Source organism: Heterodontus francisci, chromosome 1 (assembly GCF_036365525.1).
Source record: "Heterodontus francisci isolate sHetFra1 chromosome 1, sHetFra1.hap1, whole genome shotgun sequence".
NCBI lineage: Eukaryota > Metazoa > Chordata > Chondrichthyes > Heterodontiformes > Heterodontidae > Heterodontus > Heterodontus francisci.
This window is the reverse complement of record NC_090371.1, coordinates 281,723,559-281,948,069: the sequence shown is the minus strand read 5'-3', so window position 1 is coordinate 281,948,069 and position 224,511 is coordinate 281,723,559. Positions and strand designations below refer to the sequence as shown.

At 43.3% G+C, this 224,511-nt stretch overlaps 5 protein-coding genes across 8 annotated transcripts; 3 read left to right on the top strand and 2 right to left on the bottom strand.

Moving 5' to 3' along the window:
• Positions 1 to 37,304: 37,304 nt before the first annotated feature.
• trmt10a (tRNA methyltransferase 10A) lies at positions 37,305 to 54,061 on the top strand. The gene is made up of 8 exons (XM_068046348.1): positions 37,305 to 37,402; positions 45,602 to 45,884; positions 47,905 to 48,067; positions 49,025 to 49,096; positions 50,100 to 50,174; positions 51,208 to 51,357; positions 51,574 to 51,679; positions 53,006 to 54,061. The coding sequence occupies exons 2-8, from the start codon at positions 45,649 to 45,651 to the stop codon at positions 53,272 to 53,274; spliced, it is 1,071 nt and encodes a 356-aa protein (XP_067902449.1). The 5' UTR covers positions 37,305 to 37,402; positions 45,602 to 45,648; the 3' UTR covers positions 53,275 to 54,061.
• Positions 54,062 to 54,521: 460 nt separating this feature from the next.
• Positions 54,522 to 81,094, bottom strand: LOC137377070 (protein TBATA-like). 3 transcript variants are annotated; one of them, XM_068046317.1, is made up of 10 exons: positions 80,915 to 81,094; positions 76,384 to 76,456; positions 72,719 to 72,876; positions 70,966 to 71,178; positions 67,941 to 68,023; positions 65,366 to 65,527; positions 63,453 to 63,534; positions 62,180 to 62,354; positions 60,317 to 60,366; positions 54,522 to 57,445 (listed from the first exon to the last, which is right to left on the bottom strand). In XM_068046317.1, exons 2-10 carry the CDS (start codon positions 76,425 to 76,427, stop codon positions 57,255 to 57,257), a joined length of 1,158 nt encoding a protein of 385 aa, XP_067902418.1. In that variant the 5' UTR covers positions 76,428 to 76,456; positions 80,915 to 81,094; the 3' UTR covers positions 54,522 to 57,254. The 3 variants fall into 3 exon arrangements, with proteins under 3 accessions (XP_067902418.1, XP_067902425.1, XP_067902434.1); XM_068046324.1 differs by having other exon boundaries at positions 76,384 to 76,453; XM_068046333.1 differs by lacking the exon at positions 80,915 to 81,094 and having other exon boundaries at positions 72,793 to 72,957; positions 76,384 to 76,443.
• A 4,111-nt stretch (positions 81,095 to 85,205) lies between these two features.
• LOC137377065 (alcohol dehydrogenase class-3) lies at positions 85,206 to 117,952 on the top strand. The gene is made up of 9 exons (XM_068046303.1): positions 85,206 to 85,282; positions 92,217 to 92,318; positions 96,708 to 96,849; positions 98,706 to 98,793; positions 103,329 to 103,548; positions 108,637 to 108,897; positions 110,561 to 110,696; positions 114,781 to 114,919; positions 117,729 to 117,952. Exons 1-9 carry the CDS (start codon positions 85,235 to 85,237, stop codon positions 117,751 to 117,753), a joined length of 1,161 nt encoding a protein of 386 aa, XP_067902404.1. The 5' UTR covers positions 85,206 to 85,234; the 3' UTR covers positions 117,754 to 117,952.
• Positions 117,953 to 120,385: 2,433 nt separating this feature from the next.
• On the bottom strand, positions 120,386 to 147,531 carry metap1 (methionyl aminopeptidase 1). Of its 2 annotated transcripts, XR_010976354.1 has the most exons (12): positions 147,401 to 147,531; positions 142,834 to 142,885; positions 140,269 to 140,378; positions 138,576 to 138,636; positions 137,005 to 137,096; positions 135,466 to 135,549; positions 133,402 to 133,540; positions 130,382 to 130,513; positions 129,433 to 129,576; positions 124,669 to 124,734; positions 123,661 to 124,041; positions 120,386 to 122,630 (listed from the first exon to the last, which is right to left on the bottom strand). XR_010976354.1 is itself a non-coding variant. In XM_068046289.1 (11 exons), the coding sequence occupies exons 1-11, from the start codon at positions 147,521 to 147,523 to the stop codon at positions 123,875 to 123,877; spliced, it is 1,170 nt and encodes a 389-aa protein (XP_067902390.1). In that variant the 5' UTR covers positions 147,524 to 147,531; the 3' UTR covers positions 120,386 to 123,874. The 2 variants fall into 2 exon arrangements, 1 of the variants encoding a protein (XP_067902390.1); XM_068046289.1 differs by having other exon boundaries at positions 120,386 to 124,041.
• A 7,985-nt stretch (positions 147,532 to 155,516) lies between these two features.
• Positions 155,517 to 193,652, top strand: eif4eb (eukaryotic translation initiation factor 4eb). Its single transcript, XM_068046274.1, has 7 exons — positions 155,517 to 155,619; positions 163,936 to 164,042; positions 169,922 to 170,017; positions 181,450 to 181,513; positions 182,896 to 183,009; positions 190,637 to 190,776; positions 192,518 to 193,652. The coding sequence occupies exons 1-7, from the start codon at positions 155,602 to 155,604 to the stop codon at positions 192,630 to 192,632; spliced, it is 654 nt and encodes a 217-aa protein (XP_067902375.1). The 5' UTR covers positions 155,517 to 155,601; the 3' UTR covers positions 192,633 to 193,652.
• Positions 193,653 to 224,511: the final 30,859 nt, after the last annotated feature.

Sequence of the window (224,511 nt, the reverse complement as noted above, 5' to 3'; positions counted from 1 at the left end):
CACCTCCGGGTCAGCCTAGCTCTTACCGATCAACAGCCATAAGTCAGAACCATACCAATCATATGAGCTGCTTAAGTACCCGCCCCCACCCCCACCTCTCTCATAAGCCAACAATTCAGTTACAAAGTTCAACATTAAATCTAAACTGCTGACAAAATTTTTAATACATTTCTCACTGTTTATATCTAATAATAGTTATTTTATGACTGTGAGATATTTATTGCCATTCTCTCCCAACACTCCTCCACCATCACCCACCCACCCCAACCCTTGTGCTTCGGACTGACGTGAGCTGACTGATGTCTTTCAATATCAGCGCGCAGGCAGGGATAGAGGTTTCAATAAAGAGAGATCTCTGTCAATTGGAGATAGCGAGGGTGTGAATGTTGTAATGAATACAGCACTGCTTTTTCTGCAGCAGTGAAAGTGTTGCTCTGTTTAGTACAGCCTACTTGTGCAAAGCTGAACTTGAGCAATGACATCAATGAAAATAATGTACTGAGTCAGGATGAACATTGACCATAACATGTGCTTGTCGAAGATATCTCCATGTCTTAGCAGAATTGTTGTTCAGCACCAGCAACCAGTTTCACATTAAATAATTAAAAGAAAAAAATGTTTAATTGTATCACTAACATTTATACAGAAAGAAAATACTTGTGTTACAAAGAAGTCAATAGAATTTTTATAACACGGGAGCGGGATCTCAGAAGCAAAAAGGCTGAGGACCCCTGGGTTAACACATGCAACACATTTATCACCCTGCATGGCTCAATTGGTAAATGCTGAATTATTTTTATTTCAATTGTTTTTTTGAAAAGAAAATCACACAAGTCAGTGATAAAAGAATTCTGCCTCTTAAAAATAAACTCTAGTGATACGATCCCTCCTTGATGGTTGTTATCAGGGAGTTTGTGCTCATGGCTTCTCCTGGGCTGCTTGTTTGGGTCTGCATGCCCTTATGGAGGCTTTTGAATCAGTAAAGTCATGTATTTATTACTGCCAACTCCATGATGGATCACGTTCCATCTGTCATTATGTTTACAATTATAAGCTTGTCATTGTTATGTTCATATTGGTGAGCTTGCCTGGAGGAGCATCCTTTCAATGAAGGAGCAGTCACAAAAGATGCATGGGCCTGCTGGCAGACTGCGATTATTGGGGTTGCCAACTCTCAGCATTATCCTGGAGTTTCTAGGAATTAAAGATTAATTTCCAGGCAATTGTTTCCAGTAACCTGGGAGAAAAATGAGAGGGGCAGCAAAATGTTTTGCTTTTGATTTTCTATTGAATGCTTTAATTTATTAGTTAAAAAAATATTGGAATGGGTGCAGAAGAAAAAGAGCTGTTTGACTGACAGTCAAGAATCATCCAATCGACTAATGTGGGATCAACATAGACCCCGACAGTCACAGCGGGCTGAATTCCATCTGGTAACTTAGAACGGAATTTTATTCTTAATCCGCAGGAGTGATAAAAAGAATATTGCTTCCTTAAAAGGAAAGATAATGTCCAAATTCTGGTTATAAATACATGCAAAATGCTGTTTTGCAAACACCAAGCAAACTATGCAACAGAATTAAATAGAGACAGTTTCCTGAGCATTTATATTAAAATTATAGTAGTCATATATAGTTCCATAAACTACACTATTATCACGATTACACCCCTCAGCTGGTCATTTCTGGGATACCTATGGAAGAAAATAAGTAAAAACTCAGCTAGGTTTGTACAGTAGGCTTTTTCACAACTTTGAAAGAACTAAAACTATCTGTAATTCTTATAAGGATTCCCTTTTGGAATTACTGTACCACCAACATCAAAAACAGACCTGTCCTGTCATGAACACATGCTCTGCCGAATGATGATTTTTTTAAAAACTATCGGTTGGAAATCTGAATTAAACTTTTAAACTTTTAAAAAAAGAGAAAAAGAACTGATAAGCAGCTAGCAGCTAAAATGGCCGCTGCAATTTGCATCAAAATACCCTACATACCAAGGTATCAAAGTGGAGATACCTGTCTGAGTAGCCCTCATCCAGAACAATGGCTTGAGCAGCCTGAATGAGCCACCTGGTAACACCTTCATTAGGAATACATTCAAAGCCATCTTGGAACATTAACACTGGTGGAGACGAACATCTCAAGGGGTAAACACTGAAACAATGAGACCTGAGAGAGATTAGAATTCTTAGACTTGGATCTCATTAAAGTGCAAAAGAGAATAAACTGGGACAATCATGTGACAGTCTCTCAATCTGTGTGAAAACTTAATTTCTTTTGGCTACATCAGACAAGCATCTGAGTTTTAAGCAGTGCAGGACCCAAGTGGGGGTCTGTCTCTGTCTGTCTGTCTCTCTTTCCAGGCAACGCTGTAAGTTTGAACCCTTTATGCAGGCTGCAAAACATCTATCATTGCTGCAGACAGAGAGACTCTGGCGGACAAAACCATGTACATGACTGTCTCCAAGAAAATCCTGAACCAGGTGACCACCTCTACCAACCAGAAACTTCAGGACCACAAGTTCAGCCAGAAGATAACTGAATTACCAGACTCCACAGACTGTATATTATTTTATTTTGTTCTGGACCCTAATCCAACCAATCTATTCTTCTTCACTCTGCAACCTATGTGTGTGTGTGATTCTCAGGTGTGTGTGCGTGAAAGTTAGAGCATAGTTTATTGTTTTACTTAAATTGGGTTTTGGTTTTAAGTATAATAAACTAACCTCTTTCTTGTTTAAACTCAAGAAAACATGTCTGATTGGATCTCACTCACTGAATTGGTTCGCACATCTACTGTTCAAAATAAATAAATCCTGTTGCAGTCAAACAAGGGGAGGGACAAGAGAGGTGCCTTTTGACCGCTCCTCACCTGATTGTAACAGACCCCAAGTATTGGTGAGAGTTTCTCCTGACCTGTTGCTGTTACTTTGGAAGGAGATTGGGCAGAATGGGTAGGGAAAGGGTGTAGATGGTTGAAAGTAGCCATTGATCCCATTTCTCTAGAGCAGGAGATTGAGACTGTCCCACCAGAAATTCAGGATCATTTTTTTTACAAAGTAACAAAAGCTAGAACTTGTATTTCTATAGTGCCTTTAATGACCTTGGGGCAACCCAAAGTGCTTTACAGCCAATTAGGTGTAGTTACTGTTGAATGTAGGAAGCAAGGCAGCCAATTTGCATATAGCAAGCTCCCACAGACAGTAATGCGATAATGACTAGATAATCTGTTTTAGGTAATAGACACAGATAATGTTGGAAATACTTAGCAGGTCAGGTAGCATCTGTGCAGAGAGAAACAGAGTTAACGTTTCAGGTCGTGCTGGAAAGGGTGAGTTTGAGTGGTAATGTGCTAATAAGCACTCACAATTCCTGGATCATTATTCACTGATTCAGCTTCAGACTGGGCTAAGTGTAAGGAAGCCCACTAATGGTGGGAGTAGAAAACTGCATGCAAGGGAAAGTTAAAAGGATGGGAATAACTGGACTGGTCTTCTTCGCACAGAGGTTAAGGGGAATTTGCTAGAGGCATTCAAAACCTTGAAAAGTTTTGATAGAGTAAATAGGGAGAAAACTCTTTCCACTGACAAGCAGGTCGAATGCAGAAAACACAGATTTCAGATAATTGCCAAAGGAACCAGAGCAGAGACTTGGAGAAACTATTTTCACTCAGCGAGTTGTTGCAATGGAAGCAAATTCCATAGTAACTTTCAAAAGGGAATTGGATAAATACTTGAAAAGGAAAAATGTGCAGGACAATAGGGAAAGAGCAGGGGAGTGGGACTAATGGTTCTTTCAAAAAGCCAGCACAGGCACAATCGCTTCCTTCTGTAATTGTAGAGTGGGATAACAAAAAATCTGGAAGATTTTCAATCCTTTACCAGCCATTGCCAAGGCTGACTGGCAGACAAAAACACAAAGGGAAAAGAAACCCACAAGAGAAGGCTCGAGTCCATAGCTGACCAGTTCTGTCCCTGCCTTGTGATACCTGCTATCAGCAGGCATCCTAACTGCTCTACATCTGGCTCTTTGCTGATTCAGACCCTATGAAGACCCTGCCCACAGTCATTGGTACAAAAATGATTGGTGATAACTGGGTGTGGCCAATCAGATCATTCATGGCAACATTGGTGTGGCCAATCAAATTTCTGGCTAACCAATGATCACCTACAACAAGTCTTCTTTCATGCAGTATCACATGAAGCATTAAATGCTATGAATGGCAAGGCAGTTAAGCTGGACTTTCATACAGGGCTGTGCATCAAGCCCACTATCACAACCTACCTACGGGGCAGGTTCCAACTCTTCTGCAGACAGAGATAGCCAGGCCTCAATTTGACAGATGAGTGCGTGGGGGTACTGGCGCTCGGGTACTAAGTATGCAGCTTAACCTGCACGACATCTTTCCATCAGTCCCCCTAATCTCAGTTCCAATATGCTGGTGCTAATAATGGTGCTGCAAACAAATTAAAAAACAATTGGCACAAAGGCAATGTATCAAAAGAAAACAAAAAAGAAATTACAATAATAGGATCTTACCTGGCCTCAAAAATGCTGCAAGAATCTTTTTTGGCCCATTAAATATACTTAGGATTTCTACGTTCCTCCAACTCTGGCCTCTTGCGCATCCCCAAATTCCATTGCCCCACCACTTCAGCTACCTAGAACCTGTGCTCTGGAATTCCCGCCCCCCCCCAAACCTCTCCGCCTCCCTCTCCATATAACCCAAGCTTTTGGTCATCTGCCCTAATATCTCATTATGTGGCTTGGTGTCAAATTTTCTTTGATAACACTCCTGAAAAGCACCTTGGGAGGTTTTACTACATTAAAGGAGCTATTTAAATACAAGTAGCTGTTATCAATTGTGCTGTTCAGCACCTAGCAACCCTAGATGTCCATGCAGTGGTTTCATTTGCTTTATATAAAAAGGGGCAAAAAGTTGCACAGGGCATCATTTAAATACAATAAGGGAGTACCATAGATTAGCCCAGTTAGAACAGAGGGGGCCAGTCAGTCAGCCTCCTCACCCCCACCACCACTACTTCCCCACCGCCTCCAATAACTATCCAAAAATGTACCTTCAGCTAGCCTAATCCAATTTGAAACCCCTCCATCTCACGAGCATTCTCCTTCTTCTCATTTGATACCATCCTTAAAACCCACCTCTCTGACCAGGTTTTTGAACGCCTCTCCTAATAATTCCTCCTTTAGCTCCATGTCCGTCCTCATCGGGTCTGTAAAATGCCCTTGGGACCATCTTCTCCATTTAAAACGCTGTGTAAATCTGAGCTGCTGTTGTTACCTCAAGAAGTCAGGGCAGTCAGGAACATTTCTACCGTCATGGTAAGTCAGTGAATTTTCTCTTGTAGTTTACTGCTTTAAGGGGAAGACAAATGAAATGAGAATGGTGTTAATAGTCAGGAAGGATAAATGGTTGATATCAAGTTGGACCAGTTACACTACAGGGGCTATTCTGGACATTTAGGGCCATGCTGGGTAGTGACAGCTTCGGGCAGATAAGGGTAATTATAGCAGAGGGGATAGTGTGGACAGTGACAGGAGGAGGCCTGGTCAGAGTAATTATAACAGATTGCACAGGCAGGGTTGTTATAGTAAAGGGCTCAGTCATGGCAATTATAACAGAGGGGGTAGTCAGGGCAGTTATAGCAGAGGGGGTAGTCAGGGCAGTTATAACAGAGGGGGTAGTCAGGGCAATTATAGCAGAGGGGGTAGTCAGGGCAGTTATAACAGAGGGGGTAGTCAGGGCAATTATAACAGAGGGGGTAGCCAGGGCAGTTATAGCAGAGGGGGTAGTCAGGGCAGTTATAACAGAGGGGGTAGTCAGGGCAATTATAGCAGAGGGGGTAGTCAGGGCAGTTATAACAGAGGGGGTAGTCAGGGCAATTATAGCAGAGGGGGTAGTCAGGGCAGTTATAACAGAGGGGGTAGTCAGGGCAGTTATAGCAGAGGGGGTAGCCAGGGCAGTTATAGCAGAGGGGGTAGTCAGGGCAGTTATAACAGAGGGGGTAGTCAGGGCAGTTATAGCAGAGGGGGTAGTCAGGGCAGTTATAGCAGAGGGGGTAGTCAGGGCAGTTATAACAGAGGGGGTAGTCAGGGCAATTATAGCAGAGGGGGTAGTCAGGGCAGTTATAACAGAGGGGGTAGTCAGGGCAATTATAGCAGAGGGGGTAGTCAGGGCAGTTATAACAGAGGGGGTAGTCAGGGCAATTATAACAGAGGGGGTAGCCAGGGCAGTTATAGCAGAGGGGGTAGTCAGGGCAGTTATAACAGAGGGGGTAGTCAGGGCAGTTATAACAGAGGGGGTAGTCAGGGCAATGATAACAGAGGGGGTAGCCAGGGCAGTTATAGCAGAGGGGGTAGTCAGGGCAGTTATAACAGAGGGGGTAGTCAGGGCAATTATAGCAGAGGGGGTAGTCAGGGCAGTTATAACAGAGGGGGTAGTCAGGGCAATTATAGCAGAGGGGGTAGTCAGGCAGGGCAGTTATAACAGAGGGGGTAGTCAGGGCAGTTATAGCAGAGGGGGTAGCCAGGGCAGTTATAGCAGAGGGGGTAGTCAGGGCAGTTATAACAGAGGGGGTAGTCAGGGCAGTTATAGCAGAGGGGGTAGTCAGGGCAGTTATAGCAGAGGGGGTAGTCAGGGCAGTTATAACAGAGGGGGTAGTCAGGGCAATTATAGCAGAGGGGGTAGTCAGAGCAGTTATAACAGAGGGGGTAGTCAGGGCAGTTATAGCAGAGGGGGTAGTCAGGGCAGTTATAACAGAGGGGGTAGTCAGGGCAATTATAGCAGAGGGGGTAGTCAGGGCAGTTATAGCGGAGGGGCTAGTCAGGGCAGTTATAACAGAGGGGGTAGTCAGGGCAATTATAGCAGAGGGGGTAGTCAGGGCAGTTATAGCGGAGGGGCTAGTCAGGGCAGTTATAACTGAGGGGGTAGTCAGGGCAGTTATAGCAGAGGGGGTAGTCAGAGCAGTTATAACAGAGGGGGTAGTCAGGGCAGTTATAGCAGAGGGGGTAGTCAGGGCAGTTATAACAGAGGGGGTAGTCAGGGCAGTTATAACAGAGGGGGTAGTCAGGGCAGTTATAACAGAGGGGGCAGTCAGGGCAGTTATAACAGAGGGGGCAGTCAGGGCAATTATAACAGAGGGGGTAGTCAGGGCAGTTATAGCAGAGGGAGTAGTAGGGTCAGTTATAACAGAGGGCTCAGTCATGGCAATTATAACAGAGGGGGTAGTCAGGGCAGTTATAGCAGAGGGGGTAGTCAGGGCAGTTATAACAGAGGGGGTAGTCAGGGCAATTATAGCAGAGGGGGTAGTCAGGGCAGTTATAACAGAGGGGGTAGTCAGGGCAATTATAACAGAGGGGGTAGCCAGGGCAGTTATAGCAGAGGGGGTAGTCAGGGCAGTTATAACAGAGGGGGTAGTCAGGGCAATTATAGCAGAGGGGGTAGTCAGGGCAGTTATAACAGAGGGGGTAGTCAGGGCAATTATAGCAGAGGGGGTAGTCAGGGCAGTTATAACAGAGGGGGTAGTCAGGGCAGTTATAGCAGAGGGGGTAGCCAGGGCAGTTATAGCAGAGGGGGTAGTCAGGGCAGTTATAACAGAGGGGGTAGTCAGGGCAGTTATAGCAGAGGGGGTAGTCAGGGCAGTTATAGCAGAGGGGGTAGTCAGGGCAGTTATAACAGAGGGGGTAGTCAGGGCAATTATAGCAGAGGGGGTAGTCAGGGCAGTTATAACAGAGGGGGTAGTCAGGGCAATTATAGCAGAGGGGGTAGTCAGGGCAGTTATAACAGAGGGGGTAGTCAGGGCAATTATAACAGAGGGGGTAGCCAGGGCAGTTATAGCAGAGGGGGTAGTCAGGGCAGTTATAACAGAGGGGGTAGTCAGGGCAGTTATAACAGAGGGGGTAGTCAGGGCAGTTATAACAGAGGGGGTAGCCAGGGCAGTTATAGCAGAGGGGGTAGTCAGGGCAGTTATAACAGAGGGGGTAGTCAGGGCAATTATAGCAGAGGGGGTAGTCAGGGCAGTTATAACAGAGGGGGTAGTCAGGGCAATTATAGCAGAGGGGGTAGTCAGGGCAGTTATAACAGAGGGGGTAGTCAGGGCAGTTATAGCAGAGGGGGTAGCCAGGGCAGTTATAGCAGAGGGGGTAGTCAGGGCAGTTATAACAGAGGGGGTAGTCAGGGCAGTTATAGCAGAGGGGGTAGTCAGGGCAGTTATAGCAGAGGGGGTAGTCAGGGCAGTTATAACAGAGGGGGTAGTCAGGGCAATTATAGCAGAGGGGGTAGTCAGAGCAGTTATAACAGAGGGGGTAGTCAGGGCAGTTATAGCAGAGGGGGTAGTCAGGGCAGTTATAACAGAGGGGGTAGTCAGGGCAATTATAGCAGAGGGGGTAGTCAGGGCAGTTATAGCGGAGGGGCTAGTCAGGGCAGTTATAACAGAGGGGGTAGTCAGGGCAATTATAGCAGAGGGGGTAGTCAGGGCAGTTATAGCGGAGGGGCTAGTCAGGGCAGTTATAACTGAGGGGGTAGTCAGGGCAGTTATAGCAGAGGGGGTAGTCAGAGCAGTTATAACAGAGGGGGTAGTCAGGGCAGTTATAGCAGAGGGGGTAGTCAGGGCAGTTATAACAGAGGGGGTAGTCAGGGCAGTTATAACAGAGGGGGCAGTCAGGGCAATTATAACAGAGGGGGTAGTCAGGGCAGTTATAGCAGAGGGAGTAGTAGGGTCAGTTATAACAGAGGGGGTAGTCAGGGCAATTATAACAGAGGGGGTAGTCAGGGCAGTTATAACAGAGGGGGTAGTCAGGGCAGTTGTAACAGAGGGGGTAGTCAGGGCAGCTTTAACAGAGGGGGTAGTCAGGGCAGTTATAACAGAGGGGGTAGTCAGGGCAGTTATAGCAGAGGGGGTAGTCAGGGCAGTTATAACAGAGGGGGTAGTCAGGGCAGTTATAACAGAGGGGGTAGTCAGGGCAGTTATAGCAGAGGGGTTAGTCAGGGCAGTTATAACAGAGGGGGTAGTCAGGGCAGTTATAGCAGAGGGGGTAGTCAGGGCAGTTATAGCGGAGGGGGTAGTCAGGGCAGTTATAGCAGAGGTAGTAGTCAGGGCAGTTATAGCAGAGTGGGTAGTCTGGGCAATTATAGCAGAGGGGGTAGTCAGGGCAGTTATAGTGGAGGGGTTAGTCAGGGCAGTTATAGCGGAGGGGGTAGTCTGGGCAGTTATAACAGAGGGGGTAGTCAGGGCAATTATAACAGAGGGGGTAGTCTGGGCAATTATAGCAGAGGGGGTAGTCAGGGCAGTTATAGCGGAGGGGGTAGTCTGGGCAGTTATAACAGAGGGGGTAGTCAGGGCAATTATAACAGAGGGGGTAGTCAGGGCAATTATAACAGAGGGGGTAGTCTGGGCAGTTATAACAGAGGGGGTAGTCAGGGCAATTATAACAGAGGGGGTAGTCAGGGCAATTATAACAGAGGGGGTAGTCAGGGCAATTATAACAGAGGGGGTAGTCTGGGCAGTTATAACAGAGGGGGTAGTCAGGGCAATTATAACAGAGGGGGTAGTCAGGGCAATTATAACAGAGGGGGTAGTCTGGGCAATTATAGCAGAGGGGGTAGTCTGGGCAATTATAGCAGAGGGGGTAGTCAGGGCAGTTATAACAGAGTGGGTAGTCAGGGCAATTAAAGCGGAGGGGGTAGTCAGGGCAGTTATAACAGAGGGGGTAGTCAGGGCAATTAAAGCAGAGGGGTTAGTCAGGGCAGTTATAGTGGAGGGGGTAGTCAGGGCAGTTATAGCGGAGGGGGTAGTCAGGGCAATTATAGCGGAGGTGGTAGTCAGGGCAGTTATAGCAGAGGGGGTAGTCTGGGCAGTTATAACAGAGGGGGTAGTCAGGGCAATTATAACAGAGGGGGTAGTCTGGGCAATTATAGCAGAGGGGGTAGTCTGGGCAATTATAGCAGAGGGGGTAGTTAGGGCAGTTATAGCAGAGGGGGTAGTCTGGGCAATTATAGCAGAGGGGGTAGTCAGGGCAGTTATAACAGAGGGGGTAGTCAGGGCAGTTATAGCAGAGGGGGTAGTCAGGGCAGTTATAACAGAGGGGGTAGTCAGGGCAGTTATAACAGAGGGGGTAGTCAGGGCAGTTATAACAGAGGGGGTAGTCAGGGCAGTTATAGCAGAGGGGGTAGTCAGGGCAGTTATAACAGAGGGGGTAGTCAGGGCAGTTATAACAGAGGGGGTAGTCAGGGCAGTTATAGCAGAGGGGGTAGTCAGGGCAGTTATAACAGAGGGGGTAGTCAGGGCAGTTATAGCGGAGGGGATAGTCAGGGCAGTTATAGCGGAGGGGGTAGTCAGGGCAATTATAGCAGAGGGGGTAGTCAGGGCAATTATAGCAGAGGGGGTAGTCAGGGCAGTTATAGCAGAGGGGGTAGTCAGGGCAGTTATAGCAGAGGGGGTAGTCAGGGCAGTTATAGCGGAGGGGGTAGCCAGGGCAGTTATTGCAGAGGGGGTAGTCAGGGCAATTATAGCAGAGGGGGTAGTCAGGGCAGTTATAGCAGTGGGGGTAGTCAGGGCAATTATAGCGGAGGGGATAGTCAGGGCAATTATAGTGGAGGGGTTCATCAGGGCAGTTATAGCGGAGGGGGTAGTCAGGGCAGTTATAGCGGAGGGGGTAGTCAGGGCAGTTATAGCAGAGGGGGTAGTCAGGGCAATTATAGCAGAGGGGGTAGTCAGGGCAGTTATAACAGAGGGGGTAGTCAGGGCAGTTATAACAGAGGGGGTAGTCAGGGCAGTAATAGCAGAGGGGGTAGTCAGGGCAGTTATAGCAGAGGGAGTAGTCAGGGCAGTTATAACAGAGGGGGTAGTCAGGGCAGTTATAGTGGAGGGGGTAGTCAGGGCAGTTATAGCAGAGGGGGTAGTCAGGGCAGTTATAACAGAGGGGGTAGTCAGGGCAGTTATAGTGGAGGGGGTAGTCAGGGCAGTTATAGCAGAGGGGGTAGTCAGGGCAGTTATAACAGAGGGGGTAGTCAGAGCAGTTATAACAGAGGGGGTAGTCAGGGCAGTTATAGCGGAGGGGTTCGTCAGGGCAGTTATAGCGGAGGGGGTAGTCAGGGCAATTATAGCAGAGGGGGTAGTCAGGGCAGTTATAGTGGAGGGGGTAGTCAGGGCAGTTATAGCAGAGGGGGTAGTCAGGGCAGTTATAGCAGAGGGGGTAGTCAGGGCAATTATAGCAGAGGGGGTAGTCAGGGCAATTATAGCAGAGGGGGTAGTCAGGGCAGTTATAGCGGAGGGGGTAGTCAGGGCAGTTATAGCAGAGGGGGTAGTCAGGGCAGTTATAGCGGAGGGGGTAGTCAGGGCAGTTATAGCAGAGGGGGTAGTCAGGGCAGTTATAGCAGAGGGTGTAGTCAGGGCAGTTATAGCGGAGGGGGTAGTCAGGGCAATTATAACAGAGGGGGTAGTCAGGGCAGTTATAGCAGAGGGGGTAGTCAGGGCAATTATAGCAGAGGGGGTAGTCAGGGCAGTTATAGCAGAGGGGGTAGTCAGGGCAGTCACAGGGGAGAAGGGACTCAGGGCAGTTACAGGGGAAGGGGTTTTCAGTGCAATTACAGAAGGTGGGTATGTTAAGGCAGTGAGAGAACAGGGGCTAGGCAAAGCAGCTCTTGCAGAGGAGTTAGGCAAGGCAGTTACCAGGGAGTAGATAGTCAGAGACGTTGCACGAGGCAGGCTGGTCATGGTGATGATACAACAGGGAGCTGTCGGGGTACCTACAGCAGAGGAGTGAGTAATCGCAGTGTTGTGAGTCACGTTAGTCAGTGGACATTCTGTGGAAGAATCAGTAGATGGCGCCACAACGGACAAAGGGATTTGTTCCTGTAGATGATTTATTTTTTGGGTTTTCTTCATGAGCTTCACACGGCTGCAATGGGAAAAAATGAAAATAAAAGTTATAAAGTGATATTGACTTGTAATTCTTCATATTCAGATTGATAATCCAACCAGGAGCACAAGAAAACCACATCGCCTTTATTTTTTAGTTCATTAACTCTCAGGGTATGGGCATCAGTGGCAAGGCTGACAGTTATTGCCAGCCCATCCCCTAGTTACCTTGAGATGGTGGTCTTGGGCCCTCTTTCTCAACTGCTGATCCTTTGTAGCTGTTTGATAAAGCTAAGTGGCTTGCTCGGCCTCTTCAGAGGGCAGGTGAGTCAACCACATTAGTGTTGGACTGGAGTCCCATTTAGGACAGACCTCAGCAAGCAAGTTGCTGCAGTGCATCTTCTAGATGGTACACACTGCAGCCAGGGATGCACCAGTGGTAGAGGGGATGGATGGACGTTTAAGGAGACGGATGGGCTATCGATCAAGCGGGCTGCTTTGTCCTGGATGGCGTCCAGCCTCTCAAGTGTTCCTTCAGCCAAAGATGACCCTTCAAAACAAACAAGATGGCTTACATTCAGCAAGACCCATCGTAGACACGCTGATCTGAGGGCTTAGGCACATCTCGTGGGGTGCCTCAGTTTGGGTGTCCCATGGAGACACACTTTCAGCCTCGTTTATATGCTGTTCCTGGACCTGTGTCTGCTGCCGGTGAGGCCTAGTTATTCTGCAACCCCATCCCCACCCCCAGAAACCCAGAGGTTCGTTGATGAGGGGCCAATCAAACAGACTGCTTTGCCTTGGTTGGTGTCAAACGCCTTGAATGCTGTTGCAGCTGCACCCTTCCTGGCAGGTGTAGAGTATTGTGTCATACTCCAGACTTGTAGGTGCGGGAGTGGCTATGAGGTACAGATGAGTCACTCACCACAGAAAACATGCCTCTGGCCTGCTCCAGCCCTGGCATTTGTAGCTGGTCCAACTGAGGTTCTGGCTGATGGTTCTCCCCCAGGATGTTGATGGTGGGGGATTCAGAGATAATAATGTCAATGAATGTCAAAGGGATATGGTTAGACTTTCTCTTCTTGGAGACAGTCACTGCCTGGCACTTGTGTGGCACAAATATTACTTGCCACTTATCGGCCCAAACCTGGATGTTGTCCAGGTCTTGCTGCATGCGGGAATAGACTGCTTCAGTATCTGAGGAATTGCGATTGAACAGCCCTGCTTCTGACTTTGGATGGAATGTCATTGAAGAAGCAACTAAAGATGATTAATCTTTGACATCCAAGCAGCATTCATTCAAGGAGCTCTGGTAAAACTGAAGCTGTCCTGAGGAACTCCTGCAGTGATGTTTTGCAGTTGAGATGATTGTCCTCCAACAATCACAGGAATCTTCCTCTGTGTTAGGTATGACTCTAGTCAGTGGAAAGTTTTCCGCCTGATCACACTGACTTCGGTTTTACTCAGGTGTCTCAGTGCTACACTCAGTGGAATGCTGCTTTGATGTCAAAAGCAGCAACTCTCACCACAACTCTGCGAGCTTTCACAGACTCGGCAACATGCTGTGATTGTAGGCAGTCACTGGCGAGTTATATTTGTAACATTTTTTCGTGCAGTGCTATTCCTGGGAAGCCCATGAGCTCAAGTCCTAGGCTTCTCAAGAAAGTTACAGGCCTCCAAGATTCATTTGAAACACAAAAAATACTATTATAATTCATTAGTTGTGAAGTATTTTTAACTATCCTAAGGATGTGAGAAGGTGCTCTATACACATGTAAGTCAGAGCGTTCTTGTTTATTACTTAGATAAACTTAATAATTCTTTTAAATCTTGCAATTATTTACACTTTATTTCCAATTCTCAGCGTAATGCAGAATCCAAAATGGCAGACAAAACAATTTTCAAAACATATTTTGAGTTATCTGCTTTTTAAAAAAATAAAATTTGCAGCTATTGCTGAGTTGCTATATATGGTTTATAGCTTTTGGAATGTCACAACTGGTGACTTTCATTCTTGTTTGCTAATTGCTACGTATCCTACATTACAAAAGTGGCAACACTTGAAAAGGTACTTCATTGGGTGTAAAGCGCTTTGGGACATGCCAAAGTTGTAAGAAGTGCTATATAAATGCAAGTCCTTTCTTTCTTTACTTGATTGTTTGTGATTTGAGCCTATCAAGTGTGATAAAAAAAATATGCACTATGTAAAAGATGTGATGCCCAAGTTGTGATGTTGACTCCTGAAGTGTGATGAACCATGCATCATGCACAATGTTGTAAGATTCGTACCGAATCATTTCATTGATCTATTCCTTTGCAGTTTTGAATTGGATATAGGGAAAGCTTCCAAGTAAATGAGATTTGTTAAAGAAAGAAAAATACTTGCATTTGTATAGCGCTTTTCAGCCAATGAAGCATTTTTTTATAGTGTAGTTACTGTTGTGGGAAACACAGCAGCTAATGTGCACACAGCAAGCTCCCACAACAAGCAATTAGATAAATGACTGGATCATCTGTTTTTGTGATGTCGGTTAAGAGATAAATATTGGCCAGGACACTGGGATCATTAGCCTAGATTTATGTACTCAAGGCTCCGGAGCAGGACTTGAACCAATGAACTGCTGAGTGAAAGGTGAGAGCGTCACCCACTGCGCCAAGTCGGACATCTGAAATGACAATGACAAAAGTGTGCTCTTTAAACCATTTCGCAGATTCCAACTGCTGATGGGTTTATCCAGCACTGCAGAGACGACACCAGATGCACAGCAAACTTCCTGAATGTAGGTTAATACTTGTCACAGTATGTAAAGAAATTTAAGTTCAGAATACAATTTAAGGAATTAAAATTGTGTGTCATTTCCAATTCATTAGAGGGGAAATTTTAACCATGTAGTGTTCCTCTTGTAGAGCTCTGCATGATGAGAATGCATACCAGGAATTCAGGGACAGAGGTCAGTGCAGCCTGCATTAAAGGCCTGCTCGGGAATGAAATTGAAACCCGACCCGACCACATCCAACCCGAAAACGACCTGGGCCCGAATCCTTTGATTTTTTTCCTGCGCCCGACCCGACTACTGTAATAAAGTTAATTATATCAAACATACCTTGTCGAAATGTGATCCTCCATTCCGGCAGCAGGTTATTCCTGCAGAATTGTGCAGAAGTTCCCTCCCTGAGCAAGGCAGCACTGCATCCAGCCCGACCTGACCCGAGCCGAGCCCAAATGCCGGACCCAGAAGAGAGACCCGATCTGACCCGAACCCGACACATGTTGTCAGGTCCAGTTGGGTTTGGGTTGGGTAGCCATGCTTTAGCCTGCTTGACTTTCCATCCATTAAAACTAACAGACAGAAAATCACGCAGGGTAAGAATGAGTTGAATTCTCAATATGGGCTTACATCTCTGCACTGCAGAGTGTTCAATCATAATACTTTATTATATTTATTACTTAAAGGACAACATTTAGTATTTGTATTCATACTTTGTACATAAAATAATCTGCAAGGCAGACAGTCCTGCACTGGATGTACTGAGCTTCAAACAGGAAAAAACACTCAACTCTCAAAAATATTGCACTGATCACCATCAGTCTCCTAAACTTCACTGTACATTTATTACAGTGTTGAGCCTACACCATGTTTAAAATATAATATCCATTCAAATAATAAAAATCAATGAATAAAGCTGATTATCGCTAATTCGTACTTTACAAACAGAACTCACCTCGGTGACAGAGGACTGAGCAACATCAAACAGAAGTTCTTCAGACATCCTTGGCTAAAAGGGCTTGGCTTTGATTTGTACACACCAATATACTGTCAACAAACAGTCAAATTGCAGAGTCCTGTTAATCAAGCAGGATATGGTAGCAAAGTAGAAACTAAAAACTCAATTTCAGCACAAAAAAAAATCATAACTACAATTTGATAGCATGTCTAGATTAATAATGTTATCTGCCACTTTAAGGCAATAATGTTTTTTAAACGGTCCAGAAATTTTACTGCTGTTAACGCACAAGAAAGCCAGGCAGTGTTAACAAATAAATATGGTGCAATATGCGAAATCTCAAAAAACTGTGCCAAGCACATACCACAATCCTGAAAATTACTTATATATTATATTAAACTGAATTGAGATAAGTTTGTGCTGAGAGAGAGTTATGTTGCAATAAAAATGAATACAGTTATACAGGGCTGAATTATCGCACCCAAGAACGACAGGTCAAATTTTAAAATTTTAAAAAATCTGAAACCCAGGAGGTGGGCTGACTAAATATTTTTATGAGGCTGGCAGCCTCTGATTGAACCTATTTTGCCTCAGGAACTCCAGCAGCTGAAGGGAGGCGAGGACAGTTTCGGGGAGAAGGTGTGTCCCTTTACAGCACTGCTTATGGGTCAAGAGGAGCAGGAGTGTTTCCCACTAGCACCCCAAGATCCCCCAGCCCCAATCAGACCCGCCGTGCCCCACCCCCCCATCTCATACAAAGACCATCGGGTTCGGATCCTCTAACTCTTCCGAGTCATAGATCCGATCTACTTGCTCCTGCAGCCTGTTCCAGAATGCTCCCTGCCCAGCTGGTTAATGGACTGTTAATCATGCTGACTTCCAAGTGGGGAACCTAACAAGTACAGAGGAGGCACACTGTGGATTTAAAACTCCACCATATGCAGGGAAAATCGGACTTAAAACTCTGAAACTTGGCCACAAACCGCTTCCAGCCACGTCCAGCTAGATGGAGGTTGGGCAAGAGGCAGGCACCCAACATGCTCCCAGGAAGTGGGGTGGTAATTTTAAAAAGGCTGCGTTTGCTGACAACGCAATCATTAGATAGCGCAGTGCTGGCACTTGTGCAAATGCAGCCTCATTGACTGAAACGTCACTGTCTGCGACGTCACAGGCAGCCGCCAGTAATAAAGATGGCGAGGTGGGGAGCGAGAGGCTGAGCGAAGGCAACAAGGAGCGAGTAGCTGAGGGGGAGGTGGCGTCGAGGCGGGGAGCGAGGGGCCGAGCGGAGGCAGTGGGAAGCAAGTGGTCGAGGGGGGAAGCGGCGAGGCCAGGATCGAGGGCCCGAGGGGAAGCAGAGGGGAGCGAGTGGCCGAGGGGAAAAGGTGGCGAGGCCAGGAGCGAGCAGCCGAGGGGAAGTGGACGGGAGCGAGTGGCCGAGGGGGGGGGGGGGGGGGGGTGGGCAAGTGGCTGAAGCGGGATACTTTTCGGGGGAATGGAGCTTGCGATTGTGGCCATTGAGGGGGTGAGACAACACTCAGACATTACGTGATTCATACTGGCAAACTGGCAAATGTTCAGATGCACCGATGATGTCGGCAATCGCTCTAGGCATGCTCTGCATTGTCAGGAGACACTCTGTTTAAATAATTTAATGATTCTGCCCTACCACATATGGAAACCACCTCTGTTAATATACAGACCGTGGAGTACATTCAAGTAGCATATCCTTCTATTTCTTTCTCTCTCATGTGTTTATCTAGCTTTCTTTTAGAAACATAGAAAAATAGGAGCAGGAGTAGGCCATTCGGCCCTTCAAGCCTGCTCTGCCATTCAATATGATCATGGCTGATCATCCAAACTCAGTAACCTGTTCCCACTTTCACCCCTTATCCCTTTAGCCTTAAGAACTATATCTAACTCTTTCCTGAATATATTTAATGATTTGGCCTCAACTGCTTTCTGTGGTTGGGAATTCCACAGGTTCACCGCTCCCTGGGTGAAGACATCCATCCTCGTCTCAGTCCTAAGTGGCTTACTCCTTATCCTTAGACTGTGACTCCTGGTCCTGGACTCCCCTGCCATCAGGAACGTCCTTCCTGCATCTAGTCTGTCCAGTCCTGTTAGACTTTTGTAGGTTTCTATGAGATCCCCTCTCATTCTTCCAAACTCTAGTGAATACAAGCCTAATCGACCCAATCTCTCTTCATAAGTTTTTAAATGCATCTATGCTATTCGCCTTCACTACAGCTTGTAGTAGTGAGTTCCACATTCGCACCAGTCTCTGCGTAAAGAAATTTCCTCCAACAAAATTTTGGGAAAACTGTCCCCACACAAATTCTGCATCGCCACCGAAACTATCCCTCTCTCTGGCAATTGTCTCAGGCTGAATCATACTATTCGCAACCTTGGTGACCCCAAGATGAGATACCAACCACATATCAGCACCATCACCAAGACTGCCTATTTCCAACTCCAGAATATCACTCAACTCCAACGCTGCCTCAGCTCATCTGCTGATAAAACTCATTCACTACTTAGTTACCTCTAAACATGACTGTTCCTATACACTCCTGGTCAGCCTCCCACATTCTACCTTCCATAAACTTGAGGGCATCCAAATCTCTACTGCTCGTGTCCTTACTAGCGCCAAGTCCTGCTCACCTATCACCCTGTGCTCGCTGACAGTGGCTTCTGGTAAAGCAATGCCTCAATTTTAAAATCCTGATCCTTAATTTAAAATCCCTCCATGGTCTCCCTATAATCTCCTCCAGCCTTACAAATCTCCAAGATATCTGCACTCCTTCAATTCGTGCCTCTTGGGCGACCCCAATTTTAATCCCTCCATCACTAGTGGTCAGGCCTCGAGCTGCCTGAGCTTAAGCTCTGGAATTCTCTCCCCAAGCCTCTCCTCTCTCGACACTCTTTAAAACCTATATCTTTAAACAAGCTTTTGTCCCAATATCTCCTTATGCAGTTCAGTGTCAAATTTTGTTTGATGGTCATACAGCATAGAAACAGGCCCTTCGGCCCATCGTGTCTGTGCCGGCCATCAAGCACCTATCTATTCTAATCCCATTTTCCAGCACTTGGCCCGTAACCTTGTATGCTATGGCGTTTCAAGTGCTCATCTAAATACTTCTTAAATGTTGTGAGGGTTCCTTGCTTTACCACCCCTTCAGGCAGTGTGTTCCAGATTCCAAATACCCACTGGATGAAAAATTTTTTCCTCAACTCCCCTCTAGACCTCCTGCCCCTTACCTTAAATCTGTGCCCCCTGGTTATTGATCTCTCCGCTAAGGGAAAAAGTTTCTTCCTATCTATCCGATCAATGCCCCTCATAATTTTGTATACCTCAATCATGTCCCCCCTCAGCCTTCTCTGCTCTAAGGAAAACAACCCTAGCCTTTTTAGTCTCTCTTCATTTTTTTTTTATTTCCAAAATATACTTTATTCATAAAAATCTGTAAAAATTACATTCCCATACAGTTTAAAACAGCATCAAGTCAAAAGATACAAACAGTGCAAAGATGATCAGTTTCATTCAATACAATCATGAGTTGCCTCACAACCCTTCCATTTCATTGTCATGCCATATACATTTTTATATTTACAGCACATAAAATTTTGCCAATACAGTTCGATGAGTTTCCCATGGATCCAGCCCCTCAGTTCAACTTGGTGGGGGGACCTTACACTGTGGTCTTTCCCCATTGAGCCTTTGCTGCGGCTGCCCCAAGCTTTAGTGCGTCCCTCAGCACGTAGTCCTGGACCTTGGAATGTGCCAGTCTGCAACATTCGGTGGTGGACAAATCTTTGCGCTGGAAGACCAGCAAGTTTCGGGCAGACCAAAGGGAGTCTTTCACCGAATTGATAGTCCTCCAGCAGCAGTTGATGTTTGTCTCGGTGTGCGTCCCTGGGAACAGCCCGTAGAGCACAGACCCCTGTGTTACAGAGCTGCATGGGATAAACCTCAACAAAAACCACTGCATCTCTTTCCACACCTGCTTTGCAAAGACACATTCCAGGAGGAGGTGGGCAACTGTCTCTTCCCCACCACAGCCACCGCGGGGGCATTGCGCAGAGGGGGCGAGACTTCGGGTGTGCATGAAGGATCTGACGAGGAGGGCCCTTCTCACCACCAGCCAAGCTACGTCTTGGTGCTTGTTTGAAAGTTCTGGTGATGAGGCATTCCGCCAAATGACTTTGACGGTCTGCTCGGGCAACCATCCGACAGGATCCACCGTCTCCTTTTCCCGTAGGGCCTTGAGGACATTCCGTGCAGACCACTGCCTGATGGACCGGTGGTCAAAGGTGTTTTCCCGCAAAAACTGCTCCTCTCTTCATAGCTGAAATGCTCCAGCCCAGGCAACATCCTGGTGAATCTCCTCTGCACCATCTCCAGTGCAGTCACATCCTTCCCATAGTGTGGTGACCAGAACTGTACACAGTTTTCCAGCTGTGGCCTAACTAGAGTTTTCTACAGCTCCATCATAACCTCCCTGCTCTTATATTCTTTGCCTCAGCTAATAAAGGCAAATATCCCATATGCCTTCCTAACTACCTTATCTATCTAGTCACTCCAGTGAAGCACCTTGGGATATTTTAGTAGGTTAAAGGTGCTTTATAAAGGAAAGTTGTTGTTGTATGCAATTTTACATCTGCACATTACTTCTAGTCACATGTCTATTGTTTGCTTTTACCTGCTCGTAGGTGGTTTTTCCTGATGCCACGAGGCAACAGTGAAAAATAAAAAAATAAATAACAGGAAAGGAGATAATTCCAGACAAACCAACAAGAATAAGGCTACAAAAAGGTATTAAGGAAAACTGATGTTTTTTTTCTAGTCTCCACCAAAATAGTCAAATGCATCATTAACAGGAAAACAGGCTTCAGGGTCCCTTACAGTCTTATAACAGGTATTTATAAACCAATAATGCAGGGATCAAAAACTAATACCAAAATGGTTGGAAATAGAATCAACAGAAAACTCTTAACCCTCGTCATTAAAAAACAAGGGTTAAAAGTCTCTGTTTTATACTTTGATATATTTTTAACTCAACTGTGCCATTTCTAAGGCCACAGTGGACCATAGCGCCAGGAGCCACAGAGTGTATCACCAGCAGCCCTCAGGGGTAAACATCTACAGGCTGCATTTTCTTTCTGCCTTAACTTCCGAAGACTGGGGAGGAGCATTTCTGTCCTCTGTGCGTGGGTTAGGGGGGTTAGGGGGGTTGGGGGGTGGGGTAGATGGGATTGGTGAGAAATCGGCTGCAATTCCTGTTGAAGATGGCCAACATCTATTTTTGATTGATTTTGTTAACATTCCTGCATTTCCTAGTGCAATCGATCGCAGTGTTGTCAATTCCACCAAGCAACGCAACCCTTTAAAATCTAAATACCGCCCGCCACCACACTGCAGCCCATCGCAACATTAAATTTCAGGAACACATCAGGCTTCCTCACGATCAAGATTACTAAGGTGCACATGATGTTACAATGCACTGCAGTGTCCCATCAATCATGCCTAGTATGATATGCCAGCCTTTACTTGGGTGATGCCACTTCTGCTGGGTGTCAGGAAGCCAGCGGTTCAGCTGCCTGGCTAATATCACTTCCCTTACACTTGCCCAGGTTTGCCGCCTTACTTTAGCGAAATCAGCCCCACGGAAGGTTTGAAAGTGATGTTTCCGTTAATTTGCAATCATTTCAAGCTGCTGGCACTAGAAGACCTTGAGGCTCTGATTTTAGCAGCAGACCTTTCCAATCCTCTGGGCCGATGATAAACAGGAAAAAAACAGTGAATAGGAAATATAATCACAACTAGGATCGAGTTAGCTCGGCTTCTACCTCCAGACTGTCAGGGCTCAGGGAAAACGGATGAAACATTCCTGGTGTAAATGATTTGTGTTTAGAATGTTGGCCTTTATCTCAAGGGGGCTGGAATACAAAGCGGCGGGACAGTTATATAAAACTTTGGTTAGACCCCATCTGGACCAGTGCATTCAGTTTTGGACACCATACCCCAGGAGGATATATTGGCCTTGGAAGCGGTGCAGATTCACCAGAATGACATTGGGGACTAAACTGGTTAAATTATGAGGACAGGTTGCACAGACTATGCTTGTATTCCCTTGAATATTGAAGATTAAGGGGTGATCTAATTGAGGTGTTTAAAATTATTAATGGAATTGATAGGCAACATAAACGTAAAATTAGAGCTAGGGAATTCAGGGTTATGTCAGAAAGCATTTCTTTACACAAAGGATATTGGAAATCTGGAACACTCTCCCTGACAAACTGCTGATGCTGGAGGTCAATTGAAAATTTCAATTCTGGGGATAGATTTTTTGTTAGACAAGGGTATTAAGGATTACTGAACCAAGGCTGATTATTGTAGTCAAGATACAGATCGGCCTTGATCTAACTGAACAAGGGAACAGGCTCAAGGGGCTGAATGGCCTCCTCTCAGTCCTATGTTCCTAAGAATGGATTGGGATGCAGTTTTACACTATTCGATGTCCCACTGACTAATCAAGTGGTCCAACTGGCTGGTGAAGAATTATTCTAATACCTGTGGCTACAGGATAGTCTGGCAATGGGAGGCAACAATGATGCAAAAAAGTGTCTGTGGTGGGGGAAGTGGAGAAAGGCCACAGGATATAAAATTTTGTCAACAGAATTATTAATTTTCCATTTAACCCCACAAATGTATCCAAGTGTTGTATTACAATTTTATTTAATTCACAGCTAGACAGCCTTATGTTTCTTGTACAATATTGTAAATGGATATAGAAGCACTGGAGAAAGATGTATAAGGACAATAGCAGCACTAAGAGGTTATAACTATCAGGAAAGATTGAACAGTCTGGGGCTCTTTCCTCTAGAAAAGAGGAGACTGAGAGGTAATATAATAGAGGTCTTTAAAATTATGAAGGTGTTTGATATGGTAGATGTGGAAAAGATGTTTCCCCTTGTGGGACATTCCAGAACTAGGGGTCATCAATATAAGATGGTCACGAATAAATCCAATAGGGAATTCAGGAAAAACCTCTTTATCCAAAGAGTGGGTAGAATGTGGAACTTGTTGCCGCACAGCATGATTGCGATAAATAGCATGGATGCATTTAAGGGGAAACTAGATAAGTACATGAGGCAGAAAGGAATGGAACGATATGTTGATAGGTGAGATGAAGTAAAGTGGAAGGAGGTTCATAAGGAGCATAAACACCAGATTAGACCTTTTGGGCTGAATGGCCTATTTCTTTGAAATTTTATGTAATTATAAACAAATAACTCAATAATCGTGCAACAGTGCATCGGAAAGTACTGCAACAAGACACTTGGAATTGCTTCTGGCTCCCATGTAACTTTCTTCAGAGTTCTAATAAAAGGATACGTGCAGATCTTTTCGATTGTATAACGCTCGTGAGTGTTCAAAAACACGTATGCCAAGCAGAATCCAAGTACCAACAGGATAAAGAGCATCAAGGAAAGTAGTAAAAAGAAGAAGAAGCGGTAATTTCGTTTTCCAATGCACGTGTTCATCAGAGTGCAGTGATGATCAAGATTCTGTTGACAGTGAATATTTAAACATTTCATCACACATATCCCTCAGGGCTGTAATTTTCTTACCTTAATTCATTTTTAATGAATTATCTTCTACGTGTATAAAACAACTTTCTCCATTACAATTTATTTTATTCTCACTTTGTCATTTCATTCAACTTCAGTTATACTTTTCCTGTTATCAGGGTGACAGACCATACTAGTACCATGACATAGTACAGAATGAAACCAAAAGACCACTTGGCTGCAACCTAGGCATCTGGTTAGGGCAAGACACAGACACACCCAGCCCAATTCACTCTCTGGCATCTGGGGGCTTGTGCCAACGTTGGAAAAGCTGTCCCACAGACTAGAGAAGCAACAGCTTAACATAGTTATCATACCCATCAGCCAAAGTCACAGCCTGCGCCAATCCTTGGGTATATTCTGTCCCGACAGAAGAACAGACACACCGGTGGTGGGGTTGCAGTGGTAGACAGTCAGGAGGGAGTGGCCTGGGAGTCTTCAACATTGGCTCCAGACCCAGTGAAGTCTCATGGCATCAGGTCAAACCTGGGCCAGGAAACCTCCTGCTGATTACCACCAACCACCTTCCTTCAGCTGATTTTTTAAAAATTCATTCATGGGATGTGGACATCACTGGCCAGGCCAGCATTTATTGCCCATCCCTAATTGCCCTGGAGAAGGTGGTGGTGAGCTGCCTTCTTGAACCGCTGCAGTCCATTTGGTAGGTATACCCACAGTGCTGTTAGGAAGGGAGTTCCAGGATTTTGACCCAGCAACAGTGAAGGAACGGCGATATAGTTCCAAGTCAGGATGGTGTGTGACTTGGAGGGGAACTTGCAGGTGGTGGTGTTCCCATGTATGTCCTGCCCTTGTCCTTCTAGTTGGTAGAGGTCACGGTTTTGGAAGGTGCTGTCTGAGGAGCCTTGGTGCATTGCTGCAGTGCATCTTGTAGATGGTACACACTGCTGTCACAGTGTGGCAGAGGTGGAGGGAGTGAATGTTTGTAGATGGGGTGCCAATCAGTATCCCACCATGTTGAAGAGGCACTGAGAGTAGCAAGGGTAAATAATGCACTCGGGGTGGGGGGGGGGAGAACTTCAATATCCATTACTGAGAGGCTTGTTAGTACCAGCACTGACAGCGGTGGTGAAATCCTGAAAAACATCGTTGTCAGATTGAACTTGCAGCAGGTGATAAGAAAACCAGAATAAAGGAATAACTTACTTGACTACCTGTCACAAATGTGCCTGTCCAAGACAGCATTGGTAGGTGACTACTGCACTGTCCTTACACAGGCTAATACCTCCATCATGCCATGTGGCACTAACATTGTAATAAAATGAATAGATTAAGATCCAATCTTGCAGATCAAAACTGTGCATCATGAGATGCTATGGGCCTTCGGCAGCAGCAGGATTGTATTTAACCACAACCTGTAAAGTCATCGCCTGGCATATTCCACACTCTTCCATCACCATCATTCCAGATGGCCAACCCTAAATCAATGAGGGGTGTTGAAGAGTGTGCTGGGAGCAGCAACAGGGGTGCCTGAAAATGAGGTACCAGCCTGGTGAAGCTACAGGACAGGAACTCGTATTTGCGAAACAGAAGCAGCACCATACTTTATACAGAGCTAAGCATTCCTGAACCAACAAATCAGATCAAAGCTCCGCAGCCCTACCACATCCGGTCATAAATGGCGGTGGGTAATTAAGCAGCTAACAGGAGGTGGATGCTTTGTGAACATTTCAATTCTCAATGATGGCAGAACCCAGGACATGAGTGCAAAAGACAAGGCTGAAGTATTTGCAATCACCTTCAGTCAGAAATGCAAAGTGGCTGATCCTTCTTGGCTTCCACCTGAGGTTACCACCATCACAGATGCCAGTCTTCAGCCAGTTTGATTCATTCAAATACTGAGTGCATTGAACTCAGCAACAGCTAAGGGACCCAACAACAACCCAGCTCAAGTGTTGAAGATCTGTGCTCCAATACAGCACAATGTGGAAAACTGCCCAGGTATATCCCGATCACAAAAAAGCAGGACAAACCACACCCGGCCAATTACCATTTGATCAGGCTACTCCCGATCATTAGCAAAGTGATGGAAGGAGTTGTCAACAGTGCTATCAAGCGACACTTACTCACAATTCACCAATACACAGCTTAGGATTTACCAGGAACACTTGGCTCCAGACCTCATTACAGCCATGGACCAAACATGGACACAAGAGCTGAATTCTGTAGCGGAGGTTGTTCCAAAATCAAGGCAACATTTGATCGAGTGTGGCACCATGCAGCTCTATTAAAACTGAAGTCAATGGGGAACACTCCAATAACTGCAGTCATACCTAGAACAAAGGAAGATTGGTGACTCGGAGGCCAGTACATCACTGCAAGGAGTCCCTCAAGGCAGCCTCCTAGGCCCAACTATTTTTAACTGCCTCTTCCATGACCGTCCCTCCATCATCAGGTCAGAAGTGGGGCCATTTGCTGATAATTAGCTCCATTCAAATATCCTCAGATAATGAAGCAATCCATTCCCATGTGCAGCAAGACTTGCAAGTTATCCAGCCCTGGGCTGATGAGTTGCAAGTGAGTCGAAGAGACTTAGCAGTTGGCAGGAAAAAAGACAGAAGCGTAAGGGGAGAGCCAACTGCGAAACAGCCCTGTCAACCAATTTTATCTGCAGCACCTGTGGAAGAGTCTTCCACTCTAGTATTGGCCTTTATAGCCACTCCAGTCGCTGCTCCACAAACCACTGACCACCTCCCGAGACAAGGAGGCCAAGAAGAAGAAGATATACATGCTACAAAAGCACATTAACCCTCACCATTAAGAGGAAGTCTATCTACAATTCTTTGACCATTACCAATGACCATTGTCAAGTCTCCCACCATCGACATCCTGGAACTCACCATTGATCAGAAACCCGACTACATCAACCACATAAATGCCAAGGCTATTCGAGCTGGTCAGGGCCTCGGCTCGGTATTCTGCGGCAAGCGGATCATCTCCTGACTTCCCAAAGCCTCTTCATCACTTAACAATGCACGAGTCAGGAGTGTGATGGAATGCTCTCCATTTTCCTACAGCAGTGGAGGCTGGGTCATTGAATTTATTCAAGGCTGAGTTAGATAGATTTTTGACAAGGGAGTTAATGGTTATAGGGCTGACAGGAAAGTGGAGGTGAGACCACAACCAGATCAGCCCCACGATCTTATCAAATAGCAGAGTTGGCTCAAAGGGCTAAATGGCCTACTCCTGCTCCTATGTCCTATGTTCCTATTTGCTTGGATGAGTGCAGCTGCAACAACACAAGAAGCTCAACACTATCCAGGGCAAAGCAGTTTCTTTGACCAACTCCCTCATCAGCTAGCCCCTGGGTTTCTGGCATTCCAGAACAGGAATAACTAGGCCTTGCCTACAGCAGACACAGGCCCAGTGATAACATGTGAATGAAGCTGATGGGGTGTTCCGAAGGGCTGTCCAGAGAGGCACCTCACAAACTATGCCTAAGTTCTCTGCAGATCAGAGAGTCTTCAATGGATCTTGTTGATGGTCTTGTTTGTTTAGCAAGTCAATCTTTGGGCCTGAGGACCTTTTAGATACTGCTCTGTCCAGGAGCCCTGCACCGGAAAATGCAAATGACCCAGGGCAGGAAATAAGGACCCATTGAACGCTCAACAGTCACTCAAGGAAGCTGAGGGGAATTTTTTCTAATGAGTTGTTGCTTTGTGATTGGAGTGATCTCTTATAGCTTCAAGCAGCCCATGCAAGGTGAGCAGTGGCACATACCCGGAGCTCGTCTGCTCATTTAAAAGTGAACACAAAATAACAATGATACAAAAATATTGTACCAAGTTTTACCTCCACACAGACATTACATGTGTAACAATGTCGACAGCGTGGAGGCCGAAAAAATCTGCAGACTTGGCACCATTTCTTTGTAAATGTGATACCATTGATTGTCACTTCTTCTGCCTCGAATACACTGCTGGGGTCATCTGGATCTGCAACAAAGGAAAAGAAAATACTTTGAACTGTACAGCACAGAAGGAGGCCATTCGGCCCATTGTACCTCTGCTGGCTCTTTGAAACAACTATCCAGTTAGTCCCACTCCCCCTGCTCTTTCCCCATAGATATTCAATTTTTTCTTTTTCAAGTATTTATTCAATTCCCTTCTGAAAGTTACGACTGAATCTGCCTTTCGTGCAGTGCATTCCAGATCACAACAGCTTTCTGTGCAAAAAGAATTCTCATCCCCCTGCCCTCACTACTTTTGCCGAATCACCTTAAATCCATATCCTCTGGTTACTGGCCTTCCTGCCAATGGAAACCATTTTTCCTTATTTATTCTATCGAAACTCTACATAATTTTAAACACCCCTATTAAACCTCCCTTAACCTTTTCTGCTCTAAGGAAAACCCTGGTGCAATTCCAGTAAATTTCCTCTGCATCCTCTCCAAGTCCTGGACATCATCCCTGAAGTGTGGTGTCCAGAATTGAACACAATACTCCAGCTGTGGCCTAACCAGTGATTTAAAAAGACCTTTAAAGGTTTAGCATTTGTACTCTTTGCCTCCATTAATAAAGCTCAGAATCCTTTAATATTTTTTTAAAAAATTTTAGGCAGATACATAAAATAGAAATTAGATTCTTAATTTCCTTACACATACCTCCCCTCCCAGTACTGCTACTAACATATAGGAACAGCAACCCGCCCAAACACCACCCCTCCACCCCGAGCCTTATTAAATTGTCCTGCTCCCTTCAAAGATTTATGTATATAAATCTCTAGATCTTTCTGTTCATGTACTTTCTTTAAAATTCGAGAACACGATGATAGGGGAGGGTACAACATTAGAGCCTGTGGAATGTTTTAAAGAGCAGGTTTCTCAACAGATAATGAGTTTTCGCCAGTCATGTTCTTCAATCAAATCAGTGGTTAAGCTATTGTTACTCCATTCCAGTTTGGGACATCTTAAATACTCCAGGTGACTTTACCTCTGCAAAGAATTCCAGGATCTATAAAGATGCAAATTATGTAGTTAAGGCAGCAGCTTATCAAAAAGATTGCTTGAATGATAGGTACAGCCATTGATAAGTTGTCAATCAGCCACATACATCTGAAAAAGAAGCATAAAAGTTCAGAAATATGCTTTAGACAGATTCCGAAAATATATGCTAGATTCTTAATTTCCTTACAATTACCTCCCTCCCACCACTGCCACCAATACATAGGAACAGGAGGAGGCCATTCAGCCCCTTCAGCCTGTTCCACCATTCAATTAGGTCATGGCTGTTCTGTAATTTAGTTCCATTTACCTGCTATGGGTCCACAACCCTTAATACCCTTCCCCAACAAAATATCAATCCCAATTTTAAAATTTTCAATTGACTCCCCCCCCCCCCACCCACCCCACCCCACCCCCAGCCTCAACAGTTCTTTTGAGGGTACAGAGTTCCAGATTTCCACTAACTTGTGTGTGAAGAAGTGCTTCCGGACATCACCCCTGAACACACAGAGAACACCCACCCTTTCAATCAAGGAGCACCTTGCAGACCTGGAGAACACCCCTCTCTCACCAAGGTATTGTCAACACATGTAAATCATCATACATTTGCGAACTGCCCGATTTATATAAAATGCCTTAAAATTAAAGTTAAATTTTTTTTTAAGTTACAAACTAGAGAAAGTGTTTTTTTAAAAGATACTGCACTGTAAAATCATGCGTGAGAGGGTCCTGTTACTTTTATACTTTATTGTAAACCTCTGCAGATAAGCTGCTTATCTGCTCTTTTCCCTTTTCTCCCCACCCAACCATATCATGTCAGTCTTCTCTCCACTGTGCTACCCCCCCAGCACGGGAGCTTAACTTAGTATGGAAAGTGCCAAAGTGCTTCCTCCCACCACTATTGGAAATGTCTCTGCTAGAACAGATATCTACCAAGTTATTTTTGTGAGTGCCGCAAAAGGAGATGGAAAACATTTAAATAAAATGTAAATATATTAAAGTAAAAACGACCAGTAGCTGCAGTGATAGTTTGCTATTGGCCTCCATATTGCAAAAAGGATATAGGGGCACTGGAGAAGGTACAAAAATAATTTGCAAGGATGATACCAGAACTGAGCAGTGGCTGAAGCTTTTCTCTAGAAAAGAGAAGACTGAGAGCTGACCTTATAGAGGTCTTTAAAAATTATTAAAGGGTTTGATAGGGTAAGATAGAGAAAATGTTTCCACTTGTGGGGGAGATCGAAACTAAGGACCATAAATATAAGACAGTCACTAATAAATCCAATAGGAAGTTCAGGAGAAACTTCTTTACACAGAGAGTGGGGAGAATGTGGAATAGTTGAGGAGATTAGCATTGATGCATTTAAGAGGAAGCCAGATAAATACATGAGGGAGACAGGAATGGAAGAATATGCTAATAGGGATAGATGAATAGGGCGAGAGAAGGCTTGTGTTGAGCATGAACATCAGCCAGCATAGAGAGGTTAGACCGAATGGCCTGTTTCCATGTCATACATTCTACGTAATGATGAAGTATGAATCAGAATGTTATGACTGACTAAATTGGCTCTGTGATGTCACTGTTGTTATGGCATCATTCCTTGTTACAGTCACAGTAGCAATTTCCACAGATCAATGATAGAAGACATTTTTTGATTGCACCGTTTACACAGATTAATCAAAGTCTCATGAATGCCTTTGTTCCAATGCAAGTTCAATGATGATCAGATTAATGAAGCTACGACCTTCACTCACCAACATTTGGAAGAGTCATTATTACTGCCAGAAAGAAATGCTACCAATTATAATACTCACAGGGAGACTGCTTAAAAATAACACTGAGGATGTTTCATCAGTTAATTAAGTTGCTACAAATAGGTTTTTAAAATATGTTTGCACTTTAAATAATTGTCATTGTCATCTGCTGTTTAAAATGCACAATGAATAAATCAAAAGGCTCATCTTTTGTGTCCATGCTGCCAAGAAGACTCATCTGCTGAAAGTTCATATCAGGAAATTACCCCCATTAAGTGTCCCTGGTATTTTAACATGATAATGAAACGATTGGCTGTTTAAAGTTTAAACATGATTTCTAAAATAAATAAAATATATAAATGCAAGTTTTACAGCACCTCCCACAATCATAGGATGCCCCAAAGCACTTTATTAGCCAATGAAATACCTTTGAAGTGTAGTCACTGTTGTAATGTAGGAAATGCAGCAGCAAATTTGCACACAGCAAGATCCCACAAACAGCAATGTGATAATGACCAGATAATCTGGTTTTGTGATGTTGATTGAGGAATAAATGTTGGCCAGGACACTGGGCAGAACTCTCCTGCTCTTCTTCAAAATAGTGGCTGTGGGATCTTTTACATCCACCTGAGAGGGCAGATGGGATCACAGTTTAAAGTCTTATCTGACAGTGCAGCACTCCCTCAGTACTGCACTGCAATGTCAGCCTAGATTTTTGAGCTGGAGTTTCTGAGGTGAGACTTGAACCCACAACCTTCAGACTCAGAGAGAGCTACCCACTCAGCCACAGCTGATATTTCTAGAGTCATAGAATCATTTATGACACAAAAGGAAGATATTTGGACCATCAAATCCACGCTGGCTCTGCACGGAGCTGTGCAGTCAGTCCCACTCTCCAGCTCGATCCTCATAGCCGTGCAAGTCTATTTCTCTCAAGTGACCATCCAACCTCCTTTTAAAGTCATTGATCGGCTTTGCTTCCAACACCCTTGTGGGCAGCGAGTTCCAGGTCATTACCACCCGCTGCGTTAATAAAGTGCTTCTTCATATTCCCCCTGCATCTCTTGCCCAAAACTTTCAATCTGTCCCCTCGTCCTTGCACCATCTATTAATGGGAAATTTTTCCTTGTCTAACTTATCTAAGCCTGTCATAATCTTGTCCACTTCTATTAAATTTCAATCTCCTTTGTTCTAAGGAGAACAACCCCAGCTTTTCCAAACTAACCTTGTAACTGTCGTCCTCCATCCCTGGACCCATTCTGGTAAATCTCCTCTGCACCCTCTCAAGGACCCTCACATCCTTCCTGAAGTGTGGTGACCATTCCTTATCTATTCTTAAAAATGTATTGAAACGATACCAGACCTTGTGTAAAGAAAGTGCCTGACACCTACTCTTTAATTAAAATACTTACGGATAAAAGTAAAATAAGATTGTAATGGTGAGGAAGATAAATATCGGTACCAAGCTGGGCAGCATCCGCTCGCAGGCGAGCTTCAGTCGCTTTTCACACATTCTCTTTAGTTTTTGTTTGAATTAACAAACCGGTAGGTAAATGTCACAAATAAAACTTGTCACCTCCGCTCCCCTCTGCGCTCTACTCGCGGCCACGCCTTCCCACATCACCTTTATCCAACTCCCGCTATTATGCCGTCACAGGGATACACCTGCCGTCGCCGTGGAAACGCGTTCCCTTTGTAACAATCATTTTTAAATCCCGCCTCTTTCTACCCGCGAGCGCGGGTAAAGAAGATTCATGAATGGCAGCAGCTGATCTGAGAGCGCCAGGGAATGGTGGCTGGTGTAACTATCATGCCAGCCTTACAGGAATGCCCATATCCCCAAGAATGCACTTTAGAAAACATATTGATTCGTTTTTCTTTCCACTTTGTTGTAGAAAAGTCCATTTGATTATCCACGTGAAGACTCGAGTTCATTCTCCTTCCCTGGTGATGCCACTTATGCAGAACGCCCCAATGTCCTGGGGTAGTTTGCTCAGAAATAGTCGGGGTGGTGTCTGCAATCTCAGACTGTCCCTGGAGCTGCTCTGAACCCTGCAGTCAGACCTCTCCCCCCACCACCCTCCTCCTCCTCCTCCTCCCCTCCCCCCTCAACTGACTGCACAATCTGCACAGCCCATGTAAGAATTGGGTCAGGATTTAAATTTATGTTCAGGATTTTACACGTGGTACCATTTGGTGTCAGCGTTGCCCTATATAAACCAACTTGCTTAAAAGTAAATACCACAGTCCTGGTTAAAGTGGGTATAATGCAGTACTGCGATTAACTTTCACTACACTTGGAAAACTTCACAGACATGACACAAAACTCAAATGTATTACAAACAACCAAATTTATTTAATTTCATCTATAATACGATTATCACCATGGTAAGGTTCAGCATCAATTTCCACAATGTTACAGCATGCATTTGGCAGAGTTCAAAGTGCAACATAGTACTCTTCACACTGAAGTTTCTTTGATTTTTAACAACAAAAGATAAAAGCATTTTCATGTGGTAGCTGGTTGGCTAGGTGTCAAATAGTTTTGACAATGTTGTCTTGAGTTTCTTAGAGTCATCTTTTACTGGCATCTTTGTTTGGCAGTCTTCTTGCTTTTATCTTTTTCTTTCTCTGTCAAAATGTTTAGAAAGCCCTCTCATGTTCCAAATCTTTATCCCAAATCCTCCTGATTTTGATGCATGTTGTTGAGCTTTAAATACTGAATTAAAAAGCACGACACTTGAACGTTACCCCAGTGATTTGGACAAATTATGTAGGAAAGAAATGCACTCTCCAATCAATTTAAAAATGATGATTCAGCTAAACAAGTTTGTGGAGTTGTGGATGCCACATGAATTAGATTAACACTTCTGATTATTTTTCAAGAATTTTGCTGCACCATTTTACCATCCACAAGGAGAACGAATAGAAAGGATTTGCATTTCTATAGCACCTTTCACAACCTTGGGACATTCCGAAACACTTTACAGCCAATGAATTACTTTCAAGGTACAGTCACTGTTGTTCTGTAAGCAAACATGGCTGTGAATTTGCACACAGCAAGCTCCCACAAACAGCATTGACATAAATGACCAGCTAATTTGTCTTGGTGGTGTGTTAGTTGAGGGATAAATGTTGAGTAAGACACACTTTGTTTGCCTTTCATTGAGCTAGAAAAATGTACCAGAAATTATTTCTGTCAGATTCACTTTTATCCGTATAAACCTTAATGAAACTGACAACAAGCTAAATAGAATGGAACTTTGTCTTTTATTGAGTTATAATGTTCACTTCAGCTACATATCACATACGATTTTAGGTTATCAATCAGCCTTTAATTTGAACATCTCCTGCGAAAGTCATTCTGGTGTCCTGTAGCTCTCAGCCCAGTTATTTTAATCAAGATCCTCTAGGACAGACAAGGGTGCTTCATATTCAGTGCTGTCACTAATGTTGGCATCAGGAAAACTAGACTCAAATATCTCCATACAAAAATTATAACTTTTGTAAATAAATTCAACTAGAAAGTTTAGCCTTAATGATACAGTCTAACCGGTTTTACCTTTTTTGAGTGGACAGGAGTGTAAGGTGAGCAACTCATGCAATTTCTGGTGCAAAATATCACAATAAAAGGGTAATTGCTGCTCCTATTCACCGCAATTAAAAGTTACAAATTTCAGGTGGTATGATGCACAGGTTTGTCTTTTGCTGTGACTACAAATAAAGCAAATTGGGATACAGCCCAATTGTAACCGCTACTTTTTCAACAATACAGATTCCGATTGCAGGAGCAATGCTCTGTCACAGTTTACATTCAGGACAACATTCAAGGAAAAAAAAACATAGGCTAGTCCAGGATCATCTGGGAGAGCAAAGATAACCTTCGGTTTCCTAAATTTGTGAAGAACCTTGGTTAGATCACAATTGGAGTACTGTGCACAGTTCTGGCCTCCATATTACAAAAAGACTATAAAGGTACTGAAGAAGGTGCAAACAATGGTTTTACCAGGAGGATATCAAAACCAAGAGGTTATCACTTTCAGGAACAACTGGACAAGCTGGTGCTCATTTCTCTCGAAAACAGAAGGCTGGGGGTGACCCAATAGAGGCCTTTAAAATTATGCAATGGTTCGATAGGGTAGACCTAGAGAAGATGCTTTCACTTGTGGGGAATCAAAAACCAAGAAGCCCTAAATATAGGATTGTCACTAATAAATCCAATAAAAAATTCAGGTGAAACTTCTTCATTAAGATTAGATGAAGTCAGGTGGGAAGAGGCTTGTGTGGAACATGAGCACCGCCAGAGAAGTTGTGTGGAATTTCCTGTTTCTGTGCTTTAGTTTCTATATAATTATTTTCTTCACACCCATTTATTTTGTCTCTGTGAAGCTCCTCAGTATGGTTTTATGTTAAAGATACTTGTTAAATTAGGGTGACCATACGTCCCTGTTTTCTGGGCACAGTCCCTGGTACTGTGTTCCTGGGCAAAGAATGGGCTGCATTTTACTGGCCCCTTGACGCCGTGGGTTGTGGTGGGGGGGGGGGGGGGGGCGGTAATATTCTGCGGGGAGAGGCCTGCCTCGACCTGCAACGTCGAGAAGGGCCTGCCGCATATTACCGGCGGCGGGGGAACCTTGGTGCGACCACCACGCACCACCGCCCCCGCACCCCCCTCCCGCCTCCTGGTGGTGGGCCCTTCATCTGGATATTAAAATGAACCGAAATGAGATGCGGATAAACTCAGCTGCAGGCGGTGGCCATCCCACGCCAATTTTATGGCTGCCGTTCGTCCTTCGCGTGCCTGCGGTACTCCGTACAAAGTTCCGTGGAGAGAACCTGGTGGGGAGGGGAGGATGAATAATATTTTCAGGGCGGGAGGGGATGCTGGGAAGGGCTTAGAGGCCAAGTGTTAGAAGGTTTGGGGAGAAGGTTCAGGTGGGGGATAAAGTCAGTTTTGTCAATAAGGGCCAATGAAATGACCACTGGGGGTTGGGGAAGGGCCTCCATATCTTTATCATGTGTTATTAAAAAAATCCTTAACACTGTACCTTTAAAATGTAAAATGAGTTCTAAGGGCTTAAAGCCCTTTAAAAATGGCACGGGTGCCCACGCAGTGGCACCGGACGCTGTTACCGGGGACGCGGATGCCACTCCCTCTACGTCATCGGTGACGGCCGCTCCGCCCCCTCCATTTAAATGAGCCCCTGTGCGTAATATCGTGGGGACTCCTTGGCAGCACTTCCGCGTTGGAAGGCCGCCAAGTTCAAAGTGCACCGCCGCAGAGCGCTAATAAAATTCAGGCTCCCAGTTCCCAAAATTTCCAAAACTTGTCCCTAAATTAATACCCTAAATGTTAGTGGCTGTGTGGGTTCAAATCAGGAACCGTGTGCTCCCAAGCGGTCGGCCAATAAACGGAGATTCTAATTGGTGGGAGGGATGTTCGTCTCCTGTTTTCAACCAGTAGCAGGGGTGGATTCACTGAGAGACTATGAATTATGCAGAGATCACATGCTCTGGCTGCACTGTGCATGTTCCATATGCCCCCGCCACTGAATCCTCTGTTAGTTACCAGTTTATGAGAAAACAGTCCCGGAGCAAAAACATTCAAGAACCCGGGACCGCTGGTAACCAGACTAAGATGGTTGTTCTTCAGACTAGAGGATGGTAGATAGTGGTGTTCCCCAAGGGTCAGTGCTGGGACCACTGCATTTTTTGACTTATATAAATGACTTGGATCTTGGAATACAGAGTAAATCTCAAAATATGCTGACGACACCAAACTTGGAGGTGTGGCAACCAGTGAGGGGTGATATGAACCGCCTGCAACAGGACATAGATAGGCTAGCAGAAAGGGCAGACAAATGGCAGATGGAATTTAATACTGACAAATGTGAGGTGATGCATTTTGGCAGAAGAAATAGGGAGAGGCAATATATACTTAATATCACAGTTCTAAAGAGTGTGCAGGAACAGAGGGATCTAGGGGTGCATGTGCATTGATCTTTGAAGGTAACAAGACATATTGAGAGAGTGGTTAGTAAAGTATATGGAATCTTGGGCTTCATAAATAAAGGCACTGAGTACAAAGCAGGGATGTTATTCTGAATATAAAGCTCTGGTTAGGCCCCAACAGGAGTACTGTGTCCGGTTCTGGTTACAACATTTTAGGAAGGATGTGAGAGTCCTTGAGAGGTGCAGAGGACATTTACCACAATGTTCCAGGGATGGGGGATTTTAGTTACAAGGTTAGGTTGGAAAAGCTGGGTTTTTTCTTAGAACAAAAGAGATTGAGGGTAACACAGTGGCGCAGTGGTTAGCACCACAGCCTCACAGCTCCAGCGACCTGGGTTCAATTCTGGGTACTGCCTGTGCAAAGTTTGCAAGTTCTCCCTGTGACTGTATGGATTTTCGCTGGGTGCTCTGGTTTCCTCCACAGCCAAAGACTTGCAGGTTGATTGGTAAATTGGCCATTATAAATTGCCCCTGGTATTGGTAGGGGAATTGAGGAAAGGTGGGGATGTGGTAGGAATATGGGATTATTGTAGGATTAGTATAAATTGATGGTTGGCGCAGACTCAGTCGGCCGAAGGGCCTGTTTCAGTGCTGTACCTCTAATAATAATAATTTAACAGAAGTGTACAACATTATGACAGAATTAGACAAGGAAAAGCTGTTCCCATTAACACATGGTTCAAGGACTAGGGGATACAGATTGAAGGTTTTGGGCAAACGATGCAGGGGGAAATATGAGGAAGCATGTTTTTACGCAGCGGGTGGTAATGACCTGGAACTCCCTGCCCACAAGGGTGGTGAAAGTGGAGACGATCAATGACTTCACGAGGAAGTTAGATGGCCACCTGAGAAAAATGGACTTGCGGGGCTTCGGGGATCGAGCTGGGGCGTGGGACTGACTGCATAGCTCCGTGGAGAACCGGCATGGATTCGATTGGGCGAATGGCCTCCATCTGTGCTGTAAATGACTCGATGACTCCAAACAGCGGCAGCTGGAGCCGGGCCTTTTGGATGTCTTGGGAGCCAGATCAGAGCCCAGTGCGGCCCCAGTTGGTGTGGGCGAGCATTGGGCTGTGGGTGTCAGGATTTGGTTTGGAAAACACGGCCACCCTAAGGTAAATGCAAACTATTGCTGCAAAATGAGACGGTCACCAATAATTTGCCCCAGAAATCAGGTTGCAAATAAAAATAATGAATGAAAGTTCCAATATTATAAGCAAACGTTGAAAATAAAGGGTTTGCAATGTGTAGAACAGTTGCTGAGTTGGCACAAACTCACTCTGAGCATCTCCCTCACCTGTTGACATGTGTTTCCCTGGTCACCGCCCCACTGGGGGCGCGGGGTGATGACGTCAGTAAGCGGCGCCGCTTTCCTCCTCCAGCGGCGGCTCCGCTCCCGGTCGCTGCTCAGTCCCGGCTCGCCCGCTGGACACAGGGTGAGCCGCTAAAAACCCGCTGTCGGATTCCATAACAAACTGGGATATCCTTCCGATTGAACGGCGTCAAGAGGGCGCCGCGTGAGGCTCCGGGTTAACGGTCGGAGGGCGGGGCTCGCGGCGTGTTGCTATGGAAATGGAAAGGATGGGCAGGACAATCCCCCTCCCCCTCCCCCCTCCCTCCCCCTCCCCCCCCCCCCACTTAACTGTCCCCTCCTTCGTCTCTGCCCCCCCCACCCCACCAATGCCACCCTTGTCCCTTTCCTGCCATCCCCCCCTCCCTGCCACCCCCTCCCCTCCGTGCCACCCCTCCCCACCGTGCCACCCCCTCCCCTCCGTGCCACCCCTCCCCACCGTGCCACCCCCTCCCCTCTGTGCCACCCCCTCCACCCCCACCCCTCCCCACCGTGCCATCCCCCCCTCCCCTCTGTGCCCACCCCTCCAACCCCTCCCCTCCCCTCCCCACCGTGCCATCCCCCCCTCCCTGCCATCTCCCGCCATCCCCCCCCTCCCTGCCATCTCCTGCCATCCCCCCCCTCCCCTCCGTGCCACCCCCTCCAACCCCTCCCCTCCCCACCGTGCCATCCCCCCTCCCCTCAGCGCCACTCCCCCCTCAGCGCCACCCCCCTTCCCCCTCAGCGCCACCCCTGTCCGCTGACTCCCCTGTTACGTCCTCTTGATTTCTGGTTGCCAGTTGTTGGAAATAATTACACTTTAAACTGGAAAGGCTTGAGCTTTTCATTTATTTGCTCAGCCACCATGCTGCCTGCTGTCGGACTGGTGAAACTGGTTTTCTGTTGCGTATCACGTGACTCCAGTGCAGCCATGAATGTGGCCCTATGGAACACTTACCTATAACAACTAGTTCCTAGCTATTTAGTTCCTTGCACTTTACAGATAGTATAACAATATATAACATCCCTTTTTCTTTAAAACATAATGCCCTTGTTTCATTATAACTGTCAATATAACTAAAGAAGATTATCAACTGACTTTTGGAAATCATCTGAACCAGTTTTTAGAGTTATAGCATGTATTTTTTTCTAAAAAATATTATTCACGGTATCGCTTGGGTGGTAAGATGTTGTGCCATATCTTGTAGAATTGGTATTTGTTGCTCTCAGTGGTGAGTTGGCAATCTGTACAGTGATGTTGTGTCACTTGCTGGTGATGTTGTTAATGTTGTCTCGCTGGATAGTGATGTTTCTGATGTTGGTAATGGTCTTTTCTGTTCCAGCTCAGGTCTAGTTCGAATATGGATTCTGTTACTTCTCATTTGGTTACTGGTTTCGGTCTCAATGATTTGTCACCTTGGGGTCTCGGCTTCACCAACAACTTTTGCTGGGCTCCAGGTTTTCATGATTGGATCCTGTACATGTACAGTTTGTCCTTTCAACAGCTCGGGTCGGGATTTAGCATACTTGAAGTCAGTGAGTTGTTGTCTCATTTCCTCCTGGTCACTTGAAGGATGTATTTTGCTTGGCAGAGTAGTCTTATATTTTCTTCCATTCAATAGCTCTGCAGGTGATTTCATGTGAGCCTTGAAAGGTGTGGATCGGAGTGACAATAAGGCCAGGTTTGGGTCTTCCTTTGTCTCTTGCCATTTCCTAAGTGTTCTTTTGACAGTCTGGACATGTCTTTCTATTAATCCTTGTCCCTGTGGGTAGTGTGGTGATGAGGTGATGGTGTAGAGCTCATGCTGGTCAGGGAATTCCTTAAATTCTCTGGATGTAAATTGGATGCCATTGCCACATATTAACCTTTCAGGAATCCCTTGCTCAGCGAACAGAACTCGTACTGCTGAGATTATTGTTGTGGCTCTCAAGTCTTTCACCTTCCGGATAAAAGGGAACTTTGAGTAGTAGTCTGAGACTGAGATATCATTCTTGATTATGTGTGAATAAATTGACTCCTACAGTATGCCATGGTCTGGGTGGTACTTCAGTAGCTATCATCTTTTTTTGCTGTGTGTTTCTGTACTTCTGGTATACATTGCATGTAGACACCATATTTTCGATATCTTTGATTATGTCTATCCAATACACAGCTGATCTGGCTCTGAGCTTACACTTCTCCATTCCCATGTGGCCTACATGTATCCTTTGGAGAAGTTCTTCCTGCATTGTTTTGGGTATGATTATTCTGGATCCAGCCAGCAGAACACCATCTTCTAGTGAAAGGTCATCTCTGATAGACCAGTACTGCTGTATTGCTGGCTGTGTGTGCTGTATCTTATCAGGCCATCCCTGGATCACTTGCTGAGACAGCATCTGTAACTTCTCATCTTTGCTGGTCTCATCTCTAATTTGACTAAGTTTCGGTGGTGTTACATTCACTAGGTGATGAATCTTTATACCTAGATCTTCTGTCTTGTGTTTCTCCAGTGGTGACGGCCGAGATAGGGTGTCTTCCAGCACCATTTCTCTTCCTGCTTTGTATTTCAGAGTGCAATCGTAACTCTGAAGCCTCAAGAGTAACCTCTGCAGTCTTGCTGGTGCTTTACATAGATTTTTCTTGTAGATCTGCTCCATTGGACGATGATCACTCTCCACTGTAAACTTTCTCCCATAGAGATATGTATGGAACTTCTCACATCCATACATGACTGCCAAAAGCTCTCTTTCTATGTTGGCATATCTTGTCTCAGCTGATGTTAGGGCTTTGCATGCAGATGCTATTGGCTTTCCCTCTTGTACCAGGGCTGCTCTCAGTCCTTTTGTGGAAGCATCTACTTGCAGAGTGACAGGTTTCTTTCTGTCGTAATATGACAGGCTTGTCCCCTTGCATATTATCTTTTTGAGTTTGTTGAAACTCCTGTCATGTGACTCTGACCACTGGTACTCTACATCTTCTTTCATCAGCTCCCACAGGTTTGCCATGTGCGGCGCAGTGGTTAGCACTGCAGCCTTACAGCTCCAGCGACCCGGGTTCAGTTCTGGGTACTGCCTGTGCGGAGTTTGCAAGTTCTCCCTGTGACCGTGTGGTTTCTGCCGGGTGCTCCGGTTTCCTCCCACAGCCAAAGACTTGCAGGTTGATAGGTAAATTGGACATTGTAAATTGCCCCTAGTGTATTTAGGTGGTAGAAGAATGGTGGGAATGTGGTATGGAATATGGGATTAATGTAGGATTAGTATAAATGGGTGGTTGTTGGTCGGCACAGACTTGGTGGGTTGAAGGGCCTGTTTCAGTGCTGTATCTCTAAATAAATAAATAAAAATAAATGTGTTCCGACATGTGCGGAATAAAGGAGCTCAAGTATTGTATCAAACCAAGGAAACTTCTCAACTCTCTCTCATCTCTTGGGGCTTCCATCCCCGAGATGGCTGAGATTCTTTCAGGACTCAGCTTAACTCCGTCAGGTGTGTACACCATTCCGAAGAACTGGCATTCTGTCACTTTCACAATGCATTTGTCTGCATTTAGCTTAATCCCAGCTTTCCTGCTTCTCTCCATGGCTTCATGTAGATGGTTGTTATGATCTTTTCTATCTACACCATATATCTGGATATCATCTGCTGTGCTGACTGCTTCTTTGCATCCCCTGTACGTCTTGTCTACTTTCTGTTGGAACACATCCTGGCTCACTTTGAGGCCAAAAGGTAGACGCAGGAATCTGTACCATCCAAAGGGTGTGTTGAATGTTGTCAACAATGAAGATTCTGCGTCTAGCTTCACATTCCAGTAGCCATTTCTGGCATCAAGCTTGCTATAAACCTTTGCCCCTGGCAGTAGAGCATGGCTACCTGACCCGTACCCAACGGAACCCGATGACATGTATCGGGTTTAGGTCGGGTCGCTCTTCTGGGTCCGGCATTCGGGCTCGGGTCAGGTCGGGCTGTGTCAGACACAGTGGCACTGCTGCCTTTTGGTCAGGAAGGGAAAGGGAAGTAAGAGTAAGCATCATTAATTTCCGGTAGTCGGGTCGGGTCGGGCGCAGGAAAAAACCAAAGGACTCGGGCCTGGTCGGGTTCAGGTTAGATGTGACCGGGTCAGGCCTGGGTCTGGTTTAAATTATATACCCGAGCAGGCCTTTATTTGGCAGTGCTGGTGTGATTCCTTCCAGTGTGGGACTAGGGTAGTGATTCTTCTTTATTGCTTGGTTAAGATCTTTGGGATCTAGGTAAATTCTTAGCCGTCCATTTGGCTTCTCTCTCACCACGATAGAATTTACCCAGTCTGTAGGCTCTGTGACTCTGGCAATCACCTTTTTTTCCATTTCTTGGAGCTCTCTTTCAAGCTTTCCTTTTAGTTCTACAGGTACTTTACGTGGGGGATGAATCACTGGTTTCATTGCTGGGTCAATAGTGATGTGATACTCAAAATCTTCAAAGCATCCAACTGCCTCATCGAAACAAAAGCATAATAAAAGCAAAATACTGCGGATGCTGGAAATCTGAAATAAAAATAAGAAATGCTGGAAATACTCAGCAGGTCTAGCAGCATCTGTGGAGAGAGAAGCAGGGGTAACGTTTCAGGTCAATGACCCTTCTTCAAAATGAAGAAGGGTCACTGAGCTGAAACGTTAACTCTGCTTCTCTCTCCACAGATGCTGCCAGACCTGCTGAGTATTTCCAGCATTTCTTGTTTTTGTCTCATCAAAACACTCTGGGTACATTTGTACCAGATCTTCTTTGCTTCTGATCGGAGGGTGCTTTTCAATGTCTTCAACCCTCAGTGTCGTCTCCTTCACTTCATGGTTTACTGAGATAATCTGCAGCTCTTCGCAACTGCTCAACCCCAGGATAGCTGGACCATCTGTTGCTGTGACATAGAACATACAGTTAACATCTTTTCCTTTTATGTATCCCTCTGATTTGGGTTGTTCCTATCTGTTGAATCTCAGTTCCTCTGTATGCTGTTAGCATACGTTGTTTGGTTTGAGGCACCTGTCCTTGGATACCCATTTTCCTCCAAATTTTCAGGAAAGATCTTGTGGTATAGTCTGAGCGGGATAATGTTACTCTGCGCTCCAGTATCAATTTTCACCTTCAGATTTATCGTTGTGGGCTTGTTTCTCACCCTCTTCCTGATCTGAACAGTTGTATGAATTTCTAATCTCTTGCAACTGTCACATCCAGACATTTCATACAATTGTACGTTTCTTATGTCTATCATGTTCTCAAACCCATCGTCATCTTCCAGGGTATGGATGTTTTGGTTTCTTTCACTACTCATTCGCCCTGTTACTCTGACTCTGGTGACTCGTCTACCACATTCTTGCCTTGTTCTGCATCTTTTCCCAGTGATTGGTCTTTCCGCATGCTCTGCAGATTGATCCATCTGCAGAATATTTCCCTCTGTCAGTTCATGTGGTCGTCCACAGCTCATGCACGTCTTTCTCTCTGTCTGGTGTATATTCTTTTGTTGTTGTTTCACTGCATCAACCCTGCTGCCTTTCTCTTGGCTTAACTGAAGGCTAGCCGTTTGGGTAGTCAGTGTCTTCGTCTGTCTGCTCGTGGCTTCATGTGCTCTGGCAGTGTCTACAGCCTGCGATATTTTGAGCTTGTCCTTTCTGATTAGAGCTTTTTGTACTTCAGCATGTGCAGAAACCCAAATGAGCTGACCTATCAACCTTTCATCTGTGTCCTTAAATTTACATTTTCTGGCTGCATTTTTCAATCATGTTACAAAATTGTCAATAGGCTCACCTAGTTCCTGTCAGAGGCCTTGAAATACATATCTGTATATCCGATGATTTGATTTTGGCTGGAGATGGGTGCTGAATCTTTCAAAAATTTTGTCTGGGTTTCTGCTGTCCTCTTCCTTTAGGTCTCAACTGTTAAATAAATTTAGTCCTTTATCTCCAGCCCACAGAAGGATATAACTGACCCTCTCCACTTCACTAGTGCCTTTTAGGAAACTACTGAATGTCAGTCTGCACATCTGTTTAAACTTCTCAAATGCCTCTGTGACATCATGAGCTTCCCAATTCATCATGGGCTGTAGCAGTGCATTCATTCCTGTCCCAGCTGATTTTTTGTTTTTGCACGAGTCACTTAGTTTTTCTTTCTCTCTCTCTGGCATTATTTGGATACATTTTCCCTATCTAATTCTTTTAAAATGTCCTAGGTTTACTCACAGGCACTCACAACCACCATGTTACGTCGTCTTGTTGTTTTCTGGTTCCCATATGTTGGAAGTAATCACACTTTAAACTTGGAAAGGCTTGAGTTTTTCATTTATTTGGTCAGCCACCATACTGCCTGCTGTAGGACTGGTGAAACTGGTTTTCTGTTACATATCACATGACTTTCCAGTGCAGCCATGCATGTGGCCACACAGGAACAATTACCCATAACAACTAGTTCCTAGCACTTTACAGACAGTATAACAATATATAAATGTGGAAATGTGGACAATTGCTCGGACTCCTAGCCCTAACCCAGGAAAAACAATGAAAACAGGTTTTAGAGAAAGCAAGACTAAACTCCCGGCTGCATGATTTGCGAGGTCATGTCAACAGTAAAATGTTCCATCTGGTTTGTTCGGACAGGGAAGCTCAGCAGACAAAAATGACTCATTCACTAACTATTGCAAGTTCGTGATCTCGAGACTGAGTGTGCTAACGCTTTAGAAACAGTGATAACAGGATGCAGCTTATAGCTAATCTAACCACACTAATTGTCTCAAGGAGTAGACGGAACTCATGACAGATATGGGGATGTGAGCTAAGAATAATCTGCTGAACCTTCCGCTTCTGTAAATTGCCTAGGCAACCACACTAAATTTAGAATAACAAGTGATGTATGCTCTGAAATGTATAAATGCTACCTCGCATTGTTTAAACTTAACTCACTTGTGACACTGTCAGTGGGGCGTGTGGTTCTGCGCAGTAGAATCAACTGAGTTCAGCTTGCAAGCAATAAAAAGTAATTGATTTTAAATGGTGTCGAGACTTCTTTACCTATACAGGTCCGAACCGATTCTTACATAACATCCATGCCACCCCTGTCCCCTTCCTGCTGTCTTCTCCCCGCCCTCCCCTCTGTCCCCTCCACTCTCTGTTCTCTCCCCACTGTCTCCCCCTCTCTATTCTCTTTCCCTCCCACCACTTCCCCAGTTCCACTCTCTATTCCCTCCCCGGTCCCACTCTCTGTTTCCTCCCCACTGCCATCTCTGTCCCCCTCAGCATCGCCTCTGTTCCACCTCTGCAATGTGGTCCACTCACTTTCCCTGCTCGCACCGCTCTCTCTCTGTCCCCCCACAGCATCGCCTCTGTTCCACCTGTTCCCTTTGAAATAAAGTCCAACTTTCCATTCGCCTTTTAAATGATTGTTTCTCCCTGTCCACACTTTCTGGTGATTTTTGGTAATTACCTGTCATTTGGATTTTACACAGATCATTTTTCTTAGATCCCGAGTGAATGAGTTCACATTTCTCCACATTGAACTCCATCTCTGACAGTCTTCCCCACTTTATTTTATCAATGTCCCTTTGTAACCTTCTGTTCCCATCACACAATTAACCTAACCTGGTGTCAGAAAACTTGGATATATGGCTCCCTATTTTCATCCTCTAAGTCATTTATAAATATAATGGAAAGCTAAGAGCCCAATATGGATCCCTAGGGGACGGCACTAGGACATCCTGCCAATTCCTACTCTATCCTAACCAATTCCACACACTCTTATTTTTGTTAGCAATCTCTAAGTGGAACCTCATTGAATGCCTGTTCTCACATGTACTATTCAGGCAAAGTGGGGCAAGTGTGGTCTTTATGGAAATCTGAACTAAGCAGAAGATGCTAGAAATACAAGGTGAATCAGTTGACATCAAAAAGACAACAACAGTTCCTGTTTGGCCACTCTCCTGTGTATCATTTTCACTCTAAATCAAATCTTCTTGTATTTGTTGGAGAAAGAGCCTATAACTCTGTGTGGGTTGCTGAAGGGGACAACTGATGAGAATCTTAAAGTGAAGTCTATATGGCAAAAACTTGCTTGCTGCCTTGTTGATTTAGGGGCTGTATTAACATTGATTATGGAGAGGTTTGAGACTAAAACTGTACCCTTCCATCTGTTGAAAAGAGAGAATTAAAGGAAGGATTTTAAAAAGTTTTATTTTAGAAATTTACTGGCAAAACTGCAGATTACTTTTTATCAGTGACTCAACACAGTAGGAAATTTGAATTTGTTTTTAATAAAAAGCATGTAAAAAATCCATAGGTAAATTAATCCAGAAACTGATTTTTTTTTTCAGCTTTTGATGTGATGACGTAGTGTATTGTTTCAAAACCCCAGTTAACCATGGCATCTGAGGCGTATGGAGAAGGGACAGAACCTTCTGCGGCCTTTGCAAAAGATGGGGATTCAAGTAATGAAAGACTGGAACAGCGCAGAATCAGCAAGTCCAAACCCATGGAAGAGAAAGATCAACTGAAGGAAAATGATTGGAATATCGGGAGAACTGAGCTCATGTCAAAAAGACAGATGAAGAGGTTAATGAGGGAGAAACAGTGGCAGGACCAAAAAGAGCAACGCAAGTAATTGGGAGCATGTTATTGAATAAGTATCTCTCCACTTTAATTTCTCCTGGGCCCACTGACTTACAGTGAACGAATTTTGCAATCTCCGTCCATTTTTCAGTGAAAGCTGTAATCCGTGTCCTTAAAAGCCCAAGGTCTGGGCACCCTGCTCTCTGGAGGACCAGTAAGGAGGTAACTGCCTCTGTGGCTGCTGCCAGTACATCTCCAGCAATGATGTGGAACCCATCAGTCCACCACTGTGCGTAAACCACCAGTAATTGCAAATCCGTGTCCTGAATAGTGAAGCTATTCAAGTGCTAGGAGTTGTTGTAACCCTTAACCCTAAACTACAAAAAAACTAACATTTTTAAATTGCAACCAATTTTAAACAATTTTGCAGTCAGTGCTGAACAAACAATGCTCACCGTTCATTCCGCTTACATTTGCTCACAGTCTTTCTATGGACTATTGCATTGGAACTTGTGGTAATTAGAGAGTCTGAACCAGAAAGTATAAGCTAGAATAGTTAATTCAGTTCCAAATCATGCCCAGAAGGTGAAATAGAGAGCGAAAGATGGGATTAAAGACAGAGAGAAAAAGAGATAAAAGGGTTTGTTAAAAACGTATTCATTTTTTAAAAACTCTCTAAATGTATTTAAGGAGGAGGTAGGTAGATTTTTGAAATCTCATGAAGTCGAGGGTTATGCAGAGCAGGCCGGAAAGAGGAGTTGAGGCCTGGGGCATATCAGCCATGATCTTATTGAACGGCAGGGCAGGCTTGAGGGGCTGAATGGCCTACTCCTGCTCCTATGTTCTTATGAATGAGACTCCATATTTTCTAAAAGTTAATTTTCAGTTCCAGAGAGGTTTGGCAGTAGTAAGGCTTATTGCGCCATTAAAACTTCACTTGCACTCGTATGGACAAGCGCCAACCTTTTCTGGCATGTTTACTGCATATTTATCAGGTAAGTACAACAACTTCATGCTGTTGCAAGTGTTTGAATGCTGGTCTATCAGCGAGATGTCAGTGTAGTGAAGTTTGTAGAGGAACAGGGAAACTCAACAACTTCCTGATTTCCACGTTTGATTGCACATGAGTAGATGCTGGAAGTTGCTGCTCAATGTACTCCATAATAATGGTGAGCGCTGATGGCTTCTCAACACAAAATCCAGACCATTAATTCTGCTAATTAAATTTATCTTTCCCATCCCACAATCTTTCTGCTTTGCATTTTGGTAGCCCTTCATTATTGAGTATGCACATAACAATTTTTGAGACTGCAGTGCAGTGTTTCCGTAATATTCAGTTGGTAGCACAGTCACCTCTGAGTCACAAGGTTCAAGTTCCACTCCAGGACTTGAGCACAAAAAAAAATCATCTGACACTCTGATACTGAGGGAGTGTTGCACTGTTGGAGGTGCCGTCTTTCAGATGAGATGTTAAACCGAGGCCCTATCTGCTGCTAAGGTGGATATAAAGGATCTCACGGGACTATCTCAAAGAAGAGCAGGGGAGCTATCACCACTGTCCGGGCCAATATTTATCCCTCAATCAACATCACAAAAACAGATTATCCAGTCATGATCACATTGCTGTTTGTGGGTGTTTGCTTTGCGTTTCCTGAGTTACAGCAGTGACTACACTTCAAAAGTACTTCATTGGCTGTAAGGCACTTTGAGACGTTCGGTGGTCATGAATAGCATATATTATATATATACATACGTATATGTGCAAGTGTTTCTTTTTTTTCTTCTATATATTGACAGGTGAAAGTAACCATTCAAGACAAACCCCAAGAGTTTGAATTATCTGGAGGCACTGCCACACGTTAGGAACATGAGATCACACTAGCCTTGTGTGTTAGATGCTAAATTAAAATTGAGGCCAATTATTTATGATAGTACTCATATCGACATGAGTATATTAAATAACTAGAAATAGCCAAGCTAGTAACTTCTTTCCTTTCACTTATTGACAGTGCAATTAAAATTCTAAACTAACCACATTCCACTAATATTTTTCTTCCTTTGGGGTCAGGCAAAAGCGTAAAGAGAAGAAACTTAAAAGAAGACTAGAACGCCAAACTCAGAGTGAGGAAGGGCATGAAGAGTCTTCTAGGAAACGCTTTAAGAGAGATGTCACTCCAAGTAATCTTCGTGTAGCATTGGACTGCAGCTTTGATAGTTTAATGGTGTTGAAGGTGAGGAAGAGTGACGAAAGTTGTGCAGTAATTACATAGAACAGCACAGAAACAGGCCATTTGGCGTGACTGGTCTGTACCAGTGTTTGTGCTTCAGCGAGCCTCCTCCTACCCTACTTCATCTAACCCTATCAGGAAAAACCTTCTATTCCTCTCTTCCACATGTACTTATCTAGCCTCCCCTTAATGTATTTGTGCGATTCACCTTAACCATTCCCTGTGGGTAGTGAGTTCCACATTCTCACCACTCTGTACATAAAGAAGTTTCTCTTGAATTCCCTATTGGATTTATTAGTGACAATGTTATATTTATGACCTCTAGCTTTGGACTCACCCCCCGCCCCCCACAAGTGGAAACATCTTCTCTACGTCAACCCTATCAAATTCCTTCGTCATTTTGAAGACCTCTATCCGGTCCTCCATTAGCCTTCTCTTTACTGAAGAAAGGAGCCCCAGCCTGTTCAATTTATTCTGCTATCATCCTTGTAAAACATCTTTTGCACTTTCTCCAGTGTGTCGATCATTTTGTAATATTGACACCAGAACTGCACACAGGACAGTGCTGCTGATAGGCTGTCTTGCATTTCCTATTTTTGACTATCGAAGGAAATGGTAAGGTCGTGACATATTGTGGTAAAATGTAGTTTATGTCCATGATTCCAATTTTACTTCAGCTGGGATACAGTTGTGTATTTTCTGGTGGCTGTTTCCAGAATGATACTAATGAAAGCCTGGAAACGGGTCACTTGCTTTCTCCAGTAGCCCAGGATTAGTGCATGCATCAGGTGGATTTTCTTTTTGAAAACAGTGTGGGGGAAGGAAGAACTAAGTATATTGGGAAAGTGGAATGAGCTTGTACGTATTTTTATTTCACTGCTGAAGCCTTTGCAGTGTTAGATGCACAAAGCTAAAGTCTGTGTGTATAATGGTTAAAATTGTTTTTTTTTTCAAATTTAGGATGTCAAAAAGCTGCATAAACAGATTCAGAGGTGTTACGCAGAAAATCGAAAAGCAGCACATCCTGTAAAGGTGAGTTTTGATGTGCTTTTTAATTTGCGACTCTGGAGAACAGAAATACACAAAATCGAAAATGGTGCCATCCTCTTAAACATGACAATTCCAAGCTGTCCTTATCAAGGATCAGCCCAAGTTAAAAACTCTAATTCTTACAAACAGCTGATAAAATGTATTCAACGTGGCGAACTTTCTGATCTGAGTTTGCCTTTTCCTCATTGGGTTCTTATTTTCCTGGTAAATTTCTTGTTAATGGACTGAAGCATTGCGTTATGGTGGCTCTGTACTTAGCTGACCACTCTCACTGCACCTCTTGCCACCTGCCACATAAAATCGCTATGAGCATAAACCACTAAGAATTATGAATGCTTCAGTATTTATCACAGTAAGTAAACTAGTAACTTCTAACAAAATTGCTGAGACGAATCATCATGAAAAATGTTGTCAGTTGTGAAACCTTAAATGTGACTTGGTTGAGTTCGCAATAAAGTGCTGAATTCAACTCTGCAGATTAAATTTTTAAAAAACAAAATATATATTTCACTCTTCATCCATTTGTTTTGTGTAATCTGGACTCTTCAAGAATTAGTTCTGGGATCAGGATATTAATGCACCAAGAAATAATAGAGTCCATGGCACACCATACAAGTTCTCAATTACAGCTTTTCTGGGAGAGGGGAACGTGATTGCATGCAGACACGAAGATACAGTGGGTTTGTCCAGTGTATAATTCAAATCATACATTTGAGAGTAGATTGCCTCTTGGTCTGTGAGTGATATCATACAAAAGTGTTTATTTTTAAAACAAATGAGGCAGAGTGTTAAGTTGAATGTAAAAGAAACTAGTGTGAAGGTATAATGTGCTAACAATCTTGCCTTCACTGTACTTCAGAGTAATTCATGTGTGAAGGACCTTAAGGTGTTTCTGAGATTTGATGAGGTATTATATAAGCTCAGTCTTTTAATCCCGACGACAGACTTTGAGTAGGTATTAACTTTAGTTTTCGTTTCTCAATAGATGTATTTGACCAGCCATAGTGGACAGTTGAAGAAGAATATGGATGAAAATGACAAAGGATGGGTCAACTGGAAGGTACAAAGAAACTTCGCACAAAATAATTGCTAACCTGGAAATACCGACTTAAGTTTTTAATGTAGCAGTGATTGGCCAGGTGATCATGAGCTTTGTTTCCACAGGGCTGTGTGTTGAGACCCAACACCCTCTTGATTCTCATGGAGCAACCCTCAAACTTCATGCAGTGCTCTAGCATATAATGGTTTCAGTGTCATTTTTTTGCTAAACTGTTAGGTTTGAACTCCACGTTCTGCTCCACTAGCGGAGGTATATGCAGCCCACCTGCTGCCAGATGTCTACCTGTCCTGCTCTAAAACAAGCTGGTGCAAGATATATGGGAGTGACTATCATAAAGGAAATAATTCTGCAACTAAAATCAAAGCTTAAACTGTAAAGGGATGAGGAATGAGTATATTCAAAACTAATGCATGCAGTTCCTTTGTTTTAGAACATGTTAGAATTGCACTTGAATTCATCAGACAATGGAATTGTTACCTTTAGATTTGATTATTCCAGTGCTCTCCTAGCTGGTCTCCCATTTTCCACTCTCCATAAACTTGAGCTCATCCAAAACTCTGCTCCCCATATCCTGTCCTAACTCTCACCAAGTCCCGTGCACCCATCACTCCCCGTGCTCGCTGACCTTGTAGTATGGCAACACCTCGATTTTAAAATTCTCATCCTTGTTTTCAAATCCCTTCATGGCCTCACCCTTCCCCCTCTCTATAATCTCCTCCGGCCCTACAACCCTCCAGGATCTCTGCGCTCTTCCAGTTGTGGCCTCCTGTGCATCCTTGATCCGACAACGGCCATGCCTTCAGCTGCTTAGGCCCTCTGCTCTGGAATTCCCGCCCTAACCCTTATTGCCCCTCTTTCCTTTTAAGATGCTCCGTGAAACCTACCTCTCATCTGCCCGAATATCTCCTTATGTGACTCAGTTTAAGTTTTGTATGATAACAGTCCTGTGAGATGCCTTGGGACGTTTTACTGTGTTAAAAGTGCTATATAAATAACAGCAATGACATCTTTTATTATAACTTGACTTTATTAGGGAATCACTATTACCTCTCAGCATTTCAGTGAAGCAATGAAGAAGGAAGACTTGGTTTATCTCACCTCTGATTCTCCTAATGTGCTTAATGATCTGGATGCAACAAAAGCTTACATCATCGGTGGCTTGGTTGATCATAATCACCACAAGGTACTCTGCACATCTTCCCTGCTCTAAAGCTAGCATTCTGTGATGAGGTGTAACTGGGAGATTGCAGCCGTGTGCAATCCTTTCACGGCACAATATAAGTTCAAGTTGTTGAAGCTCCCTTAATTAAGCTGCAGTCCCACGCAAACAAAAATTAAGTACTTTGAGAAAACGGATTCAGCATCACTTATCTTGACTTTTCCATGGCTGCCATTTCAGGGTCTAACATACAATAAAGCACTGGAGTTGGGAATCGCACACGCCCAACTTCCCCTTGGAAACTATGTGAAAATGGATAGTCGCAAAGTGTTGACTGTAAATCATGGTAAGTACCATAATAAGCCAAGATTTCTTCTGTGATGAGACATATAGTTTAATTGCTATATTTAATGTACAGCTCGTATGTAATGTACAGATAATTGGAATAATTTGTTTAAATGACATGGTGTAAATAAATCAGCCTTTCTATAAATTGATTTTATTTGCAAAATGAAACCAATGCAACATTTGAAGTGCTCCAAAAGCTGTTGTGTGGAAGATTGGTGTTCAACACCGTATGTAGCTCATCATTTAACATTTTTTAATCAAAAGTATAATCTAGTGAAAATATTGATACAAATTTTCTTCTGAAAATGTAAATAGAGGTGTCGAGCACAAAAGCAAGGAAGTTATGCTGAACCTTTATGCATCATCAGTTAGACCTCAGCTGGAGTATTGAGGCCAGCTCGGGACACCACGCTTTAGGAAGGATGGAGAGGGTGCAGAGGGGATTTACGAGAATGGGACCGGGGTGAGAGACTTCAGTTAAGTAGATAAACTAGAGAAGCTGGGCTAGTTCTTAGAACAGGGAATGTTACAGGAATATTTAATAGAGACATTCAGAATCATGAAGAGTTTTGATAGAGTAAGAAAAATAGTTTCCACTTGCAGAAAGGTTGGTAACTAGAGGACCCAGAGAAGAGATAAGGATTTTTTTAATGCAGTGAGTTATTACGATCTGGAATGCACTGTCTGAAACGGTGATGGACGTAAAGTCAGTAGTAACGTTCAAAAGGGAATTGGGTATATACTTAAAGGGAAGAAAATTGCTATTATAATGGAGAAAGAGTCGGTCAGAGCAGTGGACCCATTGGATATCTCTTTCAAAGAACCAGCACAGGCACGATGAATCAAATTGCCTCTTTCTGTGCTGTAAGATTCTATGACTAAATAAAGTCAGGTATTGCATCGTAGCACCAAGGTAACATGGAGTGGTGCAATACAGGTGCAATCTGCTGATCTGTGATCTCATTGCATCCTTTTATTATACATAGATGCCTATCCACAAGGAAAGAAGTGTGAAAAATAAGCAGGGGTTGGGTGGGGGGGTTGCATTAGAGTAAAGGGAGAATAATTGTTGGGCCATGCAGTTGACTCAAGGAATTGTGGCACAGGTGGCCCTTAAGAGCTACATGGCTCAGTGAGATAACAAACAGGGTCTAATTAATGGATTATATACTTTCAAACATGAACAAACGTTATTTTTGGTATTTCTTGGTGCATTTCTAATCCATTCCACTAAGTGTCAACAACTTTACATTAGGACATAAATAAAATGCCAAATCCTTCCTGCTGTCTGATACCTAAATGAGGATTGTTTTCCTTCCCATAGTATTTGAGATAATCCTGGCCTATTTAGAGAAGCAGGACTGGCAGGAAGCATTTTTCACTGTCCTGCCGCAGCGCAAAGGAGCGGTTCCTGCCTGCCAGCCTCTCAGCACAGGACAAAACGAGCCTGATGGTGACTCGGACACTTGCGATTCTACAGAGAATGGGACAGCACCTTCAGAAGCTCTTGTACAAGAAGACAAACAGCCCAGTGAATTGCATTATGAAGAGCGGGGCACAAAAATAGGTGAAGAAATAGATGGTGAAACGTAGCACCCTCTCTCTATTTGATTAAACATTGTTTTGAGCCTTTGTGTGGCTAAAATCATCCAAAAGCTGGACTTTTGATTTGGCCTCAAATCCCTTTAAATTTCTCTCTTGTATTCTCATATGACACTTGAGCTGCTGTGAGTTCAGAGAAATATTTTGGAGAACATATTTTGATTCATTTTAAATATTTTAAGCAAGGTTGCTAGTTGTTTCTCTGTTAACAGCTGTACTGGACCTTGAAAATCATTGTGTTACAGTTATCAGAATTTAAAATTGCAATCATTGCCAACTTCCATTGGTATTTTAGTTGCTTTGGGTTAGCCTAATGAATTATGGCTGGATTGTTACAGATCTATACCTAATTGCTTTATAAAGTGACAGACTGGGTTGAAAATATTGTCACTTGATTCTCTCAGATTGAATGTCTTCTGTGAATGTGGCCTTTGTACCTAATATTATACGCACACAAATGCATCTGATTCAAAAACTAATTGTCTCTTGCAGTATTTCTGTTATTCTTGGTGCCCATATTTTTTGCAAAATGCTAACATGTTACAAAAAGAATTCTGTTTTTCACAGGAGCATACCAATGGTCATCAAATGACAGTATAGTTACGGTACTTCAATTTCAGCATGCTACACTGGAATCAATGACCATTCAACTTTCTTGGATCTTTATATTTCTAGATACTACATTTCAGTAATAATTATGATCATGTTTAGATGATTTACCCTTTAATTCTTTGTTTCACTTGGTTGATTCAAAAGCTGTGTAGATGCTGTGAAATGTGGTAAATATGATTCACTTAATTACTTGCTGTGCAGTTCGTGATTCATGAGGCCATTCAGCCTGTTCCGTGTTCAATTAGATCACGACTGATCTGAATCTTAACTCCACCTACCCAGCTTGATTGCGTAATCCATAATATTCTTGTCTAACAAAAATCCAAGTTTTGAAATTTTCAATTGATCCCACTCCCCCCGCCCCCCCAGCCCTTGCCTCCAGCATGGGCATCTTTTTGAGGGAGAGTTCCAGATTTCCACTACCTTTTGTTTAAAGAGAAACTTTTGTCACTCCAGCATGGTGGCTGCAGATGAACATCCATCACTTTTTAGCAAGTCCAGTGGAAACCATGAAACTATTGTGATAGGCAAGGCTGGATTCCTAAATTGCAGTTTCCTATCATGTTCTCTCCTGGGCGATTTGACACAGTCGCTAATAACAAATCTTGCACAAGGATTAGAGCAGTTAGCCAACAATGACTGAAGTAAACAACTGCAACCGTTAGATGTTCAATCATAACTTTTTATTTGTAGCTTCCAACATAAGCAGCCATGCAGCACACTATAATGAGCATCCACAATAATTCACTGCACGAAGACCAGTCTGAAAAATGGGCGTAAGTTCACTGTTGCCAGAACAACACCAGCTGCCTCATGTTGAAAAGTAGAAAAGATTTATTAACAGGCACAGTCAGGAAAAGGGTCTGAGTAAACAGATATTTGTCTTTCGCTGATACTTGTGAAAGAGAGAGAGTGCATTACTGTGGTCAGCACAGTAATGACAATATATCTAGCTAGTTGAGGTGAGTATAACAAGGAAGAGCACACGTGGAAGAAAAATTAGCCCTCTTGCAAATTAAATATTGGTAAAGACTAGAATTTATATAACACCTTTCACAACCACAAGATGTCCCAAAGTGTTTTAGAGCTAATGAAGGACTTTTGAAATGTAGTCACTGTTGTAGGCAACACAGCAGCTAATTTGCACACAGCAAGCTCCCATAAACAGCAATGTAATAATGACCAGATTAATCCGTTTTGTGATGTTGATTCAGGGATAAGTATTGACCAGAATACCAGGGATATCTCTAGCTCTTCAGAATTGTGCCATGGGATCTTTTATGTCCACAAGAGCAGGCAGACAGGGTCTCGGTCTAACCTCTCATCTAAAAGACAGCATCTCCCTCGGTATTGCACTGTGATGTCAGCCTAGCTTTTTCTGCTCAAGTCCTGGAGTGGGACTTGTACCCACAGCCTTCTGACTCAGTGGCAAGAGTGCTTCAACTGAGCGACAGTTGATATCTATGCAATCTGCTTCAATAGTTAATTCTGAACAGTGACTTCCAATTAGTAAAATATGTTTCAAAGTAGATGGTTCCCATTTACTAAGAGCAAGCCATTTATGACTCATATATAGGGTTATACACCAGATTTCCCCAGACTGCAGGATAACAATCAGCACCAAAAGTTCATTTGCTGTAATTTTTTTTACCAACCTCTTCCTCTCTGCAATTTAAGAGATGGTTGTTGACACGAGGTTTCTATGTGAATTTTTGTGATGTAATTGTGTCCATTTTACTAATCTGGGCTTTTCATTCTCTGAAATACTGGCATTAAAGCTGAATTTCTTCAATGAAAACCCCTTTTTTAATTTAAAAAAAAATGATGTTCCAGAGGCCTGGACTAATAATCTGGTGATATGTGTTCAAATCCCACCATGGCAACTGGGGAATTTAAATTCAATTAATTAAATAAATCTGGAATAAAAGAAGCTAGTGTTAGTAATGGTGAACATGTAACTACCAGATTGTCATAAAAACCCATCTCATTCAGCAGTGTTCTTTCAGGAAGGAAGTCTGCCATCCTGACCTGGTCTGGCCTGTATGTGATTCCAGACCCACGGCAATGTGGTTGACTCTTAATTGCCCTCTGAAATGGCCTATCGAGCCACTCAGTTGTCAAGCTGGATCACCACCACCTTCTCAAGGGCAGTTAAGAATGGGCAATAAATCCTGATCTTGTCAGCAACGCCCATATCCTGTGAATGAATTTTTTTTTTAAATGCTACCTTGCTAGTGCTCTTGTCCCAAGAACAAATTGCACCATAGGGGAGAATAACGAATATTGGTACCCTGGTCAGACTGGTATGAATTGTTCACTTTGGCAAATGGGAAACTGTAAGGTGGCCTAATTAAAGTTCTCGAGATTATGAAGGGACTCGCAAATTTCTCACTATGGTTTAGATTAGAGATACAGCACTGAAACAGGCCCTTTGGCCCACCGAGTCTGTGCCGACCATCAACCACCCATTTATACTAATCCTACACTAATTCCATATTCCTACCAAACATCCCCACCTGTCCCTATATTTCCCTACCACCTACCTATACTAGTGACAATTTATAATGGCCAATTTACCTATCAACCTGCAAGTCTTTTGGCTTGTGGGAGGAAACCGGAGCACCCGGAGAAAACCCACGCAGACACAGGGAGAACTTGCAAACTCCACACAGGCAGTACCCAGAATCGAACCCGGATCCCTGGAGCTGTGAGGCTGCGGTGCTAACCACTGCGCCACTGTGCCGCCCTAAAGTGTTCAAATGCATGGGGCCACAAAGGAGGAAGTTAAGAATAAAAAGGGAAATTGGGCAGAGCCTTTTTAAATAAAGGGTTTGAAAAGTCCATTGAAGCAGGTGGTATAATGGCTTCAAGAGGCAATGAGGTGTCTTTTTTTTTAATAGAGACTGGATTAAAGATTATGAGGTGCATCTAAGATGTAGCATGAGCATGTGATACATTCATACATGAATCTTTAATCCATTGCTAAGAACTCTTGCTAGGTGTGGTTAAGAAAGATGGTCTTAAATTAGGGCTTTCTCTATGAAAGATTGTTAAGTTTTTAGGTCTGTACTGAAGTGAATGAGAAGTGATTTAAATAATATTTTTAGGTGTATAGTCGTGGTACAAGTAGGTAGGGATAGTAACCATATTTCTATTTCAAAGATTCAGTGTTGTTACTCTGAAGTTCTCCTTTAAAACTGCTGCTTTTCCTCTCAGTGGTAGAATGTGTTTGGACAAATCTGTAATTCAGCTCAATGAAGATGTAAGTATAGTCTGACACATCAATGCTTAATTTACCTCCAAAAACATTTACTGATAACAATTCTGCATGCTCATTTGTTGCAAACTCTGCCTCTATTTTAAGGTTTAGATAAATCTGTCTTACTGTGGCACAACTTCCCACTCAATATGGGTGAAGAAGGCACGATGAGTACTTTCTTTGTGGATCCAAGAGTTTTCGACTTTTTGATAGTTTTAGTTTGTGGACTGTACTGGCGAGCACAGGAATTCGACGTGGTCATTTCCAGCATTTTGGCGTCTCCCTCTCTCTCTGAATTATTAGAAGTTATAATAACTGTGATAAATACATGATAATATTCTTCAAGTAACCCCATATTTCTAATGCATAAATCATATATAGCCTGTTCCGAAAGCATAGACTTACCAGGGTGCAATGCTGCAAGGGAAACTCACTACTTTTATTGACTTTTTATTAAACTTAATTTATTTTGGAGAGGGAAAATTGTATTGATGCTGCAATGATATCTCTGTCTGGTGTTTTCAGATCAGTAATTAGGTGATACACATATCAGGAATAACTGAACAGGCTAAGTTTCTTTCCTCTAGAAAAGACTGAGGGATGACTTGATAGAGGTCTTTAAAATTATGAAAGCGTTTGATAGGGTAGGCGTAGAGAAAATGGGATGAATTTTACATGTCTGCCACTGATAACTATGGTGGTCTGCCTGCCGTAAATGGCCGGGGCGGCCAGCCCCTTCCCACCCAACCCCACTATAGGGCCACCATGAGGCCTTGCTGCTGCTGGCAATATCAGGCTGGGTCTTCCTCTGGCGGGTCTCTGCTGGAGGCATTTTCCATCCCCAACCTCCCCCCCCCACTCCCCCCGTCAACTGCCATGACCCCCGACGTCTGGAGGCTGTAAAATCCAGCCCAATGTTCCCACTCGTGGGAGAGACCAAAGCTAGGGGTCACAAATATAAGATAGTCACTATAAATCCAATCAGCTGGGGCCAGACGACTAGTGGGGCGCCCAAAGCTCTGCTTCAGTGATGCTTGCAAGCGTGACATCAAGGCCCTAAATGTCGACTATCGCACCTGGGAGTCACTAGCTGGCAAAAGAGGGAAATGGCGACATATCCTGTGGACTGGTGCGTACTACCATGGCGACCAGCTGCCACAGCAGCTTGGCAACAGGCGCCAACATCAAAAACAACAACTCATATCGTCACTTGGCAGCTTCACGTGTGGCAGAACCTGCCTCTCAAGGATTGGCCTTCACAGCCATCAGCAAAGGTGCACCAAGAGAACACACCCCACCTAAATGGATTGTTTGCTGCATGTCCATCATCTTCCATAGATGGAACAATGCCAACCAATATCGTAGCAACATGTTCCAAGGTGTTTCACAGGAGCATTATCAAACAAAATTTGATACTGAGTCACATAGAGATATTAAAGCAGATGGAGATAGGTTTTATGGAGTGTCTCATAGGAGGAGAGAAATTTAGGGAGGGAATTCCAGAGCTTAGGAACTTGACAGTTGAAGGCACAGCTGCCAAAAGTGGAGCAATTACAAACAGCAATGCTCTAGAAGTTAAAATTGCAGGCATGCAAGTATCTAAGAGGGTTTTAGGGCTGAAGGAGTTTAGAGATAGGCAGGGGTGAGACCATAGAGAGATTCGAAAACGGATGACAATTTTAGAATCGAGGCATTGCTGGACTGGGAGCCAATGTAGGTTAGTGAGTATAGGGATGATGGATGAATGAACTTGGTGCGAGTTAGAACATGAGCAGCAGAGTTTTGGATGACTTCAAATTTACCGAGGGTTGAACGTGGAAGGACAACGAGGAGTGCATTCGAATAGTCATGCCCAGAGGTAACAAAGACATAGATGAGCGTTTCAGCAGCAGATGAGCTGAGGCAGGGGCAGAGTCAGGTGATGATACAGAGGTGGAAATAAGCAATCTTAGTGATGGTACAGATAAGTGTAGGAAGCTCATCTCGTGGTCAAATATGACACAGGTTGCGAACAGTCTGGTTCAGCCTCAAATAGTTGTCAGGGAGAGGGATGAAGTTGGTGGCTAGGGAACAGAGTTTATGGTGGGAAACGAAGACAATGACTTCATTCCTCCCAGTACTTAGTTGGAGGAAATTTCTGCTCGTCCAGTACTGGATGTCAATCTGACAATGTAGAGACAGTGGAGAGGTCGAGGGAGGTGGTGGTGAGGTAGAGGACCAAGAAATTGCATTTACATAGAGCCTTTGCTATGTTAAAAGTCCCAAGGTGCTTCATAAGAGCATTGTCAAACAAAATGTGGCACCGAATCATGTAAGGAGATACTAGGACAGATGAGCAATTTTAAGGAGGAGAGTCGGAGAGGTTTAGGGAGGCAATTCCAAAGCTTATTGCCTAGGCAGCTGAAGGCACTGTGCCAGTGGTGGAGTGATTAAAATTGAGAATGTGCAAGAAGCCAGAATGGAAGAATGCAGAGATATCGAAGGATTGTAGAGCTGAAATTCCCTCCACAGAGCTCTCCACGTCTCCCTCACTATCTCCCTCTCTCTTCCTTTAAGAGGGCCCTTAAAATCTACCTCTTTGACCAAGTTTTTGGCCACATGTCCTAATATGCCCTTATGTGCCTCATTGTGAAATTTTCGTTTGACAACACTCCTGTGAAGTGCTTTGGGCCATGAAAAAATGTTAAAGGCAATATATAAAGTTGTTGAGGTCCCACCCTACTGAAGAGGTACGTCAATGAGATGGAAGCCTAGTACCTGTTCTTCTTAATCACTCTTAATGGCCTATGAATCACAAATCTGTCCAAAAACACTCCAAAATCAGAAGATGGTTTCCTTATACCATTCTCGCATGCCGAGATAGAGCACGGGAAAATACGTAGAATCATAGCCCAGAGGGGGACTAGCTCTTTGAAAATGCTATTTGATAGTCCCATTCTCTTGTTCGTTCCTCATAGCCCTGCAAACTTCTTTTCTTGCCTGTTAGGTGATTATTACAACCCTATTACCCTACGTTTAGACCCTTTCATCCTTTAATACCTTATGTTGACTTACTGAGTTGTCTTGCATTATTTTAGCTGACCTTGGGTGTACCTCCTATTTGGATCAATTAATACAATAAAAGAAAATATTGTTAGACCCTCTGTTTCATAATCTGCGTACCTGGCTGTTTCTCCAAGATTGACTCCAGTCTTTGACATTGACATTGTGACCTGTGAAACAAAGAACCTCAGCTCTAATCAGTGAGAACTTATAATAAGTTGCCATCTCTTCTACTTATAATCCAATAAAGCTTGTAACATACAATGGGCCTATTCAGGGAAATGTGCTTGTAAGTTCGATTTACTGCTTTTATTCCAATTTTAAGCACTAGTAGAATATATTTATTTCCAACACATGCTTTTAAGTTTAAAATAGTGCAAGGTAACTCATAACAGTTCAATAAAGCTTCCCTAATAGGACAATCTCTAAATAGTACCATACTGGCAGATGGGTTGGTAACCAGAGGGCACAGATTTAAAGTAATTTGCAAAAGTGAGCGTAGGGCCATTTTTGAATTCCATTCTTTTCCCGTATTGTCCATCAGGAACGCAGACTGTTGACTTTTGGGTAGCATTTTATACTTGGAGGATGATTTAAGACGTGTGCTTAGTCCAGGGGCTTGTTTTTTAGCCCCCGCTAAAACTAGCGGAGCTGGCCGGGCACTAGAAATAGCACTGCCAGCCAGCGTGCCAGTTCCCTGGCTCCGTTCGCCCCTTGGCCATTTTCACAGAAACGGGATGAAGGTCAGCACGGCAGGGCTACCTGCCCTTATGCAGCAGTTAGCCAATCGGGCTTGTTCAGGGCCAATTAAAGGAGCCTAACTGGGATTTTCCCGTCAGCCTCCAGGTTCCTGCAGAGGGCGAGGGCCAGTTCAGCTGCCTGGAGGTGGCTTCTCGGTGGCAGACTGGGAGGCCAGTGCTCCAACCGGGCTTAGTGGCCCTCCCTGCCTGCCTCGGTGCAGCAGCAGCTGCAAGCTGCCCTATAGAGAGTCTGTTTTCAGTGTCCCCCCCTCCCTCTCCTCGCCCCAACCCAACTATAGTGGTGGCCTGGCTGCAAAGCTATTTTTATTTTTATTTTGAATTTTAGAAAGTTGGAGAGAGAGCACCTCCATTGTGAAGCACACTCTCCTTCACTTAACTGCCATGGCATCCTGCTGCTACTTTCAAGTTGGAGGACCTCTGATTGGCCCTCCAGCTTTGAGAGCCCACCCACTGTTCTTAATTGGACAGTGAGCCTGCCCTCTGGCCATTAATCGGCCAATCCAGGGAAGGTCACAATGAGCAATTTCCCACATGGTGTGGTCTTCTGGCCCACATTTGAGCCGGATGGCGAGGTTCAGAAGACCACTGGGAAAATTCTGCCCTGGTGTTCTATACATGGCAATAAATTAGAAAGTGCTTGTGTACATTGGAACTGGAATCAGAGTTATTTGGAGTCAACTATTTAGCATCTTTCACAACCTCAGGACATCCTTTATACTGAAGGAAATACTTTAGAAATGTAGAAAACATGGCAGCCAATTTATACGCACCAAGGTCCCACAAACAGCAATGAGACAATACCGAGATAATCTGTTTTTTAGTTATGTTGGTTGAGGCAGGATGTAGGGGAGAACTCCTCAGATCTTCTTCAAAACAGTGTAATGAGATCTTTTACATCTACCTAAGAGGGCAGCCAGGGCCTTGGTTTAATGTTTCATCTAAAAAAAACAGTAACCCCAACAGTGCAGCACTCCCTCCAGACTGCACTGGGAGTGTCAGCCTGGATTTTGTGCTGAAGTCTCTGGATTTGGGACTTGAACATAGAACTTTGTGAATGAGGAGCAACTGACACCTGATGATAGTGACCAACAGAAGGACTGCAAACAGTATCCACATACAATCTACAAAAACAGAAAAGTGCAGAAAACCTTTTTTTGTGCGAAAATTATAAAATATAAACTGTGTACCACTCAAGAGGTCAGAATTAAAGGGTGATACAGACCTGGCACGACGTCTCTCACATGCAGACTGTGCTCGGAACATCGTCGTGTCTGTATCTTCAGCTGACTGACGAGAACTTAAGCTTTCTTTCAAAGTGGTGCAGGTTGGAACGTTTGAACTACCGAACCTCATGTTGGCCACTGCTATTCGAATCAAATCCAGCATCATCTCTTTCTCTAAAGTAGGGTGAAACACAGAGTGAGGGGAAATGTAATTGGCAAAAGGTGATGCTCGATATTTAATTCAAATTTAATAACAGGCTGGCCTCAAAATCCTCTCGGGGTAAAAAAAAACAATCACGTTCTTTAAACCAGGTATGAAAGATTACAACAACTTGCATTGATATAGGGCCTTTAACAGTAAACCATGGCAAGGCACTTCACCAGGCGTAAAAAACAAAGTTAGGCACTGAACTACATAATAAAAGACGGGTGGCCAAAAGCTTAGTCAAAGAGGTAGATCTTAAGGAGTGTCTTAAAGGAAGATAGAGAGAGGTAGAGAAGACTGGGGAAGGAAATAGGGGCCAGACAGATGAATGCACGGCCGCAAATGGTGGGGCAAAGGTTTGCTTTAAAATAAAAGCAAAATACTGCAGATGCTGGAAATCTGAAATAAAAACAAGAAGTGCTGGAAATACTCAGCAGGTCTGGCAGCATCTGTGGAGGGAGAAGCAGAGTTAACGTTTCAGGTCAGTGACCGTTCTTCAGAACTGGTTTGCTTTAACCTGGGTGATGTCTAGCTTCTTGAGTGAGCTGCACCCATCCAGGCAAGTGGAAAGTATTTCATCAGACTTCTAGAAGAGCAGAAAATTGGGGAGCAGAGGGGGAGATTATTAAAGAAAGGAAAAGAGGCAGGAGACAAATGTTAAAGTTAGACAAACATTTCAAAACTGTGGACAGTGAGGTGTGTCTGCCAATTGTTTTATTTTGAAGAGCAATGCCCAGAGTTTCTGCATGCCGTTTCTCAAACTATCAACCCATCTTCCATCAAAGTTACCGCAGGAGATCAGAAAAACACCCTAAGAAATGTTACCCCCACTTGCCTTATATCTAAAAAGTGAAACTTAAAATATCCCATGTTCACATCATCCTGAACTTGTAACCTTGCTGAACACAGCTGGTAGTAAGGTCACCTGGGCAGTGAGCGTAAGAGTGTTTTTAGAAGTGAAGTCATTGCAGGAAATGCGGCGGCTAATGTACGAACAGGGAGATCCCATAAAAAGTAATGGGTTGAGAAGGTACCACTGCGTAATAATCTGGGGCTACCTCACTAACCTTTATGTCCTGTTGTGAGTAACCAATGCTGTACAGCTTGGAGTGAATCAGTTTGCAAAATCTGAGACAGCAGCTCCAGAACCTGAGTGAAGGGCAGCACATTGTACAGATTTAATTAAATAGAGTGGATCGTTGCTTCACTAACACTAACTGTGATAAGAAAGACATACATTTTACACACATAGTGCTCCTCCACAAACTCGACAACCAATTTGTTTGCTGGGTGGGGACAATGATAATAGTGAAGTGGAAAGGGGCGTATCTAAGTCTATTGCCATCATTGTTTCAGGTTGTCATGTGACCAGGCTAGATAAGTGAAAACGTTTTGTGCTTTGGTTCCAAGTTCTCTTTATGTTTCTCCTTTCCAATCCTAACCAGGCAATCAAAATAATTAATTTATTTTAAAATGGGCATGGTGATTCTCTTGAACTAGGAACGTTACGCTGCACCTTTATAGAGCTGTGGTTTGACCACAGGTAGAGTACTGCAACCAGTTGTGGTCACCACACTTAGGAAAGATGTGAAGGTCCTTGAGAGGGTGCAGAGGAGATTTACTAGAATGGTTCCAGGGATGAGGGAATTTAGCTACAACGTTAGGTTGGAGAAGCTGGGGTTGTTCTCTTTGGAGCAAAGGAAGTTGAGGGGAGATTTAATAGAGGTGTACAAGATTCTGACAGATTTAGATAAGGTAGACAAAGAAAAGCTGTTCCCATTTGCTGATGGTACAAGGACGAGTGCACACAGATTTAAGGTTTTGGGTTAAGTTTAAGAGATACAGGGGGGATGTGAAGACGATCATTTTTACACAGCGAGTGGGAATGACCTGGAAGTTGCTCCCTATGAGGGTAGTGGAAGCAAAGATGATCAACGATTTCAAAAGGAAATTGGTTGGGCCCTTGAGTAAAATAGATTTGCAGGGCTACTGAGATGGAGCAGAGGAATGGGACTGACTGGATTGCTCTATTGATGACAGGGACTCGATGGGTCAAATGACCTCCTTCTGTGCCGTAATTACTCTATGACCTAAACTCACATCATCTCCCATCGGATTGGGAGTTTACAGAATCCTCCAAAGGTCATTGCAGGACTGCTTTTGTTATTCCATATGTGAGCAGGAAAAAGGTTAGACAGTGACACAGTTGGTCAGTAGGATGTTTTACTGCCCATTGGAGTTTGGGAATCCTATTTACACATAATATTACGGTACTCGTGTGAATACAGGATTTATGTAGGATGAAGAAGATAAGTTTGATATGTGTCTGTTCCAAATATTGCATTTCACATGACACTGAAGGCGCAGGCTAAAACAAATGGTGGTACTCTGTTATCACAACAACTGGCATTTATATAGAGCTTCTTACATCCACCTGAGAGGGCAAGCGGGGCCTCGGATTAATGTCTCACTTGAAAGAAGTCAGTACAGTGCTCCTCCAGTACTGGCACTGAGCGTGTCAACCTGGATTATGTGCTGAAGTTTCAGGAGAGTTGGACTTGAACCTATGATCTTTCGATCCAGAGGTGAGAGCATGACCCACTTAGATATAATGTTCTAGAGCTGCAGAAACTCATGCCAAAGCCAAATAAGCAGGGACTTGTTTTTAATTCACAGTATTTAGACACCACTGCATTTACCGCCCATCCCTAATTGCCCTTGAGAAGGTGGTGGTGAACTGCTGCAGTCCATGTGATGCAGGTACACCCACAGTGCTGTTAGGAAAGGCGTTCCAAGATTTTGACCCAGTGACAATGAAGGAACGGCTGATATATTTCCAAGTCAGGATGATGTGTGATGTGGAGGGGAACTTGCCAGTGGTGGGGTTCCCATGCATCTGCTGCCCTTGTTGTAAGTTTGGGAGGTGCTGTGAAAGAAGCCTCAATGATTAAGAGATGCAACAATTTCTGGAACTACTCACAAGAACTTCACGTTCAGCCACTGTCAGGCCTGGTCTAGCACAGTCAGTGGCTCCAGCACGTGAGATTGGTCTGGAGGCAGTCCAGGATATGGGTCTTGTTGGAGAAGGGCATAGACGCCCTCTCTCACCAGAATATTGGTATCCCCATTTTAGATTCTCCTCCTATGTAAAAAAAAAACATTTTAAGAACAGTCTGATTTTTACATCCTCCAGAAGCATGACACAGAAGGTTGTGCAGGTTCATTCATGATCCAACAATACTAAAGTTTCAGGATGTTACTGAAATGTTAAATTTTCTATCAGTTGGCACAGAACCAATTAAAGATTTACCAATCCATGATGCTCCAAGTTGATAGATCTTTCCATTCATTAGTGATTAGTGCCCTCTTTAGTGCTATGATAAGGAACATTAGAACAATACCAGGTCAAACAGCCCCTTGAGCCTAGTTTCGCCATTCAATGAGATCATGGCTGATCTGTGACCTAACTCAATATTCCACCCTTTGCCCCATATACCCTTAATACCTTTGGTTAACAGAAATCTATCAATCTCAAGATTTGAAATTAACAACTGGCCCAGCAACAACTGTCCTTGATGGAACAGAGTTCCAAACTTCTACCACCCTTTGTGTGTAGAAGTGTTTCCTAACTTTGCTCCTGTAATATTTGCTTTAATTTTTAGGCTATATCCCCTAGTCCCAGACTCCCCAATAGTTTCTATCTGCCCTATCTGTTCCCCTTAATATCTTGAAAACTGTGATCAAATCACCCCTTAACCCTCTAAATCCCAGTGAATGCAACTCTAGTCGTTTATTTGACACCATTATCTAATGAAAATACATCAAATTCAGTCTTGAAAATTACAACTGACCCAGCATACACACCCTTTTGAGGGACAGAATTTCACTTTTCCACTATCCTTTGCGTGATATTGTGTTTCCTGATTTCTCTGTATGGTCTAGCTTTAAGGTTGTGCCCCCTTGTTCTGGATTTGCCTACCAGAGGAAATAGCTTTTCTACATCTATTACTTTCACCGTAAACACCTCAATTAGATCACCCTTCAATTTTCCAAACTCTTGGGTATACATTTCACATTTACGCAACTTGAACCTCATAATTTAACCCTTAGGCCCTGCTATCATGTTGGTATCATTACAGAGTCTTAATCGCACCCCATGTGGAGTATTGGAATGCCTTAAGGAAAATTGGTTCCTTGTCCCTATAAAGCGGATATCCTAGTTATGTGGCCTCTATTATATTAACTCTTTTCATTTCCACCTTTTGGTACTGAAGATACTTACTGAACAACTGGGAAGACTGGCCACTGTTGGTCAGTGGCAATTCCATTTCAATAGGATCTCCTTGATTTTCAAACAATGCAGCCATGGACCATGTGAACTCTAACATCAAAACCTAACTTGTTAAGAATGAAACTAGAAACTGCTGCATTAAATATAAAATGATAGTTTTCCTATTTTTCTATTATTTAAATGCACATTTTGGGGAGACAGATTTATTTGCACTCTGCAAAGTAAGGGATGTTCACTTACTGAGAATGCAACACTCCCACTTTGGACACTCGTTGTCAACTCTGGTTGGATGTATTCCTGGAGGTTTCATCACACGATCTCCCAATGCCCCACCCCCCTCCACCATTGGTCACTTGACACATCTGTCCGCATGAGGACCTGCCTTCCCACTCCCAATCAGACTGAAGAGACTCTTCATTATCCGATTGAATGATTCTCAACTTCAGTCAAACAGCCCTTTGTCCAACTCCAATTCTTTTTAACTAATGAGTGAGTGTCCAAAGCAATTCTTGAAAAAAAAACTTCATTTCTAATATGACCTTTTTTCTCCTGATTTATGCTCACAGCAGTGCTCTGCAGATCTAGGACAATCCCTGGAGGGTTGGCAACCCTTGTCTGGCAATCAATGGGTGAAATCCTACTCCCAATATTTTTTTCAAGATGGCTTTCATGAGGAATCTATTTTGTATTCATGCTAACTCTATTTTTTCAATCAGATTACTGACGGAAGGAATTTCTCCCCTATCCATCAACAGTCCCAGGGGAGGTATAGCACAGATAGGTGCAAACCAGTAGACTATTTTTCTCTTTCAGATCAACCTGCTTTATATTTCCAGCAATTCTTATGCTTAATCTCAGATTTCCAACATTCTAACAGTTTTCATCACACCTCAATTACTGTTGGACAATTCTTAGTGCTTTGGGTAAATCCACAAAGGAGCTTCACGCTCAACAGGTGGGACAAGCAAATTTGGGGAAATTATTCTTCATGGAATCACAAATCTTTCTCGACCGAAAGAAAGGAAAAGAAAGACTTGCATTTATATAGTGCCTTTCACAACCTCAGAATCAAAGCACTTTACAGCCAACAAGATACTTTTTTTGAAGTGTAGTCACTGATGTGATTTCGGATAGCTACAATAGAACATAACTGGGGCTTTGTAAAGATAGATGTTTACGTTACTGTGTGAATTTTATGGAGGCTTTAGATTTTTACAGGTTTACATTCTACAGATTAATGTCAGCCAAGATGAGAAACTGTCACCTCCTTTGCTTCTTTCATTGGTTCGGGAAAGAATTCCACCTTTGCCGTTAGGTCCCTCAGTTCTTCTCGCCAAGCTTGGGAGTCTGCACAAAACAGTAAAGGCAGTCACCGTCTCCAAAGGTCTCCAAGAAAGGAATTAGTTCAGACTAATTTGCACTTAAATTTGTTTCAGTCTAGAACTCGATGCTTTCTTGACCTTTAACATTATATACATTGAAACAAACCCATGTTAACCCGAGGCAATTTACTTTCCAGTTTTGCAGTAGTTTCCTTTCTGATTTCTTGCTGTATCTGATCCTTAGATGAATGAATTACTTCCCCTCTGTGTCCTAAATCTATGCTTAAACAGCTCCATTTTACCATGTTTCCGTCACATTAAAATTCAGTTAACAATTTCTCATTGATTAAAAAATTAACTTTACAAAGTTCAAAATTCTCATCAGAGTGACCATGAATTCTAAAGTAGTTTTCCAACACTGGCAAAAGCAACATGTTTAAAAATGTTTTCTGAAAAAGACAAGGTGGTGGGGTGGGGGGGGGGAGGCGCAAAGCTGAAGGTTGCCCAGTTATGACCTGTCCGTAATGAGCGTGACAAATCCACGCCAACAATTGCCATTCCTTTAGCCTACTTGCAATCATCAATAAAGCGATAGGTGGAGTCAATAACCGTGCCAACAAGCAGCACTTACTCGCCATTAACCTGTTCACTAGTGCCCAGTTTGAGCTCCACCAGGACCACTCAGCTCCTGACCTCATTACAGCCTTGGTCCAAACATGGACAAAAGAGCTGAACTCCAGACGTGACGTGAGAATGACTACCCTTGACATCAAGGCAGTATTCGACCAAGTGTGGCATCAAGGAGCCCTAGCAAAACTGAAGTCAATGAGAAAACTCTTCACTGGTTAGAGTCATACCTAGCACAAAGGAAGATGGTTGTGTTTGTTGGAGGCCAAACATCGGAGCTCCAGGACATCACTGCAGGAGGTCCTCAGGGTAGTGTCTAGGCCCCTAAGCCCAAGTATGTTCAGTTGTTTCATTAATGAACTTCCCTCCATCATAAGGTCAGAAATGGGGATGTTCAAAGATGTTTGCGTAGTATTCAGCTCCACTCACAATTCCTCAAATACTGAAACAGTCTATGCCCACATGTAGCAAGATCCATCCAGGCATAGGCTGAGAAGTGGCAAGTAACATTCTTGCCACAGAAGTGCCAGGCAATGACCATCTCCAACTCCCCTTGACATTCAATTACACTATGATTGCTGAAACCCCACTATAAACACAATGGTGATCATCATTGGCTGGAAAGTTAACTGGACCAGCCATATAAATATTGTGGCTGGAAGAGCAGATCAGAGGCTGGAAATTCAGTGGTGAGTGACTCCGCAAAGCCTCTCTACTACCTACAATACCCAAGTCAGGAGTGCTGTACTTATACCACATAGACTGCAGCGGTTCAAGAAGCAGCTCATCACCACCTTCTCAAGGGTAATTAGGGATGGGCAAAAAATGCTGGCCTTGTCAGCAACACCCACATCCCAAGAATAATTTTTTTTTTAAACACAAAACTCTACTAAAGTAATATCTCCACATTCAAATTCACTGACTTATGAAAAGTCCACCATCTGGTACAGTAAATAATGACTGCACTGATACATTCAAAAAGAATTTCATTCCCCCTTTGCCAATTGGAAGACAGTTATTCTGTCACTGTCCCAGCCCTCTGGAATTCTTTTCCAAAATCACTTTGCCTTGCTGCAATATTGCCTTCAAAAATCTCAAAGCCTTTTTCTTCAAATCTGCATTTGGCTTCCCAATCACTTCCTGCTTAGTGCTTTGACATCATCTTCCCCCAGATTCTGAGACATTCATCTTGTAAGGAGTGTAGTCTAAATGTTTAGATAAAATTACCTGGAATTTAATGGCACAGAAACAGGCCATTCAGCTGAACTGATCCGTGCCAGCGTCAATGCTCCACACAAGCCTCCTCCCACTCTCACCCTATCAACATATCCTTCTATTCCTTTCTCCCACATATGTTTTTCTAGCTTCCCCTTAAATGCATCCAAGCTTAATCACTCCTTGTGGTAGAGAGTTCCACATTCTCACCACTCTCTGGGTAAAGAATTATCTCCTGAACTCCCTATTGAATTTATTAGTGACTATCTTGTATTTTTTGTGGAAACATCTCTATGTCTATCCCATCAAATACCTTCATCATTTTAAAGACCTCTATCAGATCACCTCTAGCCTTCTCTTTTCAAGAGAAGATGCAACACAGGAAGAAGAATAGTTTCACTATGATACCTGGGTCAATAGAAAATGCAAGCTGTTGTTGGAGTTATGTCAATTCACTGAGTCCCTTCGATAGCTCGGCTGGTGCAGTGTTGAACTAGATCCTTGTTGCTTAATTTCTGGTATGAAGGTGTCTGTGCATTTAGGGAATGGGACCAAGTTAAAAAACCTTTTGCAAAGAGCCAGTAAAGGTGCAATGTGCCAAATGGCTTTTTGTAGGAACAAAAGGAGGCCATTCAACCCCTCAAGCCTATTCCGCTATTCAATGAACTACATCCTATCTCCATTCTCTTGCCTTGGTTCTGTACCTCATAATACATTTGGCTAGTAAAAACCTATTGATTTCAGATTTCAAATGATGAATTGAGCTCCTACTTTTTGTGGGAGGGAGCTCCACCCTCTACCACCCTTTGCATGAGAATGTTTTTTCTATCTTCTCCTGAATGGCCTGGCTCTGATTTTAAGGTTATGTCCCTTTATCCTAGACTACCCCACCAGGGTGATGTTAAAATATTATGATTCCATGGATTTTAGTTGGGGAAAAAACTTTAAAAATGGTTAGTCTGAACTCTGAAACTGGGCTCTAGGTCACTGAACTAGTCAATTAAAGGAGCTTTCTCCTTCCTTTGTTCTGTAAAATGAAGACCCTGCCCTTCCCTATAAGCCCTTTCCACTCCATGCATTAAACTGGAAATATACTCTCATGTCCATATATTCATTAATACTCACATAAAAAACCAATGTCAGGCTGTGCATCTTCTTTACATGGGGACTGTGATATTCCCGTGATGATATTGGCCGGTTGAGGAGGGGTTATGGGAATATTAGCACTGATTGGCCGCTTAGGTTTGTAGAAGTCTTGTTTTGGCTTTGGTGGTTTGATTGGTTCTTTGTGACAGACACCTTGATCATCCACCTTACAGATAAGTGTATTATTCAGACCTGCAACACAGTCAGTGGAGCCACCTGAGTACATCTCGGACTTGCATTTTAGTTGATAATAATAGTCTTGCTGAGGACTCTACTGTAACGCTAAGACAGAAGCTAGAGTGTAACGTACAAAATTTCCAGGCAGGGAAAGACCAGCTGGCCCATTGAACCTGCCACTCACCTCATTTATGATGGTCAGAGTAATGTGCCTAGACATCTCTACATAGAATTTCCAGCACTGAAGCAGGCCATTCTGCCCAACTGGTCTGTGCTGACATTCATGCTCTACATGACCCTCCTCCCACCCCTCTTCATCTCACCCCTATCAGCATATCCTTCTATTCTATTGTCCCTCATTTGTTTATCGAGCACCCCCTTAAATGTATCAATGCTATTCAACTCAACCACTCCCTGTGGTTGCGAGTTCCACATTCTCACCACTCTCTGGGTAAAGAGGTTTCTCCTGAATTATTAGCGACTATCTTATATTTATGGCCCCGAGTTTTGGTCTTCCCTCAAAAGTGGAAACATCTCTCCCTTTACCCTATCTGAATTTTATTTATCTATTTCACCTGTCATTCTCTCCCTTAAACTTGACCAAAGCTAATTATTAAAGAGTCTTAGATTCGGAGGTTCCAATTATAGTTACTGATCGGCATTACCACCAAACTAGAGATTATGGAGAATAAAGGTAGATGAGCATTCACAAACGGGAGGACACTGCAGAGATAATTAACTAACACCAAGAGTATGATCATTCTAACAGACAGTCAAGAATTACAGATGCATAGAATGGTTACAGCACAGAAGGAAACCATTCTGCCCGTCCTGTCCCTTTCGGCTCTCAGTAAGAGCAATTTAGCTAGTCCCCCTCCCCCACCTTTTCCCCATAGCCCTGCACACTTTGCTATTCAGATAATTATCCAATTCCTGTTTGAAAGCTACGATTGAATCTGCCTCCACCACACTCTCAGGTAGTACATTCCAGATCCTAACCATATGCTGCATGTCACCTCTGTTTTTTTTGCCATTCACCTTAAATTAGTGTCCTCCGGTTCTCGACCCTTCCCACCAATGGGGATAGTTTCTCCTTATCTACTCTGCCCAGTCCCCTCTATGAAATCTCCTCTCAACCTTCTGTTCACTAAGAATTAAAAGAATCCAATACATAGAAACATACCACACAGAAGGAGGCCACTCGGCCTACCATGCCTGTGCTGGCTCTTTTTAGAAACTAATCCCACTTCCCCCTGCACTTTCCCAACAATCTTGAACATTTTCTCCTGTCGAGTATTTATCCAATTCCCTTTTGAAAGTTACTATTGAATCTGCTTCCACTGCCCTTTCAGGCAGCGCGTTCCAGATCACAACTACTCCCTGCGTAAAATAATTCTCCCCATTTGCCTCTGGTTCTCTCAATTACCTTAAGTCTGTGTCTTCTGGTTACCGACCCTTCTGCCAGTGGAAACAATTTCTCCCTATCTACTTTATCAAAACCTTTTGATGATTTTGAATAGCTGTATTAAATCTGGTGTGGGTGTGCTCAGGTTACCTTTAATGTGGTACACCCTTTTGGGATGAGGGTTGTTCCGGGTGTAGAAGAACGGGTCAGTGGGAAGAGCATACTTGCAGGTGGTGTTATTTGCAGGTCTAGATGTATTATTGCCGAGAGAAGGTAGAGGTCTGCTTCGTGCCATCGATGGTTCGTTTCTAGACGCATTTTCAAAACGAATGGAAAATAAGCTTTATTACAAATCACTATTGAAGCGAAATATTGCGGCTGATGGAAATCTGGAATTTAAAAAAAAGGTCATGCTGTACTCAGCATGTCAGACATCATTTGTGGAGAGAGCAACAGAGTTAACATTTCAAGGCTGATGACCTTTTCTCTGAACATTTTGTCAAACTTTCACTTCTGCGTCATTGGCAAATTTTAAGATTGTGTTCCCGCAACAACAGCATCTTGCATTTATCTAGCACCCTTAATGTAGTAAAATGACCTAAAGCACTTCACAGGAGCGATTATCAAACAAAAGTTGACACCTAGCCACAGAAGGAGATATTAGGGCAACTGATCAAAAACTTGATCAAAGAGGTAGGTTTTAAGGAGTGACTTAAAAAAGTGAGAGACAGAGAGGATGAGGGAGGGAATTCCAGAGCTTAGGGCCCGGGCAGCTGAAGGCACAGCTACTTGAGGTGGAGTGATGAAAATCAGGGATGTGCAAGACCACACAATTAACGTGACCGTAATAATCAAAAAAGGAATGAAACAAGAAGCAGGGAATTGTAAACGAGCTTGTTTAACATCAGTAGCACTGAAATGCATGACAATATTGGACAGTGGGCTGTAAATGCTCATCTAAAGAATGTAGAACCTACGAGGGTTATTTCAATTTCCAAAGCAACACTTACAAGCCTCACGGGTTACTGGAATTCTTTGAGGAGGAAACATAAATTAGTGACTGATTTATATAGATTTTCAGGAGACACTTCACATAGATCTGCACATGGAGCTTTTCATGGCTCATTGAATTTATGCTAAGCTAGATTGCTGGAAGTGGCTTTGCAATAGAATTCAAATAGTGCCCAGAAGGCGGGTAAAGATTGGATTTGGGGCATCCTAAAGATGTCCGTCTTGGAGACTATTATGTTGCATTATTCAGAACTAACACAAAAACTGGTGATATCAGAGAGAACTTGGCATAACATTTTCAGTCACAAATCAGGTACGTCTGCACAGAACATTACCCGTGATGGAAATGGTGATTGGGAATTTGGACACGTCAACTCCCATCGTGATTTTTTTGTCCATTAACACAATTGGACTGAAAATCATGGAGGTTGACGTGATGAATTGTGCTGGATGTGCTGGAAATGCTAAGGGACATATGTAAAGGTAAATTTTCAACTTGGAGAATCTCAGTATGGAACCTTGCCTTCGGAAGCGCCAATCAAGAAATCGTGTTCAATGGTCCATGATTTTTCTTTTTTTTTAATAGATGGAAAATCGTGGCACGGACACATGTGCGATCTCCTGATGCATGCTTCCCGAGGGCCAGGCTTCGCACTGGGAGTGTACAAACAGCAAATTTACCCTATAGTTCCAATTCTGCTGGGATTATGGAAATGTTAGCTGTTATATCTAATCAGTCAGTTTAATTAAGAAATAAAAGAGAGAATTTGCATTCATAAAGCATCTTTCACAACTTCAGGCAGTCCTAATGTATTTTATTGCCAATGAATTGTAGTTACTGTTTTAATATAGTGTCATGCACACCGGATGTGCGATGATACAACTGCCATAGACTAACTCTGAAGAGTTATGAAAAACTGACTTTGACTTTAAAAGATGAACCTTTATTTTAAAAAAGTGAACAATGGTCCAAAATGAAGAAAAAGGAATTGGCCTTTTGTGTATTCAAACTGTCTGACAAAGACAAAGGATAAATCTCCAAAGCTAAGAGGTGTCAATTGAACCCATCCTACACCCATCCTAAAACATTCCAGAATTGAATGTCTTCTTCTGAAACAAAGAAGGTGTGAAGTAGCCACATCCTGGGCCATTGTGCGATCACCATGCGGAAGAGACCAGAGCGTCTCCTAACAGGAGGTGAGAGATAACAGCTTTACCTTAAAAAAAAGACAACCAGAGAGAGAGGGGGAGAGAGAAAGAAACAACATCCTAACAGCCTGTGTTCCAGCCAAGCCAGAAAGCACATGCCCTGCTGCAGAATCCTACATCTACAGTCTACAGCAGTGAGAGCTAGAAGTAACCCACTATCTTCACCTGAATCTTCAATCAAGAGAGAAATGTACAATAATCTCAGGCCTGCATCCATTGAGAACTTGATTTCCAAGAGAATTTAACAGGTTTATCATAACCTTCCGCCCTCCCCTCGACCCCCCCCCCCCCCTCACTAAAAGTCACCTTCCTTTTTCCCTTCTCTATCTGTTTCTTCTTTGTGTGTGTGTGCGAGCAAATGCGTGAGTGGATGCGGTTGTGACAATTTCGGGATATGGCACATTGATCAACAAACAACTGATTTTCTGATTTTTAAAACCTACAAGAAAACCTGTTACTGTCTGTTTATTGGAAAAATAAAACACCAAGGGGCTAAACTCTAATACAAATACACTTGCTGCGGTCAAGTGGGGAGTTGATCAGTGGGAACCACTCTCATTGCACCATGTGGTCGTAACAATAGGGAGACAATTTGTGCACAGCAAGCTCCCACAAACAGGAATGAGATAATGACCAGATAACAACTCATCTAAAAGACTGCACCTCTGACGGTGCAGCACTCCCTCAGTACTCCACTGGGAGTGCCAGCCTAGGTTATGTGCTCAAGTCTCTGAAGTGGGACTTGAACCCATTACCTTCCGACTCAGAGGGGAAAGTGCTGTCCACTGATGATATGTTGATATTCTGGAGAATTGTTTTATTACTTTTGAAGTAAGGGAGAAAATTCAAAATGTTGGAAACTGGTTATTCCCCTCTCTCTTCAGTTCAGAAAACATGCAGATTATATATGGCGATTGAAAGGACCAGGTTTAATGGGCAATTGGCCTTTTGACATTCCACTTCTTCTGTGTTTTAATGTGGTTATCATCCCACCCACTCCCAATGTCCCATTAGATTTTCCTTCTGGAATACACTTCTAAAAGAGATTTAACAGGTGATTTATTTTGGATTTTTAATGTATCGTGACATATAGTTACCCTCCAGAAACTTGTTCAGGCCAGAGATCATTGCCTAATACTGGGTTCCCAATATTTCATTCTCCTTAACAGAATAAGGGTTACTCAGATTAAAAAGCTGAGGTGCTTTTATCTAAGAAAAGAGAAAGCTGAGGCCTTTAAGATTATGAGATGTAGAGGTGTTTCCACTTGCGGTTGAGGCCAAAATTAGGGGCCATAAATACAAGATAGTCACTAATAAATCCAATAAGGAATTCAGGAGAAACTTCTTTACCCAGAGAGTGGTGAGAATGTGGAACCAACTACCACAGGGAGTAGGTGAGGCAAATAGTATAGATACATTTAAGGGAAAGCTGAATAAGCACATGAAGGAGAAAGGAATGGAAGGATATGTTAATGGGGAGAGACGGAGAGGGGTGGGAGAAGGCTTGTGTGGAGCATAAGCATTAGTCTGTTTCTATGTTTTAATTCTAGAATTTAATTCTATAAAAACTAGCTGTATAAAAAACTTGAACTTACGTATATCTGGGTGACCCCTCTTGGGGATCTGTTGGTGGCATCATCGCAGCCTCACATATGATTCACAACGCTGCTGAAGTAAAGGGCAAAAGGAAATATATGATGAACCCACAGCCTATTGTGATCAAGCAGCCAATCGACTATTCAGAAACCTGCTGTGTATTAAGCCAAACAATACTTCGTCTTAACCAACATACCATCGCCAGAATTCAAATTGCAAGGAGTGACCTAAATGTGCCCTACTTCAAGCTCTTCTGCTTCTGTCTTAAATGCTGAAAGCAAAACAGGGCTAGTTAATCGTCAAACATGAGGACAGTATCAGAGTAGCGTTTAGCACGAACACTCAAATGCTGTTTGTCACCATGGTCCTTATGTGATTGAACATTCTTATACTTTGCCTTTAGTTTAAATATTGACATCGGCTTCATAGAATAACAGCAACATTCTCTCTCTACAACAGTACCTTGTTATTTTCACTTTTATACCTGGGCTAAGAAAGACTTGCATTTATATAATACCTTTCACAACCTCAGGAGGTCCCAAAGTACTTTACAGCCAAAGCAGTACTTTTTACTGGTAGTCACTGTTGCAATGAGGCAGCCAATATGTACACAGCCAGCTTCCACAAACAGCAATGTGATAATGACCAGATAATCTGGGTTTAGTGAAACTGACTGAAGAGTAACTATTGGCCAGGACACATTGCTATGAGATCTTTTACATCCAGCTGAGAGGCCTTGGTTTAATGTCTCATCTAGCAGTACAGCACTCCCTCAATACTGTACTATGAATGTTGCCTAGGTATTTATGCTTAGGTTCTGAGGTGGGACTTGAACCCTTAACCTTCTGACTCAGAAGTGAGAGAGCTACCCACTGAGCTACAGCAGATACTGCAAATGTGCTGTCTGTGTCGTTAACATGTCCGTTTGCAAAATTAATTCATCCATAAAACTGTCCAGCTTAATTCAAAACACTGAAAATATACTGCAAACGTCAACCTGCAAATATTGACATATAGGTCAGTGATCCTTTGTATGAATTATTAATGAGCTTGCCACTCTAAGCTGACTCTGCATGCAATATAGCTGAGGCCCATTATGCAGAGCACGACCAAGGTTAATCAGAACAGGAGAGAAAACAAGGCACATTATGGAATAGTGGGTAGGTGACAACAAGTTTGGGTTGTGAAAAGCTGTAGATTGTAAGAGAAAGAAAAAAACTAAACTGTGAGTTCCACAGTTTTGAGTTCCCAGGAAAGAATCAGTCAAAGACTTTTCATCCTTTCATTCAATGGAACTCAATTAAAAATAATAATGAAGATCAGATTTAGATTCTGGAAATTTTTGACCTTGGAAGCTTTACTCAGCCTCTGACTGACACTATCTTTCCGTCCCTTTCTCACATGCACACACACTCACACACACTCACATACACTTACACACGTGCTTCTGTACTCACACACACACTTATAGGCACTCATACTCACACAAACACACGTGCACTGACACATAAGCATTGACACACAGGTCAGTGTACTCACACACATTTGGACACATACACTCACACATATGCATACACACATATGTTGTCATGTACACACATACACACACACACTCACACATATGTTGGCATGTGCACACACATACACTCCAACACACAAGTGTGTACACACACACTCACACACACACACTCATGCACATGTTGGTGCACACACACATATCCTGATATTGACTTTCTGTCCCTTAAATGCACAATCCGTTTTTTCCTCCCTGATAGATTATCACCAGGAATCCCAATTGGCCTTGGTGATTTTGACAGAAAATCGAGGGATGACCTGTTTATATTTGTATCCAGGATTTTTACCGTTCTTCCTCTGAAGTTACGACAGCCGATCAGGAAAATCCAAGGAAATTTCTAACATATGTTTCTCTCACACACATGCTAAGTGAAGAGAAAGAAAGACTTGCATTTTTCTAGCACCTTTCCGGATGTTCCAAAGCCAATGAAATACTTTTGAAGTGTAGTCACTGTTGTACTGTAGGAAACACGGCAGCCAATTTTCACACAGCAAGATCCCACAAACAGCAATGTGATAAAGATAACCTGTTTTTTGTGATGCTTTTTGAGGGATCAATATTGGCCAGGACACCAGGGAAAACTCTGCTACTCTTCCAAATAATACCTTTTATGTCCACTTGAGAGAGCAGAAGGTGTCACAGTTTAATGTCTCATCCAACAGACGGCACCTCCGACAGTGCAGCACTCCCTCCATACTGCACTGGCAGTGCCAGCCTAGATTCTTTGCTGAACACTTTGGATTGGGAAATGAACCCAAAACAGTCTGCCTCAGTAGCAAGAGTATAACCCACTGAGACACGGTAAGTGGAGTTAAGATACAAAAGCACTCTGCTTTTCGGGTTGTACTGACTAAAATTCTAAATATCTCTATCTGTGAATCTGTTGTGTTTTAATGTCAATAAAAATAATTATTTTGAAATGTATTCACCCTCAATAGGTCTTTAGTTCTCGGTACCCGAGAGGAGTGAAGAGAGAGTAAAAAAAAACCCAAGTGATGTTGCACATCTTCATTATTCTTTCACACAGGCCATTCCACCTGACATACACCCACAGGAGAACATTGAGAGAACAAAGTATCAATGTTTTTCTTTTGATAAAGTGAAGTTATTGATGTTAATCCGAGCCGTGAATTTGCTTTTTTCTGCAACCTTCAGATTGCACTAAATTTGAGCTGCAAATTGTTGTAAGTGTGAACTGATCTCAGCAAGACATGGCCAAAGGGACACCTGGGACCTTGGTGAATAATAGAACCAACAGTCTATCTCCTTATCCAAAATGTAAAGATTGAGAAAGAAACAGTGAAATGATGGAGGAGGGGAGTGAATTCAATTCGGATTAGAAACATAGGAACATGGGAGTAGTAGGCCATTCAGCCCATCCAACCAGCCCCGCCATTCAATACGATCATGGCTAATCATCCACTTCAATGCCTTTTTCTTACATTATCCTCATATCCCTTGATGTCATTTGTATTTAGAAATCTGTCAATTTCTGCTTTAAACATACTCAATGAATGAGCTTCCACAGCCCTCTGGGGTAGATACAGAATAGATGCAGTAGATATGGTAAAAGGAATAAAGAGAGGGAAAGAAAGATTGAATTAAGAGTGAAAAAAGATACAGAATGGAACTCAAAATTAAATTTAAAATGCTAAATTTTAAAACACTCTCCAAACAATTTACAACCTGCAGAAGTGAAACTCCACTAGTGTCAATTGTTCTTTTTCTGAGCCTCCGAGGTTTGATTTTCAAGTCAGGACCATATATCACGTCATTAAAAGAGCCCTAAATATCTGTGATGAAATTCATTCACATTTACGGAGTAAATTCAGCAATTTCCTGACACTCCTGGACAGTTTGAGGGAGAGCTCCTAATTTTCACCGTGCCAAAATTGTCCAGCAATTCAAGGTGATTCTCAACTCATCTCTTCCCCACTGTAAATTGCACCAATAAAAGTGTCGTTATTTACCCAGCTATTTCTGCGTCCTTAACGCTATGATTCAAAGCTCCCAACACACGTTGCTTCACTGGCAGGAGGGCAAATCAGGAATATGAGCAGCCCTCCTCACATCCATGAATGGCTGGTGACATTCCATACCCTAGAGTGCAAATTGGTCAATTTATCCCAATGTCAGACCATGTCATGGTTTATGATGTAATTGAAGCTGTCTGATAGATTTACTGACCCCTGCCTATTGGCCTGCCCTCAATATGTACCCTCACCACCCACCCTTCCCCCACTCCAATCCCCACTTTTGAGGGACAATGGATCACAATTAGATGTGTTGCCCACTTCACATCTGGGGAAGAGTAACCCTGGATCACGAATGGGAATTTAACATTTGAATCCACTATTAACCCCTAAGTCTAGCCAGGCTTCAACTTCAGAAAAACCTAAACTGTAAGGAAAAGAGTTGCGATTTTTCTACATTAGCAGGTGACAAAACAGGTTTAAATACTTGCCCAAAACACGATCCCTCCCATTCTGAACAGTCACAGGTGACTGGGGGTGGGATGAGGGAGATGAGTCAATGTACAGATCGCAGCGGGGGTGGGGGTGACACATCCCTCTAAGGCACAAAATAGATCAAGAAAGAGCGATTGTTACGAAATGAATTTTGTTTGAGGGAGGAGGGGGAGGGGAATCCCCTCAATATAAACACAGGAGCCATTTCGCATTGACTCAGCTGTAATAATTCAGAAAGGTCAGTGTTTTTGGGCCACTGTACGATTTTCTAATCTTATTTTAGAAAAAAAAACACAATTGCACACACACCAATCAATATTACTTAGTGTTTAGACAAAATACTATTCTACTAATACTTTTTCTCATAGATAAAACTGACTGGTTTAGTTTGGCACCTCCAGTAACTATTATTGTCAATATGTGGCAGACATATTTGACATATTCTCCACACTTGCACTGCCTTTTCCACACATTTGACCATCTTACCTGTTCTTTGTTCCCGCAGTGCTGGACCCACCGGGAGTCCCGTTCACTCCCTGTCTGTCTATCTGTGCTTTCTCTCTTCCTCTTTAGCACACCTCGATCTCAGAGCTCTGTGAGCTGAATTCAGCTTCGCCTGATGTTGAAGATCTCGCCGTTAAAACACACTCTTACATACAACGCACAAACTTAATTTTTCCTCCCCTACCCACCCGCCCCCAATCCTAGTCAGAAGACCAGACACACGAGAACAGATTGGGCTGGTACCAGAACGAACAAGCTCCTTCCAGACACAAAACACACAAACAACAGAATATCCCACGGGTTCAAGATGAAATTGGTTGAGAACCCAGGAGGTCAATCTCATCCACCGCGGGCAGTAATTAAAATCACTGTTCTCGACGTGTTACCAACCTCATAATGACACGGCCAGCATCTTAAAGTAACACTGGGCAGCAATAAACGCTCCTATTTCAGCCTTGAAAAATATTGTTCATTTAAACAGGTAAGTTTCAGCAGGGGCAAGAGTTCAGGCAAGATTTACTAGAATGATACCCAGGGATGAGGGACTTCAGTGACTTGGAGAGACTGGAGAGGAAGATGAGGTTAAGGGGAGGTTTAATAGAGATGTTCAAAATCAGGAAGGGTTTTAACAGCAAAATCTGCCCCAATCTTCGTGATGTCAGTTGAGGATAAATATTGGTCAGTACATTGGGGAGAATTACACTGTTCTTCTTTAAAATAGTGGCCATGGGATCTTTTACATCCACCTGAGAGGGCAGACGGGACCTCAGTTTAACATCTCACTTGAAGAGTGGCACCCCCAACAGTGCAGCACTTCCTCAGTTCTGCACTGAAGCATCAGCCAAGATTTGCTGCTCAAGTCTTTGCAGTGGGACTCTGAGAAGGCACTATATAAACGCAACTTGTTATTGTACATGGGCCATTTTATGATTCCACATTTCTATGAAAAATCTATTGTGTGCCTCTTATTCTATTAGATCCAGTTGAATTATGGAGTACCACCTCTCAACTCTTATCTGAAATGTATCACAACCTGTGTAGATTCTAATTTCCACATGCAAGTGGTGTGTGTTTACCAACTCAAGTGTCAGTTGGAGAATATTTGGTAGATAGTGATCAGATGATAAGGTTTAGATTGGCTATGAGAAAGGACAAAGAACAATCCAGAGTAAGAATAATTGACTGGTGGAAAGCCAATTTCAATGGGGTCAGAATGGATCTGGGGTGAATAAATTGGAATCAAAGGTTGGCAGGAAAAACTGTAACTGAACAATGGGCTACCTTTAAATAAGAGATAGTTTAGACACAGTCAAGGTATGTTCCCTAAAGGGGAAAGGTAGGGTAAACAAATCCAGAGCCCCCTGGATGACGAAAGACGTAGAGATTAAGATAAAGAATAAGAAATATGACAGATGTCAGGTGGATAATACAGGGGAGAACCAAGCTGAATATAAAAGTTTCAGAGGGGAAGTAAAAAAGTAAAAAAAGAGCATGAAAAGAGACTGGCAGCTAACATAAAAGGGAATCCCAAAGTCTTCTATAGGCATATAAATAATAAAAGGGTGGTAAAAGGGGGAGTGGGGCTGATTAGGGACCAAAAAGGGAATTTATGTATGGAGGTAGGAGGCATAGCTGTGGTATTAAATACATCTGTCTTTACCAAGGAAGAAGATGCCCCAGGTCATGGTGAAAGAGAAGTTAATTAATACACTAGAAGGATTTAAAATTGATAAGAAAGAGGTATTAGATACACTGTCTGTACTTAAAGTTGATAAGGCACCAGGACCAGTTGAGGTGCATCCAAAGATATTGAGGGAAGTGAGACTGAAAATTGCAGAGGCACTGGCCCTAATTTTCCAGTCTTCCTTAGACTTGGGGGTGGTGCCAGAGGACTGAAGAATTGCAAATGTTACACCCTTGTTCAGATGTTTTACAGACTGGAGTAAGGTTTGTATTGGAGTTCCTCAGGGGTCAATGTGGGACCCTTTTTATTTGTTTGGGGGATATGGGTATCGCTGGCTAGGCCAGCATTTATTGCCCATCCCTAATTGCCCTTGAGAAGGTAATGGTGAGCTGCCTTCTTGAACCGCTGAAGTCCTTGAGTTATAGCTACACCCACATTATCACTGTGCTAATCACATGGTGTAATCTACAGGAGAAAGTCACGTCTGGAGTCAACTCATGAGGCAAATCAAGGGAGGTCTATTTGGAGGAGTTATTAATTACTTCCCAGAATTGAAGTCTTGTATGCTTACACTGAATGCAGCATTGTGCAATGCTACATTCTCAGATAAGGCTCTAGCCTTTGGCCTCACTATATTCCAGAACTCACTGGATTCCAGGAGGTTCCCAGCAGGTTGGAAAACCGCTAATGTGATGCCCCTCCAAGAAGGGAGGGAGACAAAAAGCAGAAAACTATAGGCCAGTCAGCCTAACATCGGTCGTTGGGAAAATGCTAGAGTCCATTATTAAGGAAAAAATAGCAGGACATTTAGAAAAGCTTAATGCAATCAAACAGTCAGCATGGTTTTGTGAAAGGGAAATCATGTTTGACAAATTTGCTAGAGTTCTTTGAGGATATAACAAGCAGAGTTGATAAAGGGGAACCGGTAGATGTAGTGTATTTAGATTTCCAGAAGACATTCGATAAGGTGCCACATAAAAGATTATTGCACAAGATAGGAGCTCACGGTATTGGGGGTAATGTATTAGCATGGATTGAGGATTGGTTCATTCACAGAAGACAGAGAGTCGGAATTAATGGATCTTTTTCAGGTTGGAAAGACATAACTAGTGGAGTGCCACAAGGATCAGTCCTAGGGCCTCAATTATTTACTATCTATATTAATGACTTGGAGGAGGGGGCAGAGTGTAATATATCCAAATTTGCCAATGATACAAAAATAGGTGGGAGGGCATGTTGTGATGAGGACATAAGGAATCTGCAAGGGGATATAGATAGTTTGAGTGACTGGGCAAAACTTGGCAGATGGAGTTTAATGTAGGAAAGTGTGAGGTCATGCACTTTGGTAGGAAGAATCAAAAGGCTGACTATTATTTAAATGGAGAGAGACTTCAAAAAAGTGCAGCACAGAGGGATCTGGGTATTTTTGTGCATGAAACACAAAAAGTTAGCATGCAGGTGCAGCAAGTAATTAGGAAGGCAAATGGAATTTTGGCCTTTATTGCTAGGGAGTTAGAGTTTAAAAATAGGGAAGTCTTGTTACAACTGTACAGGGTGTTGGTGAGGCCACACCTGGCGCACTGTGTACAGTTTTGGTCCCCGTATTTAAGAAAGGATATACTGGCATTTGAGGCAGTTCAAAAGAGATTCACTAGGCTGATTCCTGGGGTGAAGGGGTTGACTTATCAAGAACGGCAAAACAGGTTAGGCCTTTATTCATTAGAGTTTAGAAGAATGAGGGGTGATCTTATTGAAACGTACAAGATTCTGAGGGGGCTTCACGGGGTAGATGTTGAGAAGATGTTTCCACTAGTGGGGGAATCTCGAACTAGGGGACGTAGTTACAGAATAAGGGGACACTCAGTTAAAACTGAGATATGAAGGAATTTCTTCTCTGAGGGTAGTGAATGTCTGGAATTCTCTACCCCGGAGAGTTGTGGAGGCTGGATCACTGAAAGTATTTAAAGAGGAGGTAGATAGATTTTTGAAATATTGGGGAGGTGAGGGCTATGAGGAGCTGGCACGAAAGAGGAGTTGAGGTCTGGGGCAGATCAGCCATGATCTTATTAAATGGCGGGGCAGGCTGAAGGGGCTGAATGGCCTACTCCTGCTCCTATTTCTTATGTTCTTATGTATAGATATGGCACTGTGAGATTCCGAAGTAATTCATATCTTCACTCAGCACTGGGCTAAAACAGGAGTGTGTGTTCAGCCTTCTTTGTGAAGTGCATGGCTGTGTAACAGTGTGTAACCTTTTCCCCATCTCCAATATCTTTATAACTAACAAACCAAAGTGCTCAAAGAAAATGAAATAAACACACTTTGTTTTAAAAGCCCCTGTGGTATTTTCCCCCTCCTGGATTGTTTTTATACAAATGACCAGGAGACTCCAGGTTAATCCGGGAGGGTTGGCAACACCCAATTGGAGTTGGGGGGGGGGGAAGAGGAGTGGGATCACGTGTTTGCCACCTCCCGTCGGAGCTCTTCCTCTGAAGACTGACGTCAGCACCCTGCCTGGATTAATCCAATCGTAGGACAAACAGCCATGATTGACGTCTAAACTGACCAATCCACATCGGCGCTAGCTCATTGCTGCTTTTTTCCGGCGCATTCTCTTTATGCAGCACCATTTCGGGACTGGAAGTATGTCGGGGACTGAGGGCAAGGTGAGAGTGCGAGTGGCTCAAATCCCAGCATCTCCGCTCAGAGGCATTGCGATTTTTAAGCTGCGCTATCTGTACTTTTCCATGTATACTTTAAATGCCTGTGAAGTGGTTTGGTTAGTTATTTCTGGGCGATTATTCCAGTCCTTTATGATGTTTGATCAGAAGCTGTTCAGATATGCTTGTGTGTGACATTAGAGAAGCACAGACCAGTTGGTGTTTCCCTCTTGCAGTGGGGCTGCTTGTTTAACATATAGTGGAAAATCAATAGCAACACCATGGTGAACTGCTTTACAACAGTGTGAGTATACTCAGCTGTACTTGTTGCAGTGAATGCCACTCCACTGAGCTCAGCAGAGATCTTGAGTTCACTCCCAGAACCGTGACAGGGTTCCCCTTGTCCTCACTTTTCATCCCACCAGCCTCCATATCCAAAGGATCATCCTCCGCCATTTTCGCCACCTCCAGCGTGATGCCACTACCAGTCGCATCTTCCCCTCCCTTCCCCTGTCAGCATTCCGAAGGGATCGTTCCCTCCGCGACACCCTGGTCCACTCCTCCATTACCCCCACCACCTCGTCCCCGTCCCAGGGCACCTTCCCTTGCAATCGCAGGAGGTGTAATACCTGTCCCTTTACCTCCTCTCTCCTCACTATCCCAGGCCCCAAACACTCCTTTCAGGTGAAGCAGCGATTTACTTGTACTTCTTTCAATGTAGTATACTGTATTCGCTGCTCACAGTGTGGTCTCCTCTACATTGGGGAGACCAAGCGCAGACTGGGTGACCGCTTTGCGGAACATCTCCGCTCAGTCCGCAAGCAGGACCCTGAGCTTCCGGTTGCTTGCCATTTCAACACTCCCCCCTGCTCTCATGCTCACATCTCTGTCCTGGGATTGCTGCAGTGTTCCAGTGAACATCAACGCAAGCTCGAGGAACAGCATCTCATCTACTGATTAGGCACACTACAGCCTGCCGGTCTGAACATTGAGTTCAATAATTTCAGAGCATGACAGCCCCCCACTTTACTTTCATTTTTAGTCAATTTTAGTTATTTTTTCTTCCTTTTTTTTGCATTCCTTTTTACATTTTTTACAATCTTTTTTTGCATTTATTTCATTTCATCTTAGTTTGTTCAGTTTGCTTACCCACTGTTTTTTTCAGGTTGTTTTTCTTCAGGTTTGCACTTGCTGATGTTCAATATTCAGTATATTCACACCTAATCTGTACTAATGCTTTGTCTTTCAACACACCATTAACATATTGTTTGCCTTTGCTCCGTGACCTTTTGGTCAGCTATGTGGCCTGGTCCAATCTGCACCTTCTCCTTTGTTATCTCTTGCCCAACCCCCACCTCACTTGTTTATAATCTGTGACTTTTCTAATATTTGTCAGTTCCGAAGAAGGGTCACTGACCCGAAACGTTAACTCTGCTTCTCTTTCCACAGATGCTGCCAGACCTGCTGAGTGAATCCAGCATTTCTTGTTTTTGTTTCAGATTTCCAGCATCCGCAGTATTTTGCTTTTATTCTTGAGTAGCAACCATGCTGCACGTCTTTGAACCATTTCCAGTTAGTTTACAAGCTTGGTAGGGGTCCCAATATACGGAAAATGGTCCGCATTTTCCAGGATCTCATCATTGATCTTGATTGACGGGATGGGGGAGGTGTTGTGCTGTGGGAGCTAGTTGGAAGAGGACCTTAGTTTTCCGAGTGTTTCGTGAACAACCCATTTTCTCGTGTTTCGGAGAAGGGATCAACAATGATCTGGAGCTGAGTTTCAGAGTGAGTGTACGTGCAAGCATTATCTGCATACTGAAGCTCGACGACTGAGGTTGGAGTGATTTTGGTTTTGGATTGAAGCAGTGTAGGTTGAACAGTCTCCCCTGTGTTCTGTAGATTATTTCCACGTCTGCAGGTAGTTTGATGGAGGTGAGATGTAGTGTTGCAGTGAGGAAAATGGAGAAGAGGGTTGATGCAATGACACAGCCTTGTTTGACCCCGTTCTTGACTGAGGTAGGGTCTGTGGTGGTTCCTTTGGTGAGGGTCACGGCTTGCATGTCATCGTGGAGTAGACAGAGGGTGACAAGGTTCTGGAGGGCAGCCAAATTTGAGCAGAATGCTCCATAAATCTCGCGGTTGACAGTCAAAGGCTTTTGTAAGGTTGAAAAAGGCCATGTAGAGTGGTTGACGTTGTTCTCTGCACTGTTCTTCAATTTGCTGTGCAGTGAAGATCATGTCTGTGGAGCCTTTCGATGGGTGAAAACCACATTGCAACTCTGGAAGGAGCTCCAGCCACTGGGAGGGAGTGATTGAGGAGGATCATTGCAAAAACCTTCCCTGTGGCAGACAGCAGGGAGATTCCTCTTGGCAAAGGCAGACATAGGCGATGAGGTTCATCATCGCCTCCAGTGTGCCAACTCAACCTTCACCGACTGAGGTAGAGTGTGTTTGAGAATCAGTATCTCAAACCCAAGACTAAGATCATGGTTTACCGGGCAGCAGTGATCCTTATGCTCTATATGCTTCAGAGACTTGTACAACCTACAGCTGGCACCTCAAAGCACTGAAGTACCACCAGAGGAGCCTCCACAAGATCCTCCAAATCCTGTGGCAAGAAAGGCAGTCCAACAGCAGCATCCTCTCCCAAGCCAACCTGCCCAGTATCGGGGCACTAATCACCCAAAACCAGCTCCACTTGGGACATATCGCTCACACCAGACTTCCGAAGCAGCTGTTGTACTCAGAACTTGGTCACGACAGGAGATTCCCAGGAGGACAGTGGAAATGCTTTAGAGATGTCCTGAAAGCATCCCTGGAGAGATCAGACATCACCGTTCACTCGTGGGAGTTCCTGGCTCGTGACCATCCTAGATGGAGAAAGCTCATTCGGGAAGGCATTGTACATCTTGAGGGACTTTGTTGGGAACATGTGGAGGCGAAGTCGAGACGTCAGAGGGAACACACAAACCTCCAAACTACTCATCTACCTGACCCTTCAAGCACCACCTGCCCCTCATGTGACAGAGTCTGCAGATCACCCATTGAACTTAACAGCCATCTTGGAACCCGTCGAACTGGAGTGGAGGCAAGTCATCCTTGATCCTGAAGGATTGCCCAAGGAGAAGGAAGGTAGGGTTTCCAGACTGTTGCTGCATACTCCAGTTTGGGACATAACAAAGATTCAGCAATCTTGAGTTTTTTGTCACATTTGGTTAGATTTCAGTTTTTGTGTCATTTACAGCATGGTTTATGTGGTGTATCCATGTCATATCACTTGATAGGACACCAAGATACAGGCTTTGCTTGACGGATGTAAAGTTAACTCCCATCATGCTATATGTGACGGTCCTAGGTTGTCTGCATCATGTTATATGCATGGTGTGGCATTTTGATGGGTTTTGATGGGTTGAAAGTGCGGCTGTTCCTAATTTGTATATTCGCATAAGACCATTCTCAATGCATCTAAGTCCTTCTGCAGCTGTGAGAAAAAATGCATTTATAAAGTGCTTTTCATGATCACCGGATGTCTCAAAGCATTTATACACAGCAGTCGGTATGCACACAGCAAGCTCCCACAAACAGCAACGTGGTAATGGCCAGATAATCCTGTTGTGATGTTGATTTAGGGATAAATATGAGCCAGGACACGAGGAATAATTGCTCTGCTCTTCTTCCTCGAAATATGGGACCTTTATATCCACCGGAGAAGGCAGATTGGATCTCTGTTTAACGTCTCATCCGAAAGACAGCACCTCTGACAGTGCAGCATTTCCTCTGTAGGGCCAGCCTTAATTTTTGTACTCAACGCCTGGAATGGGTCTTGAACCTGGAGACTCCAAACTGAGCCACAGCTGACACTATACTTGGTCTTCCAGCCCTCGAATGGGTCTGTACATGAGGCAGTTGTCTGCAAAGTGCAAATTGTGTTGGGGAGATAGAGCGTCTGAGAGTGCAGATTACTCTAACTTGTCCCGGGTAAGTGAGTGTAACCCTGCAGTGTAGCCATTAGGTGAGAGTAACAATTTAAGGTGCAACATTGTATCCTTGCAGAACCATTAGGAGAATTCCGCCTCCTCCAAGTGAAGGACAGTCAGTGAGTGAGTAGGTGCATTTAAGGGCTTTGAGGTGGGTGGCTGTTGTCACCCAGTCGGGGTTTAAAGGGGTACTGGGGGTTGGCTATTGTAAGTCAGGATTAAGCTCAGCCTATCTGACAGCACTCTTGCTGTGTGGGGCTGAGAGGTAAATCAAGGGTGAAACCAGAATTTTTTGCCAGTTTGATACCTCTCTTTAAAAGTAGAGCTTTATTTTTACAAGGCACAATTTAAGTGATGAAATATAGCAGAGAATGTCATTGGAAGAATTCCCAAGTTGGTTGAATATGTTCCGCACTTTTGTGCTCCATCTTCACAATGGGAGAGCATTACTGAAAGAACCTGCATTTATATAGCACCTTTCACCTCCTCAAGATGTCCCAAAGTGCTTCACAGCTGATGAATTGGTTTTGAAGTATAGTCACTTGTTGGATCCCATAAGTTGCACAAAGAGAGACGAAGTCCGACTGTAGCTTTAAGAAACTTTATTGCAGTACTTAAGTTTTCTGAAGATGTAACAATTAACAATAAACTGAACTAAACTGCACTAACCTAAAACTAAAAGCAACACACACACTGAACTAACCTAAAACTAACCCTGAACTAAGCCCCCTTTCGCGCCAAATCAAGCCTTATTATAGTTATTCATACAAATCAGTAACACCTACTCTTTGTTCCAAATTGGTCTACAAACTTTTGCAGTTTCTTGGTGTTGGGGTCTGATTGGGGTACTGCCTTGTCAATTTGTTTTAACTTCTTACCCCAGTTTCCCATCCCCTTATCTCCTTGTGAACCGTTAGGCTGATTATGGTACAATAGGCTACTATGAAGCAGTCTGCAGCTGTCCCGTTAGTTTCTGCTTGTTAGTCTACTTCTACTGATAAGCTGCCCCTGAAGCCCTGAGGTTAGTTTGTTAGTAGGCTATACTTAATTGATTAGTTCACTTTAAATGTCCCCAATAGTTCTGTTCCCACATCACTGTTAATGGGAGTAGACATGGCAGCCAGTTTGTAAACAGCAGAGTCCAAAAATAAGCAAATGAAGGCAGTTAATCAGTGACTATTGGATCTGGTATTAGTAATAGGTCACCTGGAGAACTCTCCCATCTGCTTTTGATTAATGCCATGGGATTTTTATATCTGAGCAACTAAAGCTGGCCTGCCTGAAGTCTAGTCTGAAAGATGGGATCCCTAACAATTTAGAGAGAGGCAGGAAAAGACCAGGGTTTTATTACCAGGGAGCAGTGCCATAAGTCTCTCTTCCTCTCTGTCTGTCTGATTATCTAAGTATAGGACAAACTACTTTCAATAGAACCTCTAAGTAATTATAAGAAAGTAGTTTTGAAAGTCTCCTAGTTTAAACCTGCAAAGTATGCTCTAATTACTCTTATCATTCCCACTGTCACGTGTGGAGCTCTCATTTTGGACTTTATAATTTGGCACATTGTCCATTCCGTTGCGTCAACAGCAGGAGAATTGTCTGTCAGAATGCCAGGAAATCTACAAGATTTAATCAAAATTAATCATTAAAAATTAGTATTTCCCCCCCCCCCCCCCCCCCAATAAGTAGGAGATTGCATCATGTTGAAAGTACTTAGGATCACAGGAGGCCATTTGGCCCACTGTGCCTGTGCTGGCTCTTCGAAAGAGCTGTCCAATTAGTCCCACTGACCTGTTTCCCCTTAGCCCTGTAAATTTTGCCTTTATACTGCGCAAGACTCATTTGGAGGTTGAATATCTTGGCATCTCTTGAATACTTTGATTTTCTTTAGGACAGAGCAAGCATTTAAGTATTAGCAAGGCTGAGGCCCCTTCAAAGCTCGTCAAATATTCAGAGTCCATCCTTGAGGGGATGAGAGGGCTGTCCTTTGAGGAGAGATTGTGTTAATGGGCCTCTATTCTTTGGACTTTAGAAGAATGAGGTGATCTAATTGAAAAATATAAAATTCTTCAAAGGGCTTGGCGGGGTAGATGCTGAGGGGCTGTCTCCCCCGGATAGATAACTAAGGTTGTATTCCCTGGAATTTGGTCGAAGTTTTCAAGATAATGAGGGGAACTGATAGAGATAGATGGAAATGGTAACTGCTGGTTAGAGACATAGACCTGGCTCTAATTTTTAGGCTTTCAGGATTGAAGTTGGGAAATGCTCCTACACGTGTAGAATTTTGGAATTCTCTTCCACAAACACCAAAGTTGAAGCTGGGTCAATTGCTAATTCCAAACCTGAGATAGATTGATAGATTTTTGTTAACCAAAGATATTGAAGGATATGGAGCAGACGTGGGTCAATGGAGTTGGGCCACAGATTAGTCATTGAACGGCAGAACAGGCTTAAGGTGTTGAATGGTCTCCTCCTGTCCTATGTTTCCTGTAACACTTGGTCCATGTGAGCTCCTGGACTGGTTTCGATTGGCAAAGGTTTTCCTTAATGCCCTTACCAAACAAAAAAAAAATCTATCAATCAGAGTTTTGAAATTTTCTCAGCAGGTCTGGCAGCATCTGTGGAAAGAGAAGCAGAGTTAACCCTTCTTTGGGTCACTGACCCGAAACGTTAACTCTGCTTCTCTTTCCACAGATGCTGCCAGACCTGCTGAGTGATTCCAGCATTTCTTGTTTTTGTTTCAGATTTCCAGCATCCGCAGTATTTTGCTTTTATTTTGAAATTTTCTATTCATTCCCAGCCTCAATAGCCTTTCTTGGAAACAGGAGTTCCAGATTTCCAGTCCCCTTTGTGTGAAGAAGTGCTTTCTGACATTACTGCTGAATGGCCTGGCTCTGATTTGAAGGTGATGTCCCCCTGCACCTTCAATAGCTGCTGTTGTTAACTGAAACTTTCTGTTTTAACAGGTTATCAAATGTAAAGCTGCTGTTGCTTGGGAGGCTGGAAAACCTCTTTGCATTGAGGAAGTGGAAGTTGCACCTCCAAAAGCCCATGAAGTTCGAATTAAGGTACAGAGTAAAATGTGACCATTGTCAACTTCATTTCAAACTTTTTGTAAAAGCAATTTTTGGCTAATCTGTATATTTTTTTGTAAGTTCCATTTCCAACTTTAGAGAACTAGAATAATACCCTCCGCTTTCATGCACTGACAGTATTATGGTAACTATAATTAGAGGCATTCTGATCGTTGCAAATACAAGGAGAATTTTCCACACATCATTGTTGCAAACTGGAATGTGTTGCCGAAGAGCATGCTGGAAGTGGCTTCAATAATTTTCAAAAGGGGAATTGATATATACACTGTAATTGGTACAAGACCAAAATACTGCACATGCAAGAAATCTGCAATTAAAAACAGAAAATGCTGGAAACACTTAGCCAGGTCTGGCAGCATCTGTGGAGAGAGAAACAGAGTTAATGTTTCAGGTCAGTGACCTTTCGTCAGTTCTGACTGACAAATCCTATAGGGAATTCAGGAGAACCTTCTTTGCTCAGAGAGTGTGGAACGTGCTACCACGTGGAGTGGTTCAGGCAAATAGAATGGATTCATTTAAAGGGAAGCCGGATAAACACGAGGGAGAAAGGACTGGACGATTATGTTGTGAGGGTGAGACGAAGTAGGGTGGGAGGAGGCTTATTTGGAGCATAAACGCTGGCATAGACCAGTTGGGTCGAATGGCCTGATTCTTTGCTGTAAATTCAAGGGGGGACGGTGGCGTAATGTCACTGGGTTAGTAATCAAGAGGCCCAGGCTAATGCCCTGGGGGCCACGGGTTCAAATCCCATCACGGGAGCTGGTGGAATTTAAATTCAATTAATTTTTTAAAAAATTTGAAATGAAAGCTCGTCTCAGTTTCATCAATTGTCATAAAAACCCATCTGGTTCACCAATCCTTTAGGGAAGGAAATCTGCAGTCCTGACCTGGTCTGATCTACATGTGACTCCAGACCCACAGCAATATTGTTGACTCTTAACTGCCCTCTGAAATGGCCTAACAAGCCACTGAGTTGTCAAGGGCAATTAGGGATAGGCAACAAATGCCGGGCTGCCAACGATGCCCACATCCCATGAAAGAATAAAATAAACAATGTAATATTATTTGTTTTCATTCTTCTAGTTAGAATGATACATTGGTTTTATGTGTGTAACTGAGGAAACAAATTGCTCAAATTGTCTTAGAATTAGAACATTACAGCGCAGTACAGGCCCTTCGGCCCTGGATGTTGCGCAGACCTGTGAAACCATCTGACCTACACTATTCCATTTTCATCCATATGTCTATCCAATGACCACTTAAATGCCCTTAAAGTTGGCGAGTCTACTACTGTTGCAGGCAGGGCGTTCCACGCCCCTACTACTCTCTGAGTAAAGAAACTACCTCTGTCATCTGTCCTATATCTATCACCCCTCAACTTAAAGCTATGTCCCCTCGTGTTTGCCATCACCATCCGAGGAAAAAGACTCTCACTATCCACCCTATCTAACCCTCTGATTATCTTATATGTCTCTATTAAGTCACCTCTCCTCCTCCTTCTCTCCAACGAAAACAACCTCAAGTCCCTCAGCCTTTCCTCGTAAGACCTTCCCTCCATACCAGGCAACATCCTAGTAAATCTCCTCTGCATCCTTTCCAAAGCTTCCACATCCTTCCTATAATGCGGTGACCAGAACTGCACGCAATACTCCAGGTGCGGTCTCACCAGAGTTTTGTACAGCTGCAGCATGACCTCGTGGCTCTGAAACTCGATCCCCCTACTAATAAAAGCTAACACACCATATGCCTTCTTAACAGCCCTATTAACCTGGGTAGCAACTTTCAGGGATTTATGCACCTGGACACCAAGATCTCTCTGTTCATCTACACTACCAAGAATCTTCCCATTAGCCCAGTACTCTGCATTCCTGTTACTCCTTCCAAAGTGAATCACCTCACACTTTTCCGCATTAAACTCCATTTGCCATCTCTCAGCCCAGCTCTGCAGCCTATCTATGTCCCTCTGTACCCTACAACATCCTTCGGCACTATCCACAACTCCACCGACCTTAGTGTCATCCGCAAATTTACTAACCCACCCTTCTACACCCTCTTCCAGGTCATTTATAAAAATGACAAACAGCAGTGGCCCCAAAACAGATCCTTGCGGTACACCACTAGTAACTAAACTCCAGGATGAACATTTGCCATCAACCACCACCCTCTGTCTTCTTTCAGCTAGCCAATTTCTGATCCAAAGCTCTAAATCACCTTCAACCCCATACTTCCGTATTTTCTGCAATAGCCTACCATGGGGAACCTTATCAAACGCCTTACTGAAATCCATATACACCACATCCACTGCTTTACCCTCATCCACCTGTTTGGTCACCTTCTCGAAAAACTCAATAAGGTTTGTGAGGCACGACCTACCCGTCACAAAACCGTGCTGACTATCGCTAATGAACTTATTCTTTTCAAGATGATTATAAATCCTGTCTCTTATAACCTTTTCCAACATTTTACCCACAACCGAAGTAAGGCTCACAGGTCTATAATTACCAGGGCTGTCTCTACTCCCCTTCTTGATCAAGGGGACAACATTTGCTATCCTCCAGTCTTCCGGCACTATTCCTGTCGACAATGACGACATAAAGATCAAGGACAAAGGCTCTGCAATCTCCTCCCTAGCTTCCCAGAGAATCCTAGGATAAATCCCATCTGGCCCAGGGGACTTATCTATTTTCACACTTTCCAAAATTGCTAACACCTCCTCCTTGTGAACCTCAATCCCATCTAGCCTAGTAGCCTGAATCTCAGTATTCTCCTCGACAACATTTTCTTTCTCTACTGTAAATACTGACGCAAAATATTCATTTAACACTTCCCCTACCTCCTCTGATTCCACACACAACTTCCCACTACTATCCTTGATTGGCCCTAATCTAACTCTAGTCATTCTTTTATTCCTGATATACCTATAGAAAGCCTTAGGGTTTTCCCTGATCCTATCCGCCAATGACTTCTTGTGTCCTCTCCTTGCTCTTCTTAGCTCTCCCTTTAGATCCTTCCTGGCTGGCTTGTAACTCTCAAGCGCCCTAACTGAGCCTTCACGTCTCATCCTAACATAAGCCGCCTTCTTTCTCTTGACAAGCGCTTCAACTTCTTTAGTAAACCACGGCTCCCTCGCTCGACAACTTCCTCCCTGCCTCACAGGTACATACTTATCAAGGACACGAAGTAGCTGCTCCTTGAATAAGCTGCACATTTCGATTGTTCCCATCTCCTGCAGTTTCCTTCCCCATCCTACGCATCCTAAATCTTGCCTAATCGCATCATAATTTCCTTTTCCCCAGCTATAATTCTTGCCCTGCGGTATATATCTGTCCCTGCCCATCGCTAAGGTAAACCTAACCGAATTGTGATCACTATCACCAAAGTGCTCACCTACATCTAAATCTAACACCTGGCCGGGTTCATTACCCAGTACCAAATCCAATGTAGCATCGCCCCTGGTTGGCCTGTCTACATACTGTGTCAGAAAACCCTCCTGCACACACTGGACAAAAACTGACCCATCTAAAGTACTCGAACTATAGTATTTCCAGTCGATATTTGGAAAGTTAAAGTCCCCCATAACAACTACCCTGTTACTCTCGCCCCTGTCGAGAATCATCTTCGCTATCCTTTCCTCTACATCTCTGGAACTATTTGGAGGTCTATAAAAGACTCCCAACAGGGTGACCTCACCTCTCCTGTTTCTAACCTCGGCCCATACTACCTCAGTAGACGAGTCCTCAAACGTCCTTTCTGTCGCTGGTATACTCTCCTTGATTAACAATGCCACACCCCCCCCTCTTTTACCATCTTCTCTGTTCTTACTGAAACATCTAAATCCCGGAACCTGCAACATCCATTCCTGCCCCTGCTCTACCCATGTCTCCGAAATGGCCACTACATCGAGATCCCAGGTACCAACCCATGCTGCAAGCTCACCCACCTTATTCCGGATGCTCCTGGCGTTGAAGTAGACTCACTTGTAAAATGTGAGCATTTCTTCTTATTCGTTCATGGGATGTGAGCGTCACTGACAAGACCAGCATTTATTACTCATCCCTAATTGCCCTTGAGAAGGTGGTGGTGAGCTGCCTTCTTGAATCGCAGCAGTCTATGTGGTGTAGGTACAACCACAATGCTGCTGTTAGGGAGATCCAGAATTTTGACCCAGTGATAGTGAAGGGACGGCGAGGAACGGCGATATAGTTCCAAGTCCGGATGGTGTGTGACTTGGAGGAGAACTTGCAGGTGGTGGTGTTCCCATGTGTCTGCTGCCCTTGTCCTTCTAGGTAGTGAAGGAAACATTGTGAAAGGTTAATGTGCTTTTTCTTTTGGTCTAACCAAGTTATGGTGTTTGCCTGCCAGATTATTGCCACTGGTGTCTGCCACACTGATGCCTACACTCTGAGTGGTTCAGATTCAGAGGGAGTGTTCCCGGTTATCCTTGGACATGAAGGAGCTGGCGTAGTGGAGAGTGTTGGCGAGGGAGTGACCTGTGTCAAACCAGGTAAAGGAATGATTGTAAATTAAGACTTCCCATAAAATGATCTACTCCCTAAAAACAGTGAGTATAAGTTCATAAATGCATTTAATTTCCTTCAGTCTGCTGTTGCAAACCTTGGAATACTGTGAGGGTGCTGTGGAGATGGAAATTATAACTTGAATTCTTCCGTTAGGAATTTTTCGCTCTTAATTAAGTAGCATTAGGCTAAATTGTTTGGAGAGAGCAGTTATGTGATGCCAAGGTCAACATTTCAGTTGATATTTCCATAACATCTTTCACAATCACCGGATGTCCCAAAGTGTTTTACAGCCAATGAAGTACTTGGAGTCACTGTTATAATGCAGGAAATACAACTGCCAATTTGCACACAGCAAGCTCCCACAAACAGCAATGTGATAATGAACCAGATAAATAATGTGGATTTTTTTTTTTGCGATGGTGGTTGAGGGATAAATATTGACCAGGACACTGGAATAATTCCCCTGCTCTTCTTTGAATTAGTGCCATGGGATCTTGCATCCACCTGAGCAGGCAGGTGGGGCCTAGGTTTAAGAGGTTTAGTCCAAAAGACAGCAACCTCTGACAATGCAGCACTCTCTCAGTACTGCACTGGAGTGTCAGCGTTGATTTTTGTGCTCAAGTCTCTGGAGTTTGACTTGAACCCAGAACCTTGTGATTCAGAGGTGAGAGTGCTATCAACTGAGCCACAGCTGACAATGATTGGTATTCAAATTTTGCTCCCAATAATGTACACAAAAAAAATCCAGCCCCACCCACGTCCTAGCCCTGCTTCATCCACGGATTTAGCCATATTCCAACAGGAAGGTGGATCCAACTGGATGGTGAGGTATAGAATCTGTCCATTATACCTGCGCCGACTCTTTGGAAGAGCTATCCAATTAGTCCCACTCCCCTGCTCGCTCTTCACAGCCTTTCAAATTATTTATTTCCAAGTATTTATCCAATTCTGTTTTCAAAGTAACTATTGAATTTGCTTCCACTGCCCTTTCAGGCAGCACATCCTAGATCACAACAACTCACTGCATAGTGTGGAGTTTGCAAGTTCTCCCTGTGACCGCGTGGGTTTCCGCCGGGTGCTCCGGTTTCCTCCCACAGCCAAAGACTTGCAGGTTGATAGGTAAATTGGCCATTGTAAATTGCCCCTAGTGTAGGTAGGTGGTAGGGAATATGGGATTATTGTAGGGTTAGTATAAATGGGTGGTTGTTGGTCGGCACAGTCTCGGTGGGCCGAAGGGCCTGTTTCAGTGCTGTATCTCTAAAATATAAAAAAAAAATAAAACATTGTCTCCCCAATTACCTTTAAGGCTGTGTCCTCTCATTGCCAACTCTCCTGCCAATGGAAAATATAATTACTTCGTCGAAAATCTTCATGGTTTTCAACACTGCCATTAAATCTCCCTTTAACCTTCTCTGCTCTAATGAGTCCCTCATACACCATCCAAGTATCCACTGAGTGCAGAGGCCTGGGATCAGGTAACCTGCCCAATGGATGAGGGATGTCAGGGTGGTGGGTCAAGGGCGGAAACCTCATTATTAGCTTGTCACATCTCGGGCACAAGTGGTTTGAAAACAGTTAGTTAGGGTAGGTCAGTTGAAAATTTTTAAACTGAGATTGATAGATTTTTATTAGGCAAATGTATAAAGTGTTACAGAACCAAAGTGGGTTGGTGAAGTTAAGATGCAGATCAGCCATGATCTAATTCAATGGTGGAATAGGCTCGAGGGGCTGAATGGCCTCCTGTTCCTATTTTCCTTACACTCCTGAGACATGATGGGGAATACAAAGTATTTGGGTTTGGGTTTGGGTTTGTCTAATTGAATGTTTTCCTGGTTAAAAGGGGATCGAGTGATTCCACTTTACATCCCGCAATGTGGGGAATGCAAGTTTTGCCTGAATCCCAAGACCAATCTCTGCCAGAAGATCAGGTAGCGTTTTATTGTTTTGTGCTCTTTTACTCGTAAGAATTAAATGCCTTTATGTTGTCTTGGTTTAATTAAGTGGTTTTCAAATGTTTCTGCAGAAGGAACAGCTTTTGGATATTGGCACATTCCCCCGAGGACACCCTGTAAATGTTGACACGTTTCTGGTATCCGCCCCTTCGCTTTTGAAAAAACCAGCTACCCAATAGAAAACCACAGAATTTACAGCACCGAAACGGGCCATTTGTCTAACTGGTCTATTCTAGTGTTTATGTTCCACATGAGCTGCCTCCAGTTTCCTTTACCTCATCCACCCTATCAGCTTATCCCTGTATTCCTTTCCACCTCATGTACCTATCTAGCTTTCCCTTGGATGTATCTTGGATATATCCATCTTAAATGGGAGACTCCTTATTTTTAAACTGTGCCCCCTAGTTCTAGATTCCCTCTGGGTTGTGGGGGGAATATCCTCTCAGCATCTACCCTGTCAAACCCCCTCAGAATCTGATATGTTTCAATAAGGTCAGCTCCCATTCTTCTAAACTCCAATGAGTATAGGCCCAACTTGCTCAGCATTTCCTCATAAGACAAACCCCTCATCCCAGGGATCAGCCTAGTGAGCCTTCTCTGAATTGCTTCTAATACAAGTATGCCCCTCCTAAGTAAGGTGACCAAAACTGTACACAGTACTCCAGGTGCGGTCTTACCAACACCCTGTACAGTCGTAGTAAGACTTCTCTACTTGTATACTCCATCCCCCTTGCAATAAAGGTCAACATTCCATTTGCCTTCCTAATCACTTGCTGTACCTGCATGCTGACTTTTTGTGATTCATGTACAAGGACACCCAGATCCCTCTGTACCACAGCATTCCACAGTCTCTCTCCATTTAAATAATATTCTGCTTTTCTGTTTTTTCTGCCAAAGTGGACAACCTCACATTTTCCCACATATTTCTCTATCTAGCAAATTTTTGCCCATTCACTTAACCTATTTATATCCATTTGCAGACACTTTGTATCCTCCTCACAACTTGCTTTCCATCCTATCTACGTATCATCAGCAAATTTGGCTACAATACAGTCAGTCCCTTCATCCAAGTTATTAATATAGATCGTAAATAGTTGAGGCCCCAGCACTGATCCCTGTGGCATTCCATTAATTACAGTTTGCCATCCTGAAAATGACCCATTTATCCCAACTCTCTGTTTCCTGTCAGTTAGCCAGTGCTCGATCCATGCTGATATGTTACCCCCAACACCATGAGCTCTTGGATTGTAACCTTTTATGTGGTGCCTTATCGAATGCCTTTTGGAAATCCAAATACACTACATCTTCCGGTACCCCTTTATCCACCCTGCTTGTTACATCCTCAAAGAACTCTAATTACTTTGTCAAACACGATTTCCCTTTCACAAAACCATGTTGACTACTGTGATTTTCTAAATGTCCTGCGACTACCTCTTTTTAATAATGGATTTTAGCATTTTCCCAACGACAGCCGTTAGGCTAACTGGCCTATAGTTTCCGGCTTTCTGTCTCCCTTCTTTCTTGAACAGAGGTGTTACATTTGAAGTTTTGCAATCTGCTGGGACCTTTCCAGAATCTAGGGAATTTTGGAAGATTACAACTGATGTATCCACAATCTCTGCAGCCACTTCCTTTTAAGACACTTGGATGCAGGCCGTCAGGTCTAGGGGACTTGTCAGCCTTTAATCCCATTAGTATTCCCATTATATTTTCTCTAGTGATGGGGAGGAACGTAAAACAATCACTTTCTTTAGCCTCCTGATTTTTACTATCCTTGGGATGCTTTTTGTGTTTTCTACTGTGAAGACCGATACAAAATACTTGTTCAAAGCCTCTGCCATTCCCTCATTTCCCAATTTTAATTCTGCAGTCTCACCTATGGGACTAATGCTCACTTTAGCTATTCTTTTCCTTTTTATATGTATGGAAAAGCTTTTACTGTCTGTTTATATATTTCTTGCTAGTTTGCGTCTGCTTGCAATGAATTTGGCCTAACCATCAGCCTCAAGAAAACGAACATCATGGGGCAGGACGTCAGAAATGCTCCATCCATCAATATTGGCGACCACGCTCTGGAAGTGGTTCAAGAGTTCACCTACCTAGGCTCAACTATCACCAGTAACCTGTCTCTAGATGCAGAAATCAACAAGCGCATGGGTAAGGCTTCCACTGCTATGTTCAGATTGGCCAAGAGAGTGTGGGAAAATGGCGCACTGACACGGAACACAAAAGTCCGAGTGTATCAGGCCTGTGTCCTCAGTACCTTGCTCTACGGCAGCGAGGCCTGGACAACGTATGCCAGCCAAGAGCGACGTCTCAATTCATTCCATCTTCGCTGCCTTCGGAGAATACTTGGCATCAGGTGGCAGGACTATATCTCCAACACAGAAGTCCTTGAAGCGGCCAACATCCCCAGCTTATACACACTACTGAGTCAGCGGCGCTTGAGATGGCTTGGCCATGTGAGCCGCATGGAAGATGGCAGGATCCCCAAAGACACATTGTACAGCGAGCTCGCCACTGGTATCAGACCCACCGGCCGTCCATGTCTCCGTTATAAAGACGTCTGCAAACGCGACATGAAATCGTGTGACATTGATCACAAGTCGTGGGAGTCAGTTGCCAGCATTCGCCAGAGCTGGCGGGCAGCCATAAAGACAGGGCTAAATTGTGGCGAGTCGAAGAGACTTAGTAGTTGGCAGGAAAAAAGACAGAGGCGCAAGGGGAGAGCCAACTGTGCAACAGCCCCAACAAACAAATTTCTCTGCAGCACCTGTGGAAGAGCCTGTCACTCCAGAATTGGCCTTTATAGCCACTCCAGGCGCTGCTTCACAAACCACTGACCACCTCCAGGCGCGTATCCATTGTCTCTCGAGATAAGGAGGCCCAAAAGAAGAAAAAAAGAACTCTCCTATTCCAATTTCTCCCTCTTTATTTATTTTTTACTTATCCTTTGCTGGTTTCTAAAATTTTCCCAATCTTATGGCCTAACACTAATCTCTGCAGCATTGTACACCTTTTCATTCAATTTGATACCATCCTTAACTTCCTTAGTTAGCCATGGATGGTGCATCTTCTCCTAGAGTTTCTCTTCATCTATGGAATATATCTTTGTTGAGATGCCTTCAGCTGCCAAGGTCCTGAATTCTGGAATTTCCTCCCTAAACCTCTCAATACAAAAGCAAAATACTGTGGATGCTGGAAATTTGAAACAAAAACAGAAAATGCTGGAAATACTCAGCAGGTCAGGCAGCATCTGTGGCTAGAGAAAAACAGAGCTAACGTCACAGACCTGAAATGTTGGCTGGAACTTTAGACCCCCGCAGAAGCAGGATGGGGAGGTACAACTGAATGGGGGGGGTGCCGTTCCCATTGCCTTCCCGCCCTGCTGCAATTTTACGAGCGGCGGTCGGGGTAACAAATGGCTCACTCGCTCCAGGTCACTTATACCCCTTAAGTGGCCAGCTAATTGCCACTTAAGGACCTCTTCCTGCTGCCGCTGGTATAATACCAGTGACGGATGTGCATTTCACCAGCTGAATAGGCCGCCTAGTAAAGTCTGGCAGCTTCCTTGTGGGCTGGGGTGAAGCCCACCTGAACGGGCACCCTGTGCCCCACAGAAGGCCCCCGCCCCTCCCCCACAGCACAAGCTGCCCCTGCTGGAGCACCTTTCCTCCTGCCCTCACCTGACTCCTCCCCCTCACCCCTGACACCGGGGCCCAGCTGATTGTCCCCGACGAGGCGCCCTGTGCTTACCTTTATTCCGGGGCCCTCTTCATTGTATCTTCTCTCGCTGGGTGCAGTCCCAGCAGTGGCCACCGCTCCCAATGGCATTGCTGGGACTGAAGAGCTGCCAGATCGCTGATTGGTTGGCAGCTCGTGGAGGCGGGACCTCGTGCCTCAGAAGGGTGGATTCCCGCCCGAGGCCAATTAAGGGCCTGGGCCACGACTGATCTCGCCTTCCTTCCAGGCTTGACGGAGACGGGCTTGCCTTGACGTTTTGGCCGGTGGGCGGGGCCTTCGCCCTGGCGTAAAATTCCAGCCGTTAACTCTGTTTTTCTCTCCATAGATGCTGTCTGACTGGTTGAGTATTTCCAGCATTTTCTGTTTTTGTCTCTCTTACGATGCTTATTAAAACCTCCCTCTTTGACCAAGCTTTTGTTCATCTGTCCTAATATCTCCTTGCGTAGCTCCACCTCATACTGTGTTTGATCAGTCCTGCGAAGTGCCCTGGGACGTTATACTACATTAAAGGTGGCATATAAATTCAGGTGATTGTTGTATAGATTCTCTAAGGGAAGGCTGTGCATTTGTAACGTGCCTGCCTGATCCTGGAGAAGTTTTTAAAAGGAAATTTAGATTTGAAAAAAGAAAAGCCAGTTTTGAAGAATAAGCAAGAGGGATTTCTCCAAACTTGCGAGTAACTTGCTTGCGTGGATTGTGAAAGTGACATGTTTGCTGAGAGGTCCAAGGCTTCGTAGTAGAGTTATTAATAATCTGTATCATCTTAGGGTGACTCAGGGCCAGGGTCTGATGCCTGATAAGAGCAGCAGATTCACCTGCAAAGGCCACCAGCTTTACCACTACATGGGGACCAGCACCTTCTCTGAATACACGGTTGTTGCAGACATTTCGCTGGCTAAAATCGATGACGCAGCTCCCCTGGATAAAGTGTGCCTACTGGGCTGTGGTATTTCCACTGGCTATGGTGCAGTTGTCAATACAGCCAAGGTAGGAAATAGGTTACTTTTCTCCTTTTTAAAAAAATTTAATGTTTTAAATCTTACCCATCCATGTTTTTCTCTGAAGAGGTGTTGTATAGAATTAGACCATTTGACCTCATTGTTCCATGCACTGTTTATGCTCTACACGTGTTCCCTCCCATCCTACATCATCTCACCCTATCAGCTTATCCTTCTATTCCTTTGTCCCTTACGATTATCTAGCTTCTCCTTAAAAAGATCTATGGTATTTCCTTCAACTGCTCCTTTTACGGTAGCAAATTCTACAGTCTAACCACTCTCTGGATAAAGATGTTTCTCCTGAAATTCTTACTGTATTTATTCTTGAACAGTGCTGAGGGAGTGCTGCACTGTCTGAGGTGTTGGCTTTCAGATGAGAAGTGGAACCGAGTTCGCTCTGCTCTCTCCCGTGGATGTAAATTATCTCATGCCACTATTTTGAAGAAGAGCAGGGGAGTTATCACGGTGTCCTGGCCAATCAACATTACTAAAAACAGATGATCTGGTCATTATCACATTGCTCTTTGTGGGAGCTTGCTGTGTGCAAATTGGCTGCTGTGTTTCCTACATTACAACAGTGACTACATTTCAAAAGGACTTCACTGGATGTAAAGTGCTTTGGGGGCGTCCTGAGGTCATGAAAGGTGCTATATAAATGCAGCTTTTTTTCTTTTTTGTGAGAACATTAAATTTACCTTTGCACAAGCTGCAGTAAAAGCACTTTCTCTGGCTCCAGATGATGGTTCCACCTGTTTGAGGGTAAATCAACATCTGACATGTGGGAGTCTTTCAAACGTCAGTTGATTAGAATCCAGGACCAGCATGTTCCTGTGAGGAAGAAGGATAAGTTTGGCAAGTTTCGGGAACCTTGGATAACATGGGATATTGTGAGCCTAGTCAAAAAGAAAACGGAAACATTCGTAAGGGCTGGAAGGCTAAGAACAGATGAATCCCTTGAGGAATATAAAGACAGTAGGAAGGAACTTGAGCAAGGAGACAGGAGGGATAAAAGGGGTCATGAAAAGTCATTAGCAAACAGGATTAAGGAAAATCCCAAGGCTTTTTACACGTATATAAAGAGCAAGAGGGTAACCAGGGAAAGGGTTGGCCCACTCAAGGACAGAGGAGGGAATCTATGTGTGGAGCCAGAGGAAATGGGCGAGGTACTAAATGAGTACTTTGCATCAGTATTCACCAAAGAGAAGGACTTGGTGGATGATGAGTTTAGGGAAGGGAGTGTAGATAGTCTGAGTCATGTCGTTATCAAAAAGGAGGAGGTGTTGGGCGTCTTGCAAAGCATTAAGGTAGATAAGTCCCCAGGGCCTGATGGGATCTCCACCAGAATACTGAGGGAGGCAAGGGTAGAAATTGCCAGGGCCTTGACAGAAATCTTTGTATCCTCATGGCTACAGATGAGGTCCCAGAGGACTGGAGAATAGCCAATGTTGTTCCTTTGTTTAAGAAGGGTAGCAAGGATAATCCAGGAAATTATAGGCCGGTGAGCCTTACGTCAGTGGTAGGGAAATTATTAGAGAGGATTCTTCGGGACAGGATTTACTCCCATTTGGAAACAAACAAACTTATTAGCGAGAGGCCGCATGGTTTTGTGAAGGGGAGGTCGTGTCTCACTAACTTGATTGAGTTTTTTGAGGAAGTGACGAAGATGATTGTTAAAGGAAGGGCAGTGGATGTTGTCTATATGGACTTCAGTAAAGCCTTTGACAAGGTCCCTCATGGCAGACTGGTACAAAAGGTGAAGTCACACAGGATCAGAGGTGAGATGGCAAGATGGATACAGAACTGGCTCAGTCATAGAAGACAGAGAGTATCAGTGGAAGGGTGTTTTTCTGAATGGAGGGCTGTGACTAGTGGTGTTCCGCAGGGATCAGTGCTTGGACGTTTGCTCTTTGTAGTATATATAAATGATTTGGAGGAAAATGTAGCTGGTATGATTAGTAAGTTTGCGGACGACACAAAGGTTGCTGGAGTTGCGGATAATGATGAGGATTGTCAGAGGATACAGCAGGATATAGATCGGTTGGAGACTTGGGCGGAGAAATGGCAGATGGAGTTTAATCCGGACAAATGTGAGGTAATGCATTTTGGAAGGTCTAATGCAGGTGGGAAGTATACAGTAAATGGCAGAACCCTTAGGAGTATTGACAGGCAGAGAGATCTGGGTGTACAGGTCCACAGGTCACTGAAAGTGGCAACGCAGGTGGATAAGGTAGTCAAGAAGGCATACGGCATGCTTGCCTTCATCGGTCGGGGCATAGAGTATAAAAATTGGCAAGTCCTGCTGCAGCTGTACAGAACTTTAGTGAGGCCACACTTAGAATATTGCGTGCAATTCTGGTCGCCACACTACCAGAAGGACATTAGCTATGAGGAGAGGTTGGATAAACTCGGATTGTTTTCACTGGAACGACGGAGGTGGAGGGGCGACATGATGGAGGTTTCCAAAGTTATGAGCGGCATGGACAGAGTGGATAGTCAGAAGCTTTTTCCCAGGGTGGAAGAGTCAGTTACTAGGGGACATAGATTTAAGGTGCGAGGGGCAAAGTTTAGAGGGGATGTGCGAGGCAAGTTCTTTACACAGAAGGTGGTGAGTGCCTGGAACTTGCTGCCGGGGGAGGTGGTGGAAGCAGGTACGATAGCGACGTTTAAGAGGCATCTTGACAAATATATGAATAGGATGGGAATAGAGGGATACGGACCCCGGAAGTGCAGAAGGTTTTAGTTTAGGCAGGCATCAAGATCAGCGCAGGCCTGGAAGGCCGAATGCCCTGTTCCTGTGCTGTACTGTTCTTTGTTCTTGTTGACAGACGTGGTGTGCATGAACTGATGGTCTAAAGTCCAAATTCATCTTTGTTTGCTCCAATTCCACTTGGGAGTGTAGATTTGTTTAGTAAAAAGGGCAGCTTTAACTGGAAACTCAGACTGCAGTACTGTAGTTTAATTCACATTCCTTTTCATAGCCTATTTACTTTGTGTAACAATCCAAGATTAGTTTTTTTCTTGATAAATTGAAAAGCTTCGATGAAAAGTCAGCTATAGCTCAGTGGGTAGCACTCTCTCACCTTTTGAGTCACCAAGCCATGGGTTTAAGTCCCACTCCAGACAATTAACCACAAAATCTAGGCAGACATTCCCAGTGCAGTACTGAGTGAGTGCTACATTGATTGAGCTGCTGTTTTTCAGATGCAAAATTAAACTGAGTCCCCACCTGCCCTCTCGCGTGGCACTATTTTAAAGACCAGGAGAGTTTTCCCTGGTGTCCTTACCGATATTTATCCCCCAACCAATGTCACCTTAACAAAAACACAAAAAAGCAGATTAGCTGGTCATTATCACTTTGCTGTTTGTGGAACCTTTGCTGTTGTTACGATCAAGGTGGGAGGGGTACACTGTTAATTCAGTCCCACCTTTCCACAGGTCACAGCATATCAATACATTTTCCCACTTACTGAAGCAGCCAATTCGATACTCTATTTGTTCCCAGAATAAAGCACACCAACCAGGTTTCTTTAATCAACAACAAAACTATCCGTTTGTTATCAAATCAAGTCTTAGCCAATAATGAAGTAAATATATATACGAATTGAGATATTAAAGCTCCTTATTTTTTTCCCTAGCCCTCATGCACACACACACATCCAAAAGCCAGTTAAGCGGGAAAAAAGGGATTTTTGTTTACAGCTGTTTCAAGTGAATAAAGGATTTTTTTTAAAATTAGACTGCAGTGATCTGAAAGGAACTTCTTTGGTTTGGTGAGGTGTCCCAAAGTCGAATAGTTGGATGCCACTCGAAGTCTTTTAGGCGAGGTTGATGAACAGTCTGTGTTGGGTTGGTGTTCAAAGACATTAAACTGCAGAAGGCTTCACATAGGTCTTCCATCAGGGGTTTAGCAACAGGTGTCAGTTCTCACATTCGATGCAAAAGTCCTTTTAAAGATGCAAGGTTTCTGCAAATTCAGGGTTTCGTCAGAAAATGCAGCAGGCAACAGTACCACTTCATACAAGCTTTTGCTTTTCAAGAACAAAGTTTTTTTTTACAGAGTGGCAATACTTGCCTGGTGTTCTTCTGATCTCCTGGCAGGTCCCAATCAAATTCCAATTGCCTGCTTTTGTCCAAACCTACTGGCTTTTTAAAGTTCAAAAATGAAACTAAAATTTCCCAGAAACAAGTCACATGCTAAGTCATACATTCTCTCTTGTCACACAAAGGGTAGCTCTTGGGCCAAAACCCCCTGTGGTTTCCTTGAAATCACCTGCTTGCCAGTGCTTGTTTACAAATTCAACTTTTGTTGAACTTCCTTTCAAAAACAAAACACCCAAAAAGTCAGCCTCTTCAGTTTTAAAAATACAGATTCCAAGTTTTCCCAAAAAATATATGGTTAGTCCATAACACTGTGCACAAATTGGATGCCACGTTTGTTGCATTACAACAGAGACTATAATTCAAAAGTATTTAATTGGCTGTAAAGCGCTTTGGGAGGTCCTGAAATCATGGAAGGCACAATATAAATGAAGTCTTTCTTTCATTGGTTGGGGTATTGTCATGTCACTTACTTGAGATACACCTTAACCAGGTGCAAATGTCTTAGCTGGCTGCTTGTTTCTGCCCAGATTTACAGGCACACTTGAGATGCTGAAAGAGGTGACTTTGCCATTGACAATAACAGAATTGACAATTGACCAATGGAAATTGGGTTAGCGTCATTTGTGTGAATTTTAAAAGTGATTGGAGTTTGGGCAGTAAGCAAATGTGATGTAAGCTCCCAGTTCGTTAAATTCGGGTCAATTTGATATAAATGAGTATTCATTAAGCATTGCACCCTAATAGCAGGCCTCGCAACTACCTGGGTCATGGTCTGAAGTTCAATGCTTCAGTATCTTCTGTTTTTGGGAATTTTAATCCTGTCGATTATTGTGCTTGTTGATGAAATAGAATGTCACGCTGGGGAGGTGAATGTAATTCTGTTCCAGAAAGGTTTCTGGGCAGGGAGGAGAAACCAGGCTAAATTCCTCAGTCTGTTTAACTCGCTGACTTGCTTTCTTATACTGTCCAACTCTAGGTTGAACCAGGCTCTACCTGTGCTGTGTTTGGACTGGGAGGAGTGGGTCTGGCAGCCATTATGGGATGTAAAGTCGCTGGTGCCTCCAGGATCATTGCGGTTGACATCAACAAAGGGAAGTTTGCAAAGGCGAAAGAGTTTGGTGCGACCGAATGCATCAACCCCAAGGATTATGAAAAGCCCATTCAAGAAGTTTTGGTTGGATTAACTGACGGTGGCGTGGACTACTCCTTTGAATGTATTGGTAGTGTCACTACCATGGTGAGTGATGGCTTTGTTCAGTAATTCCAGTAGCCAATGGCAAATGTTAAAGGCAGGCTGACACTGTTCATACCTGAGACCAGATGTCCCAGTTTCATTTAAGTGAAACATTTATGCAAAGATCCAGCACAGGTGCAGTAAGCCAAACCGGTTCCTTGAACCTTTCTGCCACTCATTTAGATCATGTTTGATCTGTATCTCAACCCCAACAACCCACCTTGGTTCCGTAACCCTTTATGTCCTCGCCCAACAAAAATCTATTAATCTCAGTTATGACGTTATCAATTGACTCCCAGCTGCATCAGATTTTCAAAGTTTCACCATTTTTACACGATGGTGTCGTACATACGGGACATTTTTAAAAATTCTTTCGTCACAGGTAGACCAGACCTGGTAAGGATGGCAGATTTCCTTCCCTAAAGGACATTAATGAACCAGATGGGCTTTTACAATGATGGTTTCATGACACCATTCCTGAGACTATCTTTCAGTTCTTGATATTTATCAACTGAATTTAAATTCCAGCAGCTGCCGTGATGGGGTTTGAACCTGTGTCCCCAGGGTATTAGCCTGGGCATCTGGATTACTCGTTCAGTGACAGTACCACTGTGCCACCTTCTCCCCCTTAAATGCAGGACAGGCCGAGAAGATGACATTTGTGACTCACTTTCAGCTTTTAAAATTTATATATTTACATAGCACCTTTTACCATAGTAAAACGTCCCAAGGCAATTCCCAAGGAGTGATTATCAAACAAAATTTGACACTGAATCACATAAGGAGATATTAGGGTAGGTGGGCAAAAGCTTTCTTAAAATTTTAGGGGGTGTCTTAAAGCAGGAGAGAGAAGTAGAGGGTTGAAAAGATTTCGGGAGGGATTTGCAGAGCTCAGGTACAAATGAAAGTAGTGGAGTAATTAAAACCGGGGATGAGCACAGAGATATCAGAGGGCTGTAGGGTGGAGGAGGTTACATGATAGGGAAGGGCGAGGCCATGAAGGGATTTCAAGACCAGGATGAGGAGAGACTTAGGGAGGGATTTCCCGAGCTTTTAAAATCCAAGTGTATTGTACAGAACTAAATATAGAATGTCTAACTGTAAAACGGGGACCGAATTAAGTCTGTGAGCCCTGCATCAATTACCCTTGCCCTCTGACCCTACTACATTTGGTCCCGTCTCTCAAGCCTCGATTTTAAAATTCTCAATCTGGTTCTCCAATCCCTCCATGGCCTCGATCCTCCGCATCTCTGTAACCTCCTCCAACCCTACAACCCACTGAGATCTCTGTGGTGCTCCAATTCTGGCCTCTAGTGCATCCCTGAAGTTCATTGCTCCACCATTGGTGGCTGTGCCTTCGACTGCCTAAGCCCTCAATTCTGAAATTCGCTCTCTGCCTCTCTTGTTCTTTAAGATGCTCCATAAAAACCTACCTTTTTGACCAAGCTTTTGGCTATTTGTCCTAATATCTCCTTATGTGGCTCGGTGTCAAATAAAGCTCCTATGTATGCTTTGTGACATTTTACTACGTTAAAGGTGCTATATAAATGCAAGTTGTTCCTGTTGTGAACATCTGGAGATTTTTGACATATAAAACTTGTTTGTATTTTTTTTCTCTTTCCTCTTCCCTCCATCTTTAAATCACCCAACAAAAAACAACTTGCAGAGAGCTGCCCTTGAAGCTTGTCACAAGGGCTGGGGAACCAGCGTGATTATAGGGGTGGCACCTGCAGGACATGAAATCGCAACTCGGCCCTTCCAACTGGTAACTGGCCGCTCTTGGAAAGGAACTGCATTTGGAGGTAAAATCTGTATGTTGTGTCTTTGTCAGCTCTGTGAGCTATAAGTGGCTGGATTTTGATTTTATTTAGTCTTTTCTTTTTAAAAAAAACTTCAAACTAAATCATTCCTAAAAAGCATTCATTTTCATTGTGCCAGAATGTTTCTGCGCGCATGGGAAGAACAAAAAGTGGGCGGCAAACAGTCTGAGACACACAGTTCTTTATTACCAGTCATGACCATCTATTTTTCTTATTCATTCATGAGATGTGTGCCTTGCAGTCAAGGCCAGCATTTATTACTCATCACTAATTGACCTTGGGAAGGAATACAACTGAGTGGCTTACTTGGCTGTTTCAGAGGGCAGTTGGGGGTCAACTACATTGCTGTGGGTCTGGAGTCATATAGAGGCCAGTTCAGGTAAGCTTTCCTTCCCTAAAGGACATTAGTGAACCAGCTGGGTTTTGAAAACAATCCGTGGCCACCATTACTGATACTATCTTTTTATTCCAGATTAATCTCATGAATTGAATTTAAATTCCCCAGCTGCTGTGGTTTGAACTCGTGTCTCTGGGTCATTTGTCCAGGCCTCGGGATTACTCATCTAGTTAGATAACCAATTATGCTACTGTGCTGCCAAATCTGGATTGCCCATGTGTACCCCACAATTGGCGGCTGGCCCCATTTTCTCACCAGCTGTAACTTCCGCTGTGCCCTGGTGACTAGTTTTCCACTCCAAACATCCAACCCCCAGCACAAGTCCTCAAAGTCATTTTAACCCCAGAAAAACCCTGGTTTGCTTCCTTTTCCTTAAGATAGTATCTGTACTTAAACTTAAATTTTAAACCGGGGGTAGAGTTTCTGCTTTGGGCACAGTTGGGACATAGGGCATAAGATGTGCGTGAAACGGGTGCCGTGGTGGGATTTGAACCTGTGTCCCCAGGCATTAGCCTGGGTCTCTGGATCACTAGATCAGTGCCATTACCAGCACACCACAGTCTTCCCATGGCAGCCAGGGAATTTAAATTCAAATAATTAAATCTCGAAGAAAAAGTTAGTATCGGTAATGGTGACCATATAACTTCCAGATTGTCTCAAACCCTTTTGGTTCACTAATGTCCTTCAGAGAAGGAAATCTGCCGTCCATACTCGATGTGTCTTATCCGTGACTCCAGAATCACAGCAATGTGGTTGACCCTTAACTGTCGTTTGAAACAGCCCAGCAAGCCACTCAGTTGTATTTAAGAAGGTGGCTCACCACCTTCTCGAGGAATGGGCAATACATAAACCTCTCCGCCTTTCTCTCCTTTTAAAACACTCCTTAAAGGTTGCATTTGCTGACAACACGACCACTAGGTAGCGCAGTACTTGCACATGCGCAAATGCAGGCTCTTCAACTGGAACTTCAGTGTCTGCGATGTTCAGGCAGCTGCCAGGATTAAAGATGGCACTGTTCAATTTATCACAGGAAATGCACTTGGCTAGATCATTCCAGCAAACTAACCTTACATTATATTGGATGGAAGTCCAGTAATATGCTATGTAGTGAGAGGATACTAACTGTAATCCTCAGATCCATTTAACATTCCAGTAATCCTATTAAAGACAAAAGGAATTTTATGATTGAATTTCCATTGGAAGATAGTGAATTGGCACCCTGATCGATGGAAAAGAAAATCGGGCAGAGTATAAGATGTGCTGCCAATTCATTATTGTAATTCGTTTATATGACTGACCAGGACTGATTTCACCCAAACGCAGCTACTAGCTCCCAGCCCACTGGCCGCTGCCCCCGCCTCGGCAACTCGCTTTCTCCCCATCCTACCCACCAGCTGCTGCCTCCCACCACCCCCCCCCCACTTCCCTGGCCGATTGTTCCCCGCTTCTCCCCCACCCCCACCAGCAGCTAGCTCCAGGCCGCTTCCCTCCTCTCGGCCACTCGCTCCCTTGTTTGATTGTTCTCCACGCGCCGCCCAAAGAAGCAAGGCGGGCCGCAAGGGGTGACGCGGCGATGTAGGAGCGAGTGCCCGAGAGGAGGGAAGCGGCATGGCTTAGAACAAGCGGCTGGGGGTGGGGGGGGGGGGGGCGGTGTGGGAGGGCGGTGGGGAGCGAGTGGCCGCAGAGCTGGGTGGCGCGAAGCGAGGAGCAATCGGCCAGGGCAGTTGGGGGGAGCAGCGAGGTCTGGAGCGAGCAGCTGAGGGGAGGAAGCATCGAGGCTGGATACCTGATGACGCCTTATCACGCATGCACGAAGATGGACCTGGCCCTGCATGGTGACGCCACTAATTCCTGGCAAGATGTAGCTGCGCATGTGCGCACTCTGATGATTTTAGCGGGTTGGTGCATTGTCAGGAATCACTTTGCTCCTTAAGACCGAGCTCTTTGACCGAGCTTTTGGTCACCTGGCCTGATATCTCCTTATGTAGCACCATGTCAAATTTTGTTTGATACTGTTCTTGTGAAGTGCCTTGGAATGTTTTACTGCATTAACGATGCCATATAAATGCAAATTGTTGCTTTTGTGTGCGTGTAGTCTGATCCAGGCTGATTGAATCTTGAAGCAGTTTGAAAGATCAGGAAAAAGTGTAAGTGAATAGTTTTGGATGTAATTCATTTGCTTTTAAAGTTCCCCGATTTTTTGCACTGATTCTTCCCGATTAACGCTGATGTAACGAACAGAAACTCTGCTCCTCTGTATATTTAACTTAGGATGCGTATATTAATTGTACAGTTCACTATATTTAATTGCACTCTTATTGCACAATATTTCTTGATGTAGCTAAAAGTTCAGAAGGTTACCAACTGTAGCAGTCTGCTCCTCGTTCTATCGATCTCTTCCTGTTGTAAAATAATGGGCTGAATTTTAATCGGTCTCTGCAGCAGCACCCTTTGAACTCAGCAGGGTGCCCACATTTAGCGGCCGCCAAGGAGCCCCCGCGATATTTTGCGCAGGGCTCATTTAAATAGTGGGGGCGGAGCGCCGGCCCCCAGTGACGTGTAGGGGCGTTCTCTGTGTCCGTTGCCACCGCACAGGCATCATTTTTAGAGGGCTTTAAGCCCTAACAATTTTATTTGTTAAAGGGAAAACATTATTGATTTTTATTAAATATAAAATTGAGTGGAGGCCCTTCCCTAACCCCCCATAGTCTTTTCATTGCCGGAAATGACCATCAGTTGATTTTTCAAATACCCGAACTTTCCCTCCCCCTCCCCACCCCAACCTTCAATCTTTTGCTCTTCAGCCCCTTCCCACCACCCCCACATCCAATAAAAATTGATTTTCCTGCTCCTCTACCCCTCCTGCCCTGAAAGTTTTATTACACCCACCCACCAGGTTCTCAACTCGGAACTCCGATGGGCAAGCGAAGGCAAAATGGAGGCCGTAAAATTGACGTGGGACGGCATGCAAGTTCATTTGAATATATTTAATGGCTATCTACATATGGAGATGAAGGGCCCGCCACCAGACGGTGGGGGGGGGGGGGGGGCTGCACCGAGGTCCCACCTGCCGCTGGTAATATGCGGAGGACCCTTCTCGACATCGCGGGTCAAGGCGGGCCTCTTCCCGCAGCATTTTACTGGCGCCTGCGATGCAACCTGCGCCATTGAGGGGCCAGTAAAATTCAGCCCAATGTTTCCACCTTGCGTGACAATTTAAATTTTCCACTTGGGTAATTAAAAAAACCTACACGTCTGCTAGCAAACTGTTTTATTTATGTCGTTTTGAAATGGATCATTCTTAGGGTTTTACTAGTGGTTATCAGTTTTTTTCACAAGACAGAGCTTGTGTGTAATTGAAATATGACCAACACGCAGACTGAGTACCATGTTGGGAGAAGACAAAAATACTTTATTGAAGATGTACAATGACAAATCAGCACAGAAGGAGGCCATTTGGCCCATCATGCCTATGCCAGCTCCCTGAAAGAGCTATCCAATTAATCCTACTTTCCTTCTAGCCCTGCAGATTTCTCCCTTGAAAGTATTTATCTGATTCCCTTTTGACAGCTATTATTGACTGTGCTTCTACTGCCCTTTTAGGCAGTGCATTCCAGATCACTTGTAGTTGAGACTGTGTTGATCACATTTGCCCCTCGTATTGTACAGGATGGAAGAGTGTGGAGAGCGTGCCCAAGCTTGTGAAAGAATACATGGCTAAGAAAATAAAGGTGGATGAGTTTGTGACACACACGCTCCCATTTAAACAGATCAGTGAGGGTTTTGAGCTGATGCATAGTGGAAAGAGGTAACTATTTTTGTTCCTTTTTTTTTCTTTTTACTTACCAGTTGACAGAGAAGTAATTTTCTCCCAACTTCTTCAGACTGACAAAAACAATAATGGAATAAAATCGGAAAATGCTGGAAATACTCAGCAGGTCTTTCCCCAGTATCAGCCCCTTTTGCCTTGCATCATCATCATCCCTTTAGTCACTTAATCTCTCTTGCCTTCCACCTGATCACAAACCTTCCATTTTGTTCTTTTTCCCCCACCACCTCCTCTGCTTCTGTACTTGTTTAAAACTTGTTGCATCTCTAACTTTCTCCAGTTCCGACGAAAGGTCATCAACCTGAAACATTGGCTGGAATTTTACGCCACTCTGACGAGCGAGATGGTGGCGGGGGGGTTGGCCTCAAATGGAGCGGGAGGCACCGGGAGGCCTTCCCGACCCATTCCCGCCACTTTACGCAGGGTGGTGGCGGCGAACAACGGTCCGCCCACCCAAGGCCAATCTAGGCCCTTAAGTGGCCTTTGCCCACCCCACATGTATTTTACGTGTGGCAAGCGGGCGTCCTGGAACTGGGAGAAGCTGCTTAATAAAAGCAGGCGGCTTCCGAGCGTCCCGGGGTGGCCCTCATGTTTGGGCACCCTGTCATAGTCATGGAGTTATACAGCACAGAAACAGGCCCATCGTGTCTATTCTGGCCATCAAGCACCTATCTATTCTAATCCCATTTTCCAGCACTTGGCCCGTAGCCTTGTTTGCTATGGCATTTCAGGTGCTCATCTAAATACTTGTTAAATGTTGTGAGGGTTCCTGCCTCTACCATCCCTTTAGGCAGTGTTCCTGATTCCAACCACCCTCTGGGTGAAATTTTTTTTCCTCAAATCCCCTCTAAACCTCCTGCCCCTTACCTTAAATCTAAGCCCCCGGTTATTGATCCCTCTGCGAAAGGAAAAAGTTTCTTCCTATCTACCCCATCTATGCCCCTCATAATTTTGTATACCTCAATCAGGTCCCCCCTCAGCCTTCTCTGCTCCAAGGAAAACAACCCTAGCCCATCCAGTCTCTTCATAGATGAAATGCTCCAGCCAAGGCAACATGTGCCTGATGGAGGGCCGCCCCCGGTACCCCAACCACCTCCATGACGCAGCACGCCCCCCCCTGCCCCCAGTCGAGCACCCTTGCCTTGCCGGGGCTGGACCGATTACCCCCAGCAAGGCAGCCAAAACCTACCTGCCTTCCTGGCTCCCAGGCATCATCTCGTCATGCTGGGCTGCAGTCCCAGGAGTTGCCAGCGCTTATGGTGGTGCTGCTGGGACTAAATTCTCAGCCCGCTGATTGGCCGGCAGCTCTATTAGGCAGGACATCCCACCTCACCAATTAAAGCCCAGGGCCCTGCAAAATACGGGTCAGATCCTCAGGTGAGGCAGGTGCAGGCCGGCTCCCGTCTGCCTAAGGTAAAATTCTGGCCATTAACTCTATTTCTCGCCACAGATGCTGCCTGACCTACCACGTAGTTCCAACATCCGCAGTATTTTGTTTTTATTATGCTGATGAAATAGGATGGGAATGTACTTTTCTCTGCTGTTTGCTATCTGTGCAAAGAAAGTTACTTGCATTGAGGTTCCGATTTATTGGGGGAAGGAGAGAAAATCTTGTTTTGGTAATTTTGATCTATCTATCTTCAGTGATTCTAATAGAAAGCCATATTTGAACTGTGGGATTCATCTTGATGGGAGTAGAGTTAACTGCAACTACTATGGCCAACATTCAAATATATACATCTAATACCACTTCGATAACAAAGAACAACTTGCATTTCTGTAGATAAAAGCAAGAAATGCAGGAAATACTCAGCAGGTCTGGCAGCATCTGTGGAGAGAGAAGCAGACTTTGCTTTTCTCTCCACAGATGCTGCCAGACCTGCTAAGTATTTCCAGTATTTCTGGTTTTTATTTGATTTCCAGCATCTGCAGTATTTTGCTTTTATTTTAACGCATTTCTGTAGAGCCTTTCATGACCTTAGAACGTCCCGCAGTGCTTTTTCAAAGTGTAGTCAGGAAACACGGCAGCCAATTCACACACAGCAAGCTCCTATAACAATGTGATAATGTCCAGACAATGTTCTGAGGTGTGGGTTGAGGGATATATATTGGCCAGGAGAAATTCCCTGTTTTCCGAATGGGATCTTTTACAACCACCTGAGAGGCCAGATGGTACCTCCGCCAGTGGAGGATCATTCTAGGTATTGTGTTCACAAGCATCTGACCCAGTGGCAAGAATGCTACCTACTGAGTCACAGTTGACAAAAGGAATTTACAATAGCTGCTGTTAAACTGTTGAGCGAGTTGAACAGCATCGAATTTAGAAAATTGGTTTTTCATTGCATTTTTGATTATAGACAGTATTGCTTCCTTTCGGTATAGAGTAGTGAGGAGTTTAGTTGACATAACTATAGATATAACTCATGAATTTCAAAGATGAGAGCTCACGTCTGATGCCTTGCTCAGTCTCCTTCTGAAACAGAATAGTGGAGTGACGAGCTGTAAAATGCGAGATTCTTTCAAAACATGAGATTTAATGGGTACAAAAGTAGCACACAAACTTTAACGTTTGCGGGCATGTCTTGGTGTACAATAATAACAGAAAATGCTGGAAATACTCAGGTCAGGCTACAATCTTAATAGACGAGTCCACCCAGCCTTTTCACTTTGGATGATTTGGGAGTGGGAAGTAGTAAAATGTAATGCAAATTTAAATCTGAGATTGTACTTTGATTGTTTGTGTGTGATGGTTAATTTTATTTTCTGTTTTTTTTTTCTCTAACAAAAGCATCCGATGTGTCCTCTTATTTTGAGGTCGATGTCTGCTAACCAGTGACATACCTGTTCATTGTGGAAGGAGTAGTTTTGAAAATTGCTTTAAAAAACTTCAATTTTTGTGAGATTTTATACAATTTAATATACTTTAATAATTTGCCACCTGTTATCACAATCATTAATTGTTTAACCCCAGTTCTGGATTCTTTTCCACATTAAACTAGTTTATGAAAAGAATGTCTCTCTCATTACTTTGTTCTAAGACAATATTAAACAGCCACATGTCTCAAGACTCTAAACAGAAGTTCCTGCTTTTATTGCAGAGTAAATGGAGTTGGAATATAATGTGAATCAGTAACTTACCCTTAGAAACTGTCAATACTTTCCCCCTAATAACCCCAAAGCACAAGCAGTTACTTGCCCAAGCGATGAGTGGCCATTGTGCCAGCTGTCAGCATGCCAATGAACCCATCAACTTTGCTAAGGTTAATTCCTGGAACTGTTTAGACTGTGCCAGGGCAGATAAAATCGGACCCTAAATTTGGAACAAATGGTAACCCCAGTTGTTGTATCACCAATAACCTTTCATTTTCATAAGAACTGTTGCAGGTTGATTACTAACAGTTGCTTGAACAGGGAAACTTCTCCATATACAGTTAACCTCTGTGACAGTTCATTACTCAGTGAGCATCTCTGGGAAGTCAGCCTGCTTAATACGGTTTAAGTGGTTTAGATTTTTTTAGATTTAGAGATACCGCACTGAAACAGGCCCTTCGGCCCACCGAGTCTGTGCCGACCATTAACCACCCATTTATACTAATCGTACATTAATACCATATTCCTACCACATCCTCACCTGTCCCTAAATTCCCCTACCACCTACCTATACTAGGGGCAATTTATAATGGCTAATTTACCTATCAACCTGCAAGTCTTTTGGCTGTGGGAGGAAACCCACGCAGACACAGGGAGAACTTGCAAACTCCACACAGGCAGTACCCAGAATTGAACCCGGGTCGCTGGAGCTGTGAGGCTGCAGTGCTAACCACTGCGCCGCCCTATTCAATTTCTTTGTAATTGATACCTATTGTAATTGGGAATTGTCAAAAGGTCTATTCTATAATATAAAATCATGTTCTGTCAGTCATTCTGGGTAATTCACTCACATCCTTTCATAGTGAAGTAGCAGAGTTTCAAGCAGCTAATTTAAATGTACAAACTTTGCAGGGACATTTCTGTTGTCATAACTATAGATATGGCTTATGGATTTCAAAGGCAGTAAGTGAAATACCTCATTTCTACAGTGCCTTTTTACAAGCTCAGGACATCACAATGCTTTACAGGCACTGAAGTACTTTTTGAAGTGTAGTCAATATGCTGATGTAGGAAAGACAAATTACTAAATTGTATTAAAGTTGTTGTGCATTGCTTTCATACAGAACCATTGTATTTGCTAATGCCATTAATAATTTTATAGAAATTATACATAATACCACACCTTTCCTGACAGTAAGACTATATAGTATTAAAAATAATAGGGGAGCTCCAATAGTATGTTTAGTTTATGCTCTCTTTAAAGGCAACTAAGCCTGATCTATTCCAAAGTCATTTAGATCGATGCTGCTTAAGAAATTTGTAGATTCTGTGCTACTCGCAAATCTCTGGTGCCGGGCCATGAGGTGAAAATTATGAAATATGTAAACAGGCTAAAAAAACAAATAGTAAATATTCCAGATGATTACTACTTTAAAGGAAACCTGTGCCCCCTACTGCCTAGATTGAAGGACAAGGGCAATAGGTACATAGCAGCACCACCACCTACAAGTGACACACCAGCATTTCCTTCATAGTCAAAGGTCAAAATTTTGGAAGTCCCTCCCCAACAGCACTATATGGACTGCAGCAGTTCAAGATGGCAGCTCATCGCCACCTTCTCAAGGGCAATTAGGGATGGGCAATAAATGCTGGGCTTTCTGGTAATGCCCACATCCCACGAACAAACAAAGAAAGAGAAAATTACCCTTTTCAGAGATAGTGACTTTTGAGATTAAAGTACTGGGCAGACTCTAAACAAATAAATCATCAGGGATAAACATTTATTCCTGAGTACTGAGAGAGAAAGAGACTAGGGAGAAGATTTGGCAGAGCACTGACATCCATTGAGGGAGTCACTGGCCAGGTGCCAGTAGATTGGGAATAAGGTCAAAAGGGTGACCATAATGAAAATGATTATACAGAGAACCCTCCAGTTTATTCCTGATAAAAAAAAAACAGACACAGATTCAGAAGATCCTGTGGGTACGACTAACTTCAACTTTTGAGGAATTGACAACCCTAGTGAACAATAGAGCTTCAACAGAAATAAAAGTTCCGTACATCAAGTTATGAGATTTTTGGCCCAAGAATTTGGCATCACTGGCAGTGCAGCACAGGAGTGTAAGCCTTGATTTTTGTGCTCAAGTCCTGGAGCAGGGACTTGAACCCACAACCTTGCATCTCATGCAAGAACGATAGGCTATGCTTTGCTATTCCATTAGATCATGGCTGATCTGTATCTTAACTTCATCTATCCCTTAATACGCTTACCTTTCCTCCCCCAATAGGACCTATACGCGAGATTGATGAATAAACCTGTATTCTCTCAGACAGGCCAAGAAAAGTGATACAAAAATCTGAGACTCATTTATTGTTTGCACATCATGTTATATAAAACTCAACATGGCTTATTTCACTGGCAGTTCTTGCAGACTGTTAAATATAGTTTACTTTTACCAATATAAAGCCATCAACCTTCAATTCAGAAAACAACCACAGTATCAGATCTCAGCACCAAGAATTAAATGCAAAGAAATTACAAATTCTACTACTCTTTGTGGTGGGGGGAGAGAGAACAGGCTAAAACAGATATTTGAAAAACTAGACGCACTTCAAGTTGTCAATTTGATGTAAACCTTTATGATTGTAAGATTTGGGGAGTGGGCAGGGGAGAGAGAACAAAAGGTCACTTTACTTGGTCCACTGTTAGGACTTTTATTGCGAAACATTTTAATTTTTCAATAAGTGTTGAATGTAATCTGAGAATCATAGCTGATGGCTTAAAATATTAAAACCTTATGTACACCTTTCCATTACAGTGGTTGTATACACATGTACAGATCACACACCAAATCTGAAGTTCCTTCAGTGAATCATAGCATTGCTGTGCTATACAGGGCTTGTTATAAATGTACCAACTAACTACTGGTGTGTCAACACACACAAACGAACAAAACACATGCTTCTCACTTAAGAATTCATCACTCATTAAATCAACAGACCCTGGCTCTACCAACCAGTCAAATTTCAGATGACTGCTTTGTACTCACTTTAGCAAGGAATCTTCTGCAAAATTGTCAGCCTTTATCACAATAGAGGTTATGTACTTGAGCCCAATATTTGCACTAGTTTACAGTTAGATGGCAATTTCACATCCCAAAACTTATGCAAGCAGTATAGCTGCCACAGGAAGAAAATAATTACATCAGGCACTGAACATCATGTCAGAAAAGGGTCATGTACATTATTCTCAGCTCAGTTGTTGTAAACAATTGGCATTTCAAGGCAATCCTATCTTCAGCTGAACAAAAAGCTGAAGTCCAAAGACATAGTGACAGTTTTAGCCAGGGAGATTGATCCTGAGCCAGTTTCAACTCATGCTTGTTAAAGCTGTAGAGGTCGGCACAATGTAAAAGGACCAATATCATATGAGGTCTTATACCCAGGTCAAAACTGACTGAACTGGGTCACGGTTAAGGTTTCAAGTGGGGGGAGAGTTTATGGGCACTGGGTGATTGGCAATAGAAAGTCTAAAACATGGTCCTACAGTAAATGGCAAGTAATGAGAGCACATCAGGTTTCTCTCTGGGAATTTAGGAAGGCCATCAAACCAACAAGAACTTTAAACATAGAAACACTTCTGTATGTTTGAGCTAAGTCTGGCCAGTTACTTCCAGAAACCTACTGAACTTGTTTAACGATGGCTGCTGTGGATTGCAATCCAAGCTGAGTCGTGATTGATAGGAGCAAAAGATACTGATGGATCCAGTGACAGATATGATGATTTATATTTTTCTTAAACAGCAGAACTGATGGTAAAAGGACCAAACCTATTCTCAAGGGCTAACAAAACTATAACATTAAATATTTATTCCGATCTAAGCAAAGGCATCGGATTCACACACCCTCTCCCAGTCTCCAAACACTATGTACAATTTATATTAACACACATGACATTTACACCACCCACTGAGCTGCAGCTAATGCTCACAGCCAAGTTTCACCCAGATGGATCTTCCTTAGTATTTTTTTTAAAAAGCTCTTCAGAACTACGATCCAATAACTGGAAGGGAAGGACGATGAGAATCTCCTGACGTTCCTTCAAATCAAACTCTAAGCACCACTACTGGAGGATTATAATTCTCATGGCATTATTTTATAAAAGCTTTTTAAACAAAAGCCGTCTTGTTCCAATCCCCATTAAAAGGGCAAATAGAATAAGGTTGATTTGACAAGCCAACTCAGTACAGCTGCAGCAGCAAAAATGAGAGCTCCAGCACACACAGGCTAGGCAGAACAAATGGAATTATAGGGGCGGGGAATGGAAGGAAAAGTAAGTCTGGACAGTAGCCTATGGAACCATACCCCAGTGAGATTTGCCACATTCAAGAGAGGGAAGCCAAGCAGCAAAATCAGAGGGGAATTTTCGATGATTTTTCTCTGTGTCCAACATACAACTGATCAGATTTGGACCCAAGTTACCAATCTCTTAAGTGAGCACATAGGATTCCAAGAGATTTCAAGAAATTCACCACAATGAGAGTAACAAGGGCTATTCCTTTCACTGTCGTCTTCAGGGCAAAAGTGGTTTATCAACTAGCTGTGGAGAGGAGAAAATCATGATAAATCAATGGAGGGCAGACTTTCACATGTAAACCAGACAATTTCTAAGAACACAGTTCACAAAGAACAAGTGCCGGTCAATTGGCCAAATAACAGTTCAAGGAAAACTGAGTTAGTTTCCCCAATTCCTTTTGGTTTTCAGCTCTGTTCAAGTTAAAAACTGGCCAAATGATATAAAGCACAGTAGGGCAATTTCCCCATTTAGTCATGCTGTGCCTTTCCTGTACCAAAAACCTTGCTGAAGTCACAGGCTGAGGAAGCACTTATTCTTTCTAACACACCTTCAATTTGGAGTACCAGATACTGCAGGAATGTCAATATGTAACCAAGATAGTGCTAGGTTTTTCTAATGGCATTTAAGATTCTCTAGATTTATGAGGGTCAGTTTTGCACTCGTAACAAAACTGCAGTGTAAACGACTACCTATAAGTGTGGTCTAATTTGTTTTTTTAGGTTCTGCAATATGGTCAGATTAAAAGTACAAGTTTAAAAAGAAACAATATTCCACTCTCATATCCCACACCGTAATCTACCAAGGACATTGCACCAACATTACGATCAGTATTTCAACTATCAGGAAAAAAACGAGACAGTTACTAATTTAATTTAAAAAAATCTTAGCTTGTCTAATCATGGTACAAAGTGAATATCATTTTTAATTTGGGCAAAAAAGAGTTTTTGATGGTGTTGAATATTTTCTACTAATGATATAAATGAAATCGCCAAAACATTCAGCATTTAAAGTCACATTTGATTAGGAAAGAATCTCTGACCAGCTAAGTTTATAATAAATGTGTTTTCTCTTTTGAGTGAGCAATATCTTTTTCCATCATTTTAACATACAAATTTATGTCCATAACAAGAATCTCTGGGGAAATTTGCCAGCTAGTCTTATAGCAGCTAGTCACAATTTCCATTTTCTTTTACAATAGCTCACAATCTATTGATAGAAGCCACAGATTTTATTCTAATAAGAAACATTTAAGATATAAGCAAGGAAGAATTACCATTAGGACCAGAGGTACTCTGTGGGGGGGATGGGGGTTGCAGAAGGAGAAGAAAGAGGACAAGATATATTGCAAACAGGCTGTTTGTGCATCCAGAGCTTTGCAGCATCCGAACTAGAAAAAAAACGACAAATCAGTGCCTTAAGGCATTTGTTGAACTCCAGGTGAAGACAGCAAGGGGGATGCCAGAGGGTACAACAGCAAGGGTGCCGGGCTACAACTGCGATGCAAAATAAGGGCGACCATTGTCCTCCAAGCGTCGTGTCAAGATCTCACAGCCTGTCTCCGTGACCAAAAGGGTGTGCTCAAATTGTGCTGAACGCTTGCCATCCTTAGTTACTGCAGTCCAGCTGTCTGGCCATGTCTCATCATGCCAAGCCCCTATGATGCAGAAAATATCATAGGGATTTTTTTAAAATTTAAAAACAAACTATTTGTACACACACCTAAAATAAATCATAGAATCACACAGCACAGGAGGCAGCCGTTCAACCTATCATGCCTTTCAGTCTTTCCTGTACCTCCTCAGTTCTAATATGACCCTTGTGAATCTTTTCTGCGCCTTCTACAGTGCCTCTATTACCTTTTTTTTTTAACAATATGGAGACCAGAACTGTGCACAGACCGCCAAGTGTGGTCTAACTGAGGATCAATACAAGTTTAACATAACCTCTCTGGCTTTTCAGTTCTTTTCCCGTGGAAGTGAACCTGTTCTTGGTTTGCTTTTTAGAAAAAAAACAGGACATTATTAACCTATTCCAAATGTTAACATTTTGAAAGAATTCAATAAATTAAAACTCACCACCGTTGCCATTTGAATTAAGATTTACTTGCATCTCGAGAATACGCCAAAACCAGAGAATTGTTTTCAAGCCAGTTTACAGGCTTTTTATGAATACAGATTAAGCGTATCACACACTTCGCACAGGTTTTCCTAGATTTCTACTGGCCTGCCAACTGCACACAAATTAAATAAAACTTTGCGAAACAAAGTAATTCATAGCTTACCGTCACAAATCATGGGTTCAATTGTAAACACATGACCAGGCTTCATCACTCCAACAGCTTTATTTTCTAAAACAACAAATTCACGGTTAAACTCTCAATCTCATTCTTACAATTGCAGTCAACAGCAGGTTCTGTAGTAATTAGCACAGATGTAGATATTACAGAGACCTACTACTATACAAACTATTAAAGAGAATTTAATCGTCAAGGAGTGAGACAGGAATTTGAGTTTTTTTTGCCCACACTTCTAGGTTCCGTCTCGCCAAGGATTTTGCATGTTTGGTCAGTGGGGCTGGGTGAAGTGGGGTTGAAAAGTGAGTCATGACCACTAAGTTGCACCACAACAAGTTTGATGGACCAGCTGTCTTTCCCTGGCGACAATCTGACTGCTTCTGTATATTCTCATAACAAGACGGTGCCTAAATTTGTTCACACTATTATCTGAACATAATACAGGACCTAGTTTTTGCATATTAGTTGTTGCAACTCAGTTCAAAACTTGCATGAAAAAAAGTGCACAATTTTGCAATGAAATGTTATGCAATACAAAATCTGATACTCATTATAATTGATTATTTTTGCAAAATAAAATGTTTAGTTCAAATTATGAGCACAATTATTTGATAATGAAATGCAACAGCCATAAGGGGGCATAGTGTACAATAGGTAATGGATTACTTTACAATTCAAACACTGCATGCAGTTTTCAGCTGCCCATTATAGAAAGGACATTAAAATCACAGAGTATGCACGGTGGAGATTCACTAGGTTAATGTCAGGGATGGGAAGCCACATCTGTCAGGAGAGACTTGAGACCACGGGAGCTATTTAGAGTCATTAAAGCATAGGAGGCGGCCATCTGGCGCATTGAGTCCATGCCAGCTCTGTAGAGCAAGCCAGTCGGTCCCATTCCTCCAATCGATCCCTGTAACCATTCAAATTTATTTCCTTCAAGTGTCCATCTAATTTTCTTTTGAAATCATTGATCATCTCTGCTTCCACCACCCCTCGTAGGCAGCGAGTTCCAGGACATTACCACTCGCTGCATAAAAAAGTTCTTCCTCATATCCCCTGCATCTCTTGCCCAACACCTTAAACATGTCTCCCCTAGACCTTGTATCATCAGCTAATGGGAAAAGCTTTTCTTTGTCTACCCTATACAAACCTGTCACAGTGTTGTACACCTCCATCAAATCTCCCCTCAATCTCCTTTGCTCCAAGGAGAACTACCCCAGCTTCTCCAACCTAACCTTATAGCTAAAATCCCTCATCCCTGGAACCATTCTGGTAAATCTCCTCTGCACCCTCTCAAGGACCCTCACATCCTTCCTAAAGTGTGGTGACCAGAACAGGATGTATGCTCCAGTTGGGGATTAACCAGAGCTTTGTAAAGGTTCAGCATTCTTCCTGTACTCAATCCCTCCATTTATGATGCCCAAAATCCCATATGGTTTGTTAACTACTCTCTCTATGTCCTGCCACCCTCAAAGATCGATGCACATGCATGCCCAGGTCCCTCTGTTCCTGCACGTTTTAGAACTGTGCCATTGTCTATTTTGCTTCTCCCTATCCCTTCCGCAAAAATGCATCACCTGACACTTCTCTGTATTAAATTCCGTCTGCCACTTGTTTGCCCATTTTGCTAGCCTATCTATGTCCTGTTGTAGTCAAATTGTATCATCCTCACCCTTTGCCACATCTCCAAGTTAGGTATCATCTGCAAATTTAAAAATTTTACTCTGTTTCCAAGTCATTTATATAATCAAAAAAAGCAGTGGTCCCAGCACTGACCCTTGGAGTACACCATTGTCTATTATCCTCCAGTCTGAAAAATAACCATTTATAAGTCGCTGTTGTTACAAGGGTTTCCATTTTTTGTTAAAACTTGAGAATCTATATTTTAAAAACAGAAAGGGATTCCATGGATGCTGGAATCTTGAAGCTAAGCTATGGGTGTTTTTCTTAAAAGAAGTTACCAGAAGGTTTGGACTGAATGTAAACAGGTTTTACTGGGAGACACCTGTTGGCAAAGAACACAGCAGGGGGTTGTGTTTTGACCTGAAGCCCAAGCCAGGATTTATAGATGTCACACAACTTGCCTCTGGAAAGGTTTTAGTTTCATTTTGAACTGTTAAAAACAGGCAGTTGGAGTTTGCTTATTGACTTGTCAGGAGAACAGAAGATGATCCAGCCAGCCCATCTTCCTCTTGAAAAGCAAATCCTGTGTCAAGCGTGTTTCCTGTTGCCTCCTGTATTTGAAGAAATCCTGCATGTTTGCAGAAACCTTGCATCTTTGAAGAAACTTTGCATCGAAGGTGTGAAAATCGAAACCTTTGTTACTACACACCTGATGTAAGACCTATGTGAAGCCTTCTGTAGAATCACCTCTTGAAAGCCTACCCAGACTGTTCATCAACATTGCCTGGAAAGAACTGTTCTAGGAAGATTCCTAGTAGCAGCTGCCTATTCGCCTTTGGAACACCTTGCCAAAACAAAGGACTTCCATACCTTCTTTTCAGTCGAAGTATTTTCTTATTCCTACTATTTCTTTGTAACAGCTGTAAACAAAAATTCCTTTATTTTCCCAGTTAACCAGTTTTGTATGTATGTGTATGCGTGAGGGCTAGGATAAAATAAGGTGCTTCAATATTTCAATTTGTGGTATGTTTACTTCATTATTGGTTAAGACTTGGTTTATAATAAATGGATAATTTTGTTGTTTATTAAAGAAACCTGACTGGTGTGCTTTATTCTGGGGAGAAGTAGAGTATCTGATTGATTGTTTCAGTAAGTGGGAAAATTTAAATATATGTTGTGACCTGTGGAGAAGTGGGACTGAATGAACAGTGCACTCCTCCCGCCTCAGTTGTAACACTGTTTTCTGTCCTTAAGCCAATTTTTTATCCAATTGGATACTGACCCTCCTATTTCAATTTTGTTAACCAACCTTTTATGTGGTACTTTGTCAAACGCTTTGTTAAAATCCATATAAACATCCATTGCATCCCCTTCATCAATCATGTTACTTCATGAAAAAATTCAATTAGATTAGTCAAGCATGATTTGCCTTTTACAAATCCATCATGGCTCTCCTTAATTATACCAAACCTCCCCAAGTGCCTGTTAATTTTGTCCAATAATTGTTTCTAAAACCTTATCCACCTCTGATGTTCAACTAACTGGCCTGTAGTTATTAGGACTGGCTCCTACCACCTTTCTTGAATAAAAGTGTCACATTTGCCACTCTCCAAGCCTCTGACACTTCACCCATGTCTAGGCTGAGAAAGCGAAGATTTAATAGAGTATTTTTAAATTATGAAAGATTTCCTCTGGTTGGTTGTTAGTGGCAAAGTGTTACTAATTTGTAATAGTCACTAAGAGAGCAAAGAGTGTTGGAAGAAGTTTTTTTTTTAATTCATCCATGGGATGTGGGCATCGCTGGCTAGATCAGCATTTATTGCCCATCCCTAATTGCAGTTGAGAAGGTGACTCTACCGAGAGAGATATTAGATCATCAATGCCTGGAGCAGGAGATTGAGGCAGAAATCACTGTACATTTCAAGGGAAAACTTGATAAATATTAGCAGAGGAACATACAGAGCTCTGGGGAGACAGCAGGACAACAAAACTGACTTTCAATTGCTCTAACTAAAGCTAAATCTATAAACATCTGTGCCATGAGATTTAGTCACTAGTAAAATGTTATAAGGCACTGGCATACAAAAAGTTAACTAGTTTTTGGTCACACTAGAACTCGACCAACATGGCAAAAGAAATCACCTATTTCACAAACTAAAACATTCTGAAAACTAATAAGCAAACACTTGGTAAAAGTGATAATTGACTAATTCCATTGGTTACACATTCTGTGATTAAAGCTCATTTTAATATGGATAAAAGTTCTGCTCTTTACCCACTTTCCACGCACATTTGAATCACAATAAAAATGTATCCTGAACTTTCAGAGCACAAAACTCACCAGGTCTTTCTTATAACCACTAAAATTGATGATTTGCTCATTATTTTATCAGAGAACTCATATACTTTTGAAAAGGCCAAATATAAATTTGATGACAAACATTCTAGCATTGCACTGTAGATTAAAGCTCCCCTGAACGGTGATCTTAAATCATAGAATAATATAGCCCCAAGAAGATCACTCGCCCCAATGCTGGCACTTTGAAAGAGCTAACCAATTAGTCCCACTCCTCCTTGCCCTTTCCCCATAGTCCTGAATTATTTTCCCCTTCAAGTATTTATCCCTTTTGAAAGTTATTATTGAATCTACTTCCACCGTGCTATCAGGCAACACATTCCAGATCATAATTCACCGTGATAAAAAAAAATGCTTTCATGTCGTCTTTGTTTTTTTGTCAATCACCTTAAAGCAATTTGTACTCTGTCAGTGAAAAGAAATAAAATGAGATCACACATGGATGAAATAAGCAACAGACACATGGCCTGCTCACTCACCTTGCCAATCGAGAGGGAGTGGGTCTGGGAACCTATCATGTGCTCGACCCAGCGTCAGAACAGGAGAGAAAAAAAAACACACCTGTTCATGTGTCTGGGACATTCACTGAAAAACTGTTTCTCATCAGGTGGGTGATGAAGCAAAGTTGAGTGTTAGGCTGGGGTCACACAAAAGGTGTTAGAAATTACTTTAAACAAATCACAGAATTGCACCTCTGAAGATGGTTAAACGCAGTAACTAAAGCAATCAATTCCATTTCACTTGTATAAGATTAAACAGGTATAACTTACTAGCATAATGTGGCACGTTGGGTGCTGTGTGGAAGAGTCGGTGGATCCCATGTCCGCAATAGCTTCGAACTACTGAAAAGCCATTTGCGTGCGCATGCTTCTGTATAATATTACCCAATTCCCTGTACCGAACACCTGGCTTTACTGCAAGGAAAAGAAGTAAATTTATTCTGATGGGGCATTTTTTTAAAAAAATGTATCAAACCAATTAATTAAAAACAGAATGAGAAATTGAGAGAGGCACAAAACTTGAATAACTAGACCTGGTAGACAAACTACAGAATAAAACAATGTACATCGTTGCTTAGGTAACCTAGATGTAATGTTGCATACAGTGACCAACATAAATGTTGTAATGATTTATTTGTTCTGTTGGTGGGCTGCAGTAGTTTATACCTTTCAGGAATGGATAAACAGGCTGGGTCTCTTTTCTCTTGTAAAGAGAAGGCTAACGGGTTGACTTAATAAAGCTCTTTAAAGTATAAAAGGTTCTGATAACGGACACAGAGCGTTTCCATTTGTGGGAAAGAGCAAAACTGGAGGCCATAAATGTAAGATAGTCACCAAGAAATCCTGTAGGCAATTCAGGAGAAACTTCTTTACCCAGAGAGTGGTGAGAATGGGAACTCCCTACCACAGGTAGTGGCTGAAGTTAATAGTATAGATTCATTTAAGGGGAAGCTAGATAAGCAGCTGAGGGAGAAAGGAATAGAGTTTGCTGATACAGTGAGATGAAGAAGGATGGGAGAACACTCAAGCAGAACATGAATGCTGACATGGACTGGTCAGGCAGAATGGCCTGTTTCAGTGCTGTACATTCTATGTACTTTTCTGCAAGACTGCTAATGTTGGGGACTCTATAATTGAAATATGCACCTAGATTTATTTCAGTTCTGTCTTTGTACCCATTATTGTTTAATGATGGAATAGTTCAGCACCATTTGCTTACCTGAATCAATAGCATGCATTAGGCATTCATACGTTGTCTGCACCAGTTTCTTTGACCCTTCGTCAACTTCGCCAATAAAAAATGTCTCATTTAAATCACCATGAAAACCATTACGGTAAACTGTAATGTCCACTGTAAAAGAAATAACTATTCAGTTGCAAGATATTTAAATTTTGAGTTTGTAAATAGAAGCTGCCAATTATTATTGGACAGTTGCACTGTGAGTTGTACAATAACCACATGGCATGGCATGGACTTGATGGGCCAAATGGCCACCTTCTACACGGCAACCATTGTGGTGAGCATCACCAATCATGAACACATGATAGCATTTTGCACATATTGACAGATATTGATGTAGACAATATGAACCCAGTTCCATTGGGATACAGCCCATATTTTTGACCAGGTCAAGAACGGTTCTCCACCTGGCCACATCAATGGGGGGCCTTATGGGGGTAGTTCTTGGGCTCCTACGAACTCTGCTTCACACATCCAATTAAGACCTTAGAGGAATTCTAGTCAGCTAACAGCTCGCATGAATCAACAATTTAAATGTAGCAAACTTTACTGTTCAAATGTGTTTCACAGGAGTGATTATCAGACAAAAAACTGACACCGAGCCATGTAAGGAGATATTAGAACAGGTGACCAAAACCTTGGTCAAAAGGTAAGTTTTAAGGAGAACTTACGCAGGGAATTCCAGAGCTTAGGGCTGAAGCAACAGCTGCCAATGGCGGAGCTCAGGAAGTGAGGAATGAACAAGAGGCCAGAATTCTCGGAATGCAGAGGTCTAAAAGGCTGCAGGGCTGGAAGAGGAAACATAGGGAGGGCAAGACCATGGATGGATCTGAACATGAGGATGCGAGCTTTAAAATGCAGGTCAGTGAGCACAGGGGTGATGGGTGAACGGGATTTGGTGTGAGTTAGCGTACTGGCAGTAGGGTTTTGGATGAGCTTAAGTTTATGGAGTAAAAACAAGAAATGCTGGAATCACTCAGCAGGTCTGGCAGCATCTGTGGAAAGAGAAGCAGAGTTAACGTTTCGGGTCAGTGACCCTTCTTCGGAACTTTGGGGTTCCGAAGAAGGGTCACTGACCCGAAACGTTAACTCTGCTTCTCTTTTCACAGATGCTGCCAGACCTGCTGAATGATTCCAGCATTTCTTGTTTTTATTTCAGATTTTCAGCATCCGCAGCATTTTGCTTTTATTTAAGTTTATGGAGGATGGCCAGCCAGGGTAGCACTGGAATAGCTGAGTATGAAGACAATTAAGGCATGAACGAAGCTTTTAGCTGCAGACAGGCAATATCGTTGATGTGTAAGTAGACAATGGAAAAGATATGGAGCTTGAAGCACAGCTCAGGGTCAAACAGGACTCCAAAGTTAGGAACAGTCAACTTCAGCCCGAGACATGGGCCAGGGAGGGGAATGGACTCAATAGCTAGGGAACGGAGATTGTGGCGCGGGCTGAAGACAATGCCTTCAGTCTTCCCAAAGTTTAACTGTAGGAAATTTCTGCTCATCCAGGACTTGATTTCGGACAGTGACAACAGAGAGGCAATGGAGGGGGTTGAGACAGCAGATGGTGAGGTACAACTAGGTTTTATTAGCATTACATGTGGAACTTGTATCGTCACTGTTACAAACTTGGGTCTGCTGTCTGTACCACCAGTTTCTCCTTTGTACAATCTGAGCCTCAATACCTCTTACTTACTTTTGCAATACCATAACCAAGGGTGTAACAATAGTACCCTCTTGTGTCCCAAACTGGATATACAAGCCTTTTGCAAATGTACCTCTTCAATAAGCTGAGCAAACACTTGAAGTGTAGCTTGATACAAATCATTAAGCTGTTTTGTTTCATAACAAGTGAATAAACAATTGTGTTCAAATTCACCTTGTTCAATCAATCCATCTTATCTTTGTGCAATAATACAAAATAAACAACATGTCATGCTTCCCCACATAGTGGTTCATCTTACTTGACATAAATAAGATGTATTCTAACTGTTCTTTCAGTATATCTGATTATGAAACTAACAAACTTTTGTAGCTCTCAGTTTAAAAACCTTCCCACTTTCAAAAAGCTGATCTCTGCTCAACACTCTCTTCAGAGTTGGATCAAAGGGCTTTCCAAAGCAACAGGCATGAAGTCATCGAATCATTTACGGCACAGGAGATGGCCATTTGGCCCATCGAATCCATGCCAGCTATCCGTGGAGCAATCCAGTCAGTCCCACTCCCCTGCTCAATTCCCATAGCCCTGCAAGTTAATTTCCTTAAAGTGTTCTACCATTGCCCAAATAAGCTAACAAATTGCTGTTTACTCTGGAAATAGTACCTTTCATCCAAGTGCTTTTTTTAAAAACTGTGATCAAAACAGGTGCTGCACTCTGGTGATTCTCTCTTTCCACCAAAACCAGAAACTTTTGGTTGGAGTAAGCAAGACCTGGAATGTGCTATCATTTCATAACACAAAATTGTGAAGTCAACCATTTGCTTCCACTGAACTAGTTGTGATCAAAATCTATCATTTTTAATAAAAATGCTTTTGATTGTCATGAATAGGATCAAGCTAGAGTTCTGGGACTTGCCTATGTAAACTAAGCTGCGACTTCAGCAGCAGTACTGAGGGAATGCGGCATTGCCAGAAGTGATGTCCTTCACAAGACGTTAAATCCGAGATCCCATATACCCGTTACAGTGGTTCAAGATCCCATGGCGCTATTCAGAAAAGAGCAAGTACTTTGCCTCGTGTTTTCGCTAAAATTCTCCTCGCAAACACCATAAAAACAGATGAACTGATCATTCATTCATTTCATTGTTGTTTGTAGTACCATGCTGACACTGAAATAACTGCTGAACCTGCACACAACAGCAACGACACAATTTAATTCGCTGCGTAAAGTACTTTGGAACATTACTGTGAGATGTAATGAGGCGCTTCGTAAATCTAAGCTCTTTCATTATCTTTCCACAAAGACTCCACGCCCCTTTATTTGCTGCTTAAATACTCACCATTAACAATATCACCGTCCTGCAACGGTCGTGCATCTGGGATTCCATGGCAGATCACTTCATTTACTGAGGTACAGCATGATTTTGGAAAATTGTAATAATTGAGTGGTGATGGATAACAGTTTCGTGCTAAGCAGGCCTAAATAATTCAAAGAGGCCACTGATTAGCTTTTTGCATTCCAAGTTGGATGAATCCGACTGCTGAAATACAATTTTAAATGCCAGACTTCATACAATAAACAATGATAGCTATCTCATGTTTTAATCTTTTTCTATGTTTGTTCTCAAGACATTGGAGATGACACAGCTTAGATAAATTCATCACCCCACCTTCCAGATTATGCAAACTTCAAACTCAACTGCAAAGTATATCTTGGAATTTATAATTAAGGACTGAGTGACTGAGCATTTAGAGATATTTGAACTGATTAGAGAGAAACAACATGGATTGGTGGATTTAACAAACATAATTGAATTTTTTGAAGCAACTAAAGCATTCGACAGGAGAATGTCTATGGATGCAGTTTATATGGACTTCCAGAAAGCATTCGAAAAAGTTCGAATCAAGAGACTATTAGCTAAAATTAAAGCTCATGGAATTGAAGGCAAATCATTGACCTGGTTAGCAGATTAGTTAGGCAGTAGAAGACAGAATAGGATATGGGTATATTCTCAAATTGGAAGGAAGTGACAAGTGATGTCCCACAAGGATCTGCGCAGGGGCGGCAGCTATTCTCCATCTTTATTAATGATTTAGATATTACAATAGAGAGCCATATATCCAAGTTTGCCAATAACAAAGACTGGTGGCATAGTTAGTGTAGATGAGCAGAGACATTTAGCTCAAGTAATAATTTTAAATCTGAGATTGACAGATTTGCTAGACAAACCGAGATCCCAAATAACTGTTACAGTGGTTCAAGCTCCCGTTACAAGAAAAGGAGCCAAGGCAGGTAGATGTAGTTAAGATATAGCTCAGACAAGATTTCACTGAATAGTGAGACAGGCTCAGGTGTCATCCTCCTGTTTCTACATTCCTATGGCTCCAGCAGCCATCCCTTATGATCTCTGAACGAGATTGTCCAAACAGTGCTACATTGGAAGTCTCCTTCTACAGGACTACCTCTGGCATCCTTGCACATTCTCTATTGGGTGACTAATTCACACAAGCATATGAAACACAGACAGTGCTGTAAGGTTCAGGCTCAGTACAAAAGATCAAAGGGTCACCATCTTAGAGTTCTTGTGTAGCTTTACAATTGCTGCAATTAATTATTTTTTAAGACATTACAATTAAGATTCTGTGAACTTGATTTGCCTGCTGTACACAATGTCCAGAATAACATGGGTAACGCTATTTCACCAATCAATAAGAACCTTTCTTCTATGTAGCTCAGCTCACCTGAACTACATGGAAACTGTCAGTTTACAAACTGCAGTCTCCATAATCACTTAGAGGGAATTAGGTGGCTGCAGGTACACTAGATGTAGCAGCACACTAACAAAGTATTACTTATGTTTGTCTTGCATTCAGTGCACTAAACAGCTGCTTCTGGCTGAATTAAATGCAGTATTAAAGACGCTTTAGCCCAGATGGCTTATGGTTATTATGCCTTTTAGGCTGAAATAAGCGACTGCTCATTTTAAACATGGACGTTTTAAGTAGCGAAGAACTGTACTATAATATAAAGGCAAATTATTAGCAGTGTTGCATTAGCAAACTTCATCAAATCACTTCAAGACAGTTTGCAGAATTCTTCTACTCAGGGCTCCTCACACTTTCATGGAATATATTCTTTCAGTTCAGGGGAGGGGGAGGCAGGAAAGAGCAGAAGGAGAAGAATACAAAGACACACACTGTCCAGCTTTAATTACACTGTTCTATCCTGCAGGTGAGTATAAAACTTGCTTTTCAAGTATTAATCTGTACTTCAATGGTAAACCTTGTAGAAAAGGTCAGGGCTCAGATTAACTCGTCAAGGATTAGGGACAGTTTGCTTAATTTTGGTTACTTCCTCTTCATTACATCTATTTACACACATTTTTATTTTAAGATTTCCATACCAGATGAACAGCATGATCTATCTCTTCAGTTGTGACTCCTGACCTCACCATCATTGAAGCAACATCTAGCACCTCCCGGGCAAGCTGCAACACAAGTTTAAAATTATACAGTAAGTTTCAGGAACTTGATGTGTTGAAAGCACAGCAACCATAAATGTTGGAGTAGCTCTGGTATACACAAAACACAGATAGCTACCATTTTTCATTTTTGAATAGCTAGAGAGATCCATGAAATAATAGAGGATAATGCACCTGTGAAGTATCTTGGGATGTTTTACAACAGTAAAAGGTGCTACATAAAAGCAAACTGTTATTGCAGAAATGAGCCACTTGTTTTTCCTTGGCTAGTGTCACACATTAGCAATGACCTTTCACTATTTTGATGTAAAAAAGGTGATCTACTCTAATGGCTCATTGACAGAAACAAGCCCTTACTCCCAATATTCCCCCACAGCAGGCAAAATATAGTACAGGTCTTTTTCTTTCAAAGCTACCCCTGGAAAAGGTAGAGAGCTTGTGCTTTACCTTGTCATTGATGTTTAATACAAAAACTTCAAGTGACTTCTAATAATGGCTTCCCTGGTAGTCTGTCTCTGCTGCAACTTTCTATCGATAAATAACAATGCAGGAGACAGCCAGTCTTACAATCAGCAAACTCTGGTATGGACTGTGAATTGCTGCTTTCGTTATCAATCATCACACACAACTCTCACAGTGGCAGGAACAAATAGTTGTTGGAAGCAGTAGTCTGCAATACCCCAAGACTCTACAACTGAGAGCCCCTGGTGTACCAAGGTTTGTCACATTGGCATAAAGCCTCTTGATGGGAAACATTGTCAAGAACAATAGAAACAAAAGAAACTACTACATAGGTAAGCATAATCTTCTTGTGTATTATATACCAGAGAAAGTCTAAAGCCTTCAGCTTAATGAAGGGCCCTAAAGTAGAACCAAAAAATTTGTTAAGTATATTTTGAGCAATGCAATTGGTTTGCCTTTTTAAAATTCTAATCCTGGTTTTCAAATCCCTCCATATCCCTGTAAGCTCCTTCAACCCCTGCAACTTAAGATCTCTGCGTTCCGCTAATTCTGGCCTCCTGCCCATCCCCAATTTCAATTGGCCCACCATTGGCAGCCGTGCCTTCAACTACCGAGGCCCTAAGGTCTGGAATTGCCTCCTTAAGCCTCTACAACTCTCCAATTCTCTCTCCTCCTTTTATGTCACTCCTCAAAACCTACCTCTCTGACCAAGCTTTTGGTTACCTGTCCTAATATTTCCTTATGTGGCTTAGTGTCAAATTTTGATTGATATCTTTCACGTAGTACTTTTTAAATTGCAAGTTGATAATAAAGAGGCTAAACAGCTCATCTCCAGCCAAACCATACAGACTTCAACTAGCTTTGTAACTCTCAGGAACAGCAGCACTGCTTTATTCAAGTAGCTAATACACAGTATTCCACATGTGATTTCTAAATATTGGTTTTTATTCCTATACGAATTCAACTGCATCTTAAAAGAGAATAAGCTTGATAACTCACTCTGCATACTACTCGCATTGCTTCTATGTCCTCTGGAGGCAGAATTTTGATCTGAGAAGTTCCCTTTAAGGACTGCTCGGATTCAGAAACACCTTGAAAGAGAGAATAAAACACAAATTAACATACAATTATATCAGATTCCCCTTCATAATGCACACATTGCCCAAATAGTGGTCGAGATTAAGCTGCAGTAGACAGCTGCAAGGAAGACAGACAAGTTAATTCCAGCCCACCACCAAGCTTACTGTTATTTAAATTGCAAAGCACTGGGTTTCATTTCTAGAGCAAATAGAACTGGAAAGCAGAGAGGTTATGTTAAACTTGTATAGAAATGTTATTTGACTACATGGCAGCACAGTGGCGCAGTGGTTAGCACCGCAGCCTCACAGCTCCAGCCACCCGGGTTCGATTCTGGGTACTGCCTGTGTGGAGTTTGCAAGTTCTCCCTGTGACCGCATGGGTTTTCGCCGGGTGCTCCGGTTTCCTCCCACAGCCAAAGTCTTGCAAGTTGATAGGTAAATTGGCCATTGTAAATTGCCCCTAGTATAGGTAGGGGAATTAAGGGAAGGTGGGGATGTGGTAGGAACATGGGATTAATGTAGGATTAGTATAAATGGGTGGTTGATGGTCGGCACAGACTCGGTGGGCCGAAGGGCCTGTTTCAGTGCTGTATCTCTAAATAAAATTTTAAAAATACACAAGAGTACTGGTCACCATTTTACAAAAAGCATATAGAGGCACTGGCAAAGGTGTAATAAAGATTGACAACAATGATATCAGACAGGGAGATAACTATTTAGGAAAGCCTGATCAGGCTGGGCTCTTTTCACTAGAAAAGAGAAGACTGAGGAATCACCTGATAGACATCTTAAAAATTATGAAGGGGTTTGTTCGGGTAGACATCGAGAAGGTGCTTGACTTGTGAGAGAACAAAACTAGGGGCCATAAATATAAGACAGTCACCAATAAATCCAATAGGGAATTCAGAAGAAAGTTCTCAAACCAGAAAATGGTGAGAATGGGGAACTTGCTACCACAGCGAGTAGTGGAGGCGAATAATATAGATGTTTTCAAGGGGAGCTAGATAAAGACATGAAGGATAAAGAAATAGAAGGTTATGCTGATAGGGTGAGATGATGCTCGTGTGGAGCATAGACCAGTTGGGCCAAATGGTCTGTCTCTGCGATGTACATTCTATGCAATACTTTGACCAAGTCACACTGGACAACTGGGTTCACAATATCATTAATTTTCCCTTCTTGTCTGTAGCCTCACTTCCACTGAGCACCGCTCTGGTGAATTTGGGATCTCAATAGGCACTGGTTTATAAGAATACCTACTCCACCACCACCACCCCCACACCAATGAGCAATATGTCTGTTGATTGCTACTTAGCAATTTTATACAGAAACTTAAGAGTAATGATTAACCCAATGTTTGTAGTGACAATTTCTCTACCCTTAATTATATAACTCTGAATAATGGGCTGCAAGTTTTGAGCCAAAACAAGTCCTCAGGTTATATAAATACTCATTTGTGCAAATATCATTTGAAAGTGAATGGCAGGATACCTAACGGATGATGAGCGTAATCAGGCCACTGAATGTAACTCGGAACAGGTCTCATGGAAGTCTATGGAGAAAGAAAATGCAAAACATTAGTTCAAGTTCTTACAATTTCAGATTACACTTGTGGAAATTCTATATTAATAAAAATGCTCCTTTCCTATTAATATTAAAAAGCAACATCATGTTACGTTTGATTGAATTTTTCATTGCTTGTTACAATTGCTGTAGTTAGTAAATTCAACAGTGGTCCATTGCAAAATAAGCTTTAGTATGCAATTTGGTTTATCTCTCTTACATCCCTGTGTTAGTTGTATATTAATTGTGTTTAATTGTATGCAGCTGGTGGGCATTAACTGGGGATTCACTTGAGTCCCATCAATAGACACAAACTAAAACTGTGTTGTTGGGTTAGGAGGTATATGCTTGTAAAGTGTAACTCTAAATAAATATACAAGTGTGTAAAGACTGGCTCCAATTATATCCGTCACCGAATGGCTTTCTGTAATAGAACACCATGTACCATCTTTCTTCAAACAGCAGAGATATGAAGAGTCATAGAGAGATACAGCACCGAAACAGTCCCTTTGGCCCAATGAATCCGCGCTGACCATCATTTACACAAATCCTACATTAATCCCATTTTCCCTCTCACATCCCCACCTTCCCTCAATTCTCCTACCACCTACCTACACTAAAGGCAATTTTTACAATGGCCAATTTACCTATCAACCCGCAAGTCTTGGCATGTGGGAGGAAACCGGAGCACCCGGAGGAAACCCACGCGGTCACAGGGAGAACTTGCAAACTCCGCACAGGCAGTAGCCAGAACCGAACCCAGGTCGCTGGAGCTGTGAGGCTGCGGTGCTAACCACTGCGCTGCCCTAAGATATCAAGGATTGCAGAGAAACCTGCTATATGGTACTACTTCTATATAGTGACATGCACCACCAAGAGGCAGCTGAGAACTGACAAATCTTGCCAATAACCCTGGTTACGAAAGCTCAAATCTTCAAACTCCAACTTGCCACGGTATCTGAATGGGGACAACGGGGCTAAACTATGAGAACAGGTTATATAGACTAGGCTTGCATTCTCTCACTTATAGGAGATTATGAGGTGATTTAACTGAGGTGTTTTAGATGATTAAAGGAGTTAACGGGCTAGATGGAGAGAAACTATTTCCTGTGGTGAGGGAGTCCGGAATAAAGGGACATAATCTTAAAATTAGAGCTAGGCCGTTCAAGGGTGATATCAAAAGGCACTACTGCACATAAAGGGTACTGGAAACCTGGAACTCTCTCCCCTAAAAGCTTTTGAGGCTGGGGGTCAATTGAAAATTTTCAAGACTGAGATTTTTGTTAGGCTAGGGTATTAAGCGTTACGGATATGTTAGATGGAGTTAAGACACAGATAAGCCACGGCACATCAATTGCAGTACAGGCTCGAGGGACTGAATGGCTTACTTCTGTTCCTCACAGACAACAATGGATTTTTCAAATCTGTTGTAAACAGATTTCCTTTCTCTCCTCATTTCAAAGATGCAACTTTAACCACAACACATCCTAAAGTCTCTCAAATTCCAAATAGGCAGCGCCTGTGTGTTATCATCCACTTTAACCAGAAGGGGTCATATACCTAGCAATTATTCCTTTCATCTTGTTTCATAAGAATGGACATAAAACAGTATTCAACATACCAACGGGTAGTGCGGCCTCAGTTTGCCTGTGTATCGATAGCCAGGCCAGGGATCTATATTAATTTCACCTTTCTCAGATTTGGAGGATTCATCTTTAGACTTTTCATTTTCTGTAGTGGAAAACAAATTGTAATTTAGTTCATTGACCTGCCACAGTACCCGCAATACAGTATTTCAGAATCATTTTCCATGCCAGTTTTATTTTTTGGTTAACTGTAGTAGTCTCATTTATGAAATCACAATTTTTAGATAAGCACAAGTGCCAGCTGTTGCACCTTGCTGGTGGTGTCTAAAGCATTGAATTCCTGACCAATCTGATGCTTAGGCTGTCAGTGTTAAAATAGAGAAAGGGAAGGGAAGCTTGTGCTGTCTATCTGACATCTGCATCATGCACTTGAGCTGTAATGAAGCTACAGAAGTCAAGTTTGGCTACAAGAGAGGAGGGAAAACCGAGAAAGGATCTTGAGGCAATCAAATTCCCTAGCTGGTTACTAAGTTGAACCTTATTCCCAAAAATGACACTGCGGCAATGGATGAAGCTCTGGGGAGAAGGGGTAAATGGACAGATCAGACTATTTCACACAGAGGGTGGTGACTGCTTGGAATGGAATGCCCAGGAGTGGCAGTGCAGCATGGGTGCTGATCAAGCTGATGACACCACAAGTTTGAAAGAAGTTGGGGCAAGCATTTGGTGAGAAAAATCAACAGAGGGATATAGACAGTGACACAAAAGCAAAATACTGCAGATGCTGGAACTCAAATAAAAACAGAAAAGCCTGGAATACTCAGCAGGTCTGGCAGCATCTGTGGAGCGAGAAACAGTTAACGTTTCAGGTCGATGACCTTTCATCAGAAAGATCATCAACCCGAAATGTTAACACTGTTTCTCTCTCCACAAGTGCTGCCAGGTCTAGATCGTGACCTGCCTATTAAGCTTGTGAAATCTTGGGACAGCCAGCTGAAGTAAAATGGTCCTTTCAAGCTCTGTACCTCCCTATGTTCTATGTGGCAAAATTGTCTTGAAGTTGTCATCTGCTTCAAGGTGAGAAAGGTAAGTAGCAGTGGGGAATGGAACATTTTCCACGTAAGATGTAGCTCAACTGAGTGCAGAGTTAATAAAATTCCCTCTATTCTGCCCCAAGAATGTGTCTCAGTTCCTCATTAGAGCATCCCTAACTGCTTCAGTGTGACAGTTTTTTCCATTTGCCACATTAATTATCCATTTGCCCATCTGAGTAAGATTCCCAATTAATGGTGAATTGGAGGCCCATGGAAATGGACTGAGACTGCCCAAACAGATTTCACAAAGGACAAATGGAGCAGAAGGACAACCGAGTCTCAAAATGTTCAACTAATTGCTCTAACTTTCTGAAGGTGAAACTGTTACAACCTTGTTGCTGAGCACCTAGATTGCAATGTTCATGTTAGAAAATAAGAGGGATTACATCTGTATGTGTTAGGTGTCAGCTGTGGCATAGTGGGTAGGTAGCAATTTTGCCTCCCAGTCAGAGGGTTGTGGGTTCAAAGTTGCTCCAAAGTCTGGAGCACAAACCATAGGATGACATTCCGGTGCAGTTCCGCACTGTCTGAGGTGCTGTCTTTCAGATGAGATACTAAACCGAGGTCATGTCTGCTCGCTTAGGTGAACTTGAAATCCCATGGCTACTATTTCCCAGAAGAGCAGGGAGTTCTCTTCAGTATCCTGGGACCAATAGTTATCCCATTATCCCTCAACCAATATCACAAAAATATTATCTGGGCATTTATCACATTGCTGTTTGAGGGAGCTTACCGTGAGCCGTATTACAGCAGTGACTACACCTCAAAAAGTATTTCATTTGCTGTAAAGCACTTTGAAATGTCCAGAGGTCACTTGATTTCTCTTTTCTATTGCCCTGGTATCCCTCGTTACAGGCCTTTCCACCTGCTTTTCTTGCATTCCATTTGTATTTCTGTACCTATTCAGGTGCGATTTGTTGCTAAGAAAATGTAAGTCAATGGGCACAGGAAATATACTGTATGTACTTTTTAATTCATAAGCACATACAGTCAAAACTATGCAGCTTTATCATTTATCCACGTGTCAGTTGAATAAGACTTGCATTTATATAGCACCTTCCATGACCTCAGGACATCACAAAGCACTTTACAGCCAATGGAGTGCTTTTCATTGGGAAGTTGTGGTTGTAATGCAAGAAACATGGCAGCCAATTTGTGCACAGTAAACTCCGACATACAGCAATGTGATAATGACCAGATGATCTGTTTTTCGGTGATGTTGATTGAGGGATAAATAATGGTCTCAGGACATCAGGGAGAACTCTCCTGCTCTTCGAAATATTGCCATGGAATCTTTTAAATCCACCTGCAAGAGCACGCTTAGTCTAGGTTTAACATCTCATCCGAAAGACAGCACCTCCGACAACTGCACTGAACTGTCAGTCTAGATTTTGTGATAATCTCTGGAGTGGGGCTTGACCCCACAATCTGCTGACTCAGAGGTGAGAGTGCTACCTACTGCGCTATGGCTGACACACGAATGCACGGCCATCGCAAAGTACTTACTGGCTTTCTTATGGAGAAGCTTATGAGTTGACCAACTTCCTTTGAAGCATTCCTGCAAAAAGGTAAATTTGACCAAAAAAACTGTCATTTAACACATAAACAGAAGCAAAATATAGATTTTCTAAAAGCATGCATGTATACTACAACTGCATCTTGAAATGCAAGTAAACAGCAGCACCCCAGTGTCTTAATGTACTACAAGGTGTTGTGCAGATTAGCAGCTCCCAGGCTGTGCTGAGAATTAAACTTTACAGGCAAATCTTTGTAAGTCCGAATCAATTTCCAAAACTGATGTTTCAGCCATGCCTTACCAATCCTAAGTAGCTCTGATCGATCTGTCTCATTACAAGTAAAAGAATTCCACTTTACCTCTAAAATTATCATTTTTAGAAATCAGTATGTATTTCCTTGTGTCCACTTAAAATACAGTTCAAATGATGTTCACCATTTGAAATTGCTAATGACCATTTAGTATATATTCATTGCTTTAGTCTAATAAAAAATAAAGACTTGCATTTATATAGCACTTTTCACAACCACTAGGCAGCTCAAAGCACTGTACAGCCAAAGTTGGTCAGTGTGTAGGTCCGAAGAGAAGGCAGTTTTTGCACAAAATTATAATACTACAGATTACTCCGACTGATTTTTGAGGTTGGAGAACTCTAAGGGCAGATCACCAAAAAGATACTGCTATCAGATCACAAGGGAACACTGTCCATATATAGCAACCTACTGGAAAATTATAAAGCAACCAAAGCTATAGCATGATTTTAACTGCAATGTTGCTTTAATCAAAGAAAAGTTAACTCCACTTGCCGTCTTTACTATGTGAACAGTAAACCATTTAACAGGATTAAGAATTTTGCAAATTAAGCACCTTTCCCTTCCCTTGCATTGGGGCACTTAGTTCAAATTTCATCGCTGGTTATTTCTAATGATGTAGCTAACAGATGTCTCCTATAAATCACTGGGCCATCCACTGATGAAATCATATTATGCCACAGGATTTTGAATCATACAGTTTATTCATTGATCCACCAATTTATTACCCCATCAGCTTTACCACAAACTACTCTGCCCACACATTTATACAAGGACTGTGGAGTCATTAATATGGCACAAAGAATCTTGGAGTAAATTTAGAAATGAACTTCAGTTTTTAAGCAGTGAAGATTGATGTCAACAAATGCTTTAGTCAACTGCATCACAGCTGATCACGTTTCTTACAATATTAGCACTGGCAATTGCTTGGCAGATTTATGGTAGCTGTGGTTAAGTGCTAAATTGCATTCTATGATGTTAAAATGGATTTTCAATTATAGCAAAGGGCAAAAGAGATTATTTCAAAAGACATAATACTACGTATAAACTTTCAAATAGGCTTGAATCGTGACCAGGAACAAAGCTGTCAAAATATGCATTTATTTACGAAGTCACATTTATATATAGTGAAGTGATAATTATGTATTTTTTCAATTGGTTTGTATTATATAGAATAACCAGACAATTCAGAAAATAGCTGTGACCTGGTAACAGAATATATTTAAGAGAGTTCATATTAATTATAGCACTGCACTGAATATTGACTCAGTGTGGAAATACAAATACAGTCTACTTCTGACAATTAAAACTCTGCTTTAAGAATTTGAATTACCTAGTAATTTGAACTAAGCAACATAAATGACAAGTGGGAATTGAACGCTACATATTTTTTCATATTAACAGATTATCTGAATTAAGCAAAGTCAAATTCAGAACAGACTATAATTCTGTGGTACACAGAGCAACCTGATATCGTTAACTGATCAATTTGAAGTGACTTTCAAATAAGTGACTTGAGACTGTCACACCAATTTTTTTTTTTCAAATGTATTAACACTACTAGCTGCCAGCCTTGGCTTGGTGGAGGAACTTTCGCATCCAATTCAGGTGGTCATGGGTTACAGCATCACTCCTGGACTGAGCCCATAATCAAGGCTGACACTTAAGTACAGTACTGAGGGAGTGCTGAACTGTTGGAGGTGCTGTCTTTCAGATGAGACATTAACTGAGGCCCTGTCTGCCCGCTCAGGTGGATGTGAGGTAATGCATTTGATGACGACTAACAAGGGTATACCCAATAAATGGTAGGATACTAAGAAGAGTAGAGGAACAGAGGGACGTTGGACTGCATGTCCACTGATCCCTAAAGGTGGCTGGACAGGTAAATAACGTGCTCAAGAAGGCATACCTGGATACTTCACTTTATTAGCCAAGGCATAGAATATAAGAGCTGGGAGTTTATGCTGGAACTGTACAAAACACTATTTAGGCCACAGCTGGAGCACTGTGCAGTTCTGGTCACCACACTATAGGAAAGATGTGATTGCACTAGAGATGGTAAAGAGAAGATTTACGAGGATGTAGCTGGACTGGAGAATTTTAGTTATGAGGAAAGACTGGATAGGCTAGAGTTGTTTTCATTGGAACAGAGGAGGCTGAGGGGAGACCAAATTGAAGTGTATAAAATTATGGAGGTCTAGATACAGTGGATAGGAAGGCCTTATTCCCCTTGCTTGAGGGGTTCATAACCAGGGGGCATAGATTTGGGGTAAGAGGTAGGAGGATTAGAGGGGATTTGAGCAGATATGTTTCACCCAGAAGGTGGTGGGGGCTCTAGAACTCACTGCCTGAAAAGTTGGTAGAGGCAGAAACCCTCATAACATTTAAGATGCATTTGGATATGAAGTTGAAGTGTCATAACCTACAAGGCTATGGACCAGGATCTGGAAAGTGGGATTAGATTGGATGGCTGTGTCAGGCTGCAAGCATACAATAGGCCTCCTTCCATGCTGTAAATGTCGACGATTTCTATGAACAGATCCCATGGCACTATTTCAAAGAAGAGCAGGGAGTTCTTCCCAGTGCCCTGGGACAATATTTATGCCACAACTGACATTAAAACCAGATTAGCTGGTCTTTATCACATTGCTCTTTGGGGGAGCTTGCTGTGTGCAAATTGGCTGCCACGTCTCCTACATAATAGCAGTGACTACACTTCAAAAGTACTTCATTGGCTGTGAAGCACCTTGGGGTGTCCTGAGGTTGTGAAAAGTGCTATAGAAATCAAACTTCTTTCTCTTTTCTATGAAAGCCATTATAAACCAGAAGGCCACAGTTTTGACCAGCCTGGGTGCCAGCTCCTGATTGAATGATTACGTCACTGGTGGGCAACAAAGTCCACATATGTGGACTTAGAATAAAAACAGAACTGAACTTCAACATGATGGACTTCACAGTTGAATAACCTTTCCAATAGCTATTGTGCTTACATTCACTCGAAGGATTACTTGTGCTCACAGAACAATAGCTTAGCCTCGGAGTTCCCAAATATTGCATTCAAATTTAGAGATGCATACTGAATCAATGTTTGTGCTCCTCCATGGCTCAGTTGGTAAGTGGCAGCAATAAGGAGCAATATTTCAGTTGATTGGTTTTGTACCCTGCCAACCCCTGTCCAGGTGAGCATGGGGGGGGGGGGGGGGGGGTGTGGAGGAGAGGTGGTGGGATTGTCCGGGTGGCGGTGTTGCCCAGGTGGGGGAGGGTTGTCTGGTGTGGGGGTGGGGGGGGGGGCGTTGCCCAGGTGCGGGGAGTTGGGGGGGATGGCCATGATGAGGGGAGTTGTCACGGGGTCAGTGGGTGCAGTTGTCAGGGTGGGGGTGTTGTCAGAGTTTGGGTGAGTCAGTGGTGGGGCTCAGGGTGGGTGGGGTTGGTGGGGGGGGTTGTCGGGTCAGGGCGGGGGTTGTCAAGACAAGGGTTTGTCAGATGGTTGTTGTCAGGGCGGGGGGGTTGTCAAGACAAGGGTTTGTTGGGGGGGTTGTCAAGACAAGGGTTTGTCAGGGCTGGGGGGGGGGGGTTGTGAAGACAAGGGTTTGTCAGGGGGTTGTTGTCAGGGTGGGGGGGGGGGTCGTCAGGGCGGGGGGGTTGTCAAGACAAGGGTTTGTTGGGAGGGGTTGTCAAGACAAGGGTTTGTCAGGGGGTTGTTGTCAGGGTGGGGGAGGGTCATCAGGGCGGGGGGGTTGTCAAGACAAGGGTTTGTTGGGGGGGGTTGTCAAGACAAGGGTTTGTCAGGGCGGGGGGGGGGTTGTCAAGACAAGGGTTTGTTGAGGGGGGGGTTGTCAAGACAAGGGTTTGTCAGGGGGTTGTTGTCAGGGTGGTGGGGGGGGGGGGGTTGTCAAGACAAGGGTTTGTCAGGGCGGGGGGTTGTCAAGACAAGGGCTTGTCAGGGCGGGGGGTTTGTCAAGACAAGCGTTTGTCAGGGGGTGGTTGTCAGGGCGGAGGTTTGTCAGGATGGGAGGGGGTCAGAGTGCTGTTTGTCGAGGGGGGGGTTTGTCAGGATGGGGGAGGGGGTCAGAGTGCTGTTTGTCGGGGGGTGGTTGTCAGGGCGGGGGTTTGTCAGGATGGGGGAGGGGGGTCGGTGTGAGAGTTGTCAATGCGGAATATTGCTTCTGCGGTTGCCCGGGATAGACTGTGAAGCTCCGTGGCCGCGCTCACACCGGCCGCCCCTGACTCCCGGGCCACTCGTTACCTGCGAACAGAAGAAGGAGCCCTGGATACCGAGCTTAATACAGGTGGGACACTGGAGCCGCGCCTCCTTGTCACAACCGTCCGTCTCGCACACGCGCCTCAAGGCTTCGCCGTCCGCCGCCATGATGCTGAACTAAGGGATGCCGGGATGGTGGAGGACCCAGGCTGGGAGCTGCAACTGCGCATGCGTCCAACCTGTAACAAATGCTGCAGTCTTACTGAGTGTGCAGGATTGTCTTTGGCTGCGGGGAAGGAGGTTTGAAGTTGCTGTGTTGTATGTGAACTGTTCACTCGTCACAAAATATAAAATTTGGGGAAAAAATTATACTAGCTTTACTTGACAAAATGCAGGAATTAGGAAAGTCAGGTAGCCCCTGTAAAGAGAAAATGCTGGGTTAATCTTTGGGGTATCCTAGCCATATGGGTGTACAAGTGAGCATACGTGAGAGAGAAATGTCTAGATCACAAATACAAATCTGGAAATTAAAATTCAGGAGAGCAATATTTTACAAAATGTTGGATGTAGCAAGTCACTTAGTGTCGAAAAAGAGAAAATGACAGATTACTCATAAAATCATACAACACAGAAGAATGTTTAGGATATCCAGGATTGCCAAGATTGGCCTAGAGTCTCCAGTAATGAAGATTAGTCTCCAGGACACTGCTGCGATCAAAACCCTGGAGGAAAATAATTGTGCATTAAAAAAAATTGTTTTTAATTTCCTTTGAACTCATCTATTTATTTTTAATTAAAATGTTGACAATGGCAGTAAAGGCAGTTTGACCGACAGTGAAGAATTATCCAATTGGAAAATGAAGAGCTTTCTTTGTCCGATTTATGTGGGAAGGCAGCGCACGGTGAGGATGGACGTGTCGGACAACCAATAATCGGGGCAGCATGTGATGAAATCTCCAGGAATACATTCAAACAAAATTGGCATTCCTACCTGACAATACTTATCCTTCAAACCAACTCCACTAAAATAAAATGATCTGGTAATTTATTATATTGCTGTTTGTGAAAATTGGTTGCCATATTTGCCTAAATAAGAGCACTTCTAAAATTATTAATTAGCATTGTACAGCTGACTAATAATTTTCCAGCTTAAAGCTCCCTCCACATCTGGCCACAACTTGTAGGTACATTACACCTACATTTGTTACAGAGCCTCCGATATAAGTGACAACAATGGAATCTATAGTGGGGAGTGTATTGATTTTTTACTTAGCATCTTATAGGTGGCATATAAAAGGTAATTAACAGAGATGAGTTTCTATACTGCACTAACTGGAAAACTATTTAGACTATTCAGGGTGCTTGCTATCTCTGTTATTTGTTAAATTGAGGGTTAATAGTGCACACAGTCCATGTAGAAACATAAAACCGATTGCAGGGAATGTGAGTGGCAAAATAGGGAAGGTGACGACAAGGTAATTGGTGTGCAAAATGTGTTGTTCTAGCCCTCACTATGTTCATCTTACAATCATTCTGTGCCTCTCCCTATTTATGTTTATCACTCTCTGGTTTTAGCTAACTTTCTGCTCAATATTGTACCTCCATCCTCCACTCCACATGCCATGTCTCTCTGTATAGCCAATAATATTCAAAGTGCCACAGAAACCAGTGTTTTGTCAATGAAAATGAGGAAAGTGATGTTTACTAAAATTATTGTATTTTTGACAGCTAAATTTCCAAGAAAGAATAAGGCAAAACTACATACAGAAAGAGAAAAAATATACAAGGCAAATGTACAGAGAGAAAGAGCAAGATAGAAAGAAAAAGATGCAAAGCTCTCCAAGCTGGCCTCCCACCATGCACACTCTGAACTGAGATCATCCAAAACTGCCCATGTCCTAACTTACTTCTAGTGTCGTTCACCCATCATCGCTGTGCTCACTGACCTGCACTGGCTCCTGATCTGACAATACCTTGAATTTACTCATCCTTGTGTTCAAATCACTACTTGGCCTCCCTTCTCCCTATCTACTGCAGCCCTGAAATCCTCCGCGATCTCTGCACTCCTCCAATTCTGGTCTCTTGCACATTACTGATTTCCTTCACTCCACCATAAGTGGCTGTGCCTTCAGGTGCCAAGGCCCGAAGCTCTGAAATTCCCTCTCTAAACCACCACAAGACTCTTAACTCTCTCTCCTCGTTAAGCAATTCCTGTAAACGTTACTTTTTGACCCAGCTTTTGGTCACCAGTCCTAATATCTCCTTACGTAGCTCGGTATTGTTCAGCCTACGAACGTAGGAACTAGGAGCAGGAGTAGGCAATTCAGCCCCTCAAGTCTGCTCCGCCTTTCGATACGATCATGGCTGATCTCATCTCGGCCTCAACTCCACTTTCCTGCCCATTCTCCATAACCCTTCAACCCATTACTAATTAAAAATCTGTCTATCTCCTCCTTAAATTTACTCAATGTCCCGGCATCCACCGCACTCTGGGGTAGTGAATTCCACAGACTCACGACTCTTTGAGAGAAGTAATTTCTCCTCATCTCTGTTTTAAATCTGCTACCCCTTATCCTAAAACTATGACCTCTCCTTCTAGGTTGCCCCACCAGAGGAAACATCCTCTCTACGTCTACTTTGTCAATCAACAATCTGCGACACATTGCTTTCACAGGACTATTGGCTCTCTACTGTATGAGCATAATAGGACGTGCTCTCTGTTCAAAGCTATTGCAGCTCTGTTACTTTTATCCCCAACCCAACAAATGCTACGTTACCAACCACGCTGTCATGAAGCAGATTAGGGCGGCACAGTGGCGCAGCGGTTAGCACCGCAGCCTCACAGCTCCAGCGACCCGGGTTCAAATCTGGGTACTGCCTGTGTGGAGTTTGCAAGTTCTCCCTGTGTCTGCGTGGGTTTCCTCCCACATGCCAAATACTTGCTGGTTGATAGGTTAATTGGCCATTATGAATTGTCCCTAGTATAGGTAGGTGGTAGGGAAATATAGGGGCAGGTGGGGATGTGGTAGGAATATGGAATTAGTGTAGGATTAGTATAACATGGGTGGTTGATGGTCGGCACAGACTCGGTGGGCCAAAGGGCCTGTTTCAGTGCTGTATCTCTAAAACTAAAAAAACTAAAAAAACATTAAAACTGGCACAAAAGCAAAATACTGCCGATGCCGGTATTCTGAAATAAAAACAGAAAATGCTGGAAACATTCAGTAGGTTGGGGAACATCTGCGAAGAGAGAAACAGAGTTAACATTTCATGCTAATGACCGTTCATCAGAACTAGAAGACATTAGAGATTTAATAGTCTTTCAGTGATGGTGAAAAAGGTGATAGTGACATAGGGAAATCCTATCAGAGAAGAGCAGACTTTTTTATACGTTCCTGGAATGTGAGCGTCGCTGGCAAGACCAGCATTTATTGCCCATCTCTAATTGCCCTTGAGAAGTTGGTAGTGAGCCGCCTTCTTGAACCGCTGCAGTCGATCTTGTGCGGGTACACCCACAGTGCTATCAGGAAGGGAGTGCCAAGTGTTTGACCCAGCAACAGTGAAGGAACGGCAATATATTTCTAAGCCAGGATGGTGTGTGGCTTGGAGGGGAACTTGCAAGTGGTGGTGTTACCATCCGTCTGCTGCCCTTGTCCTTCCAGGTGATAGAGGGCAGGGTTTGGAAGGTGCTGTCAAAGGAGCCTTGGCGAGTTGCTGCAGTTCATCTTGTAGATGGTACACATTGCTACCACTGTGTCAGTAGTGGAGGGAGTGAATGTTAAAGGTGGTGGATGGGTGCTGATCAAACGGGCTGCTTTGTCCTGGATAGTGTCGAGCTTCTTGAGTGCTGTTGGAGATGCACCCATCCAGACAAGTGGAGAGTATTCCATCACACTCCTGACTTGTGCCTTGTAGATGGTGGACAGGTATTGGGGAGTCAGGAGGTGCTTTACTGGTCGCAGGATTCCCAGCCCCTGACTTGCTCTTGTAGTCACAGTATTTATATGGCTGGTCCAGTTAGGGTTCTGGTTAACGGTGATCACCAGGATGTTTATGGTAGGGGATTCAGTGATGGTAAAGCCAAGAGGAGATGGTTAGATTCTCGCTTGTTGGAGATAGTCATTGCCCGACATTTGTGTGGCATGAATGTTGCTTCTTCAAGGTGGGGCATTCCTGGAAGAGAGGTGGCAGTGAATTAAACACGAAAACAAAGGCAAAACACTACGGATAATAACACACAAGGCACTGACAATTTAGAATTTCAGGATCTGTTGTGGTAAAGGTATATATTTGCAGGAAGGAAAGAAGGGAAACTAAGTTGTAAAATGTAAAAATTGAATGACAAAATGGAAAACTGTTTCATCCCAATAGGAACTTATGAACAGCAGTAGGCCATTCAGCCCTTTGAGCCTGTTCTGCATTTGATTGGATCATGGCTTGACTGTATCTTAATTCCGTCTACCCGCCTTAGTTCTCTAACCTTTTGCTTAACAAAGATCTATCAAGCTCAGCTGAAATTTTTAATTGACCCCACCCTTTCCCAGCCTCAACAACTCAATGCTATCCCTCAGTTGAATTGTGTTAAATTCTGGGCATCACACTTTAGGAGGAATATTGGGGCCTTAGAGTGGGTGCAAAAGAGATTTATTAGATTTGTACCAGGGATAAGAGACTTCAGTTATTTGGAGAGACTGGAGAAGCTCGAGTGTTCTACCGAGACCAGAGAAGGTTAACAGGAGATTTAATAGAGGTGTTCAAAACCATGAAGGATTTTGATAGACTGTTTCACTGGCAGAACGGTTGATAAGCAGCGGACACAGATTTAAGGCAAAAATAACTGGTGGCAACATGAGAATTTTTTTAAGGCAGTGTTGTGATTTGGAATGCACTATCTGAAAGGGTGGTGGTAGCAGATTCAACAGCAACTTTCAAAAGGGAATTGGAGAAATACTTGAATAATACAGGGCTACGGGCAAAGAGCAGGGGGAGTGGGACTTATTGGATGGCTCAAAAAAGCGCCAGTACAGGTGCGAAGAGCTGCAAGATTCCCAGTTACAACACAATCATGCTCTTTGGTTACCAATTACAAACAACAAAGAACAAAGAACAGTACAGCACAGGAACAGGCCATTCGGCCCTCCAAGCCTGCGCAGATCTTGATGCCTGCCTAAACTAACACCTTCTGCAATTCCGGGGCCCATATCCCTCTATTCCCTTCCTAATCATATATTTGTCAAGATGTCTCTTAAACGTCGCTATCGTATCTGCTTCCACCACCTCCCCTGGCAGCAAGTTCCAGGCACTCACCACCCTCTGTGTTAAAAACATGCCTCGCACATCCCCTCTAAACTTTGCCCCTCTCACCTTAAACCTATGTCCCCTAGTAACTGACTCTTCCACTCTGGGAAAAAGCTTCCGACTATCCACTCTGTCCATGCCGCTCATAACTTTGTAAACCTCTATCATGTCGCCCCTCCACCTCCGTTGTTCCAATGAAAATAATCAGAGTTTTTCCAACCTGTCCTCATAGCTAATGCCCTCCAGACCAGGCAACATCCTGGTAAACCTCCTCTGTACCCTCTCCAAAGCCTCCACGTCCTTCTGGTAGTGTGGCGACCAGAATTGCACGCAATATTCTAAGTGTGGCCTAACTAAGGTTCTGTACAGCTGCAACATGACTTGCCAATTTTTATACTCTATGCCCCGACCGATGAAGGCAAGCATGCCGTATGCCTTCTTGACTACCTTATCCACCTGCGTTGCCACTTTCAGTGACCTGTGGACCTGTACGCCCAGATCTCTCTGCCTGTCAATACTCCTAAGGGTTCTGCCATTTACTGTATACCTCCCACCTGCATTAGACCTTCCAAAATGCATTACCTCACATTTGTCCGGATTAAACTCCATCTGCCATTTCTCCGCCCAATTCTCCAACCGATCTATATCCTGCTGCATCCTCTGACAATCCGCATCATTATCCGCAACTCCACCAACCTTTGTGTCGTCCGCAAACTTACTAATCAGACCAGCTACATTTTCCTCCAAATCATTTATATATACTACAAAGAGCAAAGGTCCCAGCACTGATCCCTGCAGAACACCACTAGTCACATCTCTCCATTCAGAAAAACACCCATCCACTGATACCCTCTGTCTTCTATGACTGAGCCAGTTCTGTATCCATCTTGCCAGCTCACCTCTGATCCCGTGTGACTTCACCTTTTGTACCAATCTGCCATGCGGGACCTTGTCAAAGGCTTTACTAAAGTCCATATAGATAACATCCACTGCCCTTCCTTCATCAATCATCTTCGTCACTTCCTCAAAAAACTCAATCAAATTAGTAAGACACGACCTCCCCTTCACAAAACCATGCTGCCTCTCGCTAATAAGTTTGTTTGTTTCCAAATGGGAGTAAATCCTGTCCCGAATAATCCTCTCTAATAGTTTCCCTACCACTGACGTAAGGCTCACCGGCCTATAATTTCCTGGATTATCTTTGCCACCCTTCTTAAACAAAGGAACAACATTGGCTATTCTCCAGTCCTCTGGGACCTCACCTGTAGCCAATGAGGAAAAAAAGATTTCTATCATGGCCCCAGCAATTTCTTCCCTTGCCTCCCTTATTATTCTGGGGTAGATCCCATCAGGCCCTGGGGACTTATCTACCTTAATGCTTTGCAAGACACCCAACAACTCCTCCTTTTTGATAATGAGATGACTGAGACTATGTGCACTCTCTTCCCTAGGCTCATCATCCACCAAGTCCTTCTCTTTGGTGAATACTGATGCAAAGTACTCATTTAGCACCTCGCCCATTTCCTCTGGCTCCACACATAGATTCCCATCTCTGTCCTTGAGTGGGCCAACACTTTCCCTGGTTACCCTCTTGCTCTTTATATATGTATAAAAAGCCTTGGGATTATCCTTAATCCTGTTTGCCAATGACTTTTCATGACCCCTTTTAGCCCTCCTAACTCCTTGCTTAAGTTCCTTCCTACTGTCTTTATATTCCTCAAGGGATTCATCTGTTCCTAGCCTTCCAGCCCTTACAAATGCTTCCTTTTTCTTTTTGACAAGGCTCACAATATCCTGTGTTATCCAAGCTTCCCGAAACTTGCCAAACTTGTCTTTCTTCCTCACAGGAACATGCTGGTCCTGGATTCTAATCAGCTGACGTTTGAAAGACTCCCACATGTCAGATGTTGATTTACCCTCAAACAGCCGCCCCCAATCTAAATTCTTCAGTTCCTGCCTAATATTGTTATAATTAGCCTTCCCCCAATTTAGCACCTTCACCCGAGGACTACTCTTACCCTTATCCACAAGTACCTTAAAACTTATGGAATTATGGTCACTGCTCCCGAAATGCTCCCCCACTGAAACTTCGACCACCTGGCCGGGCTCATTCCCCAATACCAGGTCCAGAATTAGGACAATTAGATCATCAATCGGAAACACTTTATTGACTTTGCCTTCTTAAAAGGGACACAAACAAAGAGTTCCAAATTATAATAAAACTTATGTAAAAACTTATCAATTTTTAATCTTGTTTCCTGTATTTACAATGCATTTCAGTTTCTCCGGTGCCCACTGGTTGCGGAATGCCTCGAGTGGACACAGCGTGCTCCTTCTCCAGGGACACCCAGTCATAGGCCTGCAGGGGGTGGGGAAGGCAGCCAGAGAGAACACTGCTCTGCCCTCGTCCTGCCATTGACTGCGTATTGCAGGGTCACCTTGGGCATGTCTGGAGCAGACGCAGGCTCCCTCGACTTGCCCACTCCCCACCAGACCTGGTGGGTGAGGTTCAGGAGGGGGCAGGTTACTGATGGTGCAGCCTCACGTTGAAGGGCTGCCCCTTCAAACAGTAGTAGAGGGGCTGAAGCCTCTCACCATGCTGCCAATGACCTTGATTAACCCTGAACATGGGGTGGGGGGGGGGGGAGGAGCTAATCTGCCCTCAAGGGGAGGGGGCGGAGCATTTGGTATAGGGGCGGAGCCTTCGGTAAAGGGGCGGAGACTTGCCTCGCGGGGAGGGGGCGCGGCATAAGGTAAAGGGGCGGAGTCTTGTCCCGCGTCGCCGTTTGCGCCCTCTTTTCAAAAAAAGCGGAGGGAGCATCACATGAGCCGCGGGGCGGGAGGCTGCGCGCGCAGCGCGGAGGGCGTGGCCGAGTCGGCCGGCAGGCAACACGTGACCCGGGCCGCTTCAATCGGTGAGTGCGCTCGAGGCTGAAGTCAGACACAAGATGGCGACGGTGGAGTCGGTGAGTGACATTTGCCTCACAGCGGCTGGCCGAAAGCGGGAGGGCTCACAACACATACACACCGCCTGAGGGGGAGGGGTTGGAGAAGGTTAACGGACATCAACCGTCATCGCCCGAATTTTCACCGGGGGAGGGGGGGGGAGAAAGAGAGACAGCCTTTAATCCCTCCCCTCCTCCTCCACACGGGGTGAGGGAGTGGGCCTGGGGCTGGCAGCAGCATGGCGCTCCGGCTGGAGCCAGGCCTCAAGCACCGGGATCGTTAAAGCCCCCTTGCCGGCATTTGTTAGCCCGCGAGCGAGGGAGATTATTCCCCTTCTGTCTCTTTCACGGCACTGCTCCTCTCTCTCTCTCCATCATTGTTATTGATCAGTGTGGGGGGTCACCCAGTCATCCCCCCGCCCCCTCCCGGCACCCTCACTGCCCAATACTTTACATCTTCCCTAAATGTGTTTTCATGTGTTCGCTTAATTTTATTTCTTCCCCCAAAAATTGAAGAGGCAGCTTTGCGAGACTGTGTACACTTGTTCCCAATTCAACCCCTGCCGTTTCGCGAGGTTTTCTCATTGTTTTCTTTTAAAATTTGTCAGTTTTTGTTCCTGGGTGTTACTTAAAATCATGACCTGGACCATTTTAAAGCATCATTTGTACAGCATTTAAAGTCAATAAAATTTCAGGGGGAGTGCATTTTTTCCCTAAATGAATTTCTGGATTTAAGGACTTTAAAATGTAATTTGAGATTTCAAAAAAAAAAAATCATGATTCTAGTTCAGGACTGTATTTCTACAAGAGCTGTCCCGCTATTTGCATTGTGATTCTTTCTCATATTTGATTTTCTGTCCAGTCACTAATATATGAAGTCCATTGAAAATTGGGGATGGTGTACCTCTTATGCATCTCCTAACAACTAGTTACAGTGTAATTGACAGCTGATAGGGCAGCTATCCAGACTAACAGATGGTAAAATTATATCTGCCACTTGGATTATTAACCTTTCACTTACTTTTATTATGTTCATCATATGTGGGTGAGTAGTTGCACAACTGAACTAAAAGTGATTTTGATCTTGCATCATGTTTTAAATACTTTGATTCTTTCATTCAGGGAAAATTCTGCATTCAGTTACTGTATGCAGGTTTTTTTGACACTACTTTCCAAATGCAAATGATTTTTTGAAAGACCCACTCAATTTAAGTAATACTGATTTCTCAGTGTCATATGATGGGTATGCTGAAGAAAATAAAAATAACTGAAAGGGTATTAATGCTGTGTGAGCTTGAAAGTATACAGCCTAATGTTAATATAGTTCCAAGATTTTACTTCTGGCAGTGCAGAAACTATTCAGTCACTTTCTTTCCTCTAGTAAGTTGGCCATAGCATTCATAGCAGTGTGGGCACCTGAGTTATGTTGCAGCTTCTGAATGGAGGAAATATTTCTGAAAGGAGCAGAGCCTGTGGGCGCAACATCGGTACAAAATACTGCCTTATCCTTTGAATTGTATCTTCTGCCATTCAATATATTAATTTTACGAGAGTATTTGTAACTTGGATCATTCAGTTTGAGTCTGTGGCAGTGATAGCAAGGTCCCTTGCTAGGGAGAGGAAAAATTAGCGATGTATCCAGTGACCCTGGTGGAACACCATTTGTATTGATATGAGGCCAGGGCAGAAAGAGCTCTAAAATAAAAGCAAAATACTGCGGATGCTGGAAATCTGAAACAAAAACAAGAAATGCTGGATTCACTCAGCAGGTCTGGCAGCATCTGTGGAAAGAGAAGCAGAGTTAACGTTTCGGGTCAGTGACCCTTCTTCGGAACTGACAAATATTAGAAAAGTCACAGATTATAAACAAGTGAGGTGGGGGTTGGGCAAGAGATAACAAAGGAGAAGGTGCAGATTGGACCAGGCCACATAGCTGACCAAAAGGTCACGGAGCAAAGGCAAACAATATGTTAATGGTGTGTTGAAAGACAAAGCATTAGTACAGATTAGGTGTGAATATACTGAATATTGAACATCAGCAAGTGCAAACCTGAAGAAAAACAACCTGAAAAAAACAGTGGGTAAGCAAACTGAACAAACTAAGATGAAATGAAATAAATGCAAAAAAAGATTGTAAAAAATGTAAAAAGGAATGCAAAAAAAAAGGAAGAAAAAATAACTAAAAATGACTAAAAATGAAAGTAAAGTGGGGGGCTGTCATGCTCTGAAATTATTGAACTCAATGTTCAGTCCGGCAGGCTGTAGTGTGCCTAATCGGTAGATGAGATGCTGTTCCTCGAGCTTGCGTTGATGTTCACTGGAACACTGCAGCAATCCCAGGACAGAGATGTGAGCATGAGAGCAGGGGACAGGGTTCCCCTTGTCCTCACTTTTCATCCCACCAGCCTCCATATCCAAAGGATCATCCTCCGCCATTTTCGCCACCTCCAGCGTGATGCCACTACCAGTCGCATCTTCCCTTCCCTTCCCCTGTCAGCATTCCGAAGGGATCGTTCCCTCCGCGACACCCTGGTCCACTCCTCCATTACCCCCACCACCTCGTCCCCGTCCCAGGGCACCTTCCCTTGCAATCGCAGGAGGTGTAATACCTGCCCATTTACCTCCTCTCTCCTCACTATCCCAGGCCCCAAACACTCCTTTCAGGTGAAGCAGCGATTTACTTGTACTTCTTTCAATGTAGTATACTGTATTCGCTGCTCACAGTGTGGTCTCCTCTACATTGGGGAGACCAAGCGCAGACTGGGTGACCGCTTTGCGGAACATCTCCGCTCAGTCCGCAAGCAAGACCCTGAGCTTCCGGTTGCTTGCCATTTCAACACTCCCCCCTGCTCACATCTCTGTCCTGGGATTGCTGCAGTGTTCCAGTGAACATCAACGCAAGCTCGAGGAACAGCATCTCATCTACCGATTAGGCACACTACAGCCTGCCGGACTGAACATTGAGTTCAATAATTTCAGAGCATGACAGCCCCCCATTTTACTTTCATTTTTAGTCATTTTTAGTTACTTTTTCTTCCTTTTTTTTTTTTTGCATTCCTTTTTACATTTTTTACAATCTTTTTTTGCATTTATTTCATTTCATCTTAGTTTGTTCAGTTTGCTTACCCACTGTTTTTTTCAGGTTGTTTTTCTTCAGGTCTGCACTTGCTGAATGTTCAATATTCAGTATATTCACACCTAATCTGTACTAATGCTTTGTCTTTCAACACACCATTAACATATTGTTTGCCTTTGCTCCGTGACCTTTTGGTCAGCTATGTGGCCTGGTCCAATCTGCACCTTCTCCTTTGTTATCTCTTGCCCAACCCCCACCTCACTTGTTTATAATCTGTGACTTTTCTAATATTTGTCAGTTCCGAAGAAGGGTCACTGACCCGAAACGTTAACTCTGCTTCTCTTTCCACAGATGCTGCCAGACCTGCTGAGTGAATCCAGCATTTCTTGTTTTTGTTTCAGAAAGATATCTAGCTGTATAAGATGTCCCGTATAATTGAATGGTGTGCTAGTACTTGCTGTCTAGGCTTACATATGATGAATGGTCACTTGGCTGAGATACTGTAGGTTGCTGGTGTCCATGGGACTGTATCTCACCATGAACCAGGAAAAGTTGAGCTGCTAAGGGGAAATTGTGTAATTAAACAGCAAAGTGTACAGAAATATTTCAGTTCTAAATACAGTTTGAACTGTGCTACATGTTGATATTTCTGTGACTTCATATCTTCCTGTGCACTGTGCTCATAATCCAGTAATAAGTACTTTGTTTCTAAATGCCTAATTTGTATAGATTTGTGTATTTTTGAGCTATAATTTAAATGATTGAAATTGAATTGGTTCAAATGAGCTAGTACTTCTAAGTTTTCCTTTGTTGGTTTTGTTGACTTTAAGACGTGTGCAGCAAAAATAGCATGTTCCAGCAGCAGTTAAGTGAGGGTAGTTGAATAATCCTTAATGTCTGATGGCGGTGATGGAATGGAGGTAATAACAGAGAGGAGGAATAATCTAATTAGTGAGACTGTAGTTGTATTATAATCAATCAAGTAAAGGGGTGGGAAAAGGCCAACTGGTTCAGAAAGCCTACCCTAGTCAGAAGTGGCACAGCCTTGTTTGATGCCAAGTTGTGCCGTGCAGTCATGTAAATTCTCAGAAACAGCCAAGAGCCAATTTAGGGAGAGAAAAACACTCTGGGAAATTCCTATCCAACTCTCTAAGGCCATTGAAAGTAATCCTATAGTAACCTGAGTGTCTCTATTTTCAGCCATTCTGCAACCTATCTTATAACTTGCTATCCTCTTGTCTCAGGAACTTGTCCAGTTCCTCTTGCAGGACTGCAAGAAATCCACACTCACTGCACATTTGGTAATCTGCTCCAGAGGGCTGTGATGTTCTGTGGACAGAAATACTTCCTCGTGTCTCGCCTAACTCATGCCCTTTTAATCCTTCCGTCTTTTTCATCTTAGATTCTGTCCAGTTGCACAACTTGTCACTTTTATCATTGTAAAATCCTTAATTGTATCTCCTATACCCACTTCTATAATTTTTTAATAAAACAGCATTTGCATCAAGAGCTTGTTTTGATAGCTGAGCCATAAGACTATCAGTGACAACTTGCTTCGGTATTCTCTCCGTTGTCGGGTCATGGGTTCAAACACCACTCCAAGGATTTGAGCACAAAATTTAGGCTGCTCCTTCAATGCAGTACCCAGTTGTTGCAGTGTCAGTGATGCTGTCGTTCAGATGAGAAGTACAACTGAGTCTGTGTTTAGTGGATGGAAAAAGAAAAATCTCACTGCATAGCTTGAAGAGTAGTGAGACTTTTTTGATATCCTGGCCAATATTCATGCCTCCACCAATGTCACCCAGAAAAAAAGCTAACTGGGCACTAATCTCATTTACTATTTGTTGGATCTTGCAGCGTCACTTTGCTGTGTTTGCATACAAAGCAACTAATTCATTGACTATGAAATGGCCTAAGGGCACAAAATATGAAAATATAACCTGATTTTGGTGTACTAATTTAAAGATGCTCTACTTATCTTGGAGTCTTCGAAGAGTCTGTGTGATTTCTGATGAAATTCCAGTTGCATCGTGACCACCAAAGAAAAACCCATGAAAGCTATGCTGTTACAAAGTGTAAAGAATATTTTTGTGTTTTTATTACACACATAAAGTTGTTCAGTACCCTTGGAGCCTAGGTCTCTCACTTTACTGTTGATGCTTTTGGATTTCATTTTTTGTGAGCAATTATGCCCAGGATCTAGTTAATTTGACTTTTATATTTTACCGGGCATAGCAACCTGCTGGGTGTTCCATTTCTTTAAATAAACAGTTACTCAATATTTTTAAAATGCAAATGTTGCTTAGATTTCCTGTTCATGTACACTATCAAGCACCTGTTAGATAAGCTAAAAAATTGGTCCAAATTCGAAAGTTTTTAAACAAATTGTTAGTTTTTCATAAATGTGTGCATCTAGTTGCGATAAAAGGAGGTCCAGGAATCGTGCATACTTGTTGGGAAGGAGATGATAGATCAAGGTTTAAGTAACAAGCGAAAATGGCAGGCACAAGGAACTTATATATTCAATCTCTTGAATAATACTACTCTTACCATCCACCACCCCCCCACCCTTACTAAAGACTGATAATTGTGATACAAAATGTATGCTGATGGTCTGACACTAACCTAGCAAAGTTGTATTTATTTGCATTATTACTCAGATCAGTCAAAATATGGGGCAGCCATGGTATAAGTAAGAAACCCTACCTAAATTTGCTATGTAATGCTTGTTTGAGAATTTTAGCTGGGCTCAGCGCATTGAGCCCTTAATTCCCTCTCCCCTGCTTCTGGCCTTTTTGTATATTGCTTCATTAGTTTGACAGACAAGGGAAATGCTGTGCATAGTATTAGGATTGCCCCCTCGCAAGCATAAGTGAAAAGTTGAAGCCTGTTACTATGCAGATGTCAGTGGGTATGGAAATAGAAAGAAACATAGGAGCAGGAGTAGGCCATTCAGCCTGTCAAGCCTTTTCCACCATTCAGTTGGATCATGGCTGACTATTTACCTCAGCCCCACTTTCCCATGCTTTTCCCATGATATCATTAGTATCTAGATATCTTAATTTCTGCTTGAACATGCTCAGTGAGCTTCCACAGCCCTCGGGTAGAGAATTCCAAAAATTCACCACCCTGTGTGAAGAAATTCCTCCTCAACTCGGTCTTAAATGGCCTACCCCTTATTCTGAGACTATGTCCCCTGGCTCTAGATTCACCATCCAGGGGAAACATCCTATCTACATCCACCCTGTCGCACCCTGTAAGACTTTTGTATGCTTCAATGAGATCACCTCTCATTCTTCAAAACTCTAGAGAAGACAGGCCCTCTTTCCTCAATCTCTCCTCAAAGACAATCCCGCCATCCCAGAGAACCTCCGTTGCACTCCCTCTATGGCAAATATATCCTTCCTTAGATAAGGAGACCAAAATTGTACACATTACTCCAGGTGCAGTCTCACCAAGGCTATATACAATTGCAGCAAGCCATCTTTACTCCTGTACTGAGTCCCCTTGCGATGAAGGCCAACATACCATTTGCCTTCCTAATTGCTTGCTGCATCTGCATGCTAGCTTTCAGTGACTCGTGAGCAAAGACACCCAGGTCTCTTTGGACATCAACACTTCTCAACCCCTCTCTGTTTAAGAAATACTGTCTTTCTGTTTTTTTTTATCTGTCCAAGTCCCCTTGAAGCCTCCTTGCATCCTCCTCACAACTTGCATTCCCAACTAGTTTTGAGTCATTGGCAAATTTGGAAATATTACATTTGGTCTCCACATCCAAAACATTTATATAGATTGTGAACAGCTACTTGTGGTATCCCACCAGTAACAGCCTGCCATCCTGCGAATTACCTGTTTATTTCTACTGTCTGATTTCTGTCTGAAAGAAAACCTGTGTGGGTATGGAAGACCTCTGTGGGTATGGAAGAGGCCCAACTATAAGTTTCAGAAAAGTACTTGGCTAACGATATAGCTTGCATCTCAATTGTCACCTGATTGTGGCATGAGGGGTTTTATACAGAGAAGAAAAGTATTTTTGCTGCACTGGCCAGTACACACCATATTCCACCAGTGGGTAAGATAGTAGCCCTAGCTAAACAAAACCAGTCTTTCCAACCTTACAATAACTGCTCGTGCAGAAACTTGTACTTATGCACTTCAAATTCTCATTTGGTGCAGTGAAAACCAGTAGTGTACAACCCATAAACTTGCAAGCCACATGGGCTCTCTTATTGGTGTGTGCTTTCTCTCACTGTGCTCAAATAACTATCCTGTAGTTTGGCTCCTTTCTCGGACATGATGAAAACACCTGATTTAATAAATGTCAGTTTGTGTCTGTGTTAGAAGCATCTGTGTATTGAATTGTCTTGTGGACTGAGCATTTTGCCGCCTACCATTTTTCTTCCTACCTCCACCTGCACACTATCTGTCTTTTCTGACTATTCTTGTGTGGCCAGCTTCCTCCTCCACACAGAAAAGTCAAGGAGTATTGAAACAAGTCTCCCATGTTGCATTGGGGGAAGGTGGTAGGTTTCTTTATTTTCCAATGGCTGAACTGGCAACCTGTATAAAACTTTGGGCAGCTTATATCTGTGTCGCCTCCCCCAGCTCTGCAACAGTTGCTCCCTACATGTCATTTCTAACAGGAGTTGCTGAGTCTTAATCCCTTTTACCCCAGGGACACAGAGCCAAATTTAAAGCTCCAACTGCAATCAGGAAACTCTTTGTCCACCAGGGATTAAACCTGAGACCATCAGGCATGTATGGCTCAATACCACATTAGGTGTGCCATTTCTCACTGTACCATCAAAAGAGCATTGTGAGAGTTTTTAAATGTTGATCTTGGAGCAAGCATTAATGGAAGTGGGTTGCAACCACTGTTTCCAAATGCTATGCAAGCAAAATAAGTGCTGCTTTTAAGAGAAGAAAAAGCCACAATTCTATCTCCCTTTGGGATACATCTTCTATTGGAAGATCTCTAGCACTTCACCCAAATGTGTGAGCTTAGATGCTGAGAGTCAGTATACTATTTGTCTAAGGATCCTGATTTCTATCCTCACTCGCTGTTCACACAAGTGCACTTTCCAGCAAAAGTTGCTAGGTAACAGTCAGAGGAGCAATTAAGTATAAAGTTTACTGTTCATGTGTATCATTAGTGCTTCTTCCATCATTAACCATTTGCTGTGTTGAAACTCATATCCAGCTTTTACTATTACATGTCTTTGTGTTTAGAATTTCTGGCCATAATAACTTTTTTTCTGCAGGAAACCACTACACAGGCCCAGTCTTCAGAAGAAGAAGGTAAAACGGAGGCAGCAAGTCAAGAAATAGTGAAGCCTGAACACTACATAAAGCATCCGCTACAAAATAGGTAAAACAACTCCCAACCATTTTTTGTGGTTTGTATCGTTGACTTATTTAAAGAGTCATTGTAGACCCCTTATGTAATCAAATATGCTTTTATTTTGTTGTTGTAATGGTGAAGAGTGCTGTTACATCAATGTCTTCCATTGGGTTCAAAGGGACAACAACTTTGAGAAATTGCTGGGAAACATGCCATCTTTCTCCCCCACCCCCAACACAATGTCATAAATTGCATTTTGTCAGTTTGTGACCAATTATGAATGGCTCCCCTTTTCCAAGCACACTATTTGTAAAATACTTGCATAAAGACTTCCATAAAATCTGACGCACTTTTTAATTTTTTTTAAAGATGTAATAGGCATTTAAAAAGGGTGAATAGATCCAGTACCCAGGCATGTATTGCAACCCTAAAGCTGCTTTGTTTGACCCGGAACTGAGCTTCCAACACTCTGTTCCGTCCAGCACCAATTTCTAATATTTTAAATGGGTTAGTGCATCCACTAAAATATTGCAAAGGGAGAATTTCAGACGAATTTGTTATGTACTCGTATGCTATTTTTGTGCCCAAGACTGCAGTCGTGAAGCTCTCAATTGATCGAAATGTGAAAATCAATATTTCGGAGCAAGAGCAAGATTATATAGTTGCAGCGTTGATTGCGAAAGTCCAAAATTATGTCCATTCCTAGTGTTTGACGCATTTTTAAATGAATGTTTTTGAGTTACATGCATTACTTTGCATGTCTTGGGTAGAAAGAAAACTAGCAGAAGTTTAGCATCTGTGAATATTTTTGGAGTGGTTTTGATGATGGCTATAAAAAAAATCTTTTATTTTTATGGGATGTGGGCATCACTGGCAAGCCCAGCATATGTTGCCCATCCCTAATTGCCCTTGAGAAGGTGTTGGTGAGCCACTGCCTTGAACCGGTGCAGGTATACCCACAGTGCTGTTAGGAAAGGAGTTCCAGGATTTTGACCTAGTGACAGAAGGAGCAGCGACATTTTTCCAAGTAAGGATCGTGTGTGGCTTTGAGGGAAACTTGCAGATGGCGTTTCCATGCATCTGCTGCCCTCGTCCTACTAGGTGGTAGAAGTCCCAGGTTTGGAAGGTGCCGTCGAAGGAGTCTTGGTGAGTTGTATGTAGTATACCCTGCTGCCACTGTGTGTAACTGGTGGAGGGAGCGAATGTTGAGGGTGGTGGATGGGGTGCCGATCAAGCGGGCTGTTTTGTCCTGGATGGTGTTGAGCTTCTTGACTCTTGTTGGAGCTGCACACATGCAGGCAAGTGTAGAGTATTCCATCACACTCCTGACTTGTGCCATGTAGATGGTGGAAAGGCATTGGGGAGTCATAACTTTGGTGAGTTACTCGCCTCAGAATTCTCAGCCGCTGATCAACTTTTGTAGCCACAGTATTTATATGGTTCAGTTTGTAGTCAGTGGTAATCCCCTGGCAGTCAACGATGGCAATGCCATTGAATGTCATGGGGAGATGGTTAGATTCTCTCTTGTTGGAGATGGTCATTGCCCACCACTTGTATGACGCAAATGTTACTTGCCACTTATCAGCTCGAGCATGAATGTCGTTCAAGTCTTGCTGCATATTGGTATGGACTGCTTCAGTGTCTGAGGAGTTGTGAATGGTGCTGAACATTGTGCAATCATCAGTGAACATCCCCACTTCTGACCTTATGATGATCGGAAGGTCATTGAAGCAGCTGAAGATGGTTGGGCCTAGGACACTACCCTGAGGAACTCATACACCAATGTCCTGGGACTGAGATGATTGGCCTCCAACAGCCACAACCATCTTTCTTTGTGCGAGGTAAGACTCCAACCAGTAGAGAGTTTTCCCCTGATTCTCATTGACTTCAACTTTACCAGGGCTCCTTGATGCCACACGCGGTCAAATGCTGCCTTGATGTCAAGGGCAGTCACTCTTGTAGTATAAGGATGTAAAGGGTTAATACCGAAGACAGTGATCCCACCCACTGTACGAGTGATGATGTAACAGTCACATGAATTAGGCTTGGGAAGAAGATATAGCAGCTCAAAAGATGCTAGCTTAGATGACTTGCGGAGAGTGTATATAGTCACTGTAAACAATAGAGTTGTTAGTTAACCTTTACTGGAGTCTAAGACTTTCTCTATAATGCCCTGCAACGCTACTAATATAAATGCAACAACTGTCACTTCCCCTCTTGAGTTCAGCTGTTTTGTCCATGTTTAACCCAAGGCTGTAATGAGGCAGGAGCCGAATTGCCCTGGTAGAACCCAACCAGAGCGTCAGCGAGCAGGTTATTGCTGTGTAAGTGTCGTTTGATAATACTGATGACGACCCCTTCCGTCATTTTGCTGATGATCAAGAGGAGGCTGAGGCGGTAATTGGCCGGATTGGATTTGTCCTGTTTTTTTTGTGGATAGGACATAACTGGGCAATTTTTCACATTTCGGGTAGATGCCAGTTGTTGTAGCTGTTCTGGAGCAGCTTGGCTAGGGGCGTGGCTAGTTCTGGAGCCCAAGTCTTCAGTACTATTGCCGGGATGTTGTCAGGGCTCACAGCCTCTGCAGTATCCAGTGCCTTCAACTGTTTCTTTCGATCACATGGAGTGAATTGAATTGGCTCAAGATTGGCATCTGTGATGTTGGGGTCCTCAGGAGGAGGCCGAGATGGATCATCCACTCGGCACTTCTGGCTGAAGATGGGGTTGCAAATGCTTCAGTCTTGTCTTTTTCACTAATATGCTGGGCTACCCCATCATTAAGGATCAGGATATTTGTGGAGCTTCCTCCTCCTATCAGTAGTTTAATTGTCCACCTCCATTTATGACTGGATGTGGCAGGACTGCAGACCTTAGATGTGATCCGTTGGTTGTGGGATCGCTTAACTCTGTCTGTTGCATGTTGCTTCCTCTGTTTGGCATGCAAGTAGTCCTGTGTTGTAGCTTCACCAGACTGACACCTAATTTTTAGGTATGCCTAGTGCTGCTCCTGGTAAGCCCTCCTGCACTATTCATTGAACCAGGATTGATCTCTTGGCTTGATGATAATGGTAGAGTGAGGGATATGCCAGGCTATGAGATTACAGATTATGGTTGAATACAATTGTGCTGCTGCTGATCGCCCACAGCGCCTCATGGATGCCCAGTTTTGAACTGCTAGATCTGTTCTGAATCTGTCCCACGGTGGTAGTGCCACACAACACAGAGGGTATGATCAGTATGAAGACGGGACTTGGTCTTCACAAGGACTGTGCGGTGGTCACTCCTACCTATACTGACGTGAACAGATGCATCTGTGGCAGGTTGATTGGTGAGAACAAGGTCTAGATGGCTTTTTCTTTCTTGTAGGTTTCTTCACCACCTGCCACAGGCCCAGTCTGGTGGTTATGTCCTTTTAGGACTCGGCCATCTCAGTCAGTAGTGGTTCTACCAAGCCATTCTTGATGATGGATATTGACATCCCTCACCCAGAGTGCAATCTGTGCCCTTGCCACCCTCCGTGCTTCCTTCAAGTATTGTTCAACATGGAGGAATACTGATACATCAGCTACGGGATGGTGGTAGGTGGTAATCAGCAGGAGGTTTCCTTGTCCATGTTTGACCTGATGCCATGAGACTACATGGGGCCCAGAATCCACGTTGAGGACTCCCAGGGCAACTCCATCCTGACCTTCTCTCCATCATAAGGTCAGAAGTAGGTATGTTTGCTGATTGTATGATGATCAGTACCATTCCCCACTCCTCAGGTACTGAAGCAGTCTGTGTGGAAATGCAGCAAGACATGGGCAACATTTAGGCTTGGGCTGATAAATGGTAAGTAACATTTGTGCCACACATTGCCAGTCAATGACGATCTTCAACAAGAGAGAATCTAACCATCTCCCCATATCATTCAAAGGCATTACCATTGCTGAATCCCCACTATCAACATCTTGGGGATTCCTATTGATCAGACGCTAAACTGGAGCAGCCTGAACTGTGGCTACGAGCAGGTCAGAGACTGAGAATTCTGCAGTGAGTAATTCACTTCCTGACTCCTCAGAGCCTGTCCACCATCTACTAGACACGTTAGGAGTTTGATGGAATACTGACTTGAATGAGTGTGGCTCCAACAACACTTGGGAAGATCAACACCATCCAGGACAAAGTAGCCTAGTTGATTGTCACCCCATCCATCACCTTCAACATTCACTTCCTCCACCACTAACGCATAATGGCAGCACTGTGTACCGGCTCACCACACCTCCTTCAGCAGCACCTTCCAAACTCACGACCTCTTCTACCTGGAAGGACAAAAGCAGTAGACTTGTAGGAACACCATCATCTGCAAGTTCCCTCCAAGCCCCACACAATCCTGACTTGGAACTATATCACCGTTCCTTCACTGTCGCTGGATCAAAATCCTGGAACTCCTTCCCTAACAGCACCAGCTGGACTGCAGTGGTTCAAGAAAGCGGCTCACCAATGCCTTCTCGAGGTCAGTTGGAGAAGGGCAACAAATGCTGGCCTTGCCAGTGGTTCCCACATCCCATGAAATGAATAAAAAAAGTGTACCACTGTGCCACTGCCTCTGTTGGGTCTGTGGTGCCAGTGGGACAGGACATACCTGGTGATGGTGGTGTCTGGGACATTGGCTCCAAGGCATGATTCTGTGAGTATAACTATGGCAGGCTGTTGTTCCAGCCTCTTTGGCTATTATGGAGTATACCAGTAGGGAAGTGGGGGACTTAGTGTTAAGAAATTTTCTTCCCTCCTGTTGTAACTATGGCAACGTGATCTAGGCTGACATCTCAACGTAGTGCTGAGGGAGTGCTGCAATGTTGGAACTATCATCTTTTGGATGAGAGATAAAACCAAAGGGCTTGCTCAGTGGACCTAAAGATCCCATGGCATTATTCAAATTTAATCAGATGGTGTTTTGGTGTCCTGATCGAGATTCCTCCCTCAACCAACATCAGCAACAGATTATTTGTTGGTTTGCTGTTTATGGGGGTCTTGCTGTATGCAAATTGGCTCATATTTGCATACATAATGAGTTCATTTCAAAAGTAATTTATTGGTTGTTAAGGGATCCTGAGGAAGTGATAAGATGGTATGCAAATACAATTTTATTCTCTGTGGAATTTCAGTGCTGCTCTGGTACATAACTTTAATTGTGATTTGCATTCATAATTTGTTCCAGAAACCCCATCACCTCCCTCCCACCCCTCAGTGCAAGTTGTTTTTTGAAATTTGAATTTTTCAAAATATGATTAACTTTACCTGAAATATTGAAAATGCATCTTATCCAGGATTGGGAAATTCTATCAGCTACCAAGTCCAGAATGAATTGCTTTCCAAACTATTGAGGATAGGTGTATTTTATGATTTTCACTGTTCGATATCTTTTTTCTTAAGCCAAAATCCTACAAGCAATGTTATGTGATTTTGTTTGTTTTTCTAGGTAAAGGGTGCTTAGTTATATCAAATAGAATATTTTTCACTTTGGGCATCAAGCTATATGCTCTGCTACACCAATTATATCCCCCCAGCGCTGACCTCAGATGAGTATCATCTATTGTACCTTTGGAATCTTTCCATTTTCAACAAGTGTCTTGTTGCCTCTGAGCGACATTATTGGCACTAGATTTTCCAGTGGGAACGAGTTTCAGGCTGTCCTAATTACTTTTATGAAGGAATCTTTCAGCTGATGGACAAAATAGACTTCATTTCCAATGCCTTGCAATAGATTAAAGCCCATATCCTAGAAATAATGGCCGGTGTCTGTCCTAATATGCCCAGGCTCGCTTCCCACCTTAGTTTTGCTTGTAGTGTTTGAAAGTTTTAAGAACTGTTCTTGTTTCGTTTTTGCACTCTTAGATACTAAGCATCTATAATTTCTCTTGTAGATGGGCACTTTGGTTCTTCAAAAATGACAAAAACAAAACTTGGCAAGCAAATCTGCGCCTGATATCCAAATTTGATACAGTGGAAGACTTTTGGGCGTAAGTAAAAACATGAAATTGTAAACCTGAAAAGTACAGTTTTGTGATGGACGGGACAGGGAACACTCCCCTCTGGTTTTCCTCATATGCAGCCTTCCTTTTGACTAAGAAGCCAGAGGTGATCAGATTTTGGATTCTTGCTAATGATTTGCAACTGAGAAGTAAGCATAGGGAAATAACTAGTAGCTTTCATAACATAATAAAGTTTAAAAGGATGATTGGGAAAGACATAAGCAAGACAAAGACCAAAGTTAAAGATTGGGGGGGGTGGGGGTGGGGGAAAGCTAATTTTTAAAGTGTTGGGAATGGAACTAGGGAAGGTAAACTAGGAAATATTTTGACAGAACAATATTGGGAAATATTTTAAATGGTGATCAATATAGTTGGGGCGGCACAGTGGCGCAGTGGTTAGCACCGCAGCCTCACAGCTCCAGGGACCCGGGTTCGATTCCGGGTACTGCCTGTGTGGAGTTTGCAAGTTCTCCCTGTGTCTGCGTGGGTTTTCTCCGGGTGCTCCGGTTTCCTCCCACAAGCCAAAAGACTTGCAGGTTGATAGGTAAATTGGCCATTATAAATTGTCACTAGTATAGGTAGGTGGTAGGGAAATATAGGGACAGGTGGGGATGTTTGGTAGGAATATGGGATTAGTGTAGGATTAGTATAAATGGGTGTAGGATTAGTATAAATGGGTGGTTGATGTTCGGCACAGACTCGGTGGGCCGAAGGGCCTGTTTCAGTGCTGTATCTCTAAAAAAAAAGGAGAAATATATTCCGCTTAAAAAAAAAACTAGCCAATAATGAAACAGTATGAATAAATAGAAATATGGGTAAAAATTGAAATTTAAGCAAAAGGCAGGGTCCTGCATAATGGCCTCATGCCTAAGGTCAGAGCGATGGAGTCAAGGACAAGTAGTAGAATGGATAGCAAGTTGGCTACATAACAGAAAACAGTCAGTGTTAATGGTTACTACTCAGACTGGCAAAAGGTGGGAAGTGGTGTTCCTCAATGATATGTTCTGGGACCACTGTTACCATTCACATTAACGATTTGGACTTGGGAACCGGAAGTGCAATTTCAAACTGATAGGTTTTTAAATTATGAAATGGTTTGATAGGGAAGATGCAGAGAAAATGTTTCACTTGTGGGGAAGATCAAAACTAGGGGCCATAAATATAAGATGGTCACTAACATAATCCAATAAGCAATTCAGAAGAAACTTATTTACCCAGAGTGGTGAAAATGTGGAACTCACGACCACATGGAATGGTTGGGATAAATGGCATTGATGCATTTGGTAGGTAAATTGGCCATTATAAATTGCCCCTAGTATAGGTAGGTGGTAGGGAAATATAGGGACAGGTGGGGATGTGGTAGGAATATGGGATTAGTGTAGGTTTAGTATAAATGGGGGGTCCCCCTGCTGGGGGACTTTAATGCCAGGGTTGGGGCCGACCATGACTCATGGCCCTCCTGCCTTGGGCGCTATGGCGTTGGAAGGATGAATGAGAACGGGCAGAGACTGCTTGAGTTGTGTACCTATCATAACCTCTGCATCACCAACTCGTTCTTTCACACTAAACCCTGTCACCAGGTTTCATGGAGGCACCCAAGATCACGTCGTTGGCACCAGCTAGACCTCATTGTCACAAGGCGAGCCGCCTTAAACAGTGTTCAAATCACACGCAGCTTCCACAGTGCGGACTGCGACACCGACCACTCCCTGGTGTGCAGCAAGGTTAGACTCAGACCAAAGAAGTTGCATCATTCCAAGCAGAAGGGCCACCCGCGCATCAACACGAGCAGAATTTCTCACCCACAGCTGTTACAAAAATTTCTAAATTCACTTGTAACAGCCCTTCAAAACACTCCCACAGGGGATGCTGAGACCAAGTGGGCCCACATCAGAGACGCCATCTATGAGTCAGCTTTGACCACCTACGGCAAAAGTGCGAAGAGAAATGCAGACTGGTTTCAATCTCATAATGAAGAGCTGGAACCTGTCATAGCCGCTAAGCGCATTGCACTTTTGAACTACAAGAAAGCCCCCAGCGATTTAACATCCGCAGCACTTAAAGCAGCCAGAAGTACTGCACAAAGAACAGCTAGGCGTTGCGCAAACGACTACTGGCAACACCTATGCAGTCATATTCAGCTGGCCTCAGACACCGGAAACATCAGAGGAATGTATGATGGCATGAAGAGAGCTCTTGGGCCAACCATCAAGAAGATCACCCCCCTCAAATCTAAATCGGGGGACATAATCACTGACCAACGCAAACAGATGGACCGCTGGGTTGAGCACTACCTCGAACTGTACTCCAGGGAGAATGCTGTCACTGAGACTGCCCTCAATGCAGCCCAGCCTCTACCAGTCATGGATGAGCTGGACATACAGCCAACCAAATCGGAACTCAGTGATGCCATTGATTCCCTAGCCAGCGGAAAAGCCCCTGGGAAGGACAGCATTACCCCTGAAATAATCAAGAGTGCCAAGCCTGCTATACTCTCAGCACTACATGAACTGCTATGCCTGTGCTGGGACGAGGGAGCAGTACCCCAGGACATGCGCGATGCCAACATCATCACCCTCTATAAAAACAAAGGTGACCGCGGTGACTGCAACAACTACCGTGGAATCTCCCTGCTCAGCATAGTGGGGAAAGTCTTTGCTCGAGTCGCTCTGAACAGGCTCCAGAAGCTGGCCGAGCGCGTCTACCCTGAGGCACAGTGTGGCTTTCGTGCAGAGAGATCGACTATTGACATGCTGTTCTCCCTTCGTCAGATACAGGAGAAATGCCGTGAACAACAGATGCCCCTCTACATTGCTTTCATTGATCTCACCAAAGCCTTTGACCTCGTCAGCAGACGTGGTCTCTTCAGACTACTAGAAAAGATCGGATGTCCACCAAAGCTACTAAGTATCATCACCTCATTCCATGACAATATGAAAGGCACAATTCAACATGGTGGCTCCTCATCAGAGCCCTTTCCTATCCTGAGTGGTGTGAAACAGGGCTGTGTTCTCGCACCCACACTTTTTGGGATTTTCTTCTCCCTGCTGCTTTCACATGCGTTCAAATCCTCTGAAGAAGGAATTTTCCTCCACACAAGATCAGGGGGCAGGTTGTTCAACCTTGCCCGTCTAAGAGCGAAGTCCAAAGTACGGAAAGTCCTCATCAGAGAACTCCTCTTTGCTGACGATGCTGCTTTAACATCTCACACTGAAGAATGCCTGCAGAGTCTCATCGACAGGTTTGCGTCTGCCTGCAATGAATTTGGCCTAACCATCAGCCTCAAGAAAACGAACATCATGGGGCAGGATGTCAGAAATGCTCCATCCATCAATATTGGTGACCACGCTCTGGAAGTGGTTCAAGAGTTCACCTACCTAGGCTCAACTATCACCAGTAACCTGTCTCTAGATGCAGAAATCAACAAGCGCATGGGTAAGGCTTCCACTGCTATGTCCAGACTGGCCAAGAGAGTGTGGGAAAATGGCGCACTGACACGGAACACAAAAGTCCGAGTGTATCAGGCCTGTGTCCTCAGTACCTTGCTCTACGGCAGCGAGGCCTGGACAACGTATGCCAGCCAAGAGCGACGTCTCAATTCATTCCATCTTCGCTGCCTTCGGAGAATACTTGGCATCAGGTGGCAGGACTATATCTCCAACACAGAAGTCCTCGAAGCGGCCAACACCCCCAGCTTATACACACTACTGAGTCAGCGGCGCTTGAGATGGCTTGGCCATGTGAGCCGCATGGAAGATGGCAGGATCCCCAAAGACACATTGTACAGCGAGCTCGCCACTGGTATCAGACCCACCGGCCGTCCATGTCTCCGTTATAAAGACGTCTGCAAACGCGACATGAAATCGTGTGACATTGATCACAAGTCGTGGGAGTCAGTTGCCAGCATTCGCCAGAGCTGGCGGGCAGCCATAAAGACAGGGCTAAATTGTGGCGAGTCGAAGAGACTTAGTAGTTGGCAGGAAAAAAGACAGAGGCGCAAGGGGAGAGCCAACTGTGCAACAGCCCCAACAAACAAATTTCTCTGCAGCACCTGTGGAAGAGCCTGTCACTCCAGAATTGGCCTTTATAGCCACTCCAGGCGCTGCTTCACAAACCACTGACCACCTCCAGGCGCGTATCCATTGTCTCTCGAGATAAGGAGGCCCAAAAGAAAGAAAGAAAGAAGTATAAATGGGTGGTTGATGGTCGGCACAGACTCGGTGGGCCGAAGGGCCTGTTTCAGTGCTGTATCTCTAAAACAAAAAAACAAAACAAAAACATTTAAGGGGAATTTAGATAAATACATGAGGGAGAAAGGAGTAGAAGGATATGCTGATTCAGTGAGATGATGAGGGATGGGAGGAGCCTCGTGTGGAGCATAAATACCGGCATTGACCAGTTGGGCCGAATGTACAGTACAGTTTCTGTAAGAAGCTGTCTTCTTCCTACACAGCTTGGGAACTTTGAAAGGGATTGAGGTTTTTTTTGATTGTCAGATGTAAAGAGTTTGTATTTTAATTCTTGATTACTAAAATTGTGCTTTGTATAAGCGTGCCTTTTGATCTTACAATTTTAGCTTTTTTTTGTTATTAGTTTCTGATCTTTGGCAGTTTTCCATTTTTATGAAAAAGTGAGTTTCATTTATTTGTAGGGTAGAATCTTCAGGAAGACTTTCTAAGATAACAAAAACAAGAAATGCTGGAATCACTCAGCAGGTCTGGCAGCATCTGTGGAAAGAGAAGCAGAGTTAACGTTTCGGGTCAGTGACCCTTCTCGGAACCTTCCGAAGAAGGGTCACTGACCCAAAACGTTAACTCTGCTTCTCTTTCCACAGATGCTGCCAGACCTGCTGAGTGATTCCAGCATTTCTTGTTTTTGTTTCAGATTTCCAGCATCCGCAGTATTTTGCTTTTATTTTAGACTTTCTAAGATGTTACTTCTGATTTTGAAGCAATTTTAAAACAAATGAAAATGGGAGCTGAATAGGGAATTTGTACTTGCCTGTTAAGATCATTGTCTTTTTTTTCTTGTGTTGTCTATATGAATGTTGATTAAGTTGCACTGTTTATTCAATTGTGAGTTTATTATTGAGATTTAAATGTCTTGTGTAGCTTTCTGAAAACTCCTCAAAATGTCTCCCATATTCAGATTTTCATTTAATATATATATATATATATATATATATATATATATTGAATTGTATAATTCAGCATGCAAGTAGAATATCTGCTTGTACATAATTTACTAATAGCTACATGAAAAGTCTTTTTCAAATGCAACTTTATATGCACATACCTCAATCTTTTTAGCAACACTGCATACAATGCCACTAACGTTACCAGTAGTATTATACTTCAATTTAAATGCTGCTCACATTGAAGAGAATTTTTTTTTTGGATACTCAGAGAAATTGCCCTAATGGCATACACCAGTTGTTCAGTCTGCACAAACAACAGTTTGTAGATTATCGTACCACATGGAAAATGTGTCTCTTCTCACTTGCCACTATGTCTTTAACTGTTCCATTACATAAATGGCTACACCCTCTTTATCATCCAGCAACAGGAAATTGACCAAACCAGAAAGTACTTTATTTGATATCTATAAATGCTTTTAATTTTTTCCTTCCTGCAGTCCTGTTATGCAGAGAGGAACTGTAGTCCATTTGTTCAGATTTGAAGTTTTAGTAGTCTGTGAAGCTCTTGTGCTAGTTTTCACCACCACCATCTGGGATAATGGGTTGCAGTGTTGCTCCTGTTGGCCCCTCCACACATGATAGAATTATGCAGGACAACCTGACAGGTTTGCCTTAAGTACATGGATCTTTTCCAGTGGCTGACCCTAATGCTGTCTGTCTCATCAGACAGGGGCGGCACAGTGGCGCAGTGGTTAGCACCGCAGCCTCACAGCTCCAGGGACCCGGGTTCGATTCTGGGTACTGCCTGTGCGGAGTTTGCAAGTTCTCCTTGTGTCTGCGTGGGTTTCCTCCGGTTGCTCCGGTTTCCTCCCACATGCCAAAGACTTGCAGGTTGATAGGTTAATTGGCCATTATAAATTGCCCCTAGTATAGGTAGGTGGTAGGGAAATATATAGGGACAGGTGGGGATGTGATAGGAATATGGGATTAGTGTAGGAGTAGTATAAATGGGTGGTTGATGGTCGGCACAGACTTGGTGGGCCGAAGGGCCTGTTTCAGTGCTGTATCTCTAAACTAAACTAAACATCATTCCAGTATTAATTAGATAGCAAAGTCTGGTCCCAGCTCTGTAAGGCTCCATGTGACCAGTTCATTGCCAGATGACCCTGGACTGCTTTGGAGTAGTAATGTGGGAGTGTGTAGACCTGATAAAATGGACTACAGTCATACTATCATCAACTGGAGCAGGGTTTGTTCCCCAGCCCTTTTCATCAATGCCATGTAGATGTGGTATTCATGTCACTGAATACCATAAATCAGTCAGCACAGCAACTTGCAAAAAATGCACATTGTTTTACATGTTTACCCATTGTCTGCTTTGGGCAGAGCAACCAATTGCATACTAGTAGTTAGTAACTGCGTTGGAAACTGCAACCTTTTGTGCTCCAATCTGTCCCCATGTAGGAGTTCAGTTTGTTTCTGAATAAGTCTACTCTTAATTCAAAGTTCCTCAATTAAATTTTTTTGAGCAGAAAGTAACTTTGAATTAACAGTAGACTGTACCCCCTTTGGGTACTGAGCTTCAGTTTCTTTCAATTACATTAATAGCTCTTATCTTAGCTTGGAAGATTAGTCAACTTTACGTATTCTTTGTAGACTCGCTAGCTTTTTTGGCCTGCAGATGTGCCAGTTCTGAGGCTGTTAATCTTGATTGCCTGTAATTGTATCCAGTATTCATTTGTCTTGTTTCAAAGTCACAGTTGCAAAATTTTATCTTCCACTTTGCATTTCTCCACTGAAGGGAAGTATGATCCTTTGAACAAGAAACAGCCAGTTATGTAAATTGGGTGATTGACTTTTGTCAATCTGAGTAGTGTTTCCTTTAAAGATAAGACTTTAGGAAGGATATTACTGAAGATTAATAAATTAGTTCAGATCACCTCGTATTATCTCTTGAAAGGGCAAGATTCATTGGAAAAGTTAGAGGTCACTTTTATTTTTGATCTGGATGTTTGATATGTGAGGGACCCCATCAGGATACTCAAGTTTCCAAACCAAGGTACTGGAAAATCTACATAAGTAGAATTTTCCCTTTATCTGGTGCTGGTTAGCCTTGCCTAGTTAGTCCTGGTGCTGGTTGGAAAGTTCTAAGGCTTTATGAACACCTAAGCATGCAGAGGGGTGTTTCTTGAATCTAACTAGTCAAAGCCACATATTTTATCATTCCAGTGCACTGATGAGTTTCCTGCTGTACCATCAAATGCTGGTGTTTAGTCTATTGTTTGAGATGACGAATGGAGTGCACACGGTCCATCGCAGAGTCTGGCAGCAGTATGCTATCTACAAAAGAACGCTTGCAATGCTTTTAAATATTTGGAGCAGATACCCTGAAATTATTCTTATAATTATATTGCTGTCATATCATCGAATAAAATAGGTCACAGTGGGAAACTTTGCCTCATTCATTTTTCAAGGGTAATGGGCCTAGAAAGCCCTGCAAGCTTGCATAGACCTTGGAACTGAAGCAAACCTCCCTAGATAAAATCTAGGATTCAACAATGTACTCTCATAGCTTCCACCTTGTTCATGAGGATTGTAAACTGCCCTCGTGCTTCATGGGCTTCCTTGAGGCATGTTATCTGCACAACATACACTGGCAAATCTTCCAGCCTCAGTTCAAATGGGCTACTGGCCTGAAGAGTTAAATAGCATACAAGTATAATGCTCTTTCCAGACGTCTTTGATCTTTTAAAAAGTACTGGACTTGGCAGTTATTGGGACTAGCCCAGTAGAGCCATTCATGCATCATTAAGAACAGAATTTTGCCACAGGAGAAATTATTTGACATCGCTTCATTCCTTGCGGATGAATACAGTCCATTGATCTCCTTTCATCATCTTAATCGCCTTCTTAGATTTCATAGGCTGTACCATTCACCTTTGTGAGATTTTGAGTACCATTTTAAGAGCTCCAGCTTGCACCCAAAGCTTGCTGTCCATTCTTGATCATCTTAACAGTAGCATCATGCTGTTAGTGGATGAGTAATCCAGAGGATCAAACTAATGCTCGAGTTCAAGTCCCACCAGGGCAGCTGGGAGCATTTAAATTCAACTAATTAATAAATCTGGAATAATATATTGTTTCAGTAATGATGACCATGAAACTACTGGATTCTTGTTAAAAACATGTCTGGTTCACTGAGGTCCTCCAGGGGAGTAAATCTGCCACCTGGTTGGCCAGTATGTAACTCCAGACGCACAGCAATGTGGTTGACTCTTAACTGCCCTCAGAAATGGCCTAGCAAGCCACTCGGGTATAACAAATCGCTACAGAAGGGTCAGATAGCACTGTGGGTGTACCTACATGACATTTATCTGTTCAAGAAGGCAGTTCACTACCACCTTCTCAAGGGCAGTTAGGGATGGGCAATAAATGCCAGCCTTGCCAGAGATGTTCACATCCCAAAAACAAATTTTAAAAAAAAAGGCCCTCCTTAGTGGATGAAGAGCTAGAAAGCTCTATATTTGCTTCAACTTTTGTGTATACCTGGTGTTTATCCCATTGGTGGTGGTTCTTGCTTTACACTGGCCACTTTGGGGCAAGATGTATTTGAAACTTTGAGGTAATCCGCAAGGCAGGAAGATGATCCAGTTTGCAGATTGTGCATTGAGGGGGTGAGCTGCAAATGTAGGATTTAAAAAAAATAAAAACAGAAAATACATGAAATACACAGATCAGGCAGCTTTTGTAGCTAGTAAATAAAGGTTAACCTTTCAGATACAAGCCTTCACTTTCACAATATTTATTTTATTTAGAGATACAGCACTGAAACAGGCCCTTCGGCCCACCGAGTCTGTGTCGACCAACAACCAACCATTTATACTAACCCTACAGTAATCCCATATTCACTACCACCTACCTACACTAGGGGCAATTTACAATGGCCAATTTACCCATCACCTGCAAGTCTTTTGCTGTGGGAGGAAACTAGAGCACCCGGCAAAAACCCACGCGGTCACAGGGAGGACTTGCAAACTCCGCACAGGGAGTACCCAGAATTGAACCCGGGTCCCTGGAGCTGTGAGGCTGCGGTGCTAGCCACTGCCGCATATGTTCTGCAGAAAAGTTTTATACCCAAAACTTTAACTGTCTTCTCTCTTTACAGATGCTGACTTGCTGTGTATTTCCTGTTGCTGTACATTGTTGGCTTGGCAGTTCAGTATAAGTGCTTTGATGTCACTGTGTTCTGAGGTGGCTGAAAATGTAGGTCCCCAGAGTGCCGCTGTTCTGGTGTACCATTCATATGGAAGTCGGAAGAGAGAGAATACAAAATTATGTTGTATATGGATACGGTTATCATCACTATGTAAAGGATGAACTTCTTTCCAAAGTCTTGTTTGGGCGATTCAGTTTTACTTACCAGCTTGGTGCTGTTTTTTGATTTTTGATCAAGATGTTCTCTGTTGCCTTGGTTCTTGCTTAGTCTTCTGTCAAATAAAGACAGCACCCAAAATGATGTCCTGTGCATAGTAGAAGGCACATGGATTTGATTTCCAAACTTCGCTCGGTGAAATTTTCCCTGTGGGGTGACCACTGTGTCCTTGTTTTATACACTGGGATCAACATTTCAAAAAATGAGGAAGCTTCTATAATCTGATAATTACTGCAACTTACCTCGAGTGTGGTCTTGCTCATTCTTCAGATACTGTTAACTCCAACATAGAAAGATTCCCCCTTTGCCTCTGGTTCTCTTTCAAACATCACAAATTTGAAGTTCCATTCTTGTGGTTTAATTTCCTCATATTTACTTGGTGCCTCTACTGCATCTTTAAGAAAGTGGCAGTGATGGTGTTACAGCCAAGTGGTAAGGGGTGTGGGTGGTTCCCACCATTCAACTCCCAACTGACCACAGCAAATGTTTTTGTTACTGTGATTTTAACCCCTTTGTGTTTTATTTATCAAATAGCACCAGGTTTCTTGTAGGTTTAAAACAGAAGATTAACCATTTATTGAGCAATATTCATTCCAAAATTGTCGCAACCCCACGCTTATTCGCGTGCATACACATAGACACACACACAAAGAGATAGACAGAAAGGAAAAGAGGTAATGGTTTGAAATGAGATATATGTTTGAGGTTCATGGTAAACCTATTAAATCTTCTCAGAGTTCAACTTCTCTTTAAAGGTTGCAGGCCTGGGTTGTTTGAAATCTAAAGCAACAGAAAAATCTACAGTCTGGAGATGGTGATCACTTTTAGTTCTCTGCTGCACAAGTTCAAGTCCAGAATTCATACCAGGGCACCTTCTTTGACTTTTGCTGGGGATCCCAGCCTTTGGCTGGGCAGCCTTTTGGTGGTGGTGATCTGGTTCTCTTTTTCCCTCCCTATTCTCCCCCACCCCTCCCTCTTCCCCCCCACCCCTCCCTCTTCCCCCTCCAATCCCTCTTCTCTCTTCTTAATGTAGGATTAGTATAAATGGGTGGTTGGTGGCCGGCACAGACTTGGTGGGCCGAAGAGCCTGTTTCAGTGCTGTGACTCTCTATGATCTATCTAAGATGTGGCTATGTCACACTTTGTTTCAGAAGAACCCATTCAGTTGAAAAATTCTCAATGGGTTCAGGATAAGTGTAATTGGCACCTTTTAGCTTGGAATGTATCCTTTTGTCCTTGCCAGGTATAAAATAGTTTGAATATACAGGGACAGGTCATTTGATCTTTGGCTTTTTTGCTGCACATTAATCACTTTTAAAGGAAAATCAGTTTTTATAATTCTTCAGTTTGGGTTCTGTATTTCAATCCCTGCAGTTTATGTGAGCGTGACAATGGAGAAAACCTGTTAAGGCACTGTGGAAAGTTCTGATATTCTTGCACTAAGAGATTAAAACAACAGTGATGAAAAATGCTCAGAAGAAAATTGTTCTTGCTACTCTTTGCTGGTTTGGATGAAAATCTGTTTGAGGGGGAATTTGCTTAAGACGGGGAATATGACATTGAGTAATGGAAGAGTATAGTATGACTTGTTTTTGTCAGACGAAATCAAGAGAAGTGAATGAACATAGAAAAGTTTAGTCTTTAAGGGGTTGATGGGGAAGCTTGTACACAGAGCTACACACACAGAAACCAGTTCAATCAATAGTACATCAGCATGTGTAAGTATGTGACAAGTGCATAGAAACGAAGAAAGTTTTTATCCCTAATTTGTTGATCTTCACACTGGGCCACCACTGCAACATTTTTGTATCCCGTGTTCTGACTAATTGTTTTCTCTTCTCCATCTCACAGCCTTTACAATCATATCCAACTCTGTAGTAATTTAATATCAGGCTGCGATTACTCTCTCTTCAAGGTAAGTAGATGTTCATGCTCTAAAAGCTTTGAAATTCCCTTTTTCCTGTTAAATTACTGTATTAACCTCTCAATGTACTAAATGGTTAAAAATGATGAAACAATTGATTTTTTTTCTTTGACTACTCGCATTGCCCATCATTCAGTTTCATAGATCATATTTGCAGCTTAGCCTCCATGTTAACATTGCCAAAATATTTCCTATCAGTGCAACAAATGTGACAGTGAAAACTGAGGGCATCAGCATCATTTCTACCAATTCTGTCTGGGACCAAACAATGTAACCTCATGTAAAGCCTCCTCTTCTCCACCTCCACTATCTCCCATTGTATGGATAAGCCTTCCTAAAATGTTCATTAAATGCTTGCCTTAAGGTCCTATTACTGTTCATTTTGGGGTGAAATGCGGAGAGAGTGTTTCGAATTTCAGTCAAAATGTGACTCGGAATCTCTTCATTTGTGCTGGAATGAACAAATGAAGTTCATTACTCAACACTCTGCTGTAGAATTTTGCAAGTTGTTTTGCTGCGTAGTGATTATAGAAATAGAAATGAAAATCAACTCATTTATATCTTTTATGTTTTACTTTATGATCATTTAATCGCTCTGAACTTTTGATTTAGCATGAGGTAATGGGTATCCATCAGTTACGGTCCAAGCTTCCATTTAAGTTGTGTTCACACACCAAAAAGGCAGTTTCTATAAGCAGACAGTCATCTCAAACATGCTGTGAATGGGAGAGCGAATCACAAGACCAACAAATGCCCCGTAACCATAGGGTATTGCACCAGAGACCATGTAGTACATTGTCCTGTCTTCTCCACAAGGCAGTCAAGACACTTGGGAGTGTTAGATTTAGGATGAAATTTGTCAGATTTATTTACAAATAAATTGTTGCACAGAAGCAGTAAGACATGGCAAAATACCAGTTACATGACACTTTAAAAGGAAGGCTTCCGTCTTATTTTAAAACTCATCTATCCCTGTGTATCTATTGTCATTGAAATAATAGTCTCCAATATTGACGCCAACCACCTTTTGAACGTTATTGTCCAGTACATTAAGATTGTGAGTGCATCTTTTGCTTCATAATTGTAGCAGAGAATTTCCCAAAGAAAATCAGCAATCTGAAATTTGCATTTAACAGACGTTAGCATGTTGAACCACTCTTGCGTTGCACATGAATAGCCAACAGCCAGATATTTAGGCAATGGCATTTAAATGGAGCGGTTCTCTATATCTTATAGTATGAGCCATTAGGGATCAATTTTAGTTGAGAAAAAAATTGAAAAAGTTAATCCGCCAAGAGCAAATATTTAGCATTTTGTTCCACACCTGAGCTTTGTTTTGTAGTTAAATAGCAAGCTCCCTATTTTTTGTATAGGATGGTATTGAACCGATGTGGGAGGATGAAAAAAACAAGCGAGGTGGGAGATGGCTGCTTACCCTTTCTAAGCAACAGCGGAAAATAGACCTGGATCGTATTTGGTTAGAAACTGTAAGTATTCTCCCTTTTTCTAGAACTCCTATCCAGTTTACTTTTATCGAAACATAGAAAAATAGGAGCAGGAGTAGGTCATTTGGCCCTTGGAGCCTGCTCCACCATTCAATACGATCATGGCTGATCATCCAAACTCAGTAACCTGTTCCCGCTTTCTCCCCATATCCCTTGATCCCGTTAGCCCTAAGACAGGTGGGGATGTGGTAGGAATATGGAATTAGTGTAGGATTAGTATAAATGGGTGGTTGATGGTCGGCACAGACTCGGTGGGCTGAAGAGCCTGTTTCAGTGCTGTATCACTAAAACTAAAAAAACTAAACTATATCTAACTCTTTCTTGCATATGTGTCATGATTTGGCCTCAACTGCTTTTCGTGGTTGAGAATTCCACAGGTTCACCACACTCTGGGTGAAGAAATCTCTCCTCATCTCAGTCCTAAATGGCTTACCCCTTATCCTTAGACTGTGACCCCTGGATCCTGGACTTCCCTGCCATCAGGAACATCCTTCCTGCGTCTAGTCTGTCCAGTCCTGTTAGAATTTTGTAGGTTTCTATGAGATCCCTCTCATTCTTCTAAACTCTAGCGAAACAAGCCTAATCGACCCAATCTCTCTCCATACGTCTGTCCTGCCATCCCAAGAATCAGTCTGGTGAACCTTCGTTGCATTCCCTCCAGAGCAAGAACATCCTTCCTCAGATAGGGAGACCAAAACTGCACACAATATTCCAAATGTGTTATCACCAAGGCCTTGTATAATTGCAGCAAGACATTCTTGCCCCTGTATTCGAATCCTCTCGCTATGAAGGCCAACATACCATTTGCCTTCTTAACTGCCTGCTGCACCTGCATGCTTACTTTCAGCGACTGATGCACAAGGTCTCGCTGCACCTCCCCCTTTCCCAATCTATCACCGTTCAGATAATCTGCTTTTCTGTTTTTACAACCAAAGTGGATAACCTCACATTTATCCACATTATACTGCATCTGCCATGTATTTGCCCACTCACTCAACCTGTCCAAATCACACTGGAGCTTCTCTGCATCCTCCTCACGGCTCACACCCACCCAGCTTTGTCTCGTCTGCAAACTTGGATATATTACATTTAATTCCCTCATCTATATTGTTAATATATATTGTGAATAGCTGGGGTCCTAGCACTGATCCCTGCAGTACCCCACTAGTCACTGCCTGCCACTCGGAAAAAGACCTGTTTATTCTTTCTTTGTTTCCTGTCTGCCAACCAGTTCTCTATCCATGTCAGTACCTTACCCCCAATCCCATGTGCTTTAATTTTGCACGCTAATCTCTTATGTGGGACCTTGTTGAAAGCCTTCTGAAATTCTAAATACAGCACATCCACTGGTTCTCCCTTATCTATTCTACTAGTTACATCCTCAAAAAAATTCCAGTAGACTTGTCTGATTTCCCTTTCGTAAATCCATGTTGACTTTGTCCGATCCGGTCATTGTTTTCCAAGTGCTCTGCTATTACATCTTTTATAATGGACTCTAGCATTTCCCCCACTACTGATGTCAGGCTAACCGGTCTATAATTCCCTGTTTCCTCTCCACCTTTTTAAATAGTGGGGTTACATTAGCTACCCTCTAATCCATTGGAACTGTTGCAGAATCTATAGAATTTTGAAAAATGGCCAGCAATGCATCTACTATTTCTAGGGCTCCTTCCTTAAGTACTCTGGGATTATAGATTATCGGGCCCTGGGGATTTATTGGCCTTCAATCCCATCAATTTCCTTAACACCATTTCCCTACTAATGCTGCTTTCATACGGTTCCTCCTTCTCACTAGATCTTATGTTCCCCAACATTTCTGGGAGGTAATTTGTGTCCTCCTTTGCGAAGACAGAACCAAAGTATGTATTTAATTGGTCTGCTATTTCTTTGATCCCCATTATAAATTCCCCCGTTTCTGACTGTAAGGGACCCACATTTGTCTTCACTAATCTTTTTCTCTTCGCATATCTATTGAAGCTTTTACAGTCAGTTTTTATGTTCTTTATTTATTTAGAGATACAGCACTGAAACAGGCCCTTCGGCCCACCGAGTCTGTGCCGACCAACAACCACCCATTTATACTAACCCTACAGTAATCCCATATTCCCTATCACCTACCTACACTAGGGGCAATTTACAATGGCCAATTTACCTACCACCTGCAAGTCTTTGGCTGTGGGAGGAAACCGGAGCACCCGGCGGAAACCCACGCAGACACAGGGAGAACTTGCAAACTCCGCACAGGCAGTACCCAGAATCGAACCCGGGTCCCTGGAGCTGTGAGGCTGCAGTGCTAACCACTGCGCCACTGTGCCGCCCTCTGCAAGCTTACTCTCCTACTCTATTTTCCCCTTCTTAATCAATCCCTTTGTCCTCCTTTGAATTCTAAACTGCTCCCAATCCTCAGGTTTGCTCAGGGTTCCAAAGAAGGGTCGCTGACCCGAAACGTTAACTCTGCTTCTCTTTCCACAGATGCTGCCAGACCTGCTGAGTGATTCCAGCATTTCTTGTTTTTGCCTCCGGTTTGCTGCTTGTTCTGGCCATTTTATATTTCTCCTCCCTGGATCTAGTGCTATCCCTAATTTCTTTTGTAAGCCACAGTTGAGCCGCCCTTCCTGTTTTATTTTCGCGCCAGACAGGAATGAACAATTGTTGTAATTCATCCATGCACTTCTTAAATGCTAGCCATTGCCTATCCACTGTCAACGCTTTAGGTAGCATTCCCCAATCTATTATAGCCAACTATATCATAGTTTCCTTTATTTAGATTCAGGACCCTAGTCTCGGAATCAACTCTGTCACTCTCCATCTTAATGAAGAATTCTATCATGTATTGTGGCTCTTCCCCAAGGGACCCTGCACAACAAGATTGTTAACTAATCCTTTCTCATTACACCATATCCAGTCTAGGATGGTCTGTTCTCTAGTTGGTTCTTCAATGTATTGGTCCAAAAAACTATCACTTATGCCCGCCAGGAATTCCTCCTCTACAGTATTATTGCTAATTGGGTTTGCCCAATCTATATGTAGATTAAGGTCACCCATAATTACAGTTGCACCCTTATTGCATGCGTCTCTAACTTCCTGTTTAATGCCATGTTATACATCACCACTGCTGTTTGGGGGTCTATATACAACCCCACCAATGTTTTCTGTCCCTTGGTGTTTCTTAGCTCCACCCATACCGATTCCAGATCAGGATTCTCTGAGCTAATATACTTCCTCACTATTGTATTGACTTCCTCTTTTGCTAACAACGCTACTCCACCTCCTTTCCCTTTTTGCCTGTCCTCCTAAATATTGAATACCCTTGGATGTTCAGTTCCCATCCTTGGTCACCCTGCAGCCATGTCTCTGTATTCACAACTATATCGTATCCATTTACATCTATTTGCGTGGTTAATTCTCCTACCTTATTGTGAATACTCCGCACATTGAGACACAATGCTTTTAGGCTTGTCTTTTTAACATTCTTAGTCATCTTAGCATTATTCCACACTATGGCCCTATTTGTTTCTTGCCTTTGATTTCTCTGCCTTCCACTTTTGTCTTTTTGTTTCAGTCTTTCGTTTCTATCCTTGTTTCCTCCTCCTCAGTCTCCCCGCTCAGGTTCCCATCCCCCTGCCATTCTAGTTTAAATCCTCCCCAACAGTACTAGCAAACGCCCCTGCGAGGTCATTGGTTCCGGTCCTGCCTGGGTGTAACTTGTCCCGCTTGTACAGGACCCACCTTCCCCAGAACCTCCTGCACCATTTCTCCAGCCACACATTCATCTGGTCTGTTCTCCTGTTCCCATACTCACTAACGCATGGCACAGGAAGTAATCCTGAGATTACTACCTTTTGAGGTCCTGTTTTTTAAATTTAGCTCCTAACTCCTTAAATTCATCTTGCAGGACCTCATCCCTTTTTCTGCCTATGTCATTGGTACTGACAGGTACCACAACCACTGGCTGTTCACCCTCCCCATTCAGAATGTCCTGCAGATGCTCCGAGACAGCCTTCACTCTAGCACCAGGGTGGCAACATCCTGGAGTCTCATTTGCAGCCACAGAAACGCATGTCTGTTCCCCTTACAATTGAATCTCCTATCACTATGGCTCTCCCAGCCTTCTTCCCCCTCCTGCCTTGCAGCAGAGCCATCCGTGGTGCCATGAACTTGGCTGTTGCTGCTTTCTCCTGGGAGGCCATTTCTCTCCCCCCGGCCAAACAGTATATCTGTTGGAGTGGGATGGCTACAGGGGACTCCTGCACTACCTGTCTATGCACTCTCTGGCTCTTGCACTCTGTTTCCATGCTTTTGTGTACCCAACATCGCCACGTTGGGAGCTTGCCTACGTGATAACAGTGACTACACCTTAAGGTTAAGGTCGGAAACACGGAAGCCAAATAGTGCCAATAAACTCTGTTACGACCAGGTGAGAAGGTCTAGGGGTTCCCTCTCAGTCTTTGCCTGGTTTAACCGTAACAGCGTTTAATTTTTTTAAAAACACTGTTTTAGCTTCCCCTTAGTGAATCCTTATTCACAGCTTCCCAACTGTAAGGCAAAGAAATCAATTCAGACAGGTTTTCTTAGATTTTAAACAAGTAAGGTAGAAGTTTATTAATCTTAAACTCTAATCCGGTTACCGACTACAAGTATGCGACACGACCAAGCTAGCATGCATACGCGATAAACACACATGCAGATAGAGACAGAAAAGAATAAAGGGGAAAGGTTTGAGGCAATAGATTGGTTTCTATTTTACTGTCCTTTGAGTTTGCTGTAAAGTCTTTGGTTGCCGGTCAGACTTGCAATTCGTTGGCGCTCATTGCACGCTTCAACTTGTTTCGAGGTCGGGGTCTTTTCTCTCTTGAGGTTTACGTGTCTTCCGTGGGTCCAGTGGCTTGGGAGAAAGCAAGAGAGAGAGGCTTCATTGCTCCAGCTTCGGTTTCAACAGCCTTCTGCCTCTTTGTGGCACAATTCAAAAAATCCCAGATTGCCCAGAAGGTTAGTCATGTGACGAGCTGGTTTGACCACTTCTATTTGTGGATTCTGCCATTTTCGCAGTCATCCTGGAATGTGAGCTTCCTCATCTTCAATGTCTGGTGATCACTGTCCATTTTGGGTTAAATGGACCAGGGAATAGTCCTTTGTCTCTCCAAGCACTCTATTAGTATGCAAATGTTTTTCCAGCCAAGTGTCTGATGATTCTTTTTTAACAAGTCCTTTCTTCACTCCAGCAACAGTTTAAAATCAATGTTCATATGACAACATTAATATGCCTCATTCTTGGCAGGTGGGGGTGTGCATGACAACTCTCAAACAGCAATATGGTAAATGATCAAATAATATGTTTGTGATGTTGGTTGAAGGATCAGTATTGGCCAAACACTCGGGAATATGAAAGCAAAATACTCCGGATGCTGGAAATCTGAAATAAAAACAAGAAATGCTGGAAATACTCCGCAGGTCTGGCAGCATCTGTGGAGAGAGGAGCAGAGTTAACGTTTCGGGTCAGTGGGTCACTGACCTGAAACGTTAACTCTGCTTCTCTCTCCACAGATGCTGCCAGACCTGCGGAGTATTTCCAGTATTTCTTGTTTTTATTACACTAGGGAATATGCCCCTGCTCTTAATTAAAAGTGCAGTGGGTTCTTTTACATCCACCTGAGAGGGAAGATGAGGCTTCAGTTTAATATCTCATCCGATAGATAATTAAAACAACTTACATATAGTGCCTTTAACATAATAAAAACATCCCAAGCTCTTCACAGGAGCATTATAAAACAAGGTTTGACACTGAGATATATGAGATATTAGATCAAATGACCAAAAACTTGGTTGAAGAGGTAGGCTTTAGGGAGTGTCCCTACGAAGGAAAGTGAGGTAGAGACACCAAGAGGTGTAGGGAGGGTATTCCAGAGCATAGGGCCTAGGCAACTGAAGGTGTGGCCACTAATGGTGGAGCGATGAAAATTAGGGCTGCTCAAGAGGCCAGAAGAGCACAGATATCATAAGGGTTATGAGGCTCGAGGAGAGCACAGAGATAGGGAGGGTCGAAGCCATGGAGGAATTTGAATACAAAGGGGAGGCAGTGGTGTAGTGGTATTATCACTGGACTAGTAACCCAGAGACCCAGGGTATTGCTCTGGGGACATGGATTCAAATTCCACCACAACAGAAGGTGGAATTTGAATTCAATTAATAAATCTGGAATTAAAAAGCTAGTCTAATGATGGCCATGAAATCATTGTCGATTGTTGTAAAAACCCATCTGGTTCACTAATGTCCTTTAGGGAAGGAAATCTGCTGTCCTTACCTGGTCTGGCCTACATGTGACTCCACACCCACAGCAATGTGGTTGACTCTTGCATGTCCCCTGAAATGGCCCAGCAAGCCACTCAGTTGTATCTAACTGCTAGCACTGTGGGTGTACCTACCCCACATGGACTGCAGCAGTTCAAGAAGGCAGCTCACCGCCACCTTCTCAAGGGCAATTCGGGATGGGCAATAAATGCTGGCCTGGCCAGCAATGCCCACATCCCACGAATGAATTTTTTAAAAAAAACAAGGACTGAGCCAATGTAGGTCAGCAAGCAAAGGGAGGGGTGATGGGTGAACGGGACTTGGTACGTTAAGACATAGGTAGCAGAGTTTTGGATGACCAAGTTTACAGAGGGTAGAATGTGGGACACCAGCCAGGAGTACGTTGGAATAGTCAGCTCTGGAGGTAACGGAGGCAGGAATAAGGGATTGAGTGTTTCAACAGCGATGAACTAAGATGGGCGATGTTGGGAGTGAAAATAGGTGATCTTAGTGATGGTGCGAATATGAGGTCAGAAGCTCATCTCGAGGTCAGATGTGACACCAAGGTTGTAAACAGACTGGCTTAATCTTAGGTTATAAGGTAGGAAACTGGCTGGCGCCAGGGAGAGGGATGGAGTCGGTAGCTGAGGACCGAGAACAATGGCTTCAGTCTTCCCAATATTTAATTGGAGGACATTTCTGCTCATCCAGTATTGAATGGCCGCTAAGCAGTATGATTTAGCAACAGTGGGGAAATTGAAGAGAGGTGGTGGTGAGGTGGAGCTGGGCATCGTCAGCATACATGCAAACTAGTGCTGTGCTTTGAGATGTCACCGAGGGGCAGCATGTAGATGAGAAATAAGGGGCCAAGGATAGATCCTTAGGAGGCACCAGAGGTAACGGTGCAGAACCAGGAAGAAAAGCCATTGCAAGTGATTCTCAGGTTACGATTAGATAGATAGGAATGGGAACAGGTGATGCAGTCCCGAGCCAGCTGGATGACAATGGAGAGGCATGGAGGAGAATGGTGTGGTCAACTGTGTCAAAGGCTGCAGACAGGTCAAGAAGGACTAGGAGGGAAAGTTTACCTTTGTCACAGTCACACTGGATGTCATTTGTGACTTTGGTAAGAGCTGTTATGGTACTGTGACAGGGGTGGAAACCTGATTGGAGGGCTTTAGAGGCACATCAAATCCGTACGTTCTTTGGTTTCTTTAATCGGTTTTGTTTTAAACTTGCAAAATTGGTACTGTAATTCACTAATTTCTTTTACCTTTTTGTCCTTTCCTTCTGCTCCCTCCCTCCCTGCTCCCAAAAAAAGCTGCTGTGCCTTATAGGAGAAGCATTTGATGAGCATAGTGACGACGCATGTGGCGCCGTAGTTAATGTTAGAAACAAAGGTGACAAAATAGCTATATGGACTACTGATTGTGAAAATAGAGAATCTATCACATATATAGGGTAAGTGAATGTTAAAGATGCATTAACTGTTTTTCTGACTGCTTTATCCTCTGAAGAGTTTTCTCCTAGGTGCTGTTCTGGAAGCATGCTTTACCATTCAGCCTCTAAGCCAGGCAATGTTGGGAGGCTTCTCTTAATATGAAAAATATGCACCCAAGTTTAGGATGGCTTTTTTTTTATCAACTGCACGCAGCAAATTCAGCATTGCTGCAAGCCTTTTTTTTGTTGCTGTAAAGATTAAGCAAATTCCTGACATCTAAAAGAATGTCTTTATAGAGATATCTTGCTGGAAAGAAAGTGGGTCCATTTCAGGTGGTCAATCCTTCAAGCCTGCCTTTGGGATTGGTCCTCTGCTTGAATTCTGTTACTGTGCATATATGTGTGTGAAGGGGTAGAAATTGCAGTAAATAAGAAAACCAAATCTCAAGCCTTTCTTCGTGTTGTGTGTTCTGAATCAAGTTGAGCTAATCTTTTTAAATGTTGCTGCCAGGTTGAGCATCGATGGCTAATAAGGAGTTAGTGCACTTGCAGCCATGCATGTCAGATTGGACATAATGCGTGAGATGATTGAAGCTGAACCTCGGCAATGTGGAAAGCCACATTGTGGTACGTTTGACTGAATCTGTGCAGAAGGTCAGGGAGGATAGATAGTCTGGTAATGTCATAAGTGCTCGATATAGGAACACCCGATAGCCCAGTACAAAGAGTGGCAAACGAAAGTTTGGAAATAAGGAAGGTGGCAAAGTGAGGTTGGGGAACTAGAAGATTTATGTGCTATTTACAAACGATCCCATAAATTTTGGTATAGTTGAGGATAATTGTGTTAGCACAGCAAGAAAGATGGTTTATGTTGACTTTTTCGTATTTTGTTTTTAATCTTCATTTGAAAATTTTTGCAAAATTTACTTGATTTCACAACCAATTTTGATGTCAGTGCATTTAGTTTGCCTGTTATCAGGGTAGGGTGGAATCGCATGATAAACATGCAATCAAATTTTAAAAGCTAACCACAATCCCTAAATTTAGATGACTGTAATGTCTGTGTAAATTAATAAACACTGTTTGCTGTAAACAAATACAATCATACCAAAGACCAGTAATTACATTTTAGCATTGACTCAGCAATATTGGGGCTGCCATTTGCTGCATTTTATAATTGGGCTTTAGATGCACTGTGCAGCAAGTATTGTACAAAATCTAATTTGCGATATTAAACTGAGAAGAGCTCTGGAGTGAGGGGGGAATATCTGGTTTCTGTTGCTGGATTAATTAAACAGCTTAATGAGAGAAGTACTCGCATAGCTCAAAGTAGAGCATGGCTACCCGACCGCATGTGTCGGGGTCGGGTCGCTCTGTTGGGTCGGGCCGGGTCAGACACAGTGACAGCCAGGATGTCAAGGTGGGAGACACTCTGCAGTGAGCAATTCCATCCAAGGTAGAGCACAACCTCTTTAATATAATCAACTTTATTCCGGTGCTCTGGTCGGGTCGGACGCAGGGAAAAAATGAAAGGACTCTGGTTGGATGTGGTTTTCTCTGGCTTGGATTGGGTTTCATTTGTAGACCCGACAGCAGGCCTTTAGCTCAAAGATGCTGTGATGAGCATAAACCTAAAGGTTATGAAGCACCATGATGGACGGTTGGAGGAAGCAGTAATTGATTTTCTGTTTAATTTGGAAATCATTTTGATATTTGGAGAGCTCTAGCTCTATGCTAATTAGTTGTACTTTGTTCCAAACAGGAGAATTTACAAGGAAAGATTAGGGCTTCCTCCTAAAGTAGTAATTGGCTACCAGTCCCATACAGACACTGCCACAAAAAGTGGATCGACAACCAAGAACAGGTATGTTGTTTGAGAAGGCACCAGTTTTATGCTCATCACTAGAAGACTGGACGCGTAAAGCAATCTACACTTCAAATTAAACCAAAGCTTCTAGTAAGCAGAGTGGGACTGCATTCTAAATTACACACAAGTCTGTGAGTTTTCAGTCAGTTTTCTATCTTTGACTTTGTTCAGTATTCTGTGAAAATAACCCTTTCCCTTCAGAATGTTTTATGAATCCATTTAGTTTCTGAAATTTTCTGGAAGTGTTTAAAAATAACTTGTGAAGTGAGATATTTTTTAAAAAATGCAAGTTTTTGTTTTTGGAAAAAGAATAGTTTTCCTTACACTAAATACAGCACAATTTCAACTTTTTTGGTGGGGTGGGTCCTGTGTAAGCATTTAGTAATTTTGGAAGGGAAAGGGTTAAGAAGATCTTGTCCAAATGTTGTAGTACTTAGAAATTTAGTTCAGTTCTGACATTTTTTTTTGGACAGCAAACAGGAAGATTTGCTGTAATCCGTGCTTAATGTTGGCTGTTAGGTTTAATTTATTCATTGATTTCAAATTTTAAAAAGCTCTGATACCAGCTTGGTTAATTTAGATCATGAGATGTAATGCGTGTTTTGGGACTGGGCATATAGTTTTAAATTGGCAGAATTCAAAATTTGTTATGTGCATTACTTAAATCCTGCTATATTAATACAGAATTCACAGTTTGATTTAAACTAACTTTGAACGAGCTTTTGCAGTTTAGTAGTGATTTTTACTTTTTGGGCAAGTGTGTGGGTTTCTCTTCAAAAAAAAATGTATTTTGTTTTTTTAAAAAATTGCAATACAATAATTACATTCCTTGCTCGAGATGTTGAAATATATTGAAATCCTCTATATGTTTTGTATTGTTATGCTGTATTTTAAAACTTGTATCCTTAGAAGAATCTATTTTGCATTGGTTATAAAGGCTGAATTAGGAAAACGGTCCCAAAAAGCATACGTATTAAAGTGTAAAAACAAGAACTGTGTAAATAAAACTTGTACAGTGAAATTTCTTGCATTCAGTGACTGTGGTTTAATTTAATCTTCCATTTGTTACAACAGTGACCTGCATACCTATCGACTAATGCATGTAAACTAGATGGACACTGACCAAATAACCATAGCCTAGAGCATATTTCAAGTTACTAATTAAATCAGATGTCAGTCATCCAGTTGTCATCTGCACCTGAGATCCATTTATAATTATTCCATTTTTGCCAAAAAAAATTTAACTGACAGGTTGCTGCCTGTCATAACTGTCAGCTTCCGTTACTGAATCTTATGACTTTAGCCTAATTGCATTTATGCCAGGTGATAAGAGATGCATTTCACCACTTTTGACGAAATGGCACAATAGACATGCGTATGTTTAGGTGAGCAAGTGTCATAAGAGTAACCTTGCATAAGTATTAAATGCTTCAGAATCATGTGGTGTAAACTCTGTTCATATCACTGTTATTCTGGTGCAGCTTTGCCTGTTGGACCACAAACACGAAATAGCTAAATGGCTGCTAATCATACTGTTACTCTTCTTGGAGTTTAATCACAGCTAAGGATTGTCAAAAACATCGATAAAATGGTTTTTGCTAACAGCTTCCAAATTCATGTAATTACTACCTCCTGATTTGCTTCATCTTTTTAAATCATGGGTATCCTGTACACCCTGCCTTGATTTCTCAATTTCAGAAAGATGTTAGCTATATTTGCTGGGTACTACAACTATATACTCCATTGCACTACAGGCACCAAATTAACATACGACGCTGCTGAAGAATTACATAGAATTTACAATGCACAAACAGGCTATTTGGCCCTACTGGTCCATGCCGTTGTTTGTTCTACACGAGGCTCCTCCCCACCTGACTTCATCTTGCCCTAACATATCCTTCTACTCCTTTCAACTTTATGTACCAGCCTAGAGTCCCCTCAAATGCATCTGCGTTTGCCTCAACAACTCCTTGTGGTAGCAAGTTTCATGTTCTCTCCACAGTCAGGGTAAAGATGTTTCTCTTTAATTCTTTATCAAATTTATATGAGCTTATATTTAAGACCCCCTAGTTCTGGACTTCCCCCACATGTGGAACCATCTCGATGTCTACTCTGTCAAACCCTTCCATAATTTTAAAGACAGCAATTGGATCATCTCAGACATCTTTTTCTAGAGAAAAGAACCTCAGCCTATTCAGTCTTTCCTGATTGTTCAGAGTTCAGAGATACAGCACTGAAACAGGCCCTTCGGCCCACCGAGTCTGTGCCGACCATCAACCACCCATTTATACTAATCCTACACTAATCCCATATTCCTACCAAACATCCCCACCTGTCCCTATATTTCCCTACCACCTACCTATACTAGTGGCAATTTATAATGACCAATTTACCTACCAACCTGCAAGTCTTTTGGCTTGTGGGAGGAAACCGGAGCACCCGGAGAAAACCCACGCAGACACAGGGAGAACTTGCAAACTCCACACAGGCAGTACCCAGAATCAAACCCGGGTCGCTGGAGCTGTGAGGCTGTGGTGCTAACCACTGCGCCACTGTGCCACCCTATCACCTCTTGGTTCTGTTACCATCCTTGTGCAAGTATCTCCAGTTCCTCTAAATCCTTTTTGTAATGTGGAGACCAGAACTATGCATAATACTCCATGTGTATTCTAATCAAGGTTCTATACAAGCTTAACATAACTTCCCTGCATTTCAGTTTTTCTTGTTTAGAAATGAGCCCTGGTGCTTTGTTTGATTAAATACTAAGAACTGTTAATTAGGACTTTCTCCACTTGGGGCTGGGAGGCAAAAAAAAGTTGAATTTCCATAGCATCTTTCACAACCCTCAGGATGTTCCAAAGCACTTTACAACCAATGAAGTACTTTTGAATTGCAGTCACTCTTGTAGGAAATGTGACAGCCAATTTGCGTGCAGTAACACAAACAGCAACGTGATCATGATCAGGTAATTTGTTTTAATGATGTCAGTTGTGAGATAAACATTGTACAGGACACCAGGGAGACCTCCACTGCATTGCAGGGGGGAAAAAAGGTTGCCTTTATCACGCCCACATAAAACTACTTCAATATGCAGCCAAATACGCATCCATAAAATTGATCTTGTTTTTGTTGCAAGTTCAACCTCTAAAGGATTGTTTTGTGTAATAAATGAATTCCTTCTAAGCAAATATCACACAATATAATCTGTCGGATCTTGTTTCAAATTGGGACACTGCTTTTAAATATACCACCAAGCCTTCCTCTTTGAAACTTGTTTCATCCCGCTTCCTATTTGAAATTATAAATGTTGCAATGCCTTGTTAGCTTAATGTTGGGTTGTCTTCACGACCATGAAAATTGCTGGAACATAATGGGGAGGAAAAACTGGTCCGGGAGGGTCTCTGTTCTTCATTGCTCAAGTAGAAAAGGGAAGGGAGAATGAAGATGAAATATTAAATATTAATTTCAATGTGTATATTGCTATATGTGCGAATATAGTTGGATTCAAGGACAATCAGCTGGAATGCTTTTGACAAAATATATTTCGTGTTTAATTTTCTAAATTACTTTAAACTGTTCCAACTCTGATGTACAATGTTCATGATCGAGATTAGGTAAAGTATTAAAAGTGGTTTTCAAGCCCAGTGACTGCAAACAGCCCTCTTTACCCCACACATGCCAGACTAGTTGGTCATCGCTTTTGTGACATTGGAATAATTCAGGCATTGAGGTTTCAGTACCCTGGACAGCGTAGTGGACAACAGAATCCTCCTTCAAGAAGCTGGTGAACACAACATGGACAGGCTGGGCCGAATGGCATGCATCAGTGTTACATTTTCTGCATAATATAGCTCTTCTACCAGGTCAACCACAGAAGACTTTCACATTTGGTATGTGTTAGAAGTCTGTGTACTCCCCTATAGAAAGGGGAGGGAGAATGAAAATAAAGATGTATTTGATTATTCATTTTGTGATATGTGAGGGATGGAGACCTATTCTGGCCCAGTGTTCTTTGTTTTAATACTATATAATTTGCCAGATGCACATGTAATGGAGCTTATGATGCTTACTATGTGGGATTTATGAAATTCTCAAAAATCTGACATTCAGAAAAGAAAGACTTGTGTGTATATATCGCACCTTTCATGAACACCAGCCATCTCAAAGCACTTTACAGCCGATTAAGTACTTTTTGAAGTATAGTCAATGTTGTAATGTAGGAAATATGGCAGCCAGTATGCACACAATCAACTCCCACAAACAGCAATGTGATAGTGACTGGATAACCTGTTTTTGTGATTGAGGGATAAATATTGGCCAGGATACTCTGGACAATGCTGCTCTTCTTTGAAATAGTGCCAGGGCATCTTTTACATCCACCTGAGGAAGCATATGGGGCCGCAGTTTAAAATCTCATCCAAACGACAGCACTTCCAACAGTGCAGTGCTGCACCAGTGTAAGCCTTGATTTTTCTGCTCAAGCCCTGGAGTGGAATTTGAAACCGGAACATTGACACTTGGGCAAAACTGCTGGCAACTGTGCCAAAGTTGATGCTGATACTGACATTCAGGTGTTTTTACTCATGTTGGCAACTTTAAAATTTCTGTCTTCTAAGTCTCTGCCTTGAATAGTTTAGTGACTAGGAAGGCGTGTACACTTAAAACACTGCGGTGTAATGTCCTGAAGCACTGAATCTGGAAAGTTGATTTTGGAAACATTTTGTTAGCGGGAATGAATCTAGAAGAATCACTCGACACTCAGGTATTATAATATATATATAGCCACATATTGTTACAAAATGGAGTACTTACCCAAGGGGGCATTGTTGGTAAGGCCAGCATTTATTATTTCTATGGGGTTAGGTGAAAAGGAGTGAGAGGAGGCTTATTTGGAGCATTAACACCAGCAGAGACCTGTTGGTCTTGATTGGCATCTTTCTGTGCTGTAAATACTTTATATAGATTGAGTAATAAAGGCTCTAGTTCATATATAGTCTTCATTTGATATGGGACTTCCAAAAGTGTGTGTATGGTGCAGGCAGTGTCCTTGATCCAATGACTGTAGTCATAATGTCTGGTTTTCATTTAACCATCTGCTGCTGCAGATAGAGACAAGAATAGCAACTTGTGCACTATGATGATGAAGAACTTGGCTGTAAAACTAGCCAAGACCATTGTAATGGATATGGGAGGGATTGGCATGAAATCACAGTTGAAATATCACAATGGATCTGCAAGGTCGAAGTAACAAACACACTAATATCAGGGTTTCTTTGCATAATATTGGGGTTCATTTTAACCTAACTCACTGGGTGGCACACTCAGGATCAGGTGGAACTTCAATGGAGTGTAACAATAGGGCAGGGTGTGCAACCAGCATTGAATTCGAGCACTTTGGTTTCCTGACAGCTAAATCAGGTGAAAATTGCCTCCCTTCTCTTGCCAAGTTGAGCAGCAGAGAGAGTGTTGCATTTAGCCCTGCCTGTTCCTGAACGTTGAAAGACCAAATCATCCAATGTTCGCATTCCCAATTGTCATTCAGTGCCCCCCTGCTGGATATGAACGTGTGTGTGCCAATTCTGGGTGCAGAATGGCAGCATACGTGACTCTAACGTACTGCCTGGTCAAGTGGCCCAATGAAATCAAGACAGTCGCATGCACAATGAATACTTGGGCAAGATTGGAAACCTACACCTAAATACTGTACCTCTGCGTGCATTGAAGGACTAAATGAAGAAAGGAGAAAAAGAATTGGGGATTAAAAAGTGTATTGCCTTGTTTGTCATCAGTTCGCATTTCATTCATAGCCATGAAGCTGTGATGCCTTTTAGTCTTAATGGACCTGGACAACTCCATTAAGAAGATATCCTGTACCATCCTTGCTACATATAGTATGGTAACTAGCAGTAGTTCTTCCAAATTCCTTCCAAAAATTACTGAGTAGTATTAACTTATGTACAAGGCTAATGCTGTATCCACTAATGAACAAGAACAAAAAACAGTACAGGAACAGGCCATTCGGCCCTCCAAGCCTGCGCCGATCTTGATGCCTGCCAAAACTAAAACCGACTGCACTGACGGGGACCGTATCCCTCTATTCCCATCCTATTCATGTATTTGTCAAGATGCCTCTTAAACGTCGCTATCGTACCTGCTTCCACCACCTCCCCCGGCTGCAAGTTCCAGGCACTCACCACCCTCTGTGTAAAGAACTTGCCTCGCACATCCCCTCTAAACTTTGCCCCTCTCACCTTAAACCTATGTCCCCGAGTAACTGACTTCCACCCTGGGAAAAAGCTTCTGACTATCCACTCTGTCCATGCCGCTCATAACTTTGTAAACCTCTATCATGTCACCCCTCCACCTCTTTCGTTCCAGTGAAAACAATCCGAGTTTATCCAACCTCTCCTCATAGCTAATGCCCTCCAGACCAGGCAACATCCTGGTAAACCTTTTCTGTACCCTCTCCAAAGCCTCCATGTCCTTCTGGTAGTGTGGCGACCAGAATTGCACGCAATATTCTAAGTGTGGCCTAACTAAAGTTCTGTACAGCTGCAGGATGACTTGCCAATTTTTATACTCTGTGCCCCGACCGATGAAGGCAAGCATGCCGTATGCCTTCTTGACTACCTTATCCACCTGCCACTTTCAGTGACCTGCAGACCTGTATGCCCAGTTCTCTCTGCCTGTCAATACTCCTAAGGGTTCTGCCATTTACTGTATACTTCCCACCTGCATTAGACCTTCCAAAATGCATTACCTCACATTTGTCCGGATTAAACTCCATCTGCCATTTCTCCGCCCAAGTCTCCAACCGATCTATATCCTGCTGTATCCTCTGACAATCCTCATCACCATCCGCAACTCCACCAACCTTTGTGTCGTCCGCAAACTTACGAATCAGACCAGCTACATTTTCCTCCAAATCATTTATATATACTACAAAGAGCAAAGGTCCCAGCACTGATCCCTGCGGAACACCACTAGTCACATCCCTCCATTCAGAAAGCACCCTTCCACTGCTACCCTCTGTCTTCTATGACAGAGCCAGTTCTGTATCCATCTTGCCAGCTCACCTCTGATCCCGTGTGACTTCACCTTTTGTACCAGTCTGCCATGAGGGACCTTGTCAAAGGCTTTACTGAAGTCCTTATAGATAACATCCACTGCCCTTCCTTCATCAATCATCTTTGTCACATCCTCAAAAAACTCAATCAAATTAGTGAGACACGACCTCCCCTTCACAAAACCATGCTGCCTCTTGCTAATAAGTTTGTTTGTTTCCAAATGGGAGTAAATCCTGTCCCGAAGGATCCTCTCTAATAATTTCCCTACCACTGACGTAAAGCTCACCGGCCTATAATTTCCTGGATTATCCTTGCTACCCTTCTTAAACAAAGGAACAACATTGGCTATTCTCCAGTCCTCTGGGACCTCACCTGTAGCCAATGAGGATGCAAAGATTTCAGTCAAGGTCTAGCAATTTCTTCCCTTGCCTCCCTTAGTATTCTGGGGCAGATCCCATCAGGCCCTGGGGACTTATCTACCTTAATGCTTTGCAAGACACCCAACATCTCCTTTTTGATAATGAGATGACTGAGACTATCTACACTCCCTTCCCTAGGCTCATCATCCACCAAGTCCTTCTCTTTGGTGAATACTGATGCAAAGTATTCATATAGCACCTCGCCCATTTCCTCTGACTCCACACATAGATTCCCTTCTCCGTCCTTGAGTGGGCCAACCCTTTCCCTAGTTATCCTCTTGCTCTTTATATATGTATGAACAGCCTTGGGATTATCCTTAATCCTGTTTGCCAATGACTTTTCATGACCCCTTTTAGCCCTCCTGACACCTTGCTCAAGTTCCTTTCTACTGTCTTTATATTCCTCAAGGGATTCATCTGTTCCTAGCCTTCCAGTCCTTACGAATGCTTCCTTTTTCTTTTTGACTAGGCTCACAATATCCCGTGTTATCCAAGGTTCCCAAAACTTGCCAAACTCATCCTTCTTCCTCACAGGAACATGCTGGTCCTGGATTCTAATCAACTGACGTTTGAAAGACTCCCACATGTCAGATGTTGATTTACCCTCAAACAGCCGCCCCCAATCTAAATTCTTCAGTTCCTGCCTAATATTGTTATAATTAGCCTTCCCCCAATTTAGCACCTTCACCCGAGGACTACTCTTATCCTTATCCATAAGTACCTTAAAACTTATGGAATTATGGTTACTGTTCCCGAAATGCTCCCCCACTGAAACTTCGACCACCTGGCCGGGCTCATTCCCCAATACCAGGTCCAGTACGGCCCCATCCCTAGTTGGACTACCTACATATTGTTTCAAGAAGCCCTCCTGGATGCTCCTCACAAATTCTGCCCCATCCAAGTCCCTAGCACTAAGTGAGTCCCAGTCAATATAGGGGAAGCTAAAATCACCCACCACTACAACCCTGTTACCTTTACATCTTTCCAAAATCTGCCTACATATCTGCACCTCTACCTCCCACTGGCTGTTGGGAGGCCTGTAGAAAACCCCCAACATCGTGACTGCACCCTTTCTATTCCTGAGCTCCACCCATATTGCCTCGCTGTGCGACCCCTCCAAGGTGTCCTCCTGCAGTACAGCTGTGATATTCTCCTTAACAAGTAATGCAACTCCTCCACTCCTTTTACATCCCCCTCTATCTCACCTGAAGCTTCTAAATCCTGGAACATTTCGCTGCCAATCCTGTCCTCCCTCAACCAAGTCTCTGTAATAGCAACAACATCATAGTTCCAAGTACTAATCCAAGCTCTAAGTTCATCTGCCTTACCTGTTATACTTCTCGCATTGAAACAAATGCACTTCAGACCACCAGTCCCGCTGTGCTCCGCAACATCTCCCTGCCTGCTCTTCCTCTTAGTCTTACTGGCCTTATTTACTCGTTCCCCCTCATTTATTTCACTTGCTGTCCTACTGCTCTGGTTCCCACCCCCCTGCCACACTAGTTTAAACCCTCCCGAGTAACGCTAGCAAACCTCACAGCCAGGATATTTGTGCCCCTCCAGTTTAGATGCAACCCGTCCTTCTTGTACAGGTCCCATCTGTCCATCAGGCAGTGAGGCCTGGACAACATATGTCAGCCAAGAGCGACATCTCAATTCATTCCATCTTCACTGCCTCCGGAGAATACTTGGCATCAGGTGGCAGGACCGTATCTCCAACACAGAAGTCCTCGAGGCGGCCAACATCCCCAGCTTGTACACACTACTGAGTCAACGGCGCTTGAGATGGCTTGGCCATGTGAGCCGCATGGAAGATGGCAGGATCCCCAAAGACACATTGTAGAGCGAGCTCGCCACTGGTATCAGACCCACCGGCCGTCCATGTCTCCGCTTTAGAGACGTCTGCAAACGCGACATGAAATCCTGTGAAATTGATCACAAGTCGTGGGAGTCAGTTGCCAGCGTTCGCCAGAGCTGGCGGGCGGCCATAAAGACAGGGCTAAAATGTGGCGAGTCGAAGAGACTTAGTAGTTGGCAGGAAAAAAGACAGAGGCGCAAGGGGAGAGCCAACTGTGCAACAGCCCCGACAAACAAATTTCTCTGCAGCATCTGTGGAAGAGCCTGTCGCTTTAGAATTGGCCTTTATAGCCACTCCAGGCGCTGCTTCACAAACCACTGACCACCTCCAGGCACGTATCCATTGTCTCTCGAGATAAGGAGGCCCAAAAGAAAGAAGAAAAAGAAAGAAAGAATCTGTCCCTGAAGAGATCCCAATGGTCCAGATATCTGAAACACTCCCTTCCACACCAGCTGTTCAGCCACAGGTTTAGCTGCACTGTCTTCCTATTTCTAGGCTCACTAGCACGTGGCACAGGGAGTAATCCCGAGAATACAACCCTAGAGGTCCTGTCTTTTAACTTTCTACCTAACTCCCAAAACTCCCCCTGCAGGACCTCATCACTCTTCCTGCCTATGTCATTGGTACCGATATGTACCACAACCTCTGGCTGTTCACCCTCCCCCTTCAGAATGCCCCCTGTCCGTTCAGAGACATCCTTGACCCTGGCACCAGGGAGGCAACATACCATCCTGGAGTCTCTTTCACGTCCACAGAAGTGCCTATCTGTGCCCCTGACGATAGAGTCCCCTATAACTATTGCTCTTCTGCGCTTTGTCCCTCCCTGCTGAACAACAGTGCCAGCCGTGTTGCCACTGCTCTGGCTGCTGCTGTTTTCCCCTGATAGGCCATCCCCCCCAACAATATCCAAAACGGTATACTTGTTAGAGAGGGGGATAGCCACAGGGGATTCCTGCACTGACTGCCTGCCTCTTCTAGCGGTCGCCCATCTATCTGCCTGCACCTTGGGTGTAACCACTTCTCTAAAACTCCTGTCTATGACGCTTTCTACCACCTGCATGCTCCTAAGTGCATCCAGTTGCCGCTCCAACCGATCCATGTGGTCTGTGAGGAGCTGCAACTGGGTACACTTCCTGCAGATGTAGTTGTCCGGAACACTGGAAGCATCACGGACCTCCCACATCTCACAGGTGAAGCACTTCACCCCTCTAACTGACATTTCTAGCAGTAATTAATAAATTAATTTAAGATAAATAAATACTTATTAAATCCTTACTAAATTGTTATAACTATATGGTCCCTAGTGCTAGATTCCTACTATAAATATTAAATGCTAACTAAATACAGTAATCTCCTCCCTCTGGTTTAGTTACTCTACTTATTAATTAGTTAATTAGGATTTTAATCAATTTTTATCAATGTTTTATTTTCAAATTCAGTAAAAAAAAATGCCTACCAACCAATCAGGTCACAGCTTTCCTGTGACATCACTTTCAGTTTTTTTTTAACAAGAGGTAAGTTTTTTATACTTACCGGTCCGGAACTCTGCCCTCCGAGTCTTCTCCCAGTCAGCTGTGCTCTTTGGAAGCTATGGGCTCCCCTCACTCTGAGTACAGGTAGGAAATGAAAGGAGCTCCTCGCTCCCTCCTTACCGAACTTCCTCAGTTACCAAACTTCCACTGTAGCACTCTAGTGCAAACCCAAGTTAGCACTGTAAGATGGCTCACTTTTATACTGACTCACTCGAGCCCCTTGAAAACTTGTTTAAACCAATTCCCTAATTAACAAGGTGCAGCTGCAAGCAGAGCCTGAGTGAACCCTGTTTAAAGCTGGTCTAAAACTCACCTTCCCCAACCCTAACAGCAACTGTTAAGTTGATCTGCTAAATAAAAGACAGATTAGATTTAAGATAAAATTAACCCTTAATTATCCTCACTTACCAAACTTCCACTGTAGCACTCTATTGCAACCCAAGTCAGCACTCCAGTGCAAACATGGTTGGCATTCTCCGTCTAAGAAAGATGATGGACACTCAGCAAACAATCTATTTAGGTGGGGTGTCTTCTCTTGGTGCACCTTTGCTGATGGTGCTATGAGTTCTTGCTTTTGATGTTGGCGCCTGTTGCCAAGCTGTTGTAGCAATTGGTTGTCGTGGTAGTGCACACCAGTCCATAGGCTATGTTGCCATTTCCCTCTTTCGCCAGCTAGTGATTCCCAGGTGCGACAGTTGACATTTGGGGCCTTCATGTCACACTTGCAAGTATCCTTGAAGCTGAGCTTTTGCCACCCTGCTGGTTGTCTGGCCCTGGCTACTTCACCATACAGAAAGTCCTTGGTATGTGACCATCTTCCATCCTACGGATGTCCAGTCCACCGAAGCCGCCTGTTTGATTAGTACCAATACATTTAGGAGCTCTGCCTTTGAGACGGCTGCTGCATTTGTGATTTAGACTTGCTAGGATTGACTCATAATGCACCGCAGACAGTGAAGATGGAAATTATTGAGCTTCTTTTCCTGGTAGCTGTAAGTCACCCATGTTTCACAGCCATACAGCAAGGTGCTGAAAACACAGGCCTTATAAACCATCAATTGGTCCTAAGGGTCAGCTTGGTGTTATTCCATGCAGGGAAATTATCCCTTTAAGCTCGTGACCCTAGAATTAAGCAAGTATGATGAGGTTCAACACCCATCAGAACAACACGAATGTACGATTCAAGATTAATTCTCCATCTTTATTGAATAGTTCCCACTTTATTTTTACTTACAGTAAGCTTACACTTCGTTACATGTGTGATCCATATGAGGGTAAAGCCTCTAGACTATCCCTCTCTTAGTTAGCTATTCCCAAAGTTCCTAGTATAATATGTATAATCACCCCTTGGTTGGTCTTCCGATGGCGATGTAGGTCCCAGTAGAACTGGCCAGACTCTACCTGCTTCCTGTGACTGGCGATGGTTTCAGTGTTGTAATGCAGATCTTGGTCTACATTTATACAGTCTTTCGCAGCAATGTTGATTTCCACTCTTTGACTGGCGGCTGACTCATTAACCTATGCCCTCATTCATTTTAAACAGATATTAATCTTTTTGCAAAGGGGCACAAAGGCCATCTATTTCCTGCTGATGGTTGACCCATACAAGCTTTTCTCACCCCATTGTCTGACTGTAAGGTTAGCAGACACCAAACATGTTTTCCTACGCTCAGGTGTTAATGGTCACTTTAAAACAGTTTTGACCCCATCTTTGTTCTTGCAGTAGTGTCCTTTTGTGCAACGGTTTGGCTTTCAGCAAGCAAAGTCTCACACCAGAAATTAGCTCATTGTTGTCTTTCACCCATGTGCGTTTCGTGAGTCAGCCAAAGGTGATAGCTGCTTTCCCTATGTGTGTATTGAGCTCAGCATCAAGGGACAGATTGTTTGTCGCCATGGACCCAAGGTAGCGGAATAGCAACAAAAACAAGAAATGCTGGAATCACTCAGCAGGTCTGGCAGCATCTGTGGAAAGAGAAGCAGAGTTAACGTTTCGGGTCAGTGACCCTTCTTCGGAACGGAGCGGAATAGCAAATTCTGCGACCCACCAAGAACCTATTGAAAAAGGATATTCCATCAGCGTGGTGTGTCCAACAGCAGGAGGAAATGCACAGTGAGACACAGTTCCTGTGTGATGCAATCAAGATTCAGAGGCCATTTAAAATAAAGCATGGACAACTGCCTCCTCTGTGATCTGAGCTACATGGACTTTCTGTTCTGGCTGGAGACCCCTCTGCCCAACCCTTATTCTTTAAAAAAAAATAAAAACAGTAAATGCTTGAAATACTCAGCAGGTCTGGAAGTATCTGTGGAGAGAAACAGAGTTAATGTTTCAGATCTGTGACCTTTCATCAGAACCTTGTCTTTTTTACATTGGTGAAAACAGCTACACCAATCCAAGTGGGTGGCACAGTGGTGCAGTGTTTAGCACCGCAGCCTCACAACTCCAGGGACCCGGGTTTGATTCTGGGTACTGCCTGCGCGGAGTTTGCAAGTTCTCCCTATGACTGTGTGGGTTTTTGCCGGGTGCTCCGGTTTCCTCCCACAGCCAAAGACTTGCAGGTTGATAGGTAAATTGGTCATTGTAAATTGCCCCTAGTGTAGGTAGGTGGTAGGGATTACTGCAGGGTTAGTATAAATGGGTGGTTGTTGGTCGGCACAGACTCGGTGGGCCGAAGGGCCTGTTTCACTGCTGTATCTCTAAATAAATAAAAAATGAATAAATATCTGGCCCCTTACAGAGTGTAAAGCCTGTTCAGCCTTTCTTGATGGGTATAACCTGTCAGTTCCTTTATCAGCCTTGTACATTTTTTTTGCACCTTCCCCAGTGCCTCTGTAACCTTTTTACAATGTAACTTGATAATCTTTTTCAGCAACGTAGGAGGTGCCAACCTCATAATGCTTACATGGGAAGCCATGCTGAATTGTCTCTTTAATAATGAGCAGCAGAGGGCATTGTGCTTCTCTGTTGCATGACCTATTTTAGCCATGCAGTCGTACATGGTGCATCCTTATTTGGAAACAATGAGGTGTATTTTAAACAGTTTGATGATTTAAGTAGACAAGTATAAAATGGGGCACGATGCTTTTTTTTGTTAAGTAACTTGCCATTTTCTGTTAAATAACCTAACATTTCCTGATAATTTACTGAACCTTCAGTGGACTTGAAGCCATTTGCACAGATATCCACAGCTTGCATGCAGCCCTAACACACAAACTGCAGAGGGAGCAAACATCCCCGAAATCAATTCACTCTGTGAAAGTCACTGGGATGGATGTTACGGAACTCAAATTACAATTTGATCATTGTAATGTAAACAATTTGTCACTATGCTGCTCTCTAACTATGATTGCCATGCTGCATTATCAGAAATTGGATGCAAATATGAAATGGAACAGAATGAGGTAGTTTCACTTGGCATCATTCCTCCTCCTTTACTGTCAATACTGAAAATGGTGACTGGATTTGGGGTTTAGCTGTCGCTATCAGGGTGACACTGCATGTCCATTTTCATGCTCAAGGATTAAATTTCCTGAATGCATGGCCATTAAGGTTGCCAACCCTCCAGGATTTCCTTGGAGTCTCCAGCAAATAAAAATTAATCTCCAGGGAAATTTTAAAGAACTCTATTAGGTCACGCTTCAGCCTTCTCTTTTCTAGAGACTGTTCAGTCTTTCTGTTATTAAAATTCTTGAATTACTAATCATCACTTACCAATAGATAGCCTAATACCCTTTCCACCCCCAGTTCCACTCACAGTCTTAAATGCAATCAGAAGTCTCACATGGATTGTAATTGTGTGGTGCATCACATCCTTTATGGGCTAGGACAGATGACCAAAAGCTTGGTTGAATGGGTTTCTAGAGATTTTTTTTTTATTCGTTCCTGGGATGTGGGTGTCGCTGGCCAGGCCAGCATTTATTGCCCATCCCTAATTGCCCTTGAGAAGGTGGTGGTGAGCTGTCTTTTTGAACCACTGCAGTCCATGTGGGGTAGGAACACCTACAGTGCTGCCAGAAAGGGAATTCCAGGATTTTGACCCAGTGACAGTGAAGGAACGGCGATATAGTTCCAAGTCAGGATGGTTTGTGACTTGGAGTGGAACTTGCAGGTGGTGGTGTTCCCATGCATCTGCTGCTCTTGTCCTTCTAGTTGGTAGAGGTCGCGGGTTTGAAAGGTGGTGTCTAAGCAGCCTTGGTGCGTTGCTGCAGTGTATCTTGTAGATGGTACACACTGCTGCCACTGTGCATCGATGGTGAAGGGAGTGAATGTTTGTGGATGGTGTGCTAATCAAGCGGGCTGCTTTGTCCTGGATGGTGTCGAGCTTCTTGAGTGTTGTTGGAGCTGCACCCATCCAGGCAAGTGGAGAGTATTCCATCACACTCCAGACTTGTGCCTTGTAAATGGTGGAAAGGTTTTGGGGAGTCAGGAGGTGAGTTACTTGCCAAGGATTCCTAGTCTTTCCAGAAAGTTCTTCTGCTAATGGTGGGGCAAAGGGAAGAGGGAAACTTGAAAGATCAGAATTGGGGACTGAAGTATGTGCATTGCCTGATTTTGTATTGGTTACAGGCATGCACTGTTCCCTGTGACTTTAACACTGCTGAGTTTCTGAGTTTTATTGGGAAATTACAGGCACACTGGCCAAGATCTTTTCCAGCAATGGGGAGAAACTGTTGGACAGCGCACCCATTATTTCCTAATGTGAACGCTTGGTCATCAGGCCATGATGCCCTAGAGCTGCCAACTCTGGTTGGACTTATTCCTGCAGGTGGCATTACTTAACCCCAGACCATATTCCCACCATTGGTCACCTGGGACATCCATCTTTGCCCCACCCTGCCTTCCCATGGCCAATCAGATGGCGAATAAGGCTCTTCATTCTGCGATTGGATGATTCTTGACTGCTAGTCAAACAGTTTTTCTCCTCATGCCCAATTTTTTTTCTCTAATAAACAAAAGCATCTAAAAGAAATGTTAAAAATCACTATTTTTTTAATGTCCCTTTGATTTTTCTTCAGGATTTCTCACAGCAGCGTCCTGGAAATGAATCTTTAATTCCTGGAGAACATTAGGTCAATCCTGGAAGATTGACAATGCTCAGCTTCCTGCCAGCAGCCAGACTTGGTAAAATACAAACGTCACATTCTGTTTATGCTACATTGGTTTCTGTGGTTCATGCATCACCTTTCAACCATTTTCTCCACAAAGACTGTGATTCTTATTCTTAAGGGAAAGAAAGTAAAATAGACTTGCATTTATGTAGTGCCTTTCACAGCCACAGGCCATCCCAAAAGTACTTTACAGCCAATTAAATGCTTTTTGAAGTGCAGTCACTGTTGTAATGTAGGAAACGCAGCAGGGGGATGCAGGCTAAGAAAGCAGCCAGGACAATTTTTGTTTTAGAAAATTCCGGATCAAATCTCCTCACATAGCGGACTGAAGGGAGACACTGTGGGTTCTCTGATGGGATGGGCAGTCACTAGATTTTCTGGCATGCAAGCACTCATGAGACAGCACTGCCACAGTGAGACAGACCCGTTAGCTCCATGCAAGTGAGCTGCCCTCCCACTGACCGGCCTGGATACTCCAGCAGTCGGTGGGCAAGCTTGGAGGTCCTGGTGGTTCTGCCTGTGCATTTTCTTGTGGCCACAACATTTTCACTGACTTTGAGAAGTTTTCTAGAGAAGAATGTTGCTTCACCCAGCTGAATTCAGCCACTTCAATGCATTTTGAGGATTAAAACTGGGAACTTTCTGATCTTCATAGATCAACACAATACGACCTGACATTTTTATCCTTTAACTTAGAGGATTAACCATGATGTTATCCCTCCATGGTGGAATACCTTTTGATCACCCTTGTTTTCAAGTCCCTCCATGGCCGCACCCCTCCCTGACTCTGTAATCTCCGCCAGCCCTACAACCCTCTGAGATCTCTGCATTCCGACAATTCTGGCCTTCTGCGCATCATTAATTTTAATTGCTCCACCATTGGTGACCATGACTTCAGCATTTTTAAAAATTCATTTATAGGATGTTGGCATTGTTGGTAAGGTCAGCACTTGTTGCCCATCTCTCATTGCCCTTGCGAAGGTGGTGGTGAGCTGCCTTCTTGAATATAACTGAGGGGCTTGCTAGGTCAATTCAGAACGTGGAGTGAACCACATTGTTAAGGGTCTAGAGTCAGATATAGGCCAGACCAGGTAAGGATGGCAGATTTCCATCCCTAGGGGACATTAATGACCCAGATGAGTTCAGCAGCTGGGGAACTTTAGTTCATTCAATAAATCTGGAATAGGAAGCTGGTTTCAGTAATGTTGACTGTGGAGCTACTGGATTGAGTAGACTAGGACTATATTCCCAAGAGTTTAGTAGAATGAGAGGTGACCTCATTGAAACATATAAAATTCTTAAGGGACTTGACAGGGTCAATGCTGGGAGGATGTTTCCCCTGGCTGGGGAGTCTAGAACTCGGAGTCAGTCTCAGAATAAGTGATAAACCATTGAAGACTGAGATGAGGAGCTATTATTCATTGCAAAGAGTTGTGAACCTTTGGAATTCTCAACCCCAGAAGGCTGTGGATGTTCAGTTGTTGAATATATTCAAGACTGAGATCAATATATTTTTGGGTACTAAAGGAATTAAGAGATCTAGCGATAGTGTGGGAAGTTGGAGCTGAGGTAGAAGATCAGTCATGGCCTTAATGAATGACAAAGCAGGTTCGGGGTGATGGGTGCTGAATGATCTACTCCTACTCATTTTTCCTATGTTCTTATGTTCTAAAATGCTTAAGTATTTACTTATTTTTAAAAAAAAACCCTTCTAGACACATATTGGATTATGAATGGATTTGAAAATGACACCAGTAAGTATAGATTTAGGTTACTGGGATTACATTGTGATAATAACGGATGCAGAAAACACCTGCACCACAATAAGAGTGGACGAAAGAAAGAATTTGTATTTATATATCACTTTTCATGATCTCAGGACATCCGAATGCACTTTGCAGCCAATGAAGTATTTTTGAAGTATAGTCACTGTTATAACGTAAGGAAATGTGTCAGCCAATTTGCGCAGAGCAAGCTCCCACAAACCGCATTGTTATAATAACCAGATTATTTGTTTTTTTATGATGTTGATGGAGGGATAAATATTGGCCAGGTCACTAGGAACTGTTCTTTGTGTTTTTCCATGGCATCTTTCATGTTTTTATCAGAGAGCAGAAGGGGCATCGGTTTAATGTTCCATCCAAAAGCTGGCACCTCCAACAATGCAGCACTCCCTCGGTACTGCAGCGGCTCTGTCAGCTGTAAATATGGGTGAAGTCTTTGAAGTGAGCTTAAACTCAGGACCTTCTGGCAGACTCAAGAAGGCTACCAACTGAGCCTTAGTAGTAGTACATTCACCTCTGAATCCTTATTAGTTATGGGGAATAAAGGATAATTAAAGAGATGAAATAACAAAGCAGGAAGGAAATAGATAAGTATTTTTATGATAGTCTTAGAGGCACAGGAAACATGTTTGTGAATTACAAAAGATATGCGCTGAAGGGAAAGTATTATGTAACAGGAATAAATAGAGACCTGGTTAAACTGGGGCAGTGGTTGTGCATTTAAAATAGCTGGGTACAGAAAGAACAGCCATAACAATGAGTGGTGATATTTAAAAGAACAAATGTCAGTGAAATGCAAAATGAGTTTTAAAAAATAAGTAAATTGGGAACATAAAAATCGATAGTTGAACATTCAAAATATTGCTAAGACTGAATTTGAAAATCATCTTAGCCAAATCAAAGACAACAATATGCTTAATTAGGGATGTAAAGTGTAGAATTAGGGAGAGAACGGTGCGGCTATTAAGAAATTTTCTGTGACTCCCTTAGACTAGGGTTCCCAATCCTTCAGGGTTGTCCTGGAGTCTACAGAAGTTAAAGATTAATCCTCAGGACACTGCTGGAAGCAAAACCCAGGAGAAACAATTATAAGAGTATTAAAAGCAACTGTTAATTTTCTTTGAATACTTTTATTTATTAGTTATTAAAATATTGAAGATGGGGAAAAGTTTGATTGAGAATGGGCGGCACAGTGGCGCAGTGGTTAGCACCGCAGCCTCATAGCTCCAGCGACCCGGGTTCAATTCTGGGTACTGCCTGTGTGGAGTTTGCAAGTTCTCCCTGTGTCTGCGTGGGTTTCCTCTGGGTGCTCCGGTTTCCTCCCACATGCCAAAGACTTGCTGGTTGATAGGTTAATTGGCCATTATAAATTGCCCCTAGTATAGGCAGGTGGTAGGAAAATATAGGGACAGGTGGGGATGTGGTAGGAATATGGAATTAATGTAGGATTAGTAGAAATGGGTGGTTGATGGTCGGCACAGATTCGGTGGGCCGAAGGGCCTGTTTCAGTGCTGTATCTCTAAACTAAACTAAACTAAAAGAATCACCCAATCCGGTAACGGAGAACCTGTTGACTTTTCTGATTGGCTGTGAGAAGGTAATGCACCGCGAGGTTGGGCATGTTGCATGGCCAATGGCAGGAGAGTGGGGCTTGGAGGTCATGTGATGAAAACTTCCAGGATGTGGCCAAACATACTTGGCGACCCTGCCCTCGGCTGAGGTAGCTGAGATTGTCTGAATTGAGGACGATGATGGTAAAAAGTAATAATTATTGGTTTCTGTTGGGATCAGAGAATGTTATCCCTGGTGAAATTCTGTTGCATAGACATTGACTGTGGAAAGAGAAGGGAAGTTCATCAGGCTGATCCCAGGTCTGGGTCCTCTTGAGAAAGAGCAGCAAGCAGCGCTGGTCAGGAGATTATAGGGTCTTCACTGCCTCATGTCCTATCCAAGTATTGAAATGCTACTCGAGGTGGTACAGAATTGGTTCCTTACTCAGTTTGCCAAACAATCGACATAGTCCCAGGCCATTCGGGATCTAACCTTTGGTGGCGATGCAGGTAGATGTACACGTTCAGTGATTGTGATGAATAATTGGAACCTGGCACATTAATTTTATTAATATAGCTGAAAATTGGTTCATCACCCAAATTAAACATTTTTAATAAGGGTGTCCAGTCCTCCACCTGAGAGTAACCTGATTTAAAAGAATTGAAAATGAAAAAGCTTTGATAAAAAGTTAAACTGAATCATGTAATAGTTCCATTGGTGTACACAAGACAGTTTCTTAGCAAAGAAAATATTTTTTAATATGAAATACCTTTTAAGACATGCCCACTCGTGCCCCTGCGCCTAAAAAAATTTGAAGAGCCTTCCCAAACTTGCGAAATTTGCAATTTCCACCGGGGGCACAGCCAGTTTTGTAGGCGGGCCTGATTACCGGCAAACTGAATCCTGAGCAGCGTCAAAAGCTGTGGGGAAACACGAATGCGAGTGGTTTTCTTAATTTCTTAAGTGTAATGTTTCCTGGTGGTTTGGCGGATTGTGCTGAAATCTAAAGCTAGCAGAAACCAAACGGAAACACTGCCCCATGAAACCATTGGCATCGGGTGGGTCTGCAGCAATGACGACGTACTGGCTTGCACCAGCTGTACAAATCAAAGGGCTTGTGTTGTTGCCTGATGAATTCACAGGTCAATCCGGAATACAGTGTGGAGCTTTGATCACGTAGCAGGTTTTGAGAGGGTTACAAAAGGGACACAAAAGACGGCTCGAAGAACAAGTAATTTAAATTACCAGGAAAAAATTAAGGAAGTTGGTCCAACTTTTGTTGCAAAAGAGGACAATACGATGCAATCTAATTGAAACGTTCAAGATTGCGAAGCAGTTTGTCTAGGCAACATAAGTTAAAGATGAGAAATTTAGGAGCAAGCAGGGAAATTAGGCGAAAGTTTTTTTCAACGATTTGAAGGAATGGGGGTGGAGACGATAGATTAACGAATAGAGTGACAAGGTGGGGTTAATCTATACTGGTTTGTGACTAATAATTTTTTGTACTCCGATTAAATCGTTTAGGTCCTTATTTCGGTTTGGGCTGTGGGCATATGTACTGCGTTACGGTAACCCATTTGGGTTATGCAATGCAGATTATATTAATAGACGGATGTGGAATTTATGTTCAATTGACTGAGAGCTGGGGCAAGTTTCAGTTATCTTTTTTTAGTAGATTTTGTTGTGGTTACTAACATTTCTCAAGAGCTTAAATATGTTAAGGAAAGTACTTGGTGTTTTTTTTTTAGAGATACAGCACTGAAACAGGCCCTTCAGCCCACCAAGTCTGTGCTGACCATCAACCACCCATTTATACTAATCCTACACTAATTCCATATTCCTACCACATCCCCACCTGTCCCTATATTTCCCTACCACCTACCTATACTAGGGGCAATTGCTAATGGCCAATTTACCTATCAACCTGCAAGTCTTTGGCATGTGGGAGGAAACCGGAGCACCCGGAGGAAACCCACACAGACACAGGGAGAACTTGCAAACTCCACACAGGCAGTACCTGGAATTGAACCCGGGTCGCTGGAGTTGTGAGGCTGCGGTGCTAATCACTGCGTCACTGTGCCGCCCCTGTAAAACCATGCTCAGTCATTTGGAAGAGATAGGATCAATTGGCCGATGTACTTTTCACATTCCACGTGTTTAGGATTTTGTTGTAAGTTTTCCAGTACATATTTGAGGAGGGAACCAGATTACTGAGGGGGGAAAGCTTATTAAGGTTTAGTGGAAGCTTGGGAAATAATGGAGATTTAGGCTGATTGCTCCATAGATATTTGCTCATCTTGACTAATCTGGGTCGTGTCTGACAGGTCCAATCAAATTAAAAGCAATTGTCTTACCCCAGATGAATCATTAAAATAACAGATTTGCTTGTTTCATATGCTGTGTATTCTAAAACTGTTCATGTCTGACTCTCTGTTTTGTTTCACTCTGGAGGCACATAATGTTCTCTTTATTAAGGATTTTGCTTAGCAAGCTGGTTGGAAATGATACAGGGAAATTGTAGCTCTCCATCTTTGACAAGTCCGGGCAGACTGCCTCAACAATTATTAGTAACTTTAAGTAGGCTCAAGATGAAAATCTCGGGGCTTGAGTTTTTCTCCATCCAACTGAAATGTTTATTTTTAAATAGAACTGCTGCAGAAAATTTCATCTCTCATCTACAAATTAATATGTGCCAATACAAGAGCTGGGGAGTACTTGATTTTAAAATTCTCATCCTTGTTTTGAAATCCCTCCATTGGCCTCGTCCCTGCCTAGCTCTGCAACATCTTACAACCTTCTGAGGTCTCTGCCCTCCTCCAATTCTGGCCGCTTGCACAACCCCGATTTTAATCACTCCACCATTGGCGGCTGTGCCTTCAGCTATCTGAAGCCTAAGTTCTGGATTTCCCTACATAAAAACTTCACTGAATCGCCACCATTTCTCGTTCCTCCTTTAAGTCGATCCTTAAACCTTACCTCTTCAACTAAGCTTTCAGTCGCCTGTCCTAATATCTTCTCATGTGGCTCTGAGTCAAATTTTGTCTGATAATGTTCCTGTGAAGTGCGTTGGGATATTTTACTATGTTAAAGGTGCTATATAAATGTAAAGTGTTGTTATTATATAGCATTGTAAAACATCCCAAGGTGTTTCACAGGAACATTATCAGACAAAATTTGACACTGAGCCACATAAGGAGATATTAGGACAGGTACCAAAAGCTTGGGCAAAGAGGTAGGTTTTAAGCAGTGACTGAAAGGAGGAGAGAGAGAGAGAGGTTCAGGGAGAGAATTCCAGAGATTAGGGTCCAGGCAGCTGAAGTCACGGCCCCAATGATAAGAGTGATTAAAATCAGGGATGTGTGCTGGTTTCTTGTCAGATGCCATCGATCCAATCCCCTTCTGCAATCACCCTGCAAGAAGTGCACATCCTCTTATTTTTGCCTGTTCAATTTTTTTTTCACTTTTCCGAAGATACTATATCACATAAGGGTGCAGTTCTATGGATAATGGCTATCATCCAATCCTTTGCTCATGGTTATTCTTCATCTCTGAGCCTAAACAGGGAATTGCATTTGGTTATTTGACTGTTGGGATATTACACCTGTAGATCAGTTTGATAGGATAGCCAATACGGTGGCAATTTATTTATTTATTTTTTATTTAGAGATACAGCACTGAAACAGGCCCTTCGGCCCACCGAGTCTGTGCCGACCATCAGCCACCCATTTATACTAATCCTACATTAATCCTATTACCCTCTCACATCCCCACCTTCCCTCAATTCCCCTACCTATACAAGGGGCAATTTATAATGGCCAATTTACCTATCAACCTGCAAGTCTTTGGTGGTGGGAGGAAACCGGAGTACATGGCGGAAACCCACGCAGACACAGGGAGAACTTGCAAACTCCACACAGGCAGTACCCAGAATTGAACCTGGGTCGCTGGAGCTGTGAGGCTGTGGTGCTAACCACTGCGCCACTGTGCCGCCCCTAAATTGCTAAGATTAGTAATTTTAATGATCAGATACAACTCGTTACACACAGTAACAAGGCAGTAAGTACAAAACATGGATATTAACCCCAGTTCTTTGGAGGACAGGCAACCATGTGTTGAACTCTGCTCCTGTTCTGCCCTTCCCCCCTTAAGGCCGTTCTTTATGTACCCACAACCCCACATGACCATCACATCATCTGCCCTCAGGCAATCAGTGATCATGAAGCCCATTTAACCCATATATGGATATGGTTCTGCTTTGTTTCTCTCTGACTCTTTCCAGAAGACAACAATTTCAAGCAAATGGCAGTGAGGGAATTTTGAATTACACAGCTGAACTCCAACCTGTTCGCAAACAAACATCCACATACGCACACACACAAACCTTCCAGCATCAACTAACAATCAGTAGTAGAAACCCTGGCTGGCATTTCTTATTCCAAGAATGGCAGGGGTCAATTGTTGTGACTCTACTGCTAACAGAGCTGAGATGAGCATAAATCATGGTTTGGACATGGGACCATCTGGTACACGTGGCTTAGCAGCACGTTCACTGGTGCCTTTACCCACATGAATGGCGGAGCAGGCTCGAAGGGCCGAATGGCCTACTCCTGCTCCTATTTTCTATTTTTCTATATTTCTAAGTGAGTGGTGGAGCTTGAAGTGCAAATTCTGTTAGGAAGAGCCCATTATTGAGATTTAGAACCAGGGATCATAAACTCAGGGTAAGGGGGTCAGCCATTTAGGAGTGAGGTGAGGAGATATTTCTTCACTCAGAGGGTTGTTAATCTTTGAAATGCTCCAGCCCAGAGGGCTGTGCATATGCAGTCGTATTCAAGACTGAGATCAAAGATTTTAGGGACAGGGGAATCAAGGTATATGGGGATAGGATGGGTAAGTGGAGTTGATGTAGAATTTCAGCCATGATCTCATTGAATCTGGAGCAGACACAAGGGGTATTCCTTCTCCTATTTCTTGTGCTCTTAATCTCTTGCAACTCAATCCCAGTAAGGGAAGAGAAGCTTGCCTAGGCCCAGGGCCTGAGCCCAAGAAAACAACAACAGCTTGCCTCTGATTTGTCTGGATGAGCAAAAGTGTCCTTCAACTAAATACTGGGAAGATCGAAGCCATTGTCTTCGGTTCCCGTCACAAATTCTGTTCCCTAGACAGCAATTCCACCCTCTTCTTTGTCACTATTTAAGCCGAACCAGACCCTTTACAACCTTGGCATCCTATTTGATCCCGAGATGAGCTTCCGACCACATATCCACTCCATTACTAAGACCGCTCACTTCCACCTCATTAACACCACCCAACTACACCCCTGCCTCAGCTCACCTGTTGCTAAAACTCTCATTCATGCCTTTATTACCTCTATATCTGACTATTCAATGCACTCCTAGTCGGCCATCACGTTCTACTCTCTGTAAACTTGAGGTCAACCAAAACTCTGCTGCCTGTGTCCGAACTCACACCATGTCCCATTCACTCAGCATCCCTGTGTTCACTGACCTACATTAAAGTTCTCATCCCTCCATGGCCTCGGCCCTCCCTAGCTCTGTAATCTCTTCCAGCCCCACAACCCTCCGAGGTAATTGTACTCCTCTAATTCTGGCCTCTTGAGCATCCTCAATTTTAATCGCTCCACCTTTGCCTTCTACTACTTGAGCCTTAAACTCTGGAATTCCCTCCCTAAACCTCTCTGCCTCTCTCTCCTCCTTTAAGACATTCTTTAAAACTTACCTCTTTGATCAAGCTTTTGGTCACCAGCCCTATGTGGCTGTCAAACTTTGTTTCATAATGTTCCTGTGAAGTGCCTTGGGACGTTTTATTATATTAAAAGTGCTATAATACAAATTGTTGTTGTTAAAGGTTCTATATAAATACAAATTGCTGTTGTTGTACGGATTATCAGTGTTTAGCCCACCTACTTGGACCCTGTAAGTTGATAATGCAGTGCCTCTCCTAAATTCACATTTTCACCAATTACTGAAAATGGTCTGTAACTGGCTTATGGTGAGGTATTTCTGCTTAAAGCCAATCGAGATTAAAGCAAGGTTCATTATCTCAGGGAGCCACAGTTCCAACAAACATTAATCAATGTCTCATGAATTAAAGAGACTGCTTTATTATGCTAATGAGGATAACATTTCGAAACTGGGTCATGCAAACCAGGGAACTGATCCTACTCACTCTCTTTAAAAAAAAAAGAACTTTTTTTGCTGTGAATTTTATTGGTCACCAAGGTAAGGGATGTTAGTGCTGGGGAAGAAAACGTTTCCATTTTAGGTTCCTGGTAAAAAGTACAAAGTGCTTTTAATTAAGTGCTTATGAAGTGTAGTCACATTGTATTGCAGTGAAATACAGCAGTAAATTTGCACTCAGCAAGCTCTTACAAACAGCAATGAGATAACAATCAGATAATCTGTCTTTAATGATGATCTTCAGGGATAAATATTAGCCAGGACACCAGAGAGAACCCCCCGCTCTTTTTTGAAATGGTGTCATGGCAGCTTTTACCTCCACCTGAGAGAGCAGATGCAGACTTGATTTAATGCCTTATCCAGATAACTCTGACAGTGCAGCACTCCTTCAGTACTGAACTAGACTATTAACCCTGATTTTATATTCAAGTCTCTGGACTGGGACTTGAACCTTCTGAATCAGGAGCAACATTTGAGCATGAGCCACAGCTGAAACTGTACACCTCAATCTATCAATGCCCATATCAATTGGATTGAGCCTATTTCATGTCAAGGCCCGCACAGTTAGCAAACAGAATCAGGGACAGATTTGAGTCTCAAGTCACGTAAGTGAACGAGTAGGATCTTCCACCATGAAAGACTGTCCCTTCTTAAATTTCCTGAGCAAGAAAGTTTGTTTAAGGTTGTGCCTTGTGCATCTATTAGAGTTGAGAAGCCTTTGAAAACAGGCCCAGCCAGGAATTGAGGAATCGTCAATTTATTGCTGTTAAATTTTAGAAATACTGTAACTCTACAGATGATCATAGGCCCAAAATTTGCTGGAAAAAGCACAGCGAGTTCATAACACACTCTGTTACTAAAGTACAAATCAGCCAGCAAGTTCTGGCGATTAAGAAATACACTGTGAATTGCGAATCACCAGAATACACTAGTTGATTTATGCCACTCCGCTGTTAGCCTCGCACAAGTGGCATCATGCCTTAACCTCCCCATTACTTTTAAAAACTTTGATTTGCACATTAGTTGCTATTAAACTCGCCGTAGCAAGTTGGGGCTTGTACTTAACAAGGTACCCTTTTAGCGATGTGATAATTATTAATGCATGCCAATCAATGTCTCTGGCCCAGAAAGGGAACAGTTTAAACCGTGGAGTCTCATTCTTGCATGTAGTAAATTGTTCTTACACAATTTAAAATTTAAAAATCTCTAACATTTTCCTTGTTTTCTGACTTTTTGTTTCTCTCTCTCTCTTTATCCAGTCTTTCTTTCCCCTCTCTTTATTTCTCTTTGTGTACCTGATTTGACTCTGACTCACCGATTTCCTTGTATGTTGTTCTTCTGTTTCTTTCTCAATCCTTACATTTCATTGGTTAGAGAGATAGACTGTTGTTCTCAATGTTCACTCGGGTCCCAGATGCCCACTTGCCCTTGTCATGCCTTTTTACGCTCAATCTTGCAGCAAGTTACAGGGCAAAGAATTTTCGAGTTGCAGGGCGCAGGAACAAAGTCTAACTAATGGAGCACATTGTGAGATGCCCCAGTCCAGAAAGATTTGGGCCAATGAGCCCTGTTACTATGTAGAAGCTACAGGAATGGTAACATAGTGCTAATGTTACTGGACTAGTAATCCAGAGGCTTGGACTAATGCTCTGGAGACAGGGGTTCAAATCTCAATACAGCAGATCAGGAATTTAAATTCAATTTAATAAATCTGGTATTAAAAATCTAGTATCAGTAATGGTGATCATGAAACTTGTCGTTGGCCCTCCCTCGATTTGAGGATGACGCCTACTGTAGGTCACTGGTTTCTGCCATGGGTCTTCAGGTGACTGAACAGGGTCGATTCCCAACCCGCAGATCTTTGGGCACATGGGGCAGGACGTCCCACGAGGTAGGGGGATCCGGAGTGTAGGATTTGCTTCCCTTTTTTTCCTTCTCTGCCCCTCTCTGCTTCATCATTAAGATGTTTGGACTCAAAGCATGATGCAGCTTGATGGACAAGCTGTTGTCATTTTGAATGATTGGTAGCAAGCTCCTCCCAGTCATCAATGTCAATGCTCCTGCACTTCAAAGAGAGCTTAAGAATGTCTTTGAAGCATTTTCTTTGTCCTCCCTTGGAACGCTGGCCATTTGAAAGTTGAGAAAACAGGACCAGGTGGAGGAGATGGTTTTCGGCCGTCTGGTCACAGTATCCAGTCCATCGAAGTTGGTTTTGAAGGAGTTTTGCCAGAATGCTTGTGGAGCTGGCTTCAAGAAGGGCACTAGTGGTTTGTTCGACAGTCCTCCCGTTATATCTGGAGAATGCGGTGGAGACATTGCTGATGGAATTTCTCCAGCGCTCTTATGTGTCGCTGATACACAGTCCAGGTCTCGCTGCAGTACAGGAGTGTGGTGACAACAACTGCTCTACACTAGGACTTTTGTTGACTTGTGGAGGTCTTTGTTGTCAAACCACTGGATTGTTGTAAAAACCCATTGGGTTTATTATTGCCCTGTAGGGAAGGGAATTGGCTGTCCTTATATGACCTGGCCTACATGTGACTCCAGACCCACAGCAGTATGGTTCATTCTTGACTGCCCTCTGAAATGACCTAGCAAGCCCCTCAGTTGCACCCAACCAGTTTGGAAAATTTAAATAAGATTACAACCAGACGGACCGCTTGGCTGAGACACCAGATACAACAAAGGCACACCCTAACTATATATAAAAGCAAAATACTGCAGATGCTGGAAATCTGAACTAAAAACAAGAAATGCTGGAAATACTCAGCAGGTCTGGCAGCATCTGTGGAGAGAGAAGCAGAGTTAACGTTTCAGGTCAGTGACCCTTCTTCTTCAAACCCTACCTAGTCGACCCTGCAAAGTCCTCTCACTAACATCTGGGGACCTGTATCAGAATTGGGAGAGCTGTCCCACAGTCTGGTCAAGCAACAGCTTAACATAATAATACTCACCGAATCATACCTTACAGACAATGTCCCAGACTCTCCCACTCTACCACCTTCTCAAGGGTAATTAGGGGTGGGCAATAAATACTGCCCTTGCCAGGGACATCCACATCCCATGAACACATTAAAAAAATTGTTGGTTTGAATCTTTTTTATATTACTTGATTGTGGTGAGACCTGGTAAAATCTGATTGTAATCCAAGTCTATAACATGGATTGACATTCATAGCAGGCGTAATCAACCAGCCTGGTCTGAGCTGTGTTCATATTTGTTAGGGCAGGAGATTGGCTCACTGTATCTACCCACTCATTTAATTGCCGACAGATGTTCAATACACAAAAGATTGGATCAGCCACAAGAAAATAAGTCATCTTCTTTCCATTATAGGCTAATTAACAGGAAAAAGAATGATAATAGGAAGAGAAAAGAATAAGAGAGAAATTGAATTTTTTCCTTTAATATTCTTGTAGTATTAAGTGCAAGTATTTGAGGTGTTTTCAGTTTCTTCATAATGGCCAGAGTTTTATGGCTCCCAAAGGAGTGGGCTGGTGGCAGGGGGCGGGGGGGCGGCGGGGGATGTAAAATTGCGTGGGAGGCGAGAGGGCCGTTCCCAACCCCACCCCCTTCCCCACCCCCAACACCGCTCCAATTTTATGCAGGGCGGCGGTGGTGAGAAACAGCTTGCCTGCCCCAGGCTAATCGAAGCCCTTAAGTGGCCAATTAACTGGCACTTAAGAGCCGCCTCCCGCAGCTGCGGGTACTTTACCCTTGACGGCTGGACGGCAAAGGCCTCAAGAAGCCTTCTTGCGGGCTGCGGGGCGGGGGATGGGGGGCCCTCCTGATCGAGCCGCTCCCAAAGCCCCAACAGCCCCAATGCACAACATTACTCACCGCCCCACCACCCCCCCACCCACCTCCACAACTGACTCCTTTGTCTCGCAGGGGCCAGGCCGATTGTCTCGGTGAGGCCCTAAAAACATACCTGAGTTCCAGGGCCGTCCTTTCTGTTGCCTCCATTGGCTGGGTGTAGTCCCAGCAGTGGCCACCAGTCCCAGTAGCACTGCTGGGACTAAGAGCTGCCAGCCCGCTGATTGGCTGGCAGCTCCATTAGGCAGGACTTCCTGCCTCGAGGAGGTGGAAGTTCCTCCCAAGACCAATTAAGGGCCTGGGGAGTGAAACATCCTGGCCTGGCTCCCCACGCCTGGCGGAGGTGGGCTCATCCCCGACTTTTCGGCTGGAGGGCGAGGCTTCCCACCCAATGTAAAATTTCGTCCAATGTCTTTCAGAGGAGACATTAAACTGAGGCCCATCTGATACTGAACCATGTAAGGAGATATTCGGACAGATGATCTAAAGCTTGGTCAGATAGATAGGCTTTGAGGAGCACCTTAAAGGAGGAGAGAGAGGTAGTGAGGTGGAGAAGTTTAAGCTGGGAATTCCAGAGCTTAGGGCTCAGGCAGGTGAAGGGATAGCCACCAATGGCGGAGCGATTAAAATAGGCGATGCGCAAGAGGCCAGAATTAGAGGAGCGCAGATATCTCAGAGGGTTGTAGGTCTGGAGGAAGTTACAGAAATAATGAGGGGTGAGGTCATTCAGAGATTTGAAAACAAGGATTAGAATTTTAAAATCGAGGCATTGTACAACCAGGAGCTATTGTAGGTCAGTGAGCACAGTGGGTGATGAGTGAATGGGTATTGGCGCACATTAGGACTCGGACAGCAGAGTTTTGGATGACCTTAAGTATATGGAAGGTAGAAGGAAGGTGGTAGACTGAACAAGAGTACGTTAGAATATTCAAGTCTAGAGGTAACAAAGGCATGGATGGGTTATGGATAGTCAGGCATAGAACATAGAAAAATACAGCACAGAACAGGCCCTTCGGCCCACGATGTTGTGCCGATCCTTTGTCCTCTGTCAAGGACAATTTAATCTATACCCCATCATTCTCCTTTATCCATATACCTATCTAAAAGCCGTTTGAAAGTCCCTAAAGTTTCTGACTCAACAACTTCCCCAGGCAAGGCATTCCATGCCCCGACCACTCTCTGGGTAAAGAACCTTCCCCTGACATCCCCCTTATATCTCCCACCCTTCACCTTAAATTTATGACCCCTTGTAACGCTTTGCTCCACCCGGGGAAAAAGTTTCTGACTGTCTACCCTATCTATTCCCCTGATCATCTTATAAACCTCTATCATGTCACCCCTCATCCTTCTCCGTTCTAATGAGAAGAGGCCTAGAATGTTCAGCCTTTCCTCGTAAGACTTATTCTCCATTCCAGGCAACATCCTGGTAAATCTCCTCTGCACCCTCTCCAAGGCTTCCACATCCTTCCTAAAATGAGGCGACCAGAACTGCACACAGTACTCCAAATGAGGCCTTACCAAGGTCCTGTACAGCTGCATCATCACCTCACGGCTCTTAAATTCAATCCCTCTGCTAATGAACGCTAACACCCCATATGCCTTCTTCACAGCCCTATCCACTTGAGTTGCAACTTTCAACGATCTATGCACATAGACCCCAAGGTCTCTCTGCTCCTCCACATGCCCAAGAACCCTACCGTTAACCCAGTATTTTGCATTCGTGTTTGTCCTTCCAAAATGGACGACCTCACACTTTTCAGGGTTAAACTCCATCTGCCACTTTTCAGCCCAGCACTGCAACCTATCCAAGTCCCTTTGCAGACGACAATAGCCCTCCTCGGTATCCACAACTCCACCAACCTTTGTATCATCTGCAAATTTACTGACCCACCCTTCGACTTCCTCATCCAAGTCGTTAATAAAAATCACAAACAGGAGAGGACCCAGAACTGATCCCTGCGGCACGCCACTGGTAACTGGGCTCCAGGCTGAGTATTTACCATCTAAGACCACTCTCTGCCTTCTATCAGTTAGCCAATTCTTAATCCAACTGGCCACATTCCCCACTATCCCATGCCTCCTGACTTTCTCCATAAGTCTACCATGGGGGACCTTATCAAATGCCTTACTAAAATCCATGTACACCACATCCACTGGTTTACCCTCATCCACTTGCTTGGTCACCTGCTCAAAGAATTCAATCAGGCTTGTGAGGCAAGACCTACCCCTCACAAAACCGTGCTGACTGTCCCGAATCAAGCAGTGTCTTTCCAGATGCTCAGAAATCCTATCCCTCAGCACCTTTTCCATCAACTTGCCTACCACCGAAGTAAGACTAACTGGCCTGTAATTCCCAGGGTTGTTCCTATTCCCTTTCTTGAACAGGGGCACAACATTTGCCACCCTCCAATCACCTGGTACCACCCCCGTCAGCAGAGAAGATGAAAAGATCATTGCCAGTGGCTCTGCAATTTCATCCCTTGCTTCCCATAACATCCTTGGATATACCCCGTCAGGCCCGGGAGACTTGTCTATCTTCAAGTTATTCAAAAA

Bases quoted from the DNA above. Each gene is read 5' to 3' on its own strand.
- trmt10a (XM_068046348.1), top strand. From the start codon at position 45,649: ATGGCATCTGAGGCGTATGGAGAAGGGACAGAACCTTCTGCGGCCTTT. The intron at 49,097-50,099 runs GTGAGTTTTGAT...GTTTCTCAATAG, and splicing joins AAGCAGCACATCCTGTAAAG to ATGTATTTGACCAGCCATAG. The intron at 50,175-51,207 runs GTACAAAGAAAC...TGACTTTATTAG, and splicing joins AAGGATGGGTCAACTGGAAG to GGAATCACTATTACCTCTCA.
- LOC137377070 (XM_068046317.1), bottom strand. From the start codon at position 76,427: ATGATGCCACCAACAGATCCCCAAGAGGGGTCACCCAGATATAC. The intron at 71,179-72,718 runs GTAACCTGAGCA...ACTGTGTTGCAG, and splicing joins AAGGGTGTACCACATTAAAG to GTCTGAATAATACACTTATC. The intron at 57,446-60,316 runs GTACGCAGATTA...CTAATAATTCAG, and splicing joins AATCTTGGAGAAACAGCCAG to AGAGAGAGGGAGACGCCAAA.
- LOC137377065 (XM_068046303.1), top strand. From the start codon at position 85,235: ATGCAGCACCATTTCGGGACTGGAAGTATGTCGGGGACTGAGGGCAAG. The intron at 96,850-98,705 runs GTAAAGGAATGA...CCTGGTTAAAAG, and splicing joins AGTGACCTGTGTCAAACCAG to GGGATCGAGTGATTCCACTT. The intron at 108,898-110,560 runs GTGAGTGATGGC...AACAACTTGCAG, and splicing joins TTGGTAGTGTCACTACCATG to AGAGCTGCCCTTGAAGCTTG.
- metap1 (XM_068046289.1), bottom strand. From the start codon at position 147,523: ATGGCGGCGGACGGCGAAGCCTTGAGGCGCGTGTGCGAGACGGACGGT. The intron at 142,886-147,400 runs GTAACGAGTGGC...ACCTTTTTGCAG, and splicing joins GCTCCTTCTTCTGTTCGCAG to GAATGCTTCAAAGGAAGTTG. The intron at 130,514-133,401 runs GTGAGTATTTAA...TTTCTTTTACAG, and splicing joins GGACGGTGATATTGTTAATG to TGGACATTACAGTTTACCGT.
- eif4eb (XM_068046274.1), top strand. The intron at 183,010-190,636 runs GTAAGTATTCTC...TCCCAAAAAAAG, and splicing joins ATCGTATTTGGTTAGAAACT to CTGCTGTGCCTTATAGGAGA. The intron at 190,777-192,517 runs GTAAGTGAATGT...TGTTCCAAACAG, and splicing joins GAATCTATCACATATATAGG to GAGAATTTACAAGGAAAGAT.